Source organism: Halichoeres trimaculatus, unplaced genomic scaffold (assembly GCF_033239565.1).
Source record: "Halichoeres trimaculatus isolate MK-OKI-2021-1 unplaced genomic scaffold, fHalTri1.1 fHalTri1_scaffold_8, whole genome shotgun sequence".
Classification (NCBI taxonomy): domain Eukaryota; kingdom Metazoa; phylum Chordata; class Actinopteri; order Labriformes; family Labridae; genus Halichoeres; species Halichoeres trimaculatus.
The window spans coordinates 34,634,541-34,873,385 of NW_027437186.1; the positions used below are offsets into that span (position 1 = coordinate 34,634,541).

General features: G+C 39.6%; 7 protein-coding genes across 10 annotated transcripts; 2 read left to right on the plus strand and 5 right to left on the minus strand.

The window, feature by feature from the left end:
* The first annotated feature begins 29,327 nt into the window (after positions 1–29,327).
* On the plus strand, positions 29,328–48,235 carry LOC141794887 (lutropin-choriogonadotropic hormone receptor-like). The gene is made up of 11 exons (XM_074675495.1): positions 29,328–29,500; positions 29,598–29,669; positions 33,567–33,641; positions 33,900–33,974; positions 37,341–37,415; positions 37,702–37,779; positions 37,969–38,037; positions 38,412–38,486; positions 44,495–44,683; positions 44,818–44,871; positions 47,089–48,235. Exons 1-11 carry the CDS (start codon positions 29,331–29,333, stop codon positions 48,233–48,235), a joined length of 2,079 nt encoding a protein of 692 aa, XP_074531596.1. The 5' UTR covers positions 29,328–29,330.
* Positions 48,236–52,637: 4,402 nt separating this feature from the next.
* Positions 52,638–60,429, minus strand: gtf2a1l (general transcription factor IIA, 1-like). The gene is made up of 9 exons (XM_074676225.1): positions 60,229–60,429; positions 59,635–59,736; positions 59,389–59,512; positions 59,167–59,219; positions 57,166–57,259; positions 56,511–57,061; positions 56,032–56,271; positions 53,289–53,378; positions 52,638–53,197 (listed from the first exon to the last, which is right to left on the minus strand). Exons 1-9 carry the CDS (start codon positions 60,250–60,252, stop codon positions 53,090–53,092), a joined length of 1,386 nt encoding a protein of 461 aa, XP_074532326.1. The 5' UTR covers positions 60,253–60,429; the 3' UTR covers positions 52,638–53,089.
* Positions 60,430–63,158: 2,729 nt separating this feature from the next.
* On the minus strand, positions 63,159–83,972 carry ston1 (stonin 1). Its single transcript, XM_074676224.1, has 4 exons — positions 83,791–83,972; positions 67,941–69,871; positions 64,714–64,916; positions 63,159–64,632 (listed from the first exon to the last, which is right to left on the minus strand). Exons 2-4 carry the CDS (start codon positions 69,790–69,792, stop codon positions 64,567–64,569), a joined length of 2,121 nt encoding a protein of 706 aa, XP_074532325.1. The 5' UTR covers positions 69,793–69,871; positions 83,791–83,972; the 3' UTR covers positions 63,159–64,566.
* A 2,329-nt stretch (positions 83,973–86,301) lies between these two features.
* ppp1r21 (protein phosphatase 1, regulatory subunit 21) lies at positions 86,302–111,692 on the minus strand. The gene is made up of 22 exons (XM_074675984.1): positions 111,073–111,692; positions 108,621–108,689; positions 107,079–107,225; positions 106,830–106,931; positions 106,578–106,742; positions 106,437–106,495; positions 106,213–106,307; positions 105,918–105,970; positions 103,754–103,903; positions 103,571–103,672; positions 103,383–103,471; positions 103,158–103,294; positions 100,365–100,457; positions 99,745–99,872; positions 98,971–99,120; positions 96,040–96,132; positions 95,093–95,350; positions 94,701–94,736; positions 92,040–92,156; positions 91,253–91,351; positions 91,050–91,178; positions 86,302–87,933 (listed from the first exon to the last, which is right to left on the minus strand). The coding sequence occupies exons 1-22, from the start codon at positions 111,130–111,132 to the stop codon at positions 87,904–87,906; spliced, it is 2,361 nt and encodes a 786-aa protein (XP_074532085.1). The 5' UTR covers positions 111,133–111,692; the 3' UTR covers positions 86,302–87,903.
* Positions 111,693–116,817: 5,125 nt separating this feature from the next.
* On the minus strand, positions 116,818–157,637 carry foxn2a (forkhead box N2a). Of its 2 annotated transcripts, XM_074676338.1 has the most exons (6): positions 157,479–157,637; positions 132,412–132,989; positions 123,744–123,868; positions 123,607–123,656; positions 122,721–122,789; positions 116,818–120,341 (listed from the first exon to the last, which is right to left on the minus strand). In XM_074676338.1, the coding sequence occupies exons 2-6, from the start codon at positions 132,973–132,975 to the stop codon at positions 119,917–119,919; spliced, it is 1,233 nt and encodes a 410-aa protein (XP_074532439.1). In that variant the 5' UTR covers positions 132,976–132,989; positions 157,479–157,637; the 3' UTR covers positions 116,818–119,916. The 2 variants fall into 2 exon arrangements, with proteins under 2 accessions (XP_074532439.1, XP_074532440.1); XM_074676339.1 differs by lacking the exon at positions 122,721–122,789.
* Positions 157,638–181,156: 23,519 nt separating this feature from the next.
* On the plus strand, positions 181,157–199,237 carry fbxo11a (F-box protein 11a). Of its 2 annotated transcripts, none has more exons than XR_012598552.1 (22): positions 181,157–181,507; positions 183,954–184,078; positions 184,287–184,368; positions 186,078–186,222; positions 186,393–186,522; positions 186,601–186,684; positions 186,772–186,904; positions 186,997–187,103; positions 187,242–187,353; positions 189,438–189,544; positions 189,636–189,773; positions 189,862–190,079; positions 190,161–190,341; positions 190,457–190,579; positions 193,371–193,456; positions 193,563–193,639; positions 193,739–193,882; positions 196,016–196,126; positions 196,227–196,334; positions 196,420–196,470; positions 196,625–196,723; positions 199,100–199,237. XR_012598552.1 is itself a non-coding variant. In XM_074675232.1 (22 exons), the coding sequence occupies exons 1-22, from the start codon at positions 181,414–181,416 to the stop codon at positions 199,227–199,229; spliced, it is 2,643 nt and encodes an 880-aa protein (XP_074531333.1). In that variant the 5' UTR covers positions 181,158–181,413; the 3' UTR covers positions 199,230–199,237. The 2 variants fall into 2 exon arrangements, 1 of the variants encoding a protein (XP_074531333.1); XM_074675232.1 differs by having other exon boundaries at positions 181,158–181,507; positions 196,420–196,528.
* Positions 199,238–200,531: 1,294 nt separating this feature from the next.
* Positions 200,532–213,083, minus strand: msh6 (mutS homolog 6 (E. coli)). Of its 2 annotated transcripts, none has more exons than XM_074675230.1 (10): positions 212,631–213,083; positions 210,372–210,577; positions 208,952–209,127; positions 206,074–208,639; positions 205,513–205,796; positions 205,313–205,430; positions 203,786–203,875; positions 203,523–203,677; positions 200,831–201,030; positions 200,532–200,746 (listed from the first exon to the last, which is right to left on the minus strand). In XM_074675230.1, exons 1-10 carry the CDS (start codon positions 212,885–212,887, stop codon positions 200,665–200,667), a joined length of 4,134 nt encoding a protein of 1,377 aa, XP_074531331.1. In that variant the 5' UTR covers positions 212,888–213,083; the 3' UTR covers positions 200,532–200,664. The 2 variants fall into 2 exon arrangements, with proteins under 2 accessions (XP_074531331.1, XP_074531332.1); XM_074675231.1 differs by having other exon boundaries at positions 200,593–200,746; positions 210,372–210,574.
* Positions 213,084–238,845: the final 25,762 nt, after the last annotated feature.

Sequence of the window (238,845 nt, forward strand, 5' to 3'; positions counted from 1 at the left end):
TCAAGTTGTTTACTGCAGCTCTTCTAAGTAAAACCATATATCCTGGTTAACAGAGACAACACCGTCCATAAACAGGATCCAGATGGGATTTCACCTCATTAAAAATTCATACAGAAACGCAGCATGTGATGAAGCTTTTTGTCCGAGCACTATTTGTACTTGTGATCTGGTTGGAATAAATGTTCCTGACCTGAGGGACTGGCTCATTGTTTCCTGCGCTGAGTAAGAGGAGCACGCTGTCTTAGAGTTTATATTTGTCAGATTTAGGGCACCTGCTCATTGTCCTCGCAGGGCTTCCTAACAATGCTTTTGACCTTTCCTGCGACATCTCGTGTATTTCAGGTCGCAGGATGCTCAAACAGCCGAAGCCGGGGCCCTGGAGGAGCAGAGCGCGCGCCGTGATTAACGCTCCTCTCTCCCAATCTCTGACAAGCACAAGGGCCACTCTGCCCGTGTGATAGACTCCTTCCCAAATTGAATCCTCTCCTCTTTTTACTCGTCTGTGATGTAATCTAACTCGGTACCAGCTCTCTTCACAGGGCCACCTTTCCTCTTTTCATTTCCAGCAATAAAGTATTATGTTTGAGCCGACTTCAGCAGCAGTTCCCAGAATGCGTTGTGCTGTTTCGAGGTCAACGCGGGTATTCATCAGCGCTGTTTCCCGCTGAGGCTGTAATGATCAAAGTTTGTGTGCCACAGGCAGAGCACAATTTACAGCACCCCTGTGTGCCCTTGCCCATCACTCTGCGTGGCACTAAGCTTATCATTGTTCAGGCCAATTATATGACCCGGTGAGGAGAATACGATTGCCGTTCTGTACCAGTGGTTTGCCAAATAAATAAGTGCTTAATGACCCTCTCACTCCCTCTTTTCAACTTAATTAGGAGGGGAACGGATTTGCTGGATGGATGAGTCTACAGCAGCCGACTGTGAATCTGAAGCAGGGGACCGCCAGCCCGTCATTTATCGTGTGCGCCGGTTTGTTCTGCAGCTGCCTGATTGCAGCCTAAGACAGCAACAACAGTTGACCACCAGCAGACCCAGCTGTGCGGCTGCAGACGTGCGAGCGTCCTGCTTCAACAAGAGCAGTCTAGACAGCCGTACAACCCAGTCTGCAGGCTGCCGAACAGAGTCCCAGGTGAGCTCTCTGTGATTGTGTGTTTCATTAATCTGTTACAGCCACTTGTGTTAAACAACAAGCTTTACAGCAGCGACAGTGAGGGTCAGGAAATGGTGAGTCACCACAGGCCTCTTTCTCTGCACCTGGTTCAAAGAGTTTAGAGATGTTCAGGGACATGAGCACACATTTGTGGCAGAGTCCACATTCTCTGCTACTGTCCACGGGCTGTCAAGTTGTCATGCTTTACAAAATGCTATTCTTTCTTGTCTTTATTTTCTTTATTCATATTATTAATGTGTCTTTTTAGAGATTAATGTAAGATGGATTCAATTTAAGAGAATCCAAATAGAGACACAACCCAAGGGAAACATATAACAGACTGAAACTGAACGTATCTGTCTTATCTGCCCTTATCTGAAAATCAGCTCCTACTTAATATCTTAATAAAAAAAAAAAGTATTAAAAAAATTAAATAAAATTTAAAAAATCAACCCCCGTGAAGTGTTAAAATAAAGACAAATAAACAATTTTGTTTGGCTGTAAACATCTAATGTTGTTGCTAGAATTGATGGTTTAACATGGGGTTAATTTTGCATTCAGCCTCAAGTGGACATTTAAGGAACTGCAGTTGATTCCACAGTTTGCCATAAATCACCAAATTTTAAAGAGGCTGTAAGGATTAGCCATTTGAAGTGGACTGCAATAACATATTTGACTAAAGTTACACACACACTCATGGGGTGACATGACTCTTAACAAGGTGTACGTTTGTTTTGGAAAAGAATGGAAATTCAATCTTCTTTTGAACTCTACTTTTTCTTTGATCAAGACAACTTTTTACTGGATACAACTACAAGTTATGTAGCAAGTTTGAAAAGTGACAACAAGCAATGGTCAGTTTGTATCATAGGTTAGTAGCCAGCTAGAGTTAGCACTATCCACAGCCCAGTCCTCTGAGACATGTCTGGAATGTGCAACGCTTGCAAATCCTGGTTCTGTCCAACCAGAGCTCATCTGCCAACTCCAACCTCACCAGTCAGAGCTAACGTAACCTCGCTCTTCATTTTATTGATAGACTCTCAAGTTTGAACAGATCAATGCAGAATAACTGCTGACTGTGGGTTGGAATGAACATTATCACAAGAAGATTATGTGTTTTGACCTTAAACTCATGTTTAAGCCTTAACTCAATGTTTTAGCCTTTAGCTTGTGTTTCAGCCTTTAACCCATGTCTTAGCCTTTAGCCAGCATCTTAGCCTTAAACTTATGTTTTAGCCTGTAATCCATGCTTTCACCGTTAGCCTGTGTTTTAGCCTTTTGCCCGTGTTTTAGCCTTTAGCTTGTGTTTTGGCCTTTAGCTAGCGTTTTAGCCTTCAGCTCATGTTTTAGCTTTAACCTGTGTTTTAGCCTTCAGCTCATGTTTTAGCAATTAGCTTGTGTTTTGGCCTTTTGCCCACATTTCAGCCTTTTGCCATTGTTTGAGCATCTAGCCAGTGTTTTGGCCTTTAGCTTGAGTTTTAGCCCTTAACCAGTGTTTTAACCTTCAGCTTATGTCTTAGCTTTAACCTGTGTTTGAGTCATTAGCATGTGTTTAAGTCACTAGTTTGTGTTTTGGCCTTTTGCCCATATTTTAGCCTTTAGCTTGTTTTTAAGTCTTAAGCCATTGTTTGAGCCTTTAGCCTGTTTTTTAGCCTTTGACCTGTGTTTTAACCTTTAGCCAGTGTTTTAGCCTTCAGCTCGTGTTTTGGCCATAAACCCCTTTTTTTGGCCTTTAGCCATTAGCTAGTGTTTTGGCCTTTGCCCATATTTTAGCCCTCAGCTTGTGTTTTGGCCTTTTCCTCGTGTTTTAGCCCTTAGCTTGTGTTTAAGCCTTTCCCTGTGTTTTAACTTTTAGCCAGTGTTTTATCTTTAACCTGTGTTTTAGCCATTAGCATTAGCTTGTGATTTGGCCTTTTGCCCTTATTTAAGCCTTTAGCTTGTGTTTTAGCCTTTAGCTGGAGCTGTATCTCTCTACTGTTTATCTTTCTTCTGCTCTTCTGTCCTTTTTCTGTCTGACAGTTAGGCTCCAGTGTCCACCATCACTACAAACTCAATCACAGAAATCATTTTCAGCAGAGAAAAACACAGATTTCTCTTCTCTCTGCTAACCTTCATCAGCCAGCGTGGTGTTGTCATAGAAACTTTGACATGCCGTAAATCAAGCCGGTCCTGTCTGATTTATTGTTATACTTTATATTTATGTTCATATAAGGATTATTGTTACATAAGATTAATTGTTACATAAACATTACAAAAATGTTTCGTTGTAGCTTCAATTTGTATCCTCGAGTCATGGAAAGACTAAGAAGACAGAAATGTGATGTGTGCAGCATTAAACCAATGGTATCAGTCATGTAAATTCCCTAAACTCTGATAGTTTCTGAGTGGTTCCTTCCTAGAGATCAGATGTTTTTAGATACGACATTTTAAATTCCTGTGGTCAGATAATATCAGTGTGACTCATACAGTACGTGGTTCAACATTAAAGTTTCCTCGTGAAGTGCAACTTGGGGCAGTGTCGATACAAGAGGCAGAAAATACTGGAGCAGGATCCAAAAGACAGACAGGAGTGGGTTTAAATACAGTAGGAAAAACATGGCAAAGATAAACAAGGAGAAAAGAGAGTTAATACTGTGTTAAGAGGAGGAGAAGTGATGCTGTAGGGAAGACAGGTGGTGAATTAATGATGTGGATCAAAGGTCAGCATCCTCTGCTTGAAAAGCCAGAATGCACAGAATAATCATTAAAACCATTCACTTCACTATTCATCACTGAATGTTGGAACAATCGTCTGCCGAATAACCTCTGTCCCTCATACGACGACACAATACCTGTAAATTTCACGTCAAACACTTCAGACGAAGATGAAACAGACGAAGATTAGAGGGCTGAGAGTGAAGGTTTGGTTCCTCCTCACTCTTTGTGCGTCCTAATTACAAGTTTATTCAGTGACACCTGCAGGATGGACCTCTTTGTGTGAAGGCGTCTCTCTGACTGGGAGCGTTTTGTAGCTGGAATTGAAGCACGCTGTGTTTATGCCTTGACATCATTACCTTTTTTTTATCAGTGTCCTTTAGATGCAAAGTCCAGCCTTGCAGTAGTTGCCAAGAAACTGGAGGAAATCAACAAGCAATGTGAAATAAAGCTCTCTGAAACACTACTTAAACCAGACAGATATGGTATATGAAACCTGAGATGGGATATTTATTTTCATATTGCTTTGTCTATGCCTTAAATTTCTTCGGAAATATCAGAAAATTACCACAGGATGCTTCTACACTCAACACTCCTTGTGATGACGTCCAGAGCAGAGCTTGAAGCAGACGAGGAGGGCTGATAGTCTCTTTGATAACATCAACATAATATCCTAAAAACAAATGAATCAAGTCTGCCTCTAGTGGGCATCTGAGGAACTGCATTTTGTCCCCACACTTCCGCATTGGCTTCACTTTTCAAAACCAGAGGTTTCCACTTGTTGTTGTTCCACCACATCCCAAAGGTGCTCTATTGGATTGAGATCTGGGGACTATGGAGGCCATTTGAGTACAGGGAACTCATTGTCATGTTGAAGAAAGCAGTCTGAGATGATTCCAGCTTTATGACATGGAGCGTTATCCTGCTGGAAGTAGCCATCAGAAGATGGGTACACTGTGCTCATAAAGGGATGGACATGGTCAGCAACAATACTCAGGTAGGCTGTGGACTTTAAACCATGCTCAGTTGGTACTAAGGGGTCCAAAGTGAGCCAAGAAAATATCCCCCACACCATTACACCAGCAGCAGCAGCCTGAACCGTTGATACAAGGCAGGATGGATCCATGCTTTCATGTTGTTGAGGCCAAATTCTGACCCTACCATCTGAATGTGGAGCAGAAATCCAGACTCATCAGACCAGGCAACGTTTCTCCAATCTTCTATTGTCCAGTTTTGGTGTTGCTGTGTGAGTTGTAGCCTCAGTTTCCTGTTCTTAGCTGACAGGAGGGTCACCCGGTGTGGTCTTCTGCTGCTGTAGCCCATCTGCCTCAAGGTTGGACGTGTTGTGTGTTCAGAGATGCTCTTCTGCAGACCTCGGTTGTAACCAGTGGTTATTTGAGTTACTGTTGCCTTTCTATCAGCTCCAACCAGTCTGTCCATTCTCCTCTGACCTCTGGCATCAACAAGACATTTTGTCCCACAGAACTGCTGCTCACTGGATGTTTTCTCTTTTTGGGACCATTCTCTGTAAACCCTAGAGATGGTTGTGGGTTAAAATCCCAGTAGATCAGCAGTTTCTAAAATACTCAGACCAACAACCATGCCACATTCAAAGTCCCTTAAATCACCTTTCTTCCCCATTCTGATGCTCGCTTTGAACTGCAGCAGATCGTCTTCATCATGTCTTCATGCCTAAATGCATAGAGTTGCTGCGATGTGATTGGCTGATTAGAAATTTGCATTAACAAGCAGTTGGACAGGTGTGCCTAATAAAGTTGCCGGTGAGTGTAGACCTATGTAAAAAAAACTAAGATAGAATAGTGACAAGCTTTGAAAACTAACTAAACTAAAAAAGAAATGCTGAGAATGAGACAAACCTTTAATATTAATATAATATGACTTGCTTTGTGTGGATTTTAAATCAGTGTTTGTTTGACCAAACCACAGGAAGAGTAGTTGCTCCATAGGTAGTGACTAATGGGGATCAAGATAAACAGTAAACAATAAACATCTGCTCATAGACCAGTGACACAGACACATCAGATTGTTGGTGTTCTCCTTGATGTATGAGAAGAATCTGAGAGAAAGATCAAACATGCATCTCTTTCTGGGTTTTTACCAAAAATAGGCTTTTTGGTTTAAAGACAGTTAAAACAGTGTGTCAACACAAAATCACAGCCTGAATGCTGGAAACTAAGAGAAACATAACAGCAGAAAATCACAGCTTTGCTGGAAGAAACTGGATAATCAAAGTAACAACGAGGAAAGAGTCTCTAACGAGGAAAACAAAATCAAAATGTGAAAAAGAAACTCGGCATACGGCTTAAACAGAGGGTTGGATGGAATATGAACAGATGATGATGATCTGGTACAGCTCAGACTTTTATTCAGAACTTTAAAAAGGTATTATAGGTGAGACTCCTATGAAGCTTTATTTATAATGGATGGAGTTAGAAAAAAAGATATTTCCATGTTTTCACAACTTTTCTGTGTCCATTAGGATAGCTAACCTTTTTGACTTCCATAGTGGCTGCACTTCCTTTGTCTTGTAGCTTTTGCATTTGTGATTTTGCTCTTGCAATCTTGTTGTAGCTTTTACATTATTTTTTGCTCTTGCATTCATGCTGCAGATTTCGGATTTGTGCTTTTGCTCTTGCAATCATGTTGTAGCTTTTGCATTCCTGTTTATGCTTCTGCATTTATGTTGTAGCTGTTTCAATCTTTTTGTAGGTTTTGCATTCCAGTTTTTTGTTTTTGCAAAAGTGCTGTAGCTTTTGCATTTGTGCATTTGCTCTTGCAATCTTGTTGTAGTTTTTGCATTCCTGTTTTTGCTCTTGCAATCATGTTGTAGTTTTTGCGTTCCTGTTTTTGCTCTTGCAATTCTTTTGTAGCTTTAGCATACTGTTTTGGCTCTTGCATTTGTGTTGTGAATTTTGCTTTTCTGTTTTTGCTCTTGCAATCGTGTTGTGGTTTTGCATTTGTGTTTTTGCTTTCCCAATCATGTTGTAGCTTTTGCATTAATTTTTTTGCTTTTGCAATCTTTTTGGAACTTTTGCAGTCCTGGTTTTGCTCTTGCAATTGTTTTGTAGCTTTTGCATTTATGTTTTTGCTCTTTCAATCTTGTCGTTGCTGTTGCATTTTTGGTTTTTGCTCCTGCAATCACGTTGTAGTCTTTGCGTTTCTGTTTTTTCTCTTGCAATCGTGTTGTAGCTTTTGCATTTCTGTTTATGCTCTTGCAACTTTGCTGAAGCTTTTGAATACTGTTTTTTTCTTTTGCATTCATGTTGTAGCTTTTGCATTATTTTTTTGCTTTTGCAATCTTTTTGTAGCTTTTGCATTCATGTTTCTTCTTTCCAATCTTGTCGTAGCTTTTGCATAGGTGGTTTTTGCTCCTGCAATCACGTTGTAGTCTTTGCATTCCTATTTTTTGCTTTTGCAATAGTCCTGAAGATTTTGCGTTTCCGTTTTTGCGCTTGCATTTGTGTTGTGAATTTTGCATTTGTGTCTTCACTCTTGAAATGGTGCTGTAGCTTTTGCATTCCTGTTTTTGCTCTTGCATCTGTGTTATAGCTTTAGCATTACTGCTTTTGCGCTTCCATATGTTTTGTAGCTTTTGCATAGGTGTTTTTGCCCTTGCAATCATGTTGTGGCTTTTGACACTCACTGGCCACCGTAGGTGTAACATGCATAGGTAGAAACGATGACGGGTAGGAATCATAACCACACAAGGGCAGGAAAATACTTAATCATTTAAAATCTTAAACTTAAATCAAGCATCATGGAGGTTACAGCAGAAACATTTTATGACATTTTGCAATTTTTATACAACATAATTTTAAAGAATAATGAAGAGGGAAAAACAGACTTTGTATCCTCATTAGGCTTTATTTAAAATGTGTTAATTGTACAGCAATCAAATTAGTCGAACCAGGATAAATAAACAGCTGAGAGCGGAGCGAAGCTGTGAGGGATGTGATCATGTAGCAGAGCGGGGGCACGGCCTCTTCAGTAAACCCTTTAATCACAGCACCACTGTGTGGCTGATGATGGTCATTCATCTCCAATAATGAGGCCACTGTTATCTTATCATGGTGCCAAATGTCAGGTCTCCACTGAGTTATCTGACTGACAAATTGACTGATTAAAGTTTATTACAAGATCTAATAAAGATGTGATTAATGTGACGGCAGTTTGAAGAATAAATGAGGAAAATGATGAAGAGTTGTCTGAGGTTTTATGATTAATGACACATTAACGGGAAAAAGTCTGTAAAATGTTTAAGTTACAGTCATGTGTTGGCATTTGACTAAACTTATCTTTGTTTTTTTTTCACAAATAACGAATGCATTGTGCAAAAACTACTCTTTCCTCTATGGAGCGACACAAACAAACTCAGATTTAACCTTTGACCCAAACCAACACAAAAACGAGCTCGTTCTCTGTGTTGTCTCCACTCTGTGATTGGATGGCTTAATGTTCTCTCCAGGGTTACATAATGTCATATAATGATTCACTTCTCATTAAAATTGTAGCTTCTCATATTTTGGATTTTTAATTAGCATGTTTGCGCGCCACCAGGAGTCCCAGCTGCTCCTGTGTCTTGATGGGCGACACCAGCTGTCCTCTGGAAACTGCTCATGAAGCTGTGTGATGAGGCTGTGATTTCTCTGCTTTATGGGCTCTTGAGGTTTCAGAGAGTACCTGAGTGATTTACACAGAGGACAGAGATTTTCACAGCAGCTGACAGGGAGAAAGAAATCCACAGATTCCAGTTCCTCTGTAACTCATTTCTAGTTTTCTTGAAGCTTATTTCTCATCATATTTGGGGTCAGTAGCTTTAAATCATCTGCGTGTCTGTAACCTCAGATAATCATAGGTCTTATCCCCAGATAACTCCTGCTCTAGCAGAAGACAAACAAACATAAACAGACGTAACCAACCTCATTAGTGTGGACAACAGCAGCGTGAAATCGAGGTCCAGCCTCACAGTGACTGGCCTTTGTGTTTTTTTTAAATCACCAGACAATTATCTAACTGTATCGAGAAAATCAGCCTCATCTTGAGATAACAAGAAAATGTCAAAGTCCCTGAAAAACATCTGAATTAAGTCATTACAAGGGGGAAGCCAGTGTTGTAGCGCCGAGATAAGAAAAGGAGGGTTCATTTTAACACTGTTCATTGGCAAAGAAAAAAAGGCTTTAAAGAGTTCTGATAAAAAAACAAATAATATAAAAACAACTAGAGTTAATTCTTCACCTGCCCAAATTTGAGCTTTCATAAAAACATTTCAGTTGCTTTAAGGATTTTTTTAATTTTTAATTTAATTTATTATTGGGGCTTTTTATGCCTTTTTTTTTTTTGTTTGTTTTTTTGTTTTTGTTTTTTAGAAAGGACAATGGATGGAGAAGAAAACAGAGTGAAAGTAGGGGTTTACATGGAAAAGGCACCACAAGTTGGATTCTAACCTGGGCTAACCTCATGGGGTTTTGATTTAAAAAAATTCAAAATGTAATTAAAATATTTTAAAAATTAGAAATTAATTATTTTAATTATAAAGAAAAAGACACACTTAAAGGTAGAGTCTGAAGAATTTCCCTAAAAAATGAAATGTCCACTTTTGCAGGAATAATCCTGCTCTATCATCTCCTCTGGGCCTCTACACATGTGTGTCAGTGTCTGTGTCTGCCTAGCTCCCCCTCCTCTGCCTGAATGTTGATGTTTTTGTTGTGTTGGGATGTTTCTGGGCTGAGAGCACGCTCAGTACCCATGTGAATTTGTGTGTTGATTAGCGAGTGGAAGCTAATCAGAGCAGCTATGATCGTGGATGTGGCTTGGAGTACGGGACACAACCAAAATGGCACAAAATGCCAAACAGATAAAGCTTTCTCTGAAACGAGGGTGAAGCTTGGCTCAACTTTCACTCACTTTTAGGAACTTGGGTAGCAGCACAGGACAAAGAGTGATGCGAGTTAGCCTACTGCTAGCTAGGTATGTGTCATATCCCCATGATTTTTTCCCAGCTTGTGCTAACCATAGACTGTATATAGAGTGGACAGTGTGGCTCCATCATTTACCATTGTACGGTTTTGAAGCCAAACTGTGAGGGATTCTCGGAGAATCTGAGTGGAGCCGCGTGACACAAATTATAATTATTTTTTCTTTGGAGAGTCAAATCACTTCTTGACTCTACCTTCCGACATATTTTACAATCCCCGAAAAAAATACACAAGAGCAGCAGCTGTCAGTCAGCGGGAAACGTAACATGAAAACTAATGAAAACAAAACTCTTCAGGAAAAAGAGGACTTAAATACAAGGCAGCCAAATGATATCTTCAAATCACCACAACAATCAAATGTGAAAAACTTTTCTACCAGGTGTATTCATTTTTTTAAGTTTGACCACAGCCCATCTGGAATGACTGGAAAGCCAGATTTTTAACCTATACTGCAGCCAGCCACCAGGGGGAGCAGTTTTTGTGGAGACCTCACTTGGAGCAGAGCAAGTGAACGTCCATTTTTTTATACAGTCTATGGTGCTAACGCGCCAAGTCAGGGTCTCCTCCACATAGAAACACAGCAGTCAAGGTTGGAGGCTGTGGGAGTGTGCTGCTGCTGGCACTGAGCCAAGGAGTAGGAGTCCAGTTTGAATGCTGTGTTTACAAACAAGAAAATTTTGCTTGAAACTAGAATAATGTCTCAATACAAGTCACTTTTCTCTTGTTCCATTGGCAGATTTTTTTTTACTCATTAAAGCAATTAAGACCTCATTTTTGTGTCTTATTTGTCTTTGTCTTATTTTTTCTCATATTAAGTCTAAAAAGACATTTTCTACTGAAAATTAGACAAAAACACTTGTTAAAATTTTAATTTTTTGCAGTGTACCCCCTGTTTTTCTGTGCACCGACCATAAATTGAAGCCAAAATGCTCCCAAAATCTCATCATTTTTCCCTCAAATCTTGAAATGTTAACAGAATATTTGCACTATTTCTGTATTTCAAGACATTTTCCATTGCTGAATTTGTCTCAGTTTTTCTCAGCATGTTCTTTCCGCTCTTTTTTTTAAATTTGCATCCTTTAAGAAGCTGTGGCCAGTTTTTCATAATTAATTTTCTCTCCTTTGTATCATTTTCCCCTCATTGGTCACCCTACATTTGGCGGATGTTTGGCTCCCTATCAGCGATGCTTGTTAATTCTTTGTTTGACCAAGCAAATGCAGGGTCAACTGAAGGGCAAGACTGATAAGATAAAGGCAACGCGTTCCTTTCAGCTATTAAATTCAAAGGGCTGAACGTCCAGGGCCAGACGCGCCCACAGAGCTCAGATTGTGCCCAGCGGGTACAGGGAGTGCTGTCCTTAAGACGTCCTGCAGGAAACAAGCAGAGAGAAGTGTTTCGAGCCTCCAGTGGATCGGCCAGCAGACTGCATCCTCCGAGGACGACAACACAACTCCTTCTGCAAAATCCTCTCGTCATCTCGTTCAGAAAATGTGTGTGAAGAAACCAGCGCTAATATGCCAAAGGCTGGGCTAACGCCAACTCTGCCTCATTTTAAACTCTCACACACACAGTTTACACACAGGAGCCAGTGCCACCGCTGCTGCTGCTGCTGCTGCTGCAGTCCAGCTGGCACTAAAAAAGGACGCTTTGATGTTTGCAGAGGCCAAAAAATTCTGCTGGAATTACATGAAGAGCAGAAGTTGTGAGCAGTTGTGGCTTTTTGAACATATTTCAGCAACAGAGAAGCAGGTATTACTGAAACACTTCAAACAAAAACATTTAAGTGTGTCCAAAGTTTCCTGATCTTTTTTGTTCAACGTTTTGACCTCACTCAGGACACGGCAGCCTGAGGGGAATGAGTATTTGTCTCAAAGTTTCCGCACTTATGTTTATATATTCTTATATATTCATGCTTTATTTCTTTACGTGCACATCCAACATGCATGCTCATCTCTAATTTGCGCCAATTATCTCATTTAAAAGCCTTTGAAAACCTGAAAAGGAAGCTGTTATCCTGCCAGAAATACATCCTTCATTGTGCATCTCCCGAGCGGTTAAAACAGGAAGCTGAATTCCTGAAAAACAACAAACCCTTTCATCAACACTTTGACTTTTTAAGCTGCAGCACCAGAATCCTCATGAACACACACCAGGTCTGAGGAGAAGAGGATTTCTGCACATGTCTAGCTCTCTGGGTACAATCATTTGAGCTCCCTGCTCTCCTCTGAGGCTGTAACCGGGCCCGTGTCCCATTTTCACAACACTGATTATTCTTTAGCTCTGGATCAGAATGAATCAGAGATCAAAGAGCAGTCGGCTTTTCACAGCACGAGTCCTGAGCTCGGTCCCGTATTTATTTGAGAGGAGAGCTCTCTGACACCTGTTGATCAAACCGAAGAATTACAGCTGCTGCTAACAAGAGCCGCCGATACCACAGGAGCATCAAACAGAGAGGCAGAGGAGGCAGAGGAACTCTTCGTATTCACTGTGGCTCTCAGCTCAAAGCAGTGAAATGATTTCAAACCAATGAGCTCAAATCTCTGAAAATAACTGTTTTCTTTTACAAAAATAAATCTCATTCATTCAGTGAAATTGCATTGTTTTGGTATATGCGCGCGAAAAAGTGAACACAAGTCCCCACAAATTAGCATAAAAATAACCTTTATATTGTTTCTGAATAAAAACTGATTGGTAAATTCTCAATGGAGCATCACATGGAAAATCATCCACTCAATAAAGGGGAACAACAACAACAACAACAACAAAAGATAAAGAGGAGTCAAGCAATAGAAAAGGCAAAAGATTAATTTACACACAAAAAAAAAGACCAATTACAAACTTAAAACAATCTTAAATCCATTAGAGATGGGATTTATGGCTCTTTGAAGGGAATTGAATGTAAAAAAAAAAAAAAAAAAAAAAAAGAGGATTATAGCCACTTGGATAAAAAAGAAAAAAAGAAAAAAAAAGTTGAATAACTTTTGTTTATTTCTTTTTTATTTATTTCTTTTCTCTTTTTTTGAGAAAAAAGTCAAAATTCCAAGAATAAAGTAACAAAAAATAATAATAATTTTGATAATTTGCTAGATTTAAAAAAAATGTACAAAATTAGCAAAAATTGTTTGAAAAATGAAAATTAAATATTCTGCAAAATTAGCAGAAATTCCCCCAAAAATAAAATGTGCAGAAATTTTAAAGATTTGCACAATATTCCAAAATTTGAAAGAAAAAGAAGATAAAAAATGAAAAAAGGTCAGCAATTGCATTTTTCCCCCTAATTTCTGAATTTAAACTTTACATATTCACTTAAAAATTAGTATATTAACTTCAAAAAATGTTCACTTATAATTTCATTTAGTGGCAGATTCTTAAAGCTATGGCGTACGATTTGGAAGCTTTGTACATCTTAATAACACTGTTTATAGGGCTGTTACGGTCCTATTGTCCAATCGACACAATATAAAGACCAAAAAGAATGAAAAAAAATCCATTCAGTATATCCGCTGCAAAGCTGCATACTAGATGATCAATCCATCTCCCTCGCTTCGCACCGTCATACCCATGGTCCCACCTCATCCTTCCCCACTACCCCTCTCACGTCAGCTAGCTGCACAGCTACCGAAGCGTCATGGAGCCAGAGAAGACCGAAACCAGGAAGCTGTTACTGTTACCCTCCACAGGGAAGGGAAGAAAACGAAAAAGTTTCAAGGAAAAGGCTGAAGCAAGGAAGAATTATGAGCGATACAGGTGCCAACAGAGACTGAATATTGGAGAAATGTATGACCGGTGGAAAAAGCTGCAGAGGGATTTGGGACTGAAGACTGACGCAGAGACAGCTGAGTTTCTGTTGAACAGGTAATGACTTTGTTTACCACAGTGGGAGATGTCAGCTGAATAACTCTGGTTAGTCTGTGCCTGTACTGGCTAATGACTGAAAGCTGCTGGTCGGAACGGGTTGGCTCTGTCAATAGATTTTAGCATAAGTTAGCCACACATCTTTAGCATTGTAAACTGAGCTGGTGAAGACACAGTGTGAAAGGTAAAGCCTCGCCCACAGTCGGCTCTGCTCTGATCAGCTGGCAGTGGCAACGCCAGACCTGCTTCACCGGCTAATTCATGGTTTTGATCGCGCCGGTCTAATCGAAAAAGCTACCACTGTGTGTTACAAGGAGGAGGACTGTCTTGTTTGTTACATTTTCTGCCAGTCGGCTTCTTGCTCTGTCGGAGGGGGCGTGTTGTTAGGAGGCGAAGAAGGGCGATACGAGCTGGGGGCGGGATCTTTAAACACGGAGGGGAGGGGTGAGTGAGGCTGCGTTTTTCAAATGTGTCTCATCAGACAAACTGGGTTTCAGATCATAGACTGTAGCTTTAAGCCATCACACAGTTTGTAAGAAAAGCAAAAATTCTTGGTTTAAAAGGAGCTTCACGAGGCTCCAGAGACGCAGGTTGAAGACCCCTTGTGTCACATGCACAGTCCTGAGACTCCGTATTAGTCCTTGGCTACCCCCCAGTGGGCCAGAGTCAAGCATATTAGCATGAGAGCTTTCTAGAAACTTTTAATTCGAGCAGTTATCAAAACCCTGATTATCTTTATTGTGACTCTTCTGTGAACATGACTCAGCTGTTTGGTTCTTGAAGGGTTAACTCTCCTGATGTGATAACGGTGCTGTATTTGGGATATCCAAGGACCACTGAATTCCTGCCCTGATAAGCTATCAGCGTCATTGCTTGGTGCGTGTGTGTGAGTGTGAGCTGAGAGGGGAAGCAGACAGCCTTAAGCCACGTCACAAAAAGACAACAGAGCGTAAATTCTGCCAAATATTCATATTAATGACTCCCTTGTTTGTTGGTGGCTTGTTTACCTCATATTTATTAACACGCCATCGTCACGGTGATCATTCTGTAAAAAGTCTCCTGAGTGGCAGTGAAGGGGAATAATCAGACAGGATATGAAATGATTATAGCCTGCTGTAGTAGAAGTATCCACATCCAGAGGACTCAGACCTCTCATGACGGTGAGTGTTAAGTCAGAGGATTAGTAAGTCTGCCGTCGTATGCACTGCGTGTGTGAGTTTTTGATTCCACTCTGTCACGTTGACCTCTCTTTGCCCTCCCTGTCTCCTTGGCAGTTACTTCCTCGTTGTGATGTAAGCCTCCTGCGGCGCCCTTGGCTGTGGAGCTCTGTTTGTTCTCCGCTGTTACTACATCAAATCCATCCTTCAGGTCAGCCAGGCTCTTCAACGGATGATTTTTCTTTTCTTGCAGAATATTCTGCAGCTTTTTATGAATCAATACAAGAGGAGATTTTTTTTTAACCGTTGGTGTAACTGGTGAGCTTCTGCTGTGTTGGATCAGGCTTTTATTTTGACTGGTGTGGCCTTAATGGAGGTCCTGCTTTGAAAGTTCTTGTTTTTTCTTTTAAAATCAGTTTTCAGTCTTCACCTTGATGCCATCTCAAGATTTCCAGTATCATCTTTGTGCAAAACTTTTGAGAAACTTATCTGACTCATATTCACCAAGCTACAAGAATCAGGCCTGAGCAGCAGCTTTCCTTTGCAGGGTTCCTGGGTTCCTTTAAACCCAGACCCAACCCCAACCCATTTTCTTGGCCTTTCTTCCAGACACATCCCTGAACAGAAAGAAAGACCCCTCGACACTTCGACCTTTTAAAAGAAAAATGTAAAACAGTTATCAAACATATCTCTTAAAGAGGGGTATCATGACTTTCCACATTTTGAACGTAGGTTAAAGATAACAATGCTGGATGTTCATACTGAGCATGTGCAGATTTTCACACCCCTACACACTTATATGTTGAAGAAATCCCTGCATCTGTCTGTGAATGCTCCATCCATTTGAGACCAGAACGGGATCATCACAAGATTTTTGGTTAATGATGAGGTTATCACACAAGGGTCTCCTTAACTGGTTCATGCTAAGTTAGAGGAACAGGCCTTAAACACCAAGGTCTGCTCTTAGCTCTCCCCTGACAGGCCTCAAGGGAGCTGGCCAATCAGAGAGGAGAGCATTTGCAGAGCCTGGCTCCGCTTATTCTGTTTGTTTGTCATTGAAGTCAAGTTTCCAGTCATGACTTCCTGTCCTGCTCAATCGTCCCTACACTGAATTTATGCATCACAGCTCCACGCCCGTAGACTGTATAAAACATGGACGTAGTCTCTCCGACGTCACCCGTCTGTTTCTGAAACCGAAAATGAAGCACATCGGCTATCGCGGCCATATTGGTAGTGGCAAGGGCTTCTCCTACAGCCATAGAGCTTGTGATCTTAATATCCTCTGAACGGCCGCGTTAGAAAAAAATTCACCCCCCGTACAGTGGGTGCGGGTAGTAAAATTAGCGACTCAGACAGGAGACGTTTTTTGAACCAGGTGGTAAATAGGTTAATTTCTGCTTTAAAAATGGCTTTTTTGGCTTGGTGTGTATGTGACTTCCTGTACTCCTGGAGCCAGCCTCAAGCAAACACTCCAGAAGCAGCAGATATTAGCGCTTCCACATTGTCTCATACTCTCAGACCGGAGGTTGTCGCTTGTCTGAGACGGACTGAAGGCACATCTGGTGTAATTACGCCGTTAAAGAAACAACAGCTAAACCAAAGCATCTCAGACGGTGGCTGAAATACAGGTTTTTGTAAAGCACTGGTGTAATTTTTCAGCTGTAAATAATGTAGAGATACTACCGGGGCACCAGAGGGACATACACTGCAAAGTGTTTTTGCCCTATTTTCTGTCAAAAATGTCTTTTTAGACTTTATATGAGCCAGATTGACCTGACCAGTCCAGAAAAATGTCTTTTTTCAAATTATTTAAAGACTAAAATGAGGTCTGAAGTGCTTGTATCAAGTTAAAAAAAAATCAGCCAATGGAACAAGAGAAAAGTTACTTGTATAAAGACATTATTCTAGTTTCAAGCAAATTTTCCAGCAAACTTTTCTTATTCCATTGGCAGATTTTTTTCACCTGTTACAGGAATGCAGACCTCGTTTTAACTTTAAACAACTTGAAACAAGACATTTTTCTGGACTGACCAGGTGAATGTGGCTCATTGCAAGTATAATAAGACAATTTCTACTTAAAATCAGAAAAAAAAAAAAACACTTGATGAGACTTAGTTTGTTTTTTACAGATTAAGTAATACCCCTTATTTAAGTCCCTTTTATTGCATGCTCCAGATCCTACAGAGATGAAATAAAAATCACCACCATTTTCCCTATTTTGCCAACTTCCACAATTCCTGCTAAAAATTTAAACTTTAAAATAAATGTTACTTTTGCAGGCTGGAGAAACAATGACGGGTAAATTAATGGCCAAGAAATACTCGGCTAAGATATTTCAGGCTGATCCACTCAAAAAGAAACCATAATGAGAAGTTTTGAGAACTTTCTTTGAAACAAAAAGCAGAACTTTAAAAGAAGGAAAATAAAAATTGAAAATTCATCCCCCTCTTTAAACTCACAGTGACAGAAAATTAGCTGATTCTTTGGAGAGAGCTGCAGCAGGAAACGGGACTGGCTTGTGCACATGAGCAGATTAAAAAGTAATAGAGTAATAAGTGTTGGATTAAAATACCCGCTGTGCGTGTGCGTGAATGTGATTGGATGATTGCAGCCACACAGAAGCGAATGACCTAGTGCCCTGTCTGGAGTAACGACACGCTTCATTTTTGTTTGATTCAAATGAGCAAATTTACATGAATAATTAAAGGAGTTTGCTGAAGGCCTCGTGCTGTAATGTTATGTAATGTGGCTTTAATTTGAGCGGACTGGGGTTTGTTTTATCGTATTTTAAAGAGGCAACAGCTCAGCGTCGGCCGAGCTGCGGCTACAGTAAAGAATAAAACAAAGGGAGTCTCTGAACACATCCAGCGCCCCTGTTTCCAATTACCTCAAATGCCACACTGATGTGTGTTCGCTCATGAACTTGCTCCCTGGAAATGTCACTTTCTGTGGAAATAGCAAGTAAACAGCATTTGACACCGATTGCTGCTTCCACCACTTTCAGTAATGACTGCAGGCCTGTTCTGACTCACAACACACTGATGTGTCGTCCTGATGTCTGCGCCCCCTTTGTGTAGCTCCATGTTGTGATGTGTCGGCCCTTTTTGTTGTTTTCCGTGCTTTTATATTCCTTTCTGTCGTTTCATGCCGCACTGTGTTGAGCTGTGTTAAGCTGCCGTACTGTGTCGTGTCACTTTGTGTTGTGTTGTGCTCCTCATGCTCACCCCGAGAGCTCTGGTGACCCGCAGGAGGCCGGCAGGTCAACAGCCTCACACACAGAGGTAAGAAGTGCCTCGACCCTAAAAAAGGAGGCTTTAACAAGGCGGGTCAGGGTAAAGGAGGAGAGTGTGATCACACCTGGAGTCAATTATGTTAAGTCCAGCAGGTCTGATGGAGCTGATCTCATCCGACCCAGTTTGAGTCTAAAAAAGGAAGAAAAAAAACATCTGACATCTCGCTCTGTCCTGAATGAGTGTCTTATAGGCTGACATCATCACCCTGAGTTTTTAGTGGTTTTTGCTGTACTCGCCCAAAAACCACAGACAGGAGTGTTTAAAGCTGATCTCCTTCACGGTTATGAGAAAAACCTAATGAATCTGCTCATTTTCACCCCTAAAGATTTCACTAAATGCAAAACAATGAATAGTTCTCGCTGTATCCTAAGGTCAACACATGTTACTGCACTGCTCAAAAAAATAAAGGGAATAGTAAAATTACACATCCTTGATCTGAATGAATGGATTTGGAGTCACACTCAAAGTTAAAGTGGTAAACACACCACAGGCTGATCCAACTTTGACGAATGTCCTTAAAGCTCCCATATTCTGCTCCTTTTCTGCAGTGTAATATGGATCATTGATGTCTTCATGAAATGGTAGTAACATGTTTTGGTCCAAAAAGCCAATAAATCAAGCACAGCAGCATTGTTTCCAGGCTCTCATAGCCCCTCTGTTCAGAACGCTCTGATTTAGTGGGCGTGGCCTTCACATGTAAATGAGCCACCGCTGATACCGCCCCGCTCTTCCACGTCACTGAGAGCAGCACCATGAGCTCTGAGTGCACAATGTTTAGAAAACAGCGACGCTCCTTTACCGTAACATTACAGGCTAAAACAACAGGCTAACCGCAGCTAAAGTTAGCATCCTGAAGCTAACACAGAGACGGGGGGGACACTGAGGAAAAGCTCTTCCATCTGCTCCACAGCACACAGCATTTAAAATACTCACATTTCCAGGGTCTCAGGTTTGTTGGAGGATGGTTGGTAATGCGCCTGGATTCAGGACCAGTCTATTGGCTAGCCCTCTGTTGGACTGTCCAAAGTTGGAAAAGCAGTCGGCCGTGAAGTGACTAGCACACACATGCACAGTTTTACTGAGTGTAGCTGGAACATTTCCTTGATAAATGAACTCTAGACACTTAGTCTGTCTTCTTCTGAGATGGGAAGCTTGAGCATTGAACTATGTGGCTGTTTACAGCCAAAAACAGAGCAGTGATGGCTCTTCAACTTTGGCATTCTCCTCCTCAAAGTGGGAAGAGGAGTGGGTGGGGATGGGATTAGGGGGTATTTGCTCCAGTGGACCAATCAGGTCAGACTTGCTCCTGATTGGTCAAAAAAGGGAAACGCTGATGTCAGCAAATCCCGGAAATTCCAAACAGCTTGTTTTAGGTCAGGATTTTACATTCACAAGCTCTGCCAAGTAAAGGTTTTGTCATTAAATATCACATTTTGTGGGCTGGGAGGAAAGCCAAAGACCCACAAATTTCACTAAAAGACTTAATAAAGTGATTTATGCACAACATGGGACCTTTAAAACGAGTCATGATGAGGCTCAGTAGTGTGTGTGGCCTCCACGTGACTGTATGACCTCCCCGCTACCACTAGAGTAAAAGCACCGCCAGAATTCAAAAGTGATCAAAGGAACTGGGAAGTGGACTGTGGTCACCGCCTGCAGAGCCACTCCTTTATTGGGGGTGTCTTGCTAATTGCCTTTAATTTCCACCTGTTGTCTAATCCATTTGCACGACAACATGTGAAATTGATTGTCAATCAGTGTTGCTTCCTAAGTGAACAGTTTGATTTCACAGAAGTGTGATCGACTTGGAGTTACACTGTGTTCCTTTTGTTGTTTTGAGCAGTGTATCGTAAAAGCAGTTACTAGTGATGACAAACGTGTTGGTTAAATCTCTTTGAAGGGTATTACCGACCCTAAAAGTTCCAAAAATAGTTTCAAATCAACCAGAAAGGCATGAAAAGTAGCCACAAAGAAAACCTAAATGAGCTCTGAAGGAAAAAGGAAACCACAAATAGGAGGAAAATGACGTTTGACAGACTTAAAGCAACTGCAAATGGAATCAAAATGACTAAAGACTGTGATAGAAACTACAAAGGGACACAGAAATACACACAAAACACTAAAAAGACACAAAACAACTTAAAGGCACAAAATGACAAGAAAGAATAACCACAGTGACAGAAAGAGAGAAAAAAACAGAGCAGTACACTTTTCAAAGAGAAATGCTCCAAGAAACAAAAAATAACCTTCTGATAACACAAAAGCAAGGTCCTCACAGCAACCTCAGAGGGAAACAAAGTGAGTAACGATGTACAAAGCTGACCAGCAGCCCAACAACTGGAAAAACCAAAGCATAAGACACACCTGACCCTTCTGAAATACACAAGACAACTACAAAGGTCCTGAAAGGTACAACAAATGCTAATAAGGACTGAAAAGAACAAAACCACAAAGACTTAAAATGACCAAGAGTGGAAAAAAGACACAAACAAAAGCAAAACTGTGATGATAAGGGAATAATGGTCTCTAAGATTCTTGTATTAATGGATCTTGTGACCTTATGTTGAGGTCTGGGCTAGCTGAGGATGTTCCAATGCTAAAGTCTATGAATGAAGCCTGATACATTAAAAACTACATAGACCACAAGCCTTGTGATTGGTCCACTGGGCAGCCCTGTATTTCCTGCATTTCCATCATTTACAAAATTGTGACACATTCGCCACATCTCTTCTCTTTTCTTTTCTTTAGAAACTTTTTTTTCTCTCGAAATAACTTTTATCTGCTACAATTTATGATATTTTCAGAGTCATTGTGGACTTGCAAGCAGAAAACACGTCAGAAATAGAAACAGAAATCACACTGCTGACAACCGTCTGAGCAGATTATTGCAAATTGCAGGGCATTCATAACAAGACTTCAGTCTTTAGTGTTAGCCCCTATGTCAGCCACCTCAGTGTAGAGACAACAATGAAGTACAAACAGGTCTTTAGGGTCACAGAGGTTGGAGCTCATCCCTGTTGTCTTTGGGTGAAAGGTGAAGAACAACTTGTAGAACAACCCACTGCTCAATGTGATGTAAAAATGATGTTTATTTAACATAATTTTTGATGTTCAAATCAGGTTTCCTGAAGGTGCATAATGAAAGTTTTTATTACGTCTTTTTCGGATGTCGTATGGAGATCAGATTAACATCTGAAAAAGGTCTACTAATGACGTCTGAATGTTTGGATCCATACATTGATACTAGATTTGGTCTGCAGATGACATCCAAGTGCTGCACGTCATTACAACGTCCAAAAAAAAAGTCAGATTAAGAAAAATTGTCAAAATTTGTACCTATTTTGCAAAGTGCTCTAATGTCTAGATATGGTCTTCGACAGACCGACCCAATACTGACGTGATCTGCATGTATCTCCGACGTCCGATGTTTGGTGGAAAGCGTTATTAGTTAGTACACTGCAAAAAAACTGAAATCTTATCATGTATTTTGTCTTATTTTCAGTAGAAAATGTCTTTTTTTATTTAATATGACTCACATTCACCTGACCAGACCAGACAAAAAAATATTTTACGTTTTTTTAAAGACAAAAATGAGGTGTGCATTGCTGTAACAAGCAAAAATAATCTGCCAATGGAACAAGACAAAAGTTACTTGTACTGAGACATTATTCTAGTTTCAAGCAAATTTTTTGAGAAAATCTCTCTTGTTCCACTGGCAGATTTTTGTGAACATGTTACAGCCGTTCAGACCTCATTTTGTCTTTAAACAACTTGAAAAAACACATTTTTCTGGACTGGACAGGTAAATGTGGCTCTTATCAAGAATAATAAAACAGTTTTTATGTAAAATAAGACAAAAACACTTGATAAGATTTCATTTTGTTTTACAGTGTAAACACAAATTCAAACTGAGCTCCTCCTCCTTGGCTCAGTGCCAGCAGCAGCACACACCCACAGCCTCTGACTGTGACTACATGAACACACTCCCTAGCCCAGCAACCACCTGTAGCATCGTGTTTCTTAATGGGAGAAAATCAAGAGCGGTGCTCCTGATTTAGCATGTTAGCACAAGCTAATCACAGGTATTTGACACATACCTGGTTAGCAGAAAGCTAGCTCACATGGCCTTTCTCTCCAAGTGCCCGAAAGCGAGTGAAAGTCGAGCCAAGCTTCACCCTCATCTCGTAAAAAGCTTGATCTGTTTGGCGTTTCGTTTCACTTTGGTGGGGGTTTTTTTGTTTTCTGCTACGCCCCTTATCGTAGCCTCTCAGATTAGCTTCTTCCCCTTGCTAATCAACACGGAAAGTAACTTGTGTTGTGATTGGCTGAGGTAACCATGCTTTCTCTCTACCAGAACATCCTGATACCACCAAAAAATCAACATACAGGCAGAGGAGGGAGTGTGAGGCTGACACAGACACCGACACACATGTAGAAAGGCCCGGAAGTGACAATTGAGCAGGATTAATCATGTAAAAACTTACTTTTAATTTTGTGGCTAAATCCTGCTGACCTTATTTTTAAAAGTAACACACAAAACAATCATAAATGGACATAAAATATTTGTACGTCAATGACTAAAACAAAATAAAAAAGACAGTCATTCAAGGAAAATAGCTTGAACATAGCTTTGTTTATGACTCCTAAACTCATATCACATAACAAACGTGTCCCCTGCTTTAAAGCAGAGGTCACCTTAGCACCGCCCCGTGAACAGAGCTCCCTGTAATTTAGCTTTAGCGGCGTATTACCTAAAGACGAGTTTCAGCCTCAGCTCCAGCTGTAGCTTCAATGGTGCAAAAAAATCTCTGTCTGCAAAAGCACAACTAATGCTTCAGCAGCAGCATTAACAGAACAATCGACCCGAGAGCAGCCATTAAAACAGGTGTAACCACTTATTTTTCACAACCTGTCAAGCAATTATGAAATATTAATGTGATGTGTCTCTAATTTTGAAATGGTGTCTGTATGCTTTTTCTTGAAAGTGACTCCCCGCTGTGCGTGACCTTTCAGTGTGATTTGATGCACAGCATGGCGGTTAGCATGAAGACGTGGGCTGGTTCAGAGAGGCCTTCTTGCATAAATTAGCCTCCCTCTCAGACTGTCAGCGTGGTTAGTCTGTTTCTTTCTGCAGGGGTTTAACACGCCATGGTAGAGCCGCTCATTCACGAGGCGGAGAGGCTGAGGAAGGGTGTGTGGGGCAGTAACCTATGCAGGAGGCCTGAGTTCACATATGTGTGTGTGCTGCTGAAAGAAGGTGCTGCTGCTCTGCTGACACAGGTCATGGTGGCAGGGTGGAGGATGTGGATGAGGGCGCTATAAACGGGGTCAGACAGCTGAGAGGATGCAGCTGAGTTGGGTGGTGGTGGCACAGAGTGGTTGGTTTGATAGACGGAGGAAAACGTGACGTCAACTGTTTGCTGTTGAGACTCATTAAAGCAAATGTAACCTGAAAAAAAAATCCTACTAGTACTATTTTAAAGGGCTATGCCACTCAAAACAAAGACTAATAGTGTCACACTGCTTAGCGGAAAACTTGATTCTGATTGGTCAGTTACAACATTACAAAGTCTGCTTGTCAGGAATTCAGAGCAGGAAACAAAAGAAGGTGAAGGATGCAATTGCAGATAAAAAATAAATAAATAAAATATTAAAGTAAACTCAACATCCCAAAATTCAATATTTAAATCAAAATCTCTTACAAAATAAACTCATCAAACAGCAAACACAATGAACTGACACAGAACTCAGGAAACACTGAGACAAAAGCCGCTTTTCCACCAAACAGTCCGGTTCAGTTCAGTACGGTTTGGCACAGTTGAACCTGATCCTGTTTGCATTTCCATAGCAAACTGTGTCCTCTCATGGTAGGCGGCGTGTAAGTCGGATGCTGAAAGCCGCAGCTGTTGAACAATAGCGTGACGCCATAGCAGCGCGACACAGTGTACCCCGCTTATAAATCCAACGAAGAAGAAAAACGCAACACGAAGACATGAAGACATGCAGCATTTCGTCCTCTCTGTGATTGGCATGTAGCTCTTTGATACAAAGAACAATCAAGCTTTGTTTCAGAGAAGTCTGTGTGCAGCCAGGAGAAATGCAGCTGCTGTCGGAGTAAGTGACGATCCTTTCTACCAATCAATGGTCTGCAGTGTTGTAGCTCCACCTTCTGAGATCAGATCGGTTTAGTCTGGCACCCAGAGTCCGCAAAAGTGGGATGGCTTGTCTCACTTGTTTGGGGATCTGTACCGGGATAAGTCCGTGGAAATGCCACAGAATGCGCGCTGTACCGAGACGAAATGAACCGGTCTGCTTGGTGGAAACGCAGCTTAAAGCTGTGTCCACACTTAGCCCGGTGTTCTAGGAAACGGCATATATTCTTTTACGTTTACACCTGTTATCCTCACAAAACCTCAGCTTATATCACTAAAAACAATGTTTTCAGAAAACTCAGGCCAAGTTAAGATTTTGTAAAACTTCATGGTTTCACGTAGACACCGTGAAGCAGAGTTTTTGGTTCTCAAATATCACAGCTGAATGACATGGCTGCTGCTGCTGCATGTGTATGAAAGTATTTTTAAAAACAAATAAGGGGGGATATTCATTTTTTAAATTAGCCGACTAGATGTGTAAAAGGTCTTAATGAATATTTTTGAGGATATAGTTGAGGGTTTTTTTTGTTAATTGACTGTCTCTTGACTCACACTCTGGTCCAGTAGGTGGTGATAAATGCATCTGAGAGTTGGTTGCCAACCACCAATCAAAAGAAAGGAAGAAAGAAAGAAAGAAAGATTTGTTTTGGGATATATTTTTAGGATCTTAGATCTAGCTCTGACAACTCAGCCTATTTTTTTTACAACATTTGAGTTGTTCTATTTGTTTTCTGGGATCTTTTTTTATCCCCTGAATATTATAATGAATGTATTTGTAGGATGAATTTTTGCTTAGAACCTCACAATTCAAATCGATTTCGATTCTTTCGGTTGCGATTCGATTCGATTCGATTTGATATTGATTCTTTTGGAGCAATAAAACAACCCAAACGTCAGACTTTAAAGCTGAAGGATCAGGTTTATGCTTCTGCTGCTGCTTTGGCTGCCATTTTTTTTGTTGTTTGGTCTCTCGTGGCCCTCGTCCACCGAATGGGAATAACACGCACACTCCCCCCATTTGCCAGGAGATGAATCGAATCAGAGGATTTGCTGAATCGATATTGAAAAAGAAAATATTTTGATGCACCATTTCATCGATATTTTTACCCACCCCTAAACTGATGTTTACTTTTTATCTTTGTTAGCTGTTTTGATCAACTGAATTGTGACGTCATGATAAGAAAGTGTCTGCAGGTGTGAGGCCACCTCCTCCTGTTTAACATGTTCTGTCCTTTAATCAAACTGTTTTCCTGATGAAGGTCTAAGCACCAAAACATTGCAATAAACATTTATTCTCTTTGCAAGCTGTAAGGTGTGCAGGTTTTTACCTTAGAATAAAATGAAATACCAAATTTTGAAATCCAACAGATGCCACTGTGATTTCAGACTCCAGAGAACTAACTCAAAACTATCTGTGGAAAGAATTCAGTAAATTCAGCATCCTCTTAACTTTAGCTCAAATGGAAATTGATGAAATTGAGAGAAGCTATAAGAGGTCATAGTTGGATAACCACGTTAAAAACCAACTCTTGGAAACTTCTAGCTTCCTTAAATTCCCCTAAATCTTCAGTCTCAGTCTGGGCTTGATTCAAACAGTGATGTAGTGATAAGAGTGTTTTATATCAAACCGTGTTACACCAGTGTGAGAAGTGTGTGTGCCCATTATTCTGAGATTCCTCTTGAACATTTTTGATTGTATGATGTTTCTACAACCACTTTCTTTCCCTTCACTTTCCTTCTCCAGGTCGACAGTCACCTTATGAAAGAGTTTCCAATGAAAGGACAAACAGACGCTTCCTGCCTGAGCCTCATTCTCATCACGGGCGCTGCTAAAAGGGCCAGAGTAACCTGACAGAAACACAAACAGCATTTTAACAACAAAGTGCTCCTTTTTGCATGTGGTCATTGTTTTCTCTGTGTGAACATATTTTCAGATTTTTTAGACGTGCCATTAAAAACATTTTGTTGCACAGAAAGCAGGTCACAGAGTGTTTTTTATAATAGAAAAACACATTTCACATAATTCTTAGTAAAGACATCAATGGACAAACTATGAGGGATTTGATGTCAACAGTGCATTAACTCAGTAAGTAAAATAACATTCAGATGTTTTTTGGCAAACGTGCCGTGATCAAATAAACTCCTCTTTTGTGCTTCAGTCTGGGATTAGCAAAGGTTTGTTGGCAGTTACGTACGGTTTGCGAGTTAAGTCTCCAACAATAGAATTCATTAAGTCTGTTTAATCTGACCACGAGCAGAGCTGAAACTCTTGAAACCTAATGTCGCGCTTTTAATTTGTTGGGTAATTCATAGAGCAGCTGAAGGGAGTGAAGACGGGAACTTTACTTTCTCTTTAAGGAACTTTTTAGGTGTTAAGGAAGGGGAGACTGGGGAGGGTTGCAACACAAATCTCACAATATTCAGCTAAATAAAACATCGAAATAAAAGGATACCACTTTTTTTGGATGAAACATTTTGAAAACGGTTGTGAAACAGATGAAAATTAATATTATTGATGCATTTTTACGACTGAGAAAAAGCAATTCAACAGTTGTCGTAAAAGTCTGAACTGTGTGCTACTGAAACAACCGTTCTTAACATTTTGCATGTAAAACATTTTAGGTGACACATCTATTAGAGTGTTAACATTAAAAAAATAAATAAATAAAAATAAAAAGGTACGTTTTTATCTGTAGGGGACGCCAAATCAACTCAAACTGAAAGTTGCTCAAATGTAGTTCAACTTTCACTCTATGTTAGCGCTGCTATCACATCACGATCAGACTTAACATTCAAAACTGAAGCATTTTTTGATTTATCAAGATGTATATAAATCATTTTTGCAGATTTTTAAGTTTGCTGACTTATCTCAAGTCCATGTATGGATGCATATATTCCTGTTTAGAATGAAAATCAATGAGATGTTGCAACTGTCTCTACTCTATCTGCCTTAACAGCCACATGCTAGTTTAAAACCTGCTGTCACTTAAGACATTTCAAAACAAGAAGCTCTCATTTACTAACTTAATGGTTAAAAATCACTTTTATCTAGGGAAAAAAAAACTTTTCTTCCAAATAAGCAAATAAATGTCAGATGTGAAGTCTATGTTCTGTTGTTGGAAGGTCTTGCAGTGTTAGTGCTTCCTACTTAGCGTGTTTGTGATGGGAGAAATTAAACCATTTTATAAAACCTGTGAGTTTAAATGACTTTATGAATAATTAAAGGATCAATTTTGCCAGAATGTGAGAGTGTTGTGCAGAGGCGGCTGCTGGTCAGTCGAGGAGGGGAAGCTCATTTTCTTCCAACCTACATCATAAATTTGTTTATTAATTTAAACTTAAATTCTACCCTCCGCGTCAGCTTGTTAGCAGCTGGAGCTGCTACGTGAGACTACGACAGGCTGTAAGTGTGAGTGACAGGGGGAGAAGCTCCACAGCTGTAGCTGTAGCTGCTTATTGGTGAAAAGAGAGAGAATCTTTAAACACAACGCTCGTCGTTTTTAAGAAAGGTAAACTCGCTGGGGATCGATAAAACCTCCGGATCAGTCCAGAACAACTGAATGTAAAACTGTGAAGATGCCCCAGTGGAGGATTATACTTCAAGATCTCTGACTGGCTCATTTCACTGTCAATCAAAAAGGGATTCAGCCTCAGACAGATCATCCAATCATCATGCAGAAGCCCAGCGTCCAGGCCAGCCCACTGCCTTATAGACCCCCAGAGACGCTGAGCGTCCGATTGGCGGGACAAAGCCCAGCGTTTATCCAATGACCGTCCAGTTTCCACAGTGGAACAACCCACTCTACGCTTCCCCGCTGAAGTCAGAAGATGCTCAGTGTCCGACTGCGTTAAAGCGCTGAGACGCTGCGGGATGAATGAGAAGGAGGTGGAGCCAGTTACCTGTGATAGGAGCTGATTCTGAACTAAAGATGGAGGAATTCTAGCGCAGATTTAGTCAAGCAGTCTGCAAGGGAAGTCAACCAGTGGTGTTGTACATTAAAGACCATCTACAACAGGCACCAGGCAGCCTCACCACATGCTCCCTTGGAAAAATGTCCTCCCTGTCCTCCAGTTAAAAACTGACTTTGTACTGCAAAGAAAAAACACACATCATGGATCTGTATGGCAGCTAATTTTTGCCAGTCCAAAAAAAAAAGAAAAAAAGAAAAATCATAAATATGAGATAAAAAGTCAAATTATGGGACTCATGTGCTTCTGCTTGCGTTCTAGTCTCTGCATCATCTCACTCTTAGTGCAGCCCTAAACAAGGTGATTCAATCCACTTATTGAATAAACAGATGATTATTAGTCTGATTATTAGTTGTGTCATCTGGTGACAGAAAAACTAAACACATACATTACTATTGTATTATGATTAGTATTTATCCCATAATTATGACTTTTTGATCTAATATTTTCAACTTTTTATCTCATTATGACATTAGTATCGTAATTTAACTTTTTACTTATAATTTTGATTTTTTATATCTCATAATTTAGACTTTTTATTTTACAATTTTGACATTTTATCTCATAACTTGAAATTAATGAAATTAAATTTTAAATTTACCTCATAATCATTACCTTTTATCTCATAGTTTCGACTTTTTTGTCTCATAATTATGGCTATTTTATCTCACAATTTCTGTGTTGACCGTGTTGTCTTTTTTATAACTGGCTGAAATGGGCTTCCGTAGATTTGACATTAGCGTGCTAATTTTACACCAGTGTCTGACTCTCCACCCACTAAACGTCACATCTGTGCCGTTTAACTGTCAAAGTAAACCCCGCCTATATTTCACTCATGGACTGTGTCATGGTTTCACTATGGCGAAGTGCAACCTCACATTTACGACGGCACCTGAAGGCAGCATCAGCTCCTGAAACTCCCTGAGGGAGCAGGTGGAAAAAAAAGAGATCGATAGTATCCAGCGTTTGATTACCCTGACTGTTTTAATCTGAACTTTTGAACTTTGCGGAGCTTCAGCAGAGTTGTTGTCTCTTCCTGTGAGGGGTGTCCCACATGGCTCTCCGGGAGGTCCGGCTCCTGCTCGCGCTGTCCGCTGTCCTGAGCGCGCGCTCCTGCTGGGCTTACACTTGTCCGACCATCTGCCGCTGCAGCCCGGACACCTTCCAGTGCAGCAGGGACACCCAGCTGGCCTCCCTGACAGGAGCACCATCAGTGCCTCGACTGTAAGAATCATGACTTTTAATCTGCTTTGGACTCGTTTCCTCTTAGGGAAAGTTTTCTGATGAATTAAAAATCTCTGTAACGTTTTGAATCTGACAGGTGGCTCTCTCAGCTGCGTTTCAAAGAAGTCCCCACTCATGCCTTCAAGGAGCTCATCAACATTACAATAATGTAAGTTTCTCCACTATTCTCCTGTCTTTTTGTTAGAGTTAATAAATGTGGCACTGAAGCTGCTTTAACTTTAAAAAGGAAGCTTGCAAAATATCAATTTAGCCTTGAGGAAACTGCAGGGAAAAGTCATGGCTCACAATGAAAAGTAGACTTAAGTGTTTTACAATGACTATGTAAATTATACATGTGCTTTTCCAGTCACTGTTTAGGCATAAAACTTAACTTAAAGTCCATGTGACTCACTATAAATCTAAACTAACAACAAAATCATCTTTGTTGTCATGCATTTTTAGTCAACCTGTGAATAAATCCACGGTAACCACAGAAAGTTTTATTTTAATCGCAAAAATAAAAGTAATAGCTGCTAAATTAAATGTAAAAAATAAAAACGAAATACCTCTTTTTGTTTCACCTCATGGTTAATGCAAGCAGGAACTAACATCGAGTCTGTTGTGAAGATGAATAAGACAATAATCAACTCTCTAATAATAATTATCTTATAATAAACCTGAATCACACAACATCTGTATATTAGTATATTGTAGCACACATTCAACTGTCATGTTTGGAAATCAGTAAAAATTAGTATTTTAGAGTTTTCTGTAAAAGATGTGAATACTTCTTAGTGTCGTTCATGAATTTTGCCTTGATTAAAACATTTCAACATTTTAACCTTGATGCTAAAAACAACACAAGTAGTAAAATTTGGGACTTTCTTCTAATTTGTTTGCACATGATTTTAAACTCCCACTATCCAACGAGTCTGGCGGTTAAGAAAAACATAAAAACACTTAACAAAGCAGTAAACATTGAAGGTAAAGGATGCCAAATTGGTTTTCCAAATGTGGCTACCATTAGCAGAGCTAGCACCCTGACCCTCTAGTCCTCCTTTCATGGTGTTGTTCTTGCCTGTCCTGGTTACGTAATGCTGTAGCTTCCTTGCTAACAGCTACAGAGCACTGACAGATGTGCCTCTGCTAATGGAAAGGTTTAGCATAGTAAGAAAGTGACAATGGTTAAAAATAAAATCCCCCCCAGGTCAGTTTGTAGGCACAGAGAAGTGAGCTATTCAGACCCAGATATTTTCTGTACCCAGCTGTAAATGTGTTTAGTTTTGCCATAGAGATTGTTTTTTGAATGGGTGTGTATGTGGCTTCATTGCTGCTACAGCCAGCCTCAAGTGGACAATAGAGGTGTGAAACAATATTGATATAGTAATATATCAGGATACTTTGACGTGTAATAAGATATTGTTAACTCATAACATCAATATTTTTGTTAAATTAAAAATTCAAATTTTAGGTGAGTTGGAAGTACAATACATCCTCCACGCCACCACTGCAGAAGATGGCGCCAAAGAGCTCCGCTGTATATTGCCCATAAGCTGTGTAATAAATATAAGTTTAGTCAAAATATTTTATTCCTAAACTTGATGAGTTTGAAATCATTCCAAGTTTAATTTTTACAGTGTAGCAGACTGATAAAATAATAATCATAGTCATGTTTTGTGCAATATTATATTTTTTATGAGTAACATTGGCTGCACTTATCAGTTTCACCAACTGACTCTTTCACACAGTACTTTTTTTTGCAACATAAGTTTAATGTCACAGTTGTGAAAGTGACAAACTTGACACACTTTATGTTTTCAAGTTAAGGGTTGGATGAAAACTGCGTTTCCGTTTCGTTTGATCCATCAGTGGGGAACACTGTGTTGCCCTGCTGTGGCGTCACGCACAGGAACACCCACAGTATGGTATGGTACGGAAAGGATAAGGACAAAGAAAAAACCTGAATTCAGGTGTTACACCTGTCATTAGATCAGCTGGTTTTACTTTGAGGGTACATCAGGGTGTCATCTGCATAAAAGTGAAGCTGCAGTGGCTTTCACCTTAAAAGAGCTAATGCATGGAAAGAAAAAGGGATCGAGGAAAAAGCCGAGAGGAACACCACTTATGAGATAATAAGGAGGGGAGATCTGCCTTTATATTCAATTCTTTTATGATTTTTGGGGTTCTGATTTGATTCATAGATATATATTGCGATTCCTCTTCTTCTTCTTTTTTTACACCAGACCATGTGAAAATAGCTGACTTCTCAAGTTTTTACAACCCAGCTTATAAACAAAAACTAAAATAAAGGACTTCAACTTGAAAAAAAAATCCTGATACTAGGATACAACTTTTTTTTTTCTCACCCCTACTTTGTATGTGCCATTGTTTAAGGCTTGATTTATGCTGTAATTGGAGAAAACAACAACACAGTGAAAGGTTTCATACGTGCTGTTATCTTTAACTTTGTTTACAATCACACAAGAAGCCTTTATGAAATAAAACACTGAAGATTTAGAGGAAGAAAGCTGTAAAACGTTTCACACTGCTGTAAAACAATGAAACACCAGATTAGAAATATCACCTCCCAAATAAAAGCAGCTGTTTTTTCTGATCAGATGGCTATCAGGGTGACTAATTTCAGTAAAATCTGATTACAATTGGGTGATGCATCTCACTATAAACAGACAAGTGAAAATAAAAGCTCTTTTCATCTTAATCAGTGGTTAATTAGGTCTCATCTTTATCGTGTTTACAGCCTCTTAACGCCGTGTCCTAAAGCACCAGCACCATCCTGAATGGGCTGCTCTGTTAAATGAATACATCACTGCAGATAACGATTTCTGCTCTGTGCTGAAATCTTTTCCAAATTGGCTTTTCGTTGTTTGACTTTGCTCTCTCCACTCCTCAGGGACGAGTCTTATCGGTGTCAGATACTTAGAGATAAAACACGCTGCAAGTTTTAAAGAGGTTACAGTCCTGAAGCTGTGATGCTCTGGAGCATGTAGACCTAAAAAAAACCTGTGTCAAGGTAGAGCGACATGAAGAGCACACGGATGACGCACACTGTAAATTGGTCCTAGATGAAGATGTGAAAGTGCGTTTAACGGGCTGTAATTATGACACCATACATTATTCAGTTAAAGGCGGAGTCAGAGGAAAAAAAGGATGAAAGCAGCACAGATGGTGTGATTTAATTGTTCTTTGAAGAAAAGAGACGTTTGCTCAAGAAGAGTTGTCTGATTAAAGAAGAGTGGCAGACTACAAAGAGAAGAAGAAGGAGGCCAGCTTCAGAAAGAGCAAGTCGCCTGGATCAGGAAACAAAATGTTCAAGGGCGTATAAAGAAGTCTTGTCTTTGAAGGTCTTTGTTTTGTCCTCCTTTAAAACACATCTTCACTCAGTCTTCCTGACCCAGATGCATCCTTGATGTATGTTTGGTGCTTTTCCAAACATGAGGTGAAGCACGTGAGTGTGTGGCGTCCTAGAAGTGTGAATCGACGGCTGTGGTGTTTTCATATTCCTCTCAGTTTGTGTCCGAATATCAGTCAACTCTGTCCTATTTTTAAAAGAAGTTCATTAAAAAGGAAGTGAGGAAGAACAGATCTTAAACTACTGGAAACTCAAATTATCAACAGCTCTTTAAACGTGTTATTTAGAGTCTTGGGTAAATTACTGCAAGAGGAAGCAAGAGTTCGGTTGTGTCACAAACATTAGCATAAAGATGTTTTGAATTGGGCTGAGAAAAATGTCTGACCTCAAACAGAATCAGCAGACTGCACATTGTGGCATCTTGTGTGACAACCAAAGCAAAAGCCAATCAAAATGTGATCCTGCACACCCACACAGTCCGAGCAGCCCACTGAGCCGGTCAGGACTTGATGAGACCTTTGACTTTGATGCCATTCAGGCATTTTCACTTATAAACCCAGATTTTCTGCAGCTTTCATGTCTGTTTCTGCAAAAATCCAACATTTGCGGGCTTGAACCGAGACATTTGGAGATGTAATTTGTTTACAGCCTCCGTTAATCTGTTGACTGATGTGAAGCCATCTCTTTGTTCTACAGTGAGATTTCCCAAAGCGACTGCATCAGGCAGATAAAGAGACATGCCTTCCTCTCCCTGCACAGTCTGACTCAAATGTAAGTGACACGCTACCTTCCACCACACATCAAACCAGGCCTGCACCATGAAAAGCAATTATTCAATTGAACAGCTGGTATGTGTTTTGCATTTCATTGAAGTTTCACAGGATTAGTCTCTCAATTACAAAGCGGCGTGTTTAATCCTTGACTTTCAGAGCGGCTGATGTACCGACGGGCCGCTCTGTGTTTGTTTGTTGACAGCCACTGACAACGATATTGTAATTACTCAAACGTTTCCTCATTTTATCTCCGCAGCTTGGTGCAGAATATCAACAGTCTGAGGGTGATTGAAAACGGGGCTTTCACTGACCTCCCAAAGCTGGAATATTTGTAAGTTACTCTTTATGCTTTATGATTACCGTCTGATTAAAATTCAGCTGATCGGGCTTGGTATTCAAACATTCACGACCTCAGTTTAATATGAAAGGGTAAAATAATGTTTCATTCACTGTTGAACTTTCTCTGTCTTTACATATTGATTGAATTTGAGTTTAACTTCAGCATTAATGAAAATCTTGGGGATTCAAAGAAGTACATATATTCGCTAAATGAGAAATTGTGTTTTCTTCTTATGTTTTCGTTAAATACCTGTTCTTACAGCAGCTCTAAAGCCACAGAGACGACCTGGATAACATGCTTTGAAGTCAACAGATAACCACTAGCCAAACTGTTTTGCAGTGAACTCTTCCTTTATTGATTTCTGACTGAGCTAATAACGAGCTATCCAACCACTAAAGGATGAATACGTTTTTAGCAGTCTAACAAAACACATCTGTAAAGCCATTTATACGACAACAGTTTTAGAATGAAACACAAAATTATCGTAGCGTTTTGGCCTCTTGTTTACACGGAAACAGCGTTTTGGTCGACCTGAAATGCCCTCGAGAGTGGAAGTTTTCTGAAACGCCGCTGTGTAAAAAGCAAGCTGGAGTTTTCAGTGGAAACTCTGACACACTCCACTTTGTGCATTACACAAAGTTAATGAGTCAAAAAAAAAAGTCAATGCATGGAAAGAAAAAGGGACCAAGGAAAGAGCCCAGAGGAACACCACTTAAGTTAATAAGGAGGGGAGATCTGCCTTTGTATGAGGGATGGGACAATATGTCTTTCTCTAGATTCAATTCTTTTATGATTTTCAGGGTTGTCTATTCAATTTATACTACAATTCTTCTTCTTCTTCTTTTTTTACACCAGACCATATGAAAAAGTTAAATGATGATGTCTACAGACTTTTTTAGGAGCCATACTTTCCCAAAAAATGTGCATCACGTGAGTCAGTTTTTAAGATTTATTAAGGGGGATCTGACATCTCAACTTTTTTACAACCGAGCTTATAAACAAAGACTAAAATAGGGGACTTAAATTTGAGGGAAAAAAATCACAGTTTTAATTTTTTCTTAGTTTTTTAAAATACGGATACTATGATACAACTTTTTCTCTAACCCCTACTTTGTACGTTGGTTATTTTTAGCAGTCTAACAAAACACATCTGTAAAGCCATTTATACGACAACAGTTTTAGAATGAAACACAAAATTATCGTAGTGTTTTGGCCTCTTGTTTATATGGAAACAGCGCTTTGGTCGACCTGAAATGCCCTCGAGAGTGGAAGTTTTCTGAAACGCCGCTGTGTAAAAAGCAAGCTGGAGTTTTGAGTGGAAACTCTGACACTTACATTGTTCAGTTCGTCTCGGTACAGCGTGCATTTTGTGGCGTTTCTACTTACTTATCCTGTGACAGATCCCCAAATAACCGAGGCCAGCCATCCCACATTTTGGGACCCTTCTGTGGGAATGCCAGACTAAACCGATCTAATCCTGGAAGGTGGATCAACCACACTGCAGTTCTTTGATTGGTTGAAAGAATTGTCACTTCCTGTGTGACAGCAGCTGCATTTCTCCTGGCAGAGGATTGATTGATTGTGCTTTGTAACAAAGAGCTACATGCCAATCGCAAAGAAGGCGAATTGCTGCATGTCTTCCATCGTTGCTCTTTGTTTACTGTGTCGCGTTTTTCTTCTTCGTACACTTAGTCGCGTTGCTATAGCGTCATGCTTCTACATAACTGATGCAGCTATCAGAATCCAGCTTACACGCTGCCTACCAGGAGGGGGTATAATCAGCTGTAGAAACGCAAACAGGACCAGGCTTAACCGAGCCAACCCTCACCAAATCGGACTGATCCAAACCGGACTGCTTGGGGCTTTAAATTGCCAGGTGGAAACCAGACAACGACAACAACAACAACAATGGTGGACAACTGTGTTGTGTTTGTGCTGCTGAATCTGCTGACTGCCGGAATCAATCTATCAGTCTTTACTTGTATTGCGCCAAATCATAACAAACTTTATCTCATGACGGAAGAGTTACAGCTCCTACTAGTGGTGGGTAGCTACAAAAACGTGCATCTATTGCACCACTCCTGTATTTCTGTTTTGTTTATTAGCAGCCAGCTTTTCACTTCACTTTCTCAGGTCTGTGGAGGGTGTCTCTCTACGGGTATATCGTCAACTACAGGCCTGGCATACATACTAAAGCGATTTAAGTCTCTCAGCGTGTCCATGTTACAGCAGATTTTTTCACGTTTTTTGCGTTCTCCGGTGGAATGTTGTAATGCAAAAATAAAGAAAACCTGAATTCAGGTCATACACCTGTCATTAGATCAGCTGGTTTTATTCTAAAGGTACATCAGGGTGTCATCTGCATAAAAGTGAAGCTGCAGTGGCTTTCACCTTAAAAGAGCTAATGCATGGAAAGAAAAAGGGAACGAGGAAAGAGCCCAGGGGAACACCACTTATGTTATTAAGGAGGGATAGGACGATATGCGTTTCTCCGGATTCAATTCTTATATCATTTTTGGGGTGTCTATTCAATTTATACTATGATTCTTCTTCTTCTTTTTTTACACCCAACCAAAAGTTAAATAATGATGTCTACAGACTTTATCAGGAGCCATATTATCCCCCAAAAAAGCGCATCACGTGAGTCAGTTTGTAAGATTTGTTCAGGGGATCTGACATCTCAACTTTTTTACAACCCAGCTTAGAAACAAAGACTAAAATAGGGGACTTAAATTTGAGAAAAAAATCACAGTTTTAACTTTTTCTTAGTTTTTTAAGATACAGATACAGTGAAACATTTTTTTTCTCTAACCCCTACTTTGCACGTTGGTTATTTGTCCCCATGAGAGATATTCATTAAGTTCAATTTCATTGGTAAAAATAGAAAATTGGGTTTACTCTGAGTTACGACACATAACTCCTTGGCCACATTCAAACAGTATTTTAAAGACTCAAGTTGTAAAATGTGAACATGAGGATCCTGTTTTCAAGCCTTTTCTGTGTTAGACAAGTCACAATAACTCTGTCTCTTTCTGTGAAAACTTCATTTTGGCTCCCTCCAAACCACTGCCAGAATTCAACAAATCTGATGAAACCTGAAGCTGCAAAGATGTGTTTTTATTATCACTGCATTCAAGGCAAAATGTGTAAATCTGAAGGTTATAGCTGCTGGTTTGAAGTCAAGACATCGAAAAGTTAGTTTAAGTCAGTGACACATGACAAATCACATTTAATCTGTTGTGTCTTTTGCAGCTTGCAACTGTGATTTCCCTTTCTGTCTGCGACTCGGTGACACCCTGTTTGAAGATTTGTGCTTATCTGCTTCTGATCGTCTGTCTCTGTGTCGCGTCTTTACAGGAGCATCTCTAACACAGGGCTGTTACACTTCCCTGACTTCTCAACTATCTCTTCCCTGGCACCGAACATTATCCTGTGAGTAACTGCATTTGGGAAATAGTTTATTATTTCTAACTGGATCTGTATTTTCTGCATATTGCACAAGTGTGTTTGTTGTTGTGTATCTCCAAGTGGAGCCAAAGTTGTTTATTTTAAGCCTGGATTCACTTTTATCTATCAATGTCACGATGCTAACCTCGCTGCAAATCCTCCAACTGGGTCACAGTTCATCAAAGAGATCTGTCTTGTGAATATGCATAACTTTGTGGAAGTGATAAAGTGGCCAAACAGCCTGAGTGAATCTTATCTCGTCTGTGTGCAGAGAAATGGCAGAAAACATGAGGATAGAAGTGATTCCTGCCAACGCCTTCCAGGGCATCACGGAGGAATATGTCGACATGTGAGTACAGGAGGCGGACGCCTTTTGTTGCCTCGTTATCAGACCTGGAGCAACACATTGTCACCATGTGTGGAGAATGTGTTTGGATGTGGTTCAATACTTTGATATTTTTGGATGTTCAGTTCTCTGACCTTGGCGATAAGTGCTTCTCACTCCAAACTCAGATTTATGACATTGTATCCTTGACAGGAACCTGGTCAGAAACGGCTTCAAAGAAATACAATCTCACACCTTCAACGGAAGCAAGATCAACACACTGTAAGCATTTTTATGTTAAGCTATCATAAACATAACATAAACACACAGCTCAGGTTTAAGGTCTCTTCTCTAATCAGGAAAACTCAGTGTACCAGTAAACAAGAGTTATGTAAGACTAAACAAGACGGGATGCCCTGTTGTTTCCAGCTTTGCCCCGTACGGCTGAGTGTTGATGGAGACGAGATGTGTGCAGACACCATGCAGTCTAAAAATAAAACTTGTCTTTTCTTTGGTGTCACGTTGGGGAAATGAAAAGTAGAGGAAAAATGGTTCGAGGCGTCGTTGATCATTGAGGCGTCATCTCACATTTCTTTTCATGTTCAACTGCGAAAGTATTTAAAACAAAGGTCATTTGTTTTTTTTGTCTTTTGCAGGATTTTAAGGGACAACAGATATCTCAGTAACATCCACGAGGAAGCTTTCGAAGGAGCTGCTGGTCCAAGTTTCCTGTGAGTCAAATTCATTCATTGTTCATCATAGAAAAGACTCTGTGAGAACTTTCTTAGTGATCTTGAAATCGTTCACGTTTGTAGATTAGTGGGTTCATGATCCACAATTTAAAATGAGATGATCAGCGCCAAAATTGGTTAATTTCCAAATGTTTTTTCTAGGTTAATTTTTTCTGAAAGAACATAAATCCATCCAGAGCAGGCAGATCAGAAGTCCCTTTAATAACTCTAAGATGGCTTGCAAAAATTCAGCAGCAAGAGCAAAATCTGTTGTTTTTCTTAGGTGCTGTTTACACGACAGCGGTTTTAGGGTGAAACGCCAAAATACTGTTGCATTTCAGCCTCTCATTTACACAAAAAACAGCAATTTAGCCGACCTGAAACTCAAACTTTTGTATGGTTCAATCTGCTGAATGTGTTGACTGTCTTTAACAAGATGAGCATCTGTTGCTCTATTTCTGCTCTTAGCATTCACCAATACACCAGATGATCAACTCAACTCTACTTCAGTGGAGATCTACCAGAAGCTGTTTCTGGACCAGACAGTAATAGCACCAACTAGAGGCCTGGCATGCTTACTACAGTGTTTTCAGTTCCTCAGCGTTACCGTGCATACTCTGATTTTTTTCACTGCGTTTTAGTGTTTTCAGATGAAACATTGTGTAAACAGGCCTTAAAGGAACCAATTTCTTGTTTGTCGTTTATTTTGTTGTAATGGTGGCCACTAAAGCTGGACTGTCATAGATAGAGCACAAGCTAAAGGCTTGAAGGGCTAAACTGTTTGTGCTAATGTTGATTCCATAGACTGTATAAAACATGGACGCAGTCTCGCTGACATCACCCGTCTGTTTCTGAAACGGACAATGAAGCAGACAAGTGGAGCGGCCATATTGGTAGTGGCAAGGGCTTTGCGTACAGCTATAGGGCGCCTGTTGGTCACGTGACCCTCAGCTGTGCCTCTTATTGGGGGAGCTTGTGATCTTAATATTCTCTGAACGGCCGAGTTAGAAAAAAATTCACCCCCTGTACAGCGACTCAGACAGGAGACGTTTTTTTGAATCAGGCTGTAAATAGGTTAATTTCTGCTTTGAAAACAGCTTTTTTTGGCTTGGTTTGTATGTGACTTCTAAGCCAGCATCAAGCAAACACTGGAGAAACAGCAGATTTTAGCACTTACACATTGTCTTATATTCTTAGACCGAAGGTTGCTGCTTGGTTCATTCCAACCCACAGTCAGCAGTTATTCTGCAGTGGTCTGTTCAAACTTGAGAGTCTATTAATAAAATGAAGAGTGAGGTTACGTTAGCTCTGATTGGTAGATGACTGACAGGACATGACCAGCCTGGTACACTAAACTATGGTACAGAAAGAGTTTACAAAGTTTGCTAGTTCTCATGTTTCAAACAATAACATTATGGCTCTACGAATATACACACTACCCCACTTTGCATTCTGGGAAAAAGTTGTCTTGAACAAAGAAAAGCAGTGTTAAAAAGAAGATCTGCTCTCCATTTGATATATTACTTTATACTTTATTCCAGATCCTTAGGTCCATATAAATATGTTTATAGTGAAACATAAAATAATAAATAAATAAAAAATGAAAAAAAAATGAAAAAAGGAAAAAAATCATTTTATTTTATTTTTTATATATTTTATTTATTTATTTATTTTATCCCTCATAGGGGAATTTTTTTTTGTGCCACAGCAGCTCACAGAAAAAGTGCAGAAAATACAACAACTATGTAAAAATAGAATAAGAATATGAAATGAGAAATTTAAAGAAATGCAGAAAAGTAGAAAGATATTACTTTTTACATATTTACATAAAAAACAAATAAGTACAAGATCAGCACTTGACCATAACAGAGAGTGCCGGGATGATGTGCAATATGGACAGTAATCAAAACAAAAAGAGACATTTGCACCAATGTTTCCAGGTGTCTAACTGGAAACATATTGTCTTTGTGTGGGTTAAAATGCAAATAATCATGTTTTTTTTGTATTAGGGATAGTCCGATTATCAGCGCCGATATTCAGCTGATTAATATCCTTGACTACTAATAGGCAGTATAAGTATTGGCCCTGAAAAAAAACACATCCATCTATTATATCTTTAGTTTGTACTTTTATTATACATCTCAGGTGTTTTAGAAATAAGGTGGGACCAAGTATCTGTAAAATATTGTTCATGAGCAAAGCCCTCTCCCACTTTCCACCAGTGATGGAAATAAATCAGTCTCTGAAAAGTTTCAGCCCGACAGATAACAGTGGAATCCACAAACAGGAAATAAGATTGTGTCAAAGTCAAATATGATAAGAAACAATCAGACTCTCTTTATCTTGTGTTGTTTGAATCAACAGCATTAAGGCAGCCATATTGGATCTGGGTCAGTGAAGCCAGATTAATATTCATAACAATGTTTATCATTGTGTTGTATAAACATGAGGGCGGTGACAGCTTGTCTGTGTAAACAACCGAGCAGGCAGACTGGACTGCAGAATACTGATTAGTGAACAAACAGCCCAGACTGCAGAGGATCCAGCCTACAAGGTCTCTGATTGTAGGAAACCCTGAGCTGGAGAGCTTGGTTTGAGTCAGTGTGTGTGGTTTTCACAGACGCACAGGAAATGATAAAGGTCTTTCTTAGCCTGAGCGGGGTCCAGTGTGGCACAGCGGGGTATTTTTAGATTTGATTGACGTCAGGTTCATCACGATCCAATCATTCAAGGGAGAGAAGTGGGTTGTTAAAGCTGATCTACTTTGGATAATGTGTGCAGTCTTTAGGTTTATGTTGAAGAAACATTTTCACTGTGAATGAGCATCACCTCAGAGAAACTGCTTCATTTACACGTTTTCACCTTTGGGAGTTTCTGCAGTTTTAGCTGAAACCACATCCCCTACCACCATCAACTGAACGACAAATAGAGGCTCTTCATGTGGGAAAAACTGACTCTGTGTGTCTCAGAAGAAATTTAAAAGAGATCCTGGACAGTACAGCTTTCCTAGTTAAAACCAACTCTACCAAAACTCACCGACCACCCACTGGTTTCTGGAGACACATTTGAAGCCAAACTATGGAGGCCAAGATACTGGAAATACTAACAACGCCTAACTTTGATCAGTCTAGAAAAAGGTAAAAAGCCTCTTGGGACAAAGCTACAACACACCCACCTGGCTATCAAGTAAGCCTAACCTTTAATATGCAACTACAAAGCTCTTATATACCCTTTATATTTTCTTAAAACACATTGTAAATAAATAATCCCTGAAGTGAAATGGAAAGATCTTTTATTTTGCTGTGAGTTCAAACCTGGTCCCCTTTCGGCGCTGGTGGAGGACCCAGTTGCAGATAACAAAAAGCTTTTATTTATCAAACTGAACTCAAAGTCCAAAAGACAAAACAAAACCCAAATCCAAAAACTCTTACAAAAGAAAAAAAAAAAAAAACTCAAGAAAAACTTGCACGAAAAACCAAGAAGCTCAATGAAACACTGGAAGACAAAGAGACACATGACAAACAGCAAGAAATGTTTCTGGATCAGTTTGACATCTGCAGATTTTTGGTGTACTGCAAATTTTGCAAGTTTTTGAATAGTACAGACTACATACTAAATTTATACCAAAATATTAGGGACTTCTAGTGTAGTTGGTAGTTTGGAAAACAACCAAGGAGAACCAAATTGACAAAGTGAGCTGGAAACACATGGGAAAACACACAAGAATAACAAAGATTAACACCAGAAATACAAGACAAATCACCAAGAATAATAACTAACAAACTCAAGATAAACAAGAACACATGTGAGACACAAGAGAATACAAAACCACACCATAAAGCTGGATGGGCCTGTTTCAAATCCAACCTGTGGCCTCTTTCCTGCAGGTCACTCCCCACTCTCACCGTGCTGTCTGCTCCATCCACTGTCCAATAATCCCAGATTAAAGGCAGAAAATAGATTTAAAAAGAAAAACTTGGCCCTTTTAGAGTTTCTTTGGCATCTAAAGTCAGGCCACCTTGGCATTCCCATCAAGGGGTAACATTCAGTTTAGAAAAATTAAGCCTATGTGGGTTGCTCTTGCATTAGAAAAAAAATGCATTTACAACCTTGTTCAAAAAGTGGGTGATTTCAATGCCAGCACACTGTACATGGGTCGAATCATTTTCTAAATCAGCGGTTCAGAAGATTTCAACATCACAAGTTTATCCAATCAGAGGTGCAGCTCAGCTCACATGGCTGATGCAAAGTTTTGGGCAAGTTACTTTAAAATAGTAACTAGTTATATTTACTTGTTACTTTCCCAAAAGAGTAATTGAATTAGTAACTGAATTACTCATTCATAAATGTTATTAGTTAACAGGGAAAGTAATTATTGTGTTACTTTTTTGAAAAACCTTTAATTCTGCAAAAGAGTTTACACAGAGACTCCCTCAAAGATTCTTCCTTTGCGTTTCCAAAAGCCACCCGCGTTTACAAGAGGACAAGGCACAATGATGTAGTGGCCATGCCAGGCCAGTAGTTGGTGACGTGGATATATGTGTGTATATATGCTACTGGGAAATCCGCCATCATTGTTGTGGTTGTTCTTTCTTTTTCTGCCGTTTTGTTGTGTGAGACGGTTGGCGATCCAACCCTGAGGCACATTACTGCTACCAACTGGACCAGAATGGCTTAACTGGAAGTTGTGGCTGCGTGTGCAACCTTCACCTGAAACTGCGAGTGCACATGCGATGACGTCAGCGTTTCACCCTGAAACACTCTGCTCTGTGTTTAAAGAGGCTGGATGGAGGAGCGTTTTGAAAACTCTCCACTCTGGAGAGCGTTTTCAAAAGTGCAACACAGTCTCATCTAAACACAAGGCCAAAACACAACGAAATGTTATCAGATTTGACCGTTTTTAGCGTCATGTAAACGGGGCCTAGATCTGCAGCTCCTGTCATGGGCCTGGCTAAGTGATCCAGTTCAGATAGACCTGACAACTCCCCTGATTCAGGAGGGATTCTCCCACTTTGTAACCCTCGCTCTCGCTCCACTCACAACTTGTAATTTCTCCAGATTAACCCCTTACTGTTAAATCTGCTTCTGTCATCTAAGACATTTTTTCAAGTCAAAACAAGTTGCTACTTGTGCCGTACATTCAAACCTCAAACAGAATCCACCCCTCTCCCTGGAAATGGTTTGATCCAAAGACGCTGCATGAGATCCTCTCTGACTGCAGGTTACACAGACACACACAGGAAGCTGTGTGATATTTGTTGATGAAAAGTTGACTTAAGCATCAGCTCTTTGTTAAAGACGTGTCAACAGGATTGTTCTCATCATTTCTTATGTGTCTGACACTTTGATGTGCCCTATAACTTTTAGTAAGGACGCTTAAAGCCCATGTCTAATGTACAATATTTCCCCCACCAACTGTCGCTTTATTACTCTGCGTCAGGAGTATACAGACGTCGTAAGGAAGACCACTTCCATAGTTTACCTTTAGTATTTTAATCGTCATTTAAACAGTTGTCGTATTTATCTAACGCTCTCTCTGCCTTCTGCCCTCACTAACTGATTTTATTCTGTTGAATTCATTTGTTTACAAGTTTTTCTATGATTAACTTCTTCTTTCTTGTTTTAGTCTTGTATTATTTCCCCATTTCTGTTATTTTCTATCTCCTCTTTTGTGAAGCACTTTGTGTATGAAAGTTGCCGGATAAATAAAGATGAGATGAGTTAAGATACAAATCAACAAGCTTTCATTTCAGGCTCAGTGAAAACTTATTACACTGCTCAGAGCAGAACTCCAGGAAAACAGCGAGTAAAGGATCGTGCTTTCCAGATGATAAATCCAAAAACATGACCTCTGTAGGTTGTTTTTTTAATCAAAGTCATTCATCTCTGCTGCTTCCTGAACCCTTAAAGTCGACTCCAGCTGCTGGGAGTTGTTGTGTGGTGTTACATCCAGGACTGTGTCACTTCGCTGACCTAACTGAGCCGTCTCCTCTCTGTCTGTGATTCAGGGATGTTTCCTCCACCGCTCTGAGCTCCCTCCCTCCTAAAGGCTTAAAGCAGGTGAGGTTTCTCAAAGCCAGCTCTGCCTTCGCTCTGAAGACCCTCCCTCCTCTGGACAGCCTGTCCGACCTGCTGGAGGCCGAGCTCACGTACCCGAGCCACTGCTGTGCTTTCCACTCATGGCGGCGGAAACAAAGGTAGCTGATCCATCCTGATCTGCATAACGAGGAGTGCTCCATCCTCTGAATACGGATCAGCAGAAGTTTGGTCATTAGCAGCTGAGTTTTTCGACTGTGTGTTTGGGCTAACCTTTTACTTTCTGTTTTTAAAGGGGAAGTGCCTCGAAGAACTTCACCAAGTTTTGTGATTTCAGCGAAACTGGGCTGTAAGTAACTTCACTGCCCTCTTCAGCAGTTTAATGTTGGGATTGAGGATAAAATGCAGTTTCTAAACCTGAAACCTAAAATAATTTTGCACTAGTGAGTTGATGCAGCTGATCAGCTCTTTAAAGATGCTATGAGGAGGATCTGTCTTAATGTAACTGCCTCGCCATCTTCTGGCCTGGAGTCTCATTGGCACTGTCGTGAAGATGTAACTTATAACAAGGCGTGTGATTGTTTAGGAACAAATTATCTTTGTTTAAGTCAACTTTTAACTGAATACAACATAACGAGGTAAGGTATTTATCGGTACAGTTATGTAACAACAACAAGCTAACATTGTGAGTTTGTACCGTACATCAGTAGCCGGCTGTATGTAGCGCTTCTAGCATCCCGGTGCTACGATGTATTCATAGGCTAACAAGCTAACTGTCAGTTCGTACAGTAGTTTAGTAGCCGTCCAGATGTAGTGCTATCGGCAGCCTGATGCTCTAACACATGTCTGTAATGTGTAACGTTAGTAAATCCTGGTTATGTCCTGCCAGTCATCTACCAATCAGAGCTAACGTAACCTCACTCTTCATTTTATTGATAGACTCTCAAGTTTGAACAGACCACTGCAGAATAACTGCTGACTGTGGGTTGGAGTCAACATTAGCACAAACAGATTAGCCCTTTTAGCCTTTAGCTCGTGCTCTATCTCTCTCCTGTTCATCTTTCTTCTGCTCTTCTGTCCTTTTTCTGTCTGACAATTAAGGCTGTACACAAGCATACATCTACCAGAGTACTAAACAAGAGTCAAAGAAGTTTGCCTTTGTTTACAACATGACATATCTGTCCCGGAGATTTTCCAGGTTCTTTGAACCGATTCCTCTTCTCTGCCTCAATTTCATTTCATGATTAATTATTTACCTCTCAGTTATCACGGTGATCTCTGTGCAAAGAGCATAGTTTGTATAAAACTTGGACGTAGCCTCCTCGACGACACCGTCTGTTCCTGAAACTGTGAAATGAAGCCAATCTGTGGACGCAGCCACATTCTCTATGACGCCGGCTGTGAGTTTTTCTTCAAGCAGCTACAGGGAGCAACTGCAGAGGCATGTCACATGACCTTAGCAGTGTCTCTGTTTGGAAAAATCAAACGATCCCAATGACTTCTAAACCGCAGAGATAGAAAAAAATTCACCCCCCCTACAGTGTGTGCTGATGGTGAAATCAATGTTTTAGACCCAGGCTGTTTTTTAAACCAGGCTGTAAATATGTTTTTAATGCTGTAAAAGTCTGTTTTTATGGCTGGGTGTGTACAGGACTTCCAGTCTTTCTGTAGCCAGCCTCAAGCTGATTCTCAATTAACAGCGACTTCATCACAGGCTTCATTTTTACTGACCGGATGTTGCCCCTTAGTGAAGAGTCATACAGATGCCTGTATCTCTGCTTTTTGACCACTAGGAGATACTGTTCTGCTGCCATCTAGTCCGTGCAGTTTAGAAATTTTTGAGTGTGTGCAGCGTGGAAATTTTCCATATGAAAGAGACCACGCGAGCGGCATAGTTGCGAAAAGGAAATCATTTGTCCGTGTGAAGCCGCATGGACGTGTCAAGCATCTTTTAGACTCCTGTTTCCACCATCACTACAAAATTAATCACAGAAATTATTTTCAGCAGAGAAAAATACAGATCTCTCTCCCTTTTTTTTAAAGTGGTATGTCAGTTGTTTACTGGCAGATTAACATATCTTGGCAAGTGTTGCATCGACAGCCTCGAAAGAAATATAGTTTGAGATCCATGTCATGCTTTCTAGCTTCTTCTAGTGCGTAAACTTTTTTTATTTTTTAATTTTTCAACAAGACAGTGAGTGTTGTCGTAGAAACTCAGACATGCCATAAATCAATCCAGTCCTGCCCAAAAGTAGTTTTTCAGTTTAACCTTTATTGGTGTTGATAATCTCATTTTAAAGAGTGGATTACGATCAGGCAGATATCTAGAGGGGAGACTTTTTCAAGATCACTTAGAAACTCCTCACAGACCCTTTAATAATTACTGTTTGGCTCCTTATATAATAAAAATTGAATAGAAAACTTATAAGAAATGTAAACTTTAAACTTTATTGTAGTAGGCACTTTTTAATGAAGAAATCTCATTGTCATATGTTTTCATAACGACGCCTTCCTGTGATTGTTTTCTCAGTTTTTTCTTCTAATCTAAATGTTCTGTTTTCTTCAGAGAGCCCACAGCAGATGGCATGAATCTCATTGATGAAATCAACTTCCAGTATCCAGACCTGGAGCTTAACTGTCTCAACAATCCCCTGGTGAAGTGCACGCCAAAGCCGGACGCCTTCAACCCGTGTGAGGACCTGCTGGGCTTCCCCTTCCTGCGCTGTCTCACCTGGATCATCACCGTCTTCGCGGTGAGCGGTAACCTGGCTGTTCTCCTCATCCTGCTCATCAGCCCGCACAAGCTCAGCATCTCCAGGTTTCTCATGTGTAACCTGGCCTTCGCCGACCTGTGCATGGGGCTCTACCTGATGCTGATCGCCTTCATGGACAGACGCTCCCGCCACGAGTACTACAACCACGCCACAGACTGGCAGACGGGGCCTGGGTGTGGCGTGGCGGGGTTTCTGACGGTGTTTGCCAGTGAGCTGTCCGTGTACACGCTGACTGTGATCAGCCTGGAGCGCTGGCACACCATCAGCAACGCCATGTATGTCAACAAGAGGCTGAAGATGCGCCATGTGGCGGCCATGATGGGGGCCGGTTGGGGCTTCTCCTTGCTGGTGGCTCTTCTTCCTCTGGTGGGCGTCAGCAGCTACAGCAAAGTGAGCATCTGTCTGCCCATGGACATCGACACGGTGGGCTCGCAGATTTACGTCGTGGCCGTGCTCATCCTCAACGTCGCCGCTTTCATGACGGTGTGTTTCTGCTACGTTTGCATCTACCTGAGCGTCCACAACCCGGAGCACTCCACCCGCAACGGAGACACGAAGGTGGCCAAGAGGATGGCTGTGCTCATTTTCACAGACTTTGTGTGCATGGCGCCAATCTCATTCTTCGCCATCTCTGCAGCGCTGCGTATGCCGCTCATAACCGTGTCGCACTCAAAGATCCTGCTCATCCTTTTCTATCCCATCAACTCGCTGTGCAACCCTTTCCTCTACACACTCTTCACCCGCGCCTTCAGGAGGGACATGTGCCAGCTGCTCAGGCGCTGCGGCTGCTGCCACGCCGGCGCCGACTACAGGTCACAGACTGTGGCGTCACACCTTAACTCAACGCACAGGATGTCCTCGAGAAAACCTCACTCTCTGAGCTTCTACGCCTATCACATCAAAATGAAGGGCTGCTTTCTCAATAAGGGAACGACATGACGACTGGCTGCTGCTGCGCTTAAACACGAAGCGTTTCTTTAAATTCAGGTCAGGATGGAGAACGTGTCAGTGAAGCAGACGTCAGAGACTATTTGATGTGAATAAGTTCAGGAAGAGAGAAAGAGGATAACGAGTACGGATCAAGAGACCTCAGACTGGAGGAGCTGCAGCCTCTTTTTATATCAGCGGGGGTTCAAAGAGTCAAATGAACAGGAAACAAAGTTTGTTTGTGTTGCCATGACGCCGCTTCACTCGTTTCAGAAACTGTGAAAATTAGAAAGGATTATATTCTGTGTTAAAAATCAAAGACTCTTGGGTGAATTGAATGTGTAGCTGCTGTAGAGTTGTGTTTTCCTTAACAGGCTTTACACTGGAAAAAACAGAAATCTTATCAAGTGTTTTTGTCTCATTTTATCAAAGTAAACAAGTGAAAAAAAACTGCCAATGGAACAAGACAGAAGTTACCTGTATTAAGACATTTTTCTAGTTTCAAGCAAATTTTCTTGAAAGTTTTTCTTATACCATTGGCAGACTTGTTCCAAGCAATTCAGCTGTCATTTTTCGTCTTTAAGTTACTTGATATAAAACATTTTTCTAGACTGGTCAGGTGAATGTGGCTCATATTGAGTCTAAAAAGTTATTTTCTACTAAAAGAAGACAAAAACACTTGATAAGATTTTAGTTTTTCCAGTGTTTTTATAGATTTAACAACACCCTTGCAAAGAAGAAGAAATGAGAAGAAAGTAGTGAAGAATCTCTTATTTAATTTCTTTGTTCCAAAATCATCAAGGTTCATGGATGACTACGTGCCGTTAACAGATGCTTCAGCCAGTTTGCTTAAAAGTTTCTGAATCAATCCAGTTTTCCACCTTAAAGTTTTTCTGATTGGATTTTAGTAACTTTTATAGTAACTTTATTTTCAGATCTTGCTCCAAGGAGTAAATTTCCCAATAGAAGTTATTCTCCAATGGTATTAAACCATCATCATTTTATTACAAGGAAGGTTTCCAGGGTACTACAGCTAATATTATTTATATTCCTGTGGTTTTGGTCTAAGGAACCTACAGGAGTTTCATGTTGACTTCTAAGGCCTCATACACACATAGCCCTGCTTGAAGCATGCCAAACCCATGTGTGATGTTTTTCAGACGTAAAACCAGTGCCAGCCAATCAGAGTGAGTCTCCCTCATTCAGCTGTAATGTTTGAGAACCAAAAACTCAGTTTCCTTTCTGTTTCATGTGGACGACAGGCTTAAACATATAAAAATATATGGGGTTTCCCAGACACTAAAGACTAACCCTTGGTCCCTTTTCCAGGCATCTCCCTCTTTGAAAGTGTTGATATTTATTCTTCAGTTCAGTTCAGTTCAGAGCTTTTATTGTCCCTCCAGGGGAAATTTTGTTTGCAGTGTCGGCACATAAAACAACAACAATCAATAGATAAACATTTGTACAGGACAACGTCGCAAGAACAAACATATTCAAACGTAACATGAACAACCCCCCGGAGATGTAAAATGATTTAAAGGGTTTAAGAATAAATCAATAAATGAAGAAGTGAGGTCATGGGTAAAACCAGTTGTCAATCGTCAAACAAGGATAAAATATGTCAGGTCATCTGAGCATTGCCATTAAGAGTTGTGCAAGTTGACTGCAGTGATTGCTCGTGGCACAAAGGAAAATTTGTACCTATTAGTACGTGCCATAGGTACCTTATATCTCCTTCCCGAATGGAGAGAGATAAACTCCTCCAACAGTGGGTGGTCAGAGCTAAACAGGATAGACTGTGCCTTCTGTAAAACTCGTCTGTCAAAGATCTCTGAGAGAGAGAGCTGCTGCAGGCCTATGATCTTACTGGCTACCCGCACAATCTTGACCAGACAATTTTTGTTTTTAAGAGAGAGGTTTCCATAGAAAGAAATTAGACAAAAAGTTAAAACTGACTCTATAAATGATTTATAAAATAAAACCATCAAAGTCTTATCAACATTAATAGATTTTAGTCTTCGCAGAAAGTACAACCTTCGAAGGCCCTTTTTGCAGATCGATGAGGTGTTGAGGTCATGTGACAAGTTTTTATCAATCACTGATCCCAAGTACTTGTAGGACTCGACTATCTCCACCGCTGTACCCTTGATAATGGTTGGGTGTGCTAGTTGTGATGTTTTCCTGAAGTCAATGACCATGTCTTTAGTTTTCTGAACATTTAGCTTGAGGAAGTGGCTGTCACACCACTCCACAAAGTCAGCTGTAACTGGCCCATGGTCAACCTCTCCATCCTGGAGTAAACTGACTAAGACAGTGTCGTCAGCAAACTTTAAGAGATGCCTGTCAGTGTAGTGGCTCTTACAGTCATATTGTATATTGGTGGTACACTGAGTGTTTGGTGTTTGCACCTGCCCACAGCTCTTTCTGCATGTGTAAGCATTGGTTAGTTTCGTATAGTGTGTGTACACGTCATAATGATGTTCAACATATATCACAGACAGGTGTTGGTGTGCACAAAGTTTTTTTTTACGATGAGTTGGTGCAAAGTTTATGAAGTTGATCACAGATGTAGACGCAGGTTGTCCTGAGTCCTCCTTTGGGGAACAGCCTGGCTCAGTGGCCTTGAAGGTGCTGGCACACTTGGTTACCTGGGTCTGTGTTTGGGGAGGAGCTGTGGGTGCTGTTCCTTCTTTTCTGTTCATGTTATTTTGTAATGCAGGAGTTGATTGTACATTTATAAATTGACAGTTTCTGATGCTCTCATAAACAAAAGGTCCTTATACTTCAAACAATGAGGTAAGAAATAAGATTTTTTTTCTCATTCCCATTTTATATTTTTTCATATTAAGTAGGGATGGGTACCTTTCACATTTGAAACGATACGGTACAGATGCCTGGTACCTAGCGATCAGTTTCAGCACTCATGGGTACCAATTTTCTGTACTTTTTTGTGTGTTTTTGTGATAGTGAAAATAAAATTGATTTTTTTTTTTTTTAATTTAATACATTTTTATTTCTCATATCACTCTTCCACTTCCTCACAGCCACAAGGATGCGTTTGGGTACCGAAACTCGGTGCCGTTTGATTTTACATGTATCAGTCCTGGTATTCAGTAACCATCCCTAGTCTTATGGCAGTAAAATATAAAGTAAACAAGGCAGTTATTGCTTCATGGAGTATGTATGAGTTATTGGGACAATATTTTTTAAAGTTTCCTTTTTGCTTTCTATGTAAATGGAAGAGCTGAAGTCGCCCCCTGCTGGCCGTTACAAAGAAAAGCCCGCTCTAAAATGTCACTTTAGAAACAAGAGGTTTTATTCACTTCTCTTGGTTTTAATGGTTTAATATAATAAAGGTAATGTGAATGAACAGTATTTTAGCTCATTATGAATTAAGATTAGTGATTATATTTAGATTTTCTACTCAGAAGACACTCCTACTGTAAGACTTGAAACAAAGAGACTTGGATAAAGATGAGATCTTGTCTTTAAAAACACAAATGTTGTCGGTGTTGTTCTGGATTTTCACAATAAAGATGTTCTGTGAATCATTCAGACATTTAGCTTCTTTTCTTTCTTTTTTTTACAGCATCCTCTTCAAATAATATTAACACCATTTTAAAACTATCTCTTTACGTTTAGGTTTTTCAGGCACATTTCTCATCATGTGTGTCTGTTTCTAAATATCTGTCCTCTTTCTGAAACTGTGAATATGATAAATATGCTTTACTGACACAGATCTGAATAATTTGTGTACTGGGGGATCAATGTGGACATGCCCGGCACATTACTGTGGGAAAAAAAAGGAGCTGATTTACATAGCCTGGTAAACAGCAGATCACAATTTGGCAGCATCACAAATCCTCCATCTGTAGCAGGGAGCTGACATACTTCATGGAGGAAATCTGCCCTTTGATTCACAAAGGCTGTTTGCTAAACCGTAAAGCACGAGCGGAGGAACTTAGTGACTCCTACCACCTGACGTTAAATTAAAATCTCCCTGTGATGTATGCTACGCAGAGGTTTTTCCATTTAGGAGGGTTATTTATAGCTTTAACACGAGGGATGGATTGAAACTATAAATCAGTTTGAAGTATTTTACAAAGACAAAAGAGCAAAGCAACAAACATCAAACTGAAAACTCAATGTTGAGTCATTAAAGGGTGCCTCAGATCATTATTATCATGTGAGCTGTTTTTACAAGCTGTTACACAACCCTTCATTTCTTTTCTCTTCACTGTGAGGAGCTACTTCAGTGCCTGACCAAACCATGGCTGTAAATTAATCAATTAAGCAGTTCCTACTGTTACAAAGAAATGAGTGAGTCTGTTTTACAGCAGGCCTCTGGGAGCTCTTTGATTTTTAACAGCGAAATTAAAAAATAAAAACTCCCACTTAATAAAACAGAATGTCAGCAAGGCCACAGTCTCTCTGTTCGGGGTTGCATTGAAAGAAAAGTGTTTAATGGAAGCAGCGCTGGGATGATCAAAGGTGAGTCGTTACAATGTTGGAAAATCAAACAGCACATCAGGATCCTTCAAAGCAACACGATCAGGACTTCACAGTTTGTTTTCTCCAAGTATCATAAAACAGAAATTCATGCTGTTTGTTTCACAAGATTGGATTCACAAGCAAAACTGCAGGTAATTGTTTCATAACCTGGCAGATTAGATGCAGTTTTGCTCTAATAATTAAATAAAGAACACAACAGTATGAGTGATTTTTACACAGTGGTGTTTTAACTGCCTGCTCTGCAAACCAAATTACACCACCAAGAGGTTTAAACAGTGATTGTTTTTCTCTTTTAAATCAGTTTCTCCTCCTCTCAACATGATTATCTGGTGTGTGTAAGAGAACTAAAGCTCGTTACCACTCGGCTTCTCCAACAGCTTTAGAGAAAACGTAGTCCCTGCCGCCGTAACATATCACCCCGTCTTTCAGATGGAACTTCCAGCGGTTCTTGCTGCGGTGAATCTGCAACACAGAGGAAATGTCACAAGTTTGGCTCCTTTAGCAAAAGCGCAGGGCTTTGGTAAAGGGCAGCATGGAGCTAAAACGGGCTTACTTTGTCATACTGGCAAACGATCACATTGTCTGTGTCAAAGAGGTCCGGGATGTCCTGCTCGATCACATCGTCACCTGAATTCAAAGGATCCTGGAGACAGAGAGGAGTCACAAGGAACAAAAATGTGTGAGTGGAGACATTAAAGAAAGTTTTATTGGATGAAGAAAGAAACATATGCGCTCTGTAGAGCAGGACGCGCAAGTTTGATGAAAATAAATGAAACATAAAACAAACAAAAAATGTCTTGCACTTAAAGGAGCTGTGAAGAGTTTGAAAGTGATCTTAAAACTCTCCCTCTAGATATGACTGATCATAATCCACATTCAAAAAATGAGATTATCAGCGCCAATATTACAGGTTACATGTTATTTTAAATGCCGCTTCTTGGCTTCCTGGTCTGGCCAACCAGGTCTGATTTTATTTACGGCACGTCTAGGTTTCTATAACAACACCACGCCGTCCAAAGAGGTTGAGTAGTGAGAAGAGATAAAACACAGAGATCTTTGTTTTTCTCTGCTGTGATTAATTTTGTAGTGATGGTGGACACTGGAGCCTAACTGTCAGACAGAAAAAGGACAGAAGAGCAGAAGAAAGAGAAACAGGAGAGAGATAGAGCACGAGCTAAAGGCGAAAAGGGCTAAACCATAGACTGTATATAGAGTGGACAGCGTGGCTCTGCCATTTATCATTGTACGGTTTAGAAGCCAAAATACCCCCGTCACAGGCGCAGCCATTGAAGCAGCTGTTCAGCCAGAGTCTGCGCCGTAGAGACTGTGAGGGATTCTGGGAGAATCTGAGTGGAGCCGAGTGACAAAAATAAAAATTGTTTCTTTTTCTTTCGAGAGTCTAATCACTTCCTGACTCTACCTCCCAACATATTTTACAATCTCTGAAAAAAAAACACAAGAACTTCAGCTGTCAATCATCGTTAAATGTTAAATGTGACGTAAAGCCTCGTTTTTAACCTCTTATAACTAATGAAAACAAGGCTTTCCAGAAAAAAAGAGGACTTGAATACAAGGCAGCCAGATGATATCTTCAAATCACCACAACAATCAGACGTGAGATCATTTCCACCAGGTGTATTAATTTTTTAAAGTTAAACCACAGCCCATCTGGAATGACTGGGGGAGATGGATTTTTTGACTTATGCTGCAGCCAGCCACCAGGGGGAGCAGTTTTCCTGGCGACCTCACGTCGAGCTATGCAAGATGACGTCCATTTTTTTTTTTTACAGCCTATGGGCTAGACTGTTTGTGCTTAAGTTCATTCCAACCCACAGTCAGCAGTTATTCTGCAGTGGTCTGTTAAAACCTGAGAGTCTATCAATAAAATGTAGGCTGATGATGTCCCTACATCTATGCTTTACCGTAGCGCTACGTAACTGTACTGATAAATACCTCACCTCGGTGCATTGTATCCAGTAAAAAGTTGTCTTGAACGAAGAAAATTTCTCTAATTCCAAAACAAACACATGCCTCACTAAAAGTAATTTACGGCAGCGTGCGGAAACTCCGGGCCAGAAGGTGGCGAGGCAGTCCAATCAAAGCAGTTTCTCCTCTTAGCATCTTTAACAGCAGCACCTGCAGCCAGATAACTTGTAGCACTTTGTCGCACTAACTAAGATTTTACCTTCATTCTAAATTCTTGCTTGTGATTTATGTTGCTTTGAACAAAAGCATCTGCTAAATGAAACTGTAGAAAAGCCGTCATACTCAGAGCAGCCTCCAAAATCCTACTTTTAAATTCATTTTTACTTTGTTTAACCTTTTTTTTAACAGGTTGGTCCCACTGAGATTAAAAACCTCTTTTTCAAGGGAGACCTGGCCAAGAAAGGAGGCAGCAAAAATACAAAGTTACAGATGGAAAAGACAGCCAACAAAACACAAGATTATGGGTTAAATTTTAGGAGTCATTTTAGGAACCAATTGCTCTGACAGCCGAGCTAAAACATCAACATCTCATAGAATCTGCCTCCTCGTCTTTTAGTTTAGATTTAAAAACACGTAAGGACATCAGCTTCTTGAGCTTTAAGTTGTTTTGCAGCTGGTTCCAATTTCTGTCTGAGTGTTTGGGACAGAGAACACAAAGAGGTCCTAAGAACGTAGAGAGTACTGTCCAGTACTTTTCTGCATAATAAAAACACATAAATAGATGAAGGTGAACCAGTGTGTGAGTCTTTGGTCGCCAAAGCGGGCTATTCAACCTGAGAGCACAACTCACAATAATGAGTCAGAGGTTTACGGTTTGTTATGAACCTCAAGGAGGCATGGTAGGACGTATCAATGTCCAATATGTGTATAAAAGATCTCCATAATCTTTAACAGGCAAAAATTTTGAAGCAACAAGTCACTTTTTTACCTTAAAAGAAAAAACACAAACTGTCTTTGAAATAAAAAACAAGTTTTGGCCTCAGCTTTTTCATGACACGCAGCACATGTGATTTAAAATGTAAGGAGTCGTCTATCATGATACCAAGGTTTTTGTATCAGAGTAGAAAGCAGACGGATATTATAGACAAACGTTAGACACTGATTTAAAGGGTTTGAAGAAAAATACATTTCACACCCTTTTTTCTGGTTCATGTGTTTGAAACACAAGGACTTATATCTATTTGAAATAGTTTAAAAATAACTATAAACCTCACTGATGGCTCAACTGACCAGACTTCCCTAAGTAAATAAATTTCATCACAGAATAAAAGACAAAATGAAAGTTACATAAACGCCTGAGAGTTCCTCACCTCTTCCTCGATGTTGGCGAGCTCGTCTATCCCCTCGCTGTCGCTGCTGGAGGACATGCTGTTGGCGTCACTGCTCCCGCCTCCTTCCTGCAGAGCCTTTATGGCTTCGGCGTTGATGATACCCAGGAAATCGCTCTCCTCCAGGGAAACTCTCTCTTCCTCCTCCAGGTCAGAGCCGTCTGCGGGGCCGTCCAGCTGAACGATGTCTGATAAATCAGCGTAGCTGTAGTCCAGGTCCAGCTTCAGAGGGATTACAAAAAAAAAAAAAAGATGTTAATCAGAGAAATTAGGTTTTAGTGGGACTACCCCTTGTTGTAAATGTACACAAACTCAGGGCTCAAATGGTTTTATCAGGATTGTAAAGATTAGGTTTGAGAATGCTTTTTGCCTGTGTATCTATAAAATGTATATCTATAATAAAAGATGATAAAAGAGCAGTTTAATGAGTCATTGTTTTGTGAGTATTGTTTTAAAATTACCCCGAGAGCAGCCTCGGCCTGGTTGCCAGTCTTGTCAGGATCCAGGCTCCTCGCCCGTTCTGCTTTTTCCCTCTCCTCCTCAATCACCTCTTTCAAGATGTCATCAATGTCTCTGCTCTTTAGTGGAGCTGTCTGCGCCAAAGCCTCCTCCGCTCTGATCTGAAATTCTAATAACTGAGTGCAGGGTGAAGCAGTCATACTGAGGTTCACGGGTTCAGACTGTGGACTCGGTATATTTTCTCCCACTGCGACCTCAGGCTCAGGTGACTGCATGGTCCGGGGCTGTGGGGTCTCAGCAGCAGGAACTGGAGGCTGCTGAGGCACGCTGCTCTCTTGGCCTGAGGGTAAATTGGTCTTCTGAGGCGACGGCTGTGTGACAGGAGCAGCCAGGACAGATGAAGGCTCCACCTCCTGAGGATGAGCGGTGTTTGGTTGGACTGCAGCAGGCTGAGGGGCCGCGGTTTCTCTAAACTGAGCTGCTTTCTGAGCAGGGTGTTGACCTGCTGCAGCCTGAGTGACCACGACAGGAACATTGACTTTGTAGAGTTGACCTATGAGAGCCAAAAAGAAGAAAATGAAAAATTACATCAGTTTGTTAGTGTCTGATTTAGACTTTAACAGCTTTAATCTGACTAAAGAAACATTCAGTAAGTACCAGAAGCTGTCTGTAGAGTGACTCCAGCTGGGATCTGCACAGGGTAAGCCAACCCAGGAGGGAGAGAAAACGTAGCAAGAGTCTCTGAGTTGTTCTGGAATTAAAAAATATGAGTATATAAGAAAAATAAACCAGGCAATATTTGTACAAAACTCCTGCTTAAGTTTGGTTATGAGTTAAAAACTGCAGCTTGAACTTTGAACAGCTTTAAAACAGCGATATTGAGCTTAACAACAAATTCCTGCTTAGCATAAAGCAATTAAATATATATATTTGCAGAGCCCTGAAGCTTCATTTCTGTAGGATAAATATGCCACAGTTCATTAAATTTAATGAGAGAAATGTCCAATTTAGAGGCTACTTTCCTTGAAGTGGCACCCACTCACCTCGAGCATGTATCACTGACTTTTGCCACAGCTTTCTCTCTGAATGAGGGCACCAAAAGCCCACAAAGTAAAACTAAGATAAGATTTAATGGCTCTTCAGGTGAGTATTTGAGTTCTCTGTGGGAACACAAACTCCAGGTCAACCAAGCCCAGAATTGAAAGGAGGAAATGGTGTAATATTTAACTTTTGGTGTCCCAATTTAACAAATCCAGTTGAAGCTACGGTGGCGTATTGCATTCACCCGAAAAAAAAGGTACTCCTGTAACTATCTCATAAAACAGGATTTTTTTTATTTATTTCTGACTCTGAAAAGTAAAGAAATTCCTGAAAATATTGAATTGTCATCTCAATGAAAAAGCTAGATAACATAGAAATAGATAGAATAAATTAAAAAAAAATCCTGGGAGTAATAATTGACAGCAAATTACCTTAGAAGTCAGATATACAATATATTACAGCCAAACTAGCATATAAAACAAACCCAGAAACAATATTCAAACTCCAAAAGAAAGCAGTAAGAATAGTAAATAACAGTACCAATAGAGAGCCATCAAACTCCCTCTTCGTCAAAGTGAAAGCACTAAAATTCATGGACTTGGTCAACCTGAAAACACTTCTAATAATTCACAAAACAAATGTGGGTCAGTTACTACAAGGCATCCAAAAGTTGTTTCAAAAAAAAGAGAAAATAAACACAACCTCAGAGGATTGTGCTTTCTCAAAAATCAGCCAGTTCGTACTACCACCAAAATAAACTGTGTGTCTGTTATAGGAGTTAATTTGTGGAACGAATACAGTGAAAAAATGAAAACGTGCAGATCACTTTAACAGTTCAAACAGATTTATATAAATCTTATTCTAAGATACAAGAGTGAGATAGAAAAAAAATTAAACCAATAAGAAATGTGCTGTCTGTGTTCTTTTTGTTTATTTTTTATTGTAAGGCACTTTGTTTTATCCTGTTTTGGAACTTCTACACATGCTCTGGCAGATTAGACTATAAATGTCCAAAAACAAAGCGGTAGAACAAGAAACATTTTCTGACTTTTGTTTTGTCTTTAACCTATTCGAATAAACAAAATTGAAAAAAAAAAAAAAAAAAAAAAACATGAAATATGTAACTGTTAACTAAAACAAATTAAAAAGCCTACCTTAGCTGCTCGAGTCATGCGGCTCAAATCCTGTTTTTACGAGATACTCATAAAAACAGGAAAATCAAAATTAAATATCTTCTTTTTTCATGAGATAGTTGTGTCATAAAAACAAGAGGGACTTGTTTTCAAGTGAATGCAATATGCCACTGTAGCAGTTGTGTTTTCAGATCTTATAAAGCTAACTTTAGTCAAGTTGAAAAAATAATTTTAAAATTGAGATTTTGTAATCACAGACATGAAAAAATCTCAAACATTATAGACTGAGAAGTCAAACCACTAAAATTCAAACTTGATGGTCTCATTTTAATCCCTTTTACTTGTCTGTTTTTTATGCACTTATGAAAATACTTTTTTTTAAATGATAAATAAGGAAACCCCCTTTTTTCGAGCACAGCATCCTCTGTAAAAAAGACAAATTAAGCCAACAAAGCTATGCTCAGCACATCTGTAACACACTTACCTTAAGCTTTGGGAAACTCTGGATATTCTGACTTGCAGGGATCACAACTGAGGCTTAGAGTAAAAAAATAAAATAAAATCAGAGCACAGTAAATGATACAAAAACAGAAAAATGAGCTATCTTCAGTTATGAGCCAGTGTTACAAATACCTTCTTTCGTAGTTCTACCCACACATGGTTTGTTTTGTTGGTTTTTCTTTTAAGCAGCAGCCTGCTGAGTTACCTGTGACGTCCTGCTCTGAGTGACTGTAGTTGGCAGGGAGCTGCAGCACAAAGTTGGATGAGTTGATGTTGTTTTTCCTGAAGTCTTCCATTGCTTTTGACTGCATCATCTTTGACTCCCAAAGCTGCACATCAGAAGACACAGCAGGCTGTGTTTCCTTACTCTGAACAAGTTAAACTGAGCCATAACTGACAGCACTATCTCAGTATGTTAGTTTTTAATGAAGTGTGGGAGAAAACAGCTCACATGTCTTAAATCGTCAAGGACACGGTCTTCAAGTCCTTCATCCAAGAAAAGCTCCCTCATACTCTCGATCACATCGTCGATAATGGACAAGTAGAGCTTGGCCTGTAGATGTTTAAAATAAAGTTCTTATCAGGAGTTGCTGAGCTGCTTGTTTGTGAGCGTTTTTACAGGCCACAAACCAAACTCCATTAAGACTTCTTCTACTTTTATTAAAATAACTGCTTTCGAGTTTATAATCATAAAATTGAGTGCAAATAATGATATTTTCTGAACTTACTAAAGTCACTTTACAATTCGGCATATGTGTAATGTGTCAGTAGCTTTTAGTTTTATCACTGTAGGTTGACAAGAAGCTGTCAAGGCAGCTATATGCTAATCACAAGAAAAAGCTGTTATGTTTTGAAGCTTCAAAAATCATAAATTATACCACTTTCAGCCCAATTTTACCGTTAAATAACTCGAGGCGTATGTTTAAGGACTTGTGTTTCCAGAACAATCGCGCCACACATCACTACAGTTCAGCCGTTAGCTACCGTTAGCTACCGTTAGCTACCGTTAGCTGTTAGCAAAGCTAGCAAAACAGCATCGTCTTACCATAGGGCCTGTGTTGGTTAGCATGATTCAAAGCAGTAATTTTAACCAAAAATAACGTTTATAATGTTTTTTTTAGATAACTAAACTTTAGTTTAACGATGGAAAAGTGTTGTAAAAACACTGCTGACAGTACAGTCTATAAAGTAAAGAGTGTTTTGCTAGTATGTGGTTGTCAGGTGTTCACACAGGTGAAGGTGATCAAGCTAAACAGAGGATTGGATGCAGGGTTTTTCCCTTAAGTCGTTTAATTTTGTTGAAAATATCATGTTCCTTTGAAAATTACCAGTTAAATAAAGCAAATATGAGGATATAATTTGGTTTGCTAGGTTTCAATTTGGCTTGAATATTCATGGTGTCACATTTTTATATTGTAGCCCTCAGGAGAAGAGATAATTTAACTTTTCCTGAACATATCTAATCAGAAAAGAATCCAAAATATTACAAAAAAATATCCATTGAAAGAAGTTACAATCTACTTGTTTTTGATTGATTGTATTTTAGCATTAAAACGGCTTTTTCATTAATATTTCATTCCAATACCGTGTGTTAACTTTCTTTTAGCGTATGGAAGCTTGTATGGATTTTTTTTTTTCCATGTGTGAAAGATATTATTTATTGCCTGTGGTGTTTTAATTTGTCCAAAAGTTATGTTTCTGCTAACTTTCTTATTATATTTTGCTGTCTTGACCATCTTTCTTCCTCGTAAAGTGAATAATGTGGTTGGTGATCTGCTGTTTCTGGTGTGTAATTAAAACAATACATCTAAAAGTAATGTATTAAAAAAAAAAAAAAAAAGATTAATTTGAGCTTCGTTTTTTCTAAGGGTTAAGATTTTATATAACTTATTATGAAGAATTTAACATTTAACAGTTTTCTTTCAGCTTTATTTTGAACCTGGGTGGTAAACAAAGCTTAGATGGCATCATGAGCTGGGTGTGTTTTTTAATTTCTTTTTATTGTTATGAAATCTACTCTGACCTGCAAGTCAATACAGATGAAAGCTAGCTTTTTGTCCATCTCTGGAATGTTTACACTGATGCTGCACTGAATTATTGTGCGTTCTACTTTCATATCAATAAATAATGTGTGTTAAGTGTGTATGTGAATACATTACAAGTGTAAGGTGCTTGGTGTCTGTAAGTAACACATCCCATCCATGGATTTTTAGAGGTCGTCTAAAACCTGAAATATTTATACAAAAAACACTCCACCTCTACCTTTCTTGGCTTTTCTGACAGAAAGGTCACGCTGTTGCAAATTTACCATAGAGCTGAAAGCAAAGTGCATCGTTTACTCCAGGGAGAGCCCAATACAGGCTAAAAATATTTCACCTTTTACAAAACACTTTGTCTGGAACTTGGAGTTCAATAAATTCTTAGCAGCAGCAGCGGTTGACCTTTGACTTCCTCTCTCCGAGCACCTGTTTCATGGAGCTGTTGCTCTGTGGGTCTGAGTCTGCAGCATTCAGACAGCCCTGGAGATGCTGCAGACACGAACAGGCACTTGGCTGTCACTTCATAAATAAACTACTCCAGATTGGGACAGAAGCTCTGCCTCACTCCTGAGTTTGTGTTGTCTTTTTCACTCACAGACATTTTCTATCTGAAGCACACCGGCTTGCTTTGAGCAACTTTAGAGAATGTGTTTGTGGATTTTATCACAACGTTTTTTTGAGCAGTAATGATTTCATCCTGGTGTTGTTGTTCTATTACATACACACCTGTGTTGTTTTTTTTCTTTAATATTATTCTTATGCAAAAATGAATCTGAAATAGAGGAATAAATTAAAGTGATGGTGCAGAATAAAACATATATTTTAGCCAAATCATATTTCAAAAATAGATTGTGTATTTTTCAAATTTAAGATTGGAATTAATGAGTGTGATGGAGGTGAAAGGGTCAAATTACCTTCACAAACACTGCCCCCTGTAGGAATTAACACAAACCAACAACTAATGCAAAACAAATACTTTGTTGCAGTATTCCAAGAAAAAAAAAAGAATATTTATCTTTTCTGTATTTTTCTTTTTTTTTCTTTCAGGTTAAAATAGATTTTTCTTGTCAAAAGCTTCATTTAAATTTGACCCCTTGTTTTCAGTATCAATTGATATTTTTTTAAGTTGTCCAAACTTTCCCATTTTTTCAGTTTTCTTTCATAAAAAGCTTTATTTAAAAATTTTATTCCAGGTTAAAAAAAAAAAAATCTTTCAATGAATCAAGTGATGCTTTCATTTCTGGTTCTGTTTACTAATGATGAATTCTGTCAAAAGTATCGAGTACCGATTCATTTAAAATCAAAAGGTACCATGTTTAGGTACCTAAATGCATCCTTGTGACTGGGAGGGAGTGGAAGAGTAGACAATTTTCAATGCTGGACATAAACACAGCTTTGCAAGATTAAATATAGACAAATAATTGTTAGGTTGAAAATATATATGTATATATTTTGTCATCAAAACAAATTGATATTTTTTTACTACATAAACACAAAAAAGTACCGAAAATTGGTACTGTTGAGTACCGGTATCGATTGCCAAGTACCGGGTACGGGTACCGTATCATTCGAAATGTGAAAGGTACCCATCCCTATGCATAACACATCTCTGTGACAAAATAATCATGCCATATTCAGTAGAAGTTTAGATATGTTTAAGTGTTTTACCAGTGCACAATTATCATAAATCAGATTTAGCTGCAAACCTCATAACCTGCAGCAGACGCTCATTTCTCTCTGCAGGGCGTCTCTATAATCTCATGACACAGCAGTGACGCTCAGCTGTGATGTTGTAGTGTTTTGTGTCAGATATTTCAAAACAGAGTATTTTATTAATGCAGAAAGAAAAACAAACCTTTAACCTGGTGTTTGATTTGGAGCAACAAAGACTTGTTATCACTCAAAAACATCCTGTAAAGAAGTACCATGAGTCATCCAGCTTTAATTCAATTTTTACTCTTCATGTATACAATATCCAGCTGAAGCCAGGTACCTCATACATAAAAGTCATTATTAAAGGCATTTTTTTCCACTATAAAGCGCCACCATTTTTTTATTTATTCATTTTTTATCCAACTTATTCAAAACCCAGAGGCAGAAAGATCACATAATAAAGATTTGATTTGCTTAAATAACATTATAGTCCTCCAGAATGCAAGCTTGGTAGGAAGTCAAAGGTTGGCGTGAGGTAAGCAACGGAAGTAATGAGTAGATCTACTTCTCTCAACAACAACAACGAGTGAGGGGCACTTGCTACTTACTACGAAAAATTCTGACTTAATTAGTAAGAAATTAAGAGAGATGAGTGTCATATTTTTGATTTTAGGGCAACAGTTTCCACATTTCTTTGATTTTATAAGTGCAACAAACAGCTTCTTAAAAGGTTTGTGACTTTAAAGCAGCTAAAGAAGCTTTTGAAGCAGTTATCCTCCCAAATTACGATCATTTTCATAAGACAGATGCTTGATTTAGCACATTTCTACACCCATTCAAAGCTTTTGTTAATGGTGTCCTTTATGGTGTTTATGAAAAGCATTAATTTTGGTCCCATTCTTAGATTAGAGAGTTAGAAATGGGAAAAAGAAGGAGATAAATTGATTCAAGGAATAAAACGTTGAAATCGGGATTGGCTAATTTCCTTTTCTTAAGATCAGAAAGAAAATCTGTTACTCAACATTTTTAAGGCTTGAAATACTAAAAAAATACTCCCAATAATTCTCGTTTAGTACTTCTCCTCTGAGGGTCTCATCGTGACACAACCCACTTTTTAACCAGTGTTTTAGCAGCTATAATTTTAAGACTGTTGTGATTTTTCACAAGGTTTTAACACTTTCTGATCAGGCATTTACACGTTTGTTTTGACGCTCACTCACACACAGGGTTACCCTAAATTTAACAACCAGGACGTGTCGGATAAAAGTCCGAGGTGAAGTGAAACACAGCTCATTACTCGAGTCGTTTTCCTCATTCAGCCTCTTCTGTGCACATCTATTAAGGCGTTGAATCAGGATGCTGATCATTCTGGAGGGCAGTGCAGATGATGCAAATGCAAGCTTATATACAGTATTTATATAAACTATAATCTTACATATGATAACTCTATAACATGTAAAGTGCTAGGCAAAAGGACCATGTTATGTTGTTCATTAGCTCTAGACTAAATCAGTCTCGGTTTAAGGATACGGTTTACAACCAGGCTATGTGTGATTAGATGAATTTGACACCAGATATAAGCAGAAAGTCCCTCATCACCCTCGTTATTGTTCGTTTTTTAATCCCTTTACGGCTGTCAGAAGATTTTGGCAAATGTCTCGGACCAAAAGGAGAAAGAGTTCCTCCAACAATCACTGCGTCATACAGCTGGACTGCTTCTGCGACTCCGTCTCGATCCATTTCTTCTCCACCTCCACCTGAAAACAGAGAGAAATGATTATTCTCACTGAAAGGTAATGAGATTTCTCCCAGTTTGGTGCGTGAATGAATCTCCTCACCTGACAATGATAGCGAGTCCAGCTGGTCACATGTTTCTGCGGCTGGATGTCGTTCACAGTGCCCAGTGACTTCACCCTGGTCTGGGACACCACGGCGCCCATGATTTCACATTCCATGGTGACAAAGGGGTACCAGTCACTCGGGATCTCCTGATCTGATCCCAGCTCCAGCTTACAGGAGAGTGAATGTGGATGATCCACCGCTGCAGGGAGGGAAACAAAGGTCGCTTGTAGACGTCGAGCAACAACAGAAACATGCACAACAACAAGCTAACAGGGAGAGGATGAGGCTGTTTACACTTGGTGTCAACGTGCATCCTGTGATCAGCAAAAAACTGAAATCTTATGAAGTGTTTTCAACCTTTTTTAAGAAAAAAATGACTAATAACAATTGATATGGGCCCCATTCAACTTAACAGTCCCCAGAAATGTCTTTTTTCAGGTTATTTAAATACCAAAATGAGGCCAGAATTGCTGTAACAAGCAAAAAAAAAAATCTGCCAATGGACCAAGAAAAATTTGCTTTAAACTAGAATATCATCTTAATACAAACAACTTTTCTCTTGTTCGATTGGCTGATTTTTTAAACTTGTTACAAGCAATTCAGACCTCATTTTGGCTTTGAATAACTTGAAAAAACAAACTTTTTACTTCACCCACTCTGGTGAATGTGGCTCATACTAAGTCTAAAAGGCATTAAGCCAGAAAACAATGCTTGCACTGCAAAAAACTGAAATCTTATCAAGTGTTTTTGTCCAATTTGACTTAAAAATATCTACTTATACTCAATTTGAGCCACATTCAACTTGACTGTTCAGAAAAATATCTTATTTCAAGTTATTCAAAGACAAAAATGAGGTCTGAATTGTTTGTAACAAGTAAAAAAAAATCTGACAATGGAACAAAAAAGAAATAGCTCGAAACTAGAATAATGTCTTAATCCAAGTAACTTTCTCTTTAGTCTTTAAATAACTTGAAAAAAAGACACTGTTTAGTTGAATGTGGCTCTTATCAGGTATAAGTCGACAATTTTAACTTAAAATCAGACAAAAACACTTGATAAGATTTCAGTTTTTGCTGTGTGTAACTGATTTTGATAAATCAAAGTAAATAAGGAATAAGAATATAATACAAGAGAATAAATAGCTTCAGAATTGGTCCATCAGGTGCAACAAAACTGAGTCTGCAAACTGCATCCTTGCAAAAATAAAAGATTTAAATAGCAGCTTCATGTTATTCTTTCAGGCAAGAAAGACAAGGAGTGGTTTCTAAGTCAATGCCACTGCAAAAAACTGAAATCTTATCCAGTGTTTTTGTCTTATTTTAAGCAAAAATTGTGTTATAATACACAATATGAGCCACATTCAACTTGTCAGTCCAGAAAAATGTCTTGTTACAAGTTATTTAAAGACAAAAATATAACAATGAAATTAACTAGAATAATGTCTTAGTGTAAGTAACTTTTTTATTGTTCCATTTGCAGATTCTTTTTACTTGTTACAAGCAATTCAGACCTCATTTTGTCTTTGAATAACTTGAAATAAGACATTTTTCTTGACTGGTCAGGTGAATGTGGCTCATATCACAGAGTAAATGCTGAAATCCTGAGGTTAATTTCAGTACCCTTTTAAGACTTTTTAAAAATCTTTGAAAAAGTTTTAAGACCTCATCGCAACTTTAAACTGTTGTTGGCAACCCATCTTTAACAGTTGTAGTGGGGATGGGTACCTTTCACATTTAAAACGATATGGTATTGATGCACGGTACCTGGCAATTGGTACCGATACTCAACGGTATCAATTATCTGTAGTTTTTGTGTTTCTGTTTCTGTGGTAAAAAATATCAATTTGTTTGATAATAAAGTATACATTCTTTTCAATTTAACATGTTTATTCTTCAATTTATAACCAGTTTGGTGAGTGAATGCGTGAATCTCATCTTGTATACAATATATATGTATATAAAAGTGCCTAATTCGGTACCCGTCCCTAAGTTGTAGTTTGTATTTTTACAGAAACTATGTAAGCTGAGAAGGAATGAAGCTTGAAATAATAAATAAAACTAAGCGCAGGTTTATTGTAATTTCTTCAACAAGTTGCACCAGTTATTCAAGGCCAACTTGCTGAAAAACACAAGAACTTATTTCATTTTTATCAAAATGTGGGACATGTGCCTGAGATTGGCTGAATGATGAAATTAAACAATGTCCGAACATACAAACCTGATTTTTAAAAGATAAGGATATGATGGTATCGGGGTTGATGCAGTATTAGTATTTTTAGTATTTTTTCATTATTTGGAAGTGAGTAAATTAAATAATTGATTACTAATGTAAGGAAAAGAGGTGGGGCTAGATAAGTTTTGACTTCCTCTAACTCCTTTTGAAAACGACTTTTCATTTGGTTCCTTGGTTGTCGTTGGTGTTTTTGTCTTTTTACTTTTGTTTGTGCATGGACTATGTTCTGTTTAAATATGCGCATGTTCAAATAAAACAAAAATGAATTGTGTGATTTGCTTTCCAGCTTCTCTGTCCATCAGCCTGTCATTGATGACATGTAAACAGGTAGAGGCTGAGGCGATCTAGATGGACTTGGATGGCTCTTTGTTTGAAATCCTGAATGTTTTTGTCATTTCTGGAGTCAAAGTTTGAATACCAAAATTTAATACCTCATAAAACCACAATAAAGACTTTTTAATACTTTTTAACACTTGATAAGATTTCCTTTTTTTGCAGGGGCATTAAGCTGGAAACCACTGCTGCTCCTTCAAGCCTGAAAAAATATAATGAGGCAGCTATTTATCTCTTATTTTTGCAAAGATGCAGGTTTCAGACTCAGTTTTGTCACACCTGATGCAAGGACTGTGAAGCTTTTAATTCTCAAATATTATACTTTTATTCATTACTTACTTTGATTAATCAAAATAAGTTACACACGCCAAAAAACTGAAATGTCATCGAGCGTTTTTGTCTTATTTTTAGAAGAAAATGTCTTTTTGGACTTAATATGAGCCACATTCACCTGAGCAGTCCAGAAAAATGTCTTGTTGGCAGATTTTTTTTAACTTGATACAAGCATTCAGACCTTATTTTGTCTTTAAATAACTTGAATCAAGACATTTCTCTGGACTGCTCAGGTGAATGTGGCTCATATCGAGTACAAGACAAAAACACTTGTTAGATTTCAGTTTTTTGCAGAGCAGAGTTTGATCTCTGAGAGAAGTGTTACCTGTGTTTTTTGCAGGTAGTCTGTCGATCCTCCACACGATGGCCGAGTATACATTCTCATACTTCACAGTGCCGACCGTCACCTGCATCACCGGCTGTGAGTCTGCAGCGCTGACGGCGCCTAAGCAGGCGTTTCTGTTCATACGAGCCTTCAGGGACCTCTGTCGCAGCAAGGCCACCGTCTGTGTCACTTTGACCCAGTCGCCCGGCACCGGCACACGGATCACTACATTCTCACACAGCGGGTTGGTGTCTGAAATCCCCATGGAGTTGAGGAAGGTAGCTGACATGTTGAGGAAGGCCTGCAGCTCCACGTAGGCTCCTTGAACTGTGACCACAGCTTTGATGGAGAAAGGAATCTCCGTGCAGCCCAGAAGAAAAGTCTTGTACCGCATCAGCTCCACCCTGCAGGCGTCCGGAGGCGAGAACTTGATCAGCCGTGACCTCTGAAACTCGGTCTCATTCACACATTGGTGAAAGTGGCAGTCAATGATCTCCATCCAGAGCTCGTCCTCTGAGCCGTAGCTGGAGTCAAAGTGCAGCAGCCTGAGGTCGTTCAGGGCGAGGAAACACTCGCCGAACCCGTTCAGAAAGGCCAGACAGTGAATCTGCGTGAACGCCGTCCGCTCCAGCACCCCTCCGCTCTTATCCAGTTGAACCCAGATGTGGTCTGTGATCTGCAGCGACAGCTCCTGCTCCTCGTAGTGCTTCCTCGGCTGGTGAGGAACGCTGAGTTTGAAGATCTCCTCCTCCATGGAGACGACCATGTCCTCCATGTCCTCGTGCACCGTGGAGCCGAACTTCAGCAGCTGCTCCACCTCCGCCTCGTGACTCACCTCCAGCTTCGGGTGAAACCGTTTCTTCTCGATGTAGGAGAAATGCTCCACTCGAAGCGAGAGGACTTTGCGCGGCTCTCCGTAGCTTTCCAGTTTGAGCTCGGAGAGCCTGCACTGAGGGAGGAGCTGGAACTCCTTGTACGGCTTCTCCAGGCCTTTCTCGTAATACATCTGCAGCACGCCGCCGGGCAGCAGGCGCACGTAGATGGGCCCCCACTGACGGGACGACATGCGGTTCTTTTTTTCAGGGATCCTGAGCAAGACAGACCAGCCGTCTCTCTTCTGGCTGCGGAAGAGTCCTCGAGGGACGAACTGAGGCGCCCCCTCGCTTAAGACTTCGTTTTTGCAGCTCAGCCTCCTCTCGCCGCCGTCTTTTTCAGTCTCTGTTTCCTGGTCTGAATCTGTGCGCAGACTTTCCAGTTTGTTGCAAACGTAGGAGGAGAAGGAGCTCTGGAGGTGGTCGCGAGGAGGCTCGCAGCCGTCTTTGGTCCGGATGAAGAAGCGTGGTAGGCTGTTGTTGGATTCAGAGTCTGAGGAAGAGGAGGAGCTGTCTGCACCTGCACTGTACCTGGATCCATCCCAGAAAGGGTTGGTGTGTCCTGAGTGTCCCTGGAAAGTAGGGAAAGGGTTTGGTCCGTCTGGGGTTTGATTTAAGGCCTCTGGAGCAGGAGAGGGGGCGGGCGGGGTGGACAAACTCTGGAAGAAGTCGTGTTTTCTCTGCGTGTTGGAGTGAAATGGGGATGTGCTGCTGGGAACCCCACTCACAGGAGTGCAAAAGGGCGTGTTACACGGTACACAAGAACTTCCACTTAAACTTGAGTGGCTTTGAGGGGAATCCAGGGAACTACTGAAGCTCCAGGAAGTATCTCTGATCGGAGGAAGCACCAATTTCAGACCGTTGGGACGCGGCACTGATGCTTTGATAAGGCCCGGTGACTGTAGGGGCTTCTGAGGAGAGGAGAGCGGTGTGTTGTCATCTTCAAAAGTGACCCAGTTTGAGTGATTGGTGGAGCACATGGCTGAGGCTGATGACCGCTTCAAACCAGGATCCCTCCTTTGTTGGGTTTACAGCTCCCCGCTTCAGACGCCTTCTCCTCTAAAAGACAAAATACAAAACAATTAGAAATGATTAAAATGCAAACACAGGAGGAGCCTCACTCAACACATCTGTTGAAATCTTGAAGCGTTCTGCAGACAGCAGAGAGAGCCAGCACTCTCAGGGATATAAATTAAACATATTTCCTTGAGGTACTCCATTAAAACTTAATGAGACGCTGACCTTGAAAACCTGGAACACATTTAAAAGTGTTAACACCACAATTAACCCAGACTCATTTGATGTAAAAGCTGAAGTAAGCGCTCTGCAGCGTCTCAGTGACACCCGCGATGAAAGATTTCTCAACACCTATGGACGCTGCACGCAAAAAGAAAGGTTTTCTAAAAAAGACAACAAGCCTCTTTTGACTCCTGACATTCCCAAACTTTTCTGGCTGGGCGATGAATTGAAAAATAATTAAAACCATCATCTAGAGCATCCAACCAACGTAAAACTGCTTTAATTTTCTCTCTACTAATCAGGGAAGGGTACCTTTCACTTTTATCAGAAGAAAAAGAAAAATCCCGCACGCTCGCCAACTTCCAGAAAGAAAAACTTTAATGCAAGATTTTGGTCATGGACCCCAAGACATCTTAAGTAGGAGATGTTGTGTGGCTCCAACCAATCACTTCTCTGCACGTAAGAGGTTTAAAGTTAAAATACAACTAAGACAGTGTCAATACCAGTAAATTACAAAACATTTAAATGGAACAATCTGAAAAATGTTGTGACTGAGTACATCGGTAAAAGCTAGTGACTTCAGTCAGACGGAAATATGACTGAAACAATCTCATTATAGGAAAAAACAGACAGAAAGAGGAACTAACAATCAAACCTGCAAGAATATGAAAAATTTTGCTGGCATAAACATTTGCTTGTTAAAGGTCAACGACCGAACAATTTTATTCAAGTTTTTCTTTCTGGAAGTTAGCAAATGTGCTGGATTTTTCTTTTTCTTCTGGTAAAATCTGGACTTTTTTCTCTGTGCTGTTTCTACAGTTCACTTTTGAAATGATACAGTACTGATGCCCAGTGCCTGGCAACAATATCGATACTCAATGGTACCAGTTTTCTACGGCTGGGTATTGCCAAGAACCTCATGATTCAACTCGATTTCGATTCTTTAGGTTGTGATTCGATATTGATTCGATTTGATTCCATATTGATTTAAATGCTTCGATTATTGATTTTCATGCTCCATGTGAACATATGTCGTACGTCACCTCACGTTTTGGAGCAATAAAACAACCCAAAAGTCAGACTTTAAGGCTGAAGGAACTGGTTTTATGCTTCTGCGGCTGCTTTGGCTGCCATTGATTTGTTGTTTGGTCTCTGGTGGCCCTCGTCCACACAACGCCAAAAACACACGCAGCCCCCCTCACTTGCCAGGAGATGAATCAATTCAGGGGTTTTGCTGAATCAATATTGATCGATGCATCAATTCATAAACATTACAGTTTTCAGTACTTTTGTGTGTTTATGTGGTAATAAATATAATATTGTTTAATAATGAATTGTCAAAGTTTTAATTTTACATATTTATTCCTAAATTTATGAACTTGCAATGCTGTGTTCAGGTCCAGCATGGAAAATCACCTACTCTTCCACTCCCTCACAGTCCTGCAAGAAATATATATATTTTTTATTTTCTCCTTTTCCAGGAAAATCAGATTTTTCTTCCCCAAAACATTTACATTCTACCCGATGTGTGTTTTCACCTACATCATTTCAATAAATAAACCTCAATTCTTCATCTGTGCATATTCACTTCAGTTACTTGCATCAAAATCACCTTATATATATTTACAGAATAAAATGATTTGAGAGTGCTATTGTGCATTAAACAAAATCGAGGTAGAAGGTTCAGTTTATCCTGTTTTTGCTATAGTCCTACCGCCACCCCTAAAAAAATCAGTGCCTGAGACCAGTGACCCCCCGCTGTGGGAATACACAAACAGTCCAGTACAAAAACAGACAACAGACAAACAAAAGGGCCAAAGGTACTTAATCTATCTGGTATATGAAACTATCCTTGTCAACATATTGCTGTTTCCTAAATCAGTCTCTCTACAATAATATCACAGTCCTTACTGAGCCACCTTGGGTTTTGTGCCAACGTGGAAAAATTATCAAACATTTCCTGCACTTTTTGATTTAAAATATAACTCCTATTTTTGTTTATATTTTCAAATAATGGATGAAAATTGCAGTTGGAAATAGTTTTCTACAGTAAGCCAAGTTTAAAAAAAAATGTCTGCATGTCACCAATCAGACGGTACTGTGAGTTGGACAACGCTAGAGACAGAGAGGTGTGGCTACATTAGAGCCAAAACAACACAGACTTAAATTTTATTTCTTATCGGACGCCAGATGAAAGAAAAAAAAGCTGATGCTGATATGCTTCAAAATGCTAAATGTCATCGCGAATTATCAGCCTGGCTGATAATCGGTCTATCCCTGCGAAAACTACCTTGAACCTTTATTTCTGTCTTTTTCTGTTGAGTTTGATAACATGATGATTAGTTGATGTAAAGATTTAGATCAGTGTATCATGGAGCTTTCTACAGCATCGCATGAAGGCGAGGAGAGCTTTCGACTTCCACTTTTTTGGTTCATTTAATAAAAGCTGCTGTGAGGATTCAGCATCGTGTCTCTCACAGGAAAAGAGTTTGAACCGTTGAGGTGCAGAGAAAAGTCTTTCTGTCTTTCTGTTGGTATGGTGATGGGTGGACGAGGAAAACACACCACTTAGTGATTCTTAGAGGAAAGAGAAGTGTTGGAGATCACTCTCATGAAGCCGTCTCCTCAAATCTCCCCAACAGGTAAAAAGTGCTTTCTATTCATAAACTGGATTCCTCTCTAAAAGGATTGCGATGCACTGTCAGGGTGATTTTTTTTGTACAGACACTGCAGCTGAAAAAGTGAGGCAGAACTGAAAAAAGCTGTTTCCTGCTCTCAGACGAAGTCTCAGCCGAAAAGTTCGAGAAGTTTAAAAGTTTTTTAATGCAAATTGATGAGCCAAAATGTTGTACTTTAGAATCTCTCTGCTTTGAAAGGAGCAGAGTCTAAATATTTAATAGCAAGCCTGCTTTAAAATGTGTGTGAGAAAAGTCAGCCATGGCGGCAGAGCTCCTGCCTCATTAAGCAGCGTGAAGTGAACTGTGAGAATCAGCTGAAACTGCAGGAAGCTTCACAGTCACAGAGCTGCTTAAATGTGTGAGGCACCTCTGAAGGAGGAGGCTGTAGCCTCTGTGGGATCAGAAACTCAGAGTACATCATAACCTGTGCATCAGATGTGTACAGTGACGTTTAATTTCCTTATGATGAATGCTCCATTTATTAGGGCTGGGACGATTTGCTTTTAGCTCGATTCTTTAGGGTTTTTTGGATAATTCGATTCAAACTGCTATTCTTCAATTTTTCTGTTCTTTGAGATTTGCGAAAAAGTTTTGTGGCAATGATGATGTTTACAGACTGTTTCCTAAAAAATGCAAATCATATGTCAGTCAGAAAAACATGTCTCCCTCTGCTGGAGAAAAGTGGTAAATCTTTCCAACACAGCCGATTAACAATAACTAGGATTTTACAGTGGCATTTTGCGAAAAAAAATAAAATTAATTAATTAAATAAAATAATAATAATAATAATAATAATAATAATAATAATAATAATAATAAATAAATACAATTATTAACAAAATGAAAAATAAGAAAATATGTTTTAACAACACAACTTTCTCATAAATACAGGAATCTATTTAATTTAGAATTTTCTGTTTTTACAAGATACAGCTTATTATCAACCAAAAACTAGGATATTCCATAAGTGTTTTGCAAAAAAAAAATAAAAATAAAAATAAATAAATAAAAAATAATGATAAAAAAATAAATGATAAAATTTATAAAAAAAAAAAAAAATTAAATTAATTGAAATAAAAAAAAAATCTGTTTTTAAGACACAACTATGTCATACATACAGGAATTAATTTAATTTAGAATTTTCAGTTTTTACAGGTACAGCTTATTATTAACAAAAATAAGGATTTTACATTAGCGTTTTGCAAAAAAAATGAAAAATAAAAAAATGATAAAATAAAAAATGATCAAACAAATAAAAAATAAATAAAAAATCCTGTTCTTAAGACACAGCTATCTCATAAATACAGGATTTTATTTAATTTTGAATTTTCTCTTTTTACAATCTTTTATCTAATAAAAAAAATATCTACAGAATATATGAGGAGCTATATTTTCCCCCCAAAAAGCAAATCATGTGTGTCAATTTTTTTGAAATTCATTTAGAAAAAAAAAAAAAAAAAAAAAAGATTCAGTCAGGGGATCTCAAATCTCAACTTTTTTCCAACCCAGCTTACAAACTAAGGCTAAAATGAAGGATTTAAATTTAAGAAAAAAAATCTATTATTTAACTAAAAAAAATCACAATTTAACATCATCAAACAAAAATTCCTTATACTATAATACATCAACTTTTCTCCTACCCCTACATTTACATAAAATAATTTTCTTTATCGCCACAATAAAAAGGACATGTGGTGGGGGTTGAAAACTAATAAAACCCAGAAAACTCCATGTTAAAACTCTGTGTCAAACATTGTGCTCTCAAAGTTAAACCTCCTGATTTCTCCACGGGACAAACAAAAGTGAATAAAACCATTTCCATTCTTTCTAAAGTGAGTCACAGCAGACTGCAGGAACAGCTGAAGACCCACAGTGAGTCATACTGAATGTTTTCACATTTAAAGACAGCAGGATGAAACTGTAAGCACTGATACACTTTGTCCACAGGGGGCGCTAAAATCAACATGAACCAGCAGCTTTAGGTTAACCTTTCTGTTAGCCTGGTTCATATTTCTCACTTGACTCTGGGTCTGTGCTGCTCTGCAGTACTCCTCCATAACACATGAGGGCAGTGTTGTCTCCTGTCAAAAATGTTGTTTTCTTTTTTATGGCAACTTTGAGCATATGTCGTACAGCAGCTATTACAAGCAAAGATAGAGACGTCGGAGATAAAATAAACATCTGATGTACGGCGAATTTACAGATAGTTACATGAAACTCTAAGATCTAAGACATTACAAAATATATTGAATAAATGTATTAATTTGTTATTGATTAGCTAGCTTTCTCTTCCTTGTCCATTTCTTGTGATTTTTAGTCTCTTTTTTGTCGTCTTTGCATTTGGAGTGGGTCATTACTTTGTATGGTTCGTTTGTTTGGTTTGTTGGTCATGGACACCAAACTGGTTTTGTCTTCAGTGATATTTTTTCTACGAGATCTTACATGTAAACATGGCTGCATTGTTTGCATGTGAAATCAGCTGTTAGCAGCCTGTAGCATGTCACTGCTAACTGGTGCAAGGCCAGATGTTTACCACAAGGTGAGGAGAAGGAGGTGAGGATGACGTGCTGGTTCTCGGGTGTGAGCTAAGAAGTGACGACATGGACCTGTCCTTCCATGCATCGTTATTGGAAACGTAAGATCTATCTCCAATAAGATGGACAAGCTAGCTGTGCTAACCAAGCAACAGAGGGAATACCAGAAGGCAAACTAGCATCATGCTATTAACCTGTTGTTTTTTTGTGTGTTGATAAACCAAGTTTGAGCTTCAGTTTAAATACTTTTATGTTACTTTCAAATAGTTTTTTTTTTAACTTTTATTAAGTCATCTTGTTTCTTTTATCTGTGATTCATGCTGAACTCCCTCATCTCTTAAATCAATCCACACAGAGCCAAAAATATCCAAACTTTCCAGAGCTGATGACAGTCCAGGCCTGGATGGTTTCTGGTTGTAATCGAGTATATTTCCTCCAGTCACTCACAGTCTGTATTCTGCAGCTCTGCTCTCACAGATCCAGCTCAGAGACTGAAGAGAAACCGCTCTCAAAAGCCTCATCTTACCATAAAAATCTTAAAAACAATAATTGAAAGCAGAAAGCCAAAATTACAGCCCTCCTCTCCTCGAGATCCCAGCCTTGGCTGGCATAAAGACATCGAGCTCTCCGGCTATAAATAAACCGGGAAGTGGGGGCTCCCGTTCGGGGAAAGAGGATTGACACGTCTTCAGTCAAACACACGAGAACATCTTTCTAATGAGGAGCAATGATAGCAGACTTCTCCACAAGTTCATCCCTCCCGTCGGCTTACAAAATCCCTCTGCCTCGGTTCAAAGATGCCGACACAGAAAAGGATGAGTTCTCCACGGGGGGTTGCTGACGGTTTCTCAGACTCATTTCCACTCTTCCTGGGTCTGTCTCTGTCTCTCTCAGGCCAAACAGAAAGGAGACGCTGCCGAATCTGAACGGAGGACAAAAGAATACATTCCACACATTCCTCTGGGACAAGCAGCTTAGCACACAGGAAATACCAGCTGGCTGTATTTGTGTGAACCGTCAACAAATATTATCTTAATGCCGTGATATCAAATCTAACAAACGCAGCAGACTTACAGGTCGTAAATTCAGGGGAGCCTGATTATTTATGACCCTACAAAAAGGAGCCTGGGGTTTAAAAAGTCTTGTAACAGCAATTAAGTAAACATAAAAACAAGTCTGAGGAATTACTTTTATAAGTTTGACCTTATTTCTTAAAGCTTTTAATATCCTGAGAGTCAGAAAGTGAAGAAATCGCTCTGAAAATAAGATGCAGATTGTTCTGGGTAACGCTGCAGCACTGCAATTACAAAAACAGAGAAACTGCACTATCTCAGGTTTATCATTTATGACTATTACGATCCTCACATGAATCACTGCGCTCCACAAACACCAGTAAAGCCATAATAACACACACACCTCCTGCACCAGCCTGAGGACACAGAATCATAATTACTGGGTGAAACTGAGTCATTTAATGTCTCCAAACAGATGCATTCGTCAGCGTTTAAGGAGGTTTGTCAGCACTTTGACACTCTGAGGTATAGACAGACTCGTGCACTCTGACTTTTCTTGAATTTAAAGTAAAAAAAATGATGTGTTGCATGTTTTAAGGAGTTATGATTTGTCTTTAAACAATGTGTTTCAAACTGTTCTTCATGAAAGTTTTGTTTTTTTGGTTGTTGTTGTTTTCTGACTTGTTGCCTGGTTCAGCTCGCTGCATGTGGAGGTGTAAGAGACGTCGAGAAAAGTTGCTTGAACCACTTTTACCAGCAGCTAAACTCAGAGCTCCTGACCCTGACCTGATCTCTGTCGGCTGAGCTCAAAAACCCTTCAGAGGAAACTCATTTTGGCAGTCTGTATCCACAGTCTCATCCTTCATCCCGTCTCTACACGGCTGAATTTATACTTTTCAAATGTTTTCGATCACGATGCGTTTGCTGCGCTTTCTTTAAAGAGTTGTGAAAATGTCTTTTGCCTGAGTTTGTCTGAGCTAGCTTTGCAGTTACAGACGTAGGGATAGTTTCAGGTTTTACTTTTAAAGCTCCTGTAAAGAATTTTAGTTTGTGCTGATTTTGGCGCCCTCTGCTGACATCCCTACAGAGATAGATCTTATTTTTTCTCACTCTTTATCACTTTTATCAAAGTCTTCAAGCTCCATTCACAAAATCAATGCGATGGTTGGAAACCTCCACACTCACTTTCCTTTCGTGCATGAGTTTTGATGTATTTGGACACTTTTTATTTGGAGTTAGCCACAGCTAGAGTTTATGGAGTCAAAGACTCAGTCATGGTCCCTGGACCTCAGGTGTAACATGCTACTGGAGTTTGGTGTTCTGGATCCAGGGAATGGGTGGGTTTTGTTTGGGGTTATGTTTTTTGCTTTAACTCTGTGATTGACTGATTTGTATTATTATTATTTATTGTTTTGCCATCATTATTATTAGGGATATCCCAATATGGATTTTTTTACTTGATCTGATCCAATATTTTTTGCTGATACCGATCCGATACCGATACCTTTCTCTGATAAATCCTTTGTTGGGTGATCTCGCTGTAAATGATGAATCATATTGTTGTATTAAAGTGAGCCCTGTTGGTACCTCCTCGAGGAACACTCACTTTACAAATGGTGCAAGACTCTGTTTTATCATCATTGCTCTCCAAAGAGAAGTAGTACCGCACAGTAGACATGTTTGCAATGTGGTTTGATTTACAGCAGCCGTAAAGTGTGACAGTGCTGAAAAAACATGTGAAAACTGAATCGGTCCCGGATCAAGTAATGAAATCCGATGCAATCTGATCCTCCAAGTATAGCCATATCGAGGGCCAATACTGATCAGTATATTAAATCAGGACATCTCTAAATATTATTATATATTTTCATATACTTGAAAATATTATTATAGTTTTGACTATTTCTCCAAATTTATTTATTTATTTATTTATTTTTATTTAATTTTAATGATATATTTATAGTGTTTGTGCACAAACTTTGTATAGGTATGTGAATTTCATATCCTGCTCCCTGCTTTTGTATTGTACATGTGCAAATCTTTACTTGTTTACAGGAAAAGATAAAATAAAAAAAAATTATCACAAAAAAAGTTTTTCTCGTCAAAATACAGGAGTTGCTGGTCTACCTATGGTGTGTTTTCTGTGCAGTATCAAATGGATTAACCTATTTGAGTATTATTTTGTCACTGACTGAGACAGTCTGCAAAATGTTAAGACATGCATAAAAAGGTTACCGCTCCTACCATACAGCATTGGTTTCCAGAAATTATCAACTTTTTAGAAATAATCAGTCTTTCAGACAGTTCAACCTTCCTCACTAGTAAAAAGTTTACATGGATCGGTACTTTGTGATGTGAAAAAATATTGATACCGCAGTATATTGCGTTACTTTGACATCTGATACACTATCCATATCTCAGCTCTTGAAAATCATAGTTTGATATAAATAAAAATTCATATTTTAGGTGAGTTGGAATTACAATACATCTTCTGCACCTCCACTGCAGTAGATGGCGCCGAAGAGCTACTCTGATATTTAAAATGCTTTATTCCTAAACTTGATGATGTGAGTTTTGATGCTTTGGGTATTGTTTTTTTTCTCTCTATTTTTGGATCAGTGAGTTAAAAATAATTTTAAGTTTAATTTTTACAGTGTAGTTAACTGATAAAATCACATTCATTGTAATTTTTTTACGCAATATCAAATTTTTAAGAGAAACATTGTTTACACCAATTGACATTTTTCACGTCTTTAACCCATTATTTATTTTGCCACATTAGTTTAATGTCAGAGTAGTTTGAGAGACACACTTGATGCACTTCATGTTTTCAAGTTGAGTGTATGTATTTAACACTTTATTTGACTTTCAGTATTTCAGAAATAATAGAAAGTGTGTTTCTAATCAAAAAGTTTTGACTTAATTTGTCTTTTCAATTTTGAGTTTGTGGGATTTACACGAACACATCTAAGTTTTTTTTTTTTAGTTAAATATTGTGATACATTGGAAAGTATTGAAAATTGCATATTCTTGCTAATAATCACCCCTACTCACTAGTGCTTTTAAATAATTTTTTTACCATAAATTATAGTTTTTTAAAACTATTTTGTGTTGGTTTATTTTATACAAATTGGATAAATCCAAATAAAAAAAGGAGTTTAATAGAAAGAAGGCTATTGCAGGGCAGCGTACGACTTCTTTTATACATTAACTCCTGACACGATCTGTAAATTTTCAGGACATTTAGAGGCTAAAACTTTCAGAAACTTGCCAATAACTCACCAAATAATCACTGCCAGACACAGTCTCACTCTCACTCATTATGTCACTTTGGGCGGAGGAGGATGGTCCCACAGTGTTGACTGACTCTGGGTTAATAATCACTACGTCATGCGTGAAAATCTGCTCAGTGTGAACAACACCCAACTGAAGAGTTGTTCTTTTTTGGCTCACATCAGCTCATCTGACTTCTCGCAAACATTTCAGAGGCCTCAGGGGGAAAAACGGGAAAAATTGGGGTCAAAGTGTTGCCTGTTTGCAATCACACATGGATACAGGCAGGAGATTTTAAAGTGCGGTGCGTGTGTGAACGGGGCTTAGGAGAGCTAGAAGACAAAACTGAAACTCTAGGCAGACCAAACAACAAATGCACTGACTGTGAAATGATTAAACATGTGAAAATCATGTGTTTTGTTAAACCACAAGATCTAACTAAGTCTGATATATCAGAGGAACGACTCTCTTTCGCATTCACGTGACCTCTACTGACCGTGATGTTCATTAACTTTTAAATCAAATCCATTTTCATGCCGTTATTCAGCCTCCACGTCCTAATTACTGTATTGACTGCCGTGACAGAGAGGACAAACCCCTTTATGACAGGAAGCCATCTCCACAGATGCCTGACACATGATGGCTGAGAGGAAACTTTCTCTGGATTAAAAACACTCACATGAACTTGAACTCTGGAGGCAGATGCTTCCTGATGAAGCCAGACATCTTCCTGCTGGACTGTCAGGATATTTCCTGTTCTCCCACACTGAGGAAGAGACATTTTTCCTTGGAAGGGTTTATAAATAAACATCGTAAGACACAGCCCAGTTTAATTTGATGGGGGAGCACTACTGTTATGACCACAGTGACTCTGTAATCTAGTGCTGGGCTGGAAATGTGATGACCCATTTCCAGTTACGACACGGGCCGCTCTCCTGTCAAACAGCAGAGAAAAGAGCTGCTGACTCTGACTCCTCACACCTTAAACAAACTGAATAAAACAAAGCTGTGTTCATGGTCAAAGTCCAGCACTCCCTGTGGATATCTCTTCCTGTTTCAGAGTGCATGAGTGGAAAATATCGACAGAAATATAAAGGAGAAGTCTGTCAGAGGCAGCAACTTCCACTGAAAACTTTATGAAAGAAGAAGTGATTTATTTTGGATAACTGTAAACACATTTGGAGTTTCCAGAAAAAAACTGGTGTCCTTGGTTAACAGGCTAACTTCAGCCATGCTAACGCTGCCACTCTAAGTCAAAAACAAGAATCAAAAATGAGATTTGATTCATTTACACACAGTTTTAAGACCATAGCTGGGAGCTTTTTAATGGATCCTGTGACACTTTCTGCAGTTCCTGTTGTGGATTGGTGAAAAGGTCTCACTGAGCATGTGCAGTACAATAGTGGTCTCTGATCAGTGGGATTCATGAGTTTTAAAAGTTCATTTCCTCTTATTGCTAGCAGAAAGTGGTTCAATTTTGGGGAACTAAAACCAAATCTTTTGGTAATGTACTGACACCGGTTAGCCGCTGCTGATGTTAGAGTTAGAATACCTCTAAAGGCCATGCAAAGAAATGCTATTTTTCAGTATCTTCCAATTAAATTTACAACTCCATCCTGCAAAGCTTAGCAGTGAAAAGCTAGAGTTACCCTGTTCTCTACTGAAAAGGATTTCTGAGATTTATTTTATAGTCATGATGGAGTCTAGGGCCAGGACGTTAGAGCTAGGGATGGGTACGTTTCGCATTTGAAACAATATGGTGCCAATGTCCGGTACCTGTCAATTGGTATCAGTACTCAACAGTAACAATTTTTAGTACTTTTGTGTGTGTTTATGTGGTAATAAGATTAATTTGATTAACAAAAAGATCTCAGTTTTTTTATTTAACATATTCATATTTAATATATAACCTTGCAATGCTGTGTTCATGTCCAGCATGGAAAATCGCCTTCTCTTCCACTCTCTCACAGTCACAAGGATGCGTTCAGGTAACTAAAAGTGGTACTGTTTGGTTGGTACTAGGGATAGACCGATTATCGGCTGTGGCTGGTTATCAGCTGGACTGATATTTGGCATTTTGAGGCATATCTGCATCAGCCTTTTTTTTAATCCAACGGATAAGAAACAAATTCAAAACTGTGTTGTTGCAGCTCTAATGCAGTCACTACTCAGTCCCCAGCACTGTCCCACCCACAGCACCATCTGATTGGTTACAAGCAGAGCTATGGCTTGGGAAACAGCCAATCAGCAGTGCAGTTATTACAGTTATTGCAGTTGCATTGAAACTTTGGAAAACTTCATTTACTGTAGAAAACTTTAGCTGTTTTTTTTTTTATGTTTTCATCTAACTTTATAAATTATACTGCTAAGCCTGGGAGCTGTTCAATAAACTCATGCTTTAAGGTATTTGAATGAGGTTAAGTGTTGGAGTTTGTATTGTTCAAAATTTTGACACCAATATTTGCACTTTGACTGCAAATTAATATCGATTTAAAATATTGGTTATCGGCCTCCTTGACTATAAATTAGAGGTCGACCGATATGGGTTTTTTGAGGGCCGATGCCGATGCTTTCCAAATTTGGGCAGCCGATGCCGATATGCATAGCCGATTTTTCCAATTTGATATTCAGGCCGATTGTTAAATAAATATATGTTTATCACATTTTTGTGAAACGCAGCAATTTCTGAGCAACTAAAAGAAATCTATTACAACAAGTCGTGTCCAGTCCTCTGAACATTTATTCAGCTTTCAAAACAATGAAATATTTTGTCTGAGTAAACACACAATGTAACAAGCAGTAGTAAACATTCACACTCTTCTTAAAATGTCAAAAAAGAAATTTAAACTTATTAATATAATTTGAACAAAAGTATGTAATGTATCCAAGTGGTTCCACAAGTTTGAGGTGCTCATCTTTTTTGGGCCTGATCAAAAATTGCGTCATTTTATACAACGGATCAAAAATCGGCTTTTTAAAAGAAAATACGGCCGATGGCCGATAGAGACAAATGTCCAAATATCGGCCCGATATATCGGCCGGCCGATATATCGGTCTACCTCTACTATAAATAATCTGTATCGGCCCAGAAAAATCCATATCTGTCTATCTGTAGTCGGTACCTACAAACGTACCTCATTTGGAACCCATCCGTAGCCTGAACGTTAAACTTTATGACAAACTGAAGTTACAAAGTCTGATAGTAGCCACGTTTCAAACAATCTTGCTATGTAACTAAAAATCAATACATCACCTCGTCGCTTTATATCCTGTAAAAAGTTGTCAAACAAAGAAAAATTGTGTTAAAAAAATCTTCTCTCCACTCATTAGCTTCCAAAACAAATGCGCTTGTAAGAGTCACATCTTAAGATAGTGGGTGATGGTGCTCATGGGTAATTGAGTTTTTATTCTATGAAAACACTAAGCTGGGAGATTGTTTTTAATTGGTGTAAGAAGAGGCTAATGCTAACTTTAGCAGTTGGTGAATGCTAGCTAACAGCATGAAAATGCTAAAAAAAAATCCAGTAATGCCTGAGAAGTTATTTTGATTGATAACTTTAAAAACTTGAGTAAATTTAAACAGCACTTCATAAACTCTCACACCAATGAGCTGGCAGAATAAATGGACACCATATTGTTTATTGCGTTTGTTACATCTCTCCCCAGTCTCCCGGATTTTAGGCTTTTAACAGCTGCTAATTTTCACTTGTGGTAAAAGTGGCTACGGTTCACCAAAGGTTGTTAAGTACTTATTTCTTCTTTGATTGTTGTGTTGGTGTCTGTCTCCTTTAACCGTGTATTAACTGTTGCGCTCCTGCAGCGCCGCATTCTTGCAGCGCGGGGTCAGAAAAACGCCAAACGCACGAGCTACCGGCCGTAAACAGCAACTTTTTTTCACTCCTGGCAACACAGAGCAACACAGAGCAGGGAAAGAAAACAGAACCAGCGTGCTGTCATCCACAACAGAGCCAAGCCCAGGACCCGGACCAGAGAGGCCCACTTCAGGGGTCAGATTTCAGCCTCTGTTTTGGTGCTGAGCCTGCGTGAAGTTGTCACTTTGCGTGACTTTTGTTGTGCTCCACTTTACGCATATTACACACAGCGCCATTCACTCAAAACCGAGCTGAAGCAGAGTGAGATAACCTTTACGAAGAGTGCACCACAACATTAAAAGTATCCCCTGAGCTAGTTGAGCTTTCCCCAAACAGACCCGGTGCAGAAAAGCGTCAGGAAGAACTCACTTTTTCACAGATGTAGTCCACTAATCCGGGTCATGACTTGGGTTTAATGTCGGCCGGTTTTCCTCAAAATGGCAGAGTGTAAATCCTGGGAGTTTTGACTGCACAGCACTGCTTCCCCTCCCGAGTTCACACACAGACAGACTGTCCCGCTCCCACTACGGGACACTGCAGGAATGAACTCACCCGTGCTGCGTTCAGGACAGTGGGAAACGGCGGCACCAGGGGATTGACGCGGAGGTAAAGCTGCGTTTCCACTGAAATAGTTCATAAATAAAGTTTCCCCTCAAACACCACGGGGTTGAGTAGTTAAAAATTATCTAATTTTATTTTGAATAGTTTATCATAACTTTCTAAAGCCTGTAAAAAATAGTAGTTTAAGAGCTTTCAACAACAATCAACATCTGAGAACAAAAATGGCACAATTACTGGGCTGAAAATGGTGGTCAAAATTAAGTTTCTAGTGATTTTATTGCAGCCCTTGGATCAAGAAGTGGCAGATGCCATAGCACTTCATATATAGGTAGATGAGCAGCTTGTGGCAGAGCAAACATAGGCCTCCAGGGGGGCAGCAGTACATAAGTGGTGGTGGCTTGATTGCCGTGCTGGTCCATCAAGTGTTATGCTGCTACACTGTTGTCACTAACAGCTTACATTGAGCACAGTTTGACAGTCTTCTGTTTGGTTCCTATGTAATGAGATTAAACTGCTTTAGCCTTAAATTGGGTTAGCCTGTAAGCTAGCCGCAGCAGCCTGTCAGAGTTATGGACAGCCCCCTTCTGGATCCTCATGGCTACAGGTCTGCAACCTGCGTCTATTTGACTCCTTTCCAGTGGGTTCTTGTAGCTTTAAAAAAATAATTGGAATATTTTTATTTTAATTTTTTCTTACAAAGGGTGTTAATTTTTTAAGACACTGATTCATGCGTTTACATTTTATTTAACTAAATCACATCTTGCAACTAAGTCTGCCACCGCACCTCCTACAACATCAACAGCCCACCAACTTTCCATGCACCTGTGGCTAACCTCACGTTTTACAGCCCTGGGAAGATAACTACATCTACAAAAAGACTAATCTGGATGAAAATACAGATTTTAATCCTACATGGATGGATTCAGTTAACTGTCAACAGGCCAGCTTAAAATACATTTTTGATAGGTGGCAAGACAATAGCAGACAACTGAAATTGATGAGTTAAGTGATATTAGTGGTATATAGTATCATATAATAGTTTTCTTTGGAAAATTTAGAAATTGTTGCAATTTATCAAATTTAACCTTTTTTTTAAATTTCGCATTTTTTAAATTTAGCATTTTTTTTTAAAAAAATTTTTTTTACTTTTGTAAACTTGATTATTTTTTGCCAATGTTCAAATGTTGACCATTTTTGAAATATCACGTTTCTTTTTTACATTTTTTGAAAATTGATTTTTTTTTTGCCAATTTTCCAATTTCAACCATTTTGTTATTATCATTTTTAAACTTGATTTTTTTTGCCAAATTTCCAACTTCAACCATTTTTGAGTTTTTTTTTACTTTTCTAAACTTAAATTTTTTTTTAACATTTTTTTTTTAAATTTCAACAATTTTTGAATTTCATTTCTATTTAATTTTTGTAAACTTGATTATTATTTTTTTGTGCCAATTTTCCATTCCAATCCATGTTTGAAATGTTTGCATTTTTTTATTGCAAAGATCTTTTGAATCTTGCAAAGTTTTTAATTTTTTTTTCCTTTTTGCAATTATTATTTTTTTTTTATTTTGCAAATGTATTTAAAAATAGATAAATAATGAATAAAAATGAATGTACAATTTAATAAATTAAAAAAAAATCCACTAGTTTAGCTTATTATTCACTAGATTTTAACTTTGTATAGAATTTTATACACTTTATAGTATTTTTTTGTGAAGGTATATTAGATTTTTTTTTTTTTTTTAGCTCCTGAATGACTTTAATCCATGCGAGCTGAGGAAAATGGTGCCTATTAAAATAAAAAAAAAAAAAATCAAGCAGTTTAAACTCAACTTCCCACATACGGTATAGCAGCTCTCCAGGCTATAGATTTAATGTTTAATGCTTCAAATTAATGAACCCATGTTTTGACTTTTATGAGTTCAGCTCCTGCTAAGCTTTAATCATTATCTAGTTGATGCTTTGTAGCTAGTGTCAAAATCTTTCCAGCTGTAACTGTAAACATACAGTGCAGTAGATCCATAGATCCTCTTTATATATATATATGTAGCACTGGATGGACGTCGCTGATGTATAAACCTCTGTGTCCTTTCATTCCTTTGATTTATGCAATGTTTGGGAAAGCACTTCAAACACAGTCTTGGACCATTGTAACTAACATTACAGGAGTAAATCAGATAAATCCAAGCAGCACTTCACGTTTACATCTTCAGTTTTCTTGAACCTATTCTTGTGTTTATTGTGCAAACACTGTTTCTCTGTGGTTTCTCTGGTTTATCAGCATCACAGGCCGAAACGCAGAAGCTGTGGATGTTGCTACGTTTATTATGTGACCTCTGAAGTAGCGTACCGTGAGAGCACATGAAAGCATCATGAATTCATTTATAATGACACAACATGTTTTTTTCTTCTAAAACAAAGTGACGACATCAAACAGCAATGTTTCAGCTCTCCTCCGTCCAATTCAGTGGTGTGGCCTCATTCCCCAGTGGTCGGGGTGTGTTACAGACTGTTTCTCATTTTTTAAATTACTGGCAATTTAATCTCCCATTCCTCCCAGCTTCCAGAAACGCAGCACGAAAAGTGAGGTCAGAGGAGTGAGAGGATGATTATCAACCAGGTGAATCAGGATGTAAATGTTCAACAAGCTTTTTTTTTTTTTTATTTCGTTCACATGTTTATGTGCTTTTGAACAGGTTACATTGTGAGAATACAGGTGTTACTCATGATTTCGGATCAGTTTCAGGGTCGTTGGCAAATCTTTGCGATCAAAGATTTGCTGGCAGGTGTAAACTGACAAACAGAGGTTTGAATGGACTGCTGCTTCACACTACTGGGCTTTTCTGTCATTTCCTGCATGTTGCTACACGCCAATGTGATTCTTACTTTACTGTAAACTTCCACTGCACTCTTCATGACTCCTGGTTTAAGTCGTCTCAGCACCAGTTACAGAATGAGCCAAACAAATATCGAAGCTTTGATGAGGACAAACATTACAAAACAGTTGAAATCCTGGTTTTTAAATTTAGTGGAAAATAAATTTTTACCATCTGAATAAATGCATTTTTTTATGTTTATATACAATTTCTTTTAGAAATCATACAGTACAGTTATATCATGTTTAAAATGAGTGAATATCCACATGAACCCTTTTTGTCCGTACTCACTACGACATGGATCTAGAGACTTCTGTGCCACATCCACACTAACTTTGGTGATAAAAACAACTACTGTTTGAGTAACTTCACAGAGACAGACTGACACCATGTTACGAGCTCCAACTTGTCCATCCTGCCCTTTTTTTTAGTCCAGGTAGACGGTTAATCAGTGCTTCAAGGCAGACGTTTTTCTTTTCTGCGCTCCCAGAAATGAGGAATGAATTCAAGTCTTTGTCGGTTGTTCTTTCAGGTTTCGAAGCCCTTCTTGACAGAAGCTTATGGTTGTTGCACTGCTTGCAAAAAGTGAAAAACAACACTCACATGTTGTGTACGGTGCTACAGTCACACAGGCTCACCTGCACCAACGGATAAGCAGAAACAAAGCACGGTTTTGTACGTGAAGCAGGAAAAAGTATGCGCTGATAAACAGGGTTTGGTCTTCAAGTCTTCCTCCTCTCCGTCCCTTTTTGTGTGAAAGCTGCTTCCTTCCTTCTCTGCTTCTTCCAGAAAGGTCAAGCAGCTGCCTCTGGCATTTTATAGCAAATCGTGTCATGTTATAACTGGTGCTGTGACTAAGAAAAAAGGGGGGAAGGAAGTGGTCAGTTTGGTTCATTTGTAGCTCCACATCCTGACAGAGGAGGAATCCGAGGCTGGCGTAGCTGCCCTGTGATTTGATGACAGTGGGATTGTTGGTACCAGGACACTGCTGTAGGCTCCACAGGCTGGATCCTCTCTGAAGGTGCCCTTTGTGAAGCCAGAAACTCTAACGACCTTTGTTCTTTTTAGCATTTCCCTGAAAAAGAAGGAAAAGACTCATATAATATCCATTCAGCAGGTGACATTCAAAGTATTGTGATGCATTCAAGGGCAGTACGTTATGAACACTTCTGAAAATCTAAAACATGCCGAGGCCGGTCTTTGGCCTTGGAGAGAAAATCACCACCTTCAGCTCACAAACATGTTCTGTCCTGCAGCAACGAGCGCTGCACCGTCTGTGTGCACACATGCAGGAACATGCACGTTCAAATCGGGCCTCTCAGTTTTTCTGTGGCCTCAAACTAACGACTTTTACAGATGGCTCCAGCAGGTGCTTTTCCCATCAGGCCCGTCAGCGACCGCAACACCGCCGCTGACCTCCCAGATCACCTCATAACTGACAGAAACTTTACAACGTCACATTTCACTGAGGAAACCTGAAATGATCACTCTTTGAAGGCGCTGGATTTTTGAACAGTCGTCTTTGGCGGTCAGATCTTAGGTTGTTTTACAGAGACGTGAAAGGATGTGACAGCTGGACTCAACCCTGAAAGTGGGTAAGTGTTTCAAAAGAGCAAAATTTCTAGACTCCATCAGCAGCTGAGTATTTCAAATGAAGTGTTTGAGCTCAGTGCTGTAGTCAGCTGTGGATTCCTCAGATAAACTACGTCTGAAAAAGCACAACAGACTCCAACAAGCAAAGATCCAGCACAGCATGGCCTAGTCCTCATGTCCTTGTCTTGTTTAAGTCCTCGTCTACATCTCCCTCTCATGTCTCCAAATCTAAGGGAGTAGGAAATATTTTATTTAGAGGTTGAGTCTGCAGGATTTTCCTAAAAATAAAATGTCAGCTACTACAGGAATAATCCTGGGCCTCTCTACATGTGTGTCAGTGTCTGTGTCTGCCTCAACCCCCCTCATCAGCCTGTATGTTGATGTTTTGGTTGCATTGTACAGAGAGTAAGCGTGGTTACATCAGCCAATCACAGCGCGCCCAGTGCACAAGTGACTTTGCATGTTGATGACAACAAAGCTAACCTAAGCGACTACGATAGAGGGATATAGCATGGAGCAAGAAAAAAACAACCAAAGTTAAACAAAATTCCAAACAGATTAAGATGAAGATCAACGCGAGTTAGCTTTCTGCTAACCAGGTATGTGTCAAATACCCGTGGTTAGCTTGTGCTAACATGCTAAGTCAGGTGCACGGCTCTTGAGTCTCTCCCACGTAGAAACGTGATGCTGCAGGTGGTTTCTGGACTAGTGAGTGTGTTCACATCGCTTTTGTTGGAGGTAGTGGGTGCGGGCTGCTGCTGGCACTGAGCCAAGGAGGAGGAGCCCAGTTTGAATGTTTTGTTTACTAACAATTAACAAAAATTCTACCTTTAATATTAAGTGTCGTGAAATTTATGTTTTTTTATCACTACTTTTAGTTTCCAAGCAGCTTATAAATCCAACTTAATTTCACTCAGCTGGCCGTTTTAACATCCAGTAAAGACGATCTCAATTGATTGTGTTACAGTTGTGCTGCCTGGAATACAATCAACTGAGTCATTAATGAGCAGGTTCCTCTCAGTTTAGTCAGACAGTTCAGTAAAGACACTCAAGGAAGCTCTGACGCGAATCACTCACTGACTGATGGGGGGGCTCCCGTTCAGTACATCACTCACTGAACAAACTAAACGAACTGATGCTGGTGCAGTCTCACACTTTCACCATCAGCTGTTCAACTACAGAATGTACTGAACAGGAGCTCCGTCTCATACGGTCAGTGAGTGATCTGTGTGCTGAACGAACACACATCACACAGATCACTCACTGAGTGTCTGAAAAATTATATGTCATTGTTTTAACAGCTTTCAGTTTGCAAACTTCAGCTTTATTCCTCTTAATCTGATCGGGAGCAGAACTAAACATTTGGTCATGATTAGGGATGTGTACCTTTCACATTTGAAATGATACAGTATCAATGCCCAGTACCTGGAAATAGGTATCGGTTCTCAACGGTACTCAACAGTTCCAATTTTCTGTACTTTTTTGTTTATGTAATTAAAAAATGTCAACTTTTTTAATAATAAAATCTCATTTTTTCAGTTAAACATATTTATTCTTCAATATATAATGTTTATGTCCAGCATGGAAAATCGCCCACTGTTCCAGTCCCTCAGAGTCACAAGGATGTGTTAAGGTACCAAAACATGGTACCTTTTGATTTTAAGTGAATCGGTACCAGGTACTTTTAGCCCCGTTTCCACCAAGCAGACCGGCTCGGTTCGTCTGACTTATCCCCGGACAAATCCCCAAATAACCGAGACGAGCTGTCCAACTTTTTGGGACTTTTTCGTATGGGTGCCAGACTGAACCGATCCGCTCTCGAAAGGTGGAGCTACAACACTGCAGACTGTTGATTGGTTGAAAGGATCGCCACTTACTGTGTGACAGCGGCTGTGTTTCTCCGTGTGGCACACAGTCTTCTCTGAAACATAGCTCGATTCCACTTTGTAACAAAGAGCTACATGCCAATCACAGAGAGGACAAAATGCTGCATGTCTTCCATCTGTGCTCTTTGTTTACTGTGTTGCGTTTTTATTCTTTGTTGGATTTATTAGCGGGGTAAACTGTGTCACTTTGCTACAGCCTCACATTATTGTTTATCAGCTGCGGCTTTAGGCATCTGGCTTAGACACCGCCTACCATGAGAGGGCACAGTTTTGCTGTGGAAACGCAACCGGGATCAGGCTTAACTGTACCAAATCGTACTGAACCAAACCGCTTGGTGGAAACGCGGCTTTTAACAGAGCGGCGGAAAAGCACTGAACGATACGAATCTTTTGAACGAATCACTTCGCTGAACAGATTCTAATGATTCAGTACACTAAAAAACTGCTTTCCCTATCTCTGATAAATACCTGCTTTAACCTCTGAGGTATTTCTCTGCATCAGCTGTGCCCTCTGTGATACACATTCCAGTTTTGCTATCTTTATACAATCACTCCTCAAGAATGTGCCCCTACATGCTTTGCTCTTTTAGTGAATGTTTTATTTGATAACTCTTCACTTGGCATCCGTCACTGCAGCTATCTTCTTATCATTCCATTCTGTTTCTCAGGCCCTGAACCCAAAAGAAATCAAAAATCTCAAAATGTTTCCGACCTTGCTGCCCAGCTTGAGCGTGTCGATTTCCTCCCTCTGCTTGCTCAAAGTCTCGTTCATGCTGCACAGGTGATCGCTCATCATGCTGAGCTGGTCTTCGTAGCTCCTCTTTGTCGTCGTCAGCTCATCCTGGAAGATATTCACCAGTTACACCGTTTCCAGTTGGGATAAAGACGTGAGCATGGGTGCTTTCTGAGATTTACCTGCAAGCGTGAGATGTTCTGATTCGCCTGTTTGACCTCCTCGCTCAGAGTCTCCCGTGATTTCTCCGCGATGGTTAATCTCTTGGCCAGAGCTCGACACTGAGCGAGAAAAAAGGGAAGTAAACACTCCTGTACTCTGAAAGGGCAAAATGTGTGTCTAAATTTTAAGAAAGCTGAAATAAAAGCAGATATTTCTTGGAGTAATGGGCGTTATTGGAAACATCAACAAAGGTAAAAGCTCAGTTTCAAACGGTGACACTTTAATACCCGAGACACCGACTCGAGATCAGGTACATCCCTGTTGCTCGGATGAAAAACACGGATGAGTGACACGCCAGTTAGTCACACAGCGACTGGATGTCACTTTAACAAGTATCTACTTTCAGATCAAGCCTCACAGTAATACTAAAAATATAAGATGTCAGTTTCTCCAGAGGAAAAAAAAGCAAACACTCAGAAATAATGAGACTCTGAAACCATTTTTAACGGTGAAAAAGCACAAACACAGAAACAAGGTTAACTCCTGGATCAGTTTCTGCGCTCTTTGTTCTGAAACAAATTAAAGGAGCGGATAAAAATAGCTGTGGAATGATTAAAGGAAGAAACCCAAGAGAGAGCAGGGCGAATGACTTCTCGGCACTGAAACGGCACTAAGTGGAAGTTGTGAGAGTTTTAATTTCTTTCCACGGATGACGTGCGGTTTAAGGAAGGATGCTCTCTTTGAAAAGGTCAGCTCTTCGCTATCAGACGGTTAGTTACTGAGATCAGCGCTGAGTGAGGGCTTCACCTCGGAGTGAAAGTGCACCGCTTTGCTGTCTGATATCTGCAGCTGGGTGGTGAGCTCGCCGACCCTCGCCATGTAGTGAGTCTTTATCAGCTGCTCCCTGGACTCCTCGTCTCCCACCTGCAGCACAGACACAACATCAAGGAAACAAGAGCTTAAGTAGGAGGAGGTGTAACACATCTGAGAAAAACATGAACATCTCAGTTTTTCACTTAGTGCACCATTTTTTCATTTTAGTCTTTGTTTATGAGCTGGGTTGGAGAAAGTTGAGATGTCAGATCCCCTGAATAAATCTTAAAAACTGACTCACATGTGATTTCCTTTTTCTCACACACTGTAAACTTTGCATCTACTTGAAATATTTAATTACATTACACTTAAATTATTAAAGTTTGATTGCATTACTTTAAATGCTAAGTATAGTCCACTTATTAACAGACATAGTGTTTGTTTTATTATTTTGTGAGTGAAGAGGTAGATACCATAAGACTTTTTCTTTCTGCTCCTTTTCATTCATTTCGAGATTGATTTTGTTTCTGTATTGTACCTATAATTTTGTTATCATGAATGCAATAAAAACAAGCAAACAAAATGACATGTCTCTTCTTCTCCTTTGGCCTTGAGAAGAGGCACCATTTGAAATCTTAGGTTGCAGGTAAAGGTATAGTCCCTACAACTTCATCCTCCAGACTGTTAAGTTAGGAAACGCTGTTTTCTCATCATCATGAGTGTGTCAGTTAACTGTCATAAATAGAGAGGTTGAAAATCTAAAAACTTGTGAGGTTTTGTAAGGCGGGCCATTATTTTCTTGGACTTTTCAGGTTATTGTTTGAAGTTAAAACTTCTGAAAAAAAAAAAAAAAAACTCTAAGAAAAGTCAATATGTTATTTGCTTTTTTTGTTGATTTGATTTCTTTTAATGCAACAACAACTGAAGGCATATACCTTCAATGTTTCAATCTTATTTTATTGAAAATCATTGAACAAAACCTGTGAAACAATAAAATATTTATGTTTTAACTTAAAAATCAATAAAGTGTCCTGAGTTTTAGGTCTCAGAGCAAAAAGCGACAAAGACTGGCTGTCAGACCTTCCTGGAGGTTTATAAGATCAGTTTCATATGTAAGGATGGGCCGATCACTGATCCCCAAAATTGAAAAAGTTGAAATTGAAAAATTTCAAGTTGTATAAATATGCAAAGTAATTGGCTTGTAGGGATGGGTACCTTTCACATTTAAATGATACGGTACAAATTGCCAGGTACCTGGCAGTCGGTATCAGTACTCAACGGTACCATTTTTGGTACTTTTTTGTGTTTATGTAATAAAAATATCAATTTGTTTAATAATAAAATCTCAATTTTTTCAGTTTAACATATTTATTCTTCTAAATATAACCCTGTGTTCATGTCCAGCATAGAAAATCACCTATTTTTCCACTCACAAGGATGTGTTCAGGTACCTAAACATGGTACCTTCTGATTTTACGTGACTCGGTACCTGGTACTTTTGGCAGAATTCGGTCGTTACCTATAAAAGTACCGAATTCGGTACCCATCCCTAACAACAACTGTACATCTTTTGAAAATATTAACTTGACTTGATTGAATTATTTCAGTTAAATCAACTTTTAATTAAGTGCAATGGACTTAAAATTTCAAGTTTAATAATTAGGCAAAGAAATTGGCTTGGCAAAAGATTTTACACTTAAGTTAAATTCACTCAAGTTTTCATTACAAAATACTTTTTATTTTTTAAAGGCAACTGGCTTCCTCAAAATTTTTTGAGTAAACTCAATATACGGTAGCCCTGAAAGCTCACGGCTCTGCAACTTAAGAAAGCATAAGCAAAAACACAAAACACAAGCAAATTAAGAAAACATCTTCATTAATTGACAACACATGTGCGGCATTTAGAAAACGCGCTGGATGATTTGACGACAAACATTCAGCTGTGACATTAAATCCCAGGCAACAAGCGCGTCGACAGATGTGCATCACTTTAAGCGTCCTCTGGAAACACTTCCGTTGTGGTGTTTGCAGCACGTTTTCTAAATACTGTGCACTTGTTGTCAAATTGCTGAAGATGTTTTTTTTAATTCGTTTGTGTATTGTGTTTTTGCACGTGCTTTCTTAAGTTGCAGCGCCTTGAGCTTTCAGGGCCACCGTATCAATGGAAGTTGGAGAAAAACAAAAAATCAAAATATCCAGATTTTTTTGTTTGGCAATATCAAAATCAAGATTCTTTGTCAAAATTTTTTTTTTTTCAAATTCATATTCTTCATTTCAGTCTTTGTTTATAAACTGGATTGGAAAAAAATACCACTTCTCTCCAGCAGAGGGCGAAATGTTTCTCTCTGACTCACGTGATGTGCATTTTATGGGGAAAAATGACTCCTGATACTGTAGTCTGAAGATGTTATCATCATCATTTAACTTTTTCACATGGTGTGGTGTTAAAAAAGCAAACTGGAAATGGTAAATATCAAAGAATCGCAATTTAAATTGTATCAGCAAATAAGCGTATCGTCCCAGCCCTGAAACTCAACTCAAACAGGTGCAAGGGATGTGCTGCGATTTTCAGAGAAAACTATAAATTATTCAACAATTTAACATTCTTTTTACATGCAAACATCTCATTAAATCCTAAAGAGGTTGAAAACTCACATGTTCAATTGAAGGTGTTGTGCACAACATGCCAACCTGGTGACACACAGACACAGAAAGAAACAAGTCAGAAAGTAAACCCCAGATCTGATGCTTTATAATCTACTCCAGCACTGACTGACCTTTCACACATCTGGACAAACAGATAGCAGAGGGTTGTGACGACATGTGAGCGTGCACAAACAACTGAATTCCTCCAGTTTGCTGTGTCAGCACATCTGAAGTCTGAGTCGTGTTAAGCACAAACTCGAAGAGGAAAAAGGGAAAAATTTCCCCTCTGTCGAAGCAAATCAGACATGAGTGCCACAGGCGGTGAATTTCCTCTGCAAGTGAAACCTAACACACACACACACACACGCGCGCACAGAAAGGAGCCAAAGCAGAGAGTGTACCAGGCTGGTGCAGAGCGTCGTCTCCTTCCCTGCAGCTCTCTGCTCTGTCTCTGCTTCCTCATGGCTCTCTGCGAGCACGCTGGCTACTGCAGCTGTTCGTGAGTCTGGACTTCCCCCCAGAGCGGCTGCGAGTTGCGCTTCCAGGTCTGCAATGCGCTGGTTCTCCTTTTCCAACCGCACCTTCCCCAGCTGGGCCTCCAGGAGCCAGTGCTCCTTCTCCTGCTCCAGACGAGCGATCTTCTCCTGGCTCTGCTGCACCTGCACCGCGGCCAACGAGACAGGAGAGGAGAGGAGATCAGCTTATGGGGTTGAGCAAAAGCTGGAATAAGTGAAAAAAAAAACATGATGGAAGTGACTCTGCTGTCTTGATGTCTTTGGGTTGTTCTTTCCAAACCTGGAGGCTCTAAAACGAGGCCCCACATGCCAGATAAACTTTGGGTTTATACATTCATTTTATGACTTTATGCTTAAAATACTCAATCTGGAGCAGATGTGTCAAATTAAATAAGTTTATGTGGACATAAGGACACATTTATGAAAGACAGAAAAAAAGAAAGCAGACACTTAAAACTTTCAGAGTCACTGGCAAAGTTTCTCCTTCACACCCGGTCCCTGCAGATCCACTGGAATGAGGTTTCACAGCTGTGCAGCACGGAGTGAGCTGTCCATATGTGTAAAGACTTCACTTTCATATTCGCCTCTTTTTAGTGTATTTAGATGATACAGAGAGCAGGAAACCACAACGACCATATCTGGCTTTTATCTATGTTAATATGAGGCTGCGTTGAGGGCTGAGGCTGGCTGGCGCTCTGACTCACACATGGTTAAATTTTCCACATGACAGAGTGTCTGCTCGCAGCCCTTGGCTAGAGGTGACCTCTTTAAAAATGATCAGTTGAGTATTTTTTTCAGTTCGTTTTTCACCAGAAACAGATCTTCAGACGTACCTGCTGGGTGAGGCCTTCTCTGCTCTCCGTGGAGCTGGTGAGGACTCGGCGGTTTGACAGAGCTTCTCTGTACGGGACGGACTGCGGCTGAGACTGAAGGGAGACAGAAAACGGGTTAAAAGTTCAGAGATTAAAAAAGAACAGAGTCCTTTTAGTGAAATCAAAAACAACAGACACATGTGGGAGGTTTCCTTTGAAACACTTTTTAAAGAGAGGCTATAAAAGAAGCAATTTGGGGTTTTGTAATCCAAATTGGGGAAATGCTTCAAATCACTGGGCTCAAAAGAAAAAGATCTGAGAAAATCCAAAGAGCTTTAACAAAAAGGTGTCTTTTGATATAAGAAACTTTTACACGGAACTACAAACTACTAAACTACCACTAAATTCAGTTCAGGGGTTATAAACTTCCCATGAAATCAGCTCTGCCTGGGAGGTATCTCTTTAAATTTGCAGGGCCTGCAACTTGAACATTTCTGATTGGACCGCCATACTCACTGTTTTTTTGACCCACTATGTTTGAAAGATTGTAAATAATAATAATAATAATAATAATAATAATAATAATAATAATAATAATAATAATAATAATAAGTAATTATAATAACAATAATTATAAAAAATAAATAAATAAAAATATATAAATAATTAAAAAAATAAATTAAAATAATAATAATAATAATAATAATAATAACTTTTTATGTATAGCACTTTTCAAAACTGAAGTTTACAAAATGTTTTGACAAACAGTCAGGAAAAAAATAAAAACAAAAAAGAACACAAGCTTTGGTACAACAAAAAATTAAAACAAAAGGCTTCATTCATTTTTAGACACTCTTACAAATACTGGCGTTTGATATGACAAATGAACCCTGACAATACAAGAACCATGGAATATAAAATGAGACCATGAGGACCACAGTAAAAGCTAAAAACATCAATCAGCAAGAAAAGGAAAAGGCAATAAAAAGGGGTTGAAAGCGGAAAACAGGACGACAATTATAAAAAGACGATATTAAGAGTGTTAATAGAATAATGAAATAATAAAATAATAATAATTTAAGTGATGATAAACTAAAATAATGGATATGAGCAAAATATTAAACAATAAAAAAGCTAGCTAGACAGTAAAACTGAAGTAAGATAGAAACAAAAGAGATAAAAGATAAAAGGCAAAAAGCTGGTATCACATAAAAGCAAGTCTGTTGCTATGAGTTTCTAAAGTGACCTGAAGGAAGCGACTGACTCTGCACGCCTCATCTCCTCTGGCAGGTCGTTTCTAAGTCGAGGAGCTCTGATAGAGAAAGCTCCATCACCTTACCAGCCTTTTTCCAAGGTATGGAAAGGTAAAATCTCATGTCCAGTAAGTCCTTCTAAATCTCCTTTCCAGTAGTTGGCGCTAAGTTTCTGCAGTTTGACACCAGGACAAATGTGCATAAATGAACCAAGGTGAGTTAAGAGTTAAGCTGTTATTTTGCACCTCAGATTGGTTTAGTTTTTGCACTTTTGTTGATCTGTCAAAAACAAACCGTGAACTCAGAGACAGCTGTTTACGTTTTTTATTTTTGGGGACTTAATGGCAGAGTCACTACTGCCATCCTATTGAAATTTTATGTATCAAATATACTATACCAAGTATCGTTACTTGGTATCGGTGAGTACTCAAGTGGGAGTACTTGTTCTGGTATCGGTCTGGTAAAAAAGTGGTATCAGACATCCCTAGATTTAAGCCTTGACTTAGGAACGACCTGAAGGCCTTCGCCAGAGGATCTGAGGCTGGGAGATGGCTCAAAAAACTGAAATCATATTAGGGATGGGTACCTTTCACATTTGACATGATACGGTACCAATACTCGGTACTTGGCTATGGGTACCGGTACTCAATTTTCGGTAGTTTTTGAGGGTGTAGGATGTGGTAAAAAATATAAATTTGTTTAATAAGGAAATATATGTTTTTTTAACTTAACATATTTATTCTTCAATATGTAACTTTGCAATGCTGTGTTCATGTCCCGCCTACTTTTCCACTCTCTCACAGTCTTAAGGATGCATTTAGGTACCTAAACATGTTACCTTTTGATTCTACGAGAATCTGTACCAGGTACTTTTGACATGTAACTATAAAAATACCTAATTCGGTATCCATCCCTAAATCTTATTGAGTGATTTTGTCTTAATTTCAGTAGAAAAAAGACTTTCTAAGAGCCACATTCACCTGAAAAGACAGCTTAAGACAGTCTTTAGCCTGATTTGAAGGCTTCAAACAGTATTTCGCCATAATGACTACCTCAGTCAGGAAGTTTATGTATGTTTGTTGTTCTGTGTATTTATTTTTATCTTTACTGGTGCAGACGTTACGTCATGATTATGATTGTCCACAGGTGCGATTGCTACCTCTTATTTAAGACGTCCTGCCGCTTTGAGTAAATTGTTTGCCTGATGAAGGTCTGAAATCGAGACGTTGCCAATAAATTGTTTGTTTTGCAAGTTAGACAGTGTGCGGAAGTCCTCCTTCTTGTTCAAGTTGTTTGAAGATAAAAATATGGTCTGAATTACTTTTAACAAGAAAAAACACAACATAATAAATTGCAAGCAAATTTTCCTTGTTCCACTAGAAGATATTTTTTAACTTGTTACAAGCGATTCAGACCTCATGTTTGTCTTTAAATAACTTCAAACAAGACATTTTTCTGGACTGGTTTAGGTGAATGTAGCTCATATCAAGTGTAACAAGACATTTTTTACTCCTTAAAAAAAAAAGGACAAAAAACTTGGTAAGATTTCAATTTTTTTGCGATGTAGCTCTGAAATATAGGTTGTAGAAAGCCCCATGAAGCTTTAAAAGTAATCAATAAAATCTTAAAATCATTTCTAACACACACAGGAAGCCAGTGCAGGGAGGCTGAACCTGGAGTGATGTGACGCTGTACTCACCTTTTTGATCGCCTGTATGTAGGAAGCCGCTCTCTTCTTGTTGACCAGCATGCTCTCTGCCTGCAAAGGGTTAAGTGCTACCGTGCCACCTCGTGGACTGTAGCCCGGTGACGTGAAGAAGTCCAAATTGTTGCTGAAGAAAGTGGCAATCTGCAAACAAAACACTGACGTTATGTCTCATTTCATTCAGGAAAAAAGGGAGAAATCGCTGCTGCACCCTCCTTAGACGCAGGAACAACAGAATCATTAAGCACATCCAGAAACTCAGCGTCTGTCTGGCTCGGTATTAAGCAGTGTTTTCACAGAGCAGAGATGATGACACCACCAAGTGTCTGGGATGATAAATGTCTGGGAGTCTGAGCTTTAGCCTGCAGAGATGATCACTCTCAGAAAGCTGCTCGCTCCAGACGTCTTGTGCCAGGGTGTTAGTCAAACTGCAGCCCGTGGAGCTGTGCCTCCCATCGGCAGACACATCTCAGGCAACGCTTGACTTCACTCAAAGGGAGAAATCATTCCCCTCTTTCCTGTGAGTGGGGAGCAGCTGTGAAAACTGTGATTTGGACGGTATCTTTGAACGTTTAAGCGCTGCCCACCTGAGTCCTGCTACTCAGTGATGTCACATTAGGGGGAAATTACCTCTGTGATCCAGTTGTGAGAAAAACTGATCACAATTAGGCTGATAAGAATCACAATCACTAACAAAAAAAGCTTGCTGCTTGAGTGAATACAGTAGGAGTAGGATTCTGGCTGAGCCCTGCCCCCTGTTGGTCGTACCTTGCCGGTGCTGCTGGTCAGGCAGCCCAGAGATCCCAGCAGGCACTCGGTGGTGGTGCAGAGCTTCTGGGTGACGGTGGGGAGCTCCTGCTCTAAGCTGGCCTTCTGGTTGTAGTGCTTTGACATCTCTGAACACAAACAGAAGAAGAGAAGTGACATTTCAATCCTCGGTTGGCTTTGAGTCGCTTTCACCGCTCCACCGGCTAGATGTGACATTTTTATCCTCTCAGACGCTCCCTCGCCGACCGCTGCGAGACACATGCTGTACTTTCATTCTGCAAACCGCGGGGCTTTAAGCACACATTTGACCACGATGGCAGTCAACACGAGGGCTCAGACAAACGGACAAAGGTAATCATAAACTCATCTCCACTCCCCTAAATGTGCCAGCTGTATCAAAGTGACTCCTCTCTGCCAGGGAGCACTAAATTATGCTCTCATTTGGCGCTGCGGAGAGACGGATGCCGCTCTAAAGCCTCTGGATATTTACCCTCCATAAAGCGGGTATTGTTGTAAAAACTGAGAGTCTATGAACAGGCGACAGCAGCTCGACGAGTACATGAGAGGAATAGTTGTCGCGAGTGGCGGCGGGTCAGAAATGGCGGGCTTGCTCGGCTCACCTTTAATGGCATCGTGAAGACTGTGCAGGCAGGCGGCCAGCTGGGTGAAGACAGCCGAGGTGCTGCTCTGTGGCAGGGCGTCCTGTCGAACACCTGAGACACACATTTGTAAAACAAGCATGTCGAATCACTTCACAGCAGCCAGGTTATTTTACAGATCGAGAAACAACTTCACAACGCTCTCAAAGAAACACTTACTTAACAATAAAAATAACATGTTTTTGTATTACTCGTTAAAAAAATAAGCTTCAGCCAGTCCTGGTTTAAAGCTTCCTTGATTATTAATTCTCTTAGCCGAGTCTAAAGTGACAAATTTGTTAATAACTTTGACTTGAAACCATTTTTTTTGTTAACTACATAAAGTAAAAACTAGATTTAGAGTATCAGCTGTTAATATCACTTTTTTTGCTCCAAACCAGATGAACCGAGGTTGGGTACAGAAAGAAAATCTACCAATTTGCAGCCACAGAAGTTGTTGGTGTTTCAGAGTAAAGTGTGACCCTGTTAACTGGAGACTCTCATCCGATAATTACTAGCCACGGTTACATGAGGAGTTTTTCGTCTTCCCGAATGGAATCTTTCTGAATGACTTTTCCGAAAACAATAGTATACATGGAGAAGAATATTCCAATCTCTGGTCTACATTCCCGGCTGTAATCAAACCGAATAGTCAATGGGGCATGCGCAGAAAAAACGTAAACACCACAAGATTTATCAAAGCTGGAGGACGACAGTTTGTTTATCACGGTGTTGCAACACTTCGTATTCAGAGTTTTTCGTCCGTCCAGTCTTGAAATTATGTTCATTTCTTTCAAAGTTTGGATCAAAAACAAACTTTCCTCCAGTGCTGACGGCTCGCCGCCATTTTTAAAGTTGAGGAACGTCTCTAGTTGCGTCTTCCGTCATTTCTGAGCATGCGCTGAAAGAACGCACCCTGATAACTTTCAATCTGAGTGGATACATGATACCTCAATCAGTTTGGGGAAAGGAATATTCCACCTGAAACCGATTAAATGTCCATTCAGATTGGCACTTTTCTTTCAGAATGAGGTGTATACAAAGGTTAAATTCTTTCCGTTTGAGCAAATAAACCGAATGCAAGCGGAATATTTGGGTCCATGTAAACGTGGCTAGTGACACATTTGGTTAAAGGTCAAGAGTTTGCTTGGTGACTCTTTACTCCAAAACACCGGTAAGTGATCTTGTAAAAGTCTCCCTACTAGATATCGCCTGATCTTAATCCACACTTTAAATTTTTTTAATTTTATTTATTTATTGTTTATTTGATGTGGACTTAACAATTACACTGGACAAACCAGATGCATTGTTTTAGGTGATTTAGCACAGGTGCTAATTTACAACACTTGTCCACAGGAGGCTTTTGTAAAATGATAAAATTAATAAATGAAGAAAGGAAAGAAAAGCACAATGTACAATAAAATATGACAGTTAAAAACCATCAACCAATTAAAATTATTCATGCAAACACTCATGAGATTATCAGAGCCAATATAGATTCTTCCTAAATGCTACTTCTTAGCTTCTAGATCGGGTCAGACAGGACCAGATTTGTCGTATGTCTGAGTCTCTGTAACAACACATCGCTGGCTAACAAAGTTTAGTAATAAGAAGAGAGATCTGTGTTTTTCTCTGCTGAAAACTATTTCTGTGATTAATTTTGTAGTGATGGTGGACACTGGAGCCTAACTGTCAGACAGAAAAAGGACAGAAGAGCAGAAGAAAGAGAAACAGGAGAGAGATAGAGCACGAGCTAAAGGCCCATGCAGCAGTTATTCTGCAGTGGTCTGTTTAAGCTTGAGAGTCTATCAATAAAATGAAGAGTGAGGTTATGTTAGCTCTGATTGGTAGATGACTGGCAGGACATAGCTAACCAGGAGCACAGGACTGTCGGCTGACAGCTACTAAACTATGGTACAAACTGACAACGTTTGCTCCACTAAAAATTTGTCTTGAACAAAGAAAATTTGTTCCAAAACAAACACACGCCTTGTTAAAAGTCATGTCTTCACAACAGTGTACGCGAGACTCCGGGCCAGAAGGTGGCTGGGTAGCCCAATTACAACAGATCCTCCTCACAGCATCTTTAAGTAAAACATGACTCCGGGGTAAAGTATCATTTCTGACAACCAATCACAGAATAAGCAGAGTTTAAAGAGCTAACTCATACGTACGAATTGCGCTAACGCTGCTTCTGTTGCCAAAATCTGTGTGCATCTTTATGACATAGGAGTGTAACGGGGTCTATGGTGGCACAAGCAGCAGAAGATCGTACAAGCAGATAGAAAAACTAGGGGTGCACCAATCACAATTTTCTGGCCGATCACTGATCACTAAAATGTCTGACCTGCCGATACCGATTTGGGCCAATTGCTATTATTTATTTTTTATAACTGACAGCATATACCTTCAATGTTCCAATCTTATTTTATTGAAAATCATTGAACAATACCTGTGGAAGAATAAAATCTTTATGTATTTACTTAAACAACCAGGTCTCAGAGCAAAAAGCAACAATGGCTGGCTGTCAGACCTTCCTGAAGGAATATAAGATCAGTTTCATATGTAAGGATGGGCCGATCACCGATCCCCCAAAATTAAGGAAATCTGCACCAATCGATCAGCTGACCGATTGAACGGTGCATGTCTAAGAAAAACCATAAAAATACATAGTTTCTTCCAAATGACACACCCCTAAAATCTACAATTCAAGGGATCTCTGTGACAAACTCAGCTGTGTGAACCAATCTGTATATCCTGCTCATGTTAACTTACTAGGTAAGGCCAAAAGGTTAATGTAGCTCTGCAGCTTCTCGAACATAGACGTCACTTTCTTCATGTCGCTCTGCAGCTCGTGGTTCTTCGCTGTGAGGGCGGCAGTACAAAGAGACGCTTCACACTCTTCATCCAGGCTGAAAGGAGAGAAAAGGATAGACATCAATACAGCCGCTCTGTGACTCTCATCACACACACACACACACACATTCACACACTGCTGACCTTTTCAGCTGGTAGGGAAGAATCTTCTGCAGGAAGTGTGTGTATGTAGAGAAGTTATCAGCAAAGCTCTTCAGCTTGACCACAGTCTCCTTCAGTTCATTAAGAATAAAATGAAACATAAAAAATTAAGAGGATTAAACTCAGCAAGCTGACATAATGTTCCCAGGAAACAGACACAACACACTCACCAGGACTGTGACTGTGTCCTCTGTGATGCTTTGGTGTAACTGCAGGAAGCTGTCCTCCAGGGGGCGCACGTAGGCTGCGTTCTCATGGAGATACTGTGAAAACTACAGAGGATTTTCAGAGTCAGCCTGCTGCTTCAGTCTCAGATGGTTCAGGTTATGATTTGATGTTTAGGGCTCGTGTACCTTCTGGTTCAGAGGGGAGATGGGCTCGATAGAAGAGTCCAGAGGGTAAATGTGAACTCTCTGTTCTGTGTAAGAGTGGAAGTTCAACAGAGCAGCCACCAGGTCCTGAATGAAGGCCAGAGCCTGACCGGCCACGTCCCGAGCTTTGAGCTACGACCACATAGAAAGAAAAACTCACTGAGTCAGGGACATAAACATCGTCTGTGATAACAGTTTATCTGTTCATCTTTGATATGGAAGCTAGTGTTTCTGAACAAATATCCATTAGTCCACTGTGGAGTGGGAGCAGAATGTTACCTCCAGGGTATCTAGAGGTTTCAGCAAGTCAAATCTAAGACTTTTTTGGAACTTTTTAATGCCAACTTGAATGAAATTTGATGCTAAAAAACTCTATTAATGTAGGTGATTATTGAGGAATTCTGCTGTATTGCATCCAACCAACCCTCAATAAATTTGCGCTTATCCATAGTCCCACACTGGCTAACTAGCATGCAGATAATTTATATCACAGGGATTAAAGCCAAAAACATGAAATAAAATAAAAGGTTAAAACTGTATTCCTAAAGAAAGAAAACAACAGAAGTGTTTTTCTTTCTTTTTTTTTTTTTTAGGAATCAAACTGACAGCTGTTTCCTTCTTTTGAAACTAAAGATCTGGGCTGATAGATATAAGCTTGCCTCTGTTATGATAAATAAAAAAATATAAATAAATAAATAAACATATAAATATAAATGAATAAATATATAAGTGTGTGTGCATTTATATTAATAAATATATAAATTAAATTTAAAATAATATGTATTAATAAAATATATAAATTATAAATATATAATAGAAATAAATAAAAAAACTAAAAATACATTTTTTAAATTGCTTGTCCTGCCTCCAAAATTTAAGACCTCTGGGCAATGTATTTAAGACCAGCATATGACATTTTTAACAAATTTAAGACATTGCAAGGCCTTAATTTTAGTTGCATGAATTTAAGACTTTTTAAGACTTTTTAAGGATGCGTGGACACCCTGACCTCCTCCACCAAAAAAGCTCAGCAGAGGATGTACTTCCTGCAGCTGCTGAAGAAGTTCAGCCTGCCAAAGACCATGATGCTGCACTTCTACACTGCCATCATGGAGTCCATCCTCTCCCCCTTCAACCCAGTCTGGTACGCTGCAGCCACAACTATCAGACTCTCCCCATGGGACTGTTTTTCTGTCTTCTTATGCCTTACATTAACGTCCACTGAACTTTAAATTACACAGCTCCACGTCGCACCTCGTATCCTCTGTTTCTCATCATTATTACTACTTTGTTTTTCTACAAATATTCTCTATTTTTTTCCCCATATTTTTGTACATTTGTATATTCTATATCTTAACTAGTGTTGTCACGCGATTAAAAAAAATAATTGAATTAATTACAGGATTTGTAATTAATTAATCTAATTAATCACACTCTAATCTTATATTTGCTTAAGGTCTCCATATCAGGAATTTAAATTCTAGGACATAACAAAACTTTAGTGCATGACTAATTAAATGAAAACACGAAGAAGAGAAGATTTGTAAATCCACACTTTTTTCAACTGGCCAATATTAAAATGTCAATCAAAATCCTGCTTGTGAACTACTGTGGGTGAGAGTGGCGCTCTCTTTGGATGAGAGCTCAGCATGGATATGAGGAGAAGATGTGAGATGACAGAGACATAACGAGACGCTGCAAGTCTGAAAAGTTCAGAAAGCTCACGCTCCAACTGAGGATGTGTTGCAGGTAGTTCAGAGAGAAAGAGCGGCCAAGATGAACGCAATGAAAACAAAGGTAGTTGTCTCTGTTTTTTCATCAAAAACAGAAAGAAAGACATAAAAGAAGATGGTACACTCCTCTTAGGTAGTTTTGGTGTTTACATAGTCATAGAAAACAAGATTATTTGGGTCCTGGAAGATCATTCAAGATGCTCTGAAAATGGCGGGCAGCCAATGAGTTAATTGCGTGCTAATTTTTCTAATGCATTAATTTACTCTCCTGGTTAATTGTTGCACCAAAACATTAAGTCAAACTCCTTGTGTGTGCAAATGTACTCGTCAATACAACTTGATTCTTTATCTGCTATAGAGCAAAGGTAAAAAGTCTTTCCAAGCTAAAATCGCGGGGTCAAAGAAACACTCACCTGGTGCCTTCTGTTGTGTGGCGGCACGTTGAGGCTGTTGTAGTCACTAAATTCTGCAGAGAGGAGGAGAAAAGCAGAGCACAACCTCAGCCTCTGACTCTACAAACACGTCTTAAATGCTTTCACCTCCTGCCTCCTCGGTGCTGTATTACTGTCTGAGTGTTGCGTTACACTATTTACACCAGGAGCAGAATGTTGTTATGGTATCAGTGACAAAGACAGGACTGTTCTCAAACAGATGTCTCCTCTGTAGCGGATCAGTTTTTGCCCTGGTGGCTCAGAGCCAGGTACTCACTGGTGTCATTGAAGGGCACTTTCTCCTGGATAACACTGCTGCTCTGTTTCACCTGTCTGTTCAGCTCGGACTGACACCGCCTCAGCTGCTGCTGGCTGCACAGAGCCAAAAGAGGAAGAATCAGGTGGGTCAAGTTATTTTTCTTTGTTAGATTCATCTGGATACACGTGAATGAGTCGCCACCGTGCGATTAAAACCATGTTCTGAGTGTAAATAAGATTTACCATTCTTCTGTTCGCATCCTGCACTCTTTCGCTTCCCTCTCCAGAGTCTGTGCTTTCACCTATCAAACAGAAGAGTACACTTTAATAAACGTATTAATCTGGAAGTTAATTAACCTGCCTTCCTCTCCTCCCCCTCCTCACCTCTAAACGTGCTTTGTCACTCTGCAGCCGCTCGATCGTCTCCATGTACTTTGTGGTGAGTCCGTCCACCACGGCCTGGTGCTGCTCCGAGTCTTTCTCCAGCACCTGTAGTCTGGCGCTCAGCTCCGCCTCCTGCCTCTTGTGCAGCTCGTCTGCTTCGTAAAACTAGAATAAAAACACCAAAATCACATTAATAGCCTCCTGAATAACATGCATGCAGAAATGTGACGGTGCAATGACTTGAACCCTGACTTGTATGTGAAGTCGCTCATTTTCTTCTATCTTCTTCTGCAGATCTTCGTTGAAAACGCTCTGCGTCTGCAGGCCGTGCTGTGACGGAGAGTCTCCTTTATTCTGGAGGAGACAGAGACACAGTGTGAGCCGCTCTGTGACCTTTTATCTCCACAAACACTGGTGTGAATTCACAGCTGTTATTAAAACTTAGAGCTGATGTAAAATGATTTCCTCCTAACAGATGTGCAGCCCCTCCCTTGAGATCACCTTCCCCTTTTTGCCCTTGGCTTCACTGGCAGCGAGCTCCTCCTGCAGCAGCTCCACCCTCTTGGCCAGCTGTTGGTTCCTGAAGCTGAGACTGTCCATCTCCTGCTCCTGCTTCCTCAGGCTCTGGTCCCTCTGCTTCAGCTGCTCCTGAGGATGAGGATGAAGAAGAATCTGTTAGGCCTGAAAACACGAATCATTAATCTCCACGTTGCACGAGATTATTTTACTTGCTCGTCATAATGAACAATGATTCTTCAAATAAAAAATTGATAATGAGACGTATTAGTTATGACTTATCTATTTTATCATTCTAGCATTCACAAAAGTGACTCAAACACAACTTGTAAAATTAATTATGCAGGGAAATTTTATCACTTATCGGGCAGAAAGAGAAAAAAAAAGATAAATAATATAAAATAAGAATAAAAATACTGACCCTGCTACCCAGAGCTCTGTAAAGCCCCTAAAAATATCAAAAATATGTTTTTAAGTCAAGCTTTTTTGGCATCTTTTTTTGTATTCTAGCTGCCTGACCTTAGAGCCTCAGACAACCAACTTCTCATGTCTGTTTTGATTTTGCGGAGGCTGAAGCCCAGTTCTGCTGCTATTCAACAAACATTTCACCCAGTGAAGTCACGAACAATTGCCGCGACTCTTAAAAAGGCAGGTTTCTCGATCCTGCCAGAGCCCGCTTCACCAGAGGAAATCCTGGAGTGTGTGATCCCAATATACAGGAGAGGCCGCCTCGGAGTCATAGAGATCACAGATGCGCCCCAACGCATTAACTTCATAGATTTTAAGGATGCTGACAGCAACAACAAGGCAACTTAATACCTATACAACTGTGCACGCTCGCCTCCAACTGGACAGAGTGTTGACTGCAGGTGCTGTATGTGATAAACAAATGTTGTGTGAAAGTGATGGACTGGATCACTCTCAGGTTTTCTAATCCATCAAAAATGACGGGCAACCTTCTGTCATTGCTCAAAAAATCCTACATGATCCTACATGTAACTACAGCTGCATTGTTTACAAATCTGAAATCAGTTGTTAGCGGCCTCTAGCATGTCAATGCTAACTAGTGCAAGGCCTGATGTTTCCCCACAAGGTGAAGAGAAGGAGGTGAGGACGACGTGCTGGTTCTCAGGTGTGAGCTAAGAAGTGACGACATGGACCTGTTCTTCCATCCATCGTTATTGGGAACGTAAGATCTATCTCCAATAAGATGGACAAGCTAGCCGTGCTAACCCAGCAACAGAGGAAATACCAGAAGGCAGAGTAGCATCATGCTATTCACAGACATGGCTAACGGAGCTAACACCAGACACCAACGCCACATGTGAAGAGCTTCACCTGCTGTGAGCAGACAGGATCCAGGAGACAGAGACTGAACAGACTGCTGAAGAAGCTCAGTCCTGGACCCTGTGGAGGTGGAGGCTGGCTGACTGGACAATGATGGACAAGCTGTCCGCATCTATTTTCTTATGGACCTTTTTGCACTTTCTATACACTTTCATTTTTGTTTTTGTTTTTGGACTTTACCTTCAGTGAGGCAGAGTTTGCTTGTTCATCCACAACTCCTTTTTTCAGCACCTGGTTCTGAGCACGAAGCTGTGAAAACACACAAAAGACAATGATGAATAAATGTTTTTAATGACAGGGCTGAAAGCAGTTATATAAATTCTGTATCACGCATACAAAGCTGAATTAACATATTTTATAAGTTTGAGTGCAGTTGCTGTTTTTATTCAGTTCTGCATTAAAAGAAGACTCATCAAAATCCTTGTAACTCTACGGCCGGTGGCCTTTAACCACAGAACAGTGTGTGTGTGACAGTTGCACAGTCAGCACTTCCTGAGCAGGATATGGTGTTTGGCTAACCAGGAGATCAGAGTTGAACAGGAAACTGCATGCCCTCCCCGTGCTGTCAGCTGACAAAAAACAAAGGGTGCTCACAGCCCATGAGAGAAAAACTGACTTTACTGTCTCTGGATCACAAATCAGACTTTGAACCTGGCTTGATTTTTTGCTCTTCAGTTCTGATTTCCTAAGCATTACAGAGTCAGACATTTCTATTTCAGACTAAGCTCTATATGAGGAACTCAGCTCTTTAAAATATTAATGTCTTATCAGGGTTTTTGAAGTTACCTTCCTGTTTATTTTGTTAACCTAAATTGATCTCTGTTGGTTCAATATCCGGGTAAACGAAAAGGCTGTGTTAAATGCACTGTTTATCTGAACTGTGTTACACTTAAAGACACTTTAGTCAGGGTGAATTAGATGAAGTTAAGTGTAAAGCACGCATAAAACTTTTTAAATCTGTTTAAAAAATATTAACACTTGTACTCATTAGCATTTTCTTTGCACCCTATTGTTTAATCATGTCAGTAATACTCCAACATTGTTTTAGGCTGCTCAAAGACTGCTATGAGACAGCTATGAGTTTGCATTTTGGAGCGTTCACTAAAGCGTGCGGTGCACCGGTGAACAACAAGCCTTAAGCAGAGACACATGGACTCAGATTCAATGTGTGTGACAGAATATTTGCTCGAGCATACAGCTTACAGCATTTCCTGTAAACAACATCCTCATCAGTCATTTAAGAGTCTGAGAAAAAGTAAACATCAGCTCATAAACAGTAAAACTAACATCAGAATTTTTATTATGTTTGGATTAATTAATTTAGCAGGTTAACACATGATCATGGCTTTGATTTAAAAATTGAAGACATGTCTGATGATTAGATTTTGACATATTAACTAATAATAACACCTGTTGTTAGCATGGCAGTTGTTGACAGTGACACAGCTGAAAGCCCTCGCTTAATGGTGTCACTCTTTAAACTAAAACACTGATTTCTCTGAAACCGTTCTTAATGCTGGTAACTACAGAAGCATATTGCATTCACTTGAAGAAAAAAAAAAAAAACTCAGATTTTTCAGAGTAATTTATTCTTGGGATTTTGAAGTAGCTCGATACTTCAGGGAAAAAAAATACTCCTAAAAACAGGAAAAAAGTAATCTGAAAACAGAAAAAAAAATTACTCCTAAAAACAGAAATAATTATAACAAAAAACAAACCAATAAAAACAATACTTATCAGAAAAACAAAATTAATTACCACAAAAAAATACTCATACAAACAGAAATAATTATAACAAAAAACAAACCATTATAATAATTATAACAAAAAACAAACCAATAAAAAATATTAATCAGAAAAACAAAAGTAATTACCACAAAAAACATACCGAAGAATAAATTACTCTGAAAAACCTGAGTTTTTTTTTTTTTTTTCTTCAAGTGAATGCAATACACTTCCGTAGGTAACTTCATGTAAAGCTTCTAATAACCAGTCACTCTGAAGCTAGTGGTAGCAGTTTTGATTCAGTGTTTCAAGCTTTTTCACTTTTCTTGATGAATGGAGCAAAAGTTGCTTCCATTGACAAAATTCAGGAGCATGTCTTCAATGAATCTGGTCATGTGCAATAATTATGTTTGTTTTTTTTTAATCCATCTCAGTGTCTCACTACTTCATGTTTCCTCAAGACTATCCTGCTTTTTATCTGTTTGGGACATTTTTTTTTCATCTTCAATCAACCAAATATTGTGAAGTAATTATATAATGATGTCTTGCTGCTTATTGAGCAATGCAGAATCACTGTATCCTGATATCATTACTGGCAACAGTTCCTTATTGTGAAATACTCGTGATGCACTTCCCTACTATACATCATGCATAATAACACATGCAACAACTGCGTTCACAACCTTCATTAACTCTATCTATGTCAGCATTATCTATGTAGACATTGAGGGTAAATACTTAGCATTTAGTTATGTACCATTTCATTTATAGTACTTCAGAACCTGAGTCATATTGCTGGATATATGTTTGCCATTACAGTGACTCCAAACTGACCAAAATAAACGATATTTGTTCAGACATGCACATTAGTACCTTAGAGAATTATAGTATTTGATAGATAGCTTACCTTAGAGTACTCCTGTGCCAGTTTGCTGTATTTAGCCTGTAGATCCGTGACGTTAGCCATGTTGCTGGAGCCGTTATCCTCCCTATAATCTTCTTTATCAGTTTTTTAACACTTTCCCAGCGACAGTTATCGAAACCGACTCCCAACGGCTCACAATGCAGACGATGAGCTGGATAAATGCTAACCCAGGTTAGCTAGCTAGCTAGCTCACTTGTAGCTGGCTGGATCCGTTACTCTAACTGACCTGACGTACATTGTGACAGTCGACGAAAGACGAGTCCAGGAGAAAGACCTGGTTGATGGTCGTCTGAGTTTCTATCTCTTTATAAAGCCGGGTGTTATTCTGACATGACAGCAGCGTTTTTTTTAAGTGACAGTTAGCTCACCGTGCTAACTGTAGCAAAACAAATCCCGACGCGGAGTAACACATGCAGGTCATGTTATCAGACAGCGGCCGTGTTACCCGCTGTGTCCTCAAATCGTATTACAGAGCGATTATAAACGCTGCTAAGCTAAGCTACAGCCATGACAATCCATTCATGTGAAGAAACACTCTCATTTTCTGACCCGCTGAATCCTCCTCGATTCATGCTCCATTCATGATCCGGAGGAATATTTGAAAAATGAGTTTTACGGACTGGGCAGAGTCACGTGAACGCTCCCTCAGAGATGAAAACAAGAATGAAAATTCAGGAAAGTTTTGGTAGAGTTTTCATTCAGAAAATTTAAATGTAACAAGAGATATGAGCGTATTTTTATGGAGAAATACAGTAAATCAAGATGTGACAATGTGACACAAGCACTGAGCTCAATTTAATTGTCTATCTGAGGTCAAATGAAAATTTAAAAAAAGGATTTAACAAGCTGTTAACGTAAAAAGTAAAATATGGAAAAAATATGTGGCACTGTATTAATGCCTAGCTCATAATCCTGTCTTTTGTGCATCAAAAACAGCTCAGTCACTAGTCAAATTCATTGACTAGTTAATTTAAATTGCCTGTACACAGACAGCAGTTGATAAATTGCTAATATTTCTATTTTCTGAACTCTATCATGAACAAAATCTAGTTGAGCAAATAATGACTCAGCATTGCATAAAAATAAATTATAAGTACAACAAGACCAGGAAAGAAGACAGACAATTTTGACTTTAAAAATGGGCATCAATAGAGATAAATGGGGACATGTTGACATAACAGCATACTGAAGCAGAGCTCAAGAAATAAGGCTAATCATGGGTTAAGTGGCTTTAGCTTAAGACTAGTACTGCTGATCAAATATGACTTTGCAGTTTTACCTGATATTAAGAGTTTAAACTCTTATTTATTACCCCCATATATGAGCAAGTTTAATTGAATTTCAATGAATTAGCACCTTTCAATATCAGAAATCACAAGGTACTTTACAATAAAAGGATTATTTTAAATACAAAAAATTCACATATAAGAGGATAAAAACATTTTAAACAAAGGGAAGTCAACACACAAATAAATCTGACATATTTTATGAAAAGTGTTTATGTTGTGTCCCGTTATAAAAATACAGTCTGTTGATCTTAAAGCCTATAAACAGACGCCTCAGTTCAGAACGCTAAACAGTCCGAGGAGGACTTGAACGCAGCATGAGCTTGTGACAAGCGCCCAAGCGTCACAAGCAGAAAGGTCAAAGGTCAAACAACAGAAACACGGGAGGTTTGAAAACAGAGCGCCATCTAGCGTTAATTTTCTTCTTCGTTGGTAGTTTTAAAACATGATAGCGCTATACTGCCCCCTGCTGTAAAGGAATGGAAAAGAATGGAATAAGAAAGAAAGAAAGAAAGAGTTTTATATATATATATATATATATATATATATATATATATATATATATATATATATATATATATATATATATATATATATATATATATATATATATACACATACATATATATATATATATATATATATATATATATATATATATATATATATATATATATATATATATATATATATATATATATATATATATATATATATATATATATATATATATTTATATGATTTTAGTGAAGAAAACGTGGTTTTTTTTACATTTTATTTGTCAAAACAGTCATGATCATATCTCTTGAATTAGAAAAGAAAAAGTTTACATATTCATCCTTCATTCCACTCTGATTTTTACACTTTTTAATTCTTTTCACCAAAGTTTTTAATGTTATTTTCATTGATACATTAGGAGCCGTTGCCTAGATTTCCATTGTGTAAATAGTTAAATTACCTTCACCAGACTGGTGCTGAATGCTACTGTGTATGTGACTAATAATTTTGAATCTTTATCCAATCTTGTTTTTTGACCTAAATGTAGAATTAATATTTTTTCCAGGCTTGCAAATCCGTGAAAAGGCATTTTACTTGTTTATTTATTTATTTATTATTATTATTATTATTATTATTATTATTATTATTATTATTATTATTATTATTATTATTATTATTAAAGTTTTTTCTACAGAAAGTAAAGACAATTTAATAAAGTTTTTTTTTTTTGAAGATGTGAAAACACATTTTATTGATAAAGGATCATTTCTGGAAGGGCTAGGCTTGTCTGAGTACTTTTTTTAGCTGATGGCATGCAGAGGTTATATAATGCTTGCTAAATATAAACTGCATTAGCTATATGTGTGTATACTGAGAATGTAGGAGTTATTATTTATTTAGGTAAATGTCTATTTCTTTATGTAGATTAATGCAATTTAAAATTAAGTCCGTCCTCCTTGAGTAATAAAATGCTGAGGGTTTTTTTGTGCTTCAGATGCATTAACAAGACCAGGGTCAGAAATCAGAAGTGAGCTGCAGCTCTGTGAAAGATAGTCTCCTTTAAAACTCACATGACCTCGTTTGGGACTACAAGTGAAACGGCATGTTGCTAATGCAGCCATCACTGCTCAAATCCTGCACGATTAATTTCAACTAATCCATAATAATCTCTTCATCTTTCCACCACATACAGGAGAATTTCTGTTCATTTAGAGAATCGTATCCACGCATGTTTTCACTCCATCAGCTGTTGAATTTGAGACATGCTAAACATTCAGGGAGAGGGGCTTTGTGCTAAATAAAGATGTTTCCTCTGCTGCTGTTTCTCCTGATCTTAAATGCATACAGGCAGAACTCAAACTCTCTAACACGCACACACAGCCAGTGGCTCCAGCATTGTCTGGTTGCCTGGTAACTGTCGGCGTGGCGTGGTTGCTAGGGCCGTGTGGGAGGGGGGGAGGTGATGCTGCTCTGATTTCCAGCTGAATTAAGGCAGTCAGCAGGGAGAAGCCCCCCCTCTTCCAGTCGACACACACAGGACTCTATTGAACAATAGAGCCGTGCCAGCCGGCCTGAGGCTAGTCAGACAAGCCCTTGTTCAGGGTCACACTGTGTTCATCCCACAGTCCTCCATGACTAATTAACTTACAGCCCAGAGTGTCGTTAGGACATCTGATGATGCATCCATCACTGACACAGCCCTGAATTCATATTGATGTTACAGCTTCAGGAACTCTTTATTGGATCAGATACTTTCATCAACTCTGGTTCAGCAAGTGCAAACATCTTTAACTGAAGTCACCGACAGCTGTGACATCAGCACTGCTTGAGTCATAGCGAGTATAAATAGACCGATCTGGTTTAAAACATGGATACAGTCTCAAAAACATTATGATGCCCAGAGGTGCAGGAAATGGTGACTCCAAACCACCTCCAGAAAATTTCCACAAAGGTGAAGAGGTGGAGTGAAGTGTTTCACCTGGCAGGAAGGAAAGCAACATCATCATGCCCACCTGTCTGTTAAATAAGCCGCACCCCCTAAATTATGTTTATTTAAAGAGACAAAGCTGTTTATGTATCAGACTGTAAAAACAAATTTCTCTGTATAGACTTTAATTGGGTTTGTTTGTGTTTTGGAGGCAGCCTCAAGTGGTCACTCAAGGAACTACAGTTTGTACGCTTACCCCTGGAATCCCTCTGTTAGAGATTAAATCTTCTTTTAATACTGCTTTTCTATGTTCAAGACAACTTTTTACTGGATACAATGCAACAAGGTAGGGTATGAATCAACAGTTACATAGGGCTACAGTTTGAAAAGTGACAACCAGCTTAAACTTTGTCAGTTTGTACCCCAGTTTAGTAGCCGACTATATTTAGCACTACTCACGGCACGGTGCTCTCCTAACGTGTAACGTAACCTCACTCTTCATTTTATTAATAGACTCTCAAGTTTGAACAGACCACTGCAGAATAACTGCTGATTGTGGGTTGGAGTCAACATTAGCACAAACAGTTTGACCCGTGTTTTAGCCTTTCGCTCGTGCTCTATCTCACTCCTGTTTATCTTTATTCTGCTCTCCTGTCCTTTTTCTGTCCGGCAGTTAGGCTCCAGTGTCCACCATCACTACAAAATTAATCACAGAAATCGTTTTCAGCAGGTGTTGTCATAAAGACTTGGATGTGCCGTGAACTGATTTGGTCGTGCTTGACCTGATCGGGAAGCTATGATGTAGCATTTTGAAATAACATATATTGGTGCTGATAATCTCATTTTAAAGTGATGGTTATGATCAGACATATATCCAGAAGGGAGACTTTTTCAAGATCACTTAGAAACTCCTTACAGACAACTTAAGTAGGATCTGGCGTCTACGTGGTTTATTCTATTTTGAAAGTCACCTGATGTTTTAATGTGGCTTCAGAGCACAATTTCAAGTTGGAATTTCAAGCAGGACAGGAAGTTCCTGTCCTGCTCTGAGCAAATTGATGCATTGTGCTCTAACATTCAGCAAAAGTAGAAGTCTTGCATATCTGAACCATTTCATGAAGCTCGTTTACCATAACATTACAGGCTAAAACAACAGGCTAACTGCAGCTAAAGTTAGCATCCTGAAGCTAACACAGAGACAGGGGGGACACTGAGGAAAAGCTCTTCCATCTGCTCCACAGCACACAGCATTTAAAATACTCACATTTCCAGGGTCCCAGGTTTGTTGGTGGATGGTTGGTAATGCGCCTGGATTCAGGACCAGTCTATTGGCTAGCCCTCTGTTGGACTGTCCAAAGTTGGAAAAGCAGTCGGCCGTGAAGTGACTAGCACACACATGCACAGTTTTACTGAGTGTAGCTGGAACATTTCCTTGATAAATGAACTCTAGACACTTAGTCTGTCTTCTTCTGAGATGGGAAGCTTGAGCATGGAACTATATGGCTGTTTACAGCCAAAAACAGAGCAGTGATGGCTCTTCAACTTCAGCATTCTCCTCCCTGCTGCTGGATTTAAAAAAAAGGGAATCACTGACATTAACAAAATGCAAACAGCTTGTTTTAGGTCAGGATTTTACATTCACAAGCACTACTAAGTGCAGGCTTTGTCATTAAATATCCAATTTTGTGGGCTGGGAGGAAAGACAAAGACCCACACATTTCACTAAAAGACTTAATGAAGTGATTTTTGCATAATATGAGACCTTTAATTCCTCTAATAAGTTATTTGGTAACTTTTATAAGGCCGTGTTTGACAGCTCTTTCGTCTAAATCTGTCACGTGCAAGAGGAGGAATGTAAAGCAGACATGTTTGAACGGCTGAACAGTGTTTTCTTTTCTTATTTCTTACAGCTGTTCCTGATAAGTTAGCATTTGTTCCCGGACACACACGGTTTCACCAGTGAAGCCGCTCAAACAGGAATAAAGAGTATACTCGCAGAGGTAACAAGAACAGGTTTTTATTAATATTTTGTAATACCATATATAATGCAATTGCATATCTTTGGCGAAAATAAATCTTATAAACATTTTATCAACAGAGGTTAGCATACAAAAACCAAAAAGTGTGTCGGTCCGGTTTTCATGGCAGACAACTGACACAAACTGATACTGGGTTGGCAGCTTTGTCAAATGCAACAAAATGGTCATCACACCCGAAGGAACTGCAACAGAAGTTTGAGACTCACATAACCAGTAATTAAAACAGCTGACGAGCCCGAAGCGACGGGGATCAGATCAACGTCACAATCCTTTTGTGCTACAGAAAGAAACAGGTCTCCATTATTCCTCTGCAGAACTCAAATGTAGGTCTCAAACGACTCAAGGGGCTGAGTTCCACTTTCAGAGATATTTCAGTATCTCATAACAACACCTGGAAGCATGAGTTACGATGGCAGTATTTGTTTTTTTCATTCCTAATCTGCGATGAGAGCTTCAATTTGTGACTACTCAGTCGTAATATCTAAACAAAAACATGAGACAAGTGTAAAAAAAATGATTCAATCATCTTTAAATAACCTCGACGGAGCCGGGAGGACGTGTTCACTTTGAATCGAATCCTCCGGCTGTACGTTTAAATTTGGCAACAGAAGATGTCAGGATCAATGTTAATTACGTGTCCTCTATCCAGACTAACAAAAAGCAAAACAAAACATCAAGAAAACCTGGCAGTCATGGTTAAAGTGAAATAAAACACCCGCTCTAAAGACAAGAAACATTGGCAAAATACTTAATCACTATGACATAGTGAGAGGAAAAAGGCGTATTGCTGTAAAAGAAACACATGGAAATAAACTTAATTAAAGGAGTTCACAGAGGAGAAAATAAATGTGCCTAGTCAGTTTCAAATGACCAGTGTTTGATAGAGTATGCATTCAATAATCCCATAAATTAAAGTCATAAATAAATTGATTAATGAACAATTATTTGTTCTTTTTTTTCACAGCTAAACAAGACCAGTGTATGCAAATATTACTCCTGAGAACTGCAGCTTATTCTCTCTGCTGAGAGCAGTTCCCACTCCAACGCGATAAAAATAAACCAAAAAGATTGGTTAAGTCACCGCACGACCACAGTCCTCTCCCGTTTCCTGTTCGGATGATTCAGAAAAGTAGGGCATCGTCACTCTAAACGAAGCCATCGCGGCTTTAAATCAGTGGCACAAGAAAACGTTTGGCACCCACCGTGCATGCTATACTATCACTGGGTGTGACGCCGCGCGGGCAAAGTGAAATCACGAGCGTCCATGCTACCGTGTGTCGTACGCTGAGTGTGCAGCGTTTTTAAGAAAAGAGCTCGAATTAAAACTGTGGCACTTTTACACAACTTCCCTTCAGCGAGCTGCATGCAATCGCCGCTCTGTTTCACAGCTTGAGGAGACGGCGTGCACTTCCTTATTTTGTTCGAAGAGGAAGGGCAAGGAGGAAACACGAGAGGCCTGCCTGCAAGAAACAAACCCAGGGCAGAAAAAGCTGCTCGCTAGTGACTCTGCTTCTCTCACGTTTTTCATTTATTCAACCAGAAGCAGCTCCTGAAACGTGCTGAATAATACAGGATGTGCAGACGTGGACGTTTTCAGGAACTCGCCGTTCACACATGCACCTCACAGCGGCTGATTTTGTGAGTTAAACGCGCTCAACTCGAGATACTCTGTTTGGTTTAGGGGTAGCTTGTAGGAGGATTTCTGAAATACAAAACAAACTTTTTCTGACTCCACACCCTGCGTGTACACATCAGATCTCCTGACTTTGAAGTGAATTTAAAAAAGAATCAATTAAAAAAAGTCAGGGGGGAATAATTTGGATGTTTGTCTTCACACGTGCAGCTCAGTGCACAAAAAGAGGCTTCAGACACACTTCCTCTGAAGGTGTGAGTTCACTTGGCCAAGAAGATTAGCTGTGTTTTGGTTTTCTAAACTACAAGGTTAAAAAAATAAGAAAACACAAACTTCAAACCCAGAAGCTGTGATAAGTTAAATTAGTCGCTAGCTCTGCTCCCAGAGTGACAGCCAGCCGTTAACGCGCAGATCTGTCGTCGAACCAATCACATTCGTTGGAGAAAAATGAGTTCATTGTCAGGAAATAAAAGGATGTGGACATGCACTATGATACAAACACACATTAAAAATAAAACAAACATGGAGGCTAACCTATGAGCACGCTGAACATCTGGCTGCAGGTGTTCGCTTTGCATAGGCTGTCACCAAACACGCTGATGAGGAAAGAGGGATCGACAGGATGAGCAAATAAAACACACGCTGAGCGAAGTCGTTACGCTAACTTTGCAACTAAATTTGGCAGTGGCAGAGGAATACTACTTCAACATCTTGCTAATCCTGAAATGGAGCCGCAGCTCGTGTGTAGTAAGTTTGTCGCGTAACAAGATCATAGTACTGCTCGATCGTTATCTTAATTGTAAAGTTGAACCAACATCCTCGACTCTGGAGAAACGTCACCATGAAACGATGTGAGAAAAGTTAAGGTTGTGGATTAATTATTGCATCTCTCGTAAAAGAGGATTCAAAAGAGCAAGAATTCCTTTGAAAACAGTGGCACAAAAAGGAGAAACTGTTAACACCCGGAGGTTAGGTTTCGTCTGTTACAAACATGCACTCATTCGCTTCATAAATAGATTCACTTGGAAGAGGATACAGGTTTGAGGAGGAAGCATGCAACGCTTTGAGTTAGAAAACCTTCAGCTTTTCCCAGTTTGTCTCTCTCAGACGGAGATCCTTGAATCACGATCGTCTCATCCGACAGAAGCAGGCAGGTCGTTTTGGATAGGGTTTTTTTTTTTGTGGTGGTTCTCCTTAGCCCCAAAAACCCGCCCCGGCAGTCACCCCCGAGTTACAAGAGTCTCTATATGGCTTTGTTCTCCTGATGAACGATACTATTGCCATTTGTTTTGTTGGACAGGGGTATTCCCGAACAAAAAAAGGCTCAAAATGGTCAAAGAACGATCAGATAAGGAGAAGGAGGCACACTGGGACGCACGATCAGGGGTCAGGGGTTAAGGTTCACAGGGTCCGGAGTCTGACGGGGGCCTAAAACAAAAAGATTTATTTCCTGTTGAGTTTTGTGCTCTTGACAGTGCGTTTGGAGCCCTCTGTGCAGCTGCGTATACCAGCGAGGTGCAGCAAGGAGCCGGCCGCCTCCTTCAGCTCCTCGTCCAGCTCCGGCTTCGCCTCCCGGCGTTGCCGTTTGACGGCGGGCCACTTGATGGCCGGGGGACGCCGGGACGTCTGTTGGACGCCCCTCTCGTCCCAGAGGTCGGAGTCCTCGTCGCTGTGGAAGCCCTCGCTGCCGGCGCGGCGGGACTGCCTCCGGTCGCAGCCTCCTTCGTCCAGGGAGGAGAGGGATGAGGAGGAGGAGCGGGAGGAGCAGCGCTGCAGGGCGACGCTGCTGTAGTTGTGGTCCTGCTTTGGATCGCTGCTCACCAGAACCGAGTCGGGCCGGGACAGGTCCAGGGGGCCTTCAGAATTGCCTGGAGAGAAACGATGATGAAAGAGGGTGGGCGTCAGTTTAACAGTGATACAACGGCGTCCTGCGACTGGAGGAGCAGACACGATAAAAAAATAACTGAGAAGATTCTGAGAACAAAGTGTTACAAGATCAAAGTTTTAAAATTACAAGATGTTAGAAGAAAAGGTTAGGAGAAAAACAGTGGTAATGTTACAGGATTTATGTTGTAAAGTTTGAGAAAAAAGTCGTAAAAAAATGACAAGATTTGGCATAATATTATGAGATTAAAGTTCTAACTTTTTGAAAAAAAAGTCATAAAGTTATGGTTTAAATATGTAAGATTGAAAGGTTTAAGTCTCAATGTTACAATAATAAAGTTGTATTATAATCACTTTAAGATTTGTTGTAATGCTAAGAGGAAAAGTCGTAATGTGACCTTAAAAAATGTTATTAAGTTAAGAAATTAAAGATGTAACTCTATAAAAAAGAGGTCTTAAGGTCTTTGCACACTGAGTTTGTTTTTTTGGATCCCTCATCTGAAAAAAAAACATCACCTACAGACACCTTGCCTACTTAATCCAATGCGTTTATTTTGTATTAATTGTATTAACTGATCCTGAGCAGTGGCTGTCAGTTTGTTTAAGGTATGCACTCGTTACAAACATATTCACAAGTCTTAGTCATCATCTAAACATCGCCTGAAATGTGTCAGAAAATATGTAAGAAAATGTAAGAATGTGATGTTGCAAGTAGTCTACGGTGTCTCTGAAGAGTCAAACTACCCAGGTATTGAGCTGGGCAGATGCTTAAACCCAAAAAGTCAAACCTGTTCTGAAAGTTTCAGCGCCAGTGTACGAACCTGATTGACAAAACATGGGACTGAATTTCTTTTGAAACGTCAATTTCAGATGAAAAGAACAGACTCAGTGTGCAAAGACCTTTAATTATAAGCTACACTGCAAAAAACATAAACCTTACCAAGTGTCATTAACTTAATCTGAGCCACATTCACCTGACAAGTCTAGAAAAACGTCTTATTTCAAGTTATTTAAAGACAAGAGAAAAGTTTCTTGCATGAAGACATTATTCTAGTTTCAAGAAAATTTTCTGGCAAATTTCTCTTGTTCCATTAGCAGATATTTTTTACTTGTTAAAAGCAATTCAGACCTCATTTTTGTCTTTAAATAACTTTAAATTAAACATTTTTCTGGACTGACCAGCTGAATTTGGCTCAAATCAAGTATGATTAGACAATTTTTCTTAAGATAAGACAAAAACACTTGATTTTTTTAATGAGCCCTGATATCTCAAACAGGAGGATACCGTAACATCAGCCAGCTCTCTGCTCTAAAATGAGGGCTGTGAATCATTTTGTGAAGCTAAATTTAACAGATGAGACTACACAGGTTTTTATTTCCCCTGAAAAAAAAGTTTTTCTGATTTTGACCCTTGTTTGAATCTACAAAAGACCGTCACATTTTGCAGCTGTGGATGTTTTTCTAGAAAACAAAATCAGTTTATAACTTTTGATCAGGGGCGTACCAACAATTGGGCAAACGTAGGCATTGGCCTGGGGCCCCAAGATTCCCAGGGGTCCCCAAAACATCTCTTAAAAACTGATTCATAAAGTTTTCTTCAATTAAAAGCATTTTTTTCCTAATTCACATGCTTCATGGTACATCAAAATGCTTAATCTTTTTTTTTCTTATTTCCAAAAAAGTTGCAAAAACAAACAATGTTGCACTGAGATCTGAGATAAACCAACGAGGCTTTTGGGATTTTAAGGACTTTGTTGAGCTCAGGAAGCAGGATGATTTTCTCAAACTCAAACTTTTTGTGTTGATGATAAACATGAATATTTAAAATCTCTTTTTTGGATAAATAATTAAAAAAAAAACTGTAAACATCACCTCTTTCAGCAGATTTTTTTACAGCTTGATGTTACTCTGTGAATTTTCCCTATTGTGCGTCAAATAAAAGAATACCTTATCTTATTGTATCTTATCTTAAACATGCTCTTAATAAACCATAAAATAACTTTTCTGTGCTCCACCTTTCAAATTTAGGATAGAGAAAAACTGAAAACAGACGATGTGAACCGCAGCTTTAAACTGTTTTGTTTACAGGAGTGAAGCAGAAGTGAGAAAAGATAAACCTGACCGAAAGTGTCTGATCAGGCAGAGTTACTTTAAAGAGGGAAGTAAAACAAAGTTTCTGCGATCAAACTGAGTGTGATGTTCCCAAAACCTCCACAATACAAGATCAGAAACATGTCACAAATAAAGACACACACACACACACACAGAAAATAAGAAGAAAGCAATGAAAGGGTGGTATGTCAGGGGTATCAAACACAGCTAGAAGAAGAGGTGAAGGTATGGCTGCTGGTGGATTCTCTTACATGGGTCAACGTGGTGCCCGGGGGCAGAGTTTAAGAGCATCATGGCAGTGGCAGCATCAATGTCAGACTCTGGAAGAGGAGAGAACATGCATGATGGTCAGTCCTACGGCGTGAAAGCAGTGACAGCCGTGAGATCTACACTCTGCTGGGACGACGGGGTTTGGCTTTACCAACGAAGCAGCCACGACTACGACAACAGGAAGACAAACTGAGAATATCTACAACGGGAACGTCAAACAGGCATTCTCCTGCTGAGCTCTTCATCTTTTACACGTTACACAGCTCTTGAAAGGATTGTGAAACCTTGTTCTCATAAAATCACAACTTAACAATTAAAGTCTAGTTTTCTTTCTGCTAAGACGCCCTAATACTCTACTTAACAGGACTAGATCTGCTCGACAAAACAAAAAATCCAGGGGATGAATTCAAGCAACTGATCCTGAGAGTGCATCCGATTTTTTCAAGACCTGACAAAGTGTCTAAAAGCCTCAGAGCTCACTTCTGGGGCTCTAAATTATTAATGATTACTGTGAGACTGAGTGCTCGACACTCTGCACCGGCAGAACCTCTGCCTGTCGTCAAGGTTACAAATCCAAGAGGCAAAGGGGGGGAAAGAGGAAGCCGAGACATCGACTGGGAGCTCTCCACATTATGGTCTACATGAGGCATCAATGACTTGAAAGCAACACATTAAAACCAAGAGTTGAGGGTAAAAGCACAGAGATGCTGAATGTTCTGGGGCTGGAATGTGCAAAAGGCAACATAATCAAAATACTGCACGAACACAAAGTGGAAAACTGCACAGACTTCATATCGGCTGATTACGGCTTCGGATTTGTGCAAAACTTAAACACAGAGAAGCTCGCCGTCGTCGTCGTCGTCTCACCTTTGAATGAGCAGCCTTGTAGAAAGAGATGACGAGGGGGTGAGGAGGCACTGTGGAGGAGAAACACGAAAGGAAAGACAGATAAAGTCAGGTGTAAAACTTCAGAACAGATTATGGGTGGTGGGATGGATGTTTACCTGGGTGGGGAGGCGGGAGGTGTGCAGAAGGCATGTGCGGCAGGGAAGTGCTGCTTCTTAAGAGCTTGGATCAGATTGGGGCGGTACTCGGGGTCCACACACCACAGAGAGCCTTTCCCATTGGCCTGCAGGAAAGAGAGGAAACAAACAGACTCAGTTTAGACTCGACAAGATCAGAACTTCTCCAGATCCACCATTACTAGAAACTTAACGACATACTCTACTCAAGATTCAATACAATTTGTGATACTTGGTTTATGATGCGATTTTCTTACGATTATTTTCACCAGAATGAGATTGCAGACAAAATATGACTGAGAAAGATTCTTTAAAGGTCCCATATTGTGCAAAAATCACTTTGTTAAGTCTTGTAGTGAAATTTTTGGGTCTTTGTCTTTCCTCCCAGCCCACAAAATGTGACATTTAATGACCAAACCTGTACTTAGTAGTGCTTGTGAATGTAACCTGATTGGTCCACCTGAGCAGATACCCCCAAACCCCCTCCCCGGGAGGAGAATGCTGAAGTTGAAGAGCCATCACTGCTCTGTTTTTGGCTGTAAACAGCCACATAGTTCCATGCACAAGCTTCCCATCTCAGAAGAAGACAGACTAAGTGTCTAGAGTTCATTTATCAGGAAATGTTCCAGCTACACTCAGTAAAACTGTGCATGTGTGCGCTAGTGACTTCCCGGCCGACTGCTTTTCCAACTTTGGACAGTCCAACAGAGGGCTAGCGAATAGACTGGTCCTGAATCCAGGCGCATCACCAACCATCCACCAACAAACCTGGGACCCTGGAAATGTGAGTATTTTAAATGCTGTGTGCTGTGGAGCAGATGGAAGAGCTTTTCCTCAGTGTCTCTGTGTTAGCTTCAGGATGCTAACTTTATCTGCGGTTAGCCTGTTGTTTTAGCCTGTAATGTTACGGTAAAAAAGCTTCTCTGTTTTCTAAACATTGTGCACTCGGAGCTCGTGGCGCCGCTCTCAGTGACGTGGAAGAGCGGGGCGGTATCAGCGGTGGCTCATTTACATATGAAGGCCACGCCCACTAAATCAGAGCGTTCTGAACAGAGGGGCTATGAGAGCCTGGAAACAATGCTGCTGTGCTTGATTTATTGGCTTTTTAGACAAAAACATGTTACTACCATTTCATGAAGACATTAATGATCCATATTAAACTGCGGAAAAGGAGCAGAATATGGGAGCTTTAAATTATTTCTGCAACTGCAAAACCTAAATTATGCAGTGAATGCAAAATTTAAAACACACACACACATAAAAATGATACAAAAACAAACATATTCTCTCTCTTTTTTTTTTTTTTTTTACAAATTTCACAAACCCCTGAAAAGTTTTAGATTTGCTCATTTATGTAAAATACATTTCTTTACTTAAATCATACACTGAAATACATTAGTTTACAGTCATAGTCACTCATATTTGTGAAAGTAAAGAGTGAATTAAAAGAGCATAAACTGTTATTGTACCTGTGCAAACCCTGGCCACCCCCTGCCTATGTAGCTACCCTCGTTGTACCACCCCTAGTCAGAGGGGCCACTTACACAACAATAGTTTTTAGGGTGAAATGCAAAAGATTAAGCGTTTTTGGATGAGACGTTGTCGTGCAAACAGGACCTAAAAGTCTAGACACGTCCCTGCACAGATGAATACAGTGACAGTAGTATGAAAGCTAACACGCTGAAACCCTGAGCTGGAGGAAAACTCCTCTGTTGGTTTTTAAAGGATGAGAGCAAAGATGGGTAAACTACAACTCAACAAGAGACAGAGCAGAAAGGGGACTCCTGAAGAAGCCAGAGGAGGATTAATGATCAGCTGCACCTCTTACTGATGCATCCTTACATCCCTCACCGTTACCCTGTTAGGACGTACTTTCATCATGTTTTTTGACATTTTTGGCCCAACCAGACCCAGACCACAGGTTTGACTCTTGTTTTCAGTGAGTGCTTCCTGCTCTAACTTCTGTTTTCTATGAATCTGAGCGTGTGTGTCCTTTAACACCATCTTCATCTTTTCGTGCTGACAGCGCCCACAACCTGAATTTCAGAGAGCTTCTCACCGGCGCTCACTGTTGCTGGGTTACAAAAGTTGTCCCATGGCTCTCCTGCTTCCCTCTGCAGTGACTGTGAAGTCTGTTTTCTGCTCAGATATGTTTTCATTTAGCAGAGAAAATGTCACCAGCTGCAAACCTGCACCAGTAAACGCCACCTCAGATGAATGTGTAAGTTTCTCTTTCACACAGACAGCCGCTGCTGCTGACAAAGCTGTTTCCAGTAGTCCCGCCTCTGATTCTGATTGGTCGAAATCAAAGAAGCAAGACTGAAAAGTGTGACATTGCTCCTAAAGTTGCACTACTTTCAACTGAGAGCAACACATCAGCGCAACCGCAGCAGCTGATACTGAGGACGACACTGATCTAAACAAAGTCAAAAGAGCTCACAGAGAGCTCTGGAAAAACAGAATATAATATTTACTCTCACTTTTTTTGAGGCCAAACGGACGTGTTTATGTATGCATTTGCTTAATGCATACATAATGTATTCACATCTGTAAATAATGCATTGTTTTCTGACATTTGCATACTTTACATCTCTTTCTCTGCCTTCATAGACGCACTGATTTTCTCTGAGTGAGTGAGGAACACCACGGTGCTTATCAATGCAGTTAAAGAGTAAACAATCAGTTTTGACGCGCGATAATAAAAGTTGAACTCTGACCTTTGTGAGTGTAGTAGCTGAGGTGAAGTGATGACTTCAACGACAAGCTTCACAGCAGCTCAATACCAGACATCTAAGTCTCTGAGAGGACTAACCAGGTAACAGGGTTTCATCACTGGGTTTGAGGCACGTGTGCTTAGTCCAGTTTGTGTTTTTCTTTTTTCTTCATTTTACAGCTGAGTTTAAATCAAGTATGTAGCTCCGCCCACCTGTGATGTTGTGTTGTGCTGCTGTCTGGGAGCTCTTTAGGGCGTATTCAGACCTGGACTGTTTGGTCCACTTTAAACGGACCAGGGTTCATTTCCCACGCTGGTGCGGACTTTTCATGCAGGTGTGAATAGACACAAACGAACCCTGGTGCGGACCAAACAACCGGACCGAGACCCACTTTTTGAGGTGGTCTTGGTCCGCTTCCAAACAAACTCTGGTCTGAATACAAACCAAGGTCCATCCGAACTAACTACAGGATACATGCGCCTTTTGGGCCTATAAAGCCACCGTAACCTAACCGTCTTTGGTTCATACCTGATCCTCCATCTTCTGTTTAGCCACGCTGTTGCTAGCATGTTGTGGGTCAGGACACACAGAGCATAGCGTCTCCTTGCTGCGCGCATTCGTCTTCTATGTTCCTAAATTGTAAACGGTGTTGTTAAGCTGCTTTGAAGGAGCTGCTCTTGAAACTGAAAATGATTTTGCAGCTCTAATAAGAGCACAAACACACATGTTTACCTCCATTTGTATCTGTATTCTGTGTGCTGCCCTTTGTCAGTGCTGTCCAATGAGATTACTGATCGTCACACACGTGGATGTGTTTACAGAGTATAGTCCACTTGCAAAAAGTACAATCTGAATACGAACCGCACCAAACGAAAAAAATAAAGTCCGCTTTTGGTCCGGAACAAACAAGTGGACCAAAGGACTTTTCTGGTCTGAATACAGCCTTAGATTCAGTGTGAGCTCAGATGACGATGGTAAGAAAGTGGAGGATAAAACCACGACTGAGTGTTGCCAACTTAGAGACTTTGTCGCTACATTTAATGACTTTTCAGACCCTTCAGATGATTTTTTTTAAAGACTTTTCTGGAGTTTGGAGAACTGAGGTTAAAGCGTGTTTTGATCTCCTCAATGGTCAGTGTGTGTGAGCCCCTCCCCTATCCAAAAAAAAACAGATAGTGTGTCTCATTATGGTCACTTTTGCCAGTCCCCAGCCCAGATAAAGGAGGAAAGATGATATCTGACATAAAAAAAAAACAAGAATGGACAGAAGAAAGTTCATTTGTAGTTCTAAACATATCTATGATGTTGTGTTTTTCCTGCTTTCTGTCCCTGCCACGTTATTTCTTTCTCCTACAGAGTCCATGACAATTACAGGCAAATGGATTATTATGCAAATTAGACAGCAGAATCATTTTTGCATCTCTTTTTCGTAATCTTTGTATTTGGAGTGGGTCATTACTTTCTACGGCTCATTCATTGGTCGTGGACACCAAACTGGTTGTGTCTTCAGTGATATTTTTACTCTTTTTTTCTCCTGTGTTTGTCTGGAGATCCTACATGTAACCACAGCTGCATTGTTTACATGTGAAATCAGCTGTTAGCAGCCTGTAGCATGTCAATGCTAACTGGTGCAAAGCCAGATGTTTCCCCACAAGGTGAGGAGAAGGAGGTGAGGACAACGTGCTGGTTCTCAGGTGTGAGCTAAGAAGTGACGACATGGACCTGTCCTTCCATCCATCGTTATTGGGAACGTAAGATCTATCTCCAATAAGACAGACAAGCTAGCTGTGCTAACCCAGCAACAGAGGGAAGACTAGAAGGCAGAGTAGCATGATGCTAGCATTGGAAGAACTTCACCTTCACAGACACCATTTTCCATGAGCACCATTACCAACTGTCATGAGGATGTCGCTTTTTTTTTAATCCAACTTTGCTGGCGTGGTGTCATCAAAGGGACTTTTCAGCCTACGTGCAGTAAATGGACACATGTTCTCCCTGGAAAATCTGACCTGAGCACAGATACTGAGAAAAAGCATTAGAAATAACCAACTCTGGCGCTGATAATCTCATATACATACACAAAAGTAAAACTCTTAGTAAATAAAATAAAAAACATGAAAGTGTAAAGCATTTCTGGAGCCTAATTTTGGTCTAAGGCAAAAGTTTAAAGTGAAAGTTCTGGGTGGAAATCAAACAGTGGAAAGTAAAAAGAGCTCTGCTAAGAATTCCTGAACAGCCTGAACAAAAGGAGGAAATAAGTCCTCCACAGCGCCGTGTGTGTGTGTGTGTGAGGATACACTCGTCTGTTGGTGATGTGTGCGGGAGTGTGTTAACTGTCACTTTATCTGATGGCGGCACTGTGCCCAGTCTGAGAGGAGAGCAGAGGGAGGGAGGGAGCAGAGGAGAGAAGGAGGAGAATAACCTTGACTCAGATTACCAACCAGCCCTGATGCAGGAAGGAGGAAATGTCTCCATGGCAACGGAAACCACCAGCCAGTGTCATGTGAAACTGGCGCTGGTGTCTCAGCAGACGAAGGGCTCACACTGCGCACCTGCATGCTGAGCGGCCTGTGCCTCACCATGTCGCTGCTCGCTGAGCGCTAACCGCCATCCCCTCCCACGGCGGGGAAATATGAGGTCTTAGCCAGACACAGCTTTGGCATCACAGACTCAGCCGGTCACAGACATGAACTCACACTGACGCTCAATATGGCTGCTGCTCATCATCACTGACAAACTCCCGTCAAGTTAGAAAGTGATTTTTCTTTGGTTTCTACCCGGTCTGATGGATTCTGACTGCTTTCATTTCCCTCTCGTGGTTTTATCAGAATCTCCCTGATTCTTATCTTATCACTGACGATGTGACGAGTTTTAAAGCTGCAATGCTTGACACAAAGCTCTGATACAAGTCTCAAATCTACATGAATGCTGAATGTTCTTTTAAATTTTTGGCGATTTCATACGTGAGATTTCTGGATTTCCAAACGCTCAGGTAAGCCAGGCTTGGTTGGGAGCAGGTGATGTCTCTAGTTTTCTAGCAGCTGTCACGATCCAGAAACTCTGCTGTCAATCAAATATGAGCAAACTACACACTCTGAAGGCTTCATAGACATTAAACTGCAAGAACTCTGGAAGGTTTAGAGAGTCGAATGTTTGTACATCTGATGGCAGAAAACTAATTTTATAGGTGTTCATGTTGGTGTTTTAGAGAGTGTCTTTCAACTTAAAGCTCCTGTAAAGAACTTCTTGCTGATTTTTTAACAAAAAAAACCCTTCATAAATCCAAGAGGGATGCATAAACACATAAATTTAACTAGTTTTTACAAAGTCCAACCAAAGAACAAGGGCCATGTAAATATGAGCCATGTTAGTTGAATTGTTGGTTGTATTTTGGTTATAATGATCAAGCTAACGCTGCTATAGCAACAGCTACACCGATGTCAGACCAGGATGACAAATTCACAGCAAACAAACTTCACTACAATGAACCGTATTTCATGAATGATTAGACAGATAAGCTAGATTGGGGAGCTGCATTAAGCATTAGCTAAGATAAGCTAACGTTAAGGTTACAGAAGCTACATAATATAGCGTCTGAAAATTGTGACGTTAGCTTAACGTTGGCTTGTCATAGCTTAGCTGTCTCATTACTTATGTAAAGCAGTACATGGTAGTGAAGTCTGTTTGCTGTGAATGTGTCGCCCTAATCTGACATCAGTTTACCATCAGTTTGTAGAAATGTGTTCACTTTGGAGGTGAAAAAACAGTCCCTCTGACTACAACAGCTAACGAGCGTGGGATCAAGTGGCGTCACGTTTCTAAGAGATGTGTTTTTTACCACTTCTCCTCAACCGTTAAAACAGAGGGCCAAGGGAAAGAGGTAGATGAAAGGGTAATATGAAGGGGAAGGGGTAAGAGTGACCATTGGGATTGGCCCTTTTTCTTAATTTAAGTGTACGCCCTATTTGCAAACTTTTGCACTTTAAGTTGCCGTCAGAAAGCTTCGTTTTTGTGCCATTCTCTGACACAACATATACTTTGTATTTCCCCTTCAGATATCGTTACAACTCTGCTTGACGTCACTCCAAGCACAAAAAGTTGAACTTTTTCTTTAATTTGGTCTCTCTTGTTTGTTTTTCCAAACATACAGATCCTGATCCCAAGATGTACATGACCTATAAGTAGGGATGGGTATCTTTTCACATTTGAAACAATACAGTACCTGGCATTATTGGTATTCAATGGTACCAATTTTAAGCACTTTTTTGTGTTTATATGGTTAAAAAGATACCAATTTCTTCAATAATAAAATCTAATTTATTCTTCCGTATATAACAAGCAGCAGCTTCCGGTCTGAGAATATGAGACAATGCTGAAGTGCTAAAATCTGCTGTTTCCTGAGTGTCCACTTGAGGCTGGCTCCAGAAGTAGCGGAAGTCACAAACACACCAAGCCAAAAAAAAGCAGTTTTTAAAGCAGAAATTAACCTATTTACAGCCTGGTTCAAAAAACATCTCCTGTCTGAGTCGCTAATTTTACTAACGGCACCCACTGTACGGGGGGTGAATTATTTTCGAACTCGGCCGTTTGGAGGAATGCTGTGTTCATGTCCATTATGGGAAATGGTGTCCTCTGCCCTCACAGTCACAAGGATGTGTTTAGGTACCTAAACATGGTACCTTTAAATTTTAGATAAATGGGTACCTGTTACCTTTGACAGAATTCAGTAGGTACCTATAAAAGTACCTAATTCGATACCCATCACTACCTATACGCTAGCTCACAGTTTTTTGAGTCATTTTCAAGTTTTTTTTTCTCCTCTTTCCTTTCCTTGTTTTCTGCCTTAAAACAAATCATACACTGCAAAAAACTGAAATCTTATCAAGTGTTTTGGTCTTATTTTCAGGAAAAATGTCTATTTAGACTTAATATGAGCCACATTCAACTAACCAGTCCAGACAAATGTCTTGTTTCAAGTTATTTAAAGACTAAAATGAGGTCTGAATTTTTGTAACAAAATAAATCTTTCAAGCAAGTATTCATATTTTTTGTCTTAAAACAACTTGAAATAAGACATTGTTCTGGACTGATAAGTTGAATGTGGCTCAAATCAAGTATAATAAGACCATTGTTATCTAAAATAAGACCAAAACACTTGATAAGATCTCAGTTTTTTGCAGTGTACTGATTTAAACTGAACTCTGTGAGTTGTTCCACTGACATTTTATGAGAGAGTTGGTTTATGTAGTTTAAAGTACAAAATGTGGTTTATGAGGTTTAAAGCCCTCAATGTTTACATAGACTCGAAAGTCAGACATGTCGAACACAAACTCCCACTCGTGATATTTCTCTGCCACATCTTCCTTCACCAGAATTCAAAAGATGAAAGCAAAACAGGAAGTGGTAAAAACAAAAAGACAACTTATTCCCCACCAAGTTCACACAGACCGTCTTAATCCTTTTGTCACAAATGTGCATCTAACTGGGTCAACTTCCCTATATTTTAACGCTCAGTGCAGGAACTTTGACTGGTTTGCATCAGTGAACTCTGCTCTGTAGGTCGCATTTTCCTCCTGCTCGCTCTGTGATGTTCAGGTTTCCATCAGTGAGCTGCATCTTTTTGCCAGTTTAGAAACTGTTTCTCTACCTCGTGGTGTTTGGGAGGCAGAGTCCTATCTTAGTGTGCTGTGTCTGCATTTCCTCTGAAGGAGTATCTGTGACCTTGACTGGATTCCAGCCTTATCTCAGCGGAGTCAGAGGTCCCTGCGACTGTGTTACCAGCAGTGTCACATGAGACACACTGCAGCTTCACAAACTGTTCACCTGCACAAAACAGGTCCATTCTGGTCCGTGGGAGTTTTATCAGAACATCAGGACAAAGACACAGAGGAAACAGAAGATCGAGGAGCAGTTGTGCAGGAGGTGAGTTCACGTACCTTTCCCAAACTCCGTTCGACCTTGCGGAAGCATTTGTTCAGGGACAAGTTGTGACGAACCGAGTTCTTCCAGCCGGTGGGAGCGTTGGAGAAATAAGGGAAGTGCTCGAGAATCCAGCCGTAGATTTCTTTCACAGGCAGAGACTTGCTGGGAGACTGCTCGATGGCCATGTAGATGAGGAGAGAGAAGGAGAAAGGAGGCTTCGACTTCATCGAGTCCCGCTCTCTTCCTCTGCCATGTGACGAAGATGAAGACGAGGAGGACGGGCCCTGGTTGGACCCGTAGTCTCCTTCTATATCAAAGAGGGGGCTGCCGCTGGGCTGAGCCTCTGGACCCCCCAGAGTGAAGTTCTGAAGCAGGTTCTCGTGCAACCAGTTGAGGTTGGTGAGCTCCTCATCCTCTGTGCCACCCGTACGATCCACGCTGGTCGCTAAGGGACTGGACGCACACTCCGCCTCAGGCAGGGTCCCTACGCCGCAAACACCTCTGAGCCCCGTCCGCTCCTCTTGCATACCCGGAATTTCCGTTTTCTTATCTGGTGACATCCCAATGATTGGACCCATTAAATCAAAGAGATCTGCAGAGAGAGGAGGAGAAGGAGGTGTTAAAACAAGCTGAGTCTCAAAAATAATCAAGACATATCGACCATGTGGGGAAGAAAACGATTAAAAATAGCTCCGTTTGGACAAATTTTCTGGACTTTGTTTGCAAGCGTTGATTGACATCTCCCCAGATCATCTGCATGTGACAATTTGTACAGTGTAGCCTCAAACTGTGGGTTTAGACATATGTCAGTGATGTGCATGTCAATAATCACAACCAGACGCCGCCAACACTTTGTGCAAACAGCCAAACACCTGAGAAGAAGCAGGTCACATTTCTGAGATCTCATGCCCACTTTAACCCCGTCACCAGGCGGGTTTAGAGAAACTGAAATGACAAACTGATACCCAGGCTGATGCTAGTTTTAAAGTCTTTTAAGAGCACAACACCTCTAATTCCCCGGTATCGGCGCCCAATGTGGCCATTTTTTGAGGATTGGACAGCATCAGATTTAGTTACTTGATCAGGATAGATCCAGTTTTCACGTGTTTTCAGCACCGTCACACTTTGTGGCTGCTGTAAATCTCCCTGTACTCTGCACTCTCTTAGGCCCGTATGCATGACAAGCCATTAGTGGGGAAAAAGGACCGTTTGTACTAACGGCCAAAAAACAAAATTAAGTGGCGGTAGGCATAATAAAACGCCAGGTTAATGGGCCAAAAGAGTGTTAGATTTAATGGAGGTATACCTCATCATTATTACAGGCGCTAACAGCAGGATTACAGCGCCAAAACCGCATCAGTTTAACAAGTTTGATTCACTCTTTGCTTTTATACGTCGGGGCCCTTCCAAGATGTTTGTGGCTAGATGTTGGAGTTCATGAACTGCTTTAAGAGTTATTCATCGAGGTACCTGCCGCATTGCTGTGGCGCTTGTTCCTCAAAGCAGCTTTTATATTACTGATTTTATATTAAGGTTTTCTACCGCGCGCACGGAAGCACCGCACGCATTTACTCTGTTCAAGATCGCCAAACTTTCTCTTTCTCTTTGTTTACCTGATTGACTCACTGATAACAGCTGTGTGTGTATTCTTGCAATAAAATCTCAGTTTCTTCTGCTGAAAAAAGTATTTCTTGATCTTCTCTCAGTCACACCGTTACCCCTTGCCAGGTTTACTGCCGTTTATAAGTGGTCGACGTGTGCAGTTCGACTTTGTTTGAAGGAGTTTTACAGGAGGTTCCCTTTAATTATGACGTAATCTGCACCTGCGTCTCTTTCATGGTGTAATTAGTTATCTGAACGATTATTTGGAGTCGCGCATGTGGCAAACGCTGCAGCCAAATGGGCCGTTCCATAACAGAACGTTAGGACTAATGGTCTCGTTTGTTTAATAACTGAACATGCAGACGGACCCTGGACAGTATTTTTTATGTGCAAAGTTTAGCACCAGCACTTTTGAAGGTCTTCTTCTTAATCAATTAACTATTTTTAAGTTTTTTTTTTGTAAATTGAATTCACAAGGCTTTTGATTTTGAACTATTCAGGATTTATGTTATGTATTTTTTATTAATATTGTTAAGTTTTAAATCATGACCTGGTTGAGAGAGTAGATTTGTTGCAATACGGTTTATTTTATAAAGCAAAATAAAAAAGGATATGTATGTCATACTTGTGGCATTATTTTTAAGGGTCTGAAAATGTAGGTATTAATATAAGATCCGTATCAGTAAAACCCATTCTGAAAAAATCGAATCAGAAGTCAAAAAATCCCCCACTAATAACTCTGTAAAGTTTTATAAGGGTGAGAAGCATCACTCTTTAAAAGTTTAAAGACCAGTATCTGAGTCTTGACTATGGTCTGATCATGATGCAAGGCTGGTGGTGTGAAATAACATGATGTGACATATTGAACTGATGTGCTCTTCCAAGCGTTGACCCTGTTTTCTTAAGTCTTGCCCGGGGCCACGCCCCCTGCGGCTACATCTGTCTGCCACTGTTGCTCTCCCCGCGGCTCCCTCGCTGCCCCTCTCCTTCACGCCTGGCGAGGACGCAGGAGAGTCTCTCAGCCGTCCCTTCCTCTTGACTTCAGCCGAGGAGGACCTCTGACGAGGACCTCTCAAGGAACTGAACCAACTTAAGGCTCCACTCCTCGACGCCCACCTTGTTTGAGACGCGGCCCAGCTGCTCGTTATGTGTAAATGAGCATGAAACCGTCAGACGGATGCAGGAGCAAGTGGATGGCTCTCACAGGCTGATCTGCATTCAGCCAGGATCAGGACTCAATTTGTCACATGCCAGATTAAGTGGTGTAGAGAGGCTCCAGAGCCTGGAGTCATCAGTCGTTTAACAGCACGAGGAAATCTAATACAGCCTTAAGCCCTGTATCATCACCGAGCGCTGATATTAATAAGACAAAGACACCTCTGCAGAAGAGTTGTTGAGAGTATTTTGTGAAACAGCAATATCTGTTCAACCTAATTCAATTACAACCTCCAAATATGTTTTTAACTCTCAGCACAGAGCGAGGAATTGATTCATGATTAAAGCAACAGTAAGCAACTCTCACACAGTTTTGATTTTGGAGGCTCCTGTTGACAAAGTCTCATTTCTTTCCTCATCTTGTTCATGTGTCTTTGCTGCATTGAGTCAGCATCTAGTTTCCTGGTTCTTCTTTTTTAAACTCTCTGACATGTTTTTCAATCTAAAAGTTTGAAATTGAAAACATAAATGAAATGTGAGTATCTGTAAATATACAGAGGATATCTGTAGTGTCCATGAAACTAAGTCTATTTCTCCACAGATGAATAGATGAATCATTATTTGGTTAGGTAAGGCAAGGTTGCGTCATTTGTTCGCCATATTTTGTAAACGTCAATGTTTTCAACTGTGTCAGTGAAAACATGAAGATGAAGAAATCTTTTGTAAAAATAAAAAAAGCTGAAGCTGAAGATTACAGGGAAACTCGACAGCGCTCATGAAATTATGCTAACACCTCAACAATTCCTGTGTATTTCTGTTGCCGCTGTCTCTTTTTAGATGTGTTTTTAATTAACTTTAAAGTGACCCTGAGTGTCAAGACAGGGGCTTTGAAATAAAATGTATTATTATAATAATTATTATTTTCCCAATTTTGAGCCAAACTGGGACTTGAACCAGCAACCCTCCGGTTAAAAAGCCAAGTCCCTATGAATTGAGCTACTGCCGTGCCTTTCATTGTAATTGTTTGTAATAAAATCAAAAACAGGCAAAATAAAACGTAGTTTTTAAGTTCCACTTCTGCATAATTTAGTTATTTAAACTTTAATTTCACTTATATTTGATTCTCCGTTGTGTTGTATTTCTTCTCGTGCTGCCATCTAAGCGGTTTGTAGCATTCTGATTTTCTGTGGCATCAATGCAGTGCTGGCAAATCTTTGGTTTTTAGTAGGGATGCACTAATATGAAAATATTAATATTGCTGCAATGGCCGATAACCAATATTTACCGATATCATTATTGGTTTAAAAAAAAACAAAAAACAATCTGAGATGATGTGTCCAGGTAGTTCAGAGAGAAAGAGTGGCCAAATTGTGAGAAAAGACGAAAATGGAGAGGATCAAAGGATAGAGCACCTGAGATGAACGCAATCAAAAAAGTATGTTTTGTCTGTTTTTTGGATCAAAAACAGGAAGAGAGATGTAAAAGAAGAGAGTTCACTCTTCTTAGGTAGTTTTAGTGTTTACAAAGTCAGAGAAAACATTTTTTGGCTCCTGAAAGTAGAGGTCAACCTATATGGGTTTTTTGGGGGCCGATGCCGATGCTTTCCAAATTTGGGCAGCCGATGCCGATATGCATAGCCAATTTTTCCAATTTGATATTCAGGCCGATTGTTAAATGAATATATATTTATCACATTTTTGTGAAACGCAGCAATTTCTGAGCAACTAAAAGAAATCTATTACAACAAGTCGTGTCCAGTCCTCTGAACATTTATTCAGCTTTCAAAACAATGAAATATTTTGTCTGAGTAAACACACAATGTAACAAGCAGTAGTAAACATTCACACTCTTCTTAAAATGTCAAAAAAGAAATTTAAACTTATTAATATAATTTGAACAAAAGTATGTAATGTATCCAAGTGATTCCACGAGTTTGAGGTGCTCATCTTTTTTGTGCCTGATCAAAAATTGCGTCATTTTATACAACGGATCAAAAATCAGCTTTTTAAAAGAAAATACGGCCGATGGCCGATAGAGACAAATGTCCAAATATCGGCCCGATATATCTGCCGGCCGATATATCGGTCTACCTCTACCTGAAAGATCAATCCAGATGCTCTGAAAATGAACGGTAGCTAACGAGTAAATATCAGCCGACACTGATATTGACTCAGATGTATCGTGCATTCTTAGTTTATAGAAATTTTAATCAATCCTTACCCCTAATTCACACATAAAGCGTGAGCACCGTGCACTATGTTGTACTTAGAAACCACTCAATCAATAGATTAGATGATAAGAGTATCTAGTAATTTCAAAATAAAGCTCCATGTTCTGGCTCCCGATCTTAAATCTCATCCTTGTTTATCAAAACTACGTCACTGGCACAGGAAACCCGACGTTTTGGACGAGGAAAAGTTAATCTTGGAGGTGAAAAAAGTCATAATTCTGTTCGACAACACATTCTTTCTATAAGGACACCAACAGAGGTGGAGGCATGGACTGAAGGTGCTGAAGTTTGGGGAGGACCATGCTAACTAATCACCATGCAAGTGCATTGTTATGGCTGTGAATCCTGCATGAACATGTGGTTCTCCTGTTCGTGTGAATTCGGGGTTATGCTAAATTAATTCCTTCAAACATAAAAAAAAAAGGTTTAGTAGGAACTTAAGTTAAAAACCCCCTTGAAGTTGAATTTATTTTAAGATAGCCTCTCAAGATGAAGGATCTTGGTTTCAAGGGGAGCCCTCTTGACCTGATTTAGGTCCGTCAGAAACCTAATCTAATAACATGTATAAGACAGATTTATAACGGGAAAATAACCATAAAATTTTTCAAAATATTTCTGTTAAAAAAGCAATGAAAGCATCCTGGAAGTCTACTCCAATCCGCTGCACTCCAACAACAGGAGGACCCGTCAAAGACACTGATCTGCGAGAGAAACTAAATTCCTCCACAGCTCCAACAACGAGCTATGATCTCTCTAAACGCAGAGCTGCTGAGGCTGAGGGCTCAGAAAGATCCCTCTTTGGCTCGGCCCACTAAGCTTCATGTCCTGAGTGTCACCATGAAAACCAAACCATCTCAACAAACAGTATCAGAGGATACAATATGAGAAGAAGTTATCTGCACTATGTGGCTGAGGGGACAGCAGGGGCCCCACAGGTTCAGGGTCAGTCTGGATGAACGTAAAAAAGGCGCACAGAAGGAGGCGGATATCTTTTATTTCTGTGATAAGATAAGAATTGGGTCACCCTCGAGTGTGTTTGCACAGTGGGTGAGACAGGAGAGGGAGTGTATGCACACACACACACAAATCAGTTTATCAACAAGAACAAGAGGGGGAAGAAGGAGGCATTAGTGCATTTACAAAATGACCACTGAGCTCTGAACGAGAGGATAAACATACAGCAGACAGAGCCTGCTCTGTATAGCGTGACATCTTAATCTAACATCATGATTTATTCAGCCTTTAAAGCACTTCTTTCTGCTCAATAGGTGACGTTATGTGAGCTACATTTTCTCTCCATTGTTACATGTATGTTAGCGTCACCAAAATCATCTTTGCTTACCGAACATACTTCTGAGAAGGAAAAGAGGAAGTCAAAGAGCTTTCCAGGCCAAAGGCAAAGGGACAGGATGAGTGAGCAGAGGAAAGGACATAACAATAGGGAAATCCTTTTATGGACGGAGAGAGGAGCGTGAACATGAGCGCAGGAGAAACAGAGAGCTGAGACTGAGTGAGGTGGGCTCTGTAAGTTATCCTCAGTCTAGGATGAATCACAGCTCTGAGCTAAGTAGAGCAATCAGATGTGTCAGCCTGCGAGAGAACTGCCCATTTGTGTTAAAAGAAAATCTCGGCTCAAGAGACCAAAACACAGAAAGATATTCCTCGACATGACAGGTTCCCACTCTGTATGAATTCACAAAGAGACGAGGGGACCGAGCAGACAGACAGGCCTGCAGGTTTGGAGGACTATATTATCTGCACTTCCAAGAATTTAACTGGAGAAAAAACATCCAGCAGTGAGACGAGCTGAACATCCTGTGCTTTAAAAATGACAGGTTCAGACAAAGACCACAAAATCTGATCAGGATAACTTGATTTTCTATTTCTGGTTATCCTCGTTAACCATCAGACCACCTGGTTAAGACACAGAAAGCTGTTTATTTCCTCTGTAAACCTGAAAGCACACTACCCTCTTAACCCCAATAGTCATCAAATGTAAACTTTAATGCTGTATCTTCGCAGAAAGATAGTAAAAACTGCTAAAGCACTGACTATAACTATTTAAACATCAGTGTTTCTCTGGTTAGCTCAAGGGTCTTCAACCTGCAGCTCTTTGACTCCTTAGCAGTGGCTCCTTGTAGCTTTAAAAAATATGAATGAAGTAAATAATTTTTTATTTTCCTTACAGAGTGAGTTGATAATTAAACCGTTTTTCAAATTAAGTAAAAAAAATCAAAATATTTTGAAGATTTTTCAAATGATTGCATTTTTATTTTTTAAAATTTGTGCCAATTTTTGAAATTCCATATTTTTGAAAATGAAGAAAATTTTTTGAAATAACATATTTCTAATTTTTTTTTTGTAAATTCATGAAATTTTGGAAAATTTTTGAAATGTCAACACTTTTGAATTTTCCCAAATCTTTGCACATTTTTTTAAATTTCATTTTTTAAAAACATTTTGCAAATATTTGAAATTTCCAAATTAAAAAAAACTTGAAACTTACTGAAATGGCAAATTTTCAAAAATTTGGCAAAAATCAATATTACATTTTTTTTCTTTTTTTCAAGTATTTTTAATTTTTATTTAAAAAAAAAACTAAGACATTACCTGTACAATTTTATAACCATAAAACACTAACTGTTTAGAAATTATTGACTTCACTATGTTTATTTTATTTTATTTTTTTACTTTTTTGTCTTTATTGTGAATTAAAGTAGATTTTGTGGCTCCTGAATGACTTTACTGCAGGTGAGCAGAGGCAAAATGGTTCCCATGAAAGCAAAGGTTGCAGACCCCTGGGTTAGCTGAAGCCAGCATGTCAGGAGGGGCTGCTAGCTGAGCTGCTGCTAATGACTTTAGCTAATTTATACTTGAAAACTCTGGTTTTTCCCACAATAATTATATAGGATCAAGTGGTTTTAACTATAAAACTATAAAAACATTTACTGAAGCAGTTAGTGTGAAATCTGTGGTTCTGTGATTCATTTTGAACACATTTTAGGGGCTTTGAGCTGAGCTGCAGCTTTTTTTTTAGCTGGTTTCTCTCTATAAACAAATCCATCAGGTTGAATCATGCTTTCCATTTTTTCCTGGCTTACTGTTTTTTTGATTGATTTTTTATTTTTGTGTTCAACAAAGGTTTCTTTAGTGAAAGTGCTTTTGTCACTCTGTTTGCTGATTGCTGGTTATTGTTAAAAAGGACTGACTCATTCACTGCAAACTAAATCTCCCTACAGGTACAAATGAAACGACCTTGAAGTGAATTTCTTATGTTTTCAGCTGTACTCTAAATTCTGTCAACTCAAAGATTAAATCCAAGCTTTTATATTTGTCAGATAAAACCACTGTAAATCTTTATGTAAGGTGATGACAAAATGTTCAGAGATATTTCAAAGCTGCTACAAATGTCAGGATGCTCAAAATTAATCAATAACTGATAGACAGGCAATATTTTTTCTAATGGCTGAGAAAGCACCAAGCAGTCTAGTTTAGATCAGTACAGTTTGGTACGGGTTGGATCGGTTAAGCCTGATCCTGTTTGGGTTTCCACATCCATCTGTGCCCCCTTGGGGTTGGCGTCGTGTAAGCTGGATGGCAATAGCTGCATCAGTTACGTTAGAGCGTGACGCCAAAGAGCAACGGCAATCCGTCTTCTTCGTGATTGGCATGTGGCTCTCTGATACAAAGCTTTGCAGTGTTGTAGCTCCACCTTCTGGGGTTGGATCGGTTTAGTCTGGTACCCGGATGGAAGGGTCCCACAAAGTGGGACGGTTTGTCTTGGTTAATTGAGGATCTGTCCTGGGATTAGTCAGTGGAAACATCTCATATGCACGCCATACTGAGCAGAAATGGACGGGGCTTCAGGAGTCCAGTGATTGCTCTCTGCTGCCCTCTCTAACTTTCTTTGTTGGTGACTGTGATGCACTATATGAGAATCATTTAGGACACAATAATGAGATTAAAATCACAAATAATATTGGTGTTCATGTGTGATTAACCTTTTTTTAGGGATGGGAATCGAAAACTGGTTCCTGTTGGGAATTGATAAGAAATGTTTTCATCCATCGATATCGTTAGCCTTTGTGCTTCACAATTCCCTTATCAAATCTCTACATTGTGCTGGAGCCGCCGGGCCTTACGTCGATTAGTCTGCTGCAGCTATCTTAGCTTAGCAATTAGATAGAAGTTTTACCGAAGAACTGAACCGTTTATGGGAAACTGCATTGATATGCTAGCAGTTAGCATACATCAGTATAACTTTAGCTTCAGAATAGAATTTCAACTTTCATCACAGAAACATATCACATCAACTCTGTGTAAAAAACACTGAGAATTTCAAATGTCAAAAGCTAACAGGCTCATGGCTGATGGAAAGGTTCCAAACAACTTAAACTATTGCTATAACCACTTTGAGACACTAGGTGGCCTACTTGAATTATTAATATATTACAATTCAGTACATCAACGTCACATTGTGTGAAATTTTTACCCGTTTCTGTTTAATTATGCCCAGAAATATCCAGACTCAGGGACCAATTACATTTCATTCACTTACAGTATAAACGCAATTAAATGTTGTTGACACAGAAAACCTGTAAAGCTACTTCTGTTACAAGAAAATTCACAACAGGAATTGATAAGGGAATCGTTAAAGAATCAGATCGATAAGCAGAATCAATAAGGGCATCGGTGTTGACAAAATCGTATTAATTCCCATCCCTACCTTTTTTTGGAAGCAGATTTAGAGAAATCTGAACAGAGATGATTGATCAATATCTCTGAAAAGTTGTTGGATTAAAAAATGACATTTTAACCAGTTTACTTCTTCTTTTTAACTTTTTTAGCGGTCGTTTATATTTTTTTATCACGGAAGATATGCACACTCATTTTTTTTTTACTTTCTGTAGTAAGTCTAATTCATCACTCTTTTATAGTAAAGACAATTTTGGGGCTCAGTTTACAAGCTCTGACACAAGGTGGGGTGATTTAGAGGAGATAAAGAGGGAGACTCGGTCTCTTAAGTTTTTGCAGCTAGTTTTCTCTTTTCATTTTGCTGATTAACCTTTGTCGATCGCTTTCTCCTTTCTTCTAGTTTTTGGTTTTCCCCTCCTGACAAGTTTAGTTGCCTGGAGTTTTGTTATTTCAGTTTGGGCTGTAGCTCTCTGGTAGTCCAGGTATTGTTTTTTCTTTTAAATTGGGGACTTTTGTGTTTTCTTAGCTTAGGGAGAAGTGCTGGATGCTTTGCCCACTTTTTGATCATTTCATTATTTTGATTGGGTCTACAGCCCATTTTTTTCTTATATTGATTTCCTTTGTTTATTTTTGATCGTTGATTTGATGCAATAAATTCAATTAATTCATCCTGGAACTAAACTGTGGTTGTGGTGTCCTTCTTGTATGCTACAGTCTTCAAGATTTATCAAGTAAGGAGGCCATAACACTGTGTTACCTAAATTATGTGTGTGACAAACACTGAAGTCACAGTTAACCACAAGCCAATGCGGGCGCGGCAAAGAGGCTTTGTGACTGCATTGGGTCTTTGTTTGATAGAAAGGTGGAGCTTAAGGGTTTTATGAACCCAGGGTCAGCTGTAAACACTCCATAACGTCCACCTCTCCTCTCCCCCAGGCCACGAGTGAGCTCGCTGTAAACTTTATTTGGTTTAAGTCCAAGCCTGGGCAAAGTATCAGGCCTCTGATTAACCTCAGAGCTTCACCTCGGTCTGTGCTCACAGCACCGACCTCTCCGCTGCACCCTTGGGTGTGAGAGGGCACTTTTAGGCACTTATCCTCTTTGGAGTGGCTCCTCCAGAGGACCGCCAATTTAAATATCAACAGAGGCAGGGAGGACGGGCGGACGGAGCCACAGCCAAACACAGGAAGTGTTTTACTGTGACTGCAGCTGGTCAATTACATCTGCTGTTGCAGTGATCGCAGTTATCATTGCTCTTATGAAAAGGCATCAAAGAGAGGCGGCTGGGAATGCAGCGAATAATGGGACACTAGTGTGTAAAGAGTGGAGAGGGGAAAGGGAGCTAATAAGCCGCGCTGGCCTGTTGACTGCAGCTCATCCTTGAAAATACACCAAAGCTGCAACAGTGCTGACCTGATGGCTCATCTGCAAGTTAAAATAGCCTCGCACACCGCCAGCCTCATCATATTCATGTGCAAACAGGCAGGCACTAACAGCAGGTGCCAAGCCACATATCCCCCCCTTTTCAAACTGCTCTTTTATCCTGTTAAGCACTTAGCCTATTCAAAAATACACAAAGACATATGGAGATGGCTGTAAGTGGCAAATCAAGCCGTTGATGAGTCAAACGCGTACGGGGGAATCTGAAGGAGACGAAAGCACGGTGAAATGGAGAGGTACTGGTTTGAGATGTTTTCTGGGAGCGAATCTCACGATCAGGACTCAGTTGCCAAGGCAGCCAATGTTGTAAGGGAAGCAATTGTGCTCATGTCTGTGCATGAAGAGAGAGCTAATGTGGGGAGATCAATACAGGCGGAAAATGCTGAGGCCAGCAGTCTGCCGCTGTTCTCCACAAACCTGTCTGACAAAGAGCAAGCGGGGGAAGGCCACAGCCAACCTGGATGTCACGGAGTCATAAAGCCTTACTTTATTACAGCCCATCCATGTGACACACGGCCGTTTCTCCAGCAACAAAAATAACAAACACCTTCACATTTTGTAAACATCGGATTGAGTTAATGTGGCAATAAACGTGGAGGATATATCTCCAACTGCCTGCAGTTGCCCCACCCATTTCACACGAAATAAACCAGTTGACACAAACCAGTTACACCTCTGTAACAGATACACAAAGGTGTGTCGCAAAGCCCCATGGCGAGGGCTGTTATTTGAAACCCTAACTGATATTTAGGTGAGTACTCAGTCTGGCTGGAGCGCAGAAAATGTGAATGAGACAAAGAAAGAGTTGGAGTGAAGAGAAGGGGTTTCCAAGAAGTTGTCGTGTATTTTATGTCAGAATAAATCAATCAGTAGGGATGGGTACAGAATTAGATACTTTTATAGGTACCAACCGAAGTCTGTCAAAAGTACCTGGTACCGATTCACGAAAAATCAAAAGGTACCATGTTTAGGTACCTAAATGCATCTGGAAGTGGAAGAGCAGACGATTTTCCATGCTGCACATAAACACAGCATTACAAGGTTATATATTGAAGAATAGATAAGTCAAATTGAAAAACAAAAATTTACATCATTAAACAAATTGATGTTTTCAGAGCTGAAACGATTCCTCGAATGATTTGAGGTACTCAATTACAAAAACTACTCGAGTAATTTTCTCCTCCTAGAGGAATCGTTTAATTTTAAAAAAGATCAAAGAGTGGTATTTCAAATAGAGCTGAGGACATATTAAGAGAGTTTTTAGACCCCTCAAGCCACCTCTTATACAAAATAGCAACCAGCAACAAATCTATTCTACGTCGTCGTCATTCTACGAAACGGGTGCCATTTGGGTCCGCAACATTTGATGAGATGTACAAGGCACAAAAAAATGTGTCAAAGTGTGTTTACAAATTTTGGAGCTACCAAAGCAAGTGCTCTTATTGACATGCTGTATCAGAAAATTCTATTTCTTAAAGAGAAAAAATTTCATTTGAAAAATAACTGCTCTTTAACTAAACAAAAGTGTATTTTATCCGATTACTCGATTAATCGATGGGATTTTCAGTAGAATACTCGAATACTAAAATATTCGATAGCTGCAGCCCTAATTGATATGGTTGATAAGTTACATTATATGGAGGCCCAAAGTTGCTATGACTCTGTTTTCTTGCGATATTTAGGTTTATACTCTTTTTCCTCAAGAACACACCCTTATTTTCATTATTTATTCATCTCAGAGCTTCTTTTTTGTTATTTTCCATTACAAAAGATTAACTTTATTACTTGAGATACCGAAGTCACCAGAGGTAACGGGACACATTTTCGGCAAACTAAAATCGCACGTACACACGGAGAGAGCTGAAGCGAGCGTCCTGAGGGGTAAGGAGGAAACACACGCTAATATGAGTGATGGCACGAAAGATATGGTTCTTAAGCCGCCTGCCACAGTCCCAGTGTGGGAATATTTTGTTTTTTATCAGAATGAACAAAGTGTGAGCTCATGAACACCAACGAGCTGATATGTCACATTTGTTTGAAAATAGTGGCGACGAAGAAGAAGAAGGGGAGGTGCAGCGGAGCCTTGTTCTTTGACAATCCGCTCTTACTGAGGCTTTTGGTCTGCAAAGTAAATAGAAATAAAAGCGCCAAATGGTGGCGCTCAAAGACAGCTACATAACCATAGAAATGCAGCCCTTCAATACAGTTGAAAGCCAGAAATGTTAAAAATGTTTGACAGACAGTACGGATTGACTGGGAAAAAGTACATGTTACAAACAATTCAGGAACTGTATAAACTCCCTTTTATTTAGGCTATAGTTTTTATTGTTGTTGGGTTTTTTTGGAGTTTCGTTTTTTCTTTAGAGACAGGGTCTATGTTTTATTGTTTTTGATTGGTATTAATTATTTTCATTGACATGTATTTTTTTCTAAAAGCGAGTCCATTTCATTTTCATTGTATTTTTTTTCTCTTTCTTGTTTGTTAAATTTATTATATTATTTGTTTAATTTATTTTATTTAAAAGATCCTGACCTTTTAATGACAGTTAAATACTCTGAAGAAATTAAAGTTTCTTGCTTTTGATATGGTGTACTCACTTTATTATCCCATTTATCATAATTACATCAATGAAAAAATGGAAAAAAAATCAAAATAATATTGACAGTAATATCGTTTATCGGCAATATTATTTTGGAATATTATCGTCTAGCAAAATTTGTTGTCCTGACAGGCCTATGTGTATTTTATGTCAGAATAAATCAATCAGTGTAAGAGCTAATAAGCTAATCAATAAACTGATGCCTCTTCACATTGATCTCCTGAGTGGATTAAAGCGATCTGCTCTGCTCAGCGAATGAAAATGCGTTACGACTGGCCCCACACTCCCCTCACACAAAGGAGCAGTTGTTTTTGCTCCAGTCATGTTTCTGCGGTGCTCAGTATTCACCTCACAGTCTCAAACAGAGGACTGGGAGGGAAGGAAACACCTCCTGCCTGTTGAGGAAGTTCATTTTCAGAAAACAATTTCAGACTTCACACAGAGACGGTTCGGCCCCGCTCCGCGCTGAAACGCTGGACTCTGAGCAGCCGGAGGCCGAGGGAGGTAGTGATTATCGAAGCAGCAGAGTTTACTTTGGCAATCCATGAATTCCAGCAGAGTGTAGCTTACAGACTGCTGACAAACACACGAGCAGAATCTAATGAATTGACTGATGCAATCACCAAACAGTCCGGGGATGAAACGAGCAAACAAGACAATAGATAATGACTGTGTTGTTCATCTGAGTCATTAACTTCACACAGTGATTTAAACTCACACAAGCCTGAAGTACGAGGGGAGGCCCGGGAGAGCACATGCCAACCTTCAACCAACAGTGAAACCTTATCTCTCTGGTCATGTGGCTCTGAGTCCAGCGTACAAACACCCAACACCAAACAACATGCGCAATAACCCCCGTGCACTTTCAAATACCAAAACCTACAAACCAGACCAGCAAATGTGGCTGAAGTTTCAACATAAGCCCTTCCAGGAATGTTCTCTGGGTGAGATTATTTTCCATGTAAATACGAGTGTTTGTGCACGAAAGGTTGTGTATGAGGAAAGCCCTGCAGGACAGGTCAAAATCAGTCACTTTTTTATTATAATGCCCTGAAGAGATCTGTAACAGGTGTGCAGAAATAACATCAAGACAGGGCTAAGAGTAAATAAATGTGACATAATTATGTGAACAGATCTTTTTGTGTGTGCTATATTTCACTCTTCAACACCTTTCACTCACTTCACTTCACTTTAAAAGTTAATAACAAGGCACTAAAAGCTGTTGCCTTCATTTCCATTTTAATCTTCATTAGAGCCACTTTAAAACCTGGATTTCATGTGAGGATCACTCTCACAGCAGAGCTGTATCCTCATCAGTTTATCATAGATTGAACAGCTTTATCTGTCCCTGTGTTGATGTCACATTAATGCTTTAATATTTGGCCTGCAGCTCAAAACAAGCTGGGCTGGTGTTAGCAGCAGCTTTTGGCACCTCCTGACAGACTTTTTACAGTATTCTTGTTGGTTTTCTAGCTTCAAATATCTTAAAGGTAAAGTTCAAATTTTTTAAGTGGGGTCATGTGAGGTACTCGTTAGCATTATGACACACACGGAACGCCAATTGGCCCGGCTCTTCTGTTGTCCAGGGGACCAAAATGGGAAATGGTGCAGACAGGTCCCAGCTTTGGTAGCTAATACTGATCCGATCTGATACCAGTATAAATTTACCAAAATTGTAATTCCTAAATATAAAGATTACACAGAGAACTCTGTTTTTTCAGATTTTACTGAGCTTTACTTCCTATAATTCAATAAACTCATCCTGTAAGGGTACTCAGAACAGGTACAGCAACTCGTCTCTTTTTCTTTCTACGTTTATTGTCCCCTCACACACAACAAATGTAGTCGGATAAAAAGTTAGACAAATAGTTTGTAAACATAAAACAGAAACACACAAACTCAAATTTGACTTAGCTCATCTTCATCTGTGCAAAAAAATCCCTCCTTAAACACTTAAAAAACTCCCTCATTTACACATCAAGCAGCTCTGATGATGAAACCAACGAAAATGAAACTTAAGTATTACTAGCATTTGCCATAACCCTGCCCACCCCACTCATACAGCACATGTTCAACGAATGTTAATTAAACAAACATCAAAGAACTACAAAAGTTTAGGCAAATGCATGCTTTTCCAACTTTATATAAACTAGAAATGGGTACCTTCCTGTCTGAAATTATACGGTTACAATGCCCGGTACCTGGCAATTGGTATCAGTACTCAACAGTACCAATTTTTGGTACTTTTTTGTGTTGATATGGTGATTTTTTTTCAATTTAACATATTCATTTTTTATATATAACCTTGCAATGCTGTGTTCATGTTCAGCATGGAAAATCTCCCACTCTTCCACTCTCTCACAGTCACAAAGATGCATTAAAGTACCTAAGATGGTACCTTTTAATTTTACATGAAACGGTAACTGGTACTTTTGACAGAATTCTGTCGATACCTATAAAAGTGCCTAATTTGGTCCCTAGTATAAACTGACTGCATTATTATAATACAGGATTTTAAATGTGTAAACCAGGGATGGGGGAGAAAAAAAAACGTATCAAAGTATCAGGATATTGGTTTGATGATTTTTAATTAGGATTTTTTGTTAAAAAATTGATTTCGTTTTTCAAATTCAAATCCCTCATTTTAGTCTCAGTTTATAAGCTGGGTTGGAAAAAGTTGAGATGCAAGATCCCCTGAATAAATCCTAAAAACTGACTCACATGTGGCGTGAATTTTAGGAAAATATGGTTCCTGATATCGTCTGTAGGCATCATGATCATCCAACTTTTTTTGTATTTGGTCTGGTGTAGAAATGCACCGATCGATTGGTGCCGATTTCCTTAATTTTGGGGATCGGTGATCGGCCCATCCTTACATCTGAAACTGATCTTGCACGCCTCCGGGAAGGTCTGACAACCAGCCATTGTTGCTTTTTGCTCTGAGACCGAAAACTCAGGAGACTTTATTGGTTGTTTGAGATAAAACATAAAGATGTTATTGTTTCACAGGTATTGTTCAACGATTTTCAATAAAATAAGATTGGAACATTGAAGGTTTATACTGTCAGTTATAAAAAATAAAAATATAAATCGGTATTGGCCAAAATTGGTATTGGCAGGTCAGGCTTTTCAAAGATCGGTGATCGGTCAGGAAGTTGTGATCTGTGCACCCCTAGAGTCTGGTGTTGAAAAATCAAACTAAAAATCGTGAAAATTGGAAATATCGAAAAGTAGCAATTTATATCAAATCCGTACCTCAAAAATTGTAAAAGGATCCAATCAGGAGAAAAACATATCGTCCAACAACAAAGAGGGCAGACCAACCGGCATCTCATCTGTGTAATACAGTTACAATCGACAAGTACCTCATACAACCTCATTAATTAAAAAAAAAAAAGGTGAACTACTCCTTTAGCTTTGACTGAAAGCTAAAAAAATGTGTAATGAAAACATGCTGACATATTGTGACTGTTGTTTCTATTGTTACACATTCAATGACCTAAAAACAGTTCTCTTTTTCTGCTCTAAAACAGAAGCTATAAAAGGAAGCTAGCACAGAAATAATGCTGCTCTGGAGCCTGAAAATGCGGGGGAATCTGAAAATCATGGTATGGTCTACCACGCTGCTTCTGACATGGGTTTTTCTATTGGGGAAAAACTTTTGCTGTGAAATAAAGTGACACGAGCATCTTCTCTGTGATAAGTTACTCAGAGGAAGGTTAAGAGCAAACATCTCTGCTTAATTTGCATCAACTTTGTTTGGACAAGCTTGTCTTTTTGTGATAAATCAACTTTGTTTCTCAGCACTTCTTAGTATAAAACTCTCCTAAAGAAAAGTATCTGACACCCTGATCATTAGAGCACAAGTCCATCAGCCTGGGCCCTCGTTGTCACACAACCATCAAGTAAATGAGTCTTGATAATTCAGCCAGGGGTGATGACACAAAGAGCCATTGTGACACAAACACAGCCGCGCTGCCCTCTTCCTTTTTCTTAATCAGAGGAGCAGCAGCACCAGCGCTGCCTTCGAGGAGGCGGGCCCTAATGAGCAGCGTCTTGAGGGTGACGCGGCTCGAGCTGCACAAGCACGGGACAGTTAGTGGGTTACAGAGGGAAGTGAGAGGAGGGAGGGCTGCTCATGATGGAGGCTGTGCATAAACAGAGGGACTAATAAATGTAAAACAATGAATGGAAAGAAGGAGGAGCTTCATGACAGCAACACAAACTTGAGCAGACTCAAATTTAAATTCTTACTTAAGCTCACAGAAACTTCATCCTGTTTTGTTTTGATGCTGTGACATTAACGACAGGTTGACACAGATTTGTAAAAAGGTGACAGCAGCTAAGTGAAATACTTAAAGACTAAAAATAGATGACATTTAGCTGCACCCTTTTTTTCATACTAGATGAATTATGTAAAACATGACCAAAAAAAGAGAGAAGCTGATCACTGAAACAGGACGGGAAAGCTAAATATAGAAACTGAAGAAAAGAAGCAGCACAGAAGTGCAAACTTTAAGGCATTAACTTTTCAAATTCAGAGCTTCAGCCCATGTTTGATTAGCAGAAAGTCACAAATACGAGAGAAGAGCAGACCACACACTCCCGGGGAAACCCCTCCTTCAAAAACACACACACACACACACACACACACACACACACACACACAAAGACACAGGGGGTGTGAGCAGGTGATGAAACATGTGGTTTCAATATGTCAAGTCAACCAACACAAACACCACAACCTGGACAAGTCAACAAGGGCAGTTTGAGTTCATAGATTTGTAATTACTCACTTTTTAATAATCAGGCGCTCATTCAGAAACAAACAACACAACTGTTTTTGTTAAAATCAAAAATTAACCCTTGACAACTCATGCTGTGGATTTATTTTCCACTTGGCAAGTCTGCAAACATTGTAATAAGCACAGAACAGCCTGTCTGTGGCAAACCGGGTCCCTCAAATTGAGCCAAAACTGTCACCGTCTTCATTTTTTTCATTTCTCCACTCACACAATTATTCAGCCTCTTCCATTACACCGATAATGGCGACCTCAATCAAAGCGCCTTAAAATAGTTGTTGAAACTGAAGTCACTAACGCCTCAATAATTACAGGGCTCCAGGTGAACGGCAGGTTATGAAACTTTGAGCCTTTTTAAGTCCAGACGATCTTTGAGAAACGGGGTTATAACCGTGTTTAACAACTCAAAAGTTAGTTTGCACAGGAAAAAAATGAACCTTATCAAGTGTTTTTGTCTTATTTTTGGTAGAAAATGTCTTTTGAGGCCTAATATGAGCAGCTGACCAGTCCAAAAAAATGTCTCATTTCAAGTTATTTAAAGACAAAAATGAAATATGAATTTTAGTTACTAGGGATGCACAGAAATGAAAATAAGAATAAATCTTTAGACGTGTTTTTTGAAGAAAGTAAATGTTTATTGAATATTCTGACATTTTTGAATATTACCGTAGCCTTTGCTTTAAAAAAAAAAGCACAACAAAGTTTACATTTCTGTTTTGAAGTTGAGAACAGCATCATTATCTTTAACAAAGAGCTCTAAGACGTGAGTTGCAACACTGTTGTACATCTCCAGGAGGCACACGTCCAAGAAATACAGTCTCGATATCGTATAACAGGGGTCGATGTGCCCCTTAAAGCCTCTGAAAGTCAAATTCCTCAACAAAACTTAAAGGTTGATCATCAACCGCCATGAAGTCCATCACCTTCTTTGTAATTCTGTTTGCTTTGGCGCCCTGTGCGAACATTTTCGTCTTTCCAAAGACGTCGGCCATGGACGTAGTGGGCGTGCTGAGACAGGCTTTTAAATGGCACGTTAAAGCGCTAGCGCTAAAAGTCTTTGCAGAGGAACTCCCTCTGGATAGTTTTTTTGAACACTCTTTGCAAACTGCAATTTTTTCCTCACTCTCCAACACTTTAAAATATCTCCACAGCACCAACATTTTTCTGAAGGTGAGAGGTCACTGCGTCACTGCAAGTCGCTACTATCCAGCCTTGCTTTCAACTCACTTCACAAAAGGCCGAATGTGGCTTTATTTGCAATATTTGGCCGAACATATTTGGTCACCGAATATTCGGTTTATCCCTACGTGTAACAGGTAAATAAAACTGCCAATGGAACAAGAGAAAAGTTACTCATATTTAGGGGCTGCAATGATTGGTCGACATAAAAAATCATCGACATACATTTTAATAGTCGACGTGTCGTATTAGTGTTTTTATCATTGTTGTCACATGGTGAAATGAAATACCAGGGGGTAATGCTCATCTGTAACTTCAGTTCACTGCATGAGGTGCTGTGTTATCGGATACTTTAATGGGAAAAGATCACTAAGTTCATACATGAGGAATATTGATGAGGAAAAATCTCCACGCCCCATTGGCGATGCGCGCTGATGGAGGCTCTGCATCTCTGACTTGGACAGCCTGACAGCTCCTGGAATTTAGCGTCTGATGACGTGATTTAGAGAGTCTTCTTCACACTCCGTTTAAAACAGTTTTTCAGGATCTGAGTCACAAACTGGCGTCAAAACTCCCCTAACTTTTTAAAGGAGAGGACATTTATCCGATGGAGCTCTCACTCTCAAGCTCGCACTACACGGTAACACTCAGCGGGGAGGAGGAGGGGCAGAGTGTGCATAAGCGAAATAGCGCATGTAGAGAAACTAAACTTGACGCGTTGTCACCGAGAGCTGGGACAGAGTCCGGCGGGATCATACAGAGAGCAAAGCAAGCCCCAATAAGCAAATTTTTTTTAAAAATCACTCATAAGGGGTCTTTCCAACCAAAACTACGAACGACAACTTAGTTTCCCTGTTACCTGCTTTATTCATTTTGAGATTTATTTTGTTTTTTGTATTGTACTTATATTTTTATGTCATCATGAATGAAATAAAGACAAACAAACATGACACAGGGCTGACCAATCAGAGGTAAGAACCTAACTCTGGTTAAATGCAGTGAAAATGCAACACACAGGTTGAATTTTAAAGGTCTGCACATTTTAAACAACCGTGATTAATCGATTAATCTTAAAAAATAACCAATAGATTAGTCGATTAATCACGACATTGAAAAAAAAGAAAATTAAAATTAAAATAAAAAATATATATTTTTCTTGACTGACCAGTTGAAAGTGGCACATATCAAGTGTAACAAGACAATTTTTACCTAAAATAAGACAAAAACACTTGATGGGATTTCAGTTTTTGTGGTGTGAACTCGTAAAAACCAGAAGCCACAGTCGATTGTCGAGCTCCAAACAACATGTTGGATTTTGGAGGACACAACCTCACACTCACTCCGGGTCAGAGTACACACACACTGTGTGATAAGACTGATGACATGGCAACACCTCCATTTTGAAGGGTAGATCCTGAGCCTGTGAGATATCTCACCTGTGGCTGTGGGGTAACCGCCACAAGCTTACACTGCAGGATAATGTCATTTTACACTTTAAGATGTTTTTAAAGTTCACAGCATTGTGCAGCAGTTATCTCCTTCTTCATAACTCCAGCTCTGAGAGACATACTTTCATGTTTTGTCACCAGCACAGGACAATAGAGTGACTTCCCGGGAAAACAACACCAAGGCGTTCACACAGCTCGATATGTGTCAATGCAGTTGCAAGTACATGACTACTCCAGCTTTGAGAAATGTCTAGACTTTGACCTTAGAGGATAAAACAAACTTAACAAATAGGCCAGTCAGGATTATATGACTGAAACAACACATGATGATATGACTCATTATATTAGGTGTCACAAAAACAAGCGATAAATTTCATTTTTATGTTTTATGGTGAAAGAATCACACACAAAAACAGTCTGACTCTCATTTCAGCAGCAGAAAAAAACCTCAGAGCAATGCCATCCATGTCTTTGAGGTTTGCTTAAGCTTACCATGGCCCTCAACTAAAAATAATTCAACAGTATTTAAAAGCCTTGTCCTTGTTAAAGCCAACAGTGATGCAGTTATCAGATATGATAACTGCATCACTGGGTTTCCACAGAGCTTATTTATAGTAATGAATGTCCGTAAACTTAGCAGACCCTCGTCTATTCTGGGAGGCAGAGGTAGTCACCCTCCAGAGGCTCCTGTACATGCAAACTTGTACAGGAGAGCTCACGCTACAACTACAAACAGCAGAGGGTTTGACCTACAACACGACTGTGTGGAGGTTGTGGCTGCAAAATAATGGTGGATCTACTAAATCTGTTTTGTTTTCCGGGCTTTCAAGCTCTTCCTGGCTTCATCTTCTCTGTAGCAAATACGCTTTAAAAACTGACAAGCAAAAAGAAAGGCCCGTCAGTCTACATTAATGTCACAACCCTTTTCCAAATATACACGTAAACCTCGGCGCTCACAATGAATTTTAGATGAGGTTTCTTCAGTTGGGTAAATACAAAACTGACAGGTTGGAGGAAAAGAGGCTGTGGAGCTGGAGGCTTGAAATAATGTAAAGTACATGATGATCTATTCACAAACAACATGTGAAGTGTATAAAACAGACCAAACATTTTTTTCCTACACTCTGGCATTGTTTGTAGAGCGCTGCATATCTGGGACAATCTTGTGATAATCCATTACATCATGTGCTTAGCTACCCTCCGCAGCCGACCGACCTCTGCTGCGATTCATGTAGCATTAACTATGATATCCTGGACGACTACTGGATTTTTGTGTCTTAGATTGAGTGACACTGAAGTAAGAGAGCTGAGCAAAGAAAAAGTTGCAACAACTCTCATTTCCCCAAACAGACACAAGCAAGTCTGACAGCGCTCATACTGCACATGCTCAGTAGCATGATCCTCCCACAAGGAAGACAGAGGACACATGGAGCAGTGCTGCTACATGTCTGACAGACAGAGTTTGACTGGCAGGAGCGTGTACTTTTTATGGGCAGTTTTTTTTTTTTCCTTTCTGACCCTGGCCCTTGAATAAATTATTCAAAACACACTCGACTCTGATTTGCTGGACTTGTGAGTGTCACACTTAGCACATGTCAGAGGGAGTGTGTGTACCTAGCACATGATGTTCTGTCATGGCTGGATGAGATTTGTACATTGAAGAAAGACATTTCTAATTACATTTAGACAAATTGAATTTTGCTCCAATTCTGCTGTCACAATTGGAGCAATTGTTGTCTGATACTTCAAGCTTAATAAACTAATATAAAACTGCACTAATAAATAGTTAATAGCTCTATGATGTAAATATAGACTCCATGCATAAACTGATTGTGTTACATTATAACTATAAAAAGTTATATTTAGAAAATTTGATTGTTTGATTGATTGATATGGTTGATAAGTTAGATTATATGGAAGCCCAAAGTTGCTATGACTCTGTTTCATTGTGATATTAAGGTTTATGCTCTTTTCCTCAAGAACACTCCCTTATTTTCATTATTTATTAATCCAAAAGCTTCTTTTTCTATTTTCTATTATGGAATATTAATTTATCTTTAATTCTTGAGATATCGAAGTCACCAGAGGTAATGGGACACATTTTCAGCAAACTGAAACAAAACAATAAGCTGGTCACTGTGATATGGCAGCTACTGCTAATGCTAACAAGATCAGTTAGCTTATTTCTTGTGTGTATTTCTGAGATATGGGTTACAACCATCTGAAGCAGCGGGGTTGGAAAGATAGCATTATTTCCATCCTTTAAAAAAATACAACAATTTGGTTTGTTTTAGAGCTGAAACGATTCCTCGAATGATTCGAGGTACTCGATTACAAAAATTACTCGAGTAATTTTCTCCATATCGAGGAATCGTTTAATTTTAAAAAAAGATCAAAGAGTGGTATTTCAAATAGAGCTGAGGACATATTAAGAGAGTGTTCAGACCCCTCAAGCTAACTCTTATACAAAATAGCAACTAGCAACAAATCTAGCTTCTTTTCTGTAGTTTGGAGTCTAATGGGTCATTCTACGAAATGGGTGCCATTCGGCTCCGCAGCATTTGATGAGATGTACAAGGCCCAAAAAATGTGTCAAAGTGTGTTTACAAATTTTGAGAAAATAATATTTCTTGAAGAGAAAAATTTTCATTTAATAAGTAACTGCTCTTTAACTAAACAAAAATGTATTTTATCCGATTAATCAATGGGATTTTCAGTAGAATACTCAAATACTAAAATATTTGATAGCTGCAGCCCTAGTTTATTTATTGCTGTCAAAAATACTCTAATAATATTATGTATGAATGTATGTCAGCTAAAAGTTTCTGTGTAAATACATGCATGTTTTTTAAGGATAAATCACATAAAGTTGTTAGTTTTGTACAAATGAACGTAATGTGTCAACTCCAGCTCCACAGTGGGGGTCAAGACTCCCTGGATTCAAGAGGAAGTGAAGTATATTTCAAAATACAACAAATAAAAACTAGATAAATAAAAATCTGTGTTTCCAAAATTGCAAAGAATGACACATAAGTCGTGAAATTAATGTGAAATGTCATGTTTTTCTATCATTGTGTTGCCTTTAACTGTGTTTACAGGGCAGTGAGGAAATCTTAACCTCCAAGAGAGACAGACACTGTTATTCAGGGGGCATGGCTGAAAAGTTTAGGAGCCCCTGGTCTAGAGGAGTAAGAGAAATCCCCAAATATGTTGCACCCGTCCCCTGTCTCCCCTACTCCACAAACCCACTTCCACTACAACCTGAGAAACTCCACGGCAAACAAAGGCGCATATGGAACACTGGGTCTCATGAAGAGGAAAAAAAACATGAACACAAAGCGGTGTAAGCACAGAAAACTTACAGCTTATAAAACATTTATCTCCACGGACTCGAGGCTGCGCTCATAAGCAGCACCACATTGAGAAATACAAAGTTACACGTAATGACGTGGACAATTGCACAACACATCCCGACACACGGGACTCGTTGTGAAGTTATTCGGGTAGTTAATACGAATTTGCTGAGTTTTAATGGAGTTCATGAGCTGTATCGTTCCCAGCTTTAGCCCACCCAGACACAGCCGTCAGGGAGAGTAGCGCTAGCTCGGTGGGTCAGTGAAGGTAAATGTACAGCTAGCGTTAGCATAACATTTAACTCCCAAAGACTAGTGTTGTAATTTTACTTTCACGGAGAAAACCACCGCCTGTTTTTAAGTCTATAGATATCCGTCACTACTCGTTAAGCTTGGTACAGAGAAGTAATGTTAACATGAGCTAGCTGGCCACATGCTGTCGCTTGATCTGCCATGCTGTCTGCTCTAAGCAAAGTCACTTGACCACATTTACTTTTAGCTTGTTCGAAACACATACCGTGTTCAGTCGAAGGAGAAACAACCACAGAAATTCAGAAAAACGATACAAATTACTCACAATCATCCACGGCGTGCCTCGGTCCGAAATCTTTAAAGACACGTCTGTGCGCAGTTTTATTCAGATGTCTGTCTCACACAATGTCAGAGATCAGATCAGCAGCTGCTTCCTCCATACACGCAGCGCGCGGATCACACAAGCGCACAGCAACGCTACCAAAACCCCTAGCCGTCGTCATAGCAACAGGCCCACTTCAGCCAATCAAAACCCCTCCCCTCCTATCTCCCCTGGCAACTGCCGCAGCGCTGGAGCTCCGCGAACGCGCACGCGATCCTGTTTTGCATCGCGCGCTGTGCTTTCACTTTTATCACCAGCTGCTTGTAACGTAACACAGAGAGGAGGGAATTAGACAGTGTTTTAAACCGATTCACACACTTTTAGGCAGTTTTATAATGATTTACGGATAGAATTAGGTGTGAATGAATTGAATTCTGCGTGTTATCAAACCCCCATACAAAACACCCCCATTTTTTTAGGCTAAACAAACACCCCGGGGCGGAGAGAAAGGATGTGTCACCACACCCAGCCTCGTGACGATATGGACCCTCAACAGGGCCCCCTCCTAAACGGCGTTTCAAGGGGTTAACAGTACTTGTATATTCACAACAGACACATGCTGACTGATGCCTAAGCAATTAGATGAACCAAAGGAGGGGGTGAAACAGAAAAAGAAAAGCTTGATGATGTTCTTTTGCAGTTGTATTTTATAGTCAGTTAATCAACAGATAAACCAATCAACCTTTGTTTGTACTTGTGAGAATATGAGGGATGATTTAAAGCAATACAAAACAAATACACAAAACAAAGGAGCAAATCAGACTGATTAAAGTGACTTGTTATTTTAGTGGAAGTTACACAATGAGAACACAGCTGAAAAAAATAAGTTTTGTAAATTTTTTAATCTCTAAAATGTTAAAAAAAAAAAAAAAAAAGTGCGTAAAAAAGCATAACAAAAAGGAGTTTTCCCATTTCTGATCTAACTGGAAGAGCATACAAGAGTAACTGGTATAAAGGGTGTGTTGTTTAAACTCTGTTAAGTCCTAAAGTAATTTTCCTATCACTGTGCAAGCGTGAAAATCTGAATTACAAATGCCTGCTACTCACATGACGTGTTTATATGAGAAAAGTGTGCTACAACAGGTCTGTTATGTGTCTTTCCAAGGCAATCTGATGACTGACGCCTCCCCAGCCAACCAACTTCACACCAAACTGTAACTTTTTACATAGCAGTGATACCTAACTCATCCTGGCCCCTCCATTTCATAAGCGTACAGGGGTAGCTCTCTGTGGATTGATCTAATAGCCTCTCTGTTTGCTTTTACTGTGTATAAACCCCAAATACCAGCCACGCACCAGTGCAGGAAATACTTGTGCACCTGTGTGGATGCACACCCTTGTTTTTCCTCCTTCTTCTAACTGGACAAACAGGCTCTGCAACAGGCTAATGTCAGTGAGTACCTGGCTTATACTGTGGAAAGTACACAACTGAAAACAATTACAGGCACTGACGTGTGTGACTGTTTTCAGAGCCCTAACGGTAGAGTTTTGACTGATCTTTTTATTATTATTATTATTATTATTATTATTATTATTATTATTATTATTATTATTATTATTATTATTATTATTATTATTATCATTATGTAAAACAAGATATTTCTATTTTTGCAAAATTTTATTTTTACGGAAAAACTTATTTCAGACAATAGATTTATAGTTTTAGCAAAAAAAAACAAACAAACTTTAAGATGCCAGTCTAGCTTTAAAGTAATCTACATGTGTCATTAACCTGTAAATGAAGAACATCATTGAATGTGACCAATAAATAAGTATAACAAAGTGCATTCTGTGTTTGTAGAGTATATGATCTTGAAATAATATTTATAAACTAAACCATTAAAGGGCTTTCTACCTGTTTATCTGTGCTTTGCTTCATCAGCATCAGGCTACTTCAGTAAATTTCCTGTTTATCTCCTTGGTTTATTGAAGCATGTTGTAAATGGAAACAGTTGTGCATAATTTATGACTCCACAGAAGTTAAAAAAAACAAATGGCAGTCAAAAAGGATGTGATCAAGTGATTTATCAGTGGCTGCAGAGCACCATTGTATTCATCCATTCATGGTTTTCAAGCTCTGCTGAGGTTGCTGTGGCATCATTTTCCTGCAACACTGAGCTATTATTAGGGCCTGCATGCTGCGTAGACTCTGCCCCATTTTTCCCTTCCTGTACAACTCCTCAGAATGTTGAAGTTGCAAAGCTCGCACAGGAGAGGGGAGGAGAACAGATGCATCAATCACAGGAAACAGTTGTTTGAGGATGCCTTGAAAAGACAGACCTGTGATGGTGCCTGTGATGGTGCTAATCTGATTGTGACACTGTTAGCCTTAAACAACATGCACCACTGACTACCATCAGATGTGTTTTTGACAGCACTGGAGCATTATCTGTACAGTATAGAGCTCTTTCTTGTATGATTGTGATGTGTCATGAGAGAATAACAAGAAGTGCATTGTGGGAAATGTGTTTATTCAACAATAGGTGAGGATAACAGGAATAAACAGCTCACTCTGGGTGAAGAATAGCAGGATTACAGACTATGAGAGGAGTTCATGTAAGGCAGTAAAGTGGTCCTGATGAAGGGATGAACAATGAGGAAGCTGGCCCATGATGGGGTGTAGTGACCAGGCATGAATGAGAGCGCAGTGTGTCTTTGCAGCCAAGCCTATGGTGGCACCGCGGTCAGGAGGCCTGCTGCTTTAATGGTCCATAAATCTGTGTGGACTGGCTGGTCTGATGCCGCCCCAGTGAGACCCTCTCATGCGGAAAATGAATCAGACCATTTTTACCGAGCGCAAGTGTGGAAGCTCTCACCCTCCCCTGCTGCCAGCGAGCCGATAAGAGCTGCCGCACACGCACGCCACTCCATTTCAGCAGGTCTGGAGCTCATAAAACTCTCTATTAGTGACAACCCTTGTTTGTGTGCTCCCCTTCATTCAATCAGTCCTCCTGCCTTTGTTGTTCCCTCTCTGTTTTCTTTCTTTTTTTCTCATTACACCTAGCTATGGTCTCTGGAATGGAAACGCTGATGTTGACGGGTTGGTACACAAACAGCAAAGAGGAAAAAGGTGTTAAGATAAATTGCATTCCAGGAGAAAGTGCAATGATGCCCTAGATTTATGATAATCTGTCACACACGTAGACTGAAAGAAACCAGTCTTGGAAGAACACCACCTTAGGCCATGTCCATATGAAGCCAGGTATCTGGAAAACCACACATATTTTTTATACGTTTAGTCCTGACATCCATATGAAACTGCAGCTTTGCGTCATTAAACACAATGTTATCTGAAAACTTCGGCAAAACATCACAGCTGAATGACGGGGGCTCATTCTGATTGGCTGGCACAGGTTTTATGCGAGTAGCAACCTCCAGAAGAAGAATATGGGACAATGCTGAAGTGCTAAAATCTGCTGTTTCTCTACTGTCCACTTGAGGCTGGCACTGGAAGTACCAGAAGTCACAAACACACCAAGCCAAAAAAGCAGTTTTGAAAGCAGAAATTAACCTATTTACAGCCTGGTTCAAAAAACGTCTCCTGTCTGAGTCACTAATTTTATTATCAGCACACACTGAACAGGGGGTGAATCATTTTCTAACTCAGCCGTTCAGAGGCCCAATCAGAGGCACAGCTCAAGTCACGTGACCAACAGGCGCCCTATGGCTGTACCCAAAGCCCTTGCCACTACCAATATGGCCGCTATAGTCGATGTGCTTCATTTACCATTTCAGAAACAGACGAGTGACGACCGGGAGACTACATCCATGTTTTATACAGTCTATAGAATAATTTTACGTCTGGAGAACTCTGGTACTTTTACAGGTACCAACCAAATTATGTCAAAAGTACCAGGTACCGATTCACATAAAATCAAAAGGTACCATGTTTAGGTAGCTAAATGCATTCTTGTGGCTGTGAGGGAGAGGAAGAGTAGGTGATTTTTCATACTTGATATGAGCAAAGCATTACAAGGTTACATAGTGAAGAATAAATATATTAAATTGAAAAGAATCTTGGATTTTATTATTTAGCAAATTGATATTTTTTACCACATAAACACACAAAAGTACCAAAAATGGGTTGTGTTGAGCACCGATACCGATTGCAAGGTACCAGTAATCGGTACCGTATCATTTCAAATGTGAAAATTACCCATCCCTAGTGTGGATGAAAGTATTCTTTTAAAAATGAACAAGGGGGCACTTTCATTTTTGAAAATACCCGGTTACACATGGACATGGACATAGCCTTCGACACCAACAGCCAATACGAGGTTGGGCTGGAAAGTTCATAGCCTGTTTATGAAGGAGTTCTGCCAAAGTGATTAAACTTGGCATGCATTAAATTCAACATTTTCTGACACTTGCAGCATGGTTTATTTCTCAACTCAGTTGATGTTTTCTTGGGTTGTTGCTGTTGCATGTCACTCAATGGTACTAATTTTTGGTACTTTTTTGTGTTTAAAATATTTCTTTTTGTTTTAATTTAACATATGTATTCTTCAATATATAACCTTGCAATGCTGTGTTTATGTCCAGCATGGAGAATCACCTACTCTTTCACTCCCTCACACTCACAAGGATGCATATAGGTACCTAAACATGGTACCTTTTGATTGTACGTGAATCGGTGAATGGTACGTTTGACTGAATTTGGTCGGTACCTATATAAGTACCTAATTCAGTACCCATTCTTTGTCGACCTTGGGTCATCTTCAAGGCTCTCCCTACCCTTCTTGACTTCAGTGACTCACTTTTTCTCAGTTGATAAAGCTGGAGCATCAACCCCCTGATTTAGCAACCATGTCGGCGTGAATGTCCTTGGAAGTTAACCCCTTTTTCTGCAGATATTTAATGACACCACCAAATTTTAGCCAGATTCACAAAATGTCTCTGATTCTACTTTTCAAAGCCTTCAAATGTTGTATTCAATGCATGCCAAGTTTCATCACCACAGCAGAACTCTTCCCTAGTCAGGCTACGAACTTTTCAGCCCAACCTCGTACTTTGGAGAGTCCACTGTACCCAGCTGTGTTTAGACAGGTGTTAAATGTTCACACCAAGGCTGCCTTTAGCTCACCAACAGCCCCTTTCACACAGGACAGGAGGACTGTGACATGCATTGGTCAATGTAAATATCACAGAGATGATGTTGATGGTGGCAGTGGTCTCATAAAAGGTTGTTTTACAACAAACAACAAAATCCACAGACTGAACACTATCAGATGTTGATATTTGTGACCTTCTATCTCAGATTCTGCATTAAATTGAAGATATCTAGTTGTAGAAATTCATTAAACACATTCAACTACTCCAAACCAGGCATCTTATTTCCTCCTTGATCTCATGCACTCATCCACATCCACTGTGTAACGATACGCCAAATGTTTTCTGATTGAGTTTAGCCAGAGAAACTGTGATAAGGCACAACAGTGTCTCACTTTGTCTTGGAGAGGTGAGGCAAGTGTAGCAACAATGGAGTCACGTGGTCCGCGCAGAGGATTCACATGTAAGCATCACCTGCAGTTGTTATGGGAGCCAGACTGACAGCCTACCAGCACCCTGAGCTAATTAGTTTGAACCTCCTTTGAAATGCGAAGTGGGAGAGTCATCAAGAGAATTGTGACGTAGATTAAAGAGTGCACAGAAATGCAGGCAGGAACAGGCAGAGTGTGCTCACACTTGCACTGAAGCTGCTTGATACTACGACGTGCAATCTTCTTTGATAAGACTGGCCAGAGTGGGTACTGGTTAAACAGGTACTGTGTGCATGCTCTCCTGGGGAGACTGGGTCACATCAACTGTCAGAGGAGCAGCCAGAGGCTACCTGCTGTGCACAGACACGCACTTTAAGTCAAGATTACATCTCTTCTGGAAGGAGAAAACTGCGACAGACACGCACTGCAGACAGCTTTTATTTATCCAAAAGTGCTGCTCAGTAAACACTCACAGACTGAATCCACTCCACTGCAGGTAAAGCCGTGTAAACAGTGCATGTCTGCGCTCTCTAACTGTCAGCAGATCAAGCAGGCGTGGTCAACTTGTTTCAGATTCAACACTTTCTTTGTTCTCCAGGTTTTGTTTTCCCTGGAGGTTCTCCCGGCTCCTGCCTGCAGTTATCCTGAGCTGAAGAGCGTGTTTGCCTCCAGAAGCCTTTGTTTGACCATCCTTTCTGCTTATGAGTTGTGTCAGCGGCGCGCTCATGTTATCTGTCAGCTGATAAGTGCCTGCTTTAATGCACGGGCAATAAAATGCTCGACATGTAGGGCAGGGGAATGATCTCCTCAGCAGTCAAACAAATATCCTGTAATTCTGTATTGATTCAGCCTATTTGTCAAGGTTAGTCTGGGCAAACGCTTGTGCAAATAGACACGAGTGTTTATTTGCTCCTGTGGAGGGTTCAGCATGTCAGCCATGAACTAAAGAGAGCATGTTATTGTATCATATTTTATGAGGGCTTGATTAAATTATCCCTGATGTTTACTGAGCTCAGGACATAATGGTATAGCTGCACAGGAAAGGGATTTTTTTTCCTTTTGTTTGCGGGTTCATGGTTGACTAAAAAATAGGGACAAAACAAACGTGAAATTATGCAATAATCACACAGATTTGTTTTAGTGTAATGGTTTAAAAACCAACATGATGGATAATAATTTCCCAAAAAATTAACAACAACAACAAAAAAAGTATTTTTTTTAGTTCAATCTCACAATTCTTACTTTAATCTCCAAAAAGAAGGAAAGAAAATATTTGGACGTTTTTCTTAATTTTGACTTTAATCTAATAATTTTGACTTACCGTAAATCTCAAATTTTCTTAAACAACACCAACAGAAGTCCTTTTTTACTTTAATCTTAGAATTCTAACTTTGATCTACCAAAAAATAAAATAAAATAAATAAATAAATAAAATATAAAAGAAAATAAAAACTTTTGAGGTTTTTTTTTTTAGATTATAACTCTTACCTCAGAATCTTGACTTGAATCTCAGATTTCGGAGGAAAAACAACAACAACAACAACAACAACGACAACAAAAAAGTCCTTTTTTGCTTTAATCTCAGAATTATTATTTAAATCTACCAAAAAAAGGACATTTTTCAAAATTATGACTTTAATCTCATAATTTTGACCTGAATCTCAAATTTTGTGAACAATAACAACAACAGCAAAATCAATTTTTTCTGACTTTAATCTCACAATTCTCACTTGAATTTAAAATTTAAAAAGGAAAAAGACAAAAAAGAAAAATAGAAAAAGAAAAAAAATGGATTTTTTTTTAAAATTCTGACATCAATCTCAAAATTCTGACTTTAATGGCAGAAAAAAAAATAGATATAAAAAGAAATTTAGATTTTTTAAAAAAAAAATCCTGACTTTAATCTCAGAATTCTTACTCAAAAAAAAACAAAAATAAAAACAAATTGGACTTATTCTTTTTTTTTTTTTACTTTCAGTGGCCCTAATCCTCTACTGTAATGACTTTTTGAAGTAGAAGCAGATGTGAAAAAGATTGCTGAGAAGAGCTCATTTAGTCCAGAATCCTGTGGAGAGATGACCAATCCTCCGTAGCTGGGGGTAATAAGTGATCACTAAACAAAGAGATAAATGACTTTAAAATGCTTATCAACCATCAAACACAGAAACAACCAAAACAAGCGGCTTTAATCTCTGAAAGGACCAAAGCAGGGGCGTTGCTGGAAAACACTTAACCCCCCTGGAAGCAAGCTGTGACAGGACTCCTCATTAATGAGCATAATTAGCTCAAACTCTTTGTCTGACAGGGTCACTCCTGCTACACTTGGTTATCCTCTTGGTTTTAAATAGGACGTGAGTGTAACAGATGACCTAAAATGTAACTGCATCCATCCAGACCGTGGTTCCAGGTGTACTGGACAGAAAAGTCTGATTAGTCAATTAAAACGTCAAAAATTAAAATCTAGAGGGTGAGTTTCTGGAGATAGAGCAGGGTGTTACGAACAGCTATCACAGGTTGGACTTTATTAAAAACGTCTGATTGGACCTTGAGGGCCTGTGTCCTTTAGAGCCGTTTTGCGCTGGTATCGCCCACAACCTGAATTTCAGAGCGCTTCTCACCGGCCCTTACTGTTGCTAGGTTACAAAAGTTGTCCTGCAGCACCTCTGCTTCCTTAGTAGTGACTGTTATGTCAGTTTTAAAAGCTCTGTATGTATATTTGCTTTGATGCAACAGTGTTCAAACAAAGAGGGATATAAATCATGAGAAACTGCACCAGGAAAAAACACAAGTGTTGGATCTCTGCTATTATTTCTGACAAAACTGATACCATTCTAGATTCTGGTAAGTGTGCAATCAAAACATGACACCAGTGACTGATGAGCCAAATGATGAATTATTTCAACAGGAAACGCAGAGGGTATTTTGGCGCTGAGGCTAAAAACTCTGCGGTGCGTTTGGTCAAAGGGGGAAAAATGCATTTCCAAAGCAAAAACAAAAGGATTAAGGACATAGTCCTTAAATCTGCCAAAGTGGATGAAAACATATGTCAATCCACATTTTATTTCTTTTTTTTTTCCCTTTGTTTTTTTTTTTTTTTGAAAATTTTGAAAAAGAAGAAAGGCGATGGTTGGCAAAGGCTGGAAAAAAAGCCAAAACATGATGTCAACAAAATCATCAACAATTTGCACTGAAAAAAAGTCTGTGCCTATAAAAAAAAAGGCATTAAAACAATATGTACATTTGTTGCACATATTAAAAGTGGGATTACTGCAAATTAGCACAAAATAGCATGATGCTACTCTGCCTTCTGGTATTCCCTCTGTTGCTGGGTTAGCACAGCTAGCTCGTCTATCTTATTGGAGATAGATCTTATGTTCCCAATAACGATGGATGGAAGGACAGGTCCATGTCGTCACTTCTTAGCTCACACCTGAAAACCAGCACGTCGTCCTCACCTCTTTTTCCTCACCTTGTGGTAAACATCTGGCCTAGCACCAGTTAGCGCTGACATGCTAAAGGCTGCTAACAGCTGATTTAACATGTAAACAATGCGGCCATGGTTACATGTAGGATCTCCAGACAAACACAGGAGCAAAAATTGTAAAAATATCACTGAAGACAAAACCAGTTTGGTGTCCACGACCAACAAATGAGCCATAAAAAGTAATGGTTCACTCCAAATACAGAAATGACGAAAAAGAGACAAAAAAATTACAAGAAACAGACAACAGGCAGCCCCAACCAACAGGATCACATGACTTTTGTTTGCACTTTGATTCAAATAAGCTATTTTTGTACACCCCACTCTATAGTGCCACTGAACAACTGGTCACAACTGCTTTTCTTGAACGTAACCGTACTGTGTCAGGTACCTGAACTTTGCTCCTTTTGTTTCTGCATTTACTGCTCTTTTTCCTCTTTTATTGACCTATATCACTGCTATCTCACCGCACTTTTAAGCACACTAAAACTGCATGACTCCCACATAATGGCCTTCAAACAGCCCCAGCTACACAAGACACCACCTGCAGAGCCGATTGAGTTAACCCATTGATCCCCGGCAGCTCAACTGCCATGCTTCGTTTTACCATTCAGCCCTAATGAGTGCTTCTTGGAAGCAAATGAACACTTACAGTCAATTAAATGTAAATTAGATGGACGATAAAGGAAGGAGAACCCACTCTGACTTGTACCTGGAGTTGAAACTCCTCTGAGGAGAGTCTGTGGAGATGATTTGACTGGGAACAACAACACAACACCAAAAAGCTTTGTTCACTGACACTCCCTTATCTTTTCACAGCCTCTGGTCCTCCCCGCCTCGCCGTGGTCACAAACGCACTTTATCTCACGGGACAATGGTGGTCTTGTGCCCAGCAGTATCGTCTGGCACTACCAGCTCGGTGGTGGGCTATGACACGTATGAGAGATGGCTACTGTTCTTCCAGTAATGTGGAAAAGTCTATGCTTTATAAACGAGGGAATAATCTGTCTGGGTGCAGCTTAAAGATACAAATCATCACCGTTAGAAATGATTCAATGAGAAATATGCGTTTGTGAAAAGACGACCTGAAAGGAAGTATATGAGAAGTTTTGCAGTCTAGACTTTTTTATTTACGGATGACTAAGTCAGATTTTTACTGTCTTGTGTTTTGTTCAGGGGCTGTTTAATCAAAGATGTCATAAAACGTAGTCAGTTTCCTGCATTCATAGGTTTACAGCCTTGCTCGGAGCATGACATTGGACGTTGGCGACCCCAAACCAAACATTTGGAGCATGCCATGCAGCTCACATAAAGAGCTCCTCATGTTTGTCTAACATGTTCTGGGGTTATGTCAGCCAAAACCCACTTGGAACAGAAATTTAGCTGCAAACCTCTGAGTCTTGTTTCTGCAGAGTGCATGTAAAGTGAGTGTGACCCGATGCCCGAGGGGCAGCGTATACCCTGCCTGAGTCTGAGGGGAGCCTGGCTGCGAGGCTGTGAGCGGGCACACGTCTGCTGTAGTGTGGAGAAAGTGGTGCAGTGCCTCTCTGTGCCTGGCTGAGCACAGGGTAATGAAGCATGGCAGAGGAGAGAGGAAAGAGGAAAGGAGTGTGTCTGCAGGGTAGGCATGGCCCTCGTGTTCCTATGCAACCAGGGCGGATGGCTATAGCAGGACCGCCTCTTTTCTGCTTACTTGTCATGCTGCTGCCACGCTTTGCTCTGCTCATTCGGGTTAGTTGTCCCTTTCTTCCCTCCTTTCACATCCTTCTAGCCTCCTAACATGTGCATTTAATTTACAAAGCAGCCATTGCCCCCTGAAACACACAGAAGGGGGAAGCTCGAAAGCTTTCAGATTGTTGTGGTAATGTTTTCCAGACTGTGGGTCAAACACACTCTCATAAAACCTAACACTGCTGGGAAAACATCTAAACAGAAAATTAACAAAGTTTAAGATAAATCTGGCTTTATTTCAAATTTACGTAATGTTTGACAAGCTAATCAAAACCAGTTTTTGATTTTAAAATACGGGAAATTTTCCAGCGCCCACTGCAAGCTGTCTCACCTGGTCACAAAGGGGTAAAATACGGTAGTTTCCCACCAAAACAGCATCTATGGTTTATTCCTGCTGCTGGCACCTCGAGACAACTGCCACCCAGGCTCCTGCAGGTGACAGTTCTTGTGAGGCTAGTGACAGAGTTCAGTTTAGTGAGGCAGAGGACTGTTTTATTATTATATTATAATAAGGGAGATTTCACTCAAGGTCCGCGGGAAAGAGGGGTAAAAACGTTAGTTCCCCAGCCCAAACAGGAGACTTGACGACTCTGAGCTAACGGCCGCATTCGACCACATGCTAAATACGACATTAGCCAACATTAGACATTGTATTGCCTTTATTTATGCTAACAATCTGTCCCAGGCTACCATTATGTTGTTGCTGAGGTCTTGCATTGTATCAGCTAGGCTTAAAGAAATGTAAGTTTTCAAAAACTTTTTCTATAATGGAAATATGGTCTATTGGAGGGTAACATGCTTATTTTAACAGTTGTTAGAACATTCAGTGGCTCGTCAGTTGTTTTACTTTAGCTATCTGGCCATTTGTGCACAAAAAAGAAACAAACTGCTGAGTCAAAAATGGTCACTGCATGAGTTACTGTTAAAGAAAGAAAGAAAGAAAGAAAGAAAGAAAGAAAGAAAGAAAGAAAGAAAGACAGAAAGAAAGAAAGAAAAATAAATCAATACATGAATGAATGAATGAATGAATAAATAAATAAATAAATAAATAAGCAAACAAACGAACAAATAAACAAATAAATAAATCACATTTTAAGAAGGGTGTATATGAGGCTCCTTGGGCTTTTGGATGCAGCTTCAAGTGGACACTTCAGGAACTGCAGCTTCGTACACTTTAGCATTAGCTTCATTATTCAACACCAGATTTCAACAATGAAAACTTACAATTTGACAAGTACTAATGCAAGCATTCAAGCATTTTGTAGTAAGCATTATATTAGCCTATTCCTTTTGCAAATGCACACAGAATAGTTGTTACTATATAACTGTAATTTCATTAGCTCCTGCTCAGTTGTCACTTCTGGGCCTCTAAACATGTGTGTCAGTGTCTGTGTCTGCTTCTAACCCCCTCCTCTGCCTGTGTGTGTTGATGTTTTGGTTGTACTGGGAAGTTTCTGGGTGGAGAGTAAGCATGGTTACCTCAGCCAATCACAGAGCACCCAGTGTGCAAGTGACTTTTTGTGTTGATTAGCGAGTGGAAGAAGCTAATCAGAGCAGCTAGGATAGAGTACGTAGCACCGAGGAAGAAAAACAACCAAAGTGAAACAAATGCCAAACGAGGGTGAAGCAGTACAGGACAAAGAGCGATGCGAGTTAGCTTTCTGCTAACCAGGTATGTGTCAAATACCTGTGATTAGCTTGTGCTAGCATGCTAAGTCCGTTGCACGGCTCTTGAGTCTCTCCCATGTAGAAACATGATGCTACAGGTGGTTGCTGGACTAGTGAGTGTGTTCACGTAGTCACAGTCTGGGGCTGTGGGTGTGTGCTGCTGCTGGCACTGAGCCAAGGAGGAGGGGCCCAGTTTGGAGTGTGTTTACCAACACTTAACAAAAAATCCTGCAGACCCTACCTTTAATCCTCCAGCTTTAAAAGACACAAACAGCTTTTTGAGTTTCAACAATGCCCCTTGTTAAAAGTGATAAATGTATGACTGCATCTGTGCTTCCCACCTTGAACATGGCATCTGAGTGTGACTCTGCTTCAAATTTCCAAGAACAAGAGATAAGACACATTTTACTGTCAAATCTCACATCACTAAAAAAAACTTCATGAAAATAAGAATGCTGCTGATTTTTTTTAAACCTTTTTGTATTCGTTCAGATCAGTTCCTTATTTCCTCAGCTGACTTCTCCTCCTTCCTGTCTGAGTGACAGTTGGCTGCTCTTGCCCTTTTAACCAGAGGTCGACTGAGAGCAGATGTGCCATTGTTTCAGAGGTGCTGCCTTGACTGATATACTGATACTCTCTGGGCCTCACCTCACCCCCACGCTCCTCTGTTTCTGGTGCACTTTTTATATTTGCATACGGGCGAGTAGATTTAACAAACATGGCAGTCATTAAAAAGAAAGGGCAGTGACTCGAATGAAAGATCAGCTACAAAAAAATTAGAGACTGATAAAAATAACTGAGGTGTGGAGGAAAAATGGTCTCTGGGAGAAGTCCAATCTCATGCGATCTTTTTTTATATCTTCAAACTCCAAATGTTGTCTAGGAGCAAGATTTTCGTGTATTGTGCTGTGTCTGGGTTAAAGCTCAACTGAGCAAATTGTGCTTAACTTCATCGTAATCTGTTTGATTTACAGTTCCTGTAATCTTAGAGCCCTTAAGCATGACAGTATGTTCCCTTGTAAAGATCATACATGTGGAGAAACACGCCAGGTGCTGGGTAGAGTAAGAATATCTCAAAAAACAAATAGGATTAAAAATAAGGTAGTTAAGTTTCAAGCAAACTCGTAATCAATTTATCATGTGATTTCTCACACTGGAAAGTGCTTTTGTTGTTGTTTTTTTAACTAATGAAGAGAAAGTCTGCCTGAAATAAAGCCTTCAATTTAAGTAGTGACAGATCAAAAGTGAAGCATAAAATTAATCTGTAAAATGTAGTTTGTCGACTTTACTTGAAAAAACTTAGGAAACCGATTGCCTTAAAATTTCAGGGTTCAGGCTGTCTGTGCTCTGAATGGCACAGACCAGCTGATTATGCTCCATGGCAACAACTAGCTGTCTTGTCTGTCTAAACCCTAACCCATCAACCCATCTCAATTAATAGCATATACTCTAAATACACAGTAAAAACCATGAACTATGTGGGCCCATGCCTTGTAGAGCACAAACAGCCGGTCCGTGCAGATCAGCACAGACAGCTGGTCTGTGCAGCAGAGCACAGACAGCCTGTGCTGTTCCACGGTGTAACATCTCTGGGGTTTGATGATGGTTAATCTTCACTCACAGCATTTAAGTGAAGGTTTTTGGCCTAAAGAGTTTTATAACTTTCATCATCAGAAAGTTTTATTAATTAAGTGTAAACACGGAAAGTCAACAATTTAAGCAGATATCAGTTACAATCACTCTTTATTTAACAGAAAGAATAAAATTTGATTTTACAGTGACTTCATGTCTGCAAAATAAACACTATCATTATTGGGATCATTACATGCCTCTAATGAGTGGTGCCTCAGAGTCTCAGTTTCACTGTAAATAGTTAGCTACATGGAGACTTCAGTCAGGCTAACTTGACTGATGTGAATCTGAAAAGGGAAATTGGTTATGTTGTTGATGTTACTTGTAATTGACAAGAGTTATGCTTATCAATATAACACCATAACAATAAAAATCTGTAAAGAGCAGAAAATGCAAGCTTGTCCAAAACCTCAGGAGGAGAAGAAAACAACTTCTTCGATATTTGTTTGATGAAAAGAAGGTCAAACTGATTATTTCTGAAGTATTCCAGGACCTTGGGAAATCTCAACATTGAACAGTTTTACTAACACAGTGTCGAGTGGATTTGTCAGTCAAGGTTAAATTTTTAGCTGCACTTGCCTGTTGATCTGTGTTTATAGAGGGAAATAAATGTCAGATAGGAGCTGAAATTCAGTATTTTTCTATAACTTAAGGATAACATGAGTTCAGATTAGAAATATTAGTTTAAAGTTAAATTTCTGGCAGCATTTTTCTGTGTATCTATCATTTAACCTTAAAGTAAGTGACTGAATTATTGTCACTACTTGTTAGGACACTAAACAGTGTCAACACATGATTATGCTAACTCAGTGTTTTTATAGTAGAGAAAGCATTTCAGGATTAAACTCTGAACATATTATCGTGTTTTGCAGTCACATGTTTCCTGTAGTCAACAAGTGTGGATGTATTTTTAGCCGATGGCCTGGGCTTCAGCGCTTTCTGCTCCCGCTCCTCATAGGTTGGACAGGATGAGGTGTGATTCAGTCCTGCCAGGTCCCACTGAGTCCGTGTAGCCTGCGTCCAGCTGTAGAGACGATGGGGCCCATCGACCATCTGTCCCCGACCAGCAGATTCAGCACTCAGTCCCCTGAGCAGAGAGCAGAGAGGGGGCGGGAGGTAGATGAGGTCGGATGGGGGGAATCAGCTTTGTGTTGCCATAAAGCTGTCTTTCCTCTCTCCTAGCAACGGCCTCCCATTTCCTTGGTTTTTGGGCGGCATTGGTCCTGTTGGTCGGTGCACGGCCCCCTCACTCACTCTCTCTGTCCTATTTATGGTAATGAGCCATCTGCCCTCTCTGTAACAGCCGCCCAAATAGAGGAGAGGCTGAGAGGGGGGGCGGGGGTGTCTCTGACAGACAGGAGTCTGAGACAAAGACGCTTATCCTGTTGTGTCTGCCTCTGCCCGCTGGATGCCTTCAGATAGGGACTGAGGGATGAAGACTGAAGACATGTCAGGGTTTTTATGAGAGAGTATGGTTATATGGAGAGGACGTCTGTTAGTGTCCATTTAATTCACCGTTATATGTATATATAAATATATATTGTTTTTGATGCCTTATAATAACGATGGTGGACTCAATGAATCCTTGTGTTCTCCAGCTGTTGTTGTGTTTGTGTGTTGCATAATGTCTGTAGTGAGTCTTAATAATTTTGTGGTGAGTATTGGTGTTCCAAAATAAAAAACAGGTGTATTTTTTTGTTTTTCCTTTCTTTCTTTTTCTCTTCTTCTAAATTTATTTATCAATTTATTTATTTTTTATTTATTTATTAATTTATTTGTAATATTACTTTTGCATTTTACCAAAGCTACAGTGTAATCTAAAATGTTTTCTGTAAAGTTAGAGATATGTATAAGATTTTTTGTTTTATTTATCTATTAATTAATACATTTATTTATTTATTAATGTTTTAATAATTAATTATTTATTTATCTATTTGTTAGATTGTTTGCCTGTTCGTGGTGACATTTCTTGTGTTCTCCAACTGTTGTTGTGTTGGTGTGTTGCATAATTCTGTAGTGTGTCTTAATAATTTTCTAGTGAGTATTGGTGTTCCGAAAAAACAACAACAAGCAAACATTAAAAAAAGGTGTTTTTGTTTGTTTTTCTTTACTTTCTTTCTTTTTTCTTTTACAAAATAAGTATTTGTTAATTTTATTATTTATCTAATTGTATCTTTTTTAATTAATTCATTAATTTATTTATTTGTAATTTTTGTTTTTGCACAACACCCAAGCCTATCGACCTATTAATTAATTAATTTATTTATTTATTTATTCATTTATTTAAATATTATTTTTTTTTATCTATTTGTTGGTTTGTTGCTTGTTTGGTGTCTAAAATGTAATTTAGTGTAGCTTAAACATAAGTTAATAATAATAATAATAATTTTTATATATATATATATATATATATATATATATATATATATATATATATATATATATATATATATATATATATATATATATATATTATATAAAATTGTTTGGATGTGATTAAATGTGTGAAATAAATAAAATTAAAAAAAAAATTAAAGTGTTGTGCATGTTTTGTTTTTATTTTTTTATTTTTAGATGTGAATATTGATTCAGTTTATTTTTATACTTTTTGTTACATATCTATGAACAGAAATGTAAATTTTAAGCATGTCTATGTGCACAGTGTATACTGTTATGTAACCTGTCTTAGGCATGTTTTTGAATTTTATATTGCAGTTGCATCTATCTATCTATCTATCTATCTATCTATCTATCTATCTATCTATCTATCTATCTATCTATCTATCTATCTATCTATCTATCTATCTATCTATCTATCTATCTATCCATCCATCCATCCATCCATCCATCCATCCATCTATCCATCCATCCATCTATAATGGAAAATGGCCCAGACCGAGCCACCACTTGCAGGTCAATACATTAAGATGTTGAACACAAAGAGCGTTTGTAAAGTCAGTGCATGTTTGACCCCCTCCCCTCAAATCACATAAACACACACACAGACAGAGGCGGTGATACAGACACACACACACACACACACACACAGAGGCAGTGATACAGACGCACACACACACAGACGTATATAATTCTGACTCCTGAGCTGAATATTACACAGCCCCTTCCATTATTCAGAGCTGTTAGAAGGATGAGCCTCTGTGACTTGGTGACACAGGAGAGTGGTGGGCACACAGCAGCCAATACAGAGCATTCAATAGACCTCTGTTGCCACTGGATACTAGATTGGTTACCAAGCCAACACATGTGCCTCATTGTCATATCTCCAGAAGATTAGAGCAGAAAACAACTGAAATCTTTACAGCGAGGTGCTACATCCTCCAGGTTTACACAGAAGTGTGTTTTACGGCATTTTTCAGGTCGTTCACTTTGAACAGAAGTAGAAAATGGAGATTATGTAAGACAGGGCGAAAAACGTTCCTTCCAGCCATGGCAACACTGAGTCAAAGCGTTTTATCATCAGAATGAAAACAGGGAGTGCATCATGAACACAGAGGCCGTCAGTTTACCAACAGAGAGAGTCTGTCCAGAGAAAGTGATCAGGCTGATTAAATCATTACTGCAGCAGGAAACTTCTCCTTCAGAAGCACAAAGGAGAAGTGATTGTTTTTATCATGTGAGTGTTTAAAACCACAGATGTGTGCTCTACAGGCAGAGGTGTAACACTCATAATAAAGCGTGAAAATCTGACCTGTATGACTTAATATGTGCACAATATGAGGCCTATGTTTTAAGGATATAGGACGTTCATGTGAATGATTCACAAATAAAGACTTGATTGTCAAAAATATTTGTTTTCTTATGTAAAGAGCAAAATCAAGGCTTTACAACATGTAAAAAAGAAGGGAAACTGCCATCTGCTGTTTTTACACCAGCAGATGGCAGCACATGACGTCACCAAACCATTTTTCCAAACACATGGATGTAGATTCTGACGTCACCCACTGGTTTTTAAGCCCATCAACAACAGTCACCATGATGGAAATGCTGACTCAACCAAACCTCTGTCCAGTCAAGCTTGATGCAAAGAGGTGGAGCTAAGGCAGGTCTTTAGCCTCTTGCTACCAGCTGCAGTGTACAGTCTGTCTGTCAAGTCAGTCTCTGCCTTACATATGTGAAACTCTTCACTTTTATGTCTTCAAAACCACTGAGGTGTAGAGAAAAATTCACATCCTGAACAATAAGTGCTGAAAGAAAAACTAGAAAAAATGAATTTAAAGAATAAACAAGTGCTTCAGGGGCTTCTGCAGACATCCTTAGAGGGGTGATCTCTGTTTTGTTTTTAAGCAACTCACTATTTGGTTGGACATTACCAGTTCCAAACAACGTTAGCATGCTTATTAGTGAGCTAGATAGCATGTTTATAATGGATTACTATCACTTATACTGCTCAGATAAGACGAGTCGTACAAATTCAGCTGAGATTTGGGGTTTTAAGACCATAAAGGCAGCATATCTGTCCGTTAAAAACCTGGTAAATGTCTCAAGGTTGGGTTTTTATTCAGTCCTCTAGTTCTTGGTGATTACTAATGCCACTTATACATGGTTGACTTCACACAATCCTTAATTTTTTGGATGTAAGTAGCATGTGTGAATGAAAACAGTTGAATTAGACTCTGCAGCTTTACATAGAACTCTAGCTGCCATCCCGCTTGCTGTAAAATTCACCACTACTGGGAGGAGGAGACGTTTGATTTGATTTGATTTTTTTTATATTTTATATTTTTTGTTTTATTTTATTTTATTTAGTAATTTTATTTTTTATTTTTATTTTTTATTACATTTTGGTTTATTCTATTTTTTTTTATTTAATTTACCTATTTTATTTTACTTATTTATTTTATTTTATTTTATTCATTTTATTAGCTGTTTTTTTATTGTATTTTGTTTTATTTTGTTTTGTTTTATTTTATTTTTGTTTTATTCTATTTTACTTATTTTATTTTATGTATTTAATTTTACTTATTTTATTTCTTCAATTTTATTTATTTTATTTGTTATCATTATTATAATTATTTTTATTTTGTTTGTTTTATTTATTTGTTTATTTATTTTTTATTTTTAACATTATGATGTAAACTTTGCCTAAGGTTTTGATGACAGTTGTTGTGAATTGTAAGTTTGAAAGAGAGGGAACAAAATAAATATTGTCTCCTTTACTGTTTGTGCAGTAATTTGTTGACTGACCCCATCATTGATACAGAAAGGAGAAGAAGGCGCTGCATCGCACAAAGAAAACAACAACAAAAAAAAGTAGAAATATGAACATAGAACAGTCAACTCCATATGTTCCTGTATGTTGGGCCATAAATTCTCTTCCACATCACAACAAAGATCGTCTCTGTCCACAAAAAGTCTGAATGATTGGGGACACAGTTGTTCTCACAACTTTTGGCTGCATCCTTCAACCAACCTGGGTCATTTTAAGCTTATGACCGAGAACATGGTTCACAGGTCTGATAGATCTGATCTTGGTTGGTCTGATGCTTCATACATTTCCATTTGTTAGAGAAAGTCCAGGCTGACCAGGGAGCAATCAGCAGACAAAAACATTCATAGCAGGTCAGACTCTGCTTCATTTACCCTTTTTTAGTTAACAGCAACTAGCTTAGCATCCTTTTCACCTCATGCCAAACCAACCTGTGGCTGCCTTCCTCTTCCTCTGGAAGGAAACCACCTTTAAAGACTGGCTGTGCAGAATTATTTCAGAAATGTTAAAGAGCGCAGACTTAAAAAAGGCACAAAAAAAGTCTGGTCTTGTTATATTGGACAGCTAGCTTCAAAACTAAATATCCAAAAATCAGTTATTTGTGGCTAAAACTTCAGATTTAACAAAATCCTCAAGATGGCCATCTTTTGGTTCAGGCCTGTTATTGATGTTGGCACAACACAATGGCTGACACGAGCCTCTGGTTTGACTCCTTTCATGAGGTCAGTCACTATTAACCTCGTCAGACGGAAAGACAGTCTGATAGAGAGCGGCTCACAGATGGGTCATTGACCACACAGCAGCTAATCACAGATGGCTCAACTGATCAGCCATGGGTTGATTGGGGACATAAAACAAAACATTATGAAAGCAAACAGATGCATAAACAGGAAACGTAAACAATGTTAATGTGTTTGGAATCTGAGGGCTCATCTGTTGTGAGGAGGCTGCCATCTAAAGGCGGGTACGGGGAGGTTTTCAGGCCAGGGTGACACATTTTCCTGTAGGTAGTTAGTCAGAGGAGCAGCATTCATGAGAGCAGCCAAGAAATACGCTGATTAATTTCATGTTTGCAACACATGCAGGCACATATTGGTCTCCTACAAGCAAACAATGACACAATCATGATGTCCATAAATGTAAATAGACTGATTACAGATTTGTTTTTTTCAATGTTTGACACAATAAGTATGATAAACATTGTAGCAGAAACTAAAGCAAAAGGTCTCAAAGACATAAATCTGCCCTTTCCATGCAGTGGAGATCAACAAATTAATTTATTTAAAACTTTCCAGTCTGCAAATATGTAAATCAAATAAAAGTGACTGGAAGGAGTAACTGCAAAAGATGTATCAGTAGAAAAAAATATTCCTGTATTTTAATGTATGAGCAAAAAGAAGCATCCTTTCACAATAAAACAAAGACAGTAGAGGTGACTGATTGTGATTGATGTTTATTTGCATATATGTAGTTTTCAGAGATAGAGATGTGGAGACATCTAGTGGACAACCAGCTACTCTGCAAGGAGAGAAGCGTGAAGAGGGAACAGCAGGTGAAGAAAGAAAGTAAGAAAATAGTTAAGGAATTTCAATTTCCCCCTGTAGACTATTCACATTCAGCTTCAGTGTCTCGAATTTAAAAAGGTAGCCATCAAAATAAGAATCTAGAAAAGTTTGTTTAGGAGATGTTTCTCAAATCTGGACTGGGCCATAAGTGCTGCAAGATTTAACTTTACACATAGTAAAAACAATGTCTCTGAAACTGTTTTAATGGTCGATGCGGATAATTACAAAGCAGGTCAACATAAGCCAATAAATTACATCAAAGAAAACCACTCAAATAAATAAATTAATAATAATAATAATAATAATAATAATAATAATAATAATAATAATAATAATAACTGTTGTTATTATTATACTTGTTATTACTACTAATAATAATTTACAATTATTAATGTATTACTAATTTTAATAATCATAATAATAATAATAATAATAATAATAATAATAATAATAATAATAATTATTATTATTATTATTATTATTATTATTGTTATTATTATTATTATTATTATTATTATTATTATTATTATTATATAGTATATTATAAAAATGATAATAATAATAATAACAATAATAATGAACACCGATTTAACACCCTAATGCTTCAGATAATTGTAATAAACCTGGAAAATAGAAACAAAAATTGATTATTGCTGTGGATTTCAGAACATGGCTGATATTTATGATAGAGGAAATACTTAAAAGTCTTATTTAATAAATCTTAACGGACTTAAACATGGGCCAGAAACTGTGTAAGACTTTTGATACCTGCTGTCATTTAAAATGGAAAAAACATTTATTTAGAAAAGATGAGGGTGGCTCATGAATAAACCTGAGGGAAGTGGATAAAATGCTTGACAGCAGCTACAACGACATGGTTGTCTAAAGTGTCTGCAGACATTTGTTGTGTTGTTCTGTCCCCTTCTTTGTTCGCGCAGGTATTGGTTGATGTAGGCTGTTTCAATACTGAAATTAATGGCACAGTCAGACAAGTCATCTTTAAAAGCTGATGTTTGAAACATGCTAAGAAATAGGTGCATCTTCATACTTCATAAGGTTATATTGGAGAGTGTTGTTGGCTGGCTAAAGGAGCTCGATCAACATAGGGAAAGGACCATATGCCAAAATAGTGTGAGCGAAAGTGAGAAAAAGAAAATAAAAATTAAAATTCTGAAAAATAAAAAAACAAATAAATGTAACACAACAAGGTAAATCCTCTGGGAGGTGGATAAACATGAGAAGATGCTATGATTCATCACACAAGGGATGAATCACATTATATACAGTCTGAGTAATGGGTAACAGGTGTGAACACAGGAGGAGACAGGTGAGACTAATGAGGTACAATAAAAAAAGAGGAGGGAAACGCAAAAGAGCAGGAAATACATTTCAAACTGGAAAAACAAGAGCAAGACCTTCAAAATAAAACAGGAAATGCTTCAAACAAAAGGAGTGCAAGAAAACAAGAGTAAAGGATGACAGTGCAGCACAAGAAAATCTTTACTAGGCAAGAAATATTATCTTGCAGTATTGAAAAGGCAGAGGTATTGAATAGGAGCTACTAGCAGCCTTACTTGATCATGCGTTTGCGTTGAAAGTGCAAAGCCAATCAAACTTGATGCCAATAGTTTCCACCAACTCTGAGTTCAAGACTCCCCCTCTGCAGCCCAATATTCTTCATGCAGCTACTTTTCAAATGTATATTCAAATATCAAGCTATCAATGATTTTACTTGCAAACACTCTCTTTGTAAAGGGGTTATTGGTTCACCCATTTGCAAATATTTTCCTCTTGAAACGCAAGTTTTTACAAACAAAGAAAAATCCATTAGCTCACCTGTTGAAGGACAGTTATTGATCCCAAGAGCACTCTCCCTCTATCCTGGCCCATTATCGTTTTATTCTCCTGTAACAGTTTGAAAAAGCATGTCTTTATTGCTGAATATACAAGCTTACCTCTTAAAGTATGAATTGTGAAAGAAAGACTCCCCTGAAAATCAGCAGCTTAACTCACCGGGTTATCTGCAAGCAATGTGACCAACACTTTGCAGATCTACCACAGACAACAACAATAAGATTTTTTTCCAATGGAGCTAATTGATGATTCATTTTCTCACAGCAAAAACTTAAATATTTTTTAATATTTCCCATTATTCCTAGTTATTAGGCTGCTATAAAGTAGAATTACCTGTTTTGGATGTTTTTCCAGGTATTTTAGTTTAAAAAACTTTGGTTAAGATCATTTTAGGGTTTGCTGACTAGGTAATGTCAGGTGCGATACCAATATGCCCTTATGAAAGAAAAATATATTGCAGCATATAGGCAAATATCATGTCATATATTAGGTAATATATTCCCATATATGAGATTTAGCATTTATATTTTCCAATATATTGCAATATATGGAAAGCAGCAACCATTTGTATGTTTTGCAATATATTGCAATATATTTCATGAATATATAATATATTGTACATGTGCCCTCAATATATTATTCCATGTATATGATAATATATCAATAATATATTACAATGCATTTCAAAGGGTGTAGTGCCACCAAATGGACTTAACAATATTTCATTTTTTATTTTGATAAAGAAGAATAGAATCAAGGCAAAATTATATTTTTCCATATTTATTTTGCTGTTACTTCGACGTTTTGTGCATGCATGTTAAATTATGTTCACCTCTTTCTTCTTGTTAATCTTAAAAAAGCAAAAAATAAAAATAAAAATAAAAATAAAGCTTCCATTGTTGAATATATTTGTTTCATGATGTATGCTTAAATGATAAGGCTTGAGGAGTAAAAAGGCATCATCTGAGCAGACGACGTAGTCCTCCCATGTGATGTGACTGAGGTCTGACGGACTGAGCCTGTCTATTATGGCTCCTCCTGCTTCAGTAGAACGGGGATAGACGTAACACCAGTGCAGGGGAACGGGAATAACACACGGCGATACGTTTTTTTCTGGAGCAGCGACTATAAACATGGCACACCGTGCAATGCAAGAGAAAAAGACCTAGACTGTGAACTCGGAGACGCCTCTTCTGCTGTGAAGGCTTCGACGTTTCTTCCAAGATTATCAACACCCCAAATGAACTCCGTCAGAGCAAGTAACGTTAGCAGAAGACCCAGGCGAGTGTCGAGGCCGCGCCCGGTGCAGCCGGAGAGGAACCACCAGGAAAGAGGTGATATTAGCTGGGCTAGTGTTAGCCTTCCTCAGCGACTTATATAAAGGCTGGTGTGAGACTGGGGTCGTGTTATGTGACGTGACTAACCTGTGTGTTGTCAGTGTGTAGTTCGCACCCAGGAGTAACGTAATGAGACAACATTTGGGACCTAATAGCAGTGTGGCAGTGACGTTTTGCGGTCAGGAAACACCGAGGCTTATGTGTTAGCACCTAGCGATTTAGGCCGCGCTTTGTTTTGCTTGAATTTTGCCCCGAGTCGGCCTGTCTTTTGGCGTCTGACCTCATATCCCCAACGATTTCTGTGTATTCTTAACCCGACATAACATTAATTGTAGATTTAACCAGCAAAACACCCATGTTGTCTTTTAAACGGATGACAAACGTAAGGAAGAGAATACAAAGTGGGTTTCCCTGTAGTCTTAGCATGCTAATGGAAGCTAGCATGTGCTAACTGTTATTATTATGCTGCATTCAGAACGTATCGGATGCTCGGAGATTCCAGCTTTTGGAAGTTGTTCTTTGAGTTACATTATATTCACGGGTTTTGCTTAAAATTACATAAAAAAAAAGATGAGTTGGCTTAATTTTTTTTCTGTTTATATGAACTATTGTGTAATAATTGTTAGTGCTGCAGTGGTGAATTAGCGAATCAACCTGACAGTTGGGAAGGCTGACAGAAATGTAGTAGGAGACAAAGATAAATAATGTTTCGATGGTATATTTAAAATTGTGGAAGTTCTATTGGTTTGTAGGGTGATTATTTTTGACATTTATTTTATTCGTTTTACTGAAAAAAATATTCAAGTAGTGGTCTGTCCTGAATGTGGATGGTTGCCAGCACGGTTTAAGTCTGACAGCTTCATTGATAAAGGTGAAAGTGGGTGACTGTATGCACATCATCTGACGTTTAAGTCCTAAATGACATTTGACAATTAAGTGGCAAGTTAATTTTCTTAATTTAAAGCTTCGCTATATTTTTCTGTGTGAAAGAGCGGCTGCATCTCCATATTCCTAAAAGGAACATAATTTTTCCGATTTTCCCAACATCACGTGAATGCATGATTAGCATGTAAAGCTAGCTATCTGCGTGTTTGCGTTTTTTGTGTTTAAACCCCCCAGACACTGTTTCCCCGCGAGATCCAAACCTCAGTGAGTGGTTTTGACAAATTTTATGAATGTTGAAATTTTGCTTTTAAACTTAATATTGTTTATTTATTTCTAATTGGTAGGGTCGACAGATGGTGTAATGTTACGAGCAACATACTGACCGTATTTTCTCAATGCAAATGTAGGCTAGGAATTTTCTTCTAGGTCTACGTCACCAATATACACAATAAATAAAAAAGGATAATTAGAAAATACAAAAATATTTACATGTTAAGAGAAAATGCATTTTTGTGGAGGTTTCTAGCTAGTGCATTCAGAAATATGTCATACACATTCATAAAGGCATAAATATTTACTAACATACACAAAACCCCCTTACTTTCAGGAAACAAAGTCACTCTGTAAACTTGCTCTGACAGGCAGAAAATAAAGGGAAAGTAAGGCTTTATTGACTTATTGATATTTGATGATATTTAATGAACCATTTTAACAGTTGCTAATTTTCCTACATAAAGCGGTATGTGTGCTGTAGGATTGATATACACATCTTGTCTCAAGTGATGTGTTTTGGTCAATCATACATGTTTAATGCCAGCTCAGAACCCCAGAGAAGTTGTTTTAACTAGACTAGTGTTACGCAGCCTGTGTTTGTAGTGGTTACTGGGATAGTAGCTGGGAGAGTCGCCATTGCAACCAGAGCAACAAGCATCTCCCATCTGGGGTGGCTATCAACTCATCCTGTCACTGTGAATGACCCTGCAAACAGATACAGGGCTCAGGGTTGGTGTTGTGTTGATTCTTCCTGCTTATAAAATGATCTATGAATTGATTTTAGCATTAATTGTGAGTAATACATGCTTTCATTCTCACTGAAGATGTGTGATGATCACGGTATTTGGGTAAATGCCGCTGGTATTACAAAAGCTAAATGCATGGGTGTTTTCAAGTCCACTGGAAAGAAAGTTAAGCCATGGTGTAGATTGTTTCATGATAGTTTTTAAAGTTTTTGTCTCACAGGTGATCAGACTACAGATGTGCATCCCCTATGCTACCACTTACATACTTATTACGGTTTGTTTTGAGGGAAAAGAAGGTTACTGGGCAACATGCATGTCACTTATTTGACTGTATGCCATTCCTCAATGCATATTACATTAAAAGAAGTGAATTATTGTGCCTGTATGTAGTGTTAATTCAGGGAATTTTGCAGACTTTCAAAGAAAACTTGATGCTTCACGTGATGAATTTGCTCATAACACAGGCATTTTTGTCTACTGCATATATGCAGTGTATTACAAGGAAAACTCATCTGTTCTTCCATTTCCATTATTTGCAGATGAGGACGTTCCTGCAGATATGGTCGCAGAAGAATCCGGTCCAGGAGCTCAGAATAGTCCCTACCAACTTAGAAGGAAGTCTCTACCCAAGAGAACAGTGTGCCCGACAAAGACAAACATGGAGGTATGTTTGATTTAAACCCAGAGAAGTACGAGGATGCCAAAATTCAAGATAAACCAATTAGTAAGGCAATTTGAAATGATTGGCATCACTCTCTATTTGCACCCATGAGGCAGATTTTACCAATTAATCAATGTTTTTTTTTTGAATGCAAAATGATATTTGTGGACCACTTGTTGAAATTGTCCTTCTGCATCTTTTTACCCTACAGGGTGCTTCAACTTCAGCCACAGAAAACTTCGGACACCGACCTAAGCGCCCCAGAGTGTCGGGAAAATGTCAAGATCTACCAGGTAATGAGGAATACGTTTCACAAAAGTCCATCATTTCAGTCAGGCTGCAGTTTAAAGGTCCCATATTCTGCTCCTTTTCTGTAGTTTAATATGAATCATTGATGTCTTCATGAAATGGTAGTAACATGTATTGGTCCAAAAAGCCAATAAATCAAGCACAGCAGCATTGTTTCCAGGCTCTCATAGCCCCTCTGTTCAGAACGCTCTGATCTAGTGGGCGTGGCCTTCATATGTAAATGAGCCACCGCTGATACCGCCCCGCTCTTCCACGTCACTGAGAGCGGCGCCACGAGCTCCGAGTGCACAATGTTTAGAAAACAGCGAAGCTCGTTTGCTGTAACATTACAGGCTAAAACAACAGGCTAACCGCAGCTAAAGTTAGCATCCCAAAGCTAACACAGAGACAGGGGGGACACTGAGGAAAAGCTCTTCCATCTGCTCCACAGCACACAGCATTTAAAATACTCACATTTCCAGGGTCCCAGGTTTGTTGGAGGATGGTTGGTAATGCGCCTGGATTCAGGACCAGTCTATTGGCTAGCCCTCTGTTGGACTGTCCAAAGTTGGAAAAGCAGTCGGCCGTGAAGTGACTAGCACACACATGCACAGTTTTACTGAGTGTAGCTGGAACATTTCCTGATAAATGAACTCTAGACTCTTAGTCTGTCTTCTTCTGAGATGGGAAGCTTGTGCATGGAACTATGTGGCTGTTTACAGACTTAATAAAGTGATTTTTGCATAATATGGGACCTTTAATCAGTTCAATAATAGGAGTGTGTGGACTCATCAAGTGATGATTCCAAGATGTTTAGTTTCACTTTCAGTTTTGGGAAAAGATCCCAGGCCTTACTTTCACTTTGGTTCACGTTTTAGGATGACAACATAGAAGAAGTATTTGTGTATAAATATTTATACAGTCTCTCAGTTGTTCTGTTCTTGAAGGAGTAGTAAGTCTTTATCATACCGTGCAGCCCCTTCCAAAGCTTCAGAAATAGACGTTTGCCCTGGTCGATGGCATTTGGTTCTGGCTTTGTGGTGTCAAAGTAAAAGGTCACATCGTCTGGTTATGAGCACACTGATTCCTTTAGGAACAATAATAACTCCAGCACTTAAAGATATTTAGAGCTTTTTCTTTAAGAAAGTCTCTAATAACCAAAACAAGAGTTGACTGTGGTCTGAACTTCTCAAGATGACGTTAGAGTCTTATTTTTTAGCCCTCGATTGATTCAACCTTTGTGTTTCAGTAAGTCCAGAATCAAGTGGAGAAGGTTTATTCAGAGAGCTGCATCACTCAATTCTGCATGAATTACCTTGTCTCTAAAATTTTCTATAACAGACAGAACCAGCAGCTGCAGTTCTGCTCGTTATGACTTTTTAATGCACTTTAAACCTCCTAAAACGAGTATATTTTACAGGATTGATAGTCAAGCTCTTCTTTTTTAAAGTTTGGAACTTCACTTTTTAACACTTAGATTTATATTTCACTGTTAAAGCAGTTATTACTGTCAGAAGAATATGCAATATAATTACATATGGTCACCCTAATGTGCCTAATTATAGAACATCTTCACTAAACTGAGACTGACATTTTTTTCTCTGAGCTGATTTCTGCAGAAGTTTGTTGCTCGTGTGTCCGCTGCTTTCCAACCCCTCCTTTAATGTCATATTATTCTAAATCAGCTCTCTTCCTCTTCCTCCTCTTCCTCCAGCGGCTCCAGCTGAGCAGTATTTACAAGAGAAACTTCCAGACGAGGTGGTGCTGAAGATCTTCTCGTACCTGTTGGAGCAGGACCTGTGCCGCGCTGCGTGTGTGTGCAAACGCTTCAGTGAGCTGGCCAATGACCCCATCCTCTGGTGAGACGCTTTGAATCTCTGTTTGAGCTTTATAACTGGTTTTACTTTAAAATATCTTCACTGTACATCCTTTTTTATCATTTTGAGGTAAAAATTGTGATGGTTTCTCATCATACGAGCAGAACTTCTGCAGAATTTGACAGAAATTCCTCTTTGTTTCTGCGTTTCAGGAAGAGGCTTTACATGGAAGTGTTTGAATACACGCGACCCATGATGCACCCCGAGGCAGGGAAGTTTTACCAGATAAACCCGGAGGAGTACGAGCAGCCAAACCCGTGGAAAGAGAGCTTTCAGCAGCTGGTAAGAAACCCCACGTGGCTTAACTCAGCACCGAGCTTTCAGGACACTGACGCTGCTCCTGTTGATTTTTCTTTGCAGTATAAAGGAGCACACGTGAAGCCGGGCTTCGCAGAGCATTTCTACAGTAATCCTGCCAGATACAAAGGGAGAGATAACATGTTTGTAAGTCACAGTTTCCCAACATTTCTTCGTTTATACTTGTAGCAGCAATGTTAAAGTCATTCACCTGACTTGCATTGATTGTTTCAGTATTACGACACCATCGAAGACGCTCTCGGGGGCGGTCAGGAGCCGCACTTTGACGGCCTGATATTCGTCCACTCCGGTATCTACACAGACGAATGGATCTACATCGAGTCGCCTATCACCATGATCGGAGCTGGTGTGTTTCATCAAAACCCTTCATTACAGATTGATACCTGTAATATCTGAGTGTTTCTTTTTAATAATCCGACTTTTCTTCTTCTTTTTCAGCTCCAGGAAAAGTCGCAGAGAAAGTCATCATCGAGAACACCAGAGACTCAACATTTGTATTCATGGAAGGCTCAGAAGACGCGTACGTCGGATACATGACCATCAGGGTGAGATGATCTTCTGCTTTATGGGCGCGCTCGTTCAGGCTGGATCAATCATTTTAAAGATTTCCAGACTGGGTTTTATGAACTGAGTGAGTGTGGATGACAGCTGCGTTGATAAGTGTTTATGTTCTGTTGTTGTAGTTCAACCCTGATGATAAATCCGCTCAGCACCACAACGCACACCACTGCTTGGAGATTACAGTCAACTGCAGCCCCATCATCGACCACTGCATCATACGCAGCACATGTACAGGTAACACACACCCTCCTCTAGTGTGTTTACAAACGGTTCACATGACTGAAAAAGCTGAAAACCTCCTTGACCTGACCCCCGATAATAAACCCCAGATGTAGTGAACTATCAATGATAGTGTGGAGGAAGTTTTCGCCACCGTGTCATGGTAGCAAATAAGTGTTGTTGAAGTACAGAGCAGAAAAGCACCCAGTTGAAGTCATTTAAGGCTTTTTTTAAAGGTTTGTGCCTGAACACAGCTTCTGTGAAGCAAACTCAGCTTCAGCAGTTTCCACAACCACTGTACCGAAACCTGTTTGTTTGGATACCTTCTGCCAACTCCTAAAGCTTAAAACTCAAAACACGACTCTGAAATGATACAGTACCAATGCCTGCACTGGAAAAAAATAAAACCTTATCAAATAATTTGTCTTGTTTTCAGTAGAAAATGTCTTTTTAAACTTGATATGAGCCACATTCACCTGACCAATCCAGAAAATGTCTTATTTCAAGTTATGTAAAGACTAAAATGAGGTCTGAATTGCTTGTAACTAGTTTTAAAAAAAATCTGCCAGTGGATCAAAAGATAAGTTACTTGTATTAAGATGTTATTCTGATTTCAAGCAAATTTTTCAACAATTTTTTCTTGTTTCATTGGCAGATTTTTTTTCACTTTTATAAGCAATTCAGACCTTGTTTTAGTAAGGGTGCACCGATCACAATTTTCAGGCCAATCACTGCTCTTTAAAAAGCCTGACCTGCCGATACTGTTTTTTTGTTTTTTATTTTTTATAACTGACAGCATATCCCTTCAATGCTCCAATCTTGTTTTATTAAAAATCATTGAACAATACCTGCAAAACAATAAAATCTTTATGTTTTAATGTAAACAACCAATAAAGTGTCCTGAGTTTTTGGTCTCAGAGCTAAAAAATAAAAATGGCTGGCTGTCAGACCTTCCCAGAGGTCTATAAGATCAGTTTCAAGTATAAGAATGGGTCGATCACAGATCTCCAAAAATTAAGGAAATTGGCACCGATCGATTGGTGCATGTCTACATTTTAGTCTACAAATGACATGAAACAAGACATTTTTCTGAACTGATCAGTTGAATGTGGCTCATATCAAGCGTAATAAGACAAATTTTACTTAAAATAAGACAAAAACACTCGATAAGATTTCAGTTTTTTTGCAGTTTGGTACCTGGCAATCAGTACTCAAAGGTACCTATTTTCAGTAATTTTGTATGTGTTTATGTGGTAATAATAATATTTTTTTAAGAATAAAATCTCAAACTTTTTCAATTTAATTTGTTAATTTCTCAATGTATGAACTTGTAATGCTGTGTTCATGTCCAGTATGGAAAATCACCTACTCTTCCACTCCCTCACAGTCACAAGGATGCGTTTAGGTACCAAAACATGGTACCATTTGATTTCACGTGAATCAATACTTGGTACTACAGTCAGAATTTGGTTGGCACCTGTAAAAGTAGCAGTCTGGTTCAGATCAGTATGGTTTGGTACTGGTTTAAGCCTGGTTATGTTTGCGTTTCCACAGTCAACCGTGCCCCCTTGTGGTAGGCGGCATGTAAGCCATAGCTAATAGCTGCATTAGTAACATAGTAGCATTACACATTAGCAGTAGGACACAGTGTACTCCGCTAATAAATCCAACGAAGAAGAAAAACGCGAAACGGTAAAAAAAGAGCAGCGATGAGGACATCCAGCAATTCATCTTCTATGTGATTGGCATGTGGCTCTTTGTTACAATTCACAATCAAGCTTTGTTTCAGAGAAGGCAAAAAGTGGGATGACCCGTCTCGGTTCTTTGAGGATCTGTCCCGGGATTAGTCAGTGGAAACGCTGAGATGAACCGAACTGAACCACTTGGTTGAAATGGGGTTTAATTTAGTACCCTCACTTTGGCTCCCAAATGGATTTCTTTGCCACTAACTGAAAAACAAGATTATCCAATGAGACTCTTCTGTGATGGTGATTTGGCGATCGGCTTTGGAGTTCATGTTCTCAACATGTTACATGTTTGACTGAAGTTGCTCTTTGAAAAAGATAAAGATGTACAAGCGTGTGCACTTTTTGTTTCAGTGGGGTCGGCGGTGTGCGTCAGCGGCCAGGGTGCTTGTCCCACGATCAAGCACTGCAACATTAGTGACTGTGAAAATGTCGGTCTCTACATCACGGATCATGCGCAGGTAATCAGCAGCTTCCACCTATGAAAACGTGCACCTGAGGGTTTGAAAACATAAGAAAGTCTGACCTCCTTAAACGTGATTCTTTGCTCAGGGAATATACGAGGACAACGAGATCTCAAATAACGCTCTCGCTGGGATCTGGGTGAAAAACCATGGCAACCCGATCATCAGGCGTAACCACATCCATCACGGCAGAGATGTGGGGGTTTTCACGTTCGACCACGGCATGGTAAGCTACAAATGAACTGTTTTACACTCTTTTATTTTGATTGATCAGCTCTTTTAGTGTGTTTAATAAACACTTTGTCCGTTTCCAGGGTTACTTCGAGAGCTGTAACATCCATAGGAACCGTATCGCCGGCTTCGAGGTGAAGGCGTACGCCAATCCAACTGTGGTTCGATGTGAGATCCACCACGGTCAGACAGGAGGGATCTACGTGCACGAAAAAGGCCGGGGACAGTTCATCGAAAACAAGATCTATGCAAATAACTTTGCCGGGGTCTGGATCACGTCAAACAGCGACCCCACAATAAGGTCGGTCAAATTGAAAGGCTTTCACAATCACTTCCAGCTTTAATGTGCCTTGTGTTAAGTTTGTGTTTCTGTCTTCTGCAGGGGGAACGCCATTTTTAACGGGAACCAAGGTGGTGTTTATATTTTCGGGGACGGTCGAGGCCTCATCGAAGGAAACGACATCTACGGTAACGCCTTGGCAGGAATTCAGATCCGGACGAACAGCTGCCCCATCGTCAGACACAACAAGATCCATGACGGACAACACGGAGGCATTTACGTGGTCAGTGTTTTCAGATTTATCAAACTCACCGTCTTTCTTCTGCTGCAAACATCACAGGGACTCATGGTGGCGTGTGTGTGTGTGTGTGTGTGTTTCTTTTTTTCTAATTCCTCAGCATGAAAAAGGTCAGGGCGTCATCGAGGAGAACGAGGTGTACAGCAACACGCTGGCAGGTGTGTGGGTGACGACGGGCAGTACGCCAGTGCTGCGGAGGAACAGGATACACAGTGGGAAGCAGGTGAGGTCTCAAGTTTAAGGAGAAGAAATAAGCGTTTAGTAAAAGTCTCATGAATCCTCAGATCAGATGTAAGAACGGATTCATGTTTTCATAATTCAAAATGTGCTTTTAGAGGAGCAGCTTGTCCCATTTCAAGCTTAAAGTGACGATACTGGTGAGCAAACTGGGTCTGAGAAATGAAGAATATCAACGGACAAAAGATGACTTTTTGCATTTTATTATAAAAGAGTGAGCAATTAACTCATTATATTTTGGACGCCAATAAATTTGTTAAAGTTAACATTACTAGCTTGTATGTTCTGTATATTTTCTGAAGCCTGCAAGGTTGTCTATAGAATAGAATGGAATGACAATATATACCAAAAGTATTCGCTCACTCACCCAAATGATCATTATCAGGTGTCGTAATCACCCGGCCTGGCCACAGGTGTATAAAATCCAGCACCTAGGCATGCCGACTGTTTTTACAAACATTTGTGAAGGAATGAGCCGCTCTCAGAGCTCAGTGATTTCCAGCGAGGAACTGTCGAAGGATGCCACCTGTGCAACAAATCCAGTCATGAAATTTCCTCACTCCTAAATATTCCACAGTCACCTGTCAGCTTTATTATAAGAAAATGGAAAAGTTTGGGAACAACAGCAACTCAGCCACGAAGTGGTAGGCCATGTGACGGAGAGGGGTCAGCGGATGCTGAGGCGCATAGTGCAAAGAGGTCCCAGACTTTCTGCACAGTCAATTTCTACAGAGCTCCAAGCTTCATGTGGCCTTCAGGTTAGCCCAAGTACAGTTTGCAGAGAGCTTCATGGAGTGGGTGTCCATGGCCGAGCAGCTGCATCCAAGCCATTCATCACCAAGTGCAATGCAAAGCATCGGGTGCAGTGGTGTAAAGCACGCCGCAACCGGACTCTAGAGCAGTGGTGACGTGTTCTCTGGAGTGATGAATCACGCTTCTCCATCTGGCAATCTCATGGACGAGCCTGGGTTTGGAAGTTGCCAGGAGAAAGTTGGTTTCGGACTGCATTATGCCAAGTGTGAAATTTGGTGGAGGAGGAATTATGGTGTGGGGTTGTTCCTCAGGAGTTGGGCTTGGCTCCTTAGTGCCAGTGAAAGGAACTTTAAATCTTCAGGATACCAAAACATTTTGGACAATTCCATGCTCCCAAACTTGTGGGAACAGTCAGGAGCGGGCCCCTTCCTCTTCCAACTAGACTGTGCACAGTGCACAAAGCAAGGTCCATAAAGACATTTTAGAAGAATGGTCAAAAAATCCTATGAACACACTCCTCAACCTTGTGGACAGCCTCCCCAGAAGAGTTGAAGCTGCAATAGCTGCAAAAAGTGGACTGACGTTATATTGAAACCTATGGGTTAGGAATGGGATGGCACTTAAGTTCATTTGTGAGTCAAGGCAGGTGAGCGAATACTTTTGGTAATATAGTGTACTCTATTGATTCCAAACTGGGAAACTGTTGTGTTAACAGCAGCAGTGGCCAAAAACAACAACAACAAAAAAGAGAATAAAATGAAATATATAGATTAGCACTCTAGTAACAATAAGATACAACAATAAAGATTGTGAGAGGTATAAACGCAAACAACACATCAAAAATTAACATCACTACTAGGTTTAAAAAGAAAAATTAAATACAACATTAACTTGGATTTGTTGACTGAAAGTAAGAAATGTGCAAATAGCTGCTAAGGTTGGAAGGTGATGTTTTTACAATGACATAGAGGAATATGTAATAATAATTATAACAGTAATATTATTAAAGAGGTAGAGCAGTCGATTTTTCTGACGCTATTGTGTTTTTTTCGGACACCAAACAGACTTACACACAGATACTGACAGAACGGGGCAGTGATTTTGACTGAAGAATGAAGAATGAGGGTTCAGACTCAGAGCCTGAACCACGACCAAAAAACAAATAAACAATTAATAACAATAAACAAAACAATTTTATGCTGTTTAAAGATATTTATCATCTAATAACTCACAAGGAGTAAAAACAACAACCTGTCCCAACAGAACGACATGATGTTGAGAGTCTATCAAAGGCATTTTGTAGCTACATGTTTATTAGACCAAAAAAAATGAAAACAAACTTATAGCAAACTAGCACAACACTTGTTTCTGCTTTTCCATCCGCAGAAACACCTGCTGACATGACAGCGGCCGCTCCGTCAGACGCTGGCTATTCATGCCTAAACTCTGTCAAAGCTCGGCAAAACTCACACTTTTCTGGACGAAAATAATCGAGAAATTTATTGGTTTTGATGCAACGAGCAATAATTTAGCTGCACTATTGTTTGAGCTGCAGGGTTCAAAGCATGTGAAAAATTTTGTGGCTTATAGTCTGCAAACTACAGTTTCAGTTTGCCTCAAAATGTTTATTTTGATGCCACTACTTTTGTTATAAAATTGGTTGTATCATGTTTTAGGTTTTGAGGTTTGACCATAGACGCTTCCTCCTCTAATTCGTCACTTTGCTCATTGGGCTATCGATGTTACAGGCCTCTAAATGTTTACTTCATGTTACTGACTGGGTGCTACTGGCCTTAAAGGTGTATGCGCGTTTATTTTCAGAATGGCTGTGGGGAAAAAGTGACCTCTCACTGCGTCAGGAGAAACAAATCTCCCTCACAGCCAAACTACTGCTTGGACTAAATTAAGTTTGTTTGCTTAACAATTGCAAAATTCATTTTGTGGCAACATGTTGTGTTTCAGTAAATGCAATGATGAAATTTTTGTGCATGAATTAATTTTCTTTCACCCTTGTCTTCAAACAGGTCGGGGTTTACTTCTACGACAACGGCCACGGTGTGTTGGAGGACAACGACATCTACAATCACATGTACTCTGGAGTTCAGATAAGGTTTGTTCAGAATTACAGGATCAGAACAGTCTCTTCTGTTTTTATTGCACTGAGTTTTGGTGAAGCAGAGGAGAGCGTGTCCTCATGTGTGTCCTCTCTCTGACAGGACTGGCAGCAATCCCAAAATCCGGAGGAATAAGATCTGGGGAGGTCAGAACGGAGGCATTTTGGTTTACAACTCCGGTAAGAAGCAGTTTGAATTCAACTGTTTTTTACTTCTGAAGATGTCTCCTGAATTTCTTCTTTCGTCCAGATCATTCACCATGGTTCTCTGTTTTTCAGGCTTAGGCTTTATTGAGGACAACGAGATCTTTGACAACGCCATGGCAGGAGTTTGGATAAAGACGGACAGTAACCCAACTCTGCGGAGGAACAAGATCCACGATGGGCGAGATGGCGGCATCTGTATATTCAACGGAGGACGAGGTAATTCAGCCACTTTGATCCCCAAACAATTTGTTTGTTGTGTGAATCCATGTGAAACATTAACATATTTGGGAGTATTACAGAGTTCCTGCAGATAATTAAAAAGTCTTAAAAGGCATTGAACTCATGAATCTGAAACCAAGGCCTTAGATGGTCTTAAAATGTCTTAAATTCATCTTTAAACGTTTTAAAAATGTCAACACATGTTAGTTTGTTGTAAATAGTACTAAATCTCAAAATAAATGAGTAATTTACCAAGTGACTAATGGGAACATCACGCAATCAAGACAGCAAAACCAACAAACTTTGATGTGGTTGCAGCCGGGACTCAATTAATTGTCCCTAACCCTGTGTAGTTGATGTGATGTTTTTTCATTTTCATTTCAAATGGCTTTAAATAATGTTAAAAGTCTTGAGTTTAACTTGCCCTAAGCTGTAGGAGCTCTGTATTAAGTACAAATATATGAATATTATACATATTCACGCAGAAGCTTTCATGATGAAAGGACAAAAACTGGAGATTCATCAACTAAGTCCTGAATCCAGCTCCTTGTCTATCCAAAACAAAACCTAATAAAGAAACAAATGTGTTTCTCAAGAGTCATATTAACTCATCAGCTGCCGCCATTTTCAGAGCAGCCCGAACAATCACTTTCAAGACCCACATGATATTGTTTTCTATGAACATGTAAACACCAAAACTACCTAAGAAGAGTAGACTGTCTTCTTTCATGTCTGTCTTCCTGTTTTTGATCCGAAAATCAGACAGAACATACTTTTTTTGATTGTGTTCATCCCGGTCACTCCATCCTTTGATCCTCTCCATGATCTCTGTCGTCTTTTCTCACGATGGCGCCGCTCTTTCCCTCTGAACGCAACACACCCTCAGTTGCAGGGTTTCACTACAGACCGGTTTGGTTCTTCTCGGTAAGGCGCACATTTTGTGGCGTTTCCTCTGACTTATCCTGGGACAGATCCCCAAATAACCGAGACGAGCCGTCCCATTTTTTGGGACCCTTTCGTATGAGCGCCAGTCTGAACCGATCCGCTCTCGGAAGGTGGAGCTACAACACTGCAGACCGTTGATTAATCGAAAGAATCGTCACTTACCCCGACAGCGGCTGCACACAGACTTCTCTGAAACAAAGCTTGATTGTTCTTTGTATCAAAGAGCTACATGACAATCACAGAGAGGACGAAATGCTCTTTGTTTACTGTGTCGCATTTTTCTTCTTTGTTGGATTTACTAGCGGGGTAAACTGTGTCGTCCTGCTACGGTGTCACGCTATTGTTTAACAGCTGCGGCTTTCAGCATCCAGCTCACACCCCGCCTACCACAAGAGGGCACAGTTTGCTGTGGAAACTTGAACAGGATCAGGCATAACTGTACCAAACCGTACTGCTTGGTGGAAACGCGGCTTATGCCTCTGTCATCTCTCATCTTCTCCTCATATCCATGCTGAGCTCTCATCCAAAGAGCACATTGCTCTCACCCACAGTAGTTTACAAGCAGGATTTTGATTGAAAGAGATAATCAATGTTATTATCCACAGACTGATGACCTCTGACTGTAAATGTGGTATTTCTAGTTCAGAGTAGCTAAATGATAACCCTCTTTGCTGATGAAAAAACCCTTTTTCTATTAAAAAAAAACAGACAAGCACTGTTTTTTTCCAGGTGGAGGGCTTAAGTCTGAGGTATTTGACCCAAAAAAAGATTTTCTCTTGCTTGAAAAGCTTTGTAGTAGAAGAGTGGTTATTATTATTGATTGAGTTAGTGTAATTGCTTCTTCTGAAGGGCATGTTTATCTATTTTCCCAGCGAGATCACAAGATCTCAGAGGAGCTCATTCCTGTTTTGTTAAACAATTTAAAAAAATTTGTTGAGGAAATATTATAAAACAGGATTTTGAAGGACTTTTTTCTTCATCCTGCCGCTCCAAAGAGTGAATGAAGAAACCTTCAGATTCTCCGTTCCTTCTCATGTAGGGATGTTTGGTGCTGGGAATCTCAAAGCGATGAACCGTGCACTTCGTTTACGCTCAAAACAATTAAAGAAATGCAAAAAGCTTTCATCCATTTGGCCAAAAAAGCATGGATAAATCTTCAGGAAGTTTTCTGTTTCTCGTCTTCAGGTTTGTTAGAAGAAAACGACATCTTCAGAAACGCCCAGGCAGGAGTTCTCATCAGCACCAACAGCCACCCCGTCCTGAGGAAAAACAGGATATTTGACGGCTTCGCAGCAGGTCTGTTGGTCCGAATGCTTAAGAAATATTTAATTCAACATTTCTTTGTCATACTTGTTTAAATTATTACAAACAAACTATGTTTTTATTTGTTTTTCAGGTATTGAGATCACCAATCACGCGACAGCAACTCTAGAGGGCAACCAGATCTTCAACAACCGCTTCGGGGGGTTGTTTCTGGCGTCTGGTGTCAACGTTACAATGAAAGGTGCTCACTTACTAAAAACTCTTTACTTTATCATTTCTGTTTTTTTATGATCATAACAAACTGTTTTTCTCTGTCTCTGTTCCAGATAATAAAATAATGAACAATCAAGATGCCATTGAGAAGGCGGTGAGCAGAGGTCAGTGCCTGTACAAGATTTCAAGTTACACCAGCTACCCAATGCACGATTTTTACAGGTAAAACAAGTTTGTGCTCATAGAGGAGAGTGAATCATCCTCAGCTGTTTCTCTGCTCCACCGTCTGTAGTAATCACACTCTTCTGGTTCCCACAGGTGTCACACCTGTAACACAACAGACCGAAACGCCATCTGTGTGAACTGCATCAAGAAGTGTCACCAGGGACACGACGTGGAGTTCATCAGACATGATAGGTAAATATTATTCAGCCAACCAGTGATACGACTGGCTGTCATTTCTCCTCTCTGTACGGACAAAAGTGTATCTGTTCTTTCAAACGATGTTACTGTCACTGCTATCATACTTTGGTGCATCCTTTACGTTGACACTGCTGTTAACCAATACATCCACCAGGGGGGAGGGGAGTCAATGAGGCTGACACTGTAAAAAAAAATAGACGTCTTGAAGTGAGGTCTCCACAAAAACTGCTCCCCCTGGTGGCTGGCTGCAGTATGGGTAAAAAAAAAATAAAAAAAAATCCATCTCCCCAGTCATTCCAGATGGACTGCAGTCAAACTTTGTAAATTTGATACACTTTGTAGAAATGTTTCTCACGTCCAATTGTTGGGATTTGAAGATATTATTTGGCTGTTTTGTATTCAACTCCTCTTTTTTCTGAAAAGTTTTGTTTTCATTAGTTATAAGAGGTTAAAAACAAAGTTTTACGTCACGTTTAACGATGATTGAAAGCTGCCATTCTTGTGTGTTCTTTCGGGGATTATAAAATATGTCAGGAGGGAAAGCCAAGAAGTGATTAGACTCTCGAAAGAAAAAAATATATATTATTTTTTTCACCTGGCTCCACTCAGATTCCCTCATAGTCTCTAATGTGCAGACAAACTTATACAATCATAAATGGTGAAGCCACGCTGTCCACTCTACTGCTCTGTTTGGCCCGTATCTGTAAGCTTTCTGGAAACGTGCAGAAATACTGACAAAACGAGTGAAGAGCATGGACTTTAGAGTGTCTCAATTTAAAATTAAGCATCACTAAAACAAGCAATGCTGCTCAGAAACAAAGTGAATTTAATCATAGTCAGCGTCTGAAATCACATACATCAGAGCTATTCAATTAGCGACCTGTGGGACACGTGACCAAAAAAGCAACCCTTGAGTGTAGGGATGGGTACTGAACTAGGTACTCTTATAGGTACCGACCAAATTCTGTCAAAAGTACTGGGTACCGATTCACGTAAAACCAATAGGTACCTAGGTACCTAAATGCATCCTTGTGACTCAGAGGAAGTGGAAGAGAAGGCGATTTTCCATGCTGGAAATGAACACAGCATTACAAGTGTATATATTGAAGAATAAATATGTCAAATAGAAAAAAAAAGAAAAATTTATTGTTCAAGAATTTTTTTTTACCACATAACAAACAAAAAAGTACCGAAAATTTGTACAGTTGAATAACAGTACCGATTGCCAGGCACCAGGAATCACGGTACAGTATCGTTTCAAATGTGAAAGGTACCCGTCCCTACTTGAGTGGCCTGAAAGCAGCTGCCAAGTGTTCGGGGTTTGGGTCAGATGAGAAAAACATCTTTTACTAGCACTGACATGTTCTTATAAAAATTCCAACAGCAACTCCTATCTTAACCTAGCAACTAACCCACAATGCATTGTGTCATTGAGGAGGTGTGTTTGAAAAGTTAACATCAGCAGTCCCACACAGGTGGAAATAGCACGTCTCTTTCTACCCTAAAACGAAAAATCAGTGAGAAAATCTTCAGTTTGATGCTGTGTGGACTTGAAAAGATTGCTTTTACCACCAAGTTCAAAAACTAAAACAATGTGTTTGCAGCTGGAACAGGTTAAAGGCACCACACTGAGAAGCAGAGCGCATTTCAGACAAAATTTCCTGAGGGATCTCTTGAAGGGCGGCTAAAATTCACAGTTTGACTGCGTCTGACAACTGGAGCTGTTGCTGAAATCCTGAGGTTGATTTCAATACTTTTTAAAAAACCTATCAAAAAGTTTTAAGACCTCATTCCAACTTTAAGGTGTTGTTAGCAAGCCCTCTTTAACAAGTGTAGTTTGCATTTTTACAGAAATTATTTAAGCTGAGAAGGAATAAAACAACAAAATTAAAAAGCAGTAACTTATTTTATCATCCTGAAAATTTAGGACATGTGCCGGAGATTGTGTGATTTGCTTTCCATCAGCACGTAATTGATGACACGTATGATGAAACAACTTCACCGACCTAATGTTTAACAGCCCAATCAGGGGACAGTCACAAGGAGGAAAATAATTATTCAAGGATATTTTTGGAGTCGAAGCTTGAATACCAACAAAATTTATTATCTCATAAAACCACTATTAAGATTTTTAAATCCAGACAGAATAGCCCTGACATACACAGTCACTTCTTTTAACTCTTCCTACTTTGGAAGTTACATGAAATGGTCCAAAATGTGTCAAAAATTTGTTCAAAAAAATGTGTTTCTGGCACCTGATTGGTCTCCATGCAGGGTTAGTGAAATTTTAGGGATGGACCAGAGTCGACCAAGCTTTCGTTTTCTTTTTGTGCCTCTAACATCCTCCTCTCTGTTTAACTCCTCCTGCAGATTCTTCTGTGACTGTGGTGCAGGGACGCTGTCGAATCCTTGCACGTTAGCTGGAGAGCCGACTCACGACACGGACACACTGTACGACTCGGCTCCTCCTATAGAGTCCAACACACTGCAGCACAACTGAGCCCCAGTGTGTGCTCGAGCAGTGACGGACACCAGACACTTTACGCCGTGCAGCGGAGGAACTCCAGATTCACGTTCACAGAGCATATACAGTGACTTTAAAAAGACGTGCATATGCTAAAACGGAGTCATTTAGAGAAAAAAGTCTCATTACGGATGCCTCGCTTTTTCTTTTTTCTCGGCCATTTGACAAAAAAATAAAAAAAGAAAGACGACTTCAGCGGGACGGTGCAGAGAGAGCAGCTGACTCAGGGTTTGTGGGTGTGTTGGTTTGTGAGTGAGAGAAGGACAAAAAGCCACGAGGCTCTCCTGCGTTCAGAGGATCCCGCAGTCATGTACAGACCCATCGCTCAGTCCGAAGAGGCACAACGTTCCCGCGCCCCAAACTCGACGATGCTTCCATCACTGAGCAACCAACGCGCTCGTACGAAAACGTACGAGAAAAACGACCTAGCACTTCAGCTTTTTTTTTTTTTTCTCCCCTCGAGACAACTGTTGAGATTTGATTTTAATGCTTTTTGTGTAGTTTTGTATTTTCATGCAAAAATCTTACTGTACTTGAATGTCTTTATTTTATTAAATGTGTTTAAATTTTTTGGTTATTATACCCTAGAATTGCTGTAATTATACATGTCGCAGTATCTAACTTCTTTCTGTGAAAGAGATCAGAGAAAAGAGAGGAAAACACTAAAAACACTTTCTCCAGCAATGTTGACTCATTTACATTTGCAATATAGAAAATAATAGATGCTGAAATGTGCTTTCACAAGACTTCACTGCTTTTCTGTTTGGGAGTTACATCGTAAATGTGTGTATTTATGCAGTTTCTGTGACATTTCACTGGATTTTACATTATCTATGCATCTTTTCTGTTCCTATCGATCTCTAAATGGAGGATTTTAAGGATGTCGTGATGTACGAAGCATTTTTAAGGACAGTCAAACCCGTGTTTCTTACGAAGACGCAGCCTCGTCTTCACCTTCTTCCGTAAAAAGAAATCCCGTCTCCCTTTAAGTCTCCAAAAGAAAAACAACGCCGTCCTGTGAAAGCACAGCTCCTTTTCGATGTGTATTTTATTTTTGTTGTTAATGTTGCTGGAGAATTTAAAATGCTTTTACTCTACTGAAGCTGAGACAAGTATCTATATACAGCGCTATATGGTTTCATTGCCCCTCCCCCCTCCTCCCCATTCATGTGTACTGGTGATTGTGGGTTCTCATACAGACTGAAATGTATGCATGTATCATAACATCTAGACTTAATATATTGTGAAGTATTCAATAACCGTTATGTAGGCGCTAGCGTGAATTAAAAGGGTTTAATTTCCTAGATGAAACATTGTCATTTTTTAAAAATAAACTTTATTAGATCATAACAGTAGTGTTTTTTTCAAGTGCTGGGGAAACAATCAGCACAAACAAAAGAGTGTGTACAAACTAAAGGCTGTTCAGTGTCTGAACCAAAGAAGAAAAGTGTTTGTGTCCCAGTGAGGCGTCGTCAGCGAACTGGCACAGCTTCCTAAAAAAAAAAAAAAGGAAGAAAAGATGATGAAATCATTTATCGAATCTTCTCATTTTGGATGTTTGGTGAATATCTACGCACTTGAAGAGGCGGAGGCTGATGGTGCTCTTCTCAAACTCTCGGGCCTTCCTGTGTCCTGATTGGATGACCTCCTCAGGGAGGTTGGCGAGCCGGGCAGCGTTGAAGCCGTAACTCTTCGGACAGGCGCCGGAGATGAACTTGTAGAGGAATGTGATCGTCTCTTGGCTCGGGTCCTCGCACTCATTCTCCACCATGCACGCCTTAAAGGCACAAAGCAGAGATTACACTGATGACAGCAGCAGCACACGAGTGCAGAGTGAAATAAAACACATCGGGTGATTTCAGAAACGGTAATCCAGAGGAGACTGAGTATATAAAAACACTTCTGCAGCTCAGATTGTTAAAAAGTTACGATTTTGAACATTTTGCATCATGTTACTGAAGAAAAAGGAGTTTGAGTTACATGGGGCGCCGTTTGTAAAGCAGCACATGCTAAAAAAAAACAGCAACATTTTATCACATTAAGCTTCAAACCATGTGCAAAAAACGGGTGTGATTTTTTCTAGTGACCTTTTATGACATTTAGAGCAATATTTGTCATCTAAAAAAATCTTAAATAGTTAAATGTAAATATTAAATGTCACACGTCACGTGTCACATTTAGATTTAGATTAAACATTTCGATTTAACATTTAGATTTCGATTTAACATATAGATTTAACTTTTAGATTTATATTTAGCATTTACATGTGACATTTAATATTTACATTTAACTATTTAAGATTTTTCTAAGATGACAAATACTGTTCTAAATGTCATAAAGGGTCACTAGAAAAAAAAAATCACACCTGTTTAGATTTAACATTTCGATTAAACATTTAGATTTAGATTAAAAATTTAGCATTTACGTGTGATATTTAATACTTACATTTAAGTATTAAAGATTTTTCTAAGATGACAAATATTATTCTAAATGTCATAAAAGGTCACCAGAAAAAAATCACACCCGTTTAGATTTAACATTTGGATTAAACATTTAGTTTTAGATTTAAAGTTTAGATTTAGATTTAACATTTAGATTTAGATTAAACATTTAGATTTAACATTTAGATGAAACAATTAGTTTTAGATTTAACGTTTAGATTAAGATTTAGATTCAACATTTAGATCTAGATTTAACATTTAGATTTAGATTAAACTTTCAGATTTATATTTAGCATTTACGTGTGACATTTAATATTTACAATTAACTGTTTAAGATTTTTCTAAGATGACAAATATTGTTCTAAATGTCATAAAAGGTCACTAGAAAAAAATCACACCAGTTTTTTGCCCTTGGTTTGAAGCTAAATGTGACAAAATGTTGCTGTTTTTTTTTAGCACGTGCTGCTTTACAAACGGCGCCCCATAGAGTTACAGCTTTGAAGAAGGTGTTTACTATTTTACTTTTTTTTACTCACACATTTTACTCTAGCATTAGCTTCATGCTTTGTTTGAATGTCTGAGCCTTTTAATCATCAGCTTTGAGAGTGAAGAAACTGCTCAGAAGTCAAACTGAAGATGTAGGAACTTCAGTTAAAAGTTGTGGTAAACATGCGCACCCACAATGAGGACAACAGGTGCGTTTTATACTGGTGTGTTCGGCTGCAGTTTTCAGTTTTCAGATGGGGAAAGTTTCAAAAATGTGTCTTTATATAAGTAGATACAGAGGTCTCAATACCTAAAAACAGTGCCAGAAGAACAAAAACACTGCTCTAAATTAAAAAAAAGTTTCTTAAAAGTGTTCAATATGAAAAAAAACCATAAAGGCAGAGTCTGAAGAATTTTCTTAGAAAATAAAACGTCAACTTTTACAGGAATAATCCAGCTCAACTGTCTCCTCTGGGCCTCTATACATGTGTCAGCCTCATACCCCCTCTTCTGCCTGGATGTTGAGGGTAAGTGTGGTTACATCAACATATCACATCACACCAAATGTGTAAGTGACTTTGCGTGTTGATTAGCAAGAGGAAGGAGCTAATCAGAGCAGCTACGATAGTGGACGTGAAGAAGAGTGACGTGAGTTAGCTGTCTGCTAACCATGTATGTGTCAGATACCTGTGGTTTGCTTGTTTTAACATGTTAAGTCAGGAGCATGGCTCTCGAGTCTCGCCCACCTAGAAATGTGATGCTACAGGTGGTTGCTGGACTAGTGAGTGTGTTCATGTAGTGATGGTCAGAGGCTGTGGGTGTGTGCTGCAGCTGGCACTGAGCCAAGGAGGAGCCCAGTTTGAATTAATGTTTACTAACAATTAGCGAAAACTCCTGCAGACCCTAAGACAAAAGTCTTTAAACCATAAAAGTAAAAGCTGGAATATTATAGAAAGACTTTAAAACAGTCTTTGAAAATTAAAAATGTGTCTCTGATCCATGTCACTTTACAACTTTCTTAGCTCATACTTTTGTTTTTAAAGTTTGCTTTTCATACTGTGGCTCATTTGTGGAAATAACGGCCTGCAGTCATTAAAAACCAGGTAATACAGTAAATTGCTGGATACAAAGACTCTGAAATGTAATTGGTCCCTCAAAGCTTGTTGTGAACCAGGGACATAAACTGTGTGAGAAATCGTCAGCAGAAGGAGAGTGGGGTGTTCAGGATGACTAACCAAAGTGTCGACAAGAAATCCTGTGATGCTGCTTCACATAAACTCTCAGACTTTCCAAACTGTCGTCCTTTTCTTTGAATACAGAGTTCCTGTGTTGTCGGACTCACCATGTGGCCCAGCCGCACAGCAGGGTTGTTGGCGTAGTCCTCCACCAGGGAGTGGTAATGAGTGGAGAAGAGCGTGCGGCAGCAGATTTTCTCAGCCAGCTCCTTCACGACGGCGCTGGCGATGGCTGTGCCGTCATATGTGGCTGTGCCCCTTCCTGCAAAGAGATCACAGCAGAGGAGAAACAGCGTGAGAACGTGCAGCCACGAGGACAACAAAAAACTGAAGACACTCACTGTTCACCACGCTGACAGAAAACACTCACCTAATTCATCCAGGAGCACGAGGGAGTGTTTGGTGGCGTGATGCAGGATGCTGGCTGTCTCACTCAGCTCCACGAAGAAGGTGCTCTCACCTGCGCAAAGGAAACAGGTCTTTAAAGGCTGATTCCGCTAATAAAAGATCATTTTTAGATACTTTCTCCAGATCTGGGGTCTGCAACCTTTACTTTCACAAAAGCCATTCTGCCTCAGCTCACCTGGATTAAAGTCATTGAGGGGCCACAAAATATACTTTATCATAACAATAAAGACCTAAAAGTGTATAAAATTTGAAAACAAAGTAAAAATCCAGTGAATAATAATCTAAATGAGAATTTCTTGTGTTTATAAAAGTGAACTTGTGATGTCTTAGTTTTTTAATTAATAAAAAAAATGGAAATATAAAATAAGTAAAACAAACTTCATAAATTTGCGAAATGTATTAAATTTCAATAAGTCGCAAAATTAAAAAAAAAAAAAAATCTTTTTTTTAAACTTCCAAAATTTAAAAATTTCAAAGAGTTGCAAAACATTTTTAAAAATTTGAAATACATTTTTCTGCAAAAAATACCCAAAATTTTAAAATTTCAAAGTTGCCAAAATTTTATAAATTTAAAAAGAAATTGATTAATTGTAATTTCAAGAATTGAAAAGAAAAACGATAAAAAAAATGTAAAAATTAAAAAAAACAAGAAAAAGCAAAATATTACATGGATTTTTTATTGCAAAAGTTTGCAGGAATATAACAAATTTGTAATATGCAAAATTGGAAAATATGTTCTATTTTCTAAATTTGAAATGTGTCAAAAATTTAGATAAAAAATTGCAAATAGTGCAAATCTTATAAATTAAAAAAGAAATTGAAAAATTGTGATTTCAAAAATTTGCTGATTTAGAAAAAATGTAAAAGTTCCCAAAAAATTGTTAAACATTAAACAGAATTTGAACATTCTGGAAAAGGTTGGGGGAATTCAACATATTTATTTGCAAAATTTCAAAAATTTGCAGTCTTCCAAAAATTATTTTTTCTTTTCCTAATTTGAAAAATGTCAAATATTTAATTTAAAAAAAAAAATCAAAAAATTCAAAAAAAAATTGACAGCTTTAATGCGAGAGGTGGGGAAGATTTCGTTAAACAAAATGTTAATGCATGATTTTTTTTTGTGTCCATGTCTTTACTCATCAATTCCCTCTGCAAGACAAAATTTTTGTTTTATTAAAAAAATTTAAATAATATTTTATTAAGATACAAGGAGCCACTGCAAAGGAGTCAAAGAACCATTAAAGGTTGTAGACCCTTGATCTAGATAACACAGTTCCTAAGTCAGAAAGTAAAATGATTTTACCATTCTGGTGAGAATAATGTCATCATACAAGAAAATTTTAAGTAAATCTTTGGTTTTTTTTTTTAGTCTTGTCAGGTTATTTTGGCTGGTATGAGTCTAATAAGATTTTTTTTGAATAAAAATAAGAAAAACACTTTATTTCTCATGAGCTGATTCATGCATCGTTACATAAACTCTTGATGTTACCTGCCATGATGCGATCTGAGGCTCCAAGCCGAGTGAAGACTCTGTCGACTGGAGTAAAGCGGAGGCTCTCAGCGGGAACGTAGCAGCCGAGCTGAGCCAGGATGATCACGAGTCCACACTGAGAGAAAACAGCAGCGAGGTGAATCAAAATGTGCCGACAGAGGCCAGACCTGTCCCGTTAGCGTCTATAACCGTCTCACCTGTCTCATCAGAGTCGACTTTCCACCCATGTTCGGCCCCGTGACCAGGACACAGGAGGCGTGACCCGTTACCTCGCTGTCCTCGCTGCTTCCAGGGCAGCCGATGAAGACGTCGTTAGGGATGAAGTCATCCCCGAAGAAGGTTTTCGTGACACAGGGATGGCGGGATCCTGTGAGGTCGAGGAAGAGCGAGGCCTGATCGTCACTCTCGGGGAGCACCACCTGTGGACGGGTCATCGGCCCGTCTCCGCCCTGACTGTAGCGAGAAAGAGCCAGCAGCACGTCTGGAAACAGGACGTCAATCATTAGAGATGAGAGGCAAAAATTCAGACTCTGAGAGAGAGAACACCATCAGGCGACGGAGATAATGGAGATTAATGAGACCAATCTGCAGGAAATGTGTTCAGTGCAGAGATCTGTGACTGAGTTTCTCTTTAAAGACACTGAATGAAACAACCGAGCATCAGACAAATGAAAACGCAGAAATTTCATCTGATTGATGCATGCTTTCAGAAATAACCCAAAAGATTTAATTAACAAGAATATTGTAGATTGAATTACCGAGCACCGCCATGCACTCCACGCCGGTCTTCCAGTCTTTGTAGTTTTTGTCAAAGTTGTAGAAAAGTCTCCTCATGCAGTCCTTCAGGGCGGCGTCCCTCTTCTCCTCGAAGCTCTGCAGCTCCGAGAACAGCTGCTCGATCTTCCTCGTCACGTAACGCTTCGCACCTTTCTTGGTAGACTTCACCTGGTACTCCTCTGGGATGTTCCTCTCCGAGATGCTGTCAGGAACCTCCATCTGGTACCGGTTCCGCCCAGTCCCCCAGTAGGTCAGGCTTTTACAGCCCAGCCTCTTCTTCTGCTGGTCCAGGTAATCCTGCAGCTCCCGCTCACAGCTCTTAATGGAGGTCAAAGCCTGGTCGAACTCGGGGTCGAAGCCGGTTTTCGGGGTGATGACGCCTGTGTTGCGAGCTTTCTGGTGGTCGAAGGCGGTCTCCCAGCGGCGGAGCTCAGCAGAGAGGTCAGGGAAGAGGCCGCCTTTGTTGCCTTTCAGGGTCAGGATTTGGCGGAGCAGCGTGGATCCAGACTCCTTTGCGACCGGGGCGAGGATGGAAATGACCTCCTGCATGGTTTTGAATCCTTCCAGCGCCGAGAGGAAGTCTGCGATCTTACGTTTGCTGTAGGTGACCTCCTCGTACAGCACGGCTCTGCTGTCGGGGTGATCCTGGCCCTTCAGGGGGGTCCCGATGCTGTGGATCTTACTGAGGAGGCGCTCCAGATCTGGCAGCTTCTTCAGGAGCTCTGACACCTCCGTGGTCTGAGCCGGAGCAGCCATCAGGTCCTCGACGGCGTCCAGACGGTCCTTTATAGAGGAGGGGTTACAGAGAGGAGCACAGAGCCACTGCTTCAACAGCCGCTTGCCAAAAGGGGTACAGCAGGAGTCCAGCCTGTCCAGCAGAGTCCCTTCTGTTCCTCCTGAGCCGTTCTGAAAGATCTCCAAGTTCGCCAGCGTCACTCCATCGAGGACCATCCTCTGCCGAGTCTGAGCGAAGAAACTGGCCGGGCCTGAAGCTTTCTCCATCTCCACATCCACAGGGATGTACTCCTCAAAGTTAGCCATGGAGAGCAGCTCCTGGTCCACCAGACACTTCTTCAGGTAGAAGATACATCCACCCAGAGCCGACAGAGCCAGCTCGTAGCCGTCTTTAGGAGTGAGGCCCAGAGAGTCCGAATCAGACGTCATCTTCTTCAGGAGAGCAGGAAGGAAACTGTTCCCCTTCTCAGCCGACTCTCTGAAGTAATCCTCCTCAGAGAAGGTTTTCAGAGTCTTCTGTGCGTCCCAGAACTGCGTGCCCGCGTTGAGTCCTTCCTGAAGCGCTGACGACAAAGACGCTTTGAATATTTTGCGTGTTTCGGCGGACGGGTTCCCCTTCTCAAAGAGCACTTCAGCGGGAGAGTAGTGAGCGATCAGCGTGCGCAGACGTGAGCAGTGGCGATCATCTGGGAACTGCCCGATGTGGAAATATCCCACAGACGTGTCCACGAAGCAGACTCCGTAAGTGCGGCACTGACCTGAGCCGTCGTCTTCAGCTTTCTCCTTCAAACTCAGCAGGAACTTACTCTGACTCTCAGAGGGGGCGCCGTCCAGCACGCTGTACGTTTGGGTTCCCTTCGTGATGATCCGACACACTTCTCTTTTCACCACCTTGTCGAACTTCGTGGGCCTCACCATCGTCTTACAGCGAGCTTCCATCATCTCCGGCGTCTCCGTCTGCTCCACACGAGCCACTTTGTAGCCTTTCTGGACCAGCACGTCTGAGAAGCGAGCGAAGCCGATCTCTGGGAAGCCTGAGTGCGCCCAGGTCCCCTTCATGAAGGTGAGCCCCAGCTCGTTGACGCCGGTCACAGCATCCATGTGGTAGAGCTCGTAGAACTTTCCCACTTTGTAGAAAACGACGGTATCAAACATCTGTGACTTCAGCTGCCACCAGCGGCGCATCCCAGGAGTGGTTCTGTTCAGGAAGTCTTCAGGCACGTACAGGCTGGCGGGATCGTATCCCTCCTCTGACTGTCGACGCCTCTTCCCGTCCTTCCTTCTTCCTTCTTGCAGCCAATCCAGCTTCTCGTGGTCCCAAACCGTGGCTCCTCCGCTGCCCCCTGATGCATTGGTCTGGCTCTCAAAGTTTTCAGGAGCAGAAAAAGCAGAAAGGCGAGATTTCGTGTCGGCTGCGACAGCTGCAGGAGATCGTTTCGGTGTAAAAGCTGGAGCTGAAGGTGTCTTTGCTTTTGTGGATGACGACTTTCCTGAGGGGCGTTTGCGTTTTGCCGGCTTCACAGGACTACCAGCCTCTGACTCATCCATGCTCTCATCTTTTTCCTCTTCTTCGCTGCTCACGGTGCCTTCCTCTTCCTCATCTTCACTGCTGGATGCAGCCTGATCCGGGTTGAATTCCTCGCCTGATCCGTCGCTGTCTGGAGCCACGATTATTCGCCGACGTTTGGGTTTATTCCCTCGATCTTTTGAAGCTCGGGTAGAACGTCGACTGACCTTCGGTGACTTTACTTCTTCATTTTTGTACTCATCCTCGTCAGTGATACTTTCATCAGTCAGTGTTGACTTCGTAATCTGAGAAAGTGACGAAAGGGAAACAAAACATTAATACAAGATAACCCTGACATGACAAACTACTGTGAAAGCAAGAAACATCCCATGAAAAGGTTTTTTCTTTTAAAAATCTTGTTTCTCATTTCATCATTCCTGTTATTTGTTTTAAATCTGATGCTTTTATCTGAGGGCTTCATGTGCACAGATGTGAAAAAATCCCAGAACTCTGAAATAAAAAGATGTTTCACCCAAAAATATCCTAAAAAAATTACATTGGATTTTTTAAGTCTCTCATTGTTTTAGTAATCAAATATAACGAGAAAGAGAAATAACCTCCATCTCTTCATCCTCATCCTCTTCGTCATCAGATGGATCCATACAAAGCTGAATCTTCAGTCTTTTCTCCGGACTGTCTGGCATCACTTTATCAGCCAGCTCCATCGCTCGACGGATCACAGGTTTCCCGCTGAAATACACTCCTCCTGATTTAGCTTCACTGCTGTCAGAGCCTGTAAAGCGTGAAAACACACCCTTGTAGCTTTGTTGAGGATTAAAACATTATTAAGACACAATAACTAGGCCTGTCACGATGATCAATAGATTAATTAACCAAACGATAAATAAAAACGTCCTCGGTAAGTTTGCCAGCCTCGATAAACTGACATGTGCATGCATGTTTGTTTTCCTCCTCTCTTTCGAGCAAAGAGGCTGAATGAGAAGATGGCTCACTACGTCTATCTTTCCTAACATCGGGGTGCATAGGTTCTATAGCAGATTTAGCATATTTATAGCAGAGTGAGCATCTGTCAAAAATGCGATCTTTGGGGTGAAGGGGCTGCTCGTGCGTACACACGGAGAGAGCTGAAGCGAGCGTCCTGAGGGGTAAGGAGGAAACACACGCTAATATGAGTGATGGCACCAAAGATACGGTTCTTAAGCCGCCTGCCACAGTCCCAGTGTGGGAATATTTTGTTTTTTATCAGAATGAACAAAGTGTGAGCTCATGAACACCAATGAGCTGAAATGTTGCATTAGTTTGAAAATAGTGGCGACGAAGAAGAAGAAGAAGAGGGAGGTGCAGCGGAGCCTTGTTCTTTGACAATCCGCTCTTACTGAGGCTTTTGGTTTGTAAAGTAAATAGAAATAAAAGCGCCAAATGGTGGGCGCTCAAAGACAGCTACATTGCCAAAGAAATGCAGCCCTTTAATACGGTTGAAAACCAGAAATGTTAAAAATGTTTGACAGACAGTACGGATTGACTGGGAAAAAGTACATGTTACAAACAATTCAGGAACTGTATAAACTCCCTTTTATTTAGGCTATAGTTTTAATTGTTGGTTTTCTTTTTTCTTTAGAGACAGGGTCTATGTTTTATTATTTTTGATTAGTATTAATTATTTCCATTGACATGTATTTTTTTTTCTAAATTTCATTTTCATTGTATTTTTTTTCTCTTTCTTGTTTGTTAAATGAATTATATTTTTTGTTTAATTTATTTTATTTAAAAGATCCTGACCTTTTACTTACAGTTAAATACTCTTAAGAAATTAAAGTTTCTTGCTTTTGATATGTTGTACTCACTTTATTATCCCATTTATCATAATTACATCAGTGAAAAAATGGCTAAAAACAATCAAAATAACATTGACAATAATATTGTTTATCAGCTAAATAATATTTTGGAAAATTATCGTCTAGCAAAATTTGTTATCGTGACAGGCCTAACAATAATTAATATTATCTTAGTACCCACCTTGGTACTCTCTGACATATCTGGTGCTGACCCATCCTCTGGTCGGGGGCTCATCAAAGAAATGAACATGTATGCGCTGGTCCCGCCCTCTTCCTCTCATCTGCTGACCTGTCAGGGGTTGAGGCACCACCATACACGGCCACCAGGGGTGCCCCTCCAGCTTTGTCCACACAAGAGCTCCAGCATTTAATGAGCATGTGGGGCTGCTGAAGAAAAACACAAAGAACATTTTCTAAATTTTTATACAAATAAGTCTGATTGCTGTGTTAGGTCTGGTTTCAACATGCTAGTTACTCTTTCACCAGGCAGATGGAAGCTATCAGGCTGGAGGTGAATCAACTGCAAATTGGTGCCAAAACCCACTGTGTCAAGTTGCTTTTATATTTTCTTTTGTGCAACAACCTGAAAATAAGGTCATCTACCATCTAATTCCCCTCAAATTGACAATATCTATTAATACTTTGTTTACAAGTCTCTTGAATTCTATATCTGACTTTATGTAAATAAGGCTTTTTATCTTATGCATATTCATTGAAACATTTTCATGTCAAACCATGTGAATATAATTTGTCTATGACTCCAAAACATTAATTTACATACATAATGAGAAGATAAACAACCACCATCCTCTGAATATTGCTTTAAAGTGAAGACTTTGGGGGTTTTATTTAGGCTGAATGCAGGGGCGTATCTAGTCGTTTGGGGGCCCAATGCAAACCCAGTCAATGGGGCCCTCCATGTCCTTGTAACTCATCTTCCTCAGAGCTAGACTGGCCTTCCCTGGGTCCACTGTCTCTTTCCCAGAATCAAGGCATGAGACAGAGCTAATCTTGTACATGGTAACTTAACGCAACTAAATGCATTTCCTCAAGTTCTGTACTTTAGTTTGATTTAGAAAAAAGTGAATCCATAATTTAGTCCACTTTGTCCCGGATTTGAAATATTTTATGGTCAATTGACAGCTTATTTGTCCCACAGTGGGGAATTTACAGAGTAACAGTAACAAACAAGAAAGGATGAAGTGAAAAACATTACAATAGGTAAATATTTAAAAAAGAAATTTGGTTAAGAAAAATATTTAAATATCAAGCACAACATAAAACTGGAAAAAATCTACTGAAAGAGGTGATATTTACAGTTACCATACTTTTTGGTTTTATCATTTTACAGTTAATGTATTTTTATTTGACCCCCTGTCCAGTGAGTTATGTATCCAAAAAAGAGATTTTGTACAATAATGTTTATCACCAACTCAAAAAGTTTGATTTTGAGAAAATTATCCTGTTTCCTGGGCTAGATAAAGTCCTTAAAATCCTAAAAGTGTTAAATGTTTATCTTAGATCTCAGAGCAACATTGTTTTTTTCCCGACTTGGTTGAAAATAAGAAAAAAAGGGAAAAAAAGTGTTTTTTACCACTTTCTTCCTGGATCAAATTTTCAGATGTGTTGTAACGTGGAATAGCCCATTGAATAAGAAGGGAGGGGGAGTACCCGAAACCATCATTAAAGATTAAGCCTTTTGATGTATTTTGAAGCATGTGAAGTAAGATTTAGAAAAAGGAAATGCTTTCAATTGAAGAGAACTTTATAAATCAGTTTTTAAGAGATGCTTTGGGGCCCCTGGCAACTGCCTGTGTTTGCCTAATTGTAGCTACGCCCCTGGCTGAATGATTAGTAAGTAATGATGCAAATTTCAACAAGTTTTTTTTTTTTTGTGATCACAGACATTTCTTTTTCTCTATCTAACCACAGGTTTAGATTGTGATTTTATTTTGAAAGTTTGACATCCTCTGCAGTGACATATATATTGCTCTATTTGCATCAGGGGATCATGAAACAACCATCTTCACTGTCTCACCAACACAGCTGGAGGCAATCATGTCAACATTAATTTGCAACTCAAAATAACAAGAAGTCCACGTGGCTCACTAAAAACAATGCACATTTAGTTGATGTCATGCTAACTGCACATACACTGAGTGGGAGTCATGCTTTCGCCTTTGCACGGACCAAAACCTCGTGGTGTGCAGGATACATGGAGTCAAAGTTAAGATTGCAGTATGACTGAAAGTTTCAACTCAACCCAGACGAACAAGCGCATATTGCTCATCAGTTTCATGTGTCAGTTAGCTTGCTCTAAGTAGCTTTACACGATCTTCTTCCAGGCCTGACAGTCAATCCCCAACAGAGAGGAAAGCTGCAGAAACAAACATGTCTCCAGGAATTAAACAGCTCCTAGCATTAGCACATATAAACATACCTTTGTTTAGCTGCTGGAGTTTTATCTCCGAAAAGTTTGGCGAAACCTCCTTTAGCTGGTTTTGAGCTACTTTTCGGTGTGTTGTTCTTGGCTGGTTGTTTTTGCGGGGTCTGCTTAGCTTGCTCCTTCGGGGAGGAGTTGGACTTCTGCACCGAGGAAGGCAGGTCTGCCTCGGCCGGAGAGGGACTCGGCTTCGGTTTGGAGACCGGCGGCGGTGACTTGGCGAAAAAACTGAAGAGGGAGCTTTGCTTCGCCATGTTTGTGAGTTTAAAGTCTGTTTCTAGTTAATATCGGAAGTTAATAACACTTAATGTTTAAGTTAATCGCGCTGTCTTAGCCTCTCCGCATCACCTAGCACTCTGCTAGAGCGCTGCACGGCGCGAGAGCATCCTGTTCGCGGGAAAGACATGCACAGGATGTGGTGGGCGTGTCCAAAAGCATCTTCCAATCACAAGCAAGAATGATACAACACGGAAGTCACATGTGTGTTTTTTGGCGCTTATGGATGTCATTTTTTTTCATTTTCAACTTTATTTACAAAAAAGTGGATACAAAAATACAAACAGTAAGTACTGTTTACATTTTTAATGATTTTAAGGAGTTTTAGTGCGTAATTAAAACAAATACTAAATGAATCGAAACAAATGAATAATTTAGGGTACTTTTGAAATTTTTGTTTGGATGAAATAGTATGAAACATAAAAAAAACTAGTTTTTGCTCAAGTAGGCTCATTTATTGCGACTTTGCGCTGACGTTACGATTTGGGCAGTTACCCGGATGCGCGGCAACACTGGCGGTACACAAACGTAAATATTAAATGGACAGAAATAGGCTGTAAAACATAACTTTGAGATATGTTATCTTCCAACACATGTGGAAAAACACAAGGCGCACATGAAAACTTAAAGTAAAGGACTCAGCCAGTAAGAAAAAGAGAAATATTTTGAAAAAGAGCACCTGATAAGCTGGAGAGACTGAGGAGTTAGCATCTTTATCATCTACCCAAAGGTATGGAAATCTTGAAGTTGCTACTACGTTTTCACGGGAGAGGGGGTCCACGAAATAAATGATGTTAATTCGGGAGAGGGTCACTTTCCAGCACTTTAAAAAATCCCCCTGTAAGATATTGACTTTAACTTATGTGCTATTTATTGTCGTGAATTACCTGTGAATCAAAGTTATACTCCACCATAATGTTTTCACTTTTACTAAAGTGTGATTTTAAGAAGCTGTGGACAGAAAGCATCACCTACCTGACAAGAAATGCTGTGAACAGACTCAAATGCTGAGATAAATGACATATTATTGCCTTGGGAATCCTGAAAGAGCTTAGCTAGCTACATTGTTCTCCGTTCTTCGGACAGTTGTTAGCACTCACCCCGGTTTGCCATATTTTTTGGTTGTGAGAACCGTGTGAAATGTTTTTTTTCCTCAGTCTGACCGATTAGTGAAGCAAAAAAACGCATCAATAATTTAGCATTTTGTGTGACAATAATCAATTACAATTGTGAGCTCAATGCTATTATGTTGTCTGAGTGCCTCCAACATGGTCGACCTCGAGGTGATGACATCATGTGAAAACACTCTATTAAAGGGGACATATCATGCTGATCCCTGATTTAATACTTACATATAATATTATAAATTAGAAATCAGTGATCTGTGTCCAGGTGATTTTCTTCCTCCTGAGCTGCAGAACCGTCCGGGTCTGACTCGGGGTCCAATACAAAAGGACGTATCCTACACTCTGCCATTTTATTAGTGTTATCAATGCCTTACGCTGAAGTTTTGGCAAACAGCAAACTCGCTCAGTCTGCTCCATCCAATGTGGCGATTTTGTAAATACTGCCATGCTGCAAAAACCACCCCCTGGCTCTACCCCCTCCGCCCCTCTGATAGAACTGACCAATCAGAGCACAAAGGGCTGTGACGTTGCGAGGTTACTGGAGGTCATTCTCCAAACGGAGCGTTTCAATGAGATCTTCAGAATGGCCTAAACTGAGGATATTGAGAACGCTATTGTGGGGCAATGAAGGAACTAAATGACTTGTACTGAGGGCAGAAATGCTTTACAGGCATCCTAGTCTGGCATAGTGAAAAGGAGAAAAAAAAAGATAAAAAAGCAGAAAACCAAATCCTTCCAGATCATCCAGAGCCATGTTAGAGCCATCTAGCTTTTGGAAACTGTACAGATGTGTATATTTAAATGACTCATCATTTAATGATTAAAGAAAAATGTAACTGTTGTAAAATAACATTTCAAGTGTAGAGACTTATGGATTAAAAATGTTCACAATAATATCACATGATTTTCCTTTTAGTTGTAGTCTTAAATTTGCTTTTTAATCTGTAATTTTTGTTCATCACCAGCAGGGTGCATCACAACACAGAGAGCTGCAATCTATATGCATTTCCTGCAGTTTAACTGTGATGTAGCAGGGCAAATAAATACCCCAATTTCTTTGCAGAATTGCTTTATCAATGCCAATTTCTACCAAGATATGAGCCAAATGTTTTCCTATCCTGTTATCTCAACATCGAAAGTTCTCAATAACAACAGCAGTAAAATAATTGTTGTGCTGTGTTTTTGATCAATGCCTGCTGTTGCAGAGTTTGATGTATGGGAACAACAAGAGCAGTATGCAGGAATTAAAGCATGATTCAGCACTTTACACACAGTCCAGTGGGTTTGTTTCAGCAGAAGTCTGCAGCTGAAATATTACGCTTCACCAGGCAGTGTTTTTCCATTTGTAATGTGCACAAACTGAAATATGCTTAATTGCATTTTGTAATTGTGAAAGTTAGGTTATAAAGAAAACACATGCTGCTGTAAGCACCAGAGGATAAGATAGCTCTGCATAATTAAAACAACTAAAGATCCACCCGCGTTTGACTTTTGGCATATGTGGGTGACAGTTTCTAATTAAGACAGCATTATGAAACCGGAGACAGCTGTTTTATAAGAGGCTGTTTTAATACAGTGAGGCTATATTTTACATTTCAGTGAGTCAATATGAAGAAGCTATCACAACATTAGTGAGATCCTGATGGTCGGGTGAATAGTCACCAAGACAGATATTATAATGTCATGCCACATAACCACCAGCATTAAAATCAACATTGTTGTTTAAACAGTAGGTTAGCTGTCTGTTTTAATGTTAACAGAAGGCGAAATGGTTGTGATTTAATTACCAGCCTCCTCGGTTTTGTTTATCTACAGAAAAACTGACATCAAACTGCATTAAACATCTGCTTAATCTTCATTTAACTGAAGCAAAAACGGACGATAATTCAAATTATGCATTAGTTGTAAAATTCAAACAAAATGCACAGATGCAAAAAACAACAACAACCAAAACTGCAGGATTTTTTATGCAACCATTCATTGTCAGCATAAAATTATTAAAGGGGACATATCATGCTTGTTTCTCCCTTTCACTATGCCAGACTAGGATACCTGTAAAGCATTTCTGCCCTCAGTACAAGTCATTTAGTTCCTTCATTGCCCCACAATAGCGTTCTCAATATCCTCAGTTTAGGCCATTCTGAAGATCTCGTTGAAACGCTCCGTTTGGAGAATGACCTCCAGTAACCTCGCAACGTCACAGCCCTTTGTGCTCTGATGGGTCAGTTCTATCAGAGGGGCGGAGGGGGTAGAGCCAGGGGGCGGTTTTTGCAGCATGGCAGTATTTACAAAATCGCCACATTGAATGGAGCAGACCGAGCGAGTTTGCTGTTTGCCAAAACTTCACCGTAAGGCATTGATAGCACTAATAAAATGGCAGAGTGTAGGATACGTCCTTTTGTATTGGACCCCGAGTTAGACCAGGACGGTTCTGCAGCTCAGGAGGAAGAAAATCCACCTGGACACAGATCATCTCAGGACGCTTCAGTGTGTTGAGTCAAACCGTAACATTGTAACATGTATAGTTAATACGTGGAAATATAGGCAGACTTCACCAATAAACTATTTCTATAACAGGGCTCCATCCTGCTCCTTCACTTTTCTGTCTGTTTTATCCATCATGCTGAAAGTGTAGTCTAAAGATCGTCTCTACCGTCAGTTCATTGCTATGTTACTACAGGTTCACAGTGCATGTCAGAACAAGCATGCAAACATCACAGTCTCACAAGTATTACGACGTCTGCTAAAACTACAGTGTTTTAACTACTAACTCACCATGTAAAGCCGAGCTGCTCAGCAGAGCAGAGTCCCTGCATCCAGCATCTGAGGGGGGATACTCGGCTTTTGGTGGGTGTATCCCTCGGTGGCGGTTGTGTGACTAACTGACATCACAGAGGAGGAGCTGCTTTATCAGATTACTCCAATAAAAAGAAAGGATCCTCGTGTCGTCACAACGGTCGAAATCTCGCGGCCAACTGGAAATGACCAATTTTCAGAGGCATCAAATCTCGTTCTAGGATATCAGAAAAAATACAATATCTCATTTTTTGAAAATTCAGGGGGTGAAAGGTCTTGTTTTCAAATTTATTATATTATATGTAAGTATTAAATCAGGCATCAGCATGATATGTCCCCTTAAAAAAGGTCTATATCTATCAATATAAACACCCATAAATAATATACCAGTGATTATAAGACATTCTAAAGAGTTTTGATTCATAACAACTATGATAATCATAATACCCTTTAATCCTTGCAACTAAAATTGGTTAGCAAGGGACCATCTGTCATATAGGTTTATAGTACTTGATCTTATAAGCATTATAAAATGCTCTATAATGTGTTAAGCACATTTTTATACAGACTTATTAAGATTTATGGGTGTTGTACAGTGCTATAATGGCATTATAATGTTTCATAAATGTGTTTTACAGAGGTGCGTCAAGTAAAGTGTTACCAATTTTCTCAACATTGTGATCTTTCTGTTTGGCTTTTTATCTTGCAGACTCACTTATGGGACTGAATCACTGACGTAGAGCAGTCGAAATACACGTGGTGAGTTTCTGTTTACTTACACTTTGATAATGTCAAAGGTTTGTTCACCTCTCACTCTTTTTAAAAACGACACCATGAGAGCAGCGAGGCTGTAAACCAGAGGGGGGAAAAAACAAAAACAAAACAGCGTTAGACTTTCAAAGAATTCATTTCCTGCGTGTAGAAATTCTATTAAAACACTCTGAATGAAAGATTTTGCCACCAACACATGGCTCTCTGAGTGTCAGCTACTTCATTAAATTAAATGGACCAGAGGTCCGAAGCGCAGCCTTGGATAACATTTTAAAATGTTTCATCTTGCTCTGCCCTCAATGATATGGCCTTCACCCGCTTTTAAAGCTGCTCCGGGCGAGATTTATGTTCAGAATTACACCCACCTCATCCAGCCTCATCTGCCTAAACCTTGAATTGGGCAGCGTGAGTAAAGATCTGTCAGAAGAGTCAGATTAAAAGTCATGCACCGGGTACGGTCACTTATGTTGGATGTCTTCGAACAACTCAGACACAAATTGAAAATTGTGAGTGGCTAAAAATGTCCTCGCTGACAGATACAAGCCAGCTGGACTCTGTCAGAAGATAAACCTGCTCCTGATGGGATTTCTCTGCACAGATTTCACCAAATCAGTCATAAAAAGAGGGTTAAAAATATCAAGTCTTCTGTTTGGATGTGTGTGTGGGGTCCCTCAGGGTTTTCTGGTTTCCTCCTGCGCTTCAAAGATCTGTGTCTGTGTCAGGTTCCTTGCAGTAAAAAGGTTCCTGGTTCAGATATCGTTGAGTTCCTCCATGTTTTCCTGTGTCAGGATACGTCAGCTTCCTCCCACAGTTCAATCACCCGTGGAGGTTACTTGGTTCCTCTTAGAAAGCCCGTAGGTGTGAGTGTGTCTGGTTGTTTGTCTCTGTGTGTCAGCTCTGTGATTAACTGGCGACCTTTCTGGAGTGTACCCTGTGACACACTCCATCAAGTTACCGAAGGTCATGTTTTTGTTTTCATCCGTTGAATCCAGTGTCATTTGCTGGTTTATTTTCTGCTTACCCTTGTCTTTCTTCTTTCTCATCCTGCTCCTCTCATTTCCTTCTTGTCCTGTGTCGACCCCGCGTCTCATCACCACTTCACTGTGTGAATATAAACCCTGCATGTCTCCTCTCTCGTGAGGGGGGATGTCTCACTGCTGTGTCTTATTCGCCTCTTTATTCGTTCTCATGTTTTGATTTATTCCACACTTTGGATAAACGTGGATGTTTCTGGTGTTTCTGTGCCTGGAAGCTGTGAGGTTGGGGCTCTCCCTGCTGGGACAAACTGGTCCCTGTCAGATGTGTATCATTAGTCCCTCCTGTGAAAGACTGAGAACATTTCCTGATACATGCTGAGGTACCTGGTTGTTACTCCCTGTCAGGGGGTCAAGCTGGTTTTCTTCTCCATTCTTCTCTCTGTGTGTCCTTGAGCGTCATTACAGCCTTCCTAATCGTGTGTTTGGACCATTGCCTGCATTTCTTACTCTGCCCTTTTGCCAGCTCCCTCTTGGACAGTTCACCTCTTTGGAATTGATCCCCTTTGTTTAGACTCTGCAAACATTAAACCAGTTTCACACAATCCTCAGCTTTTATCTTAGAATGTTTTAACTCTGGCACGTAAATCCTGTCCTGAATTATGTGTGCATTTACATTTTATGTCAAGTACACAAACAAAACCAAAGTGTATCTGGTAACGTCTCACAAATCTACATCTGGACTGTCCATAGGCTCCTAAGCTCTGTACATTCTGCAAAAACTCAACACGTCTTCCAGCTGACGCCTTTAAATGAGTGAATTTATCAGGATGTGGAAATGTGAGAGTTCAAAAATCAGATTAGGGGACACAAGATGAGATTATAGTTATGAAATGATGTATAAAAGACAAAAAGTTGCGACTAGAAATAGTTCCGAATGCAGGATAAGAATCATTTTGAGCTAAAAATATTTTTTTTTGCTGGTGAAAATAGTCCACATAACATGAAAAGTAATCCTGATTAAACCCAGATCATGCTCCTATAAAGGAGGATAAGGGCCACTGAAAGAAAAAAAAAAATCAACATTTTTTATGACTATATTTCTGAGACTTCTGACTCTAATTTCAGAATTCGGACTTAAAGAAAAAAGTAAATAAAAAAATGATGTTTTATTTTTTTTCCCAGTGGCCCTAATTCTCTTCTGTATGATTCTGCCTTTATAAGATAATATAATTAAAATAGAAATAACAAAATAAAAATAACTAAGAATAAACTTTATTATTATTATTACTCTATTATTTTTGTTATTATTATTATTATTATTATTATTATTATTATTATTATTATTATTATTATTATTATTATTATTATTATTATATTTTTTAAGGCAAAATCATACGGAGGACAATAAGGGCCACAAAAAACAACAACAATTTTATAATAATAATAATAATAATAATAATAATAATAATAATAATAATAATAATAGAATTTTGGCCACATTTTACCCATATCGCCCCCTAATGGAGAACACTACCTTGGTCAGAAGCAGTTTGCTGATGTCTATGCAACATGTAACACTGCAGAAAACTGACCACTGATCATCTGGCATCACACACACCTGAGGGACAGGTGAGGTTCTCATAAGTCTGTCACAATGGCACAAGTATGTTTGACCACACTTAGTGACTAAGTTGCCACATTCATTTGTTAATTTCACGCTTAATAAACACGTCACCGTCCTGCTTTGTACCTTTGTGCTGATCTTTCTGTTTGTCCTCCTGTATCTCCCCTGTGATGGGTTAGGAGAGATAATGGATGTGTTATTTTCAAAGGCAGAGACTGAAGCTTAAATAATAAATGCATGTTTGTGTGTGTGTTTTTGCTTTAACCGTCTCTACTGCCGTATACCCCCAAAGTGTGTGTGTGTGTGTGTGTGTGTGTGTGTGTGTGTGTGTGTGTGTGTGTGTGTGTGTTATTCTTAGCTTTAAGGAAGGATTAAGCCTGGCTTTCATACTCATCTTTCAATCCACTGTTTGTTGTTTAGGTCTTACACAAACTAGTCCTGGCGCTTACAAAGTTGTATGGGCAAATGCTTACTTGGAAATGTTTCACATTTCTATATCACGGCCACATTTTTATATCTTTTTATTTTTTTCTAAACAAGCCTCCTCAGACAAACAACAAACATGAAAGGTCAACAGAGATTTCTTTGCATCTTCCTTTTTTTTCTCGAGGGCTTCACCTTCATTACCTCCAGAAAAAGGCGTGTTACCTTCCCTCTCCTCCAGGGTGTCTTCCCCCTCTTCAGTCATTCCTGAAGCTGGGAAGCGGCTCTGTGGGACTCCTCCTCGCATAATGAGGAGCGCACATCAGGCTCATGTGGACTCCTTCAGCACGACTGGGAGTGTAAAGACAGAGCAACATGAAAAAACAGCTCTCTCCTCTCTTCCTTCCTTCCTTCCTCCCTCTCATCTTTCCGTCCAGTTCTCTCTTTGTTGTTCCTCTCACTTTACTCTGACATAAAACAGATTTAATGATCACAGGGTTTCATTTTCACTTTGCATCCTTTACAGTAAAACACAGAGACCAATTAATCCCTGTGATTTATACCTCTTCCCAGTTTGCATCCGCTCAGTGCTTCTTGCTGTCACTCACGGCTCTGCTCTGCAGCTGAACCTTATTGAAATACCATAAATGTGTAGGGTTCAGTCGCACATTAATTCTGCTGCCTCCGGGGGAGCTGAAGTGGGGACAGCCGCTGATAGTGAAGTGATAGTGCAGTCAGCAGATTCAACTCCAACTGCAGAGCTGCAGAATCCGTTTCTCCATACAGGAAGGAGGAGGAGGAGGAGGAGGAGGAGGAGGAGGAGGAGAGTTTGGACACATGAGGTGAAGAAATGGAGACAAAAGACAGATTGAGACAGATATTACAATTGTCCTCCTCATAGTGAGGAAGGAACGATTCAGTCTATATTTAGAAGCATTTAGTCTCTGCGTTTTTCGCAAACAAGATTATCTGCAGCACCCACACGGGTACAACACGCAGAATTCACCCGTTCAAGATCAGCCAGAAGATACCTGATAGTTCCAGTTTATCATCTATTATTTCCTCCCTTTCGAGAAACGCACCACATTCGTGCACACTGCACACTGATTTGCAATTCAAAAAGGCAATTCAACCACCCCCCATTTTTAGAATCCAATTGAGTTTTTGTTTTTTGTTGTTTTTTTTTCCTCACTCGAGAGATTCAGATACTTTACAGTCTGTCACAGAGCAGAGGAGCTCTCTCTTTGCCTCTCTTCAGGAAACAATATGTTCCAACAGTAAAACGATTTACTCGTTAAATTTAAGCCGTCTCATATTTATCACATCAGAAGAGGATCCAGACCTCAGGAAGGATTCATCGCAAGAAAAAGGGAAAAGGAAAAGGTTGGAGATAAGAAACAAATACAGTGAGGGATGGAGGAAGGCGAAATGTAATATAAAGGTGAGATTCAGGTATTCACACAGGCAAGGAAACTCTGTGTCCAGTTTGGTTTCTGTCTCAGTGATGGTTGGTGTTATGAAGCTTAAAGATGAAAGTTGACTTTCAGAAAGATTTTTCAGAGCAGAAGAAAGCTCAACAGGAGAGTGATAGAGCACGAGCTAAAGGCTAGAAGAGCTAAACTGTTTGTGGCTCAGCCATTGGCAGCACAGTAGAGACTGTGAGAGATTCTGGGGGAATCTGAGTGGAGCTGGGTGACAAAAATATTTATTTTAATTTTTTTTCGGGAGTCTAATCACTTTTTGACTTTACCTCTCAACATATTTGACAATCCCCCCGAAAAATACAGGAGAACGACAACTATCAATCATCGTTAAATGTTACGTAAAGCCTTGTTTTTGACCTCTTATAACTAATGAAAACAAAACTTTTCATAACAGAGGACTTGAATACAAGACAGCCAAATGATATCTTCAAATCACCACAACAATCAGACGTGAGAAACATTTCTACCAGGTGTATTAATTTTTCAAAGTTTGACCACAGCCCATCTGGAATGACTGGGGAGATGGATTTTTTAACCTCTACTGCAGCCAGCCACCAGGGGGAGCAGTTTTTGTGGAGACCTCACTTCGAGCCGAGCAAGATGACGTCCATTTTTTTACAGTCTATGGGAGCGACCAGGATTTGAAACATGTTTGATTTTCTTGCGATCAGCAAATTTGTTGATCGGGAAAACGTCGTGAGGTGTCAATCTCTCCTCATTGTGCCACATATACTACACGAGGCACGACACATGATTGAGCTGAAATTCGGCCTTGTCCAAAAATAGTCAAACAAGTGGCAAATCAAAGCTTCTTGAACAATCTTTCAAGACTCAACTAATCTTGTTTTCTCTGACTATGTAAACACTCTCTTCTCCCATGTCTTTCTTCCTGATTTTGATCAAAAAAACAGACAAAATGTCCTTTTTTAGGTCGCATCCATTGGGCGCTCCATCCTTTAATCCTCTCCATGATCTCCGTCGTCTTTTCTCACGATGGCGCCGCTCTTTCTCTCTGAACTACCTCGACACATCTTCGGTATGAGCGTGAGCTGCCTGAACTTTTCTGACTTGCAGTGTCTCACTATGTCTCTGTCATCTCACATCTTCTCCTCATATCCATGCTGAGCTCTCGTCTAAAGAGCACACTGCTCTCACCCACAGTAGATTACGAGCAGGATTTTGATTGGCGCGTTGTCTTGAACAAAGAAAAGTAGAGTGAAAAAGAAGATCTGCTCTCCAAACCAAATACACATCTTTGGCAGGAGTCACATCTGAGTGGGTGATAGGGCTCATGGGAAACAGAGTTTTTATCCCAGACAACCCAAACAGATCCCAGTAGTCTTCACAGCCCCTTTAAATCACTTTTTGTTTGGCAGACACTCCTGTCTCTGGTTTCAGCTCTTAAAGAGCAGCTATAGTATGTGTTTTACTCTCAATCTCAGCCATATTTCTTCTTTTATTCGACATTGCCGGGGAAAACTGTTTGTGGATACTGTAGTTAAAAAAACTCACCTCTTGTTTTACAGCCATGGGCACAGCTTAACCGTTTCCCACGGAGAAAAACTTTATGTCCCGCAGCTGAACACCACATTAGGTTTTACGTCATGTCAAACAGCTCAGTTTTGTCTTAATCGCAGCATTAAAGTAACGCAGTGAAGAGCTGTGGAGCGCTCAGGGCCAGACGACAGTAAATAAGTCAGCTTCTTCAGCCATCAGGGGGGAAATGGGAACAAACTGTTGTTGTGACCTTGTTCTTCAGCTCCTCCAGCTCTCTGCTGCTGGGGGATGCTGGGTAAAGAGTGCACAGCTGCTTATAAGACACTTTAAGGGAGATTTAGAGATAACTCTCCGTAGGCTGGTTGCTTCAAACGCCCTGTTTACTTTTATAAAGCCATAAGATCCTGTGTTATAAAACAAAAGTTCAGACCCTTTTTAAAAGGATATGCACCTCCAGCTGGCTCTCAGATAAACCAGCAGAGACAAAAACAGGTCGTTTGAAACATTAAAAACTTCAGTTAGGTAAACATTAAGGGGTTCACATTAAATTTATGATCTGTGCAGCTCGTAGACACGCTGAAAGCAGTTTGACAAAACAGGAAGACAGGAATAAAAGTTAATCTGTAGGACTGTAGATATTTGCGTAAACATGTTTTAACACTGTCACAGTATCTTAACATTAAGCTCCTTACCTGTGAGGACACATAATGTAGGATTTATTCAGAGGTTTTATTCAAAGAATGAAGTGAGAAACATGAAATTCAAGCTTTTTAAATAGAATAGAATAGAATAGAAAAATACTTTATTTATCCCCAAGGGGGAATTCAGGAGTCACAGCAGCAATCGATAAAACAAAAGTAAGAAAGTGTATTAAAAGTTCAATAAAGTCCATAAGAAATTAGATGACGACATCCTGTCCACCACTCGTCCACCACTCTCCAGCCCAGCCAGTCTCCACCTCCACAGGGTCCAGGACTGAGCTTCTTCAGCAGTCTGTTCAGTCTCTGTCTCCTGGATCCTGTCTGCTCACAGCAGGTGAAGCTCTTCCAATGTGGGGCCGGCGTCCGATGTCAGCTCTGTCAGCCACGTCCCTGAACAGCACGATGCCGCTGGGTTAGCACAGCTAGCTCGTCCATCCCACAGGACATAGATCCCACGTTCCCAACAACAATGAATGGAAGGACAGGTCCATGTCGTCACCTCCCAGCTCACACCCGAGAACCAGCACGTCGTCCTCACCTCCTCCTCCTCAGCTCGAGGGAAATCATCAAGCCCTACACTAGTTGGCATTGACATGCTACAGGCTGCCAACAGCTAATTTCACATGTAAACAATGCAGCCATGGTTACATGTAGGATCTCCAGACAAACACAGGAGAAAAGTAGTAAAAATATCGCTGAAGCCACAGAAAGTTTGGTGTCCATGACCAACAATGAGACATACAAAGTGATGATCCACTCCAAATACAAAGATTACGAAAAAGAGACAAAAAAAATTACAAGAAACGGACAAAAACGAGAGAGCTACTGCAACAGGCAGCTACTTGGGCAGCGCCTAGCAATGGAGTGATCATCTTTTAAAGTTTGAAGATGCTATGAGGAGGATCTGTTTTAATGTGACTGCAGCGCCACCTTCTGGCCCGTCTTAGATACACTGTCATTAAGATGTCACTTTTCACCAGGCGGGACTTGAACAAATTTTCTTTCTTCAAGTCAACTTTTTGCCAGATACAGTGCAACGAGGTGAGGTATTTATCAGTACAGTTACGTAGTGCTGTTGTTTGAAGCATGCCAACAAGCAAACATTGTAAGTTTGAGCCGTACGTCAGGAGCTGGCTATATGTGGCGCTACTAGCAGCCCGGTGCTGTGAGACATGTCTGTAATGTAATACAAGCGTGAATGCAGACTGATATCAGATTTTTTCGGTGGGAGTCCGTTTATTTGTGTTTTTGGTCAAGTAAAATATGGCCCCGTCTGAGTGCAGAGGAAACCGGCAGAGGAGCAGGGAGGGGGTGTTTGGTGCGTGCGCTCTGGACAAAAACACTGCTGTAGGGGTAATTTTTGCCTTAAACCTTGTGATAGGACCCAACTTGTTACATCCCGGAGTATCACTTTAAAGCCTTTAAAAGTATGTGGTCTGAAGCGCTTGGTTCAAAGTGACTCAGGATGTGTCCGACTACTCTTATTTGTTATATATGTTATATATAGTTTCGGTTGCTAGGCGCTACCCAAGTAGCTGCCTGTTGCAGCAGCTCTCTCGTCTGTGTCCGTTTCTTGTAATTTTTTCGTCTCTTTTTCTTCATCTTTGTATTTGGAGTGGATCATCACTTTGTATGGTTCATTGTTGGTCACGGACACCAAACTTTTTGTGGCTTTGGCGGTATTTTTTACTACTTTTCTCCTGTGTTTGTCTGGAGATCCTACATGTAACCATGGCTGCATTGTTTACATGCGAAATTAGCTGTTAGCAGCCTGTAGCATGTCAATGCTAACTAGTGTAGGGCTTGATGATTTCCCTCGAGCTGAGGAGGAGGCGGTGAGGACGATGTGCTGGTTCTCAGATGTGAGCTGGGAGGTGACGACGTGGACCTGTCCTTCCATCCATCGTTGTTGGGAACGTGGGATCTAGCCCCGGGGGATGGACGAGCTAGCTGTGCTAATCCAGAGGCATCATGCTGTTCACGGACGTGGCTGACGGAGCTGACATCGGACGCCGCGACACATCGGAGGAGCTTCGCCTGCTGTGAGCAGACAGGATCCAGGAGACAGAGACTGAACAGACTGCTGGGGAGGCTCAGTCCTGGACCCTGTGGAGGTGGAGACTGGCTGGGCTGGAGAGTGGTGATGTCGTCATCTAATTTCTTATGGACATTTTTGCACTTTCTATACTCTTTCTTACTTTTGTTTTCTTAAATGCTGCGGTGACTCCTGAATTTCTCCTCGGGGATAAATAAAGTATTTTCTATTCTATTCTATATGCATCAAATGAGACACAGGATGCAACAATGTTGGGTTAAGTCCTGGGTTTATTTCAACAGAATAATGAATCAAACCAGTCGGTGTGTTCGCTCTCATTCCTTTAAAGAGTAAAGAGTCAGGTGCATCCAGCTGTGTGTGAGCCTGCCTGTGTGTGAATGTCTGTTTCTGCATGTGTGAGAGCACATTTGGCGTGTAGAGCATGGAGTATTTGGCCTGAGCAGGACTGAGGTGAAGCAGGTGTGTGAGGAGATAACAGTTAGCTCGTTCCCATCTTCTGGCATCCAGAGATTGTATCATGTTGCAAACAGACACCGCACAAATTATGGGCTGTGTGCAACAATTCCTGTGTATCCGTCTCTTAACATTAGAGCCATGGTACCAACACCTCTGATAACAGGGTTCCCGCGGATCCTTGAAAAGTCTTAAAAGGCATTGAATTCAAAATTCTAAAAATAAGGCCTTAATTGGCATTAAAATGTCTTAAATCCAATTTTCAAAAGTCTTAAAAATTTAACCACATCAATAAGATTTATGTTAGATTGAACTAAAAACATATTTAGCAAAATGTATATATTTTTCAAAAAGAATTCACTGACTCACTGTCATGGCAACATCATGTAATTACAAAAGCAGAAAAAACAAAGCAGTGATGTGGCTGCTCCAGGACCTTTCAGAGCAGACGCATGTCTTGGTTTTAACTACAGTGCCTGGAGAGGGAAAAAAAGGTGAAAATTTGGCCAAAAAATATATATATATATCCAAAAGTGGCTTAGGATAGTTGATTATGGCAGCAAAATTGGAAATTAAATTTGAAATTAAGTGTCAAAAAACATGTAAAAATTCCAAAAATGTTTCTGACAGTGGTACAAAAAAAAGAAATGGGGGCAAAATAGGAATAAAGTTATAAAAGCGGGCTTAAAAATATAAAAATGGTCCAGAAGTGGGACAAAGTGTATGAATAAAGGTAAAAAAAAAAGAGATGAAATTGCAAAAACTGGGCAAAAATGGTACGAAAGTGGAAAAAGGATAACAAATAGGTGCAAAATACGTATGAAATTGCAAAAAAAAAAAAAAAAAAAAAAAAAAAAAAAAAAAAAAAAGGGAAAAATGTGCAGCAGCTTAGGAAAATAGTCTTTGGCAGCAAAATTGGGAATTAAATTTGATATTAAATTTCAAAAAACATGTAAAATTCCAAAAATGTTTCTGACAGTGGCCAAAAAATGATGAGGGGGGCAAAATAGGCATAAAGCTGTAAAAGTGGGGTTAAAAAGAAGACAAAAAGTGATGTTTTATTTAAAATTAACATTGGGTTAAAATGGCTTCTCACCCAGGTACATTATGTGGTGTTTTTATTTTGTTGTTTTGTTTGTTTCAGTTGTGGTTTGTTGTCAACTTGGTCTTAAATTTGATTTCAAATGGCCTCAGAAAAGTCTTAAATAGTCTTAAATTTAACTTGGCTTGAGCTGTAGGAACCCTGGATAAAAAGGGGAAAATACTGCTGCCTCCAAGTGTAGCCCCATTAAAACAGAAAGAAAAATGGTGTTTCTTATGCGTGGAAGGACACGAGCATCCATGTGTGATAAAAGCAAAGCGATACCCACTGAGAACTCCTGTGCTTTCTCTTTCACTAATGCAGCACTTAGCATACTCAAGAGAGCCACATGCCGCCGCTGTGCCTCAGTTAAAGACCAACACACCCCTGGGTGGAAACCTGGGCACAGCTCATTTGCTGTTTTTTTAACGTGGGCACCGGGTATAACAAGTGACAGCTGTGTTTGCAGGAAAATAACAATGACACTTGTGCTGCGGGGTGTGAAAGGCCTTGACTCTCTTGGTCCAGCTCCAGTCCAGTTAAAATAACTGTGTTAGCCCAAGGTATAGTGGGTTTTTCTCAAAAAACATTTGTCGAGTATGTTACAACAACTTCTGGACAAAAAAAGCAATACTTCTCTTTCAAACGAAAAATTTAAATCCATAAAGAGCTGGATCTTATTCTGTACCTGAACTCCTGCTGTGTGAGCTGCCAACACACTGAAAAGGTGAGGAAAGAAAGAAAATTTCTGTGACTGTGAGTTTGCAGAAATGTATTATTACACTGTCAAAACAGACGCTTGGAAATTGGATGTTTGTTTTGGTGGCAATCCAAAAACAGCTCAGTACTTGTGCAGAAAGCTTAATGTTGGATCTTTCTGAGGTTTTTACAGTCAGAATAAAGCGATCCACACAAGATTCAATTGTTCAGACGTCCTGTCCTCAAACACTTTGAGCATCTTTGTCTTCTTTTAACTTCTTGGTACCATTCCAGTTCAACATCTAAGACAGTTTCAGGATTTAAGGGCTGATTCAAAATTATCAGTCAGTGTTCGTATCATCTTTTTACTACAGCTGCTTCTCATGCAAAGGAGACAGGGCTGAAAAACAAAAAAGCTTAAATAAAAAGGACAAAATCACATTTTTCCCACTGCATTTTAAAAAGATCTGCGCCTGCTGTACAGTCTGCCAAACCAGTAACACGACACAGAAACAGAAACATGGAAATTTCTCTGACTGCTGGAGATATTACACTGTCAGGTTTATGAACAGGCACACCTGGAAATGAGATTTTGGCTTTACTGCAGTTTGAATGTCGGCTCTACACCTGTGAAAAAAAAGTGGGTGTCAGATCTTCGTAGGGATTTTCTTAGATGTAGACAAAGTAGAAACTTGAGTCTTTTTGCTCTGTCAGTACGGAGCTGCTGCTGCTCTGTGGGATATTTACACACATTGAAAGCAGTTTGCTCATACTCTCATGTGCCTCTCATTTCTTTATGATGCTCGACCAAAGATCTCAAACACTCTGTAAGGTCTGTCTGTGTCTGTGGAAAACTCCTTTTTGTGCCTCAAACCAAAGGAGACAGAACCTTTCCAATAACGGCGCCTCGTCTTTGGAACGAGCTGCCCGAGGATGTAAGACTCACAGAATCAGTTTCATTTTTTAAATCTCTTCTTCACTGCACTTTAACCAACTTCCTTTTATGTGATGGCATCTTACCTGTGCCCTTTACCCCATTTCTACTTCTTTATCATGTTATTCATTCATTCATTCATTTTCTGACACTTAGACAGCCACTCACTCACACACTCACACTTACGGACAATTTAAAGTGAGCAATTAACCTGGTGAGCATGTTTTTGGATTGTGGGAGAAAGCCGGAGCACGCGGAGAGAACCCACGCATGCAGGGGGAGAACATGCAAACTCCTCACAGAAAGGCCCACTGGCAGAGGTGGGAATCAAACCGTTTTTTTTTTTTTTTTTTTTTTTTTTTAATTTTTCAAATTTAGAAAAAAAAGAAAACGTTTTTCTTATTTCATTTTTTTTTATTTCTGCATTATTTTCAAATTATTTAAATTAGATATTTTTTTAAAATGTAGCAAATTTTCTAAATTACACTTTTTATTTATTTTCTTTCAAATTTATGACATTTTGCAGTTTTTTTAATTTAAATGTTTAAATTTTTGCAAACTTTTGCACATTTTTATTTATTTTGTATTTTTTAATTTTGAATATTATTTAGATTTTAAAATTTTTGAAGAGTTTTTCAACTTTTTAAAATGTCTTCAATTTTGCAAAGTTATTAAATTTATGATATTAATTTTAGTCACCATGTTTATGTACCTTTAGGTACATCTTTGTGACTGTGAGGGAGTGGAAGAGTAGGTGATTTTACATGCTGGTCATTCTGGGCATTACAACTTTATATACTGAGGAATTAATATGTAAAATTGAAAAAACTTTGAGATTTAATTATTAAACAAATTAATATTTAATATTTACTACCACATAATACACAAAAACACCATAAATTGGGACCACTAAGTACCCATACTGATTGCCATCGATACGGGGCATCGAAACTGTGTTGTTTCGAATGTGAAAGGTACCCATCCCTAGTTTTAATCCTTCTTGTTTCTGTTCCTGTCTTTTACTGCCTTGGTCTTACCTCTGGTCCTCGTGGTCTCAGTCTGTGTTGTTGGGTTCTTGTGCTGCCAGGGTTCCCCTCTCCTGCCATCTGGGTTTGATTATCTCACAATTCAATTCCTGGATTCTTTTTTTAATAACGTCTGTTTTTTTTTTTTTTCCTTTGCAGTATAGCACTTTATAAACTATTTTTTTAAAGGTGCTATATGACTTATTATTATTGTTATTATTATACCTTTTTAATCCCTGCAGACATTTTCAAACCAGTATGTCCACCACCTGAAATCAGAGGGGCAAAGACAGGATTAGGCTTCATATGAACTTTATGGTAACTTTAACTTTGACTGTAATTAAGGTCTTTCACATGTTTTTGATGCTCGTTTTTTTGTGAAAGCACCTGGTGTTGATGGCTGCATGTTGCAGAGTGTGATGCTGCTCCCAGAGTTCAGGTGGATGTCCCGTGCCTCGACAAACACTGAGATAAATCACAGTTTATCAGACGTCCCCAGGTACAGCTAACCCGCCTTAAATGTTTGATTGACTGCAGGTTGTAAGTTAGTGTTAAACACTTAATGTCTGATCACTGAAGGGTTCTTCTTTTGGGGAGTGAGCACCACGAAGTTCAAACTTTAAGAGTTTTTTAGAATAACATCTAACTTATCGTCCTCTGTCTCTGACATTCGCTTTCACGGTCTGATTCCACTTCCACCAATTAAGCTAATTCATTTTATCCCAAAGGAGCTGCAGAAGTTTAGGGACAGCCATTAAGTTTGTGATTCAGAGTCTCTTTATTCTATGTATGTGAGCGCAGCAAACCTGGATGGTGTCTGTAGTAATGTCATCCTCAATGCTCTGAATGAAAGCAGAAAAACATCCTCATAAGCTCAAGTGAACAAAATATTATTTTGTACCTGCTCATTTTTAAAGTACCTGCACCTGCTGTGTGCTCTGCCAAAGCAGTAATACAGGACGCGAGGAACATAACACAGAAAAGTCAGAGACAGCAGGAATTTGCATAAATACATTATTACACTGTCACAAGCTGCTGGTTTCACTGACATTTAAAATCATCTCTGTACCTGTGGAGAAAACCAAACGGTGGATCTTTTTAATATTTTTGTTGCAAGTCTGACAAAATTTAAAGTCTTAAAATTCTCGTCTCTGACATTCTAATTATCTAAGTCTGCATCGGACAGCTAGTCTCCTCGTCTTATTTCAGTTTGATACCTTTGGGTTCGTTTCTCATTTAACTGCAAAGATTACAGAGAGATTAAGAGGTGATAACTTTTGTAGAAGTATGGTGATTTTAATTCCCCTTTTCTGTTTTTTCTTGTTTTGTTTCTCTTGGTTTATTTTGTTGTTTACTCTTGTTTCTCTTGCTTCCCTGATTACCTTAATGTGCCTCACCTGGGTCTTGTTAGCTCACTCTCTCGTCTGTGCCAGTTCATCTTGTATTTATGACAGTGTTCCAGCTTTCCTTTGAGTCTGCTGTTGTTTCTGGATTCTGCTGCCTGTTTCCTGATTGACTCCTTGTGTACTATGGGCCCAGTGCAAGGGTCTTCAACCTGTGGCTCTGGAGCCTCATGCGGCTCTTTGACTCCTTTGCAGTGGCTTCTTGTAGCTTGATAATTTAAAAAAATAATTTTTGATTCTCTTACAAAGGGCATTGATGATTACAGACTAAATCGTGCATTCGAATTTTGTTGAATTAAATATGCATAGCCTCTTGCAATAAAAGCTTTCATTTTTTTGCTGTTAGATTTGTGCAATTTTTGAACTTTTTGCATTTTTTCTGAATTTCCTTTTTTTTGACATTTTTTAAATTTAGAAAAAAAAAAGTTTGCAAATGTCAATATTTTTTTGATTTACTACATTTTTTGCAAATTATTTAAATTTGATGTTTTTTAAAATGTAGCAGAGTTTTGAAATGAGATTTGTACAATTTTTGGAACTTTCTGCAATTTTTCTTAATTTAATTTTTTTTTTTTTAAATTTTTCAAATAAAAAAAAGAATCAAAATTATGGTAATTTCAATATGTCTTTGATTAACTACTTTTTTTCAAATAATTTAAATTTGATATTTTTTAAAATGTTGCAAATTTTTTGAAAACTACATTTTTGCAATTTTTTGAACCTTCTGCAATTTTTCTGAATTTCATTTTTTTTTTAAACATTTTTCCAATTAAAAAAAAAAAATTGGTTAATTTCAATAGTTCTTTGATTTATTTAATTTTCTGCAAATTATTTGAATTTGATATTTTTTTTAATGTAGCAAAATTTTGAAATTAGATTTTTGCAATTTTTTCTAACTTTTGCATTTTTTCTGAATTTTATTTTTTTTGACATTTTTCAAATACAAAAAAATCAAATTTTCGCTAATTTCAATGTTTCTATGATTTACTACATTTTTTGCAAAAAATTTTAATTGGCCATATTAAAGATGTAGCAAAACTTTGAAATTACATTGTAATTACATTTTTTTCTAAATGTGTGACATTTTGGCATTTTTTTTAAAATCTAATGTTTAAATTTTTTGCAACTTTTGCACATTTTTTAATTTTTTTTAATTTTGAAAATTTTGCTTATTCAAAATTTTTGAAGAATTTTTTGAAATAGCTTTAATTTTGCAAAATTGTCAAATTTTATTTAATTTTTATCTTTGTTTTTTTAATTTGCATTTTTTTTAATGAGAAAGAAAATACAATTTTGTAAACACAAACATCTTCTGTTTAATTTTTTACTTTGTTTAGAATTGTATTCACTTTGTCTTTATTGTGAAGATAAAGTAGATTTTGTGGCTCATAAATGACTTTAATCCAGTTGAGCTGAAGCAAACTGGCTCCTATGAAAGTTAAGGTTGCAGACTCCTGGTCCAGAGCAACATGGTGTTTTGCACCATGCGTTTTCTGCAGAAGCTGGACCTTTAGCTGCAGATTATGAGAAACTGTTTGAGTCTTCTCTCTCTGTCAGAGTCACAGAGGTTTTCTTCTCACCTCTTCTTCCTCTTGATTAGTATTCATCAGAGTTTATCTGCTGTGAACTGTGCGCCTTATTCCATTTGTGTGAGCTGACACTGAAGGATTCGAGCCTCAGTAAACACAGCGCTCTACTGTAATCAGGGGGAGAGATCATATTAAACTTCATTAGCTGAATCGGTGTGTTTCCCTTATCTGTTAACCCCTCTCTCTTCACACCGTAATTGAAAGAGCAGATGTTACGAGGTAATTGGCTCATCACTCAGGCCCCTCTTCATGTAAATATCTCCTCCACACTGACTTTTGATTTCCACGCCCTGCTTTCAATTCAGACGCTCTGTCTTCAGATGCTGTCAGATCTCTACAGACTTCATTTCAGCAGTGCATTCTGGGTAGACTGATGTAACCGGGGCCACTTTATCAGCACATGAAAGGCACGTAAGAGGAGGTTACAGGGTTCAAAGTGATTCTGAACGTGCCTCAGGTGGATATAGAGAGAATAGAGCCTGAGGATATTGAAGGTGAGCTATTAACCGAGTCATTATATATGTGTCTATATTTATAACAGAGACAGTTTTATTCCTGAGAGTCACAGGTCGCTGCTCCGCCCTGATAACCATTTTAAAACTCCTTTATTTGTCCTTGCTCTGTTCCACAAGATCAATATAAAGAGACATTTTAGAAAATATAATATATTTTTGGACATCTGGTTTCAGCTTGATTCATTCAAAGGACAGCTTTTAGTGTTTCCAACATCGCCTGAAACCTGAGTCCAGATGTAGTCTCTGGTGATATTTGGATGACTTTAGCTGTGCACAAATATTTGACACTTTATCTATTACGTCTTTCTTTTTCTTTTCTATCTTTTTTTTTGCTTCACTGTAGGAAAAAAAAACGTTAAAAAAATACTTCACAAGTTTTCACAAGTCTTTCACAACCATTTACTTACTGTCACAACTTTTCTGTGTCCATAAGAATAACTGTCCTCTCAACTTCCATGGTGTTGTGGCTTTTGCATTTGTGTTGTAGCTTTTGCAATCCATTTGTGGCTTTTGCATTTATGTAATGGCTTTTAAAGGTGTGTTGTGGCTTTTGCATCTGTGTTGTTGCTTTTGCAGATGTGTTGTGGCTTTTGCATTCCTTTTGTGGCTCTTGCATTTTACTGTGGCTTTTGCAGTTGTGTTGCAGTTTTTGCATTCTTTTTGTGGCTTTTGCATCTGTGTTGCGGCTTTTGCAGGTGTGTGGTAGCTTTTGCATTCATTTTGTGGCTTCGCATTTGTGTTGTGGCTTTTGAATTCCTTTTGTGGCTTGTGCATTTTTAGTGTGGCTTTTGCAGTTATGTTGCCGCTTTTGCATTTTTGTTGTGGCTTTTGCATTTGTATTGTGGCTTTGCAATTTGTGTTGTCATTTTTGCATTTCACTTGTGGCTTTTGTGGATTTGCATTTGTGTTGTGGCTTTTTTATTTGTGTTGTGGCTTTTGCAGTTGCAATGCAGCTTTTGCACTTGTGTTGTGGCTTTTACATTCCTTTCGTGGCTTTTGCATTTGTAATGTGGCTTTGCATTTGTGTTGTGGCTTTTGCAGGTTTGTTGCAGCTTTTGAATTCCTTTTCTGGCTTTTGCATTTGTTTTGCGGCTTTTGCATGTGTGTTGTAGATTTTGCATTTGTGTTGTTGCTTTTGCATTCCTTATGTGGCTTTTGCATTCCTTTTGTGGCTTTTGCATTCCTTTTTGTGGCTTTTGCATTCCTTTTGTGGCTTTTGCATTCCTTTTTGTGGCTTTTGCATTTGTGTTTTTGCTCTTGCTAATAGGTTGGCACCTGCTGGCCACCGTAGCCTACACTGCGTGTCAGCTGTTGATCCTGTACTCCTGAAATCAAAAAGCTCCTTTTTATGAGCTGCTGCAGATTTTATGTTAAAAATGAAAAACTGAAGCCAGACAGGAGAGGAGAGAGCGATAAAGTTATATTAGGATAGTTTCCTTTAAAGTCTGAGATGGAGACCTGAACCTGGGACTCTTAACAGACTCACAAAGCTCTTTATCAAACTCTTACTACAGTATTTTTAAAGATTTTCAGCATTTGGTACCACGTTCATGACTTAAAGTTAACCTGAGACTTTCTCCTCTGTCTCTTCTCTTTAGCTTGAGCTCAAAAATCAAGTTAAGGTCATAATTCATATTTAATTTCAAGAAACTAACCTGCGCATACAAAATATTAAACTGATAATCTCTGAATGTAGGATACTAGCCTGTGCTTGCAAGATACCGCACTGAGACACTGGTGTGTGTGCAGGAGATGCCACCTGTGTAGAGAAACCTTCCTTCCTCAATAAATCCTCTTGTCGGCGCAAAATACAAACCTGCAGTTTACAAGATTTACTTTTCTGCACAAGATAATTATCTTGAATTTATCAGACGATATTTTTTGTTTATATAACATAAAAATGAAACTTGAGGGACATTTATGGCTGCAGGAAGCAACCACACCTCTTAATTTAACAAAGTTTAAAGGTAGGGTCTGCAGGAAATTTTGCTACTTGTAAGTCAACACAACATACAAATTAGGCTCCTCCTCCTTGGCTCAGTGCCAGCAGCAGCACACACCCACAGCCTCTGATAGAAGCTACTTGAACACACTCACTAGCCCAGCAACCACCTGTAGCCTCGCTTTTCTTCGTGGGAGAGACTTCAGGAGCCATACACCTGACTTAGCATGTTAGCACAAGCTAATCACGGGTATTTGACACATACCTGGTTAGCAGAAAGCTAACTTGTGTTTCTCTTTGTACCATGCTCTCCAAGTTCTTAAAAGCAAGTGAAAGTTGAGCCAAGCTTCACCCTCGTTTAGGAAGTTTTGTTTCACTTTGGTTGTTTTAACTTGACAACCATCTTTGAAATTTACCCGTGGGTCCCCTCTAACTAAAAAAAAAAAGGTAGCTTGTACCCTGACATGTCCGCAAAAGTCTTAACAGAAGCACTTCCCAGACTTGGCCCCCTGACTAAGACCGGCAGCTGACAGATCCTTGGTGGAGAAATGAAAGGCACTTGGCTTCCTCACCGTGTTTGAGCTGTTAAACCCAATAAAAGTCAATAAATGTGCAAATCAAAGACAAAACTGAACGTGGAAGTCTTTCTAATCTAAAGAGGTTGGCTGTTTTTACTGCCAGTAACTGCCCTTCCCTCCAAACTGATGCCACCGCATATTTGATCTGACAAGTGTTTGATTCTCAGCAGCTGGCCGGCGAAATCACTTGTGACAGTCTTAAAATGAAGATAAATGACATGATAACGGTATGTGTGAGTAGGAACGAGCTATCAGGTATCCTGATCGATCTCTCCACCTGCAGCAGAGAGGAGGAATAAATTGATCAGTGATGGGAGTGTTCATGTTTGTGTTATCTGAGCTGAGGAGAGAGCATGAGGAGGCAGGAGGAGGGAAAACAGTGAGATCAGTTCCTGACAAACGACAGAGAATCAGAGGTTTCTGCCGCAGTGAAGGGATTGACTCACATGCCTGTGACACATACACACGCAGACACACACTCTGAGGAAACACTCAGCCTGCTGCTGGAGGTTTAAGACTGCAGTCCTGTCTCCCTGTGGAATAATCACACTTTATGTCTGTGTGTGTGTGTGGCTGTGTGTGTGTGTTTGTAGGCACTGCAAGGGCAATGAATCATTTATTACAGATTTCCCAACTAACTTTGGTGCTGCTATTCCTTTGAAATGTTGTATATTTCTTACTTTTGCGAGTATTTTTGTCTTGTTTTCAGTATAAAATGTATTTTTAGACTCAATATGAGCCACATTTACCTGACCAGTCCAGAAAAATGTCTTGTTTCAAGTTATTTAAAGACAAATTGAGGTCTGAATTGCTTGTAACAAGTGAAAAAAATCTGCAAATGGAACATGTGAAAAGTTTCTTGTATTAAGACTGGGGCTGTCACTTCAACCCATTAATTAGATTAATTAATTACACCGCAAATTAACCCGTTGAAAAAATGAACGCAATTAACTGCTAGCTATTTTCAGAGCATCTTGAACGATCTTTCAAAACTCAAGTAATCTTGTTTTCTCTGACTATGTAAAGACCAAAACTACCTAAGATGTAGGGGTGGATAAAAAATATCGATGAATCGATGCATCAAAATATTTCCTCCCCCATTTCAATTTCGATTCAGCAAATCCTCTGAATTGATTCATCTCCTGGCAAGTGAGGGGGACTGTGTGTTTTTTGCGATGTGTGGACGTGGGCCACCGGAGACCAACAACAAAAAAATGGCAGCAAAGGAGCAGCAGCAGCATAAAGCCAGATCCTTCGGCTTCAAAGTCTGACGTTGGGGTTGTTTTATTGCTCCAAAACACGAGGTGACATACCACATATGTTCACATGGAGCATGAAAATCGATAATCAAAGCATTTAAATCATATCAAATCGGTATCGAATTGCAACCTAAAGAATCAAAACCGAATTGAATCGTGGGGTTCTTGGCGATACTCAGCCCTACGAAGAAGATCCATCCTTTGATCCTCCCCATGATCTACGTTGTCTTTTCTCATGATCACGCCGCTCTTTCTCTCTGAATTTCCGCGACATCCTCAGTTGAAGCGTGAGCTGTCTGAACTTTTCTGACTTGCAGCGTCTCCCTATGACTCTGTCATTTCTAGGGATGGGTACCTTTCACATTTGAAACGATGCGGTACCAATACCGGTACCGGTACGCAACGGTACCAATTGTCGGTACTTTTTCGTGTTTATGTGGTAAAAAATATCAATTTGTTTAATATAGGATATAAACGTTTTTCAGTTTTATATATTTATTGTTCAGTATATGACCTTACAATGCTGTGTTCATGTCCAGCATGGAAAATTGCCTATTCTTCCACTCCCTCACAGTCACAAGGATGCATTTAGGTACCTAAAAATGGTACCGTTTGGTATTAAGTGAATCGGTACCCGGTACTTTTGACAAGATTCAGTTGGTACCCATAAAAATACCTCATTTGGTACCCATCCCTTGTCATCTCACATCTTCTCCTCATATCCAAGCTGAGCTCTCATCCAAAGAGCACACTGCTCTCACCCACAGTAATTTACGAGCAGGATTTTGATTGACAAGATCCGCCTCCCCCTGCTGAAAAACATAACTTTCTTCTATAGACGCAGGAAATGGTTGCAAACGAATTGACAATTGCAACTGGGACATGTTTCCTGAAACAACTGCACTGGTCTGCCGCAGCTAGCATAATTAAGCGGCTAAATACCAAGAAAACTCTATAGACATCGATGATGGCGTACACAGACATTTTAATTTTGGCCAGTTG

Coding starts and splice junctions, on each gene's coding strand:
- msh6 (XM_074675230.1), bottom strand. CDS start 212,887: ATGGCGAAGCAAAGCTCCCTCTTCAGTTTTTTCGCCAAGTCACCGCCG. Junction 205,797..206,073: donor GGAGTGCATGGCGGTGCTCG/GTAATTCAATCT, acceptor TCCTGTTTCCAG/ACGTGCTGCTGGCTCTTTCT. Junction 203,678..203,785: donor CGTGCTCCTGGATGAATTAG/GTGAGTGTTTTC, acceptor ATCTCTTTGCAG/GAAGGGGCACAGCCACATAT.
- ppp1r21 (XM_074675984.1), bottom strand. CDS start 111,132: ATGGCTAACGTCACGGATCTACAGGCTAAATACAGCAAACTGGCACAG. Junction 103,295..103,382: donor CTTCCCTACCAGCTGAAAAG/GTCAGCAGTGTG, acceptor CTCTCCTTTCAG/CCTGGATGAAGAGTGTGAAG. Junction 92,157..94,700: donor CAACACCTTCAATTGAACAT/GTGAGTTTTCAA, acceptor TCTGTGCTGCAG/GTGGGAGACGAGGAGTCCAG.
- LOC141794887 (XM_074675495.1), top strand. CDS start 29,331: ATGGCTCTCCGGGAGGTCCGGCTCCTGCTCGCGCTGTCCGCTGTCCTG. Junction 33,975..37,340: donor CTCCCAAAGCTGGAATATTT/GTAAGTTACTCT, acceptor GCGTCTTTACAG/GAGCATCTCTAACACAGGGC. Junction 38,038..38,411: donor GGAAGCAAGATCAACACACT/GTAAGCATTTTT, acceptor TGTCTTTTGCAG/GATTTTAAGGGACAACAGAT.
- foxn2a (XM_074676338.1), bottom strand. CDS start 132,975: ATGGGTCCAATCATTGGGATGTCACCAGATAAGAAAACGGAAATTCCG. Junction 123,657..123,743: donor CCTCCCGCCTCCCCACCCAG/GTAAACATCCAT, acceptor TCTCCTCCACAG/TGCCTCCTCACCCCCTCGTC. Junction 122,790..123,606: donor ACAAGGCTGCTCATTCAAAG/GTGAGACGACGA, acceptor CTCCTCTTCCAG/AGTCTGACATTGATGCTGCC.
- gtf2a1l (XM_074676225.1), bottom strand. CDS start 60,252: ATGCTAACCAACACAGGCCCTATG. Junction 53,379..56,031: donor TCGCCAACATCGAGGAAGAG/GTGAGGAACTCT, acceptor CTCTGTCTCCAG/GATCCTTTGAATTCAGGTGA. Junction 53,198..53,288: donor TCGTTTGCCAGTATGACAAA/GTAAGCCCGTTT, acceptor TCTGTGTTGCAG/ATTCACCGCAGCAAGAACCG.
- ston1 (XM_074676224.1), bottom strand. CDS start 69,792: ATGTGCTCCACCAATCACTCAAACTGGGTCACTTTTGAAGATGACAAC. Junction 64,917..67,940: donor ACTACCTGCAAAAAACACAG/GTAACACTTCTC, acceptor CCCTCCCTGCAG/CGGTGGATCATCCACATTCA. Junction 64,633..64,713: donor GGACTCGCTATCATTGTCAG/GTGAGGAGATTC, acceptor CTCTGTTTTCAG/GTGGAGGTGGAGAAGAAATG.
- fbxo11a (XM_074675232.1), top strand. CDS start 181,414: ATGAACTCCGTCAGAGCAAGTAACGTTAGCAGAAGACCCAGGCGAGTG. Junction 186,223..186,392: donor GCCAATGACCCCATCCTCTG/GTGAGACGCTTT, acceptor TCTGCGTTTCAG/GAAGAGGCTTTACATGGAAG. Junction 187,104..187,241: donor TCGGATACATGACCATCAGG/GTGAGATGATCT, acceptor CTGTTGTTGTAG/TTCAACCCTGATGATAAATC.